The sequence below is a fragment of the Dermacentor silvarum genome, chromosome 9 (assembly GCF_013339745.2).
Source record: "Dermacentor silvarum isolate Dsil-2018 chromosome 9, BIME_Dsil_1.4, whole genome shotgun sequence".
Taxonomy (NCBI): Eukaryota; Metazoa; Arthropoda; class Arachnida; order Ixodida; family Ixodidae; genus Dermacentor; species Dermacentor silvarum.
Genome location: NC_051162.1, coordinates 67,932,611 through 68,176,341, shown reverse-complemented (window position 1 = coordinate 68,176,341; position 243,731 = coordinate 67,932,611). Strand labels below are relative to the sequence as shown.

General features: G+C 44.6%; 3 protein-coding genes and 2 long non-coding RNA genes across 6 annotated transcripts; 4 read left to right on the top strand and 1 right to left on the bottom strand.

Moving 5' to 3' along the window:
* Positions 1–56,198: 56,198 nt before the first annotated feature.
* Positions 56,199–63,689, bottom strand: LOC125940460 (uncharacterized). Its single transcript, XR_007463678.1, has 3 exons — positions 63,418–63,689; positions 56,423–56,488; positions 56,199–56,347 (listed from the first exon to the last, which is right to left on the bottom strand). It is a non-coding gene; the product is annotated as an uncharacterized LOC125940460 (long non-coding RNA).
* Positions 63,690–63,861: 172 nt separating this feature from the next.
* LOC119465295 (papilin) lies at positions 63,862–115,798 on the top strand. Its single transcript, XM_037726088.2, has 8 exons — positions 63,862–64,086; positions 86,596–86,781; positions 101,945–102,112; positions 103,852–104,016; positions 106,492–106,678; positions 111,552–111,731; positions 113,135–113,299; positions 115,515–115,798. Exons 1-6 carry the CDS (start codon positions 64,014–64,016, stop codon positions 111,571–111,573), a joined length of 801 nt encoding a protein of 266 aa, XP_037582016.1. The 5' UTR covers positions 63,862–64,013; the 3' UTR covers positions 111,574–111,731; positions 113,135–113,299; positions 115,515–115,798.
* Positions 115,799–123,743: 7,945 nt separating this feature from the next.
* Positions 123,744–180,451, top strand: LOC119465293 (papilin-like). Of its 2 annotated transcripts, XM_049655979.1 has the most exons (5): positions 123,744–123,904; positions 124,515–124,691; positions 162,735–162,911; positions 171,132–171,323; positions 180,230–180,451. In XM_049655979.1, exons 1-5 carry the CDS (start codon positions 123,838–123,840, stop codon positions 180,250–180,252), a joined length of 636 nt encoding a protein of 211 aa, XP_049511936.1. In that variant the 5' UTR covers positions 123,744–123,837; the 3' UTR covers positions 180,253–180,451. The 2 variants fall into 2 exon arrangements, with proteins under 2 accessions (XP_049511936.1, XP_037582014.1); XM_037726086.2 differs by lacking the exons at positions 123,744–123,904; positions 124,515–124,691 and adding an exon at positions 159,775–160,016 and having other exon boundaries at positions 180,230–180,448.
* Positions 180,452–182,882: 2,431 nt separating this feature from the next.
* LOC125940241 (uncharacterized) lies at positions 182,883–223,669 on the top strand. Its single transcript, XM_049656108.1, has 4 exons — positions 182,883–182,997; positions 191,180–191,356; positions 221,888–222,082; positions 223,488–223,669. The coding sequence occupies exons 1-4, from the start codon at positions 182,931–182,933 to the stop codon at positions 223,520–223,522; spliced, it is 474 nt and encodes a 157-aa protein (XP_049512065.1). The 5' UTR covers positions 182,883–182,930; the 3' UTR covers positions 223,523–223,669.
* An 11,151-nt stretch (positions 223,670–234,820) lies between these two features.
* LOC119464768 (uncharacterized) lies at positions 234,821–241,905 on the top strand. Its single transcript, XR_005194576.2, has 3 exons — positions 234,821–235,513; positions 237,744–237,920; positions 241,561–241,905. It is a non-coding gene; the product is annotated as an uncharacterized LOC119464768 (long non-coding RNA).
* Positions 241,906–243,731: the final 1,826 nt, after the last annotated feature.

The following is a 243,731-nucleotide window of genomic DNA, read 5'->3' as shown; positions in this document are numbered from 1 at the left end:
TAGCTTTTCTTGATGTTCTCGTGGAACGCATGGACAAAGGTTTCTCCACTACGGTATATCGAAAGCAAAGGCACACGGGAAAATACCTGGAAAAAAAATTACGGAATTTTACGTGCCAAATCCACGATCTGATTATGAGGCACGCCGTAGTGGGGACTCCGGAAATTTGGACCACCTGGGGTTCTTTAACGTGCTCCAAAATCCAAGTACACGGGTGTTTTCGCATAGCCCCCATCGAAAGTCGGCCGCCGTGGCCGGGATTCGATCCCGCGACCTCGTGATCAGCCGCCCAACACCATAGCCACTGAGCAACCACGGCGGGTGAAAATACTTGGATTTCCTTTTCCGTACACCCAAAGGGCCACAAGCGCTCGGTCGTGTCATCCCTGTTCGATCGCGCCTTCCGTCTCTGTTCGAGCGCTACAAGACGCACAGCAGAACTGTACACAGTATGAAAGGACTTGTCGAATAACGGATACCCGCCTCAAATGCTCAGAGAGCAGGGACGTCGTGCCTCAGCGCCCAACCGCCAAGCGGTTACAAAGAAGTGTAAACGTGAAGCCATTCCGTGCGCGCGCGGTGTAAGCGAGGCTTTGGCAAGTAGTTTTCAATTAGCACAACAGTTTCGGTTGCGCATGTCCCGTCAAGCAAGTTACGTGGTCAAATGATGCACGTAAAAGACCCCTTGGAACGATCGAGGTACCCCGGTGTTGTGTATGAAATACCGTGCAGAGATTGTGACGCAACCTATGTCGGTGAGACCAGTAACTTCAAAAAACGCATAAAACAGCATCAGTGCGATGTCGCCAAGGGCACCTCATCTTCAAACGCTTTATCAGAACACCACGAAAACAAAGGTCACTTGCATAGACTGGGAATCGGCATCCATAATCGCCACAGGGAAGAAATTGCCTGCAAGACTAATGCTTGAATCGCTGCACATTCAGACGACGCAACATGCGTTAAACAGGACACGTGGAAATCTGCCAGAAATCTACACACGCGCACTACGCCATCTATCCCATACTTAAACAAGAGCCACCGTGTTTGCTTTCTTTGTAATCAAGGGTCCCGTACGGGACTCGAAATGTCGAGTTTTATTTTCCAATACATGTATTTTCATTGGTAAGTGTTCGTTTTATTTCCCTACCAAAACTACTCACAGGCACCTTCCAATATTGTGGGGGCAACTGCTTCGTATAATTGAAACTCTGATAACTCCAGAAAAAGCAAACCTTTGTTTAAACGAATGCCTGATAAGCTATGTTAACTGCAACGACAAAAAATTGTAAAACACAGAAACATCGGCACACACGCTAGCCGTGCACAACCAGCACAATTGACAACCAACAAGAATCGGCGGCGAATATACGCGGTGTCAATGTTGTCGCGTGAGCTGGCGAGCACCTCTTCAAGGTGCCGGACCTTGACCACGCTTGCGGCCTCACGGCAATACATGGCCCGCCACTCATGAACACACTACTCACTTCTAGTACACACTGCGTAAGTACCAAGTCGCCGTGATCACCATTTTGTTGAAGCGCAATTGCTCTTATTCGGGATAATTTTATGAGAACGTGAAGTGGCGTGGCAGTGAAAATTATACAATAACACATTATGCGACGTAACAGAATTTGCTTTAATACATGGAGCACACGTTTCTTTTGATAGCGCATGCTTGAAGTACGTGATTTGGCATGATAATATTTGATGCCAGAGTAAGGATTTGTATAAAGCGTTTTTAATTTAGGTCATTATAAATCTGGGTGACGTTATTTTTACCATTTGAGAGGCCAAAATGGCAGCCGCAGGATAAGGAGTAGTGTTGGCACCTAGGTGCGTAGTTGAGAGTATCTGGTTCAATACCTATAAAATTATTGATTGTTTCCATTGTCATTCCTTTCGCCGTTTCTCGAGGTACTAGCATGTCGGAAAGCACAAAGCGACAAGTCAATAACAGTGAATACCCGGTTTACCCGGTGAGAAATGGTCACTGTCAAAAAGCAAGCAATTTGCGTTTCATAATATCGTGCATGGACGTCATCGCGGCCACCATGTTCGGGTACTAGTATTGTGAGAAGGCTTTATCCGTGAGGTAACGCCAAAGCTATCTACCGATCTTAGGTGGGGAAAATATATCAGTAACTCGAAGCATTTCATGAAACTATCCAGCTGTGTGAAGGCCCTGCGTGAGTTACGCGAATGAATATTTTATGTTTCAAGATTAGCTCACAGGGAAATTAACGTTGAGAAAGTTCAGCTGCGACGTTACTATCGCCACCTCAGACTTCGTCATACTTTAGCCGTCACCACTGCCTCGGCCGCGGACCAGTGGTGAGGCAGCATGTACGATTTTGTACGCACACCATAGCCTCCTAAATACTTTTATGCACACCCATTGGCGCTATAAGCGCAGTGAGCCGGCTGTCGCGCCTGTTTCCAGCCACCACCGCCATTCGGCGATGAAAGCCCAGAATAGAGCAGATGGTGCTATGGGCAACCAGCGCTGAAACTTCGCGTGCCAACAGCAGCGCGGTAACACAAAACCTGGTTACTGGTGGACACAGTTTACAGTAACACACATGCTACGATTTTGCATCATCAAATTCACCGCTCATTTTGAAGCCCATGTGTCCAGCTTCTGACCTGTCTGTGCACTGAAGCACTACTACGTAGCAGTGCATGCGCTGCTCGTAACCCGTATGGCCATGGACAGAACTTGGCTGCGTGTGTCGGCCTGAGCAAACGTTAGCACAGGCGCGCGTCTGTTATTGCTTAATATGCCGCTCAATCTTCGTGGCCTTCCTACCGGACGGTGTCAGCACATTTTACTAACACACACTCAAGCTGCCGTAGCACCTACTGGCCAGCGCTGGTTCCCCATTTCATGGCGGCAGAAAGAGCGGGGCTTTTTTGTCTGCAGTTTCATTGCTCTACTGAATAGAAGGGCCAGTAACGTCTTCACTGGCGCGATCAAAAGAGTCGTTCTTGCACTTTTATTACCTATTGAAGCAGTATTACACGCTAGCGTAGCAAAAAGGCAAGCTGAAGTGCAACATAAAATCAACTATTGTCGTTATTTGCCGTTGCAGTGTGTCCATCATCCGAGAAAGGGACTCTCTGCAAACATTTTGGTGACACCCTTCTTGTTCGTTACCATCACGGCTTCACACTGTCGGAGCACTTGAGCCTACAAGGCTGCTCATAAAATTTGGGAGGCTGCAAGGCTGCTCACAGGTCAGTTTCATTTGATCGCGTTCATGATGAAATGAAAGTGACCGATTATGATGATTCTCCGTGAGGCGTTTGTAAACTCATTGTGTTTTAATTGTACTCGTTGCTGGTTTGTAGCAACATTCAACACTTAATCTACCTTTCTGAGTGGCTGCGGCTCGCCTAAGAAAAAATACTAGGCCTACCGCGAATCGACGTCTGAGCGGAGCTGCAGCACCCTTGCTAATATGTATCCTGGCACTCACAAAAGCGCACTCGTTATCTGCACGGTGCAGTTCTGGGTTCATATCAATGACTAATATTTGTTGCGTTAGCTAGCGTCAAAATTTAAAATTTTCCTGAAGCAGTGCACTTTCAATTCCGAATCCCTGCCTTTCAACACGTGGCACCGTGCACACTGCCTTGTGCGTCAAACTGCGGAGTTCGTGATGCCTTTGGCTACATATATGCTACGTTATTTCCGCCACCTGTTTCCGCAGCGCGTCGATTATTTACGTGACAGCGTTAAAGGCCCCGTGTCGCTAAAAATCCGGTGTCGGCGGCGGTCTCGGCGTTAACGTCCACCGCCAAGAAAATCATCCCGAAGCACCCCAACCACGCAGGTCCTCCGCGTGGCGCGGAGGCACTGGTGTAGTAATTGAGTTCCTCAGAGTAAAATGCGTCAGAAAAATCGTAAAGTGCAACTTAACCAAAGCCTACAGGTAAGATAGCGTCAGATTTTAATTTGAATGTACGAGCAAACGTAATTCTTTTAGGCGGAAACTCAAACACAAAGCCATTTACTAGCATTCCTACTATTCACACAGCGGCATGCCCAGGTCTGCGTTCCTTGCAAGAACACAACCCAGATGGCGCTCGCGTCCTCGGCAGCGGCGCGCCGAGGTGAAGGTGCAGAAAAAAGAAAGCTGCAATTTCCCGGAATCTTGACAAACAGTCAGGGATCTTCGAATGCTATCGCGTTCCACTCTGAAAGGCGAAGCTTAAGCCTTCTGCAAATTTTCCCCCCACCATCACTACTAGGTGTCGCTTCTTCATTTTGTCCCACACATGTCGCTTCGTCATTCCCATGGCTTCCCCGACCTGCTTCCCCGGAAGCTCATTAATCTGCACTCGCTCTTCTGCACCTACTCTCTCTTATGTCCGTTTCGCTCCTGCGCATATTTGAATCCCCGAGAAAGACTTATTGGTGCTGTTTCTCATCTTCGCCGTTGGAATTTTCACATTAAACTGCGATGTGCTTTGTCCTTGTCCTATCGTCTGCCCTGGCTGTGTTGTCTGTATCTGCTTTGAGCACTTAAGTAGTAGCTCCTTCATGACCACCATTAACACGTCGTCAGTGCTTCCCGGCGTGATGGTGTTGGCTTATTTTTCATTTCCCGCTTAGAAGCCAGCACTGTTCGCTGTGCAGGCGTCAGTGTCCACCTTCGCTTTGCGAATGACGGCCCTCAACTTCAGTTCTACGTTGGCTAGCTTGTCTTTTACGACATTCCTTTGTTTCTGTTCGCTCTTGTGTTCCTTTTCTACTAAATAGCCACCGTTGCTTCGCAGAATAGTGGCTCTCAACATCATTTTTACCTTGGCTAGCTTGTGTTTACCACTTTCCTTTGCTTCTGCTCGCTCTTGGGTTACTTTTCTAGTAAATGGTTGTTGCACGCAAACTGAATGACGAAGGACACAGATTTGACGAACGCAAGCGCAAACGTTGTCACAAGAATCACTCGATAATCAATGGCGACAGGAGCGAAGGAAACAGTAGAGCAGTGGTGGGCTGAGACTGCGTTTTCCTTAGATAGACCTGTCAGAGCCTGTCACACGTGCTAGAGTATCCTTCTTATTTTTATTTTATTTTACAGCGAAGTCAATAGCCTCTCAGTGGTTGTCATTTTTCGTGTCCGCGTCCATTAGCAAAAATGTGGGCCGACCCAGCAGCAGAGCAGCGCCGGAGCAGTGGCTCGCAACACATCTTTTTACGTAGCCAACAACATTCCCCTATACCGAGCGTTTCAAAGAATATTTTCACAAATTTTTTTAAGTTTGCCTGTGGCAGGTAGCACAATTCTAGTTCATGAGCTGGTCTACTTGAAGAGGCGGACATTACTTGCCCACAAATTATATGTATCATGCTTGAAAAGCTTGCGGCCCTTTATGCCCAATGCATCAAGACTTCAAGTGTACCCGAAAGGTTGAAGAAAGCCAATATTATAGTTATCCTTAAGAATGGAGTCGTTAAAGAATTGAAGAATTATAGACCCGTTAGCTTACGTTCAGTATTGTATAAAATAATTTCCAAGATTATTTCCAATAGAATCAGGGCAACACTTCAGCCAACCAAGAGAACAGGCTGGCTTCAGGAAGGGATATTCTACGATGGATCATATCCATGTCATCATACAGGAAATCGAGAAATCTGCGGAGTACAATCAACCTGTCTATATGGCTTTCATAGATTATGAAAAGGCATTTCATTCAGTAGAGATACCAACAGTCATAGAGGCATTGCGTAATCAAGGAGTAGAGAAGGCATACGCGGTTTCCACAGCTACCTTGGTTCTCCACAAGAAAAGCAGAAAGTTACCTATCAAGAAAGAGGTCAGGCAAGGAGACACAATTTCTCCAATTCTATTCACTCCATGCTTAGAAGAAGTATTCAAGCTCTTAGACTGGGAAGGCTTAGGAGTGAGGATAAACAGCGAATATCTCAGCAACATTCGCTTTGCAGATGACATTTTCCTATTCACCAACAATGGAGACAAATTACAGCAAGTGATTGAGGACCTTAACCGAGAAAGTGTAAGAATTCGGTTGACGATGAATATGCAGAAGACATAAATAATGTTCAATAGCGTGGCAAGAGAACAAGAATTCAGGATCGCCAGTCAGCCTCTAGAGTCTGTAACGGAGTATGTTTATCTAGGTCAATTACTCACAGGGGACCCTGATCATGAGAAAGAAATTTACAGAAGAATAAAATTGGGTTGGAGGGCATACGGCACGCATTGCGAAATCCTGACTGGGAGCTTACCACTGTCGTTGAAAAGAAAAGTGTACAATCATTGCATTCTACCGGTGCTAACATATGGGGCAGAAACTTCGAGGTTAAGAAAGAAGCTCGAGAACAAGTTAAGGACCGCACAAAGAGCGATTGAACGAAAAATCTTAGGACTAACGTTAAGAGACAGGAAGAGAGTTGTGTGGGTCATAGAACAAACGGGGATAGCCGATATCCTAGTTTACATTAAGCGGAAGAAATGGAGCTAGGCAGGCCATGTAATGCGTAGGATGGATAACCGGTGGACCATTACGTTTACAGAATGGATACCAACAGAAGTGGAGCGCAGTCGAGGTCGCCCGAAAATCAGATGGGGTGGCGAAGTTAGGAAATTTGCAGGCGCAAGTTGGAATACCCTAGCACAAGACAGGGGTAATTGGAGATCGCTGGGAGAGGCCTTCGTCCTGCAGTGGACATAAAATGTGGACAGATGATATATAATATATATATATATATATATATATATATATATATATATATATATATTCCTGTCAGCTACAATCGCATATTCCAATTTGGCAGTAAAATCGTGAAATTAACGCACAATCCATCTCGCGATCATTGACCACTCGCTGTGCGGACTCCGCTTTTATGTCAAATTTGATTCATAAAACCTAACCATGCATTTCCCCACTCAGATCCTGATCCTACCTAACTTTTTCTACATTGACCAAACACATGCTGGCTGTGGTATGTGCCTAAAATATGCGATCATCAAAAAGTGCACGTATCATGGCCGGTTGTTCATCTTTGAACGTGGTCTCTGGCCACGAGCCCTGCTGCAACAATGGGGAAGCTGAATCTGCGACACGAACGCTAGAGGCTGCGAAATGCATTACCGTACATACTCAAGTAGTTGCCGCGAAGCTCTAAATTGGCAGCTCAACAATTATTTAAAAAAAACACTGATGAAACTGCTGCTACAGCGTGTCTGCCTTTCGATTTTGGGGCTCAAGCTCTGTGTTGCCGGCGGACGTTGCCGTAAAAAGCTTTGATGTCATAGACACATCTAATTTTATTGATGGCTTAGTATCTACGAGTTCACTTGTGAACCGAGCCTGAGCAGCGACTACGGTGACAAGGGGATGTATAGACCTATACCAGGTGCATGGCGTGCCTGCGTCGACAAATAAACGTTTTAAGGTCGTGGTCCCACTCCGCCGGCACGCGCTCCACATTTCAGAAAACGTTCGCGGATGCACTGGGCCTTCTGTCGGCATTGCGAATATGTGGACTATATCGCTTTTGAAATCTTACTTTGTGTTTTTGCTTTCAAATGAGAGCTATCAGTATTGCTTGGCGGGAAGCGTTGCCTGACGCCAATGAAAACATTAGGAGCAAAAAACGACTACCTTGCTGTATTAGCCTCTTTTGTACTGCGTTTACGGCAAAGCTATTCAACATAACGAAATGCGGCTTTCGGTGCCTTTAAACGAAACGTTATACAACATTTCTGTGGAGCAATATTGTGTGTAAAAAAAGAAGAAATTATTATAGCCTCTAATAACTGTGGGCAAAACAATGCCTGTTCTGAAACAAATACTCTTGTTGGTTTTTAATGAAGAAAAACTACATTTATCAATAATATAGGCTACATTATACCAATCATTTGCGGGAAGTTTTTCTGTGTTCTCATTATTAGTTGATAATTTATTATTACTTCAAACTAGCAATTTGTGGGTATACTCGGTCACACATTCGCAAAGTAGGGACAAAGATATTCACGCTGAAAATCTGACATTTTACTATTCAAGAAGCAAGCCCCTCTCTCCCGTTCCATGAAGAGAAGTTGGTCTTAACATTATAAAGGTATCTAAACACGAGCAGTAATTCTGGCTAACCTTTCTGCTGGTAATATCAGTGCAAATTCGCAATCATTTCCAAGGACATGCTGATTCACCACGAGTGTTGACCATTATTTGTCCACACAGTGTCCTGTTATTATTAGCAATCGCGACTTTTACTATGTGGTGGTGGTGGTGAATTGTAGCAACAGGCGGGTTTAGCCTGGCGATCAAGGCCGGCAATTGCTCCGCCTAAGCGTCTCTAACAATATCGATGAATGTTTTCACCATTTGTACATCAAACCAGTCTCTCTTAAGAAGTTCATAAGGAGACGGGAAGTTTCTGTGCGGGCTATAACTGATCCTTCAGGAAATACAAGGTATTGCAGGCACGCGTGCGGAAGGTCCTTTTTTTGTAGATTCTCCAGGAGAGCGGCCCTTTCAACTTGGAATAGCTGGCTTGACCACAGAAAATGTTCAATATCTCCTGTCTCGTCACATGCCGTACAGTTCGGAGAACTGATTCGTCCCGTCTTAAATAACCAGGCCGGTGTACTAGCAGATCCTGTCCTGATTCGATATAAAAGTAATGCTTCCTCTCGACGAAATCTCTTGGTTACGCAGGGCATTTGTGGTGGAACCCAAAGCGACCCAAACTGATTTCGAATGTCCGATTTTTTCACTTGATTACTCTTTGGAGCCTTGATTGTGGGAAGATGATAGAGCGCTGAGTATGCAAGCGCATCAGCTTCTTCGTTGCCAGTAATACCAATGTGGGAGGGAATCCACTGAAACTTTACCGTGTAGCCTTTGTTCTTGAGTTCTTTCACAAGGGTTAGTGATTTGCGTGGGAACTTGGTGGATGGCAGACCGCGGTATAGTTGTTGTAACGCGGCCTTTGAGTCCGTAAGGACAGCCACCTTCTGCGAACGCAGAGTCTTTTGTTTGCGCAGAGCAAAAGCTATTGCTACGCCTTCCACTCAGCGACTTTTACTAAGCAATGCTTGGGACATGAAATTTCCAATTAATAATAAATCTCCCTGCTGTTACTTGGTGGTGGTGCCCACTTTGCAAAAAAAAATATCAACCTGTTTTGCGTTCGTTTCGGCATTCGTCAATTTCGGCTCCACTAAACATTACAAAGTGGGCAAAACACGCATAGATTGTTTATCCAGATTTCATTGTTCGGCTCAGACTAGTCGCCGTGCCTACCAAACATGTATTAGAGCGCACTTCCGGAATCACGCTTTCAACGTAGTCCTAGGGGACTCCACTCAGTTGTAGTTACTGCAGGAAAAAAAGAAAGGTGAAAGAGCAAGCGCCGGGCATTGATGACCCCTCAGCAGCTGCTGGAAGTAGGGTTATGTCTAAAGGGAAGGTGGACAGGGGAAACTAATAGATAACGGGAAGACGGAAAGAAGAGGGGCTATTATGTCTGTTCGGCTTAACGACGACTAATTGTTGTAGCTTTTTGTAATAAATGAAGTCCCTTTTTGCACAATCAGACCAGTGCTGACGCATCTGAGAAGGATGAAGGGGACATTTGGCACCCTAGACGGACCACTTACCACACCCTAGAGTCACCATCGGCAGCACTCAACACTGTACACATTATGCTGGTAGGTCGAGCATCTGAGAAGGATGAAGGGGACATTTGGCACCCTAGACGGACCACTTACCACACCCTAGAGTCACCATCGGCAGCACTCAACACTGTACACATTATGCTGGTAGGTGCGAGTATACAACTCCCGCATTTATTAAAAAAAACGTATAGGGTACAGCGCCGATCACAGCCACCAACATTGTCGGTTTCTATTGTGTCTCGTATTCTATTGTGTGTCGTGAACGGAGTAATTTTCTGCACTCGTTCGTTGTGCGTTCGATGTGTTCGCTGAGCTGATAAGTTCATAGTTTGTGAAGCTTCCTGATGAAAATAGTTACAGACGTCGGGCACAAGGCGTTCTGTAGGCTTAAGTGGCGTCAGTGTACGTAAGAAATAGTACCTACTGCACTGGTCATGCAATGTACCCAAACGCATCTGAAAATTATTTCCAATCAGTGTTGATGACCTTGTAAAACTTGCGGTTGGGCTAGTTTGCAAGTCGTCATAGTGAAGTAATTAGGCGCTTATTTCGCACTCCCCATTGAAGCACACGCCCACACAAGAATACACTCAAGAACACCTCCCAACAAACACACATACACACAAACTCAGAGCGCTGTGTGTGGGGAGTGTTTGACGAGTGTTTGTTGCATCCGTTGAATATGTTCATAGCAAAGATAAGAAAGACTACATATTTTATATAGAAATGGTCTTCACTGCCTCTAAACAAAATATTCTAATTCGAACTATCGCATCATACTATAAGTATATCTCGCATTATACATTATTGAGTGTTGTAGCAATTGCTCTTGTTTATTATAATTTTTTCTCACTAGAAGGAAAACTACCTTGTGCCCCTTCAATTACTGCCTTTCTTCATGAGATCGCATCAAAAGAGCTGTGGACTCTCTTCACCGGATCGTCAGTTGTGCTGCGAACGTTGAGGCTGACAGCAATTGTGACATCGAGAGAAGATGTCAGCATCTGGTATGCGATGTGATGGCACAGGCGTTCTCATTCACAATCCACGCGCTCATTTCTATTTTCCGTCAAACAACATGAATTCACCTTGATACTATTTTTTTTTCTCTTAGCAACGGAAAACGCTCATAGAAACGGACACAATTGGCGCATACTGTGGCTATGACGTCACACTACATCCCAGGCCAGATTCACAAGCGCTCCGCGAAACGTTTGTCTGAAACCTGGCATCTGTCGGCGCACAGCGGAAGCTTCTCGCGATTATATTCAGGGGCTCGTCGAGCTGCTGTGAGAGGATGATATTTTATTTACGCACGAGATGTCGCTAGTTTACATTGTCACAAAGCGGCGCGCAATATGCGGTGCACAGGGCGGGCATTTTAAGAGTTCGCATCAATTTTTTTGCACATGACATCGGGCAGTTGTGTTAGGCACATCGCACTGTGGTGCCGTGGAAGGGGGCTACAAGTTTCTTCATTCACGCGATAACGTCGTAGTAGAAGAAAGTGTACACTTCTCAATGTGAAAATTGTGTTGCAGTGTATGCTTTCTCCTACTGCGACCTTCGTTCGCTTGAGAATTTTTGATCAAGCAACCCCGAACGTTTTCATTCGTTTATGTTGACTGATCGTGTACGCACACTCCAGCTGATTTACATATTATTGCGGCCTATCAAAGTGAGCTTGGTTACGGTGTCTATGAGCGCCCTTTCCAATTGGGCAGATATAAACGAAAGTCCATGTGCGCATTAAAAGCGTTCTGCGGCCCATGGCGCTTTCGCGTGTACATTTCTCAATAGTTTACTGCTAGAGTATTCGATTTGACTGCGCGAGGCATAACAAGCATGAAAATGTCGAGTACCGCACAAGTCAATCTGTGGCACGGTATTTGAGGAATTGGAAAATAATGGTGGAATAGCGGTTGTTTTCAGGTGCACTAAATTTTACTCTGATTACACATCCTTCAGAGTGCTTATTATTGTTATTATTATTATTGTTATTGTATTTATTATTGTTTATATTACTATTATTATTATTAGTCACCCTTGACTCGAGAGGAGTGAAAGTGCAAGCAGTCGCGGATTGTTTCTGCCCATTTCTCTTCCTTATATAAACCTTCAGGTTTCAACGCTGGTGTCAGACAGCAGCACACAATGGCTCCTACATCTAGCCCTGTGTTGTTTACTGAAAAGGTGATCAGCGAATGCCTTAAGGTTTTGAAGCCTTCCCTATCCTGCGGCCCTGATGGCATCCCTACCGCAATTTTAAAAGCTTACGGCGGTATATTTGCCCCAATATTGACATCTATGTTTAATAACTCTCTGAATACTTCCACTTCTCTCGCGTGTGTAAAACTGCTCAAGTTTTTCCTGTATTAAGTCTGGCTGTAAAACCGAGCTCTCGAATTATCGCCCGATTTCTCTTCTCTGTGCCAGGTCTAATATTTTTTGCTTGTTCTTCACAACATATTGTCTTTTACTGTGAAGAACAGATTGATCCCGAATCAGCGTGGCTTCCTCACGCAGCCGCTCCACAAATCAAATCAAATCACAAATCAGTCACAAATCTCGCAAGCTTCATGACACAGATCTCCGCACCGGTACTTCAAAGGGGGAAAGTAGGCACCTTATATTGCGACCTCAGTAAATCTTTTGATGTGGTAAGCCACTCACTGCTTCTAATCATGCTTACGCACTTTGGTGTTGACTCGTCAATTGTAAATTTCTTACGGAGTTATCTTATTGATAAATCATGTTATGTTAACGTCAATGTCCAAATGTCTTGCGTGGCAACTAGCGGCGTCCTTCAGGGATCAGTATTGGGACCACTCCTTTCATTATTTACTATTATTGACATCCTTTCCGCCATTCTTCAGTCCTTCTATATGACATAAAAATTTTTCAGGCAATTTACACTGTTGATGACAGTCACATCCTGCAGTCTGACCTGCTTTCTTTTTCTAAATCGTGCACAGATAATAAACCTAACCATGAATGCTGTTCCGACCAAAGTCATGACTTCACCCGCAAAACTGCAAGCATTTCTTTTTCTTTTTCGGTAGATTCTTTATCATTGTGTAGGTTCCGTGAAATCAATGATCTCGGTGTACTTTTTGATACAACCTTACACTTTTTAGCTCACACTAAACTCGTTGCAATGCGGGGTATGCGCACTCTTGGTTCTGTTTGCAGACTATCGAGAAAATTTAATTATCCTACTCCGTTCCGCAAGTCGTACACAACAATCTGTCTTCCTCAACTCGAATACGCGTCGGTCGTCTGGAACGGCATCTCTAGATCCAACAGTTACATTATAGATCGGGCCCAGAAAAAGTTTCTAATCATATATCTCATTGCCTTTACTTCGCTGCCGACGTAATCATGCGGACCTTCTGTTTCTTTTGAAACTACTTCGCGGTATCCTCATGTGCTCCGAACTCCTCAGTTGTATATTTTTTCGTATTCCGCGCAAGATCACCAGGAACATAGAACTTTCCATGTTACTACCTGTCATCACCAGCACTCAAACATCCACAGAATACAGAGTCTTTATAATGCCCACATTCATGACCTCGATATTTTTCACAACTCTCTGTCTTTGTTCTTTTCCGAGATTTGCACTGTTCTGTAATAGTTTCATAGTTTCACATATTGGTCAACTGTTCTTCTTTTCCTTTCTCTGATGCATTCATTTTGCGCCTTGTTTTATGTACATTCTTCTTTTCGAGATTGTTCCTTTTATGAATTGTTTTGTTTTACAGATATTCCCTGCCGTTTTTTTATGTATGTGTGCGCCAGTACTCAGACCGAATGGTTGTTCCTGGGCACGATAAATAAATGATTCATTGAATAATAATTATATTGTTGTTGTATTTGTTGTTGTTGTTCTTGCAGCTTTTGCCGTTGCTGTTTAACACGTAGGGGTGAGCAAGCGGCGGCTACTTCCAGAACTTCTGACATGGATTTGTCTACAGAACGTCAATGTCCCGCTGCTTGGTTTATGTAAAATGCGACGAATTTCTGAGATGCGCACGTATTCGTCCTTGCTGACGATTTCTTTTCTTTTGCTTTCATGCTAGTAGACATGATACTTGGAAAACACCATCCTTTTTTCCGCACCGCCTTAGCGATAAAGGCGGTGGTTAAGGGCGATTTTGATTCAATTGTTCGTGCGTGGCGAAAAGTCGAACAGCCACTCATATCGAGCTGCTTGCTAGAGACACATCTCTTTGTGCAGCACAACCAGAAATGCATATACAGCGTCAAAGTAGCACCATCCCAAGCGCTCCATTCAAGAAGGATTTATTGCAAGGAGGCTAACAGTTTTCGACATGGACCTAGCGAGACATGAACAAAAAGCAAGAACAAAACAAGGCAAACAAAGCGCAAAATGAATACCCTCAACCAGGTTGATAATGAAATGCAGGACAACAAAGAAGTGTCGACGAACACAATTAGTAAATGTTCTCGTCAACTATCATTGCGTGTGCATACTGCAGAAAGCAAACTTGTCCATCTCTAAGTGAGGATCTGAGTAACAAGTTGACTAACTGGGTTTGATTACTTGTACTTGCATGGCTTTTCCACATATAATTATCGGAATGGATCAGTCTTGCAGTTTTGACCTTGCATGTTTCCACATTCTTCTCCTCTATCTTACTTCTTCTATATCTTCCACTGCTGGCTCGTTGGCGTACCTCAGTGCCACCACGCGGACGCGCTCGTGCCATTGTTCCTGCGTTCGTCGTCGTCGTCTTCTTCCACATATGGCTCCGTTGCCGCTCAAAGTTCCAGGCGTAGAATTTCACTTCTCTTTGGTCGTCATAATGGGGAGGCCCGCGTTAACGGGGGCATAAGCCATTGCTGAAGGGAGTATGAACCATTTATTGTCTCACGTGACGGACAGCATTCAATTTTGAAGCAATTAAGTATTGAAGAATCGCAAGCGGCAATGCGACAACGGCGGACCGCGGGCATATCGTCAGTGACGTCGTTATCTCCATCGCAGCTGAACGTGTGTGTAACCTCATTAAGAAACACAAAGACGTAACCATTAGTTGAGAAAGACTTTATTGAACCGTCCGAATTAATCCTGTGATAAACACCGGGGCCGCACGTTTCTAATGAACTGTCCGGATTTCCCCTGTGATAAACACCGGGGCCGTACATTTCTAATGAACCGTCTGGATTACCGCACTGATAAACACAGGGACCGTACATTTCTAATGAAGCGTACGGATTAACACAGTGATAAACAGCGGGGCCGCATATATCTAATAAACCGCGCGGATTAACCCTCTGATAAACACCGGGGCCGCACGTTTCTAATCAACCGTCCGGATTAACCCAGCGACAAACACCGGCGCCCCACGTTTCTAATGAACCGTCCGGATTAACCCAGGTATAAACACTGGGGCCGAACGTTTCTAATGAACCGTCTGGAATAACCAAGTGACAAACACCGGGGCAGCACATTTCTAATGAACCGTCCAAATTAACCCAGGTATAAACACTGGGCCGCACGTTTCTAATGAACCGTCCGGATTAACCCAGTGATAAACACCGGGGCCGCACGTTTCTAATGAACCGTCCGGATTAACCCAGTGATAAACAGTGGGGCCGCATCTTTCTAACTAACCGTCCGGATTAAGCCAGTGATAAACACCGGAGCCGCGCATTTCTAATGAACCGTCCGGATTAGCCCAGTAATAAACCCCGGGGACGTACGTTTCCGCCGTTGCCAGTGATATTGTTTTTCGTGAAGTGCACGTTACGTATATTTTTCTGGTTACTTGTGCCCTCATTCAGACAAATGAATGAGTCAGGAAATAATCATAACGACAGAGGACAGGTTTGTGACCAATTACATAGTAGCAACCGTAAAAAAAAAGTCGCAGTTTCACCTGAAAGGCGAAGCATCAATTGCGATAGCAAATTTGAAGAGAGCTATAGGGAGTAATGATAGCAGCTTTATCAGCTGTATAAACTTGGACATGCAGCAGCACCGGCAACACGCAGAACTGTTGTCGACGCCGCCGGCGTTGTGCCCGCGTTCGCTCAAAATGCGTGCGGCGTTGCAGACTGTTGCCGGAGCCTCTGATATAAATAGGCACTTGGTGCCGCAGCTAAACGTCGCCTCCCTTCCCTGCCCCTCCCCCCCCCCCTCCTCCACAGCCTTTCGCGCGTCGGAAGAAGGTACGTTTACTCTACATATATGGTGATTGTAGAGGAGGAAAGAGACGCCTACTTCTGCAGCCCTTAAGGGAGCACAGCGCAGAACGCGCGTTTGTTCTCCGCCGTGCGTTCACTCTCCGTGAAAGCGCGCGTCCCTCGCGCCCTTTCACTCGCACATACAGCGTTCGGCGGCGCGCGGCGACGATTTCATCTCCATTGACGTCATACGGAACCTCACGGTGACGGCGACGGCGACGCCGACGGCAGAAATCTGCTTTTGGGTGTCCATGTAATTGCTATCGCAATAAAAAATGCCTTGCCGACCGAGCACCGGCCGCGCCTCGCCACTTGAACTGTGAACTCTCCCGTGATGGGCGAGGGTATATGGCGACAGCGCGCATTACCCGCTCGGGTGAAAGTAATGTTACGTTTTACGGATAGTTGTTGCGCGTTTTTCGTTCTCCCAAGTTTACGATGTGCCGTTCTGTTCTTTCTCCTCCTTGCCTGCACTGTTGACTGATGATCAGGTGTCGCCGCGCGCTGGAATGTTAAGGTGTGGTTCCGCATTCTCTTGTCTATTCTGTCAACCCCTCTCCTTTGTACCAGCACCGCTCTTGGCGGGCAACAGTGTTCTTTGACGCGTCGCTTGCGCATGGTTCTTCAGAGTACTCGCGGCTGCTATCACGAAACCGTCTTATCGACTTTCATTGCGTTTTAACGGCCTTGTACTTATATACTTATCTTTTACGATGTTTTTGGCATTTTTTTGCAATATCATTCCGCTTAAGAATACTTTGCGTTGGACACATGGGAAAAACGGGGGAAAAAGCGAACCAAGAGAACGTTGGTCGCACCTTAACCGAACCTTCAATCAAAATACTTGGCAGTTTGTGCCTGTGTGTTTTACTTGTGCGTTATATACACCTGTAATTATCGGTAATTTGTGCGCTATTTACTTACTCATTAGTTGGTTGCACTTGTTTAAGAGCAATAAACATCAGGGTCCATTTACCAAAAATGTTTTAGCTAGAACAGTTCTTAGTGGCAGTGTACAACTTTTTGTTTATTTAGGGAAATCAATACGAAAAAATCAGCACCAGCGCATTGAAGTGGGGATATGGACATATTTTCAACAGTAAATAAAGGGAAATTGAGTATTGCTTTAAATTTCAGCTGTACTTCAACCGATTGCAAAGACATCTGGATGCCATTTCAATGATAAATCAATACGGTTTCAATGATATGTCACTGATGGCTCAATAAATAGCCAGCAATACACTTTGAAATACATTGCAGTGGCCAGTATTCAAGATGTCTCAAGATGCACATCAATTTATTTCAACAAAATCACCGCGCGATTTTAATGCGATCTTAACGGCGCCTGAACAAACATTCAACACAACTAGCCCAACAAATTTCCACCTACTTTCAATTCCCAGTATTCAAGACGTCTCAACAGCTAACAATAATTCAACAAATGCAAGATGCCTTTTCAATACACTAGGTCAACATGTACCAATAAAATCTCATTATTTCTCAATAGTTTTTGTAGGATAAGTGTAGTTGGGTCGCTTTTCTTTGTTTCACTGCAATCAATTCTTGATTCTTGCCACCTAAGGATATAGGTATGGGTAAATAGTGGTGTTTGGAGTGTTTCGTACCATTACTTCCCTATCACTGAACATAATATTCTAGTGAGAGCTGTCTTGGGCATGATTCTTGTCACGGCAAAGGTACTGATGGGCCTCAAAGCTTTGCAAAATATTTGTACGCCTTTTTTCGCAGTTTCCTGGAACAGTTAAATCGTTCCCCCGGTTTGTTTTTGGGATGATCAAGCTGGTATATTAGGCGGGACATAATGATGAAGATTGAACTGTTGGGTCCCATTTGGGGAAGAAGAATTTTTGCGAAACTCTATTTCACTTTTTGTTTAACGGCACTGTTTGAAACACGTAGAAACTTTCCCCGTTATCCCACGTTTAAAGGATTTAAAATTTTGAGACCCAAGCGGTAGTGTTATGGCTGATATCCACCGAAAGCTCTAAATGTGTCGAATAATGAGGGGTTTTAAAAAAGTATCACCTGAAGCTCGTTTCTTTTATCTTCAAAGGTCTTGTGCAAACCGTGAACCTCACCGGGTGTTGTTGGATAACTATACCTGGCATAAACATTTATTTTGCATGAGATTAGCGTGCATATTACCGGTTGTGCGATCAAATTTTGAACAGCGCATGTTAAACACCGTCTTTATTGGAAATTGTTGATTCCAGCGATCGACAACATTATAAGTGTGTTTTAGAAAATTCTTCGAAATGAATGTGGGCAGAGTTCTCCTGAGACGTCTATAGGGGCCTGTTGAAGGAGTGCTGACACGAAATTCTGGGGTGACATTTTTTTTTAATCTTGAGGAACACACAACATCAAGGGGACCATAATACCAACCGGCTTAGTTCGCAATATTGCCGTATAATGAAATATCGCGCAATTCCTACCACACACTTTTCATGTCCTCCATATTCCAGAATGTTATAGACTTCGTTTGACCGTCTACTTGCAGAACATAAATAAAGAAAACTTCACATCATTTAGTAAAACCTTCCTGAGTCATAATCTGCAACATGACAAATGTGCGTGGTACTTAGGTAATTTTGTACTGCCTCGAAGAACATATGCAACTTAACAGATAATATATTTATGCAGTAGTATTTCTGTCTTGATAACCGTAGCTAAAGCTTGTGTACCTATTTCTCAATCTAAGAAAAAAATTAACACTACTTTTACTCTCAGGTTGAAAAACAAGTGATCTCTTAGTTCCACTGTAAAGCTTGTAATATAATCATGTATGTACTTCCTCGTGTCATCACGTTTCCTGTCAATTCCTTGCATATTTATTTGTCCCCTAGTTTTGAAATGGCAAATAATTTATTATGTTGCTTATTATACTACGAATACTTTCATGTATTCCTGTGCTTCTTTTTCATTAAAAATTACTTGTTTGAAATTATACACCCTATAATAGTTTATGTATTTCATTCGGTTGTATTTGTGTTGTACATTTGCGTCTCGATCAATACTTTTTTTAATGGTACCCTGCCTAATATAATATCGTATTTTAGCATTGTTTCTTATACTTCCCTGTTATTATACTGTTTCTTATACTTCTGTGCCGCTGACTGGCCAATGTGTTTCCCAGGATGTTTGCCTACACCATTGGTCCACGGCCATTGCCCACGGCCTCACTGTGTTCAGAAGAAAGACATTCAGTCGAGCCCGCTGAACGAAACGCCAGTCGGCAAAGCTCGTGAATTGGGCCAGTCCGCACAAAGCGGGAACAGCTCCGGTCGACAGCGACGCACTCCATCACTTTCCCCAGGTAAGGTTTGGGGGTGTATCTGAGGGTGTATTACCACCTGACTGGAAACTGGCAAATGTTCCCGTTGACAAGGGTGCCTGTAAAAGTACTACTACAACAACATCTGACAAGGGTGATTTCTGAATAAAAAAAAGGATGACCTATATTCGAATAAATGCAGCAAATTGAACTCAATTCATTCTGAGTGGCAAAAGCTGCTGGTCCAACACCTTTTGACACGTCTATCTGTTCCCACTGCCAAGCCACTTCTGCAAAGGTGCTGCAGAAGTTTGCAGTGATGATGTCTCTCGCATATGCTGCCTCTATATGAAAATTCCTAGCACGTGTCGCAGGAAGTGAAAAATAATTTGACTGCGAGCCATCCCGAGCTTCTCCTACCACACTTTGCCACCAGTGGCCTGGTATCACATTGCCAAAGCTGTCCTCCCTATCCACATACTCATGCATTTGTGCATTTAACTTCATGATAAAGTTGTGCAGGAGGCAAGCTGTCTTGACGTAATCGGCGTTGGTCGGAAGGAGGGTTATTTTGCGTAGGAGCACTCTCCACCTTGCTGCTGTGATTCGAAAGGCATGCTTGGCACACCGTCTGCAATGCAAACATGCAGGACACTGTCGCGCAATAAAAAAAGTTGCAGTTTCGCCCGAAAGGCGAAGCATCGATTGTGATTGCAAATTAGTAGACAGCTATACGAAGTAAGGATAGTAGTTTTATCGGCCGTATAAATTTGTCAATATTCGCTTACTAACTAAATAAACAAACACGGTGTCACGCGCACACAGGAAAACACAAACACATCTCGCTCGACGACCGCGGAAACTCGTCAAAACGCTGGAGTGAGAAAGCGCGCAACCGGCACCGAGCAAAGTAACCTTCGCGCTTGCTCACGCTTCAACGCGAACTAAACGTCGAAAGCATAACGCCTACGGAGCGACCGGTACTCGGCGCAAGCACTTTGTACCCATCGCAGATCGCATTGTTGATGAGGCCCTCACGGGCGCACACTTCGGCAATATCGCAGATCGCTTTCAAGGTCGGCGGCCGCGCAGGCTCCGTGAGCAGCAGCCGCAAAAGCATAACACACTCCCCACCGTCTCCGCCGCCTCCTCCACGTGCCTCGCGCGTAAACGGAGACTGCGCCCGCTTCCTGCCGCCTTCCTCTGTCGCGTGCGCGAGATTAAGCTGCGGTTGCTGGCTCACCCTCGAACGCTTTCACTCGCACAAACGGCGTACGACGCGCGGCGCCGGTTTTATTGCCGGTGGACTCTATACGGAACCTCACGGCGACAACGACGGCAAAATGCGCCTGGAGTGGCCATATAATTGCTGTCGCAATGAAATATCGTTAAAGCACTAGTGACCAAACATGACAAAAAATTGCAGAAACCTCTGTGTGACTCTGACAACAATAAGCTACATAAATCATCCTGACAGCTTGGTCCATGACTGAGCTACCTTTGTATTATGCATAAATGCATTTGCTTCCGTTTTCGAGGTTGAAGCGTCCTCACCAGACTGCTGATTATGTGCACTGCTATTTAAACGTAACTTTGCAAGGCGGTTATCACTAATTCTTTTCACTGGTGAAATTTTCACACTTTGAACTTGCTCCAACAAAAGATCGACAGGTGGGATATGCAGGAAAGTGCATATTATTGCTATCAGCATCCAGCCTTGCTCCAGCCTGATTCCTAAAAAGTTCTTTGTTTTTATTTTTGTAATACTGCAAACGAAAATTTGGTCCTTACAAGACAGGCAGTCAATATAGTAAACAACAAGGGAAACAGCAAAAAACAAAATTGTGTCAAGCAAATGTTCCTAAAATGCACAATTATACACACAAAGATAGGAAAAGTGCTTTGTTTGTAAAGTTAGCTTGTATGTCGGGAAGGGGAGTTCTATTCTAGTACTGTGTGAAGGAAGAAAGAAAATTTGTAATTATTTGTCTTGGCAAAATAGGGGGTTAGTGCATTCGGTTGATCGGGATTTTTGCGCCTTTGGACAGAGTGGTTACATATAAAGCCCGCTCTCGGGATATTTCGCGAATAATGAGTGTGCGTAAAAAATTCAGGTGAAGCATCTTGTGTCCAAGTTTCGAGGAGGGGAATGTTATGTGTGACCATTTTCTGTCTAGGGAAATTGGTGCATTTGAACTTACACTAGATAACACGAACAGCCTTTCTCCAGATTTTCTAAATTTTTCAATGTTAAGTTTAGTGTATGGATACTATGTTATACTGGCATATTCTAGTCAGAGTAGCTGGTGAATTTCTGAGCTTGTGTTTTAAACAACAGTTTTCACAAAGGGGAAGTACAAATATTGTTAATATAGAAATTCCCAGAAAGTGTATTAGTGAATGTTACACCTAGGTATTGGTAGTTTTCCACTTACTTTAGCGGGACAGAGGCCAGTGTGTACTCGTATTTTAGCGAGTTTTTCTTATGGTATGCAGACTTTTTTAGCTTTGTTCAAAGCCGTGTCCCACTCATTACTCCATTTTTGTAGGTTCTGTAAGTTCAAATCAAGTTTAGTTTGGTCATGCACCGAAAGAGATTTCACACATTTTACGCTGTGTGAATATATGTGGTTGGGCTCTGCGCAGCCACAGCAATGCTTGGCAGTGTCAAAAAACTTGCGCTGCTTCTTTAATGTCATCACCGTCACCCACACTATCGAAAGCATGTCCCATGCTTTACCATATTCAGCTCAGCCTGTAATTGAAGACCCTGCTTTCATTAGTCAGCTGCTTTGTTGGGAAGGGTCTCATAAAATCCTTGCGTAATTGCCTCGCCTCATCTACAACAAAGGCATAGGGTGCGGCAATCCTTGTCTCAAGCAGGCAGCTTGCAGAATGTAAAACAAGAGTCCCACTGGCCAGTACCTTCTTAAACTCTGAATTCTTTAGTATCCCTCCGTCACTTTGCCGACCTTGAGCCCCAACGTCGATAACGGTGTACTGCTTATTGCTGTCGACGGCAGCCATTAGCACAATGGAAAATTTCTCTGAAATAGAGATCAGTCTCCATATTAGTGTATCATCTTTGGAGATATAATAGAAGCACATACGAAGAACGCACTCAAATGACACTTGTTGTGACCTAAAACATAAACATTGAAAACAAATGCAGCGATTCGACAGAGTAGTGAGATGCCTCGATTTTAGGCAGGAAATACCTGCATTTCAAACCAAAAAGTTGTGACTACTCCGAGTCACTCACTACTTGTGAAAAGCAGCGTGTTGTACCAATTAAGCAATCACAATTTGCAGCAATAGTCTGCCTTTAGGTAGAAACCACATGCACATCCGCCACCTTGTAAGAGTAACAATCTGATTTGGGCAAGTTTATCTGTCTTAAATTTATATTCAAGCAGTGCAATAGGACATTGAGAAGAAATAAACGAGAAAACAACCACAACAGGCCTTCCGATGATTGACAACTGAACTTCATTCAAAGCAGCGCCCACCATTTCTTATCTAATAACAAGAACCATCCGAATTGATAGACATGCATGGGGGAGGGCGTCATCACACGTACATGTATTTAACCAAAAATAAATGTCCCTTCTTATGATAGACACACTTTTGCTATTGTTATGCAATACGCCTCCTCAATCTTCTTTTAATCCTCTTTGCAAATTTCTGGAACCTGGTATTACCGAAGTGTGCAGCGCATGCGCATTTGTTACTATGAGCAGATAGATGGCTACCGTGCCAATTTTTAACATTCTTATTGTGCTATCTCGCTATATCATAGAACATTGGCCATTTTGTCTATTGTATACATTTCCGTTGCTTAATTTTCATATACGACATCAGAAGTGCACATGATGAATTTGGTTTTGCGATTAGCAGAAAATGGTGGTCGTATTCGATTTCCATATTGTAGTGCACAATCTTGACATTTTGCACTGAGCAGAGAACACTAGGTTTACTTGATGTCTGCTAGCTTAACATCAACTTAGTAGGTAAGGTAAGCAGACCTTGCCAACATAAGCAGATATTCACTGAAGTGAAAAATACAATAGCTGATAAACAGACCGCCTAATGCGCGCATAAAACTGTATTTGCACCATATTCACTAGATAAAATATAGAGAATATACAACAAAACAATGCCACAAACAAGAAAGTGATTTGCTGACATAAGCTGGCATCTTGTATAACTGTTCAGAGGTACGGTTTACTGATGTATAGCTTACTTTAATACGTAACACATGACAAAAGTTGAATGCTTAAGTCTGCATAGTGAAGAAGCTTACGTTGTACTTGAAATATGAGCTCCCGGAATTGGCCAGTGCCATGATGGAGACATGCCTACCATACACGGTTCCCAAACAGTTCGGAAATTGCAACTGAGAGGCAAAGTCTTGGGCAATTTTAGTCCAGTCAACCTCAAAGGGCACCTGCATTTATTAAGAACACGTTTTGCGGTAGGCCTTAGAGAGGTAACTCAGTCGTAGCGACACAACTAGTACATATGAATATGGTGCAGAGCTTAGTACTACTGGATGGTTTTATTCGTGTAATATCTACCTTAACCAACACAAACATTAAGACCCGAAATAATACGGTGCAGTATACAATTTTCCACTAAGTGTACTGGTGTAGATGGTTAAATATTAGATTTAGTGTGTGAGGCTGTGCTAAAGAATCTGTAAGTTCAAGTGAAATTATTATGAATCATTTCGTACTTAGAATTACACATTGGTTTAAATGAAAGAATGGCTGTTTAACCAGGACACCACTTAATCTTTGAAAAATAATGTGCACACGATTGCATTTATGACAATTAACATTTGAAGTTAACTTCTCACGCAGTGCTGTAAAACAGCTGTTTCAAATGAGTCAAAGGAATATACTTGTCACATGCCTCCTTTATGCACGGCCATCACTCCTCAATGAAGCAAGAAGAAAAGTGCCACCAGTGGTAAAAGGCAGTTACCTAATATATACCTGCATTTAATGTGCAACCAGAAATGTCATTATATTGTGAAATATGCATAACAGCATGGAATTACACTAAATGCATCAACATTAACACAATCATCAGCAGAACGATACTTTCTAGAAAGAGGACTGCAAGGACTAATGCAGCAAATACATCAATGTAAATATGCTAAAAACACACGGAAACAAATCAGGTCAACTGAAAGCCATCCTGTGTTTGTAAATGTCAAATTCCGAGGAGCAAGTGAACTCAAAATGCTTTAATGCTATTATGTGGTCGCTACCTTCATGAAGCGATCTTTTATACCCCTGTCACACAGCACGTGTAATGGCATTCGTAGCGAATGAGATTACGTGTTAATGCCATTTTTGTTGCTTCTACACGGGCATAGTGAATGACATTAACTGCTAATGGCATTCGCCCGTTGAATGAGTTTCCCGAACTCATTCACGCGCGACTTGTGTACTCTCGACGACAGGGGCTTGGCAAAAAATTACAAAATAGATAAGTTAAAACGAAATGTAATATATTTTCAGATGAACATCCAATGTATTGTTAACAATATAGTGAAAAGATGTAAACAACAAGCACGATTTGTAGGGTTTCGTTATCATAGCAACCTGCCGATAAACATTGCCATCAATTGCGAATGCCATTTTGTTTACCCGTGTAGAACGGGAACCCAAGACGGCAATGACATTCGGTATGAATGTCCTTCACTACAAATTGCATTACATGTGCCGTCTGACAGGAGTCTTAGTCATGCCCAAATGACTCTCCAACAGAAATGAATACATAGGCGAGCCGTTTCGAAGGCCACTCTAAAGGGCCGTTTATAGTCCGACGTAACGTGAGCGGGCGCGCATGCTACGTCACGTTGGCGAAAACGACCACCTCTGTAGTCGGGCGCACTGGCGCAGCCAACGTAACCGGCGGCTTCCGCGGGCCCCGGTGGGCCGACGCCGAATTGCCTCCAGCCCCATTCGCGCATTGGTCGCGTCGACTGCGCCGACCCACAATGCATTTCGCGCGCAGAAATAAAGGCGCCCACGCCGCTTCGCCCTTGCTTCGCCGACTGGCGCAAACAGCCGTTCAAAGCGGCGTGTGGGCTTCGTATCATTCTGCGCATGCTCCGAAGATAACAGCCGACGGCGCGCGCGTCGGAGTATAGAGGAGATGGCGTTTCGGCTGGCGCAGCGCAACCGGCGTAGCGTGACTGGCCGCAAACGACGCTGGCCCGCGCGCCCATATAACGTCGGACTGTAAACGGGCCTTATATGCCAATCCACGTCCTTTATTTCCTGGCCAGACGAAAGGTAGCTGGAACAGAAGTTGAAGAGCCAGAAAATGTATGCATGGTTATCCACAAACTTATTACCATTATTTGACAGTAATGATAAATTGAGGGATGAAGTACGGGTTACACAGATGCGCTGGCAGCTTCGAGCTCCTGTTTATTACTCAAAATCTTGAATAAGGTACTAAGCACATGTTTCACTGCATTAATTGTAGCATAAATATGAAGTTATAGTACATAGACATTAGTTAAGCACCAATCAATGAATGCTAATATGACAGCATACCAAAATATTGGAAATCAAGTTGTGCCAGTAATTTATAAGTGGTGATTGTATCATACTTGGCTACCACGGAAGCAGACGAGCTGATAGAAAGTGCATCCTTCTTTCACCTAACCACTTTGGTGCATGCGGCACCCTCTCGTACGATGCTATAAAAGAGAACTTAATAACGAGACAAGCCAGTTTTGATGCCCAACCACTGTGTGTGTCGCCTTGCTCAGACGCCAACGATACATGGTGTCAGAAGCGCCCGCAGCCGCGCGGCAGGAAGCAAGCCATGGACGCCTTAAAACTACCCTGCCCACTACAATTGACCGGCAACGTCGGAAGGAACTGGGAACTCTTCAAGCAAAGCCTGGACCTATTCCTGACGGCTACCTCGACAGACCATCCAAAGACAGCAGCGATGAAGGCGGCCATCCTCCGGAGTGCCGCGGGTGACGATTGCTTGAGGTCTACAACAACTTCACATTCGCCGAAGGTGATCTCAAGGATGACTACGAGACAATAGTGTGGAAGCTTTAGGCATACTGTATTGAGCAAGGGAACGAGGTTTACGAACGCCATGGTTTCTGTATGCGACTCAAAGATGAGGGAGAGCAATTCGAGCGGTTTGCTCGAATCTGAGGACGCAAGCCAAACTTTGCAATTTCGGGACCCTTGAAGAGTCGCTGCTTACGGACCAGATTGTATTCGAGACTAATAACAATACTGTCCGAGAGAAAATGCTGCGGGACAAAAGTTTGACTCTTCAAAAAGCCGAAAACATGTGCAAAGCCGCTGAAGCGGCAGCACAACAAAATGCTGCATGTGCCAACAAGCGCATGCTAGTAGACTTCTCTCGCCGACATGAACGCGGCAAGGAACAGAAAGGCCGGTGTAAGCACTGTGCTCGGGTGCACGCGCCATAGAAATGCCCAGCCTACGGACAAAGCTCCTACTCTGTAAAAAGAAGAACCACTTTTCATCGTTCTGCAAGAACCCGCAAGTTCATGGTATTCAGGAACATAATGAAGGTAGCTTTGATGTTCATGACGTCAGCATCTGTGGCGTAAGCACAAAACCAGGAAATAACTGGACAGTGCATGGCAGGGTCTCTGGTCACGACATAGAACTGAAAGTCGATACAGGTTTCCAGGCCAACTTGATTCCACTTACCCCCGTATTCTTAAACACGCCTTCACTCAGTGCTTCTCCTCGACTCAGCCAAGTCGAGGCGACGAGCGTTCCTTCACTCAAGGCGCCGTTGCGTTTCATGAACACTACTTGACTTTTCCTCCGCCAAGGAACGCCTTGAAAATGCGCCCTTAACTCGAGTGAAGTGCACCGACCGAGAAAAGCGTCTGATATCGAGGCTATCCTTAAATGCGCTTAGCAAAAGCCCAATTATTTAAGACAGATATGTGTTTCCGTTAATTTGGCTTCATTATAAAATGACAACGCGGCGCCATGCACAAATTTAGCTCGGCCGCGCTGCCACTGTTAGCGTTCGACTGATAGATCAAGCGGGAGCTGTGTTAGAGGTCTGGCAACGATCGCACCCCAGCAGCTGAGCATGGCGCATGGCCGAGAAATAAGAAAATTTGCACCCGCATTTGTCTGCTGCTCATTGTTTCCTTGTGCTTAATTTGCGGTTCACGTTGCAGTTGTTAATCGTGGTTATTATGGATGATATTGTCCGTGTGTGTACTGTGATCGTGCCGGATTGACTTCGAAGGAGGCAACGCATGGAACGGCCGATGGGCAGCTTAGTTTAACTTGAAGACCATGTGCTGCTGAAAGCTTTCTGAAAGCAACCGGACAAAAAATAAGGGTGAGTGAGCAGTTTTGCATGGAAGCACATTATGCTGTTGCGGTTCTCGTGAAATTGCCACCGCGCTATCAATAAAACGTGTCCGATGTATTCAAGCATGACTGGCTCCAGTTGCTCATGCTGCGGGCATTAGCACCCGAAGCATACTATGCGAGGCAGCATGAGATTTCGCGAGACGTTCTTTTTTTTCTTTTTTTGCATTCGAGCTTGTGGGAGATCCGGCGCGACAATCTGTTATCGGTTCAGTTGTTTAAACATAAATGCACAAGACACCGCTCCGCGACTGTGTCCGATGATCATTCCACTATTGCGCAAGATAGCTTTCAGTAGAGAAGAAGCAGTTGTAGTATACATGTGCCAGAATGCATATGGTTGAGTGCGTAGCTCCGGCAGTTTTAAGGAAACAAACGTTTTACAGCCCTGTACTTTATTTTAGAAGCCGTGGTGGTTAGTCGGTTTGTTGAAATTGTAGCACATAACGTCAGTGAACCAGCTCTGGTGCCTGCATTTCCAGTGCGGCTTCACTTCACATATACGCTACGCAATCTTTTATTTTTCCGAAAAATCACTTCTTAGTAGTTCATGCCAGCATTAGTGTTTTTTCGTCTTACCTTTTTCAATGTGCTATGTCGTAGCATCTCCTGCACTTTCCATAAACTGTGCTTTCAAGTTCACGCAACGCCCAGATTTTTTTTTAGTTGTGCTATGTCTTTACATTTCAGTTGCTTAGCTGCACTGAATTTAACGTGTGAACGCCCTATGTACATACCATTTTTGGCATTCTGCTGCAGGATATGGGCCTTGGAAAGACCAGCTGATGGAAAAAAATCAACGTCTGTCTTGCACGGTAAGACATGTGACTGACGGGAAAGCATCGATAGATACGGTGTCTGCCTGATGGAAATGCACCATCTCGCTTCCCTGAAATAATTTAGGTGCTCCGGAAGTACTTGACTGATCAGCCCGGTAGTTAGTCTGTGCTTATTTTTCATACTTATCATTAATGATATTGATGTTATGTCTGGCCACATTGACAAAATGGTGAAATGCACGCCGTGTTATTTAAAACCGCAAACATGAAACAGCTATGCCATAATGAAATCAAACTCATATTTCATTCCTCTTTAACGGTCATATATAATTCTTTTGAAGAGCATAGTCATGTTTATGATCTGCGAAGTCATGAGTTGCCCATACTGTGTTACGGTTGAGACATGAGCTTTTTGCTGCCCACAATTTGTAATGCAGCACTTAAGTATATTTAGTGGAATGTTGAAGCTACTTTTGCATGATAAAGTGTACATCAAGAAATATACCATAATTTTAATGGTTCATCTCAGCTTTGCTGAACTCATGGTAGTAATGCGGTCTATACTGTATTTTTCAGTAGCCTGTTGTGGGACCCCACAAGACACGCTCTGTTCCTCGGTCAATTACTGAACTTCTGCAAGCCTCATGGAAGCCAACTGTGATCCGCATCGAATAGAACAAATTCATTGTTCCGGCCTTCATAATTAATCTTAAGCTGAAGTTAGAAACGGAGCTGAAACAGCGTATATTCTGTAAGGATTTACCACTGCATACCGTCGGGTGGCCACACCCGACGGTATGCTATGGTCTAGAACACTGCTAGTCTACTGTCTAGAACACGGATGGTGTTTTATTATAGAATAGCTTTGTCAGTAGTACTACTGCTTGTGTTTGTAGGATCAGAGTCCACGCTCTTTTTGCAATCCTATCAGAACACAAAAAGACGAGGATAATTTTGATTTATTGTTTCAGAAATTGACACTTAGACTGATAAGAAATAATTCAGTGATACAGACTGCTTTATTAAATATGGCTTAAGAAAAGAAACCTGGATGAAAAATACAGACTTAAGCTGCTAGGTGCCTATGAAGGCAGATGTATGCAAAATACCTTTAGTGGTGATGTTTGAGCTGTTCGGATGTCAGAAAGAAGATAGAGGTTTTAGCCTAAATAGTGCGACAACGACTACAGTGCAGCAGGACCCATTAATTGGAGCTCCACTCTTCTCCGCTTGCACACCTACGCAAGCGCAGCACCCTTGAAAAGGCAGTTGCTCTGCGTGGTCGCGTTGGCAGCCTGGTTCCTGCACAAGAGAAGGGGTTGGTTATAAACATACAATGATGTTAACGCACATAAAAACTAGCTTAGGTACAGTATTCGTCTTCATCAGTTTACTTTTCGAAGTAAATGCATTCGTTAAAGATTTTCATTGTGTTCAAGAAGCCGTTTTTTTTTACATTGATAAGCTCGGACTGTTCTCATTCATATTTGCAAAGATACAGTTTTAAGCTGGTCTGTTTTTTGCACAGCCGGACCAATATGCCGCAATCTAACGCTTACATAATGCACTCACTAATAGCTGGAATGTGCGCAACAAATATATTTGACATATATCTGCTCTCACTTGCTAGCGTTTTCTGTATTAGGAGCTGGGTCAACTGCTACAGCTTTTTCTTACCACAATAAAGATAATGTGATGTACAAAAACTATCCTCTCTTGTATTGTTGTTCAATGTTTTGTATTGGAAAAAACATTACATTCCCTCTGTATACGTGCAGGTATAATTATGACAACCATTTCATGGTTGCTCAATTCCTCGTTGGGCTTGGATGTTCATAAGTATAAGCTAATTAAACTGAATATTTTGAAGCAAGGCTCAAGTAATTATTGCTAACGACTGCAAATAGCAGCTACTGCTACACTTACCACGCAAAATTACAGTATACTTTTTGTTTTCCCTAGAGCAACTTACTGCATGTAATTATAGAGAAACGGAAAAGTGAACGCACCTGGTCGTTTTAGAGCAGCTCGTCTTGCTGTGGTGCGCTTCGCCGTCCTTGGAATAGCGTAGTAATGGATGCACCCGAGTACAAACCGCTCAGGCGGAGCGAATTCCAGCGCTCGCGCAGCCAGACCCGCATCCAGCAATCGAACACACAGGCAATACACCCACTAATGGCAGGAAGGTTCGCAGTTGTTTTCTTTTCATAGGTTTCAAGTCCGCCGCAGTTACGTATCGTGCCGCGTTTCAAATGATGCTGCTTTGTATGATCACCCGCGATAAACACGGCACTGGCGCTGATAGTAGTTTCGGAGCACTAGCACGAAGAATACACGTATGCAGGCCATCAACTGGCTCATGCACGGAATAAGACGACAGGTCACTGCACTAGCTGGCAGTGTTCTTGGCAGGACGGCCGATCTGTATCGGTGCCACAGTAGAATTACTCCGTTGCCGAAGCGCTCCAGAGGATTGCACCGGTCCGTAAAACGATGCCCTTGAAGATGCGCAACATAGTTAACGAAATAAAAGCTGCGGAGGCAACTGGCGTCCATCTGAAAAAGCCGACGAGGCGAGTGACAGATCACAACGCAGCCATGTTTGCGCACTAACTTCACTCAAGGAGCGATTCAAGGTAGCTGCGGGGCTACCTTGAGATTCTCGAGTAAAACGCTCGAGCTTTCCTTCACTCAAGGCGCGTTTCGAATGGAGGGCGATTTGTGAAATGACAAGCCGCCCTCAAGGAGCATTTCGAGTGGAGGGTCGAGTCGAGGTGCGTTTGTGAATACAGGGGTTTGTATTTTTCAGCGCATCTCGAAAGTGAACGCGTTGCGCAAGCGCGCAGCTGGGCTTACGGCCTACAACGGCTCCGAGATCAAGCATCTGGTGTCGCCACTAAAGCACAAGAGATGAATGGCACAACGAGAGAGACTGCCTTCTTTATCGTCAAGACAGGATGCCAAGCAATCATTGGCTTGAACACATGGATCGAGTTCGGCATTGTCCCAGCAAATATCCACTTAGTAAAGCGAAGTGGTGAAGCAGGGATAGAAACAGAATTTGCACGTCTGTTTCGCGGAACGGGCTGCGTGCAAAGAAAGTAAAAGATGGTTCTGCGACCAGACGCGGTTCCAGTCGTACAACCTGCTCGGAAAGTACCTTTGGCACTGAAAGAACCATTGCGTGACGAGCTGGCACGCATGTAGAAAGCCTCCATCATCGTAAAAGTTGAAGAACCCACCGAATGGCTAAGTCCCCTGGTTGTGGCACGAAAAAAAAGAAAAAAAACGGCGCTCTCCGAGTACGCATGGACCCTCGCGAAGTAAAGAAAAATATATTACGTGAGCACTACCCGATGTCTACCCGCGAAGATATAGAAAGTGAGCTGTCAGGGGCTCGATTTTTTTTTTCGTGAGTGGATGCCAACTCGGGTTTTCACCAGATACCCCTTGATGAAGCAACATCGGGCGTCTGCACGTTCGCCACTCCCTTCGGGCGATATCTATTCCTAAGGCTACCGTTCGGCATTTCCTCTGCCAGTGAGGTCGTTCAAAAGGAACTGAGGTCTTTGAAAGTATCCCAGGAGTACGCGTTTACGTGGATGACGTCCTCATTTGGGGTACTGACAAAACCCAGCATGACCAAGGCTTGCGTGGCACGCTAGAAAAGGCAGAAAAAGCAGGACTCACGTTTAATTCGGAAAAATGTGCGTTTGGTATGAAGGAGGTAACATTTCTAGGTGGCATAATCAATGAAGGCGGCGTGCGCCCAAGCCCAGAATTTATTGAAGGCGTCCGAGCCATTCCCGCGCCGGAAAACAAAAATGCCGTAACAAGAATGATGGGTGTCGTTAACTATTTTCGAAAGTATGTACCCAGCTTAAGCGCTAAAATGGCGCTGCTGCGAAGCCTCGTCAAGGAAAATACTGTTTTTGAGTGAACCACAGCCCATGAGTGCAATTGGCAAAACGTCTACGAGGCATTAACATCTCCGCAGCTCCTGGCTTTTTTTTAATGAAACTGAAGAAACAAAGAACTCGGCAGACGCGTCAGCCATCCGCATTGGCGCATCGCTATTGCAAAAACACCAGAATGAATGGCGCCCAGTAATATACGCCTCGCGAACGCTAATAGCGAAACGCGATATTGGCAAATCGAGGAAAAAAAAACGCTTGGCATAGTGTTCGCCTGTGAAAAATTCTACCTGTTTACTTTTGGCAGCAAGATTCTCATAGAGACGGACACCGATCGTTGTTGGCCATTGCAAAAAATACATCGGAGAAATGCCACCCAGGCTACAGCGTTTCTTTGTTCGGCTTCTAAAATACGATTATGACTTGCAGTTTGTTCGTAGAAAGGACCTGCTCCTGGCTGAGATCCTCTCTCGTGCGCCCACCCTTTCAAGAAGCCCGGAAGCAACGGAGGACATCGACGTTCATGCAGTTCGTGTTGGCTCGTGCATGGTAATCCCATCGACAAAACATCGTCTTCAGGACGAGACACCATCGGATCCCTATATGAGTACTGCAATGCATCAACTGTTGCATGGAAAAGCGGTTGAAGGGGAATTATGTCCATTTATGGCTGAGCTATCTGTTATTGACGGGATACTGCTTAAAGGAAGCAAGATTGTCATACCCAAGTCAACGAGAAGCGAAATGCTAACAAAGGTACACGCTAGAGCACTGCACGGGCTCGGGCTTACCCGAAAGCCCGGGCCCGGCCCGGCCCGTGGGCCGGGCCGGGCCGGGTAGAACAGTTTTTTTACAGGCTCGGGCCAGGCTCGGGCACGGCATGTGCTTTGTGACCCGGGCCCGGGCCGGGCTCGGACTTTCTGGTGGTGCGCATGTAACGTGCATCGAGTTATCCTCGTGCGTCTCGACTCTGAAAAACATGTTTTTTTTTCGGTCTCGGGCCGGGTGCGGGCCGGTTTCGAGCCGGGCTCGGGCCGGGCTCGGGCCTAAGGTAAAGGAGTGGCGGGCCGGGCCCGGGTCTCATCATAAAGCTTTTGGTCGGGCTCGGGCGGGCAGGCCAACGTAAAAACGGGCCCGGGCGGAAAAAATCGGCCCGTGCACTGCTCTAGTACACGCAGGTCATCTGGGAATGAATAGGTACAAGGCAAGAACGCGCGCACTTATTTTTTGGCCTGGAATAGACAGTCACTTTGAATCAATGATTCGTTCGTGCAACGCATGCCAAAAATATGCGTACAAGCTGTAGTCTGAGCCCCTTATTTTGTGCCCGACACCCAGTATGCCGTGGTACAGAGTAGGCATCGACATATTTCATTTTGCCGGGGAAGAGCACATAGTAGTGTTCGATGCGCACTGCAATTTTCCTGAAGTGGAAAAATTGTCTACAATGATGCCCCGTGAGGTGGTACAAAAAACATCCGCGATATTCGCGCACTACGGTATCCCTGTGAAAGTATTTACAGATAATGGGCCTCAATTTGCATCCAAAGAGTTTGCCGACTTCGCAAGGCGATATGATTTTGAGCACATTACACCAAGCCTGCGATTTCCCAGATCAAATGGACTTGCGGAAATGGAATTGGAGATAGTTAAACGCATCATGAAAAAGACCACTGAATCTTGCAACGATTTTTGGTTAGGACTCTTGTCTTATTATGTGTGTGTCCTAGAGGATGGCCATTGACCTGCCCAACTGTTATAGGGGCGACGCCTACGCGCAACCTTCCGGAATACAGCACTGATCTGGGATGCCCCATAATCAAGCATCAACAGCAGATCAAGGGCAAAACGCTGCACCCTTTGCAGCAAGGAGACACGGTGCGAATACTGGACGACAACTGGTCGCATAAGGCAAGAGTGCTTCAAGAAGTGGCTCCGTGGTCCCACATCGTGGAGACAGAGGATGGAAGGCTTCCAAGGCGGAACAGACAGCACCTGCTTCAAAGCCGGAAAAATACCGCAGGATAGACGAAGACGACAACAGCAACGCTGAAAATAGTAGCCTACAAAACAAGAGGCAGGACCTTCCATAACAAGGTCAAAGTGCACCCGGGTTCATTGGTCTTCCGCAAACCAACAGACAGGCCTTCCCCAAGGTGGAGGCGTCGGAAGCAAAGCCCCGCAGGTCGACCCGTCAGCGCAACAAGCCCCAACGGCTGCAATACGAGGCAAATTTTCTTCACGTCTCCTAGCTATTCTTTCTTACCTTAGGGTCACAAAGTTCTTCCTTTCTGAGTTTTTTTCTCGTTAAGGGAAAGAAGATGTATCACACTTGGCTACCACGGAAGCAGACGAGCTGATATCAAGCGCATCCTTCTTTCCCCTAATCACTTCGGCGCACGCGGCACCCTCTCGCACGATGCTAAAAAAGAGAACTTAATAAAGAGACAAGCCGGTTTGATGCCCAACCACTGTGTGGGTCGCCTTGCTCAGACGCCAACGATACAGTGATAGAGCCACTCAAATTACCAGACCAATGCCAACAACTACACAAGCAGCTTGGCTGTTTACCTACAGCAAACTGTACATGCAAAACAGACTTACACATCCTATCTTCAGCTTCCTTCCGACTTAGTATTCCTAGTGCTCCAAATGAAATACAAATAAAGTGAGCTTGTACCAATCATAAGGCATTGCGAGCCATTCGCCAGGTTCAAGGGGCTCCCTTACAAGGTACTATTGTTTGAGGTCCTCAACCACAAATGAAAGAATTGCATCGAACATTTGTGCAGTCATTCTGTGGAATTAAAGAAATCATGATCGCGCTCTCTCATCCGACGCATCTGTAAGCGAAAAATATACGGTGATTAATGCATTTTTAAACATGCGGGCATTATTTCAAAAGTTATGCTGTTCCACCGCACATGTTTAAATATATATGAATTGAGGCGTTTGTGAAACAGTTCATTAAATTCAATGCACACAATTGCATATAATGTTAAGGCGGAAACGCAATCTCAAGCAATGTTTATGTTGATGTATGGCACAGGCCCCAACTTTATATTTCTATGCACTGCACAGATTACAAGCTAAGCAAAACTGCTAAAAGTACTTCGTGCTAATGCGCATTATGAGACGTCTGCACATAAATGCCACAAGAACAAAGACGATACTTGATATTTGTCGAGGTAAGACTTATTATAGTCGCAAAGTACAGTGTGACACATTAAATTTTATCCTGATCATTCGTGCTTTGAATGCATGGTAGTGAAGCAGAAATATTTGTTCAGACATTTTTTGAGAATCGTTATGTGAAACTTCAAAGGAGCACCTCAATAGGCATGAATACAAGCCGTAATTTGCTATTTTCACCCTAAGTACAAAAAGCCAAAAAGAATCTGATATATACAAAATATGCGCATTGCTCTTAGTTAGCCACTTGTGCAAGTTCAACCATGAGAAAAAATTCATATTAGGTAGTGGGAATATCAGTCATGGTGAACGAAGCCCAGGTTTTTTGGGAACTGTTTCTTTGAAGATATGAAAAGGGCTAAGTACCCATGGTGCAGGGAGCAGTTGCCTAGTCTCTCGAAGCAATGGCTGTCAGGTGCGGTAGCATGCACAAGCCTCCTCGTATTTGATTATTGTGTTCGATGAGCTTTCTTGTGCACAAGCTGGCCTAATCGTGTTCCATGAAATGGTGCCGGAGCCTTCACATTCTTTGTACAGCACTTGTACTGTGCTGCACAGTTGTGTACAGTGTTGCATAAACGCGCCTTCGTCGTATTCTTCCCCAGCTGGCTCGGATGCCGCTCATCATGCCAACGTTCCCATACTTCCCTTCCCTCTGCGAAGGCGCTGATGGCACTGGCCCGCTGCCAGTCGGTGCGGTCATTTAGGTCTTAAGTTCATTGCCTCAATATATCGCGAAATGAAAACATGCATACAGCAGCGCTCAAAATTCCCATAAGGGAGTATCGTAATCGTCGGACATTTTTTTTCATTAACTGTATACACTTACAAAAATGGGATGCGCATGGGCTTTTTACAAGCAAGTAAAACAACTCTTGAACGATACATTTACCTTTAACTGGCACATGAACAGTAGTGTTGACATTTTTAGAGAAACCACGTACTTTTTAGACAAACTTTTTTATATTTCATTTGTTACTGATTTGTGGGTCTTTTAAAAAATACAGGAAATAAATTATTTCCAGGAGAACCCATATCACGATCACTGGCGATTTTAATGTGACTAGTATTGAAGGACGAAATCCGACACATGGTATTAATGAAGACACGTTCACTAAGCATATGCACTAGTTATTCAGAGACTTCCATTGCTTCGGCGAAATGCGACATATATTATTTCCTCCATCTGCTCTCTATGCTATGACACTCGCATGCCGAAGGTTGATCATTGTAATATTAGCGTGACTGCATAAAGACTATTGCATGATGACAACGGCTTGCCCACAACAGTATGACAAGAGTGAGTTTATGAAGCTAGAAAGTCGTAAGTGGAACGACCATGACGGCATCCCGACGATGGTATGACAACCGATCTGTGACATGAGCATCGCGGCATGATGACTACTGTATAACGACGACGCAGTAAAGACGATGAAGTAACACAGAAGGAATAACTTCATTGGAAAGGCCAGAGCGATATGGCAGTGACAGAATGACGCCAATGATATCATGGTTCTGAAATGATGACGATGGTAAAACTACGTCAATAATGCGGCGAGGGCATCATGACAATGAGCCGACGACCCAGTGTGTGATGGTGAATGCATGACGAGGACCGCACGGCGGTGACAGTATTACAACGAAGGCATGATGACTATCTGACGACACAAGTATGACGATGGCATAGCAATGGTAGCACAATCCCGATGGAAAGACGACAGCATGATCACAACAGGATGGCGAGGAAAACATAAAACAGATGGAACGGCAAAGCCGGTATGTCGATGAATGCATAACGATAATGAGATGATGTTTTTAAAATAATGACGCTTGTAAGACAACAGCGTAATGGCAACAACATAACAAAGACTCATTGGGCCAGGAACATCCTCTGGACGTACCGATTAGATCCGAACGTGCAAGTCCCAGTTAGGACGTCCAGTGGATAACGTGAGGACAATAATGTCGGGACGTGCTATTTAAAATATCCTTCGGACATCCACAGGATTGCCGCTCTGGGATCTAAACAAATCCCAAATTTTTAATTCTATGGATGTCGCAAGGATGTTTTCAACGGGATGTCTTATATTGGACATATATGGGACCAACACGCACAATACAACACGTATTACGTACGTTGTCTTATGGCGGCATGGTAAGTCTCTGTCACGGCTGCCCTCAGCGCACGCTCTTCCGAAACGACATGTCAGACAGCAACATGAAGCTGCCACACTCAGATCAATCTTCCTATGAAGAGGATAAAGGAAAAAAATAGCAATGAACGACCCACAGTACACAAGCATATGGGGAGGAAACGTCACGTATGTAGAGCACTGGAACTGCGCATTACCATCTACCGCAAGGTGTAACCGAATCAAACGTGTCCTACGCTCTCCGAACATGTCGAGAAAGCCGAGTACTGCAACCCCTGCCCTAGAACAGAGCAGTGACTGCCTTTACCCAGTCGAATCGCTGCCATTCGCCACTGCCTGTTGCATGTACGCTTTGCGCTGCTGTTCCCGTAGTCGGTCACATGACTGAACGGCGCCGTTTTTTTGGGTCTCTTCGCCCTTCTCAGTAGGCTTCGAATGGCTGAAAGTTGGTTCGCTCCGCGCTAAGTTCGCGCGTTTTCTCTGAACGTGGCTGTTGTGTGATGCGCTCATCAGTTCCCGCGTGAACGTTTGTCAGCTCCAGGTGAACGTTTTGTGAGTTCAATCTCCGCGGTGCCTGTACGTCTTACGCCTATCAAGAGGTAGTGACAGTTCACGGAGCCAGTGTTTTCTATTGTCAGCCCTGCAACCTTTTCCACTAGCGTGTCGTCGTGTGTGCACGTAATCGGATGCCGGGCATTGGCCATCCCCTTTGTTTGCGGCAACGGTACATCATTCGGTAATTGACGATCCCTTAATAGTGCTCCTGCAATACTGAGTTTGGTCGCATCGTACTGCATTTGTGCAAGCTTTCGAGCTTACTCAGTGCACGGCTGGACTCAACTCCGCCCTCCGCGCTCCCTTACGGTCTTTGCAATGATGGATGCTGCCACCTGCCGCCGCAACTCTGTGGTGGCGCTGTTAGCTCACCGTTGCTGCCTCCGCAAAGCGCGTTCACAGATGCACTCCGGCAGGCAACATACGAGCCGTATCTGCGCAACTCCGGCTGTCGGACGCAAGTTATCTCGAATTTTAGAGCCAAACGATGTGGAATAAATGGCTTACAGTCTCTACTTGAAGCCGCAAGCCTGTAGCAGACGACGCTGGAAAGATTAAAGGGTAAGGTTAAGCCAACACCCACAAATATTGAATACACATGTCGTTATTTAGAGAAAATGATTATCTCAGTACACGCACTTCAATTTATAAGAGAGGTACATATACTGCGAGGCTACAGCAAAGATAAAAATTTTACAGTTATAAAATATGTATTTCCTGATCAATACAGTACACTCTTGTACATTGTGGTGCCCACAACCTTCACATCATGTACATTAAAGCCTAAAATATTTTCTGGATGGGCTATGTACATCAGCAACTGGTTTTTCATTTTTTTCGGTTACCGTCTTTATCTGATTTACTATACGTAGTCTGACAAATTGGTCAGGCATCACACCATCTGTGCGCCTTGTGTGATCATTGCCAATAACTTCTGGGCAGTTCAAGATGGGCGATTGTTCAAGGTAGGGTGCAACGAGAAGTTGCAGCACTTCATGCGCATATTGTGCGCGGAAGGTGCTTCGCAGCCGTTTCAGAGAAAGCCACAGTGTTGTCCAAAAGTGCCAAAAACATGCGATTTGGGTAATGGAGTCCACTGTTGTTCTCTTCCCGCAATAGAGTGAACAAAAGGTCCCTTTGTTCCGCATCGCTAGGAAATTACTGAAAGGAAACACCAGGTGTCTTCCCCTGTTGAGATTTGCAAAATGGCACACAACAGTACACTATGGCTACAGTGATCGCGTTTCAGGCAGAATGAAGAAACGACGCTTTCACGCTTGCAACGATCCCACGGAGAAAGCTCACACATTCAGCTGCAAAAGCTGGAGCGCAGTAGGTAGCACACGAGGGATTGGCGACATAGGCATACTGCTTCAGACGCCGCCGTCAAGCAGAGAAGTCGTCAGGTAATTGTGCCTACAAAAGCAGACCAAGGTTGCAGGGAGCAAGTCCACACTCATGTCGTGGGCATCAGCGGACAAGTGTGATTAACGTTGTGCGCACAAGAATCTCACCAGTCGGACGGGGCAGCAGCATAGAATAAAGAACCAACTTGACAGCAGCTACTGAAGAAAATGGCAGCAGCAAAACCAAACCCGCGCGACCCTTCGCTCCAGCGGACACGGTAAGGTGGTAGCGACCTCTTGCGGCGAGCCATCGAGCTACTCGTCAAGAAAAAATTCCGTTTACTCCCGTCGCGTTGCAAAGGCCGTAAGGGAGCGCGGAAGAGAGTCGAGTCCGGTCGTGCTCAGTGCTATATTGTTTCTGTGAAGCGCTGAGATCCGACAAAAAAAATTGCTGAATGAGAAACTTTCGACCCGCTAACCCCTGCAATGTAGCCCACAGCGTGAGTCCGCGAGAGTTGTCGTTGTGTCTTTCTTGAACAGTGGCGGCTGATAATAAAAATACCGCTAATTATAATAACTATTCCCGACACGCAATTGTCCGGAATAGTTTTGCCTGAGCTTTGTTCGCGTTTTGATTGCGCAACCGCAATTGCGAAAGCAATCTCACAACTACGTAAGACTGAAATAGCTGAACTTTTGTAGGCATTTGTATCACGGTCACAGCACTTCCGGCACTTGATAGCCGGTCGCGCTGCTAAATATGACCACGTACGTCTTTAGGACTGGTATATATTTTTGTGAAATAGTGTCGTGCACGTTGTAGGAATGACGAAACCTTTGGGCGACCTGTTAGACCTCTACTCATTTACATGTTTTCGGATGCATCCTGATACTGTGCTAAGATCCGCTTCAAGTGTCAGCTCAGTAACGATCGCAACGTTTGCGTTAATTAGCCTGTTCGCACGTGGTCGCATTGTTTATTATGATGGTTTGTCTGCGTTGACTCTTTGTGTCACGCACCTGTAGTGATTAATCGCGTCGCTTAAGCTTCGTCTGCCAGTGGCGTTTAGTTTGCGTAACAATTGCTATAGCAGTCGTAATACTGCGTAAGGATGGGTGAACTGAACTTATTTTATTCATGTGTTTCTTTCACGTGGAATACAGATGTAGGCATCTGTATCACGATTGGATCACTTGCTGCACGTGATGGTTAACTGGCCAGCTGCGCTGCTAAATTTTACCATGATTATCTATACTGCTGGTATATTCGTGCCCAACAGTGTCATGCATGGTTCTCACAATAACGAAACTATTGGGCGATTTGGTAAACTCCTGCCTATTTACATGTGGTCAGAAGCATTCCCTTATGATCGTAATAAGATCAAGCGTAGATCTCAGCTTCCTTTAACGATCTAAACATTTACGCGCTATTGTTCGTTCGCACGTAGTAGTATAGTTTAGTATTAGTAATGAGGAACGTTTGTCTGTGTGGACTGCTAAATTTGTGCTATGCGCCCGCCCTGTCGCTTAAACTTGGCCTGCCGTTTGAGTTTCTTTGCCTAACCGTTTTTGCGAGAGCAATCGTAAAATAACCTAAGGTTGGAATAAGTAAACTTTTGCTGGCATTTCTATCACGATCGGAGCACTTGTTTCAGTTGATGGTTAGCCGGCCGCGCTGCTGAATTCCCACGCGGTTTTTTTAGGCGGGTATATTGCTCGTGCCAAACAATCACGTACACGTGCGTTTCTGTGAATAATGAAACTTTTGGGCGACGTCTTGTGAAACTGCTGCTTATTTAGATGTTGTCGGATGCATGCTACTATGATGGTGAGGCCAAGCTTACGTCCGAGCTGTCTGTAACGATCGAAACATTTACGCCGCTTATTAGACCAGTGATCGTTCGCACGTTTTCGTATCTTAACGCGATAGCCTTAAGGACCCCTTGTCGCAGAAAATAGGGTGTAGAAGTCGGGGGCGTTGCCCGGCCAAGAAAATCATCCCGAACCACCCCGACCGCGCAGTCCCTCCGTGTGGCACAAGGAGTTAGTGAACAAAAAGTGAATTTCTCAAAGTAATATCCGTCAGAAAATTGGAAAGTACGACTTAACCACAACCTGCACACATGATATCGTCGGATTGTAACTTGAATGAACCAGAAAACACAATTCTGTTACGAGGAAAGTCAAACACAAACCCCTTTTCCAGCATTTCTATCACACAACAGCAGCGAGCCCGGGTAGGTTACTTGCTAAAACACATCCGGAGGGCGCTCGAGTCCTCGGCAGGTCAAACTGAGACTTAGCCAGCCTAATGCGTTTTGGACACCTGCGCGCCTCGGGGCAACAGCAAATAATTAATAAAGTAATAAAAAATGTCCTGCCTTCACATTTTGACATAAGACGGCTAATATTACCCATAGAAAAATGTGTTCCCCCAATGCATTTCTGTTTAAAAGTGAAGCCGACCTTAAGGGGATTTGTTTAGGTTTGGTCTTTGTAAGCTGGCTTACTCACGTTCTGTGTTGCATTGAAGCCTAATCATAAAGAAAAAAAGCCGCAGGCCTGCGTGGCACACACAGCACTGTCACAACGTAAGCTGGAGGAGTGGCTCAAGAGTAGTTCCGATTTCGGCACCACGCACAAAATTGTCTTCGCGGCGAAGTCTCTTCGCCTCGTTTTCACGAGAACGATATGAACTGTCCGCCCGGCATCGAAGGCGAGCTGCGGCTTGTACTGCTCTTTACACAGTAGTCGGCTGAGCCCAAAGACGCCTGGTTGCAGCCACGCACGTAGCTCTACGATTCGCATCTTCAGCGGTGGTTCGTACCTTGCGAGGAGGTGCTATAACGTGTGTTGAAGAGGTATCCAGAATACGTGGTGCACATCCCACATTCCTTGACCCGTGGCAAGGTATGTTGATGTTGATGATCATGGTGGTTTATTACCATCTTCATCACCGGGTGGTGAGAAATATTCACCTAGCCTGCTTGAGTTAACCAGGTCCAGCTACACGCAGCATGCAACTGCTATATACAATTGCCACATGTCGGGACACGTGATGGAATATTACCGAACTGCAAAACAAATTGTGTACGTATCCGAGCTACGTGGCACGCATGTCACATGGCGTGTAAATTCGAACGATACCATGCTAATTATGATTATGATATAATGGCATTTCCTTTGAAACGGGACGGTGTTAAACAATCACTTAGCCCGGTTGAATTAATCAGGTATGCGATACACGTTTTTCATTCCATCAATATTTATACATCTTCATAATCTTGTTTTTCTTCCTCAAGACTTCTTTATCTACCTTGTAACGCTACCTATGCAATTGCTACATGATGTGCCACCTGGTGCAATAAGTTGCTACTGTAATGAAAATGGTGCCCGTATAGACGCTACACGGCGCGCATCTCACGTGGTAAGACAGGTTGCAGGTTACGATGCTAATGATGATGATGCTGATTTACAGAGAGCTACCCAGCTTGATTTAATCAGGTAAACAATATATATTTCTTCTAGCATTCATGTATACAATTTCAAGTTCTTTTTTCTTCCTCAAACCTTCTGCTATGTACCGTTGCCTGTGAATCGGCTACAAGGCGTTCTACCTGGTGTAATAATATGCTACTGCGATGCAAAATGGGCACGTATCGACGCTACGTGGCGCGCATTTCACATCGCGCGTATTCGTGAAAAAAAAACAGGGAGGAGATTGATACGACCGGATCTCTTACAGTCATAGGCAGGGACATAAGGCAGATTTTGAAGAAAAAAATTAGGGAGATGTATACAGAAACGCCAGATAAAACCATGTCATTTTCATCATCAGCCTATATTTATGTACACATCAGGACGAACGCCTCTCCCTCGGATCTCAAATTATTCCTGTGTTGCGCTAGCTGATTCCAGCTTGCGCCAAAAAAAACTTGTATAGCATACCAATCAAACAGGCTAGGTGACCATTTGTAAGAACCCCGTTTCACAGGGGATTCAATTAAATCAATATCACCATCATCTTGTCTGCTCGCACGCTCACGCGCGTTATAGGGCATTTTCCCGCTGCCTGATAGCAAGCGCTTGCTATCAAATAGCGGGAAAATGTCCTATAAACGTGCCCCAGGGTGCGAGGAGACACGATGATGATAATTTTCGGTGCACAAAGTGAACCTCCCTATTGGTTACCTGTTTTGGACAAACCGCCCACGCCTAAACCTTTTTATCACAACACACTAGTTAGACACTGAGTAGTGTTTTTATGATCATGCAGCTTTTTGCAATGTAACTTCTTTTGCCTAGCCGGTAATGCAGAAAAAAAAGCTTGCATGGCTCAGTGGTAGAGTATCTACTACCACGCAGCGGGCCCGCGTGCGATCTCGGCGGAAATTGGGTACTTCTTTTTCTCTCATTTCCGGCTATAGCGGTTACGGACACCGGACACCGGTGGCGGCGGACACTTGCTGCCAACCGAAACGGCTATTGGAATGGCAACCATAACAACTTACGCTGTAAAATGTGATGCGAACGGGGCCCTATAACGCTATCGCGTTCCGCTCTTAAAGGCGAAGCTTAAGCGTCCTCCAATTTCTTCAGTAATCGAGCACGTATGTTTCTGTTGACTGTTAAATTTCTGTCACGCGCCCTCGGTAATTAACCGTGTTGATTACGCTTCGTCTGTCGTTTGCTTTATCTTTGCGTAACCACGATTGCAAGAGCAATTGTAAAACCGCGTAAGGCTCGAATAACGGAACTTCTGTAGCAATCGTGTATGTCAGTGGCAGTAACTCTCACACATGACGGTTGGCCAACCGAGCTACTTGTTTTCCTTCGTCTCGTATTTTGGCTATCATTTGGGCCAGCGTATATTCTGATATGTGCGCGCGACATTACACTTAGAACAAATTAGAACTTACGCCAGCCTAAATTTTGAATTCTTGAATAATGCATGTTTTACTGTTATAATTTTGTGCCTTGCGAATACATGAAATGTTCTAATTCCCGCTTCCCATGAATCCATTTGTATGCCACGCGAATGTATGCGTAATAAACCCGACGACTCCAAATAAGTTGCAGGATAGAGTGTTTCATGACAGGCAACGAAGGTTGCTCGAGTTTGAGCAGTCAAGTCGCGGAACTGCTGGAGACGTCAACCGCTAGTGTAAAAGTGGTTCACGACTCACGCTTTCCGCTGGGCTATTCCTAGGGTCGCGGATATTTGTAGACGCGCGCTACCCGCTGTAGGGGACAGCTATTGTAGCCGCCTCTACAAAAACATATATATTGACGGCTTTATGGCTTCTGACTCTTGGCAGAGTGGTGCAGTTTTGGTTGTCATCGCTTGAACTAAGGCACGTCTCGTGTTTGTAGGCACAAACCTTTTCGACAAGGGGCACTCATCTTTTACCTTCTGGAAAAATAACGTTGCAGAGTTTACCCAATTTTATTACAAAGCGCTATTCGTACTTCGTACGCCATTCTGAAAATTATGGTTTGATTGTTACGCACAAAGTAGGCACCGGTGACTGCCACTTCTAGTATGCGAAATATAAGAGTAGTGTTTCACGGCGCATAACCTGCACGAGCAGTGTTAGCTCATAGGTATTTCTCAAGTACGCATGCTTTTTTTATAAAATAACGCATTGTATTCAACAGATTCGTTGTTGTTTTTCAAACGCACTTATCTTTGCAAGTTCCCCTATAGACTTTGCATTCAGGGGTTGATGAGTGAGAAGTATTCACAGCAACTGATATTATCGCCATGAGGCGGCCTCTACAACGTCATCACGTCCTGTATTTTGTATCCCCTTCCGCTCATGAATTAATTAAAGAGGGTTGCTGTGCATGTCTTAAATTTTTGAAATTTCAAAATCTGCATTCTCGAGCAATTGGTTATGTGTCACTGGGTATGCATCATTGGATTTGTACCTCTTCTTGTGGAATTCTCCTCGACGTCTCTGGGCCAATATGCCAAGAAAGCGCGATGAATAGACTAAATATATTTTCCCCCATTCTTTCCTTGACAGACATCAACCATCACTTTCGTCCCTGTTAGGGTGGTGTGTCTATTATTCACCCGGTGCACCAACCTAATTTGCTTAAGGTTGTGGTCTGGGGCGTTATAACATAAAACAACTCAAATCCATTCGTATTCTATTTCCTTCGTTAGCCCACCGAGATTGGTCAAACATTTTCTTGGTTACGCCTACCTTGTGTGCCTTTCAACAGACGTCATGAAAAACGTGATAACTCTCCTAGCCAAGATGATGTGTAAACACTGCTTAGGCATCATTAGGCAGAAAAAAAGATATTTCTCTTCAATTCTACGCCTTTTTCACTTAACCTTCCCTATAGAGGAAAACATTTTCGGGCAACCTCTAGTTCGCCTGCCTGTCACACAACGTCACAAAACAGCGGAAACACACCCCGTCAATGTGACGTTTATGCAATCAAAGTGCGTTAAAATGCCAAACAAAACTGCACTTTTTATTTTTACCAGAGACTGACTCCTTCCGAAATGGCTGTCGATTGATCTCCCCGGTGGTGATTACTCGTAGAGGCTGGCGAGAAACAATCTACTTCCATGTGATGAAAATTATGGATTGTGAAATAGAATTGCCAAGCCCGTTTCACATGTACAGGACATCACTTTTCCAGGTCTTCTTTGTGAGGGCACGTTTTAGCTGCATTTCGAGCTCCGCGTTGCATACCGCCGTTGTTTTTGATGAGATACCGCAAACTGTGCTATAGGGGAAGCTGAGGCACTGGAGATGCCTGTACTGCTCCGCTCACCCCGTTATGCACATTTACTGCGCTATCTCGACCCCACCGATTCCTCTACTGTGCACTCCTGACTTCTATTCAGCCAATTAGATGAGGAAATCTTGTTACTGTAGGCAATGCTATTCACTTTGAAACAAAACAAACGTCTCCTCATACCAGCCAGGAGAGGGTTTTACTTGGCTCTTCAAACAACCATGCGAATCACCATCCGTGATTGCGTGGGCGGCAACGTAAATTTGGCATGATCGTATTGGAAGAAAATCAGAATAGAATGACTAGCGCTTTAGCGCCCCTAAACAATGCATAAACATAAAAGTTGAGTGTGATTACTAGCCACTTAGTATGTGATAACAATGTCCATCCCAACCACTGGCTATTGTTCTGTATCTTGCAGTTCGAGGACAATGTTAGGTGGGTAGAAAAAAATCAGTCAGGTGAGAATAAAAAGAAATTATAGAAATTCGATAATTCGAGAAACATAAGCTCACAAGATACGTCTTATTAAGGCCTATTTTCGGGAAAGTGGGTTCCTCATAGCCAAAAAGCAATACCACATTGCAATCAATACACAAATCAAAATGTCCAACTTGATATGTTGTTTTGGTTCTTTCATAGTTTTTAGCTATGCAGAACTGCTTTCTGACAACATTATGAAACTACGCAGCTACTGAGAACCATAGATTTTTCAATGCTTAATCAAACTTGAAACTGCCTTCGCTCGACGTGAGATATCGCGCCGTTCAAATTTTGCCGTTGGCATAGAACTTCGCCCCTTCCACAAGGAACGTGTTCTTTCTTATTTCTTGGGTCTTACGTGTCGAAACCTGTTCTGAATATGAGGCACGCCGTAGTGGAGGGCTCCGGAATAATTTTGACCACCTGGGGTTCATTACAATGTGCCTTCTAGGGCAAACTGACACCTCGGAGCTGCTTCGTCGTGGGAGTTAAATGATTATTTTTGTGCCAAGTAAGCTTCGAGCTAGATTGGACTGTAACTTCCCCCCGTGAACACTCAACAGATTGGCAGGAAAGCCATAAACCTACGCAAATCCACACACTACACAGAGGAAAGTGCGTAACACACCAGGCAATTGTTAAAATTGATACCGTCGTTCGGCAAACATAAATTACGAAATGCAATGAATTCACACAGCAAATTCCGCGAAGGAGAAAAAGAAACATGGAAGATTTCGTGGTTAGAACGCTACACGCAATTACTTGGGGTGCTAAGAAAACGCAAGCGCTAATGAATATCGCCCATGAGATTTCAACGAATGAACACTTGAATATTCAAGAAAAATATCGGCAGCAATAATGTAATTGGAGGAAACCGAAACGGAACTACGCCTGCAGTTATAGCTAGTTCATACGCCAAAGGTTCTACAAATATATCCGCTGAGATAGCAAGTGATGTCGTCCGCAGCGTGGATTTGATTGCAGCAGTAATCGTTCCTTTGCCATGATAATGAAAAAAAATCTTTGCTGGGGCTTCACGTACCGAAATTACGATATGATTATGGGGCACGACGGACTGGGGGACTTCACGTAATTTTGACCACCTGGGGTTTTTTAATGCGCATCCAATGTACGGCGCACGCACATTAAAAATATTTTATATAGCCCCCGTTGATGGTTTGGTCTCTGGTAACAAGCCGTCAGATGGGCAATTACCTCCACGGCACTCTACAACATCCGATGTACCCCTCAACATTTACAAGAGACTGCCAATTCTGCAGTACACCAAACACTCTTTGCTACATCGTCTGGGAATGCAAAAAGATCCCGTGGGCAACGCCAATCCAAGCACCAACAGAAACACAGTGGGAGGCCCAGCTGACAAGCCCAAGACCTGACGACTAGCTACAGCTGGTGAACTGGAGCCAGGCTATCAGCACAGGGTCACGGCTACGGCTGCCTGCAATAGGGTGGCCGCCCACCTTCGGGCATGAACAGCTTTGTCTCCGACATAAAGTTTATTCCCTCACTCACTGGCCCTTATTGAAATGCGCCCACCACGGCTGAGATTTGATCCCGGGCTTTCGGGCTTAGCAACGGAATGCCAAACGCACTACAACACCACAGTGGCTGCTATGACAAGTAGTGTGGTTCGACGATTTAAATTATGCTTTAAACGTCATTTAAAGAATTTCCCCGTGGTGACAAGGTAGTCGCCATTTTCATCGGGGTCACTGTCGTAGCGCCGTCGTCATCAATTTCCCTGAAGAAAACAAATAGCTGGCTCTCCTGTAATCGAGAATAGATGTAAGCACGAAATGGACACCGGCAATGCAGATTGGTTGAAGATTACACTAGCCACAATTTTAAAATTGGTGTAGTGCATGTTCGCAACGGCACACCCCACCACACCACACCGCTGAAAACCATAATGTGCACGGGTCCATATGGACGCTGCCCAGCTAGAAGAAGAAAACCAGCTGAAGGCGGCACACAGGCAGCAAAAGATGCCAGGGAGACAGAGCACACTGACAAGCTAGAAGAAAAGCGCCTAAAGGAGGCGCCACGCTGCCTGGCGCCATCTCTCGAGGCGACGCCAAACCCGTGCCGCGGTACTCACGGACCGCTGCCGTTCAAAAAGCACAGGCAACCCTGTCTCAGCGCCAAAAGATGACACTCAAGTGTATGGTGCCCTGTATCTGCCGTTTGAACGTCGCTAATGGAAATGAAACTTTAGTTAGTTAAATTGGGTTTATTGGCGCAAAGAAATTTAGCCGTACCAGAAGTTACAGCTTGAGTGATATTGTGGACAAACATTGTGAAGGACACGGAAGCAGTATTTTTTGTAACTTGTTGGGGCAGTAACTAGCGTTTGTAATGCAGTCTTGTTCAAAGGGTTGGGGGCCAGAGACTGCATTTTCGCAACTTTCGATTGGTTGCCCGGATGTTCTCGTTTGAGTGCCCGGATAACGGCTCTGCTCACTGGATAATGGCTCAAGGTCACTTGAAGGTCGTTGACAACGGGAGCTAAAAGCATTTCATGCTTAATACAACACGATGAAACTCACCTCACCTTATGGTAAAAAAGGGACACACTTGCCTATCTCGACCTTCTGCCGAGGTACAACTTTAAAAAAGGGCCGAAATACATGCTTGTTTACGGAAATGTTTTTTTATTATTATTACCTACAGTGTCTCGACGGCACTACACTAGAGGGGTCGAAGTGCGTGGGGGAGGAATAGTGGAATGTAAACACAAAATGTGCAGTGCAACGATTGAAGGCAACAAAAAAATAAAGAAAAAATACACGGCGTCGTGCGCCAAATATAACCAGTGTGACTAACAGCAAGGGAACAATAATAGTAATTCAATGCCGGTACAGGCAGTCTTGACACACGATTACGACAAGACAGTCCAGGAACAGAAACTCTGCTGATTAAGAAATGAAAAATCTTGGCAGAACTAAGCTTGGTCTAATATCTTTGTAAGCGTTAGCTTGCTCATTATGCCAAGAGACGTCCTGCAGACTTCAGCTACGAACCTGCCTCGCAGCCACAATGGCGGACTTTGTAGGGAAAGCGGTAGCTTTATTCTGAATTAAAACGTGTTCGAAGTCCGATATGTCATGCAGGCGACGCCAGGAACGGCTAAAATATCGTAGACTCTGAGTGGGTGGACGACAAGAATTTTGTGCGCAGTTTTAGAGAACAAGTAAGCGCCTTCTGAGCTCATGACGCGTTCTGCAAATGTTTCGAGCTGCGTGTATGCTGCTGGTACTCGAAGCGAGGCTAGAAATGTATTCTATGATTGAATTTATTTCAATTGAGTTTATTCCGCAACAACAAAAAGGTTCTGTTGAGGACCAGGCAAAAAGCTGCAAGTAGCAGCTTTAGGGGAACATGGCCGCCTCATACACAGGGCAGCTTCACAGCGGGTAAACAAAGCACGGGCGCTATAACGTAAAATTATTCCAAACTGTTTTAATGCCTAACTCCTGGGCCGGTATTTTGTAGCGATGACTTTAAAGTAATAATGCCTTTTCGCGCTTATCGCACTTTGTCAGTGGTCAGAGCGACGGTCCGCTCGCGTTATCAACGGGATCAGTTGGCCGTGAGCGGTGGATGATAAGACTATTCTAAAATAAGTCAAAAAGCATCGCTACGAAATCGCCCTGGGCCGCGATTTTGTAGCGATTCCTTCTCCGATGATATTCCTTGTCGCACTTTTCGCGCTTTGTCAGTGGTCAGAGCGACGTCCCACCCGCGTTATCAAAGTTATCAGCCGGTCGTGAACGGTAGATGATAAGAGTGGCATATAATCGAGCGGAAGACATCGCTACAAAATCGCGGCTCTGAGGTCAAATTTACGTAACCACCGACGCAAGCATCGGGTGGTGACCCGCACCGTTGTCTGAACAACCCAATCAAACACTCTCCTCGTTTATAGGAGGTCACCTTTGTTCGCTTTCAGAACCAATAACATTGTCTACAATCAGCGGTTTTTCTTATCTAATTGGCTGGCAAGAGGCGAGTAGCACGCTCCAGTGGAGAGGGTTTCGATGGGGCCGAGCCAGCGCAGTGCAATTAGATAACCGCATGAAGAGGGTGGTGCCGGCTTCTCCGATTGGTCCGCTTCGCCTTGCTTAGCTTGCAGGTGGCTGGTCGAAAATCGCAGCAGCGTGCAACGAAAGGACAAGAATGCCGCTAGAACAGATTCTCAGGTAGGAAGAGTTGCCAGAGCGATGTCGTATGCATGCCGAGAGGGCTCGATAACGTTTCACTGCCCCGCAAAAAGGTTTATCACGCTCAACTAAATACATGCTCACCGGCAGGTGCGAGTAGCGAGGGACTTAGTGATCGGCGGGCAGCCATTTTCTATTGCTTTCGGAACGGGGCAGTCTGTGGCTATTCAGAAAATTTTTCATTTTGTTCGGCATATTAATGCATTTTTTTTTTGCGTACACGTCCGTTTGACGTGTTGAGTTTTGTGAGGTCGCGTGAGAGACAGGCGAAGTGGGCGTAGCCAGAAAACATTGGACCAATAGCAGAGGGCAAATGGTGAAAAGGCGTCAAATCAGGAATGATTATTTTTCTTTTGTGCGGTTTAATCGGGCATATTCAGTGCGTCCACGTTATATCGGACGGGGAGCTATCGCGGTTTTCGTGACGTCGCGTGACAGACAGGCGAAGTTGGGAGTGGCCCGAAAATGTTTTGACCAATCGGGGAGGCTGATTGCTGAAATTGGAATCAAAACAGTTTTGAATCATTTTACATTATAGCGCCCCTGGTTTCTTCGCGAGATGCAAGCATGGGAATGATGGGTAGCACATGGATTTGTCTACACTTTGTCTTTCCGGATTTAAATGGCTTATCATTCTATAAATATTATTGAAATTGTAAGACGGTAGGATTCAAACACAGGACCTCTAACTCAGAAGCCCGATATTGAAACCATTATGCCACGCACGCATGGACAAGCGGAACCACTTCAATTAGCAGCTATTTTACGTCCTATTACATTTTGCGCTAAAAGAAGTTATAAATTGCTTTGACATTTAGGCCAATTGAGGCCCTGAAAAAGCGTAATAAACGAAGCCACAATAACGTCTGAAGCTCCAAGCACGAAGATCAGGCTCTTTAATTCCAGCGGTGGCTTGAACGACCGTAGCGTTAGAGTTCCCTCTAGTAGTTGCAAGAAACGCTACGTTCTTTCTCTTACTTTCCCGGGCGTCGCGCGCCTGCAGCGCGTGTCAGACATCTGGGCCCGAATTCACAAAAAGATTCCTTACGCTAGAATTTTTCGTAAGAAAGAATTTTAACCAATCCGGATGCAAGGTATATCATTAGCAAAGGCGACCAGCCCATGGCAAAACGAACTTATAAAAGAGCAGCTTTGTGAATCTGGCCCCTGATAATTTTCGATTCTTGAAATATGGCTTTCCCCAAGTACTACAGTACCATGGAGGAGCTAGGTCAAGGTAGATGCCGCTTTAACGGCCACAAACCAATGAGCGAGGACACGCTGTTACTGCTAATTCGTTTTCTTGTAAAATATTCAGTTGCAGGGTGTACTTGACTTGTTCGTGCCTGGGCACCGAATACGCAGAGCATGCCCGTGTGTCACGTACTCCTTCCGGTGCCGACGACGGTGACACACGCTGAGCCCCGAAGACGCATTGCGAAACGGCAGACATTATGCTACGTGCTCCCTTGTTACACGGGCCAACCATGGACGCTAAACAGGTTCGCGATTGCGGACTCTTTATCGGCCATTATGATTTTCGTTGGACGGAAGTTTCAGCGGTACTTGGACGGAATATAGCGTGCCGTCCTCAGTAGTACCTAGGCAAATGCACATAAGAAGCAAGAGTCCCGAGCAAAAAGTCGCCCAACTTTTCTTTCGGAACTCTCGCACGCCACCGAGGTTCGGGCAAATACGAGAAAGAATCTCTCGTGCGTGCGTGATGCACTGTGATCTAGCGGCTCCGGCATGAGATAGAACATGTTCAATTCCGGCCCCGGCCGCGTCAAAGCACGCCGAATGCCAGCGGTCCCGATGACTGCGTCGTGATGTTACGCTGTACAAACGTACGCATTACCCCGACTTAGTGCAACTGCTCCGCGCAAGGCACGAGCCGTTGTTACGCCGGAGGCAACGCCAGAAATGGATTTCAGCAAGCTTGAATGAAACTCGCTGAAACGACTTTCGCGTGCGATTTTCGACGGACATACACAACGCCGAAAGGTAACGTATATGTACGGTGTTTTCGATACATATCTCAGTGTTGTGCACGAGTATACTCCTTTATTTATATCACATGACTGCACGAACTACAGGCGCGTGATAAAGGTCAGGTACCACAACAGCGGCCACTCACTATTTGCTCTCTGTTTCCTGCAACCCACATCGGTGCGCTACTGCCCTTATGTTATTAATACAGTCTTCATGTATTTTACATTAGCCGCTACAGCTTCTCTTATCGCACATGTTTCATCAGGTAGATAATTATCGCTAGAGGCAAGCCTGCATTCAATAAATGCCAAATTTGTCTTTACACTTTAGTTGCGCAACAGCTTTCAGAAGTCATTTTATTTTACTTTTACTCTCTTTCACCTGACATGGCATACACGTATTTTTAGAGTGTGTAGGTTCAGTTCTCACGGGCTGCAGATTTATCTCTTTCTTTTTGCGATTTCCATTCCGTTTTCTGTCGAAAGTAATATGGAATGTATGGCGAGTGTAGAGCTCCATCTATAATTCATTACGCAGCTTTCCGCGGTTTCATGTGATTCTTGCTAAAAACGAGCCATTCGGTTCCCCTTGGCACGCGCACTCTCTCGCACGCAAGCACACACGTGCATGTAGAAACGTACTGATATGCTGGCACGCATCCGAAAATAAAAACGTGCTTAACAGTTTTTGCCCTTGCTGTTCTTATCCTGTCATTTATTGATCTTGCGTCTATACGGGTTCTTTCAATTTGTTGTCATGAATCGTCGACTAGCGCACCAGACAAAGTTCAAAAAACAGAAGTGAGGTATTTATGTCAGTGAATGAAGGGGAAAAAACGTTTGTTTATATTCGGACTACCAACGAGAGAAGAAACCAAGTTCAGCCTTCTAAGATCAAAAGTAACAAAAAAAAATGCTCAATCGTGGTAACATTTCCAGGAAAAGCAGCAGATGCCTTCAATCCTGTTCTGAAGCAACATTCACCAGGGTCACGGGCTTCTGCGGCCGTACGGGAGCCGCCAGTTCATGTGGAGTTATGTACAACGTGTGCCCATGGTATGTTACGAAATGTTTCTCAATACAGGCTGTGTTCTGCTCTATTTTAAAGTGTACTGCAAAAAATTGCTTCCCAGAAACATTTTTGTAGTACCGCAATGAACATCGTTTCTTGGCGTGTGCTCACAACGTTTAAAATTGAGTTGCATTAAGGTAGTTAGGAATATATAATTTTCCTATCACGCTATCAATCGGAACATGGAGATGGTACATGAAAAAGAAAAGTACGTGCAGATGTAATTTTCAGTGGATTTCATGTTCCTTACACTGTATCAAATGGATCGAAGTGCTGCGTACGCTACCATATGCAACCAGGCGTGCGGAAAATCATGTTTTGCGTAAATGTAGCTGGGGGCGCAGGTTTCACAAAAAAGAAAAACTGTTACCCGTTGAAGAATAGAAGGTTACCAGACGTACATTCGCTTTCACGACCCTTCTATACGACAAGTTCTTAGCATCATCAGTGCAGCTAGGCATCTTATTTATAGTAACATCGTGATGCGCCTAGAGGCCCTCAGCAAGAACCTGCCTGTTCGTATCATTTTTTTTTGTTTTATTGCGCCCTCAAAAATAGAACCCGACGGGCAAAGTTCAAAGCTGCACCTGGGAGCATCGTTGCAGTATGGCCTAGTAAGTGCGCCTAGATTAAAGGTAAGAGAGATTGGAGATTAGACTCATGAAACATCCGTTTGCCGACCAGATGTAAGTTCTGCGAGCTGCTTGAAATAGCGGTCGGGCCAAACAATACTGAGAATGCACGGTGCGATCATTCTTGGAGAAGAACGATAAAAATACATATGAACGATGCGGTGCTAAGAATTCTCTCGCGCCGTTAAAGTGTAACCTCAAAATGTCCTTGGCGCCACCTGGAGAGTCAGAGGTCTGTGGACCTTGCAGGCGGAGGCTTGGATATCGACTACAAGTTCGACTGACTACGTGAGAAGCAGGAACAATCGACAAAGGTAGTTCTCCGGTAGGTACACTCATCAGCCTGCTTGCACTAAAAATGCAACACTATACTAGAAGAAAATGAGAAATATCGTTACGAAAGCTATTGTATAACCGCAGTGCGTTCCATGGCACTGTCGACGCTGTTCGGAAAAACAACGCCTGAATATTGTTCGGCAACGCTCAGTTTTCACGAGGAACAATGCGCTGAAAACACTGTGACTTGTTTCGTGGCGTCTAACATGCGCAGCATCGGCAGACGCATTTTCTGCACCTGTGCTTTGGGACAATTTAGGCTGACTACCTGTACCCACCTTTTCTGAGAATACACATTCTGCCTCTAGTGCTATGCAACAATCGTTAGCCGTCGTATTATGACGTCACTCTGACAAAACGAATACCACGAGAAACCTATTTTAATAAAATTTTGCTTGAAACCTGAACTATCAGATAAGCTATGCTTTAAAGACATTACTGTTGTTTATTATTTGTGACAGTGTGATTGAATTTGTGGTACCTACGGAAAATTACTTCTCAATTAGCTGTTTAGAGCAATTTATTTGTTGCAGTAAAAGGTAGTCGCTTTTTTTTGCCTTATATAGTTTCATGTAGGTTGAAACGAGCCTACGTACCTCACCGAATCGGTTGCGATCGACGTTTACAAGGAACATAATACGGTGACAAAACTACTTAATATCATCCGTTTACACCGGAAGACTTCATTTTACTGACATATTTTCCTAACTAAAAATTCGAATGAAGTCTCTGGTCCTATTTATGTTCCGACCTAACAACCCCGAATATAACCCCTTGTTTGATCCTGAGTAGTAAAAATAAATCACCGATTTAACCAACCTAGCCGATATACCCCGTGAAAAATACTTCACTTAACGCTCTTCAAGAAGAGCTAAGAGAAGCGGCAGACTGACAGTAAACATCATCCTGAGTCCACCAGCGTGCCCACTGTTATTGTCATGCAACCTAAGTTCTAATGACTGCAAATACATTTTCTACTGTTGATTATGTCATGTGGAAATATATATATATATATATATATATATATATATATATATATATAGTAGTAGTAACTGGATTTTTCAATGGGCCAAGCGTATTTAGGAAAGTCAGAAGCACAACTTCGCGGTTATCTTAGGTTTAATATTTTCCCAACAGTTTCGGTCGGTGGACCGTTATATATATATATATATATATATATATAACGCAACTGATGGTGCCCTCCTTCGTACCACCATCAGTTGCACTTCGATCTTCGAAGAGGCAGGACGCGTGTCGAGTGACCGGCTGAACAACACTTTGAAATGAGGTGAACGTGGTTTAAATCGTAGTCCCGGGTCCTAAATGAGTTGGTGCGTTATGATATCTCATTCCTCTCGCATTTACCAATAAAAAGTAACAGCATTTCTTTAAACATGTTCTATTTTCGTAACTGTTAATGCAGTCTTCGCATTACCTCGCCGGAATCACCACGGAAAAGTCTACGTATATTAACATATTATATATCTCACTGAAGCACCGTATTAATGCTGAAAATTTTATTCATGAAGCGAGGTCTATTATACGTGCTTTCATTACGCAATATTACGAGGAAGATGTGTTCATCAAACAAAAGAAATACAACAAAATTGTAAGTTTTTCTAAAAACAAAAACGGAACGTTGTCTGTGCTGCATGGGCTGCTGTAATTTGAGGCTGTAAAAAGAGCGCCGCCCATCATCGTCTTTAATATATACAGGGTGTTTCATTTAAGCTGCACCAAATTTTAAAAATTGCCTGTGGCAGATAGCACAATTATAATCATTGATCTAAACTACTCGATGAGGCGGCCATTACTTCCACGAGAAATCAAAACGCCTAATTGAATAATTAACATAATTACGCTAGTTAACTTTTTTAATTAATGATTTTACGGCACATCTTTCAATCTACGAATTATAGCCACTGAGTTCGCAAGGCGTATCCACTTGGAACGAATTCTCAGGACTGAACCAGTTTCGAGATATTAATTTTTAACGTGTCTGGCGAAATGTATGGGCGTTCCAGTTAACTTTTTGAGGAAAACGCTGTTTTATGCATCGAAGCACAAAGTTAACTGGAACGCCCATGCATTTCGTCGGACACATTGAAAATTAATATCTGGAAACTGGTTCAGTCCTGAGAATTCGTTCCAAGTGGATACGCCTTGCGAACTCAGCGGCTATAATTCCTAGATTGAAAGATGTGCCGTAAAATCATTAATTAAAAAGTTAATTAGCGTAAATATGTTAATTATTCAAATAGACGTTTTGATTTCTCGTGGAAGTAATGGCCGCCTCATCGAGTAGTTTAGATCAAGGATTATAATTGTGCTGTCTGCCACAGGCAATTTTTTAAAATTTGGTGCAGCTAAGATGAAACACCCTGTATTTAAAGACTGGGCATTGTGGGCTGATCCCTAAGGCTGTGCAGTCTAACAAAACGTCTCAAATCGTCAGCTGCCATGAAGGAAGCATCCGAGAATGCGGCACGCCACGCACTTGCCAAACGTCTCAATTAGTTAGGTGCATTTGACACGAGTGAAGCGTGCGTGCACTCAAGACCTAAAAGACACTGAAAAAAAAAAGTCCGCCGATTACGATACAACCTAATGCGTACTTTGAGCGCATCTGTGTACGTGTTTTTATATCGCGATGTCTTGAGGCAAATATTTTAGACCGAAAACACCGCACCGACTAGGAATATGCCAGTGGCATCAGCGCCTTCGCAGAGTGAGGGGCAGTATGGGAAGGCTTGCGTGATGAGCGGCATTGGGAGCTGTGGAAGACGACGACGAGCGCGCGAGCAGTGGCATAAGCGCGTTCGCGCGGTTACGCCGCGGGACGCCGACGCTCAATCTAACAGCGGGCGCCGAAGAAATGCGCTCTAAAAAGGTCGCGGCCACACAGGTGTAGAAACGGTGCTGAGGCTGGAAACATTTTTTTATTGAAGATGCTGGAGACAAGGCGAGACTGGAACCTATCTACCGGAAGCAAAGTGCTTCAATTGAGGTAAATAATGTTTGTCATTAAAATAAGGGGATAATGCCTAAACGGAGAGACAGTGCCATACTAAGAACGTAATGCTTATTTTGCAACGTAATGCGCTTGGAATAACTCAGTATGCGTACAATAAGACCCCCAAGAACAAAGGTGTATTCAGTATGTTAGACGATCAAATCTGTTTTCATTGCCAAGTACGAATATAGTGATTACCGACATGGCCTTAAGGAAGAACCATTGTCATGGTTCAGGGTTACGATGCCGTCAAGCTACTTCTCATTATGCCAGCACTCCTACCATGGAATGATCTCCCGCGTGTTCACACCAAGCCGATCACTAAGCGCATGCCCTTACAAGCCTATCAGGCCCACCGAAAACACATGAAAGTGCTCTGGCAGAACTTCTCTTTCCAAAGATACGTTCATTTCTTACACCGATGCAAGTTTTCTCAACAGATACGCTACTATTTCAGTACGGTGTGGCCATACCAACCTTACCGGGGCCTTCACACAGGTGTCAGACTACAAACAAGCACAGATTGCCGCCATAGTAGAAGCGATCATGCCGCTTACCCACCCAATTCCCAACGTCATAATTAGATTCAACAGCCAGGATGAATGCAGAGCTTTCCAAATCTATGAACTTTCATACGACCTCCTCTAATAACCACAAGCATATCCGTACAAACACCGAAACGTCAGTCTCTTAGTCGAATCTCTACCTGGCCACTGGGAAAATGGAAGGAATAATCGAGCTCACGAGTTCTCCCGTGGTGAAGTTAATCCAGGACTTCACAGCTCCGCGGGATCTCTTAGCGCGAGAGCTATGTGAAAGTCTTACCGAAAAACCAAGTACTTATCTACAGAACCCTTTGGCTTCCCCATCCTTCATCTTCAACAGAGTGGAGCAACACTTAGCCAGATAGTGCAAACTTCCTCGCTTCCCACGGCTCACTTAACACAAAATGTGCAAGATCTTTTGGAAGGCCTCGCTGCCATCACTGCCTCTATTGAGATAGCCCTTATCACAACACAGATCATCGCATGTGGGCTTGCTCACACTAACAATACACGCTACACTACACTCCACCCTCTCAATGCGACCCCATTGCTGGAGCGAACGGATCGCTCCCGCTGAGAGCTTACGACGAGCTTAGTGGAGTCTTCTGGTACAGCACATAAGAAAGACTCTTGATTCGGAAGACCCCAACAACATGTAAACTCCAGACATGAAGCAAAATAAATGTTTTTCTCTCTCTCTCTTTGCCGATATATACTCTTCTTTCATGGTCACTTAGGTCAAGGCCGTACACTTGAAAATGTGCTCGAGTCAACCATCACTGTATCTAAGGCACTCGGCGACCACCAGCTCTACGGTAGCACAGATTGGTCTAAAAATGATATAGCACTCATCTCTCTTTTTTATATTTTTCCCCTTCACGCACATTAAAAATCCTGTGGGGCCAAAATTCCCCCTTTCTAAGAGAGAACGAATGATTCCTCAGGCAGAGGTACGCAAGTATATTCTCGACAGGACCCGAAACTTGAACGTATTCCCTGTGTTCACTTTCTAAAGATTGAAAACTGCTCGGAAAAAGAAGCAGATGAAAGTATTTTTAGTCAATTGCAACTGTAGGACGAGCTTGAGGCGGATCGGCAACATGGCTGGCTAAACTAGGTTTGGCAGCGGTGTCGATTAAGTTTCTGAAGTCCTGCCAACGAATGTGTGTCGTTTTAGCAGGCTTCAAGGAGGAGAATGAAATTTCCACAAACACAAGTGCCGTCGCAACTCAGAGGTGTACGGCCAGGTGACTGCATTGACCAGCCAATTTATTTCGTATTCGATTTTTCCGTCAATGTATCCCGTCCCAATTGAGTAAACGTAATGTTTTCTTTTGCTGCCTTAGGTTAAAATTGTTAACTGAAATCTATCAATTCCTAACGAAATATATTACTAGCTGAACCTAGCAAAATCTCTCGGTTCGCCTAAAGAAGGCGCGCTTTTTTTTCGTGCAAGTTCCGTGCTCATCTATTCGTTCGGGGCCATTCAACCATTTCTTCAAGGCAGTACGTTGCATGTATAACTTGTTTTTTATGTAATTGATCAATAATTGTATAGCGATGAACTCTTGCGATGAAGGCTCAATACAGTGCATTAGAAATAGAGCCCTGAAGTGGTCTTGCCTACCTGAATAGTTGAAACTTTTTTCCACATCATTTGCCTTCTCTACACCGATAGCGTTCATTATGTCTTGGGCCTTCTCTTTCTACAACTCTCCATGATTTTTCCTACGGCACGTAATACAAATCCGGCTTTTCTTGTGCTCCAAATTAAACCGGAGTCACCAAACGGCGTGCCTCATAATCAAATCATGGATTTGGACCATAGCACTCCAGTAATTTATATTAAAAATTTTCTTATACCAGGCCCAAACAGGTGCGGACACTCAGATTTCATCGCACGCACCCACCATGTGGCCGGTGTTGCTTTAAATCGTCTAGACAGAAACGTGAGTGGAGGGGGCTTATTTTTAGCCGGGCGCCAAGTTTTCCGCTTTGTTTTCTAACTTTTTTTCGCTCCCATAGTATACGCAATGAATGGCCGCGGTCACGTAAGCTGTCCTCCTCCTCTGAGTATCCAAAGCGGACGCTCTTACGAAACTTGTAGCAGAGCGTTTTTCAGAATTAAGAAGAGCAACGTAAACGCCGCCACAGCTCTTCTCTATTCCCCTCAGTCTGACTCGCACGCGCACTTGTTTCGCGAGCATGGGGAACGTCAACAAGGCGTAAAGGCCCATCAGCCTTCCCGCCTTTGGCACGTCAGCGGTCTCGGCACGCCGCCGAGTCCGTTCCATGCCGCCTACGACAAGTCTAGCTGTAAACTCGATAGTACGGTGCACTGTTATGGAGGCTGTGGCCGCGTCTTATCAAACCGGAAGAGGGAGAGAGAGGCAGCCAACTTACGCGAGACATTATGGGTGTTGCGGCTTCCGGCCGTTACGTAAATAGTTGAAAGAGCAGTTCCGTTTCGTTCACTCGTTCGCGCTACGTTCCATGGTTGCACGATCGCTGTGGTGCTCTGCGGGTGATAATGAAGCCTCGGTTTTGTTCTTTGTCAAGACTGCCATGAAGATCGGCCAAAACGACCTTGCACACCGGCTTTGGTGCACCTTTTTTTAACCGCTGGGGGTCAGAATTGTTACGGAGCCCACCACTAAAACCTCTCGCATAGTTTAATTGTCGATTTGATCGTTTTTTTTTTGTTCTGTGAGACTCGAAACGTTGGCAACTTTCGCAGGCAGCTTTCGGAGTTGCAGCGCAGGCACATTAGTCTGTTCGTACGAAAGGTCTATTGAAGTGAACTTCCTACTTCATCGTCTTTCTACGCACTAACATATTAAACTGCACGTGTTTCGTTGGATGTAGGACAATTTAAAATACTTGGTTACAGTGGCGTGATTACGAATGTATACGTGCATGGAGGTACAACAACCCTTTCTAAGGCATAAATACAACCCCTTAATTCTGTATTCTGTGTAGTATTCCAGGAAATTAATGGTTCTCCAGCTAGGTTCATTCCACTGTGCGCGATGCATACTAAGGTACACATTGCAAAGAAATCCGAGTGTTTTAGACGTGACATGCAGGGCTAAATGGTCTGCATTGAGCTGTAAAAACACGCTTTAAGGACTAACCCAGAAGGAAGCGCCTCCGAGCATGCCACGTATCGCCGATTACACTGGCATCTACATAGTGTGACCGCTATGTCTTCATGGCAACTCTTATCACTGTGGCAGTCGACAAAACAGATAATTACTGGGATTGCCAAAAATAATATATGTATATATATATATCATGCTTCTCAACCTCGTATGTTCATTCGAAATGAAAACAGCATAAAGAGCTTGTGAGCAATATTTCGCGTATGAATTACGAAGTGCATCTCATAAAGCTTATGCACATCCGGTACAAGCCGAGCACAACGCTAACAAGAAATCTTGCAAATTTTTCCGGAAGTCTGCTCAGCGCATTAGGTCTTTCTCAGGAGCCTTCCTTAGCACACCTGCAATTATTATTAACTCTTTCTGTCATACATGTAGATACAAGAATTATTCTCGACCGCCATTCCAATGGAGTTTAATTTGACCAGAACAAAAAAGCACAAGTACAGAAAGACCGCAATAGCCATGTGAAGGTCATTCAAATGAACGTGTTTGACGGAACTAGAACCCAGCCTTAAAAATAGAACGGTACGCTTTAAATGAACGAGACCCCCGGTGTATCGTTCTCAGTCGTCCTGACTGGCCGAGGCTAATCTTTCAAGTGCCATTAGTCTGGTATTTATTTAGGTTTATTTATGTAAAATTGTAAATGTTCCTTTTAGGACATAGGTTGTAGTTGAAAAGTTTGAAGAAAGGTTGATGAAAGTTGTGGTTGGTAGTGTAAAAAGCTGGACAGCGTTCGGAGAAACACCGAATGAAATTGTTTTGCTACTGTGTCTTTTGCCCGGGTATTTTTACTTGTCTCAGGAGAAAGCTCATACACTAAGAAAAAAATGGCAGAACTGCCCTTTGCGCGCAAGGCTCTCTGTCATTTGCTGAATGAATGATGGACGCGTGCTGGTGGTTAAAGCAGTGTGCTTTCATTCGTGTTCTGCGTGAGAATCTCGCCAATTATTTATGATTGTGCTGGATTTCGATCTTCAAGACGAATGTGCTAATTTACGCTTGACGCTTTGGCCACTTCCTTGCCTTTATAACGTGCATGCGGACATAGGTATTTCGCAACCTTATTGCAAGTGCTGCTATCCAGAACCACAAGAGAGCAGTTGCGCTAGTTTATATGCTTCGTGGGCTGTCTTCAGTGCCCATAAAAAACATCCACCTTCATTCGTGCGCTCACTATTAGCATATACAATACCCAACAATATACCATTGGTCTCGTTCACCTAAGGCGCACCCAGTCTATATTGAAAGTATAATTCTAGTTGCCTGAAACACCCTAAATATAACTCAAGCGAAAGGAAAGGTCAGTGCGACTTTAACATTGCGCCCCTTTTGAAAACGGTACGTCAGAACGAGAAGAAAGCTAAACACGAATACATTTTGCATTTCTTTCAATTGATCGGTGCATTGCACTTTGCTGAGAAATTTCAGGGCTCTAATGTAAACCAAGCATCTATTCAACACGCAGAGACTAACTTCAAGCAAAAAATGGGCCGTATGGAAAAAGAAGTCAACAGTAAAACGTCATCATTATGCTTTGATGTGTCATTACTTTCGAAGCAATTCCACCGTTAGGACAAAATAAAAATAAAATAAAAAGACGTACATATCTTATATGTAGAGACGTTAATCGGAACGTAATCGACAGCATAATGATAACGTCCTACCATTTCTTAGGCGCTGACCCACATTGTCACACTAAACATCGGCCGTTGACGACTGCGTATAATAACTCGTCTAACTTCGTAAGCAATGTGGCAGTCTGCGGCGGGACGGCGCCAAAAAGAAAGAAAGGAAAAAAAAAAGATTATTTCACTGCCACGGCCCCCATGAACGCAGACGCGAGTCAACGAATAAATAAAAATGAAATGCACTGGCAAAGGAAGGAGCGAAAAGGTGCAAGATTCCGAGAGAAGCACAAACACGAGGCGATATAGCCTCCCCTTGCCCCTCTTCGGCACCTTTCTCGTGCAGCTTGCGACATTGGCATTGTGCTGCCAAGACGGGAGACGCATTTGGACTCAGCGCGGAGGCCGCACTAAGTCGAAAGAAGCCAACATCAGAAGCAAAGTGCTTGAGGCACGAGAGAGGGGGAGTTGGAGAAGGGGGCAACACAAAACGAATACGCACATGCGAGTCGGTTGCGCGGACTGAGCGCAAGGAAGGGGGTTCGGTGTGTGTGTGTGCGTGCCGGGAGAGCGTTTCCATCGGCCAGACCGCGTCGACGAACGAGGCGGGGAACCCCGCTCGGCTGAAAAGAAGGATGCAGCCCGTGCAGTGGATTCTCTCCGTTCTCCTTGCGGGACTTGCGCAGTGCTTGGAGTACGAGACCCTCTGTGAGTACACGCGCAATGCTGGTTCTTTGTTCTTTATTACGCATTTTTTTTACGTTTGCCTTTGTAGGTGAAAGAAGCGGGGAAGGGAAAGAGTTTGTCGTGCTGTTCTTGCGTGGTGGGAAGCCTGAAAGCCCGCGTTAGTTAAAAAATTTCTTCCGAAACTGGGGAGTTGTGACACGCGGCGATTATTATACTCAATTCGAGCAGACGGGCGTGTTTCTAGAAAGTTTCTTTCTTCAGCTTTACTTCTACATTTAAATGAGCAGGAATAGTTATTCGCTGCACCTTGTGGGGATTTGGTTCGTATCGATTGACAGGGTAAATGAGTTTGACATAAAGTTGACGCAGACAGATGTGAGCGCTTGCTTTCTGTACGTGTTTCAAGCAAAGCCTTAGTCTTCAATACTCTATCATAATCTTTCTAATTAGTAGTTACTGAGCGCTGCTTTATAGTGTGAAGACTGACAGTAACTCTTTGAAGAATGATTCCGGCCATAACATAAACAAATCGCGTGACACGAGCAAGGCATTTCTAGCTTTGATGAAGCTGCAATGCTTGAGATTGGTCGTATCCTGTTTCATTATTTACTTATTGTGTGCGGTAGAGCGGCATATTGTGCTGGCATACGGCCTATCGGAGTCGGATTGTCTGTTTTCTTCAATTGCCGCACTTTTTTTTCAACCATTGCATACATTTGTTTGTTTCATTAGCTTCGGCCTCGTATTGAACGTGTTAATGCACCGACAGAAATCTGCGAGATGCTACGGCGCGCAGTGACCCAGTTTCCGCTTAAAGCGCGGCAGCCGGGATCACGGGTTGATTGACCCTTCTCCGATGTTGCAAAGTTGTCGTTACGAAACAAATCCGGCATTGGCGCTTTTTGCCTTGGCTTCGAAGCGTCACTTGCGTTTCTGTGTGCCCGATAGGTATCTTACGGACAAGTTACCTCATTTCCTATTCAGCAAAGCAGCCAACTTCTCTCGTAAGCTGGAGGTGTCAGAATTGCTGCTTGGCTGCTTTGCGGCCTTGGGTGTTGACAACTTTGATAGGTTTCTTGTTCCGCTACCGTTTCTATAGTCCAAACAGGAATTATACTATTTTGCTTGATATTTACATGCTGCCATTCTCGAGCTGAACAAAATGTTGATGTGCACGCTGCTTTAACACTAAACCTTTGCTAGATGAGTGTCGGGGGAGAATATCCGCCAAATGTTTGTCATAGATATGTCCGGGAATGTGTACCTAGCATAGCTAATGGTTTTATTCATTTTACCATGTTCATTGCAGAACAAACGTATCTGTTCTTCAGTAATGTGGCGGTTCGGGCTTGTTGATACAACATATTTGTGAATTGCCTCGTCTGTCATCTGGTCTTTTCAGTCGTTGTCTACATCTGCGCTGCAATTGGCCAGTATCAGTTGGGCCGATTATGTTCGGAAAAGTTCGGTGCCATAATAGGGAGCCACGCTCTTTAACTTTAGATAAAATGGAGCAACGCTCCGCGAGACAGCCACTGCAACTTTAACAGATATTGCACACATTCGTTTCTATTGTCGATGCCAGTAATAATATCAACGAAAATAAGGGAACAGGAGGTCTGGTGCGTAGCTACAAAAATGCCGTTGTTATCCGTAAGACATCGTAGCTGAAAATTAAGCACAGCAGAATACAAGGCACATACACTTAGCTCAATTATTATCACTATTTCTTTATGTAAACAAAATGGACATATTAGCGAAACAACTAAGGCCTAAATCTTCCCCTTTGGATCCTTACGCGGACAACTCAGCAGCAATGACGCAGTTCCTGCAGTTGAGATTTCGGGGCTTTCTTGTACACTGGGCGCATTTTTATGTGATAGAAATTATATGGACATTCCTAACGATTTTGGCCGTCGCTGTCACCGTGATATGCCGTATATAATATTGTATCAGTACGTTGCATTTTTACCTATGCCATATATGCAAGTTATAGATGCTGTACCATTCAACCACGAACATTGCTGGAACCAGGTGTAATAAATTGACTGGATTCTTCCTAAAAATTTTGGAAAACCGTAGCGCGTAAGCAAAAGTCTGACGAACTCTCATTACGGCATATGCATTTTATCTTAAATCTTTTGAATATCGAAAACTGCAAAGAATATAAATGCTAAAAATCCTAAAATGATGTAACTTAATTGCACCGCTCTTTACAGGCACCGCAGTGACACCTGTGCGATGCTATTACAAGCCCTATATGGCGTGTTGAAGCTTTAAATGCTGCCAGATATTTTATAGTACCCACCTATGTCACATACGCGTATAGTCGACCCCGGTGCATAATTAAAACACTGTCTAAAAAGTTCAAGTGCAGCACTAGACCTTGCTATCTCTGGTAGTGATTCGCTCTCTTCCTTTTTTTACTAGAATAACCCTGTATAGTTCTTGATTATGCGTGAGTTGACTGCAAACTTTTTTTTCTACTTTTACTTACGCATTTACCTACCCTTGAATAGAACAGTCTTAGCAAGAATCCCAAAGTTCAGACGTGGCCCGTACTGATAATTTATATAAATTTCTACATTACCGATGCTATTGCTGTCAATAAATTGTACCATGGATTTTTTTTTTCATTTTTAGAATATCTTGCTAGAAACAGTGATAAATATTTACTCTCGTGCCACCCGTTTTTACTCCGCGATGTCTATGTGGACCTTGATCAACACCATTACCTTTACATGCGCGGTAAGCTTTTCAGCCACTTTAAAGGAATGGTGTCCTATAAATTAGGCTGTCGCCTGACCTTTCCTTGTTCGCGGTCAAACATATGACATTTTAGTATTTTCACAGTGCTCGCTGTGCTCGCTGAATCTTGGGGATAAGAATGTGCCGTCAATAAGGTTGCTGCACGTGAATTGCTGGCTGCTTGAAAGACAAGTTGAAAGATATGAGTTCCTGGCAGGGGTATAGTTATTTGAAGAAGTTCCCGTTGGAAGACGCAAACAAATTATTTTTCACATTACGGCCGGTGACCGGCCTCTATCAAAACTAGTTGAACAAATGAAACGACAGCTATTTCATACACTTGGGAAGAATACGTTTTTCTTGCAATATATTCGTGCATAGACACAGTAGGCCGATGAGTAGATGCAACACATATCGCAAAGCAACTTGGGTCTCAGAAGGTAGATATTCTCTGGCACAACGCCCGTAGAAAACCGCGAACAGCGCATAGCGCACAACGCCGTCACGATTTCGACTTGCGTTATAAAGCATAAGAAAATGAGTCACTTCACTCAGGACGCAGCAAAAATGGCACTTGTCAAGGGAACATGGCTTGGCGTTTGCAGTGATGTCCACGCTTCGACAGACGTCCACCACGCCGACGAGGGAAGCTTTAGCGCCAATAATAATGTAAATGACTACAGCGAAAAAAAAACATTCAAAGGAGAAATGATGGTGACGGACGCAGACCCTGACATTGCACTGAATTAGTCTGTTGCATAGATAAATACGCGCATATATATATATATATATATATATATATATATATATATATATATATATATGCTGGGTACACTCGTGCCGTGGGTACACCACACGCGAGGCGAGTATCTTACCATTCAGCCACGCAAGCGCTTGCAACGCGCTTCGAAAGGACACCTTTAGATGAGTCCTATTGTGCGAGGTGTCACGTGTGCAGTTACGTAGGTGCATGCGCAAGATTCTATTGCACATTATAGCAGCAATTGCGCGCAGTGACTGCGCGGTCCGGCTCATGTCGGGCGGCCGGGCCATGTGCGGCTCATCACATATCACCGCACAGAGTTTCCAGTGGTGCCGGTAACGTGTACTATCATAGGCATCTTCAAACTGTTTACGGCGAGCTACTAGGAGGCACCTCCTGCAGCTCACGCTGTGACTGTGCTGCGTTTCTCGCGCAGGCCTGGCATTTTTTGACTGAATCGGTTTGTCTGATCACATAACCATGAGATCACATAACTGAGTCTGTTGTTATGTATTGTCGCAGTATACTGCTTTCGGTAGACAGGATTGCGCTGACGAACACATTGATGAGGAATGTTTCTTGATTACTGGCTTCTTGTAGGCCACGTGCCTGTGGTGCAACGTCCTGCAGTGTTTTCAGCATAGGGGCCGCTTCCAGAGGCTTTATTTTCTGAGCCGGTAAGCGGCTTCAAATCCTGAGAGAACGAAGAGCGACATAATTTATGCAATTCCATCTCACAGCTGATATGCACTTGCGTCGCGTGGAGCCTTCCTGTTAAGACGACTTCCTCCAGGCTTCTCTCTTGCGAGTAGGCAAATGTTCGGGCTCTGTCGATGTTTGTTGTGCAAAAGGTTAGCGGAGAAAACAATAAAAGGACTCAAAGAGCGCCCTAATCACATAAAACCTTATTTCATGAAAAATGAGCTGATCTATAATGAATGTTTGGACCAGCATTTGCAAAAATAGCAACAAAAGAAAGTGTATGTGACCAAGACGCTAGCGCTTAGCTATATCTAGATACTGACACTTGTTCGTGTAAAGTGCGATGGAAGGTACATATCATAAGAAGCCAACAAACATTAACACCAAGGACAACATAGGGGAAATTACTTGTACTTACTAATTGAATTAAAGAAATGATAAATTAATTGAAATGAAAATGGATGAAAAAACAATTGTCCCAAGGTGGGGAACGAACCCACGTCTTCGCATTACGCGTGAGATGCTCTCACCCTTGAGCTACCGCGGAACCGTGTTCCCCATCCACTTTCTGGGGTATTTATGTTTTACAACTAGAACTAACCCTGGGAGTGTTAGCCAGCGCCACCAATCACAAACCTTTGGGCGGATGTGGAACATCCTTTCTGCCGCAGGCGTCACTAGCACATGCTCTTTTTTGGCTGTTGGCAACTGGTCAATAAACCCACATATGCTACCTGAAAGCATCAATGTGGCCGGATTCGAGCCCTCGTTATGTAATGAACGAGAAGAAAGGGGACCGAGGGGCCGGATTTTTATCAATTATATCATAAGAAGCCAAGAAATATTAACACCAAGGACAACATAGGGGAAATTACTTGTACTTACTAATTGAATTAAAGAAATGATAAATTAATGGAAACAAAAATGTACAGTGATTCACAAGTCCCCGTTGTTTATGATATAATACCCTTCCATAATCTCTGGAGCCATCGTTTCATGGCTTCGTAAGAGAATGCGCATACTGTCATATTGCGGTACACCGCCATAAAACTACAATGGAAGGGCCGGTGTAAAGTAATTCCTTTCCTAGCCGAAAGGACATGTTCTCTTGTTCGGTTGGTCATGACACCAGCCAGTTTCACCAGTGCGTCGCCCCAGCTCAAAGGTATTTCTTATACTGCGTCTAAAGCGCAGCACAGATCTGGCCTAGCGTGCTTCTTCTTACACGTCGACTTCACCTTCTGTGTCGGGACACGGAAACCAAGCCTCGACACCTTGCTCGGCGTTGAAATCGCCACAGGCACATTGTGCCTGCTCGCCAACATTTTCAGGTTGTGGGCGATCTTGTTTATATATGGGACCGCCTGGGATCTTCTCTCTTGGGCTGAGTTAGGCCTACATCCACAATATCTCAGCCTTCGAAACAAGAACACTGAAATACTCAATAATACCTATTAACGGCATCCGATTGATTCTAGCCTCATGTTCTGTAGATGAAAGCTGGTTTCCACAGTTACACAAATGGGTCTACAATACGTGGTGGCTAGTGAAGCGGTGTGTGCAAGGTAACGTCATGTCACTTGAAGCTGAAAAGGTGGATTGATGCAATACAATAGTTTTGAAACATCTGGCAGGTGCTCAATAGTGTGCTAGATGACGCTCATTGTGTAAACATTTTACTAATAATTTGTTTCATCAATCAGGAACACCGTTCACTGTTATTTTTTCCTGTGACTGCAATTAGGATTTAAAATTTTGGTTTCAGCTGTCAGCTTACTTTCCTGTCCTTTCATCTTGACTGTCGTCACCATGCGACCTCCTCATCACCTACCCTCTGGACAACCCTCTTCGTATGCGCCCGACAAACGACGCATGGCTGACTGCCCCCACTGTGGTTTGGCTCAAGCCACTAAGAGAATACTGGTATTCGTGATGTTCTAGCCATTGTGCCAGTTGTCCACTTTCATGTTCTGCCACTCACCACGGGCATATGTCAAAATAATATGGGAACTTGTGCATGGTATATGGATGGTTCTGTGACATGGTCCACCTCAACTGCGGCCATATTTTTATGCCGGATCATGTTGTTCAAAGGTAGCAGCTGGATCCTTAGACGTCAACAGCAACTAAGCTATTGAGTATTCTAGAAACTCCCAAGTACATTTATTCTGAGCTCCCTGAATCCTAGACATTATTATCGGACTCAGCACTGGAATTGCTGACTCTCTCAACGTTTTAGGACTATTGATGATGCGTAACTGCACACTGTTGCTGAATGAAAGGTCAGCACATATTTTAGCAGTGCATCTCTGCATAATTTAGGCCTCATGGGAATGCTCATGTTTGAGCAAGATCAAACATGAGCTGAAAATAACGGCATACGTACTTGTCACCATCCCATTCTGAATGCCAGGCTGCAATTATTCTCTCACCGAGGCTATGCGGAAAGCGATATCAGCAAATTGGGAAGAACACGGCAAATCGTCCCAAACCTCTGTGTAGGCTCGATACTTTCTGGAAACTTCGGATGCATTGTGGCATCCATTGTCAGCGTTCCTATTGCAGAAAAACGTTCTTGGTTGTTTACGCCGTTGATCGACGAAGTGACACGAACATGCTGATGTTTGCGTCGTTTAGCCATGGTTGTCGTTATTACTTCGGCGTCATCTATTGTGTGATCGTGCAATTGTCGTTGTATTATTTTCGGTGTCATCAAGTTGTTGTCCCAAGCTGTTGGGAGAAATCGTCAAAATAATGCAGAAGTTCGGGTCAAATTTTTAAGCATTGGTGTCTTTCGCGAGAGTTACTAGAGCTGCGTGACTGACATTAAAGTAGGACAAATCGCGAAATTATTCCTGATTGATACGTTTCATTTATTTCACTAGCAAAGTCGCACAGGATACAGAAGAATATCAGAGATGTGGAAAATGAAGGACTTCTTAATCAACGCTTTAATGAACGTAACCTACAGCTACGTTGTTCGATATATTAGTCTGTGTCGAAGTTGGGTGCACGCATTGATGTTCGAAACCACATGATCATACAAAGAAATCATTATTTACCATTTAACTGCATTGAGAATCGTCTAAATTACTGCCGGTATAGTGCGAAGATTCTTTGCGGTCAATTCTCTCATTTTCTATTCAACCACCATTCAACACCCACATTTCGGTGGTGACCGAAGTGGAGCGCCCTTTGGACCATAGACAAAGCGCTAAAAGGAATACAATCTCTACATTACCATGACCCACAAGTTTCATAATTAATGTACGACGACTAATTCATAACTTCCATTCGTTAGAGTTAAATTGTTACTGCAAGTTACTGCAAGTCACTCAGAAGGGAAAAGACCGGGCATCCAATACTGCCGACTCAGTCAATACGTAACCAACATGAAAATGCAAGTTCGAACCAATTGTTTGTTTTGAGTGCCGCAGCAGATATATCGAGTCCACAGAGCAATCCCTAACGTCCACCCTAAGTTCTCTGTAACACTCCTGAATTTAGTTGGGCGGCAGTTTTAAACACACAAGGCTGAGGGGTCAGCATTACAGGTGCTCATCTGTACCACCAGGCGAAGTGCGCACATTAGGTACGAATCTTTTTTTGAGATATAACTATGAAGAGAACGTGATCGTTGCTCTATTAGAAAAGTTATTTTTTGAGAAGATGACACATAAAATTTAAAAGAAATACAACATTTTTCTGTGCTGTAGCAAACGGCAAATAAAGTAGCGTCATTATACTGAGGACAGAACAGTCTTTAGCTCCTTTGACCGCCTTCCCCCTTTTTTTATTTGTATGTGCACACATTGTGTGTTATACCAAATAGCAGTTCTGGCATTGTCAGACCAGTTTTTTTTCCGGCTGTGTATGTAACCGTTTCCGAGGTTGATTCCGGAAATAGTGCAGTCTATGTATGTGCTCCAATGGAATTACCCGTACCTACGTTCAAATCTAACACCAGTGAATCTCGTTATAGTTAACCTATGTAAACCCGCACGCTCATTCATATTACAATAATGACGATATTACGACGAACTTCTGTTTCTCTTACTGACATATTGACCGCCGTGTCACCGGGTGCTCGTTTCGTTTCGCCCGGTTGAAACGATTACGCACTGCTACGAACTATGCCACCTGCATGAGTCCTATTATAATTCCAAGTCTAATATCCCTTAACATTGACGGTAGTGGATATTGGCATTCTATGTTATGAGTCGTATACCTGAGTCAGACAGCGCCTGAAATTATTCGCAAGCGGCATTGACGAACAAAGCCTTTATTAACATTACGAGATATTTTAGGGTGCCTGTGCACATTGTAGAAACAGACAATCCATTACGAATGTGCACCCACTGAGAAGGAACCCTGACACTAGTGCAAATTTCAGGTATACATAGCCAAAGGCTGCGATCAATTACACTGCCTACTGCGTTCCAGTTAAGCTCAATAGCGCTGTTAGAGCTGGGATTTCAATGAAGTGCTAAGCCAAAGTCAGTGTGATTCATCACGCACACTGAAAGTTGATGTGTGGAAGCTATTGCACATTAGATTTCTTCTAGATCGAAATTATTCTAGCACTCCTTGGCTTCAATTTATATACATCTACCCAGATGAGTGATCAACACTGTAATTATTGGACAATTATTAAGCAGTCAGTTGGACAATTCTGTTTGTTGTCTGTCCAAGTTGACTGCCTAAACAGGAACAACAGCACTTTTTTAAGCGATAAAGAAAAGCTGCAGAAAAACAGGCGTTGTTAAGCACTATCAATGCCTTTCTTAATAAAAACGACGTATTACGCAAAAAGGCGAGACTACATTTCGGAAATGAAATGATTATTTCAGCAAAATTTTCATCAGAATCCTACTTTGTCCATCTAGCTAATTTGGCTGTAAAATTAAGAGCAATGTGCGATGTTTTGTTGTAACCCCCTGATGTCCAGTTCAGTCAATTTCTTAAGCCTGGCCCTAACGATGTACCACACGTTCCTTTGCTGCCCAAACATGTGGAGGACCTTGAATGAATCCGTAATTTTGTGACTAAGATACTGCGATTAATAACACTAAATATGTGAGGCCCAGTCAATCTATTCGTCACAATTTGAGCTTTCCTGCTGAAAATATTTCCATTATTCGTGCATGTTTTCATGCCGCGTTTTCATTTCTCTGTTTCGATCGCGCTGTTGAGAATTGGCATGCCATTTCAAAAAGGATTTCCAATGATCTTGAATTTTGAAACTACAACTCCGGATTTTAGCTATCTTCGCCGTGAACACGCTACAATATATTTTAAACAAATAGGTGGTGTTCGCTTCTCAAAACTATGCAGTGGAATATGAGCGACGCTGTATGTTTGCGATCCGAAATATATTTAGCCACCGGAGTTTCATTAATTCGCACTGAAAGCACAGTACACAAGTGTTCTGTTTTTTTTGTTTTTTTTTTCATATGCGCAGTCGGCGTCAACCCACCGAAAGAAACACGGTATGAATTAAATATATTAACTTGCAGCAGTTTCTCAAAAAGCGTCCTTAGAACACTAGAACACTAGTACGACTTGAGGTTAATTTTTGTATTGTCTTGCGGGAGGAGGAAGTGGTGCTACTTTCGGAATTGATACCTAATGAAAATTATTTCGTTACTGCCAGCTTTCACATCTCAAATCGCAACGCATGTCTTGAAGTGCAATGAGAAAATGTACTGAAAGATCAAAAAATTAGCTTCCTACAAAAGTGTGGCTTAATATAAAATGTGATGCCAAATTTTCCCATTACCCAGGAAAACCCAGCCATGTTGAAAAGCAGTGTTAAAAAAAAAGAGGTACTGTACAAGGCAGCGCAACATCTTAAGTACTACGAAGTATTCGGGCACATTCGCGTCAATGGCTCGTAGTAAAACGCCTGGCCCTGTTTTTCCCCCTTGATGGAAACCAGAGAGTTAGTAAAAAATGCAATACGAAAATCGACATTCAAGCTCAGCTACAGCCAAGTGCAAAACACCTGCGCATGCAAGGAACATAGCACGCGGTTAAGCTATAGGTATAAACGACCAAGGCCGTTAATACATTAAAAAAAGGCTTTATACTTCTAAATCTACAAACGGTTTCAGAAGACTTCAAGCGTACAAGGAAAGCGGCAATGTTCACTACAAAATTCCCCATTCGGCAAGCCATTGATGATTTCGCTTGTAGGCGTCTAAGGTGATCTAAAATCTAAGGCACCAACTATACCGCCAATAAAGAATTGCCGTGCGTAGACACATTTCCCAAGTCAAACACACCGATTCCAATAGCACCCGTAACGCCCTGATGATTATCTATACAGGAATACCGCACTAACACTCTCGAAGCCAATAAAAGTTTGGCCTTGCCCCTTGCCGAGCCAATTGGCGCGGGATGGGTTACAAGTGCCGTTGCTCGGCGTAGCGAAAACACGGCGCCGAGCCAAGAACCGACGTATCTCCTTGTTGATAGGCATCGCACGCCAGACAGACGTACCGGCCAGACTGCTTGCTCCGCCTATTTTATTTTCTTCGATATTGCTTATTTGATTGATTTTCTTTTGCGTTCGCGGGGCTAGCCGTGTAGGAAGTGACATACGCCTCTCCGGTAGGGGACTCACAACTTCCGTGTTGGGTATGGAGTGATCTCAATCACTGGATGGGGGAGGGGGGGGGGGGAGAGCGAGAGGCGCCATGCATAAAGTACAAGTGACAGCTGTCACAGACAAGGCCAAGTCGGTGGTCTCTTTTGCTTTATGGACGCTTTGTATTTTGGTGGCGTAGGGTACGCGCCGCGACGTTATGTGTTTGACTGTCATAAACATGACATTGACACGGTTTTCTTTTTTTTTTCAAGCGCGGCTCACCTCTTTGCTGCATGTAGAATTGAGCTTTTTATTTATTGTGACCAGGAGACAGCGATTACCAGTTAGATTAATGCAGTAGAGAGTGCTTTTTTCGCTTCTGAATTACAATCCGTGTGCATATATGCATTTATTTACCCCGAAGAAGATTCACGCAATTCGCGCTTGTCTTTCTGCGTAACGCCTGTGTTTATGCAAGTGACGGTGACAACTTTTCTTGGTCCTGAGAAACTGTGGCACGTGGGAAAGAATTTTTTTTATGTGGCTCTGGTGGACAGCGCAGTTCCGCCTACTGAAATGGGGTTTTACCTGCGCTCGTAGGTGCCGTACTAGATTTAATTTAACAATCATGTAGGTATTTTTGGTCAACAACTAGCAAGAGATGGGTAATTAGTTTCACAGTCGTGCAGATATTCCTATTACCCATTTATTTACATAACAATTTTCAAGATCCCACATACTGCGGTGCTTTCTAGCCTTTGGTTGTTAAAAATCACGAGCGGCCATCTGTCCACTTTGCATAGCCGTGTAGCGCATAATATACCTTGGGTCTCTGGAAAAGAAAAGCATGGGCAGGGCAGACGGGAAGTAGGTTAATGAGCGTCTCAGCTAGCATCAATATAATATAGAAGTGGCAACGCACTCGTATCTCGCAACTCATTGTTAAAGCGCCACGAGTCAGCCTGAATTCGACAAAGCAAAATTGAATCTTCAAGTGCCGATGACAAACATGCTGATGATATCAACAGCAAGGGAGATAATTAACGAATTTTATTGTGTGCGAAATGATAGGGCTTGCATGAACCTGTAATCCGTTGCCTTTCGTGAATGGAAGAAAGCGCTGTTACCGTTTTACCCACTGTCTTCCTTATCTTTTGTGGTGCCGCAGTATACAGCATGCTTGATGTAGCCACGCGGTTCACTATGCAGAAAGTTGTTATCAAAACACACCTGAGTTCATCATCAGCGCCCTGGTACTGTCATATCTGCCTCTTTTGATTGCCTCTGTTTTGGCATTGATGACGTGAGAATTCTCGTTTTGATGCTCACATGCTGCTGACATGTTGGTTACCCAGGTTAATTGATGCCTCCGAGGTCATGCGCGAAAGATTCTACCCATTGTGCAAACACACACACACACACACACACAGAAGACGAGGGTAATAAGTGCGTGACACGGTTCTGCTGTGCAAGCAACGAGCATTATGTGTCCTATCCTTTCCTTCGCTCCAAAGTTTATAGTTTCGACGGAGCTCAGCACAAACGTCCTTGCTGGTCAGCGCTGCGCCGTAGATTTTACTAACCTGCCCCATGTTGTCATGTAGTTTTCACTCTGACCTTTCTCGCTTTTTGCGAAATTTTCTAACGTCTGCACATCTCCTCAGCTTCTTTTACAGCAGGATAAAAACGAAAGCATTATAGAATATTGAGGCAGTGTTTAGTGCAAGTGGGTTTCCTGTTTTTACTTCTCGAGATTTTCTTCGTGCTTTCAATAAGGTGCAGTGATTTGAGAACTAAAAGCTAATACATTGCGCGTCACAACTGTAATGATTCTTCCACATATGCTGGTGCTAACAATTAGAACTGGACGAGATCAGAAAATTGCATTCGGCTCCCAGTGGACGGGTGCTCTGCTTTCTATGTTTCTTTAATTGCGGTGCACGTGGACTTAAAGTTCTTGGGAACATCTAGAATTAACAAAAAAGCGTAGCCCCTCTGTAGACCTGTGAATACTGCAGGAAATAATGTTATATTGTTCTGGACGCCCCGCTAAGACAAGACTATGCCATTCCCGATGGGCCATGGCGATCGATCGTGGGTACTTGCATTTTCAGCGAGACTATACTTATGTCCAGATTGTACTCCAGGTACTGCAAGCTGTTTTGCCTTATTACCTACTGCCATAGTTTCTGCGTATCTTAGTACTTGCGACCAGTTCTATGACGTACAAAGAATAAACTCTTCGTTTTCCCAGCTGACCCATACAAGCAAGTGTAACTGTCATACGCCTTGAGTTCCATTGTTTAAAACGATCTGTGCATTAATGAACGACTGATTGTTTGAAGCTTTGTATGAAGATTCTTATTGCATTGCCCACAATTTGCGTTTAGCCTTTATCCCGTCTTTTTTTTTCACTTTACGTGCTTGATCTATAGAGAACTAGAGATGGTGGCGTCTAGCTTTCATGTCGTGCAACCGGCGATGCAGTCGATGTAGATAGAGGGGTTGAAGTATTGTGCCAAATGAATTGTGTATTTAAGCTTAGTGGTGAAATATTTTATGACATCAACTCAGTATTGATACAAAAGGCACATTGAAACTACAGAACGACGCGCGAAGAAAAATTTTTGTTTTTAATAACTTAACAGATCGAGAACTGAAACATGTATTTGAAACAAAATATTTCTTTCGCCAATAGGTTACTGACGGCATCTGAACTCCTATTTTGCTTTTTGCTTTTTTATACTTATAATGTTGGCTCCTTAACGATTCCTCTAGTGATAGCCTCGTGATATTGCAGTTACTTATTTCATTTACTTCACTACATACGGTGGACTCAAGCTCCAATCGTAACATAAATACTCGTATACTCGTAAATACTCGGCATATTCGTATCATAAATACTAAAATAGGCAGCCACAAACTTCAAATTTGAATTTGTAAATGTGGTGAATGTGCTTAGAGGCTGCCGTCTATTGCTGTACGCGGTAAGTAGGAACGCCTAAATGTGTCACCTGTTGTGAAATATGGATTTATTGCGCGTCTTTGATCGCATCGGTGGTGTGTGAATGTCGATGGAGACAAGTAAAATGAAGGAATACCTGAATATCTGTTACGTGAAAGCAAGGAAAGCATTAATATACTGTTGCTTCAGCACTGTCGTTTCGTTAGGTGTTGCAAGACATTAGCAGGCGGTACGACAAATTGCGAGATTACGTGCAGTTTCTTACAACAAAGCGTGGACGTGTCACTGAAGCCTTGCCGCTCAGCAGGACTGGGTGGACACAGGCGGACCAGTAGGCAAGAATGCCTATTACATACGTGTAGACACTTGACATGCTGCGAAATCATGACGTATTTTGAGTTTGTGTGTCTGTCTGTCTTGTGTAGAGAACCTCTTGTGCCTTAACACGTTTCTATGACTGGCCCTTTGAGGAACCTGTGTAAGCAATTTAAATAATCACAAGCAAAATATTACCAGCATTGTTACATTTTCCAGAAAGCCCTTTACACTTCTCTACAGCTACAGTGTACTTCAACTTGTGCTTGCATATTGATTTTGTATACTAATCTTGCCATTGTGCTCCGAATGTGAATTGGTAGTTTCTTTTTCTTTCTGTAACAATAAATCACTAACAAATGAAGTCAAGCTAGAGGAGGGTATTTTTTGCCTGCATAAGCTGTCTCAGTAAGATCCATTTAAGTTTGTGTATAAGATGCCGATGTGTGGCCTTACTTGAGGGACATGTACAGTGATGACTCTCATGTCATTATTTCTTTTACCTTTACTCTTATGAGGTGGTGCGGCCACTTGCCGCGTTTGTTGTCGGGCCTCGAACACTTCCACGACGCCTTTTGCGGATTTTGGCTCTGAAGTGCGTTTTCAATAATTGTCGCGGGAAATAATAAACTTCGGAACTCAATCCTGAAACTTCAGTGTTCCTGTCAAATTTGCCTACAATAATGCTTTTCGTTATGGCATCTTAGTATGTTTTCTCCTCTCGGAATAACATGTAAATATTCACTAGATTCTGATTTCATGGTTAACAGCTCGGACTAAAGGACGAGAAAGACCGAACAAATGGGCTCATGATCAAATGGTGTTATTTACCATGGTGCAGAATGCAAACAATTATGTTATCACTTTGAGCTATGTTGAGATAATTCGTGTAAACTAACCTCGTGCATTTTCCTAATTGATTACTTGCGCGTGCCTTATTCTCTTTTATGCGATCTTGGCTGATTATTCAATGATATATATTGCACAGCATTCTGAATGAAACCAGCACTTGAGAACCAGGGAGTTTGCTGCATCTTGCTTTATTGTCCTGCAGTTTGCATATGCGCTCTTCACAAACAATCTATCCAATCTTCGTATTCTCGAGCCATAAGATGCGGCTAGTTTTTTTAGAATACGTATTTTACATTTAACATTTACTAACATCAGTCTGGTAGTTTGAACGGGCTACATTTTTCGATTATTTCATTGATCTGGCTCGCTCGGCTTTTCCTGCTCGTAATTGAAGTTGTGCTCTCGATACTGAATACCTTACAACGACCTCTAAGAGGTGCTAAATGACTGCACAGGAAGGAGTGGACACATTATATATTATCTATAAAGAAGCAGTAAGAGAATGCTGGAGCTGGTCCTTCAACGTTAAGCGCTGATACTGTTACCCAGTTAAGTCATGTGCAAGGAACACAGTGTATGTTGTCTGTGCAAGGAATTTTTGGCAATCAAATTGGCAGTATAATTTACCAGGGAAGCAAGCTCTCATATAAAAAACATGCCACATGTTTAATAATCATGCGCGATTATATAGGACGTATGTTTTCATATGCGATTATTGGATGTGTGCCATGTGTGTCAAGATATTTTCGATAGCGACATATTTAATAGAATATTTTCGGTCACCGAGGTAGACAGATGTGTATATCACCACACGACCACCTTCATCAGTTGTCTAAGAGCTTCTTTGCCCATTTTCTTAGGCATTGTTTTTCCTTTCCCGCTTTTTAGCTCCTTTTATCGTATGATTGGCTTCCTTTTGAAAAGAAAATATATTTGTGGTTCAAAGAACTTCTGTCACGTATAAAAATAAGCAACTTTAGCATGGACACGTTTGATTCCAAGAAGTATGCGATGGTGGTGGACAACATATTGCAAGAGTTGAGAAACGAGGCCATATATTTGTCACGGCTACAAGCACGAGTGAACGCCAATGGAGAAGTTCGACGTGCTTTACGCGTTTTCCTTTCTCTAAACGTATTCTCACTCCTCAGCGGTGCGAGAAACAGAGATAGACAAACATTTCGTTTTCGTCAACGTATTATTGAGCAGGCAGCCTTAGTCCAGGCCTCGATAGTCAGCGTACTTGATGGGGCATATGATGTGTGATTCTGGGTTCTTTTACTTTTGGATTGTAGCGTGAGCTAACTAAAAGCGAAGTATTTAACTAAGAATGAAAGGAATGCGCAATAAGGTTATGTATGAATTTATGTGATGGTTTAAAAGCCCATGTGCGCGAAACACTATGCGCTAGCTCCTCATTGGCACGTTCGCAACCTCTGTGCATGGCGTCGCTTCAATTTCTCGCTTCTCTCCTGCGATAAAGTCGAACTTGTAGCATCACATTCTAGCAGAACTATTGGCGCCCTTGGTTTCCTTCACGGCTCGAGTCTAACGGCCTTCATTTCTTTTGTTTTCGTAATTGACAAATTGTTCGCTGCTGTGTCATTCGGCAACGCATCTGTCCATAGCGTCACTCTTTGGCAGTTGCTCCATGTCTGTTCGTGAAGCCGATAGGGTTTTGCCCTCAAACACTGCGGCATGCACAGCACTGACGTCAGCAGATCTAAGAAGGATGCTGACGTGGTGAGGGTTTGACTCACTGAGCAAAAGTCCAAGTTGGGCCCTCGCTCTGCTAGTGCACAGAAAAAAAATAGGCTCCTATTCTCGGATTGACGAGGGTACCTTGTTTTTCTTGCATGACTGCCAGAAAACGGGGCCGTTTAGTTTTCCAAGAAACGCTACATGATCTCAAATAGTATCCAGCACTTTGAATAGGATATCTGGGTATGTTTCATATGGCGTGTGCAAATGCGTACTACATTATTGTAGAAAAATGGATAATTACAGAGAGTCTTTCAATTTGCATGGGTGTGAAAATAGTAATTTTTGAGTCCGATTCGAATGCGAAGTGAATAGCGCCTGAAGAGAATCGACTGAAATGGAATATCAAATATGCCAAGTTCAACAACATCAAATGATCTTTGCATCCTGGTCTATTCACAAAGTTAGCAATTTTTCGTCCCTAGGTTCCACGTTAGAAATTGTCGTTTATGGACCACATAATTATGAACCATTAGTAACAAGTGAGCAGTTTATGTGAATACTCAAAACTTATTAGCGAGAGTGAATGACACAATGCTAAGCAAAAAACTTCTGGCTCCCTGAACAATGTAGGGTATCGTTCTGCTTATCGTTTTTTCATTTATATCTCCTTCGTCATTTATATCTGCACAAACACACACACACACACACACATACACACACACACACATACACACACACACACACACACACATATGCTCTTTAGTTTAGTCATATCTCATCGCAGGGCGCACAGGACGTAGCGAACCGTCCGATTGTTGGCGTCATGCCAGCTGAGACGACGTAAGGCATATCTGAATGTTCCTCATGGCAAGGGTCCTCATGCTAGGTTATGCGTCAGCAGTCACGAACGAGCGCTCTGAATGACGGTGTCGCCTCTAAGAGTAAGGCCGTCTTATACGCTCGACACCTGAGTATGACATAGTCGAATAGGTTTCCCGCGTTCATCTTCTTATTGCGCAAGTTATTGCCGCTAGAGGTCACGAAACACATATATTCTGCCGTCTAATTTACGCAGCAAGTATTTGTTATCATGCGAAACCCATAACTTCAACCTGATGAAAAACTTGTTAGGTATCGCTCAAATTATCTTATGCCGCGATAGGTAAGATCACCGGTCATTGTTCGGTATACCATCGCCCAGAAAATGCATTACACGGATTCTTTCCTGCTCCCTTCGACACCCTTGTGTCACCCATCAATCCGATGAAAATTAACGATTTCTAAAATACGAAACACCAGAGGAACGTTTTTTCCCTCGTGCATGGTCTTCTAGATAGCACACTCCAAGAGGCCTTGAAATAATGGTCATATAACATAATGGAACTGCTAACACCAGCGACCTGCCCATGCTTTACGCTTGCATAAGCGTGATTTCAAAGCCAGCTATAAGTATCTTAAGATCACTGGCTTCTATATGTGCGTTTACCTGCCGTTTATGCTAACACGCGTCAACACACTTTTCTCCTGCATTAGATTGAAGGTGAATTCTCCTAAAAACGATTTAATCATGATGGTTATACAAGAAACATATAGACAAAACTACATATTTAGTAATTATACATTCTTAGCATTTTTCGAGCGTATATATTGTTTTTCTTATGCTACGGCACGTAATAATCCAACATGAAATGAAGCCCTCCCCATTGGAGAAAAAGATTAGCATTAAATTCGGTAAAACTTGCAACATCCTAATTATCCACGTTCTCTGTAAGCAGTCTACAGACATATAAGCTAAACGACCATTATTGTTATTTTTATTTGTGCGCATTACTATACCGAAACTGTCCTCTGAGTTAAGGGGTTCGGCGTAGCTAGTGCAGCGCTGCGGATTGTTAGCCCTTTAAAAGATGGAAGACCAGCTGAGCTTGTCAAGCGCTCCTCATGTTTTTTTTGTGCAGCACTGAACTCTACTTCAGCTCCTGTGTTGCTCCGCAAGTTTTCCAGATGGTGTGCTTCATTTGTGGTTGCTGTATATAACAGCAGACGGTGCAAGAAGCTGTCGAAGGGAGAAGTTGGGAGCATGGACTGAATTTTTACACTAAAGCCCACTTTTTTGAGAGTGCCAAAATCTTTTTTTCCCGAGACATGTCCCCGTTCTGACAAATAAAATGTTTCCTTGGCCTTGCTATAAATGATCATTAGACTCGCTGGTAGGTAAACAAATGCCGTCGTTTCTCCAAGCTACTTTTGTTTTCATTTTTGTACCATCCCGAAAGGGTTAACGTGCACATGAATCTCAGTACATTGCAGCTTTTGCATTTCGCCCCCATCCACATGTGGCAGGCCTAACCGGCATTGGAATGCGCCACATCGTTGTCAGTAGCGGAACGGCACAGACGCGTCGATGCCGTGGCGGATGCTAGACGCATATTCATATGCCTACTTATATACATACAGACTTTTTAATGGCTTCAAACGTTGCTCACATTGCCCGAACTTTGAGTGCCTGCCAAGGTCGGCCAGCAAGTCCTCGCTTTCTGAAGTTGACCATTGTCATCGCTTCGGGGATGAGGAATGAACCCATCGGCAATCGGCAGTGAAATACTGAAGTGAAAGCTGCAGTAGGGGCCGAGGGCGTCCGCAGTCGGGATGGTGTTATTATGCCATATGAACTCATGTATGCGAAACACATGCGGCTTTTAACAATGGTATTCGCACCTGTTGCGGCGACAATGCTAGCGTTGTCAACACGTGCAGTTTCGTCCATCTGCTTCCAGCTGTTGATTATTTTAGCCTCCCTCTGCTATCTGCTAGCCCCATGTTTATCTCAGATGCTAGAAAACGACTTCCCCGGAAACGAGCTGCTCCCCGCTTTGATTCCTCAACGAGGACAGATTTTTCTTGAAACGCGAAGCTTGCTTTCTCAATAACACATATGGCTTTTTAAATGTTTTTTTTTTGTTTACGCTATAGCTATAGACCAATAAGCTAGTTTGTAATTTGCTCCATAAATTTTGTATACAGGGTCCCGATGCCTGACCTTGGGACCCCCTTCTGCAAATTCTGTTCCTGAATAAATGTTTTCATTAACTGAAATAAACTTAAAACATGAGAACTTGAAACTTTATGTTACTGTCGGGTGGATTATATTTTTCCCCTTTATACTGAATCACATTGCTCGAGAAGGCTTTCGATATATTCATTTGCAAATCATTGCTGAGAAAGTGAATTGTTCTTTGAAAAACAATTGCGTTGAATAAGAATGAATTTATGTTATGTTTTGGGGATAGTTGCGTCGAAGATCATGGCTTCATGTATTTTGTGTCCAAGCTACCACAAAGCAACCCTGTCTTTCTTTTTGCTTTGTAACGCCGTCATTACGAATGAAACTAACTGTATCTGTTTAAGAAGTAAGTTGCTGGAGAAGCCTCCAGCACATTTCGTGCTCTCAGTAATGCGGTAAGTAATAGTAGGAGGCCACGGTTTCACTATTATGGTTTGGTGTAACTTGTGTAACTTTAGGTTGTTTGCGACGCGCTACCTGTGGCGCTTTTCGGCACGCCACCTTCAAGAAACGTTCATTTTCCCACTTAATGTAAGACCACAACAATAGCAACATCAATGGCAAATTATTCGACGTATTTCCTGTTACTATTTTTCGTCTTGTTACCACCCGTCGACTCTAATTATTAAAAATATGAGCTTATGTCGTAAGATGCAACATAATGATCGATTCTGTATTTTACGCTGTTTGGGTGGTCTTTATAATCTCTCCATCAGTGCTGATATAGTATTGAAAATAGTTTTGCCTTTCTGTGCAGTATTTTATCCACATTAACAGCAGCTGACGTTATAAATGAGTTTGGTCAGCCAATCTATGACGTCATCGAGGCCAGTTCGGCCGATGTTTTCAGTGAAAAAAAAGCTATTCCTTGAACGGCTTGCTAGCTGAGCACATCGTCTGCATAACTATACATGCTCTTAGGTGGGAAAAAAACAACGTCCACCGGTGTTCCCTGCTTCCCCTTCCTAATGTGGAGCAAAATTTTATTAATATTTAGAAACTAGGGCAGCGCCCGCAGACAGATGATGTTTTCTTGCACCCAGAAGACTTGTATCATTGTGCAGACAAGGTTGTGCTGTTTTCTATGAAGGATGAGACTGCGAAAAATGGCTGTGAGAAAGCTGATATATGCAAATACGCGCATTGCGTTGTCTTCAGAAATACTGTCTGGTTTGGAAAAACAGCAGTCAAACTTTTAGAAGCATGACCTAATCAGCTCAGCGAGCATATTTATAATGTAAACTGCCATATCGGTGGCGGCAAAGCTGCCTTGAACAAGTACCATATGATTATGAGAAATAAATCAACGCTGGTCACAGTGATTATTGAGGTTGATAAAATAACTTGCTCGGTATTTGTTCATTGATTAGCTAAAGGGTCTGTGGGCAACGTCAATAAAGAGCAGAGGGGCAGTACACGGATGACAGTAGAATTTATGTGGAATAACCTGAAGTCGCGGGTTTCTTCAATTGACCCGCCGGGGTGGCTCAGTCAGCTAAGGCGTTGCGCTGCTGAGCACGAGGTCGCGGGATCGAATCCCGGTCCTGGCGGCCGCATTTCGATGGAGGCGAAATGCAAAAACGCCCGTGTGCTTGCGTTGTAGTGCACGTTAAAGAACCCCAGGTGGTCAAAATTAATCCGGAGCCCTCCACTACGGCGTGCCTCATAATCAGAACTGGTTTTGGCACGTAAAACCTCAGAAAGAAGGTTTCTTCAATTGCTGTTTTGAAGCGTTAAGCGTTAGGGAAAAGAGCGGTATTATTAGGGCATTTGAAACCTTGGTTGTTTGTTGGTAAAACTATTGTTGCTGGGATGTCGTTTGGCGCAGAAGTGGGTACTCAGCGATTCAGCGGCTGGTGCGTGTGATAGTGTGTTCTCGAGTGGTTGCTTGTGGATTGGGATTAGTTTATAATATGATAAGAGTAAACCTAGGAAAAAGGCCGAGCGGGGCATATTTGCAGTTGGGATTGAGGGTACAAAGATGAACTGGAAAATGAAGTATAATACGTGAGGCCTATCATTGTGCAGTTAGAGAGAAGGAGCTGACGTTTTTACAAAATGCAGTAAATATGGAGATAGATATCTGTTTTATACGGCTTCTCTTGTTCTAGTCAGGTAAAGAAATGTTGATACGCTAATTAAGAGGTCCTTAAAAGTTTAACCCTTTGTTTGTGCTTTGTTCTTCCGAGCACATCCGTCCTCTTCTTTCTGCTGCTACCTCGTAGTAATCAACGTCACCATCATCATCTATAACAACTGCGCAAAGAGAATACACGGACGATAAAGTGCCCCTCCACCTTTGCATTTTTCGTTCTTTTCCACGTTTTTTTTTGCCTTGTTCCTTAAAATGAACTGAAACTGCACCAACTTGCCAAAAGGTCAGTTCTGGTAAACCATCATCGCAATCAATAGCAACAAAGACAACGACAACGTCGATGATGACCACGACGACCACAACAAGAACAACAAATCAAGAAAACTAGAAACGCTGAAGCAAAATTATTCGTCAGGCTAACAACTTCCGGACACGCCGTGTGGAAATTGCGACAACTGCTCGCTTCTTCCGAGGCTGCATGAACTTGCAATTTTATCATGCTGCTTCGATATATATGCTCGCCGTAATCACTGTTGGTGAGGAGGTGTCAGTTGCTAAAGTATTGTAAAATTTCTTTGTTTTTAGGTTTACGCTACCATATACAAAGTTAATATGTCTGCCGTGCTGTGAAAAGCATCTTTCCATGCTTTCGTGTTCAGCGATATAATGCATGTACATTATATAATATCCTGTGAAACCCGAAAGGTGTTTAATAAATCTCTCACATTTGCAGGGGGACCAAAGAACCCTCACACAAAATGCTACGACACCGTGGGATACCATCCGTGCAGAGTGGCGCATGCCGGGTCGAGATGGCACTTCGACATGCAGACCAAGAGCTGCTTAAAGAGCCAGTTCTGTGCCGAGGACAACAACAACTTCCACACTAAGACCGAGTGCGAGTACGCCTGTCCCGCTTGTGAGTATGCCGACAGGTGCAGCAACATTGCATTCAAGAGAGAAAGGAGCAATAGGCGACGTGACCATCTAACTGTGTGCTTCAATTACCGTTATTTTGCAGTGATACAGAGCCTAAGCTATGTTTCTTGTGCCCGTTTTCTGACTGATGAGGAGTGTAATGACACGAACGTGTGTGGTGACGAAAAAAGAAAAAAATCTAGGATATAGTAGAATGTACGCGATCTTTGTGGTCTAACAAAACGTGATAATGCAACCCACTAGGAACCATGTTGGGCTGAAAAGTGATAGCGCTAGCTGTTCCTCAGCCCAAAGTATAAACTTATGGGTTTGGGCACTTCCATGGATGTAGGTCGAGCGCACCGTAAAGAACTGTTGCACACTTACAAGTGCTGGTTTGTCCCAAGGCAAATGCCCTTAGTATTTTGGCTGTAAAGAATTTTCTTCTGCAGGACCGCGAGCTCAAACTAGACCCAGAATGAGAGAAGCCGTGGTAAAAAACTGTAAGATTCTGGCCACCTGATGCGCAGTTAAATATCTCATCCCAGTATTAGAGAAAACATGTAATAAATTTTATTTATTGCAGGTATCGTTTTCTCTGTCGCAGCTACCGTCATGATCACTTGTCCCGAAAGGTCGCTGAAAGATAACTTTATTTGGTCTTATCAACAATGCAAACTTAGTCCTCAAGTGGAAGCTTCAGCTCTGGAGCTTCTATTTAAATGTGGAAGGAACGAGAAATTGATTTTGTTGCCAACTACAGCAGTGATTTGGCGGACGTATTTTGGTATCTAAAAGGAAAATATCAAGATAAGGCGAATATATTGCTTAAATCCTTGAAAATTTCAGACAGAATAAACACGAGTCTCAACTTACCAACATTGTAACTACAAACTACATCCAATATTACCTCAAAAGTAGAGAAAGTTTAGGTATCATAATTTAGTCTCAAACATGTCACTAAATTGAGAATAGAGCCTAATCAGAACCTCCTTAACATTATAGCAATTTCAGGAGCACAAATTAGGGCATTTAAGAAATTTGTGGGCTTTAGGAAGCTGTAATAGAAGCAGTGTAAAGAACTGATGTCTCAGTTCTTGATCCTATATCAGTCTGTGGTATAGATAGCATATGTTACTCCTAAGACAAAGTTTTAGCTTGGCGCAAATTGCGAATTAATCTATTTAAATATTCTAAAAAGCAAAATGGCCCTTATGAGAAAATCGCTGAACTAATTTTAATGACATTTGTTGTGCTTGAGAGAAAAGGTTGAATTATAGAGGCTTTTCAGTATACAGAAGTTTTATCTTCTTTGCAAAAACGGTAAACATTTCGTTAATAATTTAATTAACAAGCATTATGATACGCGCACACAGGAAACTATGAGCAGATGTCATCTTGATGACGGTGAATGCTCGCTGTCAAAACGCTGCCGAATTAAGAGCACAAACAGAAGACAACAGACGCTTCGAACTCCCTTTCGCTTCAACACGTCTCCAAAACTTCAAATTAGGTGACCTCCTAGACTAGGCGTGGGAGAAGGCAGAGCGCATGAACGACAGGTGATATCGCTTCGGACGGCATTTACACCCACCGCCGCTTTTCGCCAAGATGCAACGCATAGGCCCCATATGCGTTCAGGCACGGGGAGAGCGATGCACAGCCACTTCGTGGCTAGAAAAGCAGACGCGCGCCTCTCCTCCCCCTCTCCCCACCCCAGTACGCACTTTAATGCCTTACCGTTAGCTGAACTGCCCTGCCGCAATAGCGCGCACTTATTGCGCATGCGACAGGACAACGCTTTAGGACATCATCCTTCTTGGCCCGCCCTCACGCGCTTTTCCTCACACTCACTGCATAAGGCATGCGAGGCACGATGTGCCGCATTTGGAATTTATGCAGCACCTCACGGCGGCGCCGCCAGCGACGACGAGTGCAAAAATTCGCCTCGAGGGGCTGTATAATTTCTGTCACAATAAAAATTTTTTATTTGTTCCCAATAATTAGATATGAGCTCCCGAGTAACAGCTTCCCCTTAATTGTAAATATGTTAGCCATGTGATAAACCAGCACAGCAAACAAGCACCTGTAAAGCATATCAAGTGTGAATGTCACGTGTGACCTGGAGGCGTTGCAAGAAACAGGTAGCTACACATGTACATCTGTACAAAACGATCTTTCAGAATTAAGGTTGACTTGGACAACACCGGGACTAGTGAATGACTGGAGGTGTGGCGCCGACCCAATGGGCAGCGATCACTGCCCAATCTGGATTGAAGTCGAGGCGAAGGCCACCGGACAGAAGGAAAGAATGACGTCAGCCGAAGACTGGGACTTGTTCCGTTCCTCTTTTGAGGCCTGCGACACGAACGCACTGTTCCTAGAGAAGCTTTCAAGTGCAGCTCGGGAAGCCACTAGAAATATTGAAGTTTACGAGCATCTTCCCACACCTGACAAGCATCTCCTCCATCTGTGGGACACGCGAGCCATGTTACATCAGGTATACATTCAGAATGGGAAGCAACACGTCGACTTGCTCAAGGATCGTAACACGACAGCGCGGGCGCGTCGTTATGCTAAGGAACTTGACCGAGAGCGATGGTGCGACCACTGCGCCTCGTTTGACGAACGGACTGGGACACGGAAGCTGTGGTCCACTTTCAAGGGCATGTCTGGAAAGAGAAAAAAGTGCAATACCGTCGGGAATGTTATGCTGGCTACTGGCTGTTCACCCTCCGAGTTCGAAGCGAAGGCGGCGCTCACTTTCTTCCCTCAGCCAGACCTACCACCTGATGCTATAATTTACCAAAGTATGGTTCCCACGTCGGACGCAGATATCGAATCGGCTTTCACTATGCAAGAACTGATGATGGCTCTTGATTCTTTCAACGCCAAGAGTGCAGCGGGCAAGGACGGTATCACCTGGCAGTTGTTGCGGAACGTCAGCGAACCAGGAAAAGAACAGTTAAAGGAAGAGATATACAAAGTTTGCTTATCCGGTGAAATTCCCGCCGAGTAGAAGCACTCTGTGGTGAACCCTATCCCAAAACCAGGCAAATCTGCAAACAATGCCTATTTGCGGCCTATTCCGTTGAAACCAACACTTTTCAAGCTTCTCGAACGCTTAATCCTCACACGGCTCACCTACCATCTCTAGGAAAGTAACAACGAACCATACTTTCACCCAAGTCAGACTGGATTCAGACCAAACCCTTGCACTGAAGACAGCCTCTTTTTGCTCCATCGTTGCACCAGGAAGCAGCGGGGTAGGCAGAAGGTTCCCGGCATCCTGGTCGCCGCGGACCTACGGAAGACATTCGACAGTGTCACACACGAAGCCGTAATCTCGGCGCTCGAAGAAGCGCGCACTGGAATTTTGCCCTGGAAGCGTGCCCTGGAACAATGTGAAACCGCTCCTGGAGCATCGGACATTCGAGATCCGTAGTGAAAACACATGTCCAAGGACATTCACGAACAATGTAGGTGTTCTTCAGGGCGCAATTTTATCGCCTACGCTGTTTAATCTAGTCATGCGAAGACTGGCTGTGCGTCTACGACAGGTTCACGGCGCCCGCTTTTACCATTTATGCGGACAACGTGACACTGTAGACGGAACCTGGCGGCCCTCTCAAGACAACAGAAATAGCAACCAAGGCAATGCAGCATGCGCTCGACACATTGATGGATTACTTGAACGGAACAGGCATGCAGCTGTCTCCGGAAAAAAACAAAACAAAGTACATCCTCCCCGGTGGCACGGCGCAAGAAAAGGAAAAAGTCGAGCTGTACCTAGCTGGCCAGAAGCTTGAGAGAGCTCCGCAACGCCACGTCAGGATACTTGGCATTCCAATTCACGAGGTCGGAGGGGCGGCTACCTGGCTCAAAGAACTAGAACCTACGTGGAAGAAACTTGTGCACGGTGAAACACATTTCGCAGAAGCGCGGAGGAGCTTTCACCAATACCGCTCGGATTGGCTGGCGGAGTAACACAACCCCGCGCGGTCCGTCTGCCTTTTTTGCCAAGTGCTGTTCTTAAAGTTGTATCCAACTATAGGCGAAATTGTATATGGCTAGGCGAACTCGCCTGTGTACACGAAACTATAATCATCAGCATTCGCTTGAGCGTCGTCGTCTTCTTCCGCAGCTGGCTCGTTGGCGCCCCTCGAGTTGCGCTCGTGCTCGTGCTCCGCATGCACTCGTGCCACTGCTGCCGCGTTAGTCGTCGTCATCTGCTTCCGTAGCTGGCTGTGTAGCCGCTAACCATTCCAGCGTAGAATTTCACTTCTCTTGTCTCGTCATAATGGGGAGGCCGCGTTTACGGAGCTATGAGCCATTGCTTAAGGGGGTATGAGCCATTCATTGTCTTACATGACGGACGGATTTAATTTTTGAAGCAATTTTATTTCGAAGAATCGCAAACGGCAGTGGCAGGCGAAATCTGCTAACCACGCCGCCGAGCAAACTCGAGACATCGAACGCAAGCGACCTGCGGGTCGCTTGCGTTCGATGTCCCGAACGACGGCGAACTGCGGGCATACCGTCAGTGATGTTCTCTCCGTCGCAGCCGAACGTGTGTGTAACCTCATAATTGAGAAATACTTTATTGAACACTAGGGATTAACCCAGTAATAAATCTTCGCGGAGTGGTAAGGCCGACTATTTTTTTTTTCACTCTGGACTAAGTGCCATTTTGTAACATATATTTATCTTGTCAACAGCCACTAGTGCCAACTATAGTTTGTCTTTAACAAGGTGAACATTACCTTTAGGAAACGTTTATACGCTTGTGTTTCAAACTTGGTTCCACCTCTCAAATAATAAAATAGGGCCCTACAAATGTAGATAACTGCGTTTCAGCCTTCTCGAAAGGGCCCGGCAAAATTTCGATTATTCGATGAAAGACCCTGCATCGAAAGTGATGAATCGATTGAAGGATAAAACGATTAACGATTATTCGTTAATCGAATGAAATAATTATTCGACCATCCATATGTCAAGCAGGATCGACACGCTTGACCAATCTCATTTACGCGCTGCCTCAAATGTGCCTCCATTTGCCTACTAGTTTTGGAGATCAGGACTGCCTTCAAGCTTATCCAGATTTAAACGAGTTTCCGCGCCAAAAGAAATCGTTTGATACGAAACTACGGTGTTATCCGGCGTTGTTATATGTCTTGGCAATTTCAAAGAACCGCTGCCCGGTAATTCCAGCGATCTGTTTCAGAACGACGAAACAGGTTGAAAATTCGATGTTTTCATTACACATTTATCAACCATGATAAAAGCAATGGAGATGAGAGCAAGCTCGGCGCCCGAAGCAGTCGTGTAGGTCGTGGCTACGTGGTTGCTACGACTACAGAAGAAACTCTCCCAGAAGATTAACCTGGTAACGGGGAGTCAGTTCTGGCGTCTACGAAGTACGATTTTTTTTTATTGCGGATCTTCTGAGCCCTCCGATTGGTGCCGAAAACTACGATCTGTTTGGGTCACTGCAAGAAATATTTAAACATGGTGATGGTGATAATTACAATGGTGACTATGTTTTGTATTACCATCCCCTTCGAAGTGGGTAGGCTACACCACTGTTTACATGCACGGTAGTCTAGCGTTTGGGCATCTCTCCTTGATCTTTATCTCTTAATTTTATCTCTGTAAAAGCGGCAAGGGAAGACGACTAGAAGGGGAAGAGATAGCGGGTCTCGTTGGTTGGTGCAGGCGACGGCAACCGCGCGCGGAGTGGCGTCATCGAGATCACATGAGGCGCACGCCTCATCGGCGTAGGCGGTGTGAGTCATCAGACATCACCCTCTTGGTAGTGTGATACATAGTTTCAGCCTATTAACGCGACAGCGTTAAGTGCCCCATGTCGCAGCAAATCCTGCTTCGGGGTCGGTCTCGGCGTCGGCATCCGCGGGTAAGAAAATCACCCGTAACATCCCGACCACGCAGGCCCTTCGTGTGACGCAAAGGCGCTGGTAAAATAATTGAATTTCTCAAAGTAAAATGCGCCAAGAAAGTCGTAAAGTACGACTTAAACACAATCTACAGGTATGATAGCGTCGGATTGTAATTTGAATATACGAGAAAGCATAATTCTGTTACACATCACCTCAAGCACCAACCCGTTTTCCAGCATTTCTACCATTCATACAGCGGCGCGCCCCAGTCGGAGTTCGTTGCAAAAACACCATCCAGATGGCGCTCGCCTCCTCGGCAGCGGCACGTCGAGGCGAAGGTGCAGAATAAAAGAAAGCTGCAGCTGCTGAGACGCCTGACAAACAGTCATGAATCTTTGAATGCTATCGCGTTCCACTCTTGAAGGCGAAGCTTAAGCGTCCTCAAAATTTTTATTCTTGCTGTCTAGCTGTTACTCGGTAATGATTTGGTGTCGTCGCCAAATTCGTGAGCAAACAGTTTTGTCTCTTCAGATCGCGCGCATAAGGTTAGCCACGAATCAAGGCATGATGTGGAGATTGTCGTTAGTTCATCGTAAGAAAGCGATATTTGATTAGGAAAATTATCTACGTTGACTCATACGATAGTTCCTTCAAAGACGATAGTCTTTCTTGGGCTACCTAAACGCAAAAAACCTTGCCTGTCTGTCTGTCTGTCACTCGATTCAACTGCCCGGCCAAAACCAACCAAGCTACTACCACTGGTGGCACAGGGTCATACACCCCTTACAAAAATGAGTTTAGACTGTCTGTAGAATGTCTATACACTACTTGTAGACAACTTTGCCTTTTTATAGATTTGTTCTTTTGTTGATAAATAATCTATAGACTGTCTATAGACAAAAGTTGATACAATTTTTATTTATTTTTGTCTACTCACATTCTATAGACAGTCTATAGAAAAAAGTCGATAAGATGTTTGTTTCTTCTTGTCTACTTCCTCTCTATAGACTATCAATAGAAAAACGTTGATACAGTCTTTATTTATTCTTGCCCATTCAATGTCTATAGATTGTCTATAGACAAAAATTGATAGGATTTTTATTTCTTTTTGTATACTCACTTTCTATAGACAGTCTATAGATAAAAGTCGATAAGGTGTTTGTTTCTTCTTGTCTACTTCCTCTCTATAGACTATCTATAGAAAAAAGTCGATAGAGTCTCTATTTATTTTTGTCCATCCATTGTCTATAGACTGTCTATAGACAAAAGTTAGTAAGATTTTTATTTCTTTTTGTCTATTCCCATTCTATAGTCGGTCTACAGAGAAAAGTTGATAAGTTGTCTGTTTATTTTTGTCTACTTCCTATCTATAGACTATCTATAGAAAAAAGTTGATGAAATCTCTATTTATTCTTGTCTATTCATTGTCTATAGATTGTCTATAGACAAAGGTTATTAAGATTTTTGTTTCTTTTTCTCTACTCCCATTCTATAGTCTGTCTACAGAAAAAAGTCGATAAGATGTTTGTTTATTTTTGTCTACTTCCTCTCTATAGACAACCTATAGAAACAAATTCGATACGGTCTCTATTCTTGTCCATTAATTGTCTATAGACAAAAATAAGTAAGATTTTTATTTATTTTTGTCTACTTCCATTCTATAGTTATGTCTACAGAAAGAAGTCGATAATTTGTTTGTTTCTTATTGTGATCTTCCGCTCTATGGACTACGTATAGACCAAAGTCGATACCGTGTCTATTATTCTTGTTCATTCTGTGTTTAAAGACTGTCTATAGGCGACAGTCGATAAGGTGTTGATTATTTTTGTATACGCCTGGTTTACAGATTTTCTATAGGCGAAAGTTGATAAGGTGTCTACTTCTTTTATTTATTCCTCGTCTATAAATTTAGTCTTGACAAAAGTCGTTAAATTGTGCTTTTTGTCTATATTCGCGGTCTATATTAGAGCACTGCACGGGCTCGGGCTTACCCGAAAGCCCGAGCCCGGCCCGGCCCGTGGGCCGGGCCAGGCCGGGTAGAACAGTTTTTTCACGGGCTCGGGCACGGCGTGTGCTTTTGACCCGGGCCCGGGACGGGCTCGGGTTTTTTGACGCGGGCCCGGGCCGGGCTCGGGCTTTCTGGTAGTGTGCATGTAACGTGCAGCGAGTTATTCTCGGGCGTCTCAACTCTGAAAAACATTATTTTTCGGTCTCGGGCCAGGTTCGGGCCGGTTCCGAGTCGGGCTCGGGCCGGGCTCGGGCCTAACTAAGGTAAAGGGGTGGCGGGCCGGGCCGGGCGGGTAACGTAGATTATTTCCGGGCCCGGGCCGTGCCCGGGTCTCGCCATAAAAGTTTTGATCGGGCTCGGGCGGGCTGCCCAACGTAAAAACGGGCCCGGGCCGGGCCCGGGCTGAAAAATCGGCCCGTGCAGTGCTCTAGTCTATATACACCGTTTATACGCAAAAGTTTTTCTGTTCGCTATTACTTTAGCCGATTGCCAGTTTATAAAACGTCTACAGAGAAAAGCAATAAAGGTCACCATGGCATCTCTGTCATTGAGTTACGCAGTTCTTAATTATTATTTTACCAGATAATTAGGTGTTTAAGAGTCTGCTCGCCGAGTTTCATCCAGTATTGCACTGGTTTTTAACATGTAACCTCGGGGCCTGGCACCCTAGTTAGTCGGGAATGCATCCCCGACGATAATTTTTCCTTGAGAACCACACGGAGGCGGAATATATACTTCTATGTGATTGAAATTATTCTTTAATGGTTTCCTATATCACCCCCCCCCCCCCCCCCGATGAACGCTATAGGGTGGGACATCACCAAAGATCATGTTAACTCGAGCGAACAGACCGTATACCGATTGCGGTAAGCTGTGAGATGAACTAAAGGACAGCCGATATTGTAAACGTCTTATTGCTCCAGATTTACTTGCCGTCTATAGACAAAAGTCGTTAAACTCGGCCCAACCCGTGTACGCTGTAACCAAGTGGAGGTACAGGCGGATAATACGGAGCAACGTTTGATATAAGCCACTGGGACTGTATATACTGCTGACATTCCTTTAAAGCCTTTTTGTAGAGTTTATTATAGATATGGTGTATATACTTCCGCATTTGTTCACCACATTATATGACCTCCGTAGTCGCTCTCGGCAATCCCAAGACAGTCTTTACAGTTGTTTTTCATAGCATTACGTTTGCGGCAGTAAAATAAAGAAAACAAACTGCCGATCCAATCATGTAAATAGATTTTATGAATGCCAGTTTTAGCAAGAAGCGGATTACAAACAGGCATCAAGCTAACAGCACAGAGACTTGTAATGTGTATAGCTGACAACGCAGAATTTGCTAGTGTGCGATGAACCGATGTCGCGCGTGAGGTGTGCGCCTTATGTGTCGTCTGATTCTCAGATACTCTTTAGGTTCTCCCCATATCTAGGCTGCATCACTATTATCGCGTGGTTTTTCGCAGACTGATATCCCGCGCTATAAATTCATTAAAGCTTCTCGTTCACTTACAATGTGCGCCAGATACTCTGAGCCCACCCAGGCCTTTCCAGGTGCTATATGCCTGTGCGGCCGAGCATATGCGTGCGTCATTAGTGTATTGATTGCTTTGACATATCACCGGAACAGACAAATGTGCACTAACATGTGCGCAGGTACCTTATTTGGCAGTACGTTGGAAGCTATGCTTGAAATGCACTGCATTACTCATCGTCGTTGGCCATAATGCTAGCGCCTGACTTGCGTGCTAACGGTTTTTACAAACACTGCGTTCATCCAAGTGTGCGCTCTTGCTCCATGCGATAGCCCACAGCGTTTGTAATACAGCGCGCCAAGGCATTTCCTTCTTCCATGGAAAGAACTGAAAAATGGAAGGTGAAAGCAACCGGTTTCGCGCGCATGGAACGCATAGAGAGAGAGAGCGCGACCATAAAAAAAAGAAAAAAAAAGAAAAGGGCAAAGGGGGGGGGGGGGGCGCTCGGGTTTCTCGGAGCACGTACGCCGTCGGCGGCCTCAGCCTTTGCGCATGCGCAGCGGCAGCAATGGCGGCGCGCCATCTCTCCGCGTCGATTCGAATTCTCAACGGCTGCGCCAGGCAAGTCAACGCTTGTTGCTGCTGGTGAGCTGCCTGCACCTTTGTGTCCGTGTATTCGTCTCGACTTTGTGGCATCACACGTCAACTACACTGAACGGTAAGTTTTAACGAATATGTTTTCCGTCACTAGCTCATGACTGGGTGAGCGTATTTCGTAGCGCGAACCGGCTACATGTAATGTAGGCGACTCGGGCGTACTGTCGATTTGTCGTTTGGTTTGTAAACGCGCTCGGGTTCTCGATTCTATTATAGGGAATGTTTAACGGCAAGCGATCGCTCGCGCTTGTTCATTTTACCGTCATTGTCAATGTCCGTGAAAAGGGAAATACATTGTGTTTAACGTGGATACTGAGCAGAAATAAGCGCGGACTGTGTGTGTTAAGCGGCGTACTTAAAGAGAAACTGAGACTTCCACCCAAATGTAGCAATTCGCTACTATGGAAACCCAACTGGGTTCCTCGAAAGAAAGCCTCGCAGTTGAAGAAAAATTCGTCCTGGTCCGGGACTCGAACCCGGGACCACCGCCTTTCCGGGGCAGCCGCTCTACCATCTGAGCTAACCAGGCGGCTTTTTTTTTTTTTTTTCTTCAACTGCGAGGCTTTCTTTCGAGGAACCCAGTTGGGTTTCCATAGTAGCGAATTGCTACATTTGGGTGGAAGTCTCAGTTTCTCTTTAATTACTTATCTCCACCTAGCGGATTTCCGCTGAACTATTACATCATAAGCGGCGTACTGTGGGCAGGTCTCGTTTTGTGGCGCTCGATCGGCGGCCATAAACGCTGCGCTGCCTGTCTAATAAAACTCATCTAAAGCGCTTTATGTATATACCTCGAAATTGTGCTAGAGTGACGAATTGTCTAAAAGAGACGTACAGTTGAATAAATGCTAGCGTACTCAGATGAAAGGCCGTGTTTGCGGGTCATGCATCAGCTGCGTGTGGTGCCGTTTTCGTAAGTCAAAAGTAGGAGTATTTATGGGACTCCTGGCAACCAGTATAAATATATATAACCGCAAAAGTTTTCAGAGCACGAAACTCGCAATAAGCCCAGTCAATCGCAGCTTCGCAACTTAACCGAAAGAATTGGAGAACAATAAATTAGTGGTTCGGGGAAGCACCCTTAACACGTTTGAAACTGAAGCCATTGGTTTGAGGAGAGTTTGAGGATTTTCTGTGCTGTGCTCGTGTTGCCATGAATTACGAACTTGGCCAAGCCCTTGTCAGCTTTATTAAACAAGTGCTTGAATTCAGCTGAATCTAATAGTGCATTTCAAGTGACTGACGTGTTATTCGTTATAATTATAATTATGTACTGGCAGTAATTTGGCAAGCATTAACCCACAATATTTTTTATTGTCCCTAAACTGCGGGTGTCATAGACTGCCAGGGAATTTTCATGAAAACAGCCAAGGATAGCTTGGAAAAACACCAGGGAAATTGAAAATGTCAACATAGGTATGCTGTCTTGTTACTTCCATACAATGTTTCCAGAGAATCGCTGTCCTTAAACATATTTTTGAATCATTTCACCTCCCAAAAATTACAAATAGGTACGATTTTCTGAAAAAGAAATGAAAGTGAAGCATGCTGACATGGGGGGGGGGGCATTTCTTATTCAATCTTTTTGCATTACGTAAGTGTCCTGAACCTCGAAACTCCAGAAAAAAATACTTGTTATAGAGCGCCTTCAATTATTTACTGTGATAGCATTCATTGTAATGACAGTTTCAGTTTTGTTTCCCAGAAGGTGCATATGTGTCGTGCCACAACACAGAAAGTGCTCACGGGGTATTTCTTGTGCTCATGTGGTATACCTAACTTGCAACCGTGTCAGCATTCCAGAAAGATATGATTATCTATAGGAAACTAAGTGACCATATCGACACAATCAATCCATCTGCCTTCTGTTGAAGTTATGGCCAATGATGTATCAGTTAAGAGTACGAGAAAGACATTTAAATGTGTATTAAGGAAAATAAATTACAATCTTTGGCATGATACGTTAAATACTCCAGTCACTCTTCTGAGCATATCATTCCGCGCGGGTATATTTAATTACCAGCCAAAAATGTAAGCAGTGCAACTGGGTAGCCTAGTTTCAGCAATTAATATAGAGGTCATTTGGGCTAATTAAGTACATTATGTGTCATATGGCCTTGTCAAAAAATGTAACATACTGTTGCTGGCACCAGCAGCAATTGTAAGTTTAATTTTCACCATACGGTAGAGTGAAACATTATGCGATTGTACTGTTTTGTATTGACAAGCAGCCATTAGGCATAGTTAAACCGTATTAAGGATTGACTTAAGTGGTTTGAGCGAATATATTAAGCTGCTTAATGAACGTACAAAAAATACACATTTGTTATTTTTGCCTCACATTGTTGTATCTACATATTTGCAGCATGCACCTGCAGCACCTTCGGAACGGCTTACACGAAGGTCAAGGCCAGCCTGGCAACCATGCTCGCCAAGGGGAAGCAGCTGTCAATATGTAAATATTCTCTTTTGATGATAGCATAAGACATGCATTTTAATAAATTAATGTATTATATCGTTCAATAAAAACAGTTATTTCAATATCGGTTCACTTGTTTTCTTTGTTGCACTGCATGAGTCTGCACTAGTGGAATTGCTTGAAATATTTGTTTCTGCAACATATGAGAGTGCAGCTGGTTCAGGATCATTAATAATCTATTAACATGAATGCATAAATGCAGATGGGAAGCAACAGGTGCACATGCATAATATACGTTCAAAATTTTGTTGCTGCCATATGTAAACAAAAATTTTAACTAACTTGCAGATAGTAGATTTCATTCAAGCGAATGCATTGCATGCAACTAAACTTTCTTCAATGTACAATTACACAAATGCTCATGCATCTTTACATAATGATTCACGGCTGCATACATTTTAGATTTTTGACTGCTTCCATCTGCATGCATGCTTTTCTATGTACAGTTCCCTATGTATGTTCCCATACGCATACTGGGTACAATAAACTTTTGTAGACATTTCCAATAAACTGCTTATTAGCAAACCCCAGCAGCGAGTGTTTATAGAATAACATTGCCTGCCGAAACATAGTTGGCAAAATGTGGTGTATTATCTAGTATATATGGTGTCCCAGTAATTTTAGCCAAGCTGGTCAATGAAAATGAAAGGTTAAAAAACAACACGGTGCAAGATATATGATCATAAAAAGACCTACAGGTCAGACCTCTGAATTCACGGCCGAATGCACGCCATAGGTCTTAAAATCGGATCTTATTGCAGCGTCTTTTCTTAATATTATTTTTCATTCAACAGCTTCACTAAATTTAAGTTAGCTGGGACACCCTGTACAATTGTAAGGCTGAAGTCTATAGATTAGCTATAGACTGATCTACAGGAACTCTCTGTAGGCAGACTGTACCACATTCAACAAAAAGTGTAAGGCCATAAGTCCATAGACAGACTATATACTGGTCTATAGGAATAGTTTATAGTATCTAGACATTTCATAGACATGTCTACAAAAGTAAAACTATATAGGCCTATAGACTTTTGTCTATAGACACTCTGCAGACATTTGTCTACAAAAGTGAATTTTCATTGATCTATAGACCGTCTATAGTCAGTCTATAAGATCAGCCATTTTGTAGACTAGTCTACAAAATGTGTATGGCCATAAGTCCATAGATTGTCCATAGACTGGTCTATAGGAATAGTCTATAGATACTCTATAGACGTTTGTAGATAGTTTATGGACTTATGTATACAAAAGTAAAACTAAATAAGCCTATAGACTTTTGTCTATAGACATTCTGCAGACATTTGTCTACAAAAGTGAATTTTCATTGATCTATAGACCGTCTATAGCGAGTCTATTGACTCAGACATTTTGTAGACTAGTCTACAAATAGTGTATGGCCATAAGTCCATAGACTGTCTATGGACTGGTCTATAGGAATAGTCTATAGATAGTCTATAGCCATCTGTCTATAGACATTTTATAGACTTATTTCTACAAAAGCAAAACTATATAAGCCTATAGACATTTGTCTATAGACATTCTATAGACACTTGTTTACAAAAGTGAAATTTCATTGATCTATAGACAGTCTATAGGCAGTCTATAGACTCAGACATTTTGTAGACTAGTCTACAATTAGTGTATGGCCATAAGTCCATAGACTGTCTGTAGACTAGTTTAAAGAAATGTCTACTAAAAGTCTGTTGACTTCATAGACAAATGTCTACACACTTTATATAGACTTTCTACAAAAATTTTTGTAAGGGACGTCAACATTATGCAGCGCAATAGAAACCTCAGGCCTATTTGAGGCAAAATAGAAGTACATAGCCGTGATCCGCAGCGTTCATATAATTAAGAATACGCATTGAACTTGTGGAAGCTCACTGGATTAAAAAACTAAAGGAAAATGCATCAGTCATCCTTCTGTTTCATTGTTAGATAAAGAGAATTCGCTCCTGTCCATATCTTTAACGCATTTTCGCCTTTAGTGCTTGTTTTATGAACATTGCTGCTTTTTATGCTGACCGGGTAGCGACATTTCATGACAAGCGTTATTTTATGCGCTCATGAGGTGTTATATTGACATGATTGCGCAGATCTGTGGGTATTTAAGCTGGTGGTTCTTCCATAATACAAATCAGTTGTTAGAAAGCGCTCGTCCTTGTGTCTCCTTTTTCTTCGTCCCTGTTTGTTTGCGCCCAAAAATTTAAGAAAATGGATCTGTTCGAACTAGGCCGACTTGCAGTTATGCTTCACATTGAACTGGTTTTTACGTTAGTAAATAAAAAATTAGCGCGTTAGAAATGGTGCCGAAGAGACTCTACGCGTTAAAAAACAAGCCGACTGCAGCCGCGGCTTCAGTAGGCTTTAAGCCAACCGTAATAAAAGGCCCCAACAGATGGCGCAAAAGCAGAGTGAACGGGGGAAATTTGAATTGAATTCCGCAAAACCTCCATTGCATCCATCATGGGAGGAGTGAAAGGGGAGGGGAAGTGCGTGAGGGGTGGGAGGGGGGACAAAGAAGGTGTTACATATCAGGGGCGGCAGAAGACTATCATCTTTCGACGTCATTTGCAGCGAAGCAAACAGATATGCGAAGCAATCAGATATTTTCTAACGACTACGTAATTTTTCTACAGATTCATTCTGCCTCTTCGACAAAGTGGCAGTGCCATGTACCAACACCACTGGACATAGCCAGTGGTACTTTGACTCAAGAACTCATCGGTGCAAGAAGTCGCACCAGTGTGTCACCGGAGGCAACGCGTTCGTCACGAGATCGGAATGCGTCTCCAAGTGCCGAGCAGGTGAGAGTAACTAAATTTTCTACCTGACAAAACATTCTTTTCTGGTGCACATGGGGTCGGGTTCGAGTCCCCCTAATGGTAGTCACATTCTGATGTGATCGGAATGGAAAATTGCTCGTGGGGCGACCTTAGGGTGCATCTCGGAAACCGAAATATTGAAGGCGTTGCTCGAGACCTCTTTGGAGGCAACCCTCAATGCCCATGAATTTCATTGTGGTGTTTAAAACTACATATTTCAATAACTTTCTATGCTCCTCACATTGTCTATTAAAGCGCTATAATTCCCGAGTGGCTTACTTAATATATTTCACATTGCGTATCTAGTCTAAGGCGTAGCCATATATTTCTTTAGTTTACGATTTCTCTGTAAACGCTGCAATACCTGGAAAGAAGGTGGGGTAGAGCATGACAGGCGTGCACTTAGAGGGCGCCAATTTTGAAAACAAAGAAGTATTCAGGAGCGATAATATTGGCTATATCTCCAATAGATCGTTGCGATGTTGAACAGGTTGAAGACCCGTATTTATTTTTACTAATTGGACCGCTATCTTCTCTGGCGGGTATTTTTGGCAGTGTGCAGTTACGACTAGGTGGCCGAATTGTCAGAAAGCCGGTGGTGCGAGCAACTATTTTACCTGCTTCGCAGCGTCGTTGATGAACGGCTCCAGTTTACAATCGCTATAAATGACAAGGCTGCGAAAAAGTAATGCTTGCCGTTCTAAGAGTGAGGTTCTGGTGCAGCGGCGAATAATGAGATTCCCAGATGACGTCACAAATCGTGGGACGTGAGGAGCGAAACAACTCGGTCTTGCTTTCAGCGCATATTTGGCGTGGCACGTAGAATCTGGAGACATGTAGCAGCGCACGCCTTCTTAATGCAAAATCGTTAAGGCTGGCCTCACCCACTTTGGAGCTGTCACGTTTCTGTGACGAAATATAACAACTGACTTCCAAGGCAGTGCAGGCTAACACAGCGTCTCAAAGCGTCAGCTGTCACAAGAAAATAATGTGAGAAACTGGCACACTACGGATGGGCCAGATGTTTTAAAGAGCAATTTTGGCACGATAGAAAGATGCGTGTGGTCGTGGCTTAACGGTTAAAGCATTGCGGTTACAGTGATGAAAGACAGAGGTTCGGTCATGCATTCCTTTGTAGCATTATAGGCAGCCTTAACCCACTTTGGTTGTAACTAACAGAAAGCTGAAGGTATGCTGAGCTTACGCGAGCGTGTCATAATATGCACGGAATCTCAAGCTTATAAAAGATTCGAGTTAATTAAACTTCACTTTCAAACTAACAGTGCAAGGTCACCTGTGAAGCAAGCGCGCAAAGCTATCGAGATATGACACTCTCGGACTATGCCATCACAAATTTATAGAGTAAGCAGTGGTATGTTCTGGCGTAGATTTTTTAAAACGTCTAGCAATGAAACAAATAAAATCTGGCGTATATAAAAGTAAAATTGGCTAGTCCGCCAATTTTGTAGATTTTGAAACAGAGTAGTGACGAACCGTATCGCATTACGCCAAAAAACATAATAAAAACATAACAGCCATTAGCTTTTTTAATATTCTACTGATTACGAAATTATGTACGTTGAAAATTTCAGCACAAACAATATTTCTGTGCATCGCTCATGTTCAGGATAATTAGGTCGTTTGTGCTTTGTTGTTTTTTTTTTCGTGCAACTGCATCATGTCGTTCAACCAACCACACAATCTCTCTTCTCTTCCTGAAGTCGACGTCTGTGATGCGCCAAGACCAGCGGAGCTGTGCGACAGTGGACAAAGAACTGTATGGTACTACGACCCACAACAGGGAGTCTGCCGCAAAGACATCAACTGTCACCATCGGGGAAACAACTTCCCCACACACAAAGAATGCGAAAGAATCTGCGTAAGGCGTAAGTACTTCCTTTGGAGTCAACATAATGAAGACAACTAAAGAATTTAGTTCAAGTCTGTGAGCTTAATAACTGGTTTTATGTTTGCCGTGCCACAGCATGTAATTTACTTCCTAGTGCATCGGAAAGTTATGTTGGTGACTTTATACACCTGCTTGCCGCATAAGTGAATTGTGCGGCTGTAATTGGTACGACGTGTGACTGTCACATGATGGACAGTGCCTATGGACAATTTTTCTCCATGACGAAGCACCTGTTCAGTCCGCGTTGTATCACTTGGTGTAGTAATATAATTATTCTAGATTTAGCATTCATTTTTGAACCAGTCTTGGTGGAGGGCCCTTAATTGAATCCGATTGGATATCGCATATTGATTTTTCGCGGCTGGCCAATAGAATATCCTAGATTTGCTTCAAAAGGGCTTTCACATGATAAGGCGTTGTACCAGCTGTGTCTACACAGCCTGCCAAAATCCCTTTTGAGAGCAGAGTGAAAACGCGGTCTAGAAGCTCCTGGTTTCGATGCTCCTCAATTACCACGAAGGGAGCAGCCTGTGAGGAAGGCTAAAGCATCTTTGTGAGAATAAATGAGCTGGAAGCCGAGCGTCTTTCCTGTGCGGGTTTGCCTTTCGTCTGCGGCTGTATAATTTGGCGTAGCTTGCTGGCGGATCTTTCGTATACGGGGTGAATTTTTTATGGTTAAAGGAATTAAAAAAAATTGTGGCGCCAATCCACGCTGTGGTGGTTGGACAGCGAAGCTGTAAACGACACCCACAACGATTACCCATTGTGATGTCACTTGAATTCACACACGTGGCTCTACAAAGAGAGAAACCAGATACTTGTAAGTGAAACGTACGTAACCATACCCTCTATTACTTCACAACCACATTATATTCACGCTGTTCTTCTGGCGTCCTTACTTTCCGTGGTCTAACTATGGTAGCCTGGAATGAACTGAATGAGTTGCCAGACCGTGGTGACGTCACTACGTAATTTATGTGCTGTTGGGTACTTTACCACGCAGAGTAGCTTACGCATTCCGTAATCTTTGCCGGGGAACACACGCGAAAGAAGGAACGCAGTAAACGACACCCACAACAATTGCCCTTTGTGACGCCACTGGAATTCACACACATGGCTCTACAAAGAGTGAAACCAGAGACACTGGTTTCACAAGGGTTTTGAACGACGTCAACCCCTTTCGAAACCGCTGCAAACTTGATCCTTTACCGGAACACGTTAGAGGGTGTTGCCATTGTGTCATAACCGCCTTATCATCCATCATGTGATTTTTTATGCTTGTTTTGTGGTTTTTCTTTTGAAAACGAGTACGGAGCTCTATGCTGTATGCCTGATTTCAAAGAAGATATGCTGTTTGTATTCAATTTGTAGCCTGGCGTTTTTTGCTTACGCCGACACGAAAATTTCCTTGGCTGTAGAGGTAACAGCTTCGCTGTAAAATTGGACCATGGGATGTTGCACAACTCTATACTTTGAGCGAGATTACTCTCAAGGGCGGACTTTGATTGCACGAGAAATGAAAATGAATATTTGAGTAAACAACCTATAGTTCGCTAATTAATTTTGTGAGTTATATTTAACTGCACATTTCGCAGTTCCCGAATTTTAGCCGATGACTTCGACAATCATATCCACTTCAAGAACATTGTGAGGATGACACCAGTTTTGAGAATACTTTGGCAAAGTTCGCGACGACATGCATTTTTGTTCCAGCAATTTTTTTTGCTTCAGTGCATGAAAAGGATTCTTTATAAAAAAGTACGCGCTACAACAGTTAACATTTACCGTAAGTTTGAATGGGTTCCTCTCACAAATCATGCTAGTTTAGAAATTAGTTCTAAGTGGATTTTCTTTGTGTAATCACTGTTTTCAATTTGATTATTGCAATATGTGTGCCCAAGGTAATTAAGTAAAAAGTCAATTAGTGAAATTTCGTAATCATTGTATTATGCACCTTGATTGTCATTCCAAGTTATGTCCATTCCTTTGAGTAATCCAGCTGAAAAAGTATAGTTGTGTCACATACCACTTTGCGCAAATTGGTATAAGCTAGTGCAAGACAGGGCTAATTAGAGATTGCTGGGAGAGGCCGCCTTCCTGCAGTAGACATAAAAATTTATTGCTGCTAATTAAATATATATATATATATATATATATATAATACCAGAGTAGCGCTAACAACACGAGGACACAGCAAGATCACATGAACACACGGGTAACTTACTACACGAACTTTGATTTCTTAGAACTACGACCGGGTGCAATGCTTACCGCGTTGTCCCTCAGGGTTAGCGCCATGTCCGCCTCTTCATTTGTTCTTCTAATCTCCACGACTTGTTTGCGTTGCACTAGTGTTTCAAGATCTACAACAAACAATCCTGACAAACTCACAAACCACTATCAATTTTGAACATCAATAACGCTAAGCCGCGCCACCTATTTCCTCCACCAGGTGTGGCGCCAGTGCCTGCTCCAAGCCAGGTGTGCTACACGTTTCCACCGACGTACGGCTGCGGTCGGTTGGTCGAGAGGTGGGTTTATAACCTAGGACTCCAAGAAGTGCGAGCGGATGTTCGTCTGTCCAAAGTCCGGCAACAGCTTCATTCGGAGGAGCAACTGCGAAAAAAGCTGCCCGTCAGGTGAGACTTCTAAAGCCTGTTCACAGGTCGCGGTCACCGTTTGATAAGGAATTAAATAGCATCTGAGTTGGTTATACTAGCGAATATGTAACACTTCTTTGACCTTGCCCCCACGCTGGCGTCAGAACATACGCGAAAAGCGGTTAGGAGTGTCCCAGGAGGAGGAGGAACAACAAACGTTTATTTAAACCAGCAGTTTAGTTGGCTGGGCCTAGGCCTCCCACGTGGGGACATCGAGGTCTTGCCTCTTCGCCGCCTCGCAGGCTTGCTGGGTAGCCCAGAGTTGGTCGTCGAGATGGGAGCTGCGCAGGGCGGCGTGCCATCTCGACGAGAGGGTCACGGTATTATTTGTCGGATATTGGCTTTTACATTCCCATAGCATGTGGGGAAGCGATGCTGCCTCGTCTTACAGATCTTCCAAATGTTACTAGGGTAGGTGCCCGGGTAGATCCTGTCGTAACGTGTTAGTGAGAGGTACGTGTTTGTCTGTAACAGGCGAAGAGTGGTTGCCTGTGCTCTGTTCAGCCTGTGATGAGGGATGTGCAAGGTTCTTCTGTTGAGATAGAATGATTTCGTGAGGTCGTTGTAGCTGGTGAGGCGATCGCGTTCCGCGGGTGCACCTGCGCTGTCTCAGGCGCGGTTGACAAGGCCTCGTGCTACGGAATGAGCGACCTCGTTGAGGTTGGTGAGGTGCGGATGTGCGTCGCCAGCGTGTGCTCGATACCAGACGAGAGTGATTTGCTTTTCAAGTGAGTGAGGGGCTTGGTTTAGGATGCGTAGCGCTTGTTTTGAAATACAACCTTTGATGTAATTGCTGATTGCCGTGCGGGAATCGCTCACGATGGTATGGCAGTAATCCGGAATTTACACGAAAGCCAGTAGTACGGCAGTGTTAACTTTAGAGTCGGTTTCACCACTAATGATAGATCAATGAAGCAGGAGCAACCTTCTGTGGCGTGATAAGGCTTCAGTCCTTCAGTGAAGATTGCGCGGTATTAACGGAAAAAAATGTCATCTTATTTGCCACCTATAGGCTGAAGGCAAACGAACAAATATACTGGGAACAAAGTGTCATTTTTTAATTTAAGAAAGAAATGTACAGATGCGAGAAGCGGTTATGGCGGCAGTGCTCTCACATCGCATGCCTAGTCGGTTTAATATCTGAGTGAAGCATCGGGAGAGAAACTGCAGTACCACCATTTATAAGAATGTCTAGGTCTTGCAGAAGCAAAATATTCAATCAGGAAAGTTGGTTTATATTGACTTTGGCCGCAACAAGGATTCGACATACGGAAAACAAGGCAACACAAAAAAGGGCCGAGACTCAAGGGAGAAGTTGAAAGTAAAGGATGATAATAAAGGCCCACTCTATTTGCAGACTTTCCAACATTATTTTGCTTACTGGTGCTTCAAAGCACTGAAATTCTTTCATAGCATCGGACACAGCTCACGTGGAAAGATACCAATGTTCTTATAGGAAGAAAAATGCTGGTGACAGTGTTGATTGACCATCAATATCGTGAACCAGTGAAAAATTTGCTTCTTTTTTTCCCAGTGAAATGCAAAACAGGCTAGACTCGAAGAATGTTTCACGTAAAAAAAATATCCAACACCTGACAGATAATGCAGAGTAACGCTGGGAGAAACCATTGCTTCCACAATACCATAATAGATGAGCATATGGGAATCACAGTACTGAATTCTTCGCGTGGAGAGTGAGCATTGCCCTGAAAGAACGGGGAAAATCTGTTTGTGATAATTTCATTCAAAACGCACCACAGTCAATTTGACAGAACAGTTGCAAGAATAAAAACGAACCGCAATATTCATGGTCCCAATGTTAGTTTTACTGGAGATTTCTCGTGCTATCTCCCACAAAATGCGACGTAATACAGCAATAGTCTGGAGCCAAAAATTATAACTGCTATATGTACAAGTTCATATTTCATTATCTCGTTGCTTAGCTTCTGATCAAGTAAGAAAGATTAGGTCACGGGACTAATTTGCGATAATTTCACGCTTGCGCGCTTCACGCACAATTTACATTAAGACGTTATATGTTTCAGAATGTAGCTAGATTCTATTTATCTGCTCTTTCCAACGCTTTCGTTCGGTAGAAAAATTGCGTTAAGCCTCTTTGAAACTCCCATGTCTAAGAAAAGTCCTAAAATTCTTGAAAACCGCCCACAATGTCCGATTCAATGAAGTGTGTGTGCCGTAGCGAGGGAACAGGTTTTTTTTTTCACACTTGCGATAGATATGGTCGCGGTGCAAGAGTCTTTGATTCTGGAGAAACATAAGCATGAAAGAAAACTACATTGAAGAAGCCATCGACGTTCTAATTCTGATAAAAAAGCTATATCTGTTATGCTTGTGAACTACTCACCTACTTTTATACAATGAAAGCAAAACTTACCAGGAGACCAGGCACCAAAGCTCTTCTGTTCATCCCAAGAAATTTTTTTATACCGCGTGTTGTTTCCATGTTTGTCTCAGAAGAACAGGAACAGTTGAATGGAGACAGTAAGGCCGATTTATTATACTATCTTTAGAGTACATGCGGAGCGGATAAGCAATGGGATTTCAGTTGAAACGATAACAAATAAAACAATTTTAGCAAGCTCTTAAGTAGTGCCTTTAGGGGGCATCTTCAGGTTGCAGAAGTAAAGCCAGACATCACTCCAAGCATAACCTTTTGCTAACTGCTCCTCTGCATTGAGACACTTGTGAAGGATCAACGCAAATCAGCAATTATTGTCAGTAGTAGTTTCCGAGCTGTGAAATAATGCAGCTTCAAAAACAATAAGGTTCAGCGCCAACAGCATGTTTTGAGGGTGTATGTATCAGAAATCGGGATTTGTGCAAAGTTTGTGTCAATGAGTTTCACGTTTCGTACTGGCTGACTGCAAATCTGCAAATACAACATTCTCAGTAAAATTCACTAGCGAATTCACGGTTGAACGGCCGATTGCCAATAGAATGCCTACTTCAACTCCTTCTCCGCGCGCACGAGAACACAATCAAACAACCTCCTTGATTCTATCACTAGTCTCACGAGCAGTGCCAAATGTAGGAAGTGTACCATTCTTCTCAGCGACCTCGCATGAACCTTGATGATATGTACACTAAAAATGTCAATACAATAGCGTAATAAACAATCATGGCAATTATCTCGCAATCCATGACATCCACCACTGCTGTGAAGTTTGTCAGCAGTATTTATATTTTTTTACTATTTTCTGTATGTAACATAATCTGAGAGAGTGGTCGGATTAGCAGGTTTTTAAGCTATGCCATGATGATTTGGCTTTATTGAATTTGATGATAAGAACACAGAAAGAAACAAAAGGTTTACTGGGAGCAAAAGCTGAGAAACTGGCGGAAGAAGCGTGTATCTCGCCTCCTACACTCCACTTGGTTTAAGGGAAAGGAGAAAATAAAAAATAGGGGGGAATAATGGAATGATGATGCAAAACTACTATTGGATACGCGCCTGCTGTCCTATCTGTCCAACTTGATCAGTGCTCGCGATAAGTACGCGAGAAGTCACATAAGACCCTAAATGTCGAAAAATTACTACATAAGAACCTGTATATATATACGTAGGCTATCTACTTGCATCACAATCATGGTATTATTCATTAAAATCAATGGCAGGCATCAGAATAAAATCACAGCCGCTTGTATGACCACCTTCACTCTGAAGTCTAATGCAGAATGTATATGTGGTACGGTATTGACCTCCGTGTTAATAAAGTTTGGCTGAGATGGCGTTGGTCTGGTTGCAGCTGTGTTTTGCATACCGTTTATGAACAGTCTCAGCGGAGCATCCAAACCAGCTAATTGCGTTGGACCTTCAGAGCGCAACTGGAAAGTTAAACACACTTTAGGAGACAAAAGCAGTTCATCCTTTTGTAGGTCAATTCAGAAAAACATGACCGAACATTTCAGCTCTCACAGGAAGCAAGCGACAATTTCACTCGAAATGGGGGCTGCTGGAAATGCGTCAATATTGTTGACTTCATTATTTGTTTCAATACTGTACTGCTCAGAAGCATCGATGTCAGTTCCTGTTTTGCATGTAGAGCGATATTTACCGCACAATACGCCATCAGGTTAAGCCAATAAGTGTTGGGAACTAACCTTGGACACTTTCTTGAAGGGCGCGCTATTTGAACGACCTGGCTACAGCGATGTAGTCGCGAACTATAGTGCATGCTTAGAAACCTTGTACTTTTAGCGTTTTAGTTCGTTGATAATAAAGAAAATTTTGTTGAAATTTTGCAGGCAAATGTGCTAGACACCCGGGTACTTGAGGAGAACTAACGTAATATTTTCTCATATTTCGCTCAAAGAAAAGTTTATATCATAATGCATTAGTAGACTGCGCCCGAAGGACAAGTTTTCAAGATATGCATGCGGGCCTCTGGCAAATGCGGTAATGTGAGAAACGATTAGCCGAAGAGGCAGAATTTATATCCATACGTTAAAGAGCACTTATCTGTCACATTAGCATAGTGTGATGTCGTAACGTTTGTTTTATAGGTACATTCGTGCTGCCTACATTAGTTCCGTTTACATCTCACCCTTCGAGCAAAGAAAACCGGTTATTATTATTCGTTGTATTCATCTTTCTCCTTTGCTTTTGGCAACCATTATGATGTGGTGAAGCAGTTGCGTAATTGTTCTCTCTTAGCCTAAACAACAACAAAATATTTCTTAAGAAATAATGAAATCCTAATGTAGTCGTTGCAACGTCAGCGCTCTACCTACAGCCAAAAATATATTTTAAAAACTAAACGTCCAAGGCAGCTTATAAGCGATTGTCAAGAAAGGAGCAAACCTCAATGATCATTTCTTTTCACAATTGCAGAGTCCTTCTGCCTTTTCCCTAAACCTCAAGAAGATGTGGCTTGTGCCAATTACCCACCGGCGAAGCACACGTGGTACTACGACCCAGATACCCGCGAATGCAGGCTGGGCGCCTCCTGTCACTTGGCGAGGAGCAACGCATTCCCCACTCGGGAAAGTTGCAGCCAAATCTGCAGAAGCCGTGAGTTTCATCGCTACTCCTTATTTCTATGTGGAACACGCGGACACACAGAATGCCGCGATGCTCTCGTCTGAGTCCTCTGTGAGGTGCAACTCTTCATTATTGCTGCTGATCGGCGAAGACACTACCGCTAGAGGCAATGAAAAGCTGAAAAAAGTGCTCTTAGGCGATTTCTTCGCATCAATTTCCGAAGTGACCACCACTCTTGAGCCACAGTACCGGTGGTTTTTATTCATCTTCCGATGTTTCATAGAGCGTTAAAGGAAGAGAAGAAAATTGGGCACCTGAATTGGCCTGTTTGAACACGCACATCCGTGAGTCTGCTTCGTATCAAATCATCGTGCGTTTTTCTGTACTTACCGCCAAACTCAAATGGTCATTGCTCCATAAGCTATTAAAGTTTGTATCATCGATAAGGTAACTGGTTATACGTAAAGTTTGCTAAAAACGTAATTCATTAGAGTGAGCATTGCCGTATAAGAAATAACCGATCAAATACAAAATGAATTCAACTGTAGTGAAATTTATTCAAAATGTAACAGTTATACAGGTACACTTTAGGAGAAGGGTGAAAGGCAAAATACCTGACGAAGCCCGTCCCTCTACAAACGGTCGTTGCATCTCACCACAGACACCAGCAAAGACACCTCACAGCAAAGTGAAACATACTTCTTCTTCTTCTTTCTGGGGTTTTACGTGCCAAAACCAGTTCTGATTATGAGGCACGCCGTAGTGGAGGGCTCCGGATTAATTTTCACCACCTGGGGTTCTTTAACGTGCACTACAACGCAAGCACACGGGCGTTTTTGCATTTCGCCTCCATCGAAATGCGGCCGCCGGGGCCGGGATTCGATCCCGCGCCCTCGTGCTCAGCAGCGCAACGCCTCAGCTGACTGAGCCACCCCGGCGGGTGCAAAGTGAAACATAAACAAAGCTGAGTAACACATCTGCAAATAACGTAACACTTCTTTGTTAAATTTTGTAAGGTCCCCTCAAGGTTCTTTAGGGAATATAAATTGATCTGAACTGAACACTATAAAAACGCATTTTGAATGACTCCATCTAACTTCTAACAGCACTTACACTGAATAGATATACTACTTTTTTTATGCCGCAACCGCTCCGTCACTCTCACTTTGCAAGCCCGACAAGGACTACTCTAGTGGAAATATGTCTTAAGTGTGTTTGGTAATGTTAGGAAATTTTAAGGTGAAATTGAACTGATTGTGCTAGATGATTCGTTCTTATTTGGTGTGTTCTTCTAGAAACCTACCAGAACATAAAAAATATTTATTTAAAAAAGTAATGAGTTACATCTAATTTGTAACATACAAGTTGGTAGTAGAGCAAAGAAATGACGCCCCAACGGAAAATAAATCATGATGTTTCCTTCTCCGCTTCAGGCGATGTGTGTTACGAGCGTCCGAGCCCACCGTCCTGTCCCGGAAAGGAGAAGAGCGTGTACACGTACAACATCTTGACAAAGACCTGCGAGAAGTCAAAAGGCTGCCACAACCGAGGAAACAGCTTCCCCACTTTACAGGAATGCAGAAAAGTTTGTGAACGACGTAAGTGCGCAATCATGTCCCACGTTATAGCATTTGAATTGGGGTTATGTAAGGCCCCGGTCGGACGAACCAACTTAGTGACACGTAGAACGAGTGCGCATCGCAGCCTGGAGTGTCACTATGGTGGCGAGTTGCTACGTGGATAAGGAAAGTAATTTGCAATTGATGGAAGCGTCCGTCCCGTAGACCTGCCGACAAAAGTTATATGTTTCTTCAGTATTTAGGAAAATAATCACATTACACAGGTACCATGCACTGTGGGAATCGCTCTAAGCGAAGCCCCTGGTAGAAAGGATGCACCTCAATAAGAAACGCACAGCCGCCTTCGGCGACAACATGATAAATGTCACGATCGAATCTGCATTGTATTGAACTACCAAGCTACGCGATGACATTGTGTTAGTTTCAGTGTCCTTCAAGATATTGATGGACCTTGTTAATGCCAATGGTGCAGAAACAATGCATCTAATAAACGAGACGGCTTTTGTTGACAAAGAAACAATTGCTATTTCTATTGGCGGAGATGCTTTACGAACGGTCGAAATATTGTGACAGAGCGATGAAGAAGACGTTTTGAGTGCACTTGAAGAAGACGAAGCTCGGGACTTCGCGTCGATTGTCTTTAGAATTAAAGAAATTGTCTTTAGAATTAGTGTCGCGCAAGGAGGTTATGCAAGGAATCAGCTAGCGCAAGACAGGGGTAAATGGAGATCACAGGGAGAGGCCTTCGTTCTGCAGTGGACATAAATATAGGCTGATGACGATGATGAAGGAGGTTATAAAACATATTATAGAGTCCATAGCCTGCATTGAGTTCCAAATCAAACATTACAAAGGCTGCGCTCTCCAGGATACCAATTCACACGCAGCGATTGCGAATGCAACCACACTCGCCGTTGAGTGCGTTCTACAGTGAGCGTAACTGTACACTTCCGAATGACAGTTTTCGTTTGACACTGACGGCGAAGTGCACAGGCTCAAGGTTACGGTTAACTGGCCCCTCGACATAATGACTGAAAGGTTAGCAAGTTCGTTCGGATTTATAGCTATGACAGGTCATCGTCACGTAACGAAGACAAAAAAGACACAGTAAAAAGAGCAGACAGTGCTGATGTAACAACGCAATTTACGCCAGAATTTTTTTGCAACAAAATTGGCCTGTCTGAGTAGGGTATATCTTTCTTTTTTGGCGAAGAAAAGAGCAACAAGCTGGCCGGCAACTTTCATGACATTAGTCCTTGCTTAACGTCAAATGTTAGCAAAAGTTGAGAGTTCATGAGTGTCACGAAAAAAAAATATTCTCTCATCTTAGCCACGTAGACACTCATCTCTACCACGTAGGCTGTGGTAGTGCTTTTTGCTGTATTCTACAGGGTGCTCGAATCGTTCCTAATTAAACATCGACGCTGAGCGGCCGTCCCACTAACCTGCATTATACTCAAAAGTACGTAGCTTTAGTGAAACTGTTCGATTGTATAAAAAGTTTTGTCATTTTCCAGCTTTATTTTGCGAAATTGCTCGAAACACCATGCAGCAATTGCAAAAATTACTAGACATATCCCAAAAAGCTAAATTGTGTTAGAAATTTAGGAGCAGAGGCCTAGCGTATTGCTAAAGAAACTATAACTAAACATGAGCTTCGTTAAACGAAATTCGTAGGGTAATTTAAAAAAATCGAATCAGTGACAGGACATATGACAAGAAGCAGACACAACAACGCTCGGTCTTTTTCTAGCTCTCCGCATCCTGCCTTCGCGCTGAACTTTCCAAATAGAATTGTATAGTAGCAGCAAGCCCAAGGCAGCACAATCCTGCACTATAATTAAAAGGACTGTTGATATTGCTTTGTTATATTTATTACTGCCTTCTATGTCTCGTTTCGCTTTAACGCCGTTCGAGTGCAGTAACTAACATTACTCCTACTGCAATAAAAATACGAAAAAACTTGAGAGCCGTCCCCACCTACCTACTGCTGCCAGACCAGCCGCGGCAGCGCAGTGGCTATGACATTGCGCTGTAGAGCTTGATGGTTCGAATCTGACCACGACGTCCGCATTTAGCTCGTGTACCATGCATTTGGCGCACATTAAAGAACTCCAGGTGGGCAAAAATATTCCGGAGCCCCCCACTACAACGTGCCTCGTATTGAGATTATGGTACGTTGTGGCCCGATTAAAACCACAGAATTTAATCTTTATCATGTCACTACTCGCAGATCGATCCCCAGAAGACTGTCACCACTGGCCAAACCGTGGACCGTGCTATGCGTTTGTGTTCAAGTGGTACTACGACCCTTACCACAGAGACTGCTTCCAGTTTTTGTATGGTGGCTGTAACGGGGGTCCAAACCTGTTTGATTCGAGAGAAGAGTGCCGAGGCGTTTGCTTTCGTGAAAACCTTTGACAAAGTCTCAGACGGAGCCGGTTGGTAAGACAATGCGTTAGTTCTATGTGCTGGTTTGCCATCACGGGGCATAATAAAATGAAATTATGCTCAGGAGCTGTGTGCCTTCGTCCTTACTTGTGCATTCTTTCCTGTGATCAAAGCAGCGCAGCAAACCAGCTCTTGAACAATTGCTCTAATTGTTGCCTGCAATGTAGCTTTAGGACAAGGAACAAGCTTGCGCGGCATAAAGGATATAAATACTCTATCCTTAAACAAACCTAACTATACTTGACTGGTATAATTAGGAAGAGAATTCAGTGAAGTACAGAGAGAACGTGCGGCAGGTACCATAACCAGATACTCCAGTGTATGCCTAAGTAAATAAGCGCCTTACATTAGATAATGGCTTAGAAAAACAAAAATAAACGACATTTTCCACCTCGTATTTGAAATGTCAATGTAAATGCGTTCATTGACAGAACTTAAGCATAACGCGATGAATAATTTATTTATAATTGTGATTCATCATTTCATGTGAAAGTCAAGAGTTCACAATGGAGGTAACTAACGTTGCACGTTGGGCTTGTCGGTATAACCTGATAGAGGCAAACGGCGTAGCGCATCAGAAACAGGACACAAGAGGAAGAACACAGACAACACACACATTTGGCGCTAACTTTCAACAACAAGTTTTTATTGCGTGATCAGAGCATACATACATACCACTCTCTCGCTTGCAATAGAACACGTGCTCCAAGCAACCTGATACCACATCTCGCCACAGAATGGGAAGTAAATGAAAAAATAATAATAGCAATCATGCCGTACGCATAAATTCCACCTCTTTTCCCGATAGTGAAATGGATGGTTGGCTGATACAAGACCCACCGAAGGTAGCGATGTGATATGCCTCAATAATGAGCCTGGTCATCTCGTTTAGGCTTTTTCCTAGAATCGCCGTATCTGCAAAGATGGGCCGGCAAGGGCAATTCTTGCAGTGCTGTGCAAGAAAACCATCGGCTTGCTCTTTGTTCACATTGCGACTATGCGACTATCCGGTAGACGACACCACTTATACATTCCGCAGGCCTTTTCCCGTGATTCTTTTCGCAAGTGGCCTTCTTTGTACCTTCTGGTGTGGTCTTCCCACATAGACTGCTTGATTTGTTAGGCGCTGAAAACGCAACTGGAATTTATTGCGTGTGTGCTCGTTTTCTGTTAAAACTCGGAGCAGGTTTGGTCAACCAGCATGCTAAGGGATAAAAGTGTTTCCGTGATTCAAGCCTCTCTACCGTTACCGGGACATGGAAGAATGGCTACGTTAACGGGGATGACGCTTGCTTAGTGCAGCTTTCAAAACGAGCAGGACACTTGTGGCTAATTTTTAGGAACAGGGGCGGGCGTTTCATCTGTCTCAACCTTGTGATTGGAAGGTTGCAAAATTATCCTACAGAAGAACGGTGTGTACATTGGGTCCTGCCTAGCCCCAGTCTTGAGTAATTTATATCTGGGCATGTTAGACAGATGCCTAAACGCTGAGTTGAAAGGCTCAAGAGTTATTAAGGTATTTCGGTATGTCGACGATTTTCTGATCGTCCTTGATTGTAAGTACCAATTTCTTGAGTAGGAATGTGGCAGTGTTCTATGTGTTCTACGAGAGTGTCTTACGCCACTCGAGATTACCTTTGAGTTACCTAGTGACGGTGCCATACGGTTTTTAGACTTAGAGAATGTTGTGAAGGACCATCAAACCGGCTGGATTTATGATTCTCGCGCCATCAAAACCTTTGCTCTGATTTTGTCTTCGCACTCTAAGTTTGTCAAGAGAGGAATCGTAAAGATGTGCCGAACCAATGCTCTAAATAAACTTTGCCAACATTTAATCAATGTTAGCTTCAGACAGAAAGTGAAACGCCTTCGCGACTCTGGGTACCCTAAACACATCATCGTGTCTGGAGCTGAGGGATTGCTAAGGCAGATTCAATCGAAAGTATCCTCGCCAGTGTGCCCCAACATAGAGAAGAATAGGGTAGCTGTCATTCCCTACATGCATGGATTGATGCATCGCCTCAAGAAAATAGCACAATACAATAAAATTCCAGTTGCGTTTTCAGCGCCTAACAAATCAAGTAGTCTATGTGGGAAGACCACACCAGAAGGTACAAAGAAGGCCACTTGCGAAAAGAATCACGGGAAAAGGCCTGCAGAATGTATAAGTGGTGTCGTCTATCGGATACCTACATCCTGCGGAGCCTGCTACATTGGCCAGACGGGGTGATGCCTTAATGATAGGCTACGTGAGCATTGTCGCAATGTGAACAAAGAGCAAGCCGATGGTTTTCTTGCGCAGCACTGCAAGAATTGCCCTTGCCGGCCCATCTTTGCAGATACGGCGATTCTAGGAAAAAGTCTAAACCAGATGACCAGGCTCATTATTGAGGCATATCACATTGCTACCTTCGGTGGGTCTTGTATCAGCAAACCATCTATTTCATTATTAGGAAAAGAGGTGGAATTTATGCGTATGGCATGATTGTTATTATTATTTTTTCACTTACTTCTCATTCTGTAGCGATATGTGGTATCAGGTTGCTCGGAGCACGTGTTCTATTGCAGGCGAGAGAGTGGTATATATGTATGCTCTGTTCGCGCAATAAAAACTTGTTGTTGAACGTTAGCGCCAAACGTGTGTGTTGTCTGTGTTCTTCCTCTTGTGTCCTGTTTCTGATGCGCTACGCCTTTTGCCACCATAATGGAGGGAAAGCGTCACAATGAAGGGTCTCTGTGCCGGGATATATTCAGGGTTAGATCTCCTTGTATAAGCTTAGTTGCACGTGCGAGAAGGATAGATGTACCTATTTTACTGCGGCATCTCTTATACTGTTTTTTTCGACCCACTATTGAAACAACATACAAAATACACTGTAAGTGTTACCATGCCGTAAGAGCCTTCTGCCCCTTCCAACTAAACAAAAAAGAACGTAGCCCAGACATTATTATAAAGCTATCTTGCTACCACCCTTCAGTTTGTGACTTCAACGATATTCCGCGCTGCAAATCGATGCCAATTTCTCATATGGATAGCTTTGCCTTGGAACTGCATTTAAATAGATCTATTCTGAAAGTAGCTGTCTGGTGTACTGTTTTAAATTTTTTTTTTGGAGTGCAGTGTATGTTATTCGTGCTGCTTGCTGCACCCTTCTACCTTTTCACTAACATTGCCAGGAACTTGACACTATACAACTTAGGGTATCGCCGATGAAAGCAGATTAAAAAAACCTACGGTTTTTAAGGATATATTGTTCCATAGAGTATACTGCCGCCACCTAAATCGATGATATGAAAAAAATATTCCTAGCACGTAGAGCCTGCTAGTAAGGCTAGGCGAGATGGAGTCATCATACGTCACCCTGATGTGTGCTTTTTAAATAAGCTTCCACAGACAACAGCGCGCATTAGCTTGTGCGCTGTGCACATTCACATATATCCGAAAAGAAAGGTTGCATACTTGCATGGTTTTGTTTCAGATAGCAGGAATGCTGCGGTAGATGTTTGGCGCTAGGACACAATGAACTACTTTCTTACGTTCAGCGCTGCAGCTAAGATATGCAATTAAAAAAAAGGCTCAGCCACCTACTGTCGTCGGAAATCCAAATTATATAAGCTGAGATAGCACAGTAGGTTATCTTTTTTCAGTGCAGATCGAAGCGCAATCGTCGACTTTGTTTACACCAGCAACGTTCTAATTATATTAGTAGAAATTCGGAATTAACCAAACCTACTGCGATTCAGGTTGTTTACAATAATTGGCTTCGTGTTTCCTTCTTTTTTAAAATTTAGTTCACCCATTGAGGACCTCCGAGGTATATGACACTCATAGGGCTAGACCTAAGAATGAGACTTCAATGCTTCTGCACTCGAAAAGTGCTATCTCAAAAGTTTTTTCAAATGTTTATTTATTTATTTACAACTGCAAGTAGCAAAAGAGACCACTTTATCTGGTATTCAAGGTTTCAATGCAATAATATTCATTACAGTGAACATATACAGGGCCTCCCAACTATCATGCATCAAGACGTAAAAATATGCAAATGCCACGTAGCTGAACATAACCAAGGTAATGTTTGCCGTTACGTGGCGATGCGCAGATAATTTTTTTGTACTCCGCCTAATTACATTTTCATTCCTAATTAATTATTCAACTTTTCAAATCTTTTATTTATATGAAAAGTCCCAATGAGAAAATTGTAGAGCGACATGAAAAGTTCGCCGATACAGCTTTTTGTTGCTCAATACGTGCTACGTAGAAGTGCTTTTCCAAGCGTTAAAGAAGCCCGAGAATACACGCAAAATTTCCGCGCCACTGGCCGCTCGAGGCACTTTGCGTGTATTCGCGAACGTGTTTCACGCTCAGAAAAACACTTTATGTATCAGGTATTGAGCAACAAAAAGCTGTAACGGCGAGCTTTTCATGGCGCTCTACAATTTTCTCATTGACACTTTTCATCTAAGTTAATTATTTTAAAAGTTCATTATTTAATTAAGAATAATAATGCAATTAGGCGCAGTGCAAAAAATAATCAGCACATCTCTAAGTGACGGCAAACATTACCTTGGTTCTGTCCAGCTACCTAGCATTTGCATATTTTAAAATCTTGATGCATGATAGTTGGGACACGCTGTATCGAAATTCTTGAAAGCCTGAAAAGCATAATCCAGACTGGGTACTTTGCACACCTGCCAAGTCTCCCGAATTTTTCGTAATGTTAGCACATTTGGCTAGTTCTATGTTTTTAGAAACGTTGCATCAAGTTTTACGAAAGATATATTCTGATCACAATAATGGTTTAGGTTTGTGAAAGATGGGGGTGTCCCAGACTGCAACAAAATGCACGCAGAAAGGAAGTTTCATTTGTACTTGTGTCAATCTCTTGTGAAACGCAAGGCACTGTACACGACTGGGGCACGGGCTTCAAGCCGGTTATTTCAGACCATATTCCCGAAGCATTCAAGGTAAGCAGCACCACAGTCGCTGATAAAGTCACTGATGTGGAAACAATATTATTTCTCGCTCCTGTACCCAAGTTTTCAGCTGTTTTCTGCTCCATGTAATGTAAATTTTTAATAAATGCTTATGTATCCAACAGAAGATTTGCAGTCACCGAAAACATATATGCGTGCTGTCGAAGCTCTTCTTTTTTTTTCGTGTCCGCGTGAATTTTACGAAATAGAATGTTCACAGATTCGCAGATAGACATTCGTGTTGTCACCCGCTGTAGAGTGAAAGCCCAAAACCTCCTAGACTTGACCTAAAGCCTGCTTGCTCCAACGGTGACGTCATGCGCGTCACATTTAGTAGTCCAACTGATACGCATGCAGGCGACGAGACAACGGCAGTAGTCGACGAGGCGCTGGCGAACCGACACTCAACGCGCCTTTTTTTGTGATTTTCATCACAAAAAAGCCTGTGCAAGCTTGGCGTGTGCTGTGTGCAGTCGACGTTTGGGCTGCTGTGTGACAATACTGCTCTGTGAAAAGTGAGAGAGAGACAACTATCAATGCAATTTAAGTGCTCTGTACCGGGGTGCTGGGAAAACTATATCGCAACGAGCCTCAAGTACCCGTGTTCTCTTTTCGAAAGAAGAATGCCGCCGTCATTGTGGCTACGAGCAATAACAAGGAAGGAATACATAGAGACCGGTGCTACAAAAGTAGTTGAAGGTATTTATAACAAGTTTTCGATTAGAAAAGTGCCGTTTGTTTAAAAAAAAGTGATCATGTTGCTGTCAGCGAACCACGCCATCAGCAGGTTTTATCGACAGCGTTGCTCCTCACAACGTCATACCGACTTTTGCAATTAGTGAAAGCAGAGCGCGTGGCAAATGTATTGGGTGGCGTCACTTTAAAGTTTCTGGCTTAATTAAAGGTGTAGGAAAGAATAAATCAGTTGTCGCCTTTTCCTGCATTATGCAAGGTTTGTAGTTTCTTCTTATATGTCAGCGTTTGCATTAAAGCGAAGCACGAATAAGAAGCTGAACGTAGTAATTGGATACCACATACAGCGCCCATCCAGAGATAGCATCTTCCCATTCGAGCATCACTTAAGTATGCAGAAGACAAACACGAAGGCAGTACTTTTTCTAGCAATTCCCTAGCTGAGATAAGCGAGCCGTGACATCCATTTCCTGTAGTGCGTCGCTGGAAAGTACCACGCTTGGTAGTACCGCAAAACGGGCCTTAAGAACGGCACTCAAATCCTTTTCAATCCGTAAAAATATTCATTCGCTGGCAATCGGGTATTTAGTTTTTCTTTTATTTTAACAGTGTAGCTGCTTATTAGCCGGCCGTTGTTCCGTTAGTCCTCCACAAAAAATGTGGGCCGATCCTGGAGGTTGTGCAGAAAGTGTCCAAGTGCCATGGCACATACCCTGTGAACTAGCGAACCTGAGCCTGGCTAAGTCTAACTAAGCATGGTTGGGACTACCTAAGCTTAGTCAGTCATCGATAGCGAATCGATAGATAATCAATTTCTAATCGATAATAAATGAATTATCAAAAAATTTCGGAAAGCGCTGGGGATAACTTGGTAGTGCTTAACCTAGCCCAAATACGTAGCCAACAGCTTGTGATAGCCAATCAATAGCAAATTATTAGCTAATGAATAATCGATCAATAATCAATAAATTCCGAAAACTGCGGAGATGACTTCGTAGTGCTTAGCCTAGCCCAAATACGTAGCCAATACCCAATCGAGAATCGATCAATATACAATAAATTCCTTAATATGCAGGGGATGACTGGGTAGTGCTTAGCCTAGCCCAATTACGTGGCCAATACCTTGAGTTAGCCAATTGATAGCCAATCAATAGGTCATCAATAATCAATCAATCACTATATTCCGGAAAATGCTTGGGATGACTTGATAGTGCTTAGCCTTGCCCAAAAGCCAGGTCTAGCTAGGTGCCATCAGCTCCGCTGTCTCTTTAGTACTGCGCCTCCAGTGCAAGCTACGCTAGTTTTTTTTGCATTTTTATTTCACCTCCTCTTGTGTTTTTAGGCTTTCTTCGATGCTTAAAACACAGGTGGAGTAAAAATACGCAAAAAAGATAACAAATCTGAGCATTACAATTATAGCAAAGAGTAGCCGCTTACATTTGAGAAATGGTGTGCTACACAGTAGTAATGAGATAGTGCAACGCTCAGAAAAAAAAAAACTGTCTCGTAGCATGTGAAACCAAGCAAACCGGAGAATTACCCGTTTAAGCAACAAAATCAACAATACGTAAACAGGAAGAATTGGAGGTAGAAAAAACAACAATACAATACGTAAAATAGGAGGTAGAGGTAAATAAAGAAAAACAGGGAGGATTGCCAAAGTCGCACCCGGCTTCGAAGTAGAAAGTCATAGCCACAGAGAGACCATGGCGGATTCTACGGATATCTTACTACTTGATATATGAAACCTGCTGTCCTCGTCACCTTTCCGAAATATCTTCTAAATGATCAATAAATAACATAGAACAACACTTTCCTTCTCTGCCTTACATTGTCATGCAAAATTGTTTTATTCATCTACAGGCTCCCTGGAGAGCCATTCGTTTGCCTAAAGCATTCGCATCTTGCTGAAACAATAATCAAAATATGGTTAAAAACATAACAGCAAGATTCACCAACAGCTTGTGGGAATAGCGAACTTCAGAACGGCCAGTGAAACCAGCTAAACATGAAGCAAATATCCGTTCTTCCGAAAAGGTACTATAGTTTTTACAACGTGCAATAATATAATTTCCGTTAACCCGAGTTCCACGTGTGCACTGTTTTTCGACAATATACGTAGAAGCCGAGCATGGTGCGCGAGCAAATGCAAGCCACAAGCCAGTGGGCGCGAAATGTCGTCCTGGACAATGCATGTTACATCAAGCAAGACAGCACAATGACCTCAAAAGTTTGTTATTCGGTGCAGCTTCGTTGAGCATGCGCAACTGTAGAAAGAACGCAGCGCTCTTTAGCGCGCTGGTTCGGATATAAATACGTGTGCAGTCAGTATACGCACTGGGCGCAATTTGTCCATACTGTCTTCGGACACGGCAGCTGAACTTGAGTGGCAAGGCGAACACACTAGAACCCTGTAATACGGTTAAGCGTAAACTGAAATGAATGCGTTATCTCAAACGTTAGCACTTCTGTGTATTCATCTGCTTTTACCTAAACATGGAACGAGTAAGTGGCCAAATGCATGCTTGCATGCTACTATATAAACAGAGAAGGCACATTTTAGGCTGTGAGACATAATACTCGGTGTTGCTTGCCAGCACAAAGTACAAGAAAATATTTCTCTGCCCTTGAAAATTTACTGTGTCATATTTAGGCATGGTCAAAGTGAAGATTGTACAGCGCTTGTTCGCCTCAAGATTTTAGCTTGTCATGATTTCAAGCGCTTTTTTCCCAATCTGAACTGCAATTCACCGCTGTTAGCCATACTGAATTTTCTTTTTTTGTCGAGGATATTAGCCACATTCCCCAGAAACGTCTACCCGTGTGAGTTGGCGGTATTAATTCGAATATCAGAAAAACTACGGCTAAGGAAAGAAACTTTCTGTAGCGAAGCATTGATGTACTTTTATGGCATCCATTTGTAATAAGAATTAAAGTTGGCTTTTCTGATTATGAACATTCAGTACTCATTTCCAAATAAATTACAAAGGGAAAGTAAGCTTTTCTCAAGTCTTCCACTGTGTATGTTATTAATATGCCTGCAATATGTTTGCCGGTTTCTTAGTTAACAATATTTACGTATGTACTTTACGCACTCGGGGAATGCGTGCTCCAGCAACAAAGTACGACAGAAACAAGGCTTGTCTTAAGCCGCCTACGAAGAACTGCACCACCGTCGTGTACAAATGGAGTTTCATTGAAGAACTCAATGGCTGCTACCAAAATTATGTGTGCTCAGACAACATAAACAAATTCGAAGATAAGTTCAAGTGCGCAAGGGCGTGTCCACCACGTAAGTAGTGTTTCTCCAAATATTTTTCTAATAAGCTATGGCTTTATGACATTATCAGTGCAAATTTTTCATATAAATCAGAACTCTTACTAAAAATTGGCGAGACAACACTAATTTACGACTCATTTGTTTAAAATTCTTACAGAAGCAACTGCTGCATGATTGAGTGGTTTATTTGGTAATTGTCTACTTTTAATGATTTATTAGCGGAATTTTCATTTTTACGCGCTACCTTTTCCTGAGAAAATGTAACAAATTAAGAAAAAGAGCACCAGTGCTACCTTTTTTGAGTAAAGTGATTGATTTAGGCTACGGAACACCAATTAATGTCCATGTGGTTCCGGCTAAGCAGGAGCTCACGTCTGACGACAGCAAAACACCAATAACGCGCCTTCATCTTCCTGACATTTCAAACAAATTTTGTTTGATGGTGGCGCTATTTAAAGAACAGTTGGCTTCACAGTTTATGTCATTTTTTATGACACAAATATCCACAATCACAAAATGGTCATGATTACTAGAAAATTATATTGAAATTGTGTTGTCCCAGTTAGTATTGACATCGTCAAACATTTAACTGCATTTAGTGTTTGCATATAGGCTCACTACATGTACATGTATAGTAAGCTATCCTGGCACATCTAAAATATAGTAAATATTATCACAGCACATGCATCGAGCAAGAACTACTTAACTTCCATACGGCGATACGGGAAAAAAGTTAAAAAAATGTTTAGGTGATTGTCAGATGCCTCTATTATATAATTATTTCACGCTTCGACGAATTTGCACGTTCTCCTAATACTCCAGACATTTTGTACATGTTTAACACTTAGCTCCCTAACAAAAACGTCTGAAACCTCTGGCTTAGTGAATACGTAAGCATTAGCCAGATTTCTCTGAGAAAAAAGCAACCAATCTTAAGGAAACTAATGAAATCGAAATCAACATTAAATGTCAAAGTGAAGAAAAATAACCCAATGAATGCTCATAATAATTTTACTTCATCTATATATAGTATAGTCTGGGACACACCCCGAGTTTGTGACGTCGGAACGAGTCCTTCGTCACAAGGAAGGCCTCAAAACATGGGCCGATCCAGAAGAGGGCGCAGTGTAAAAAATGTGGGCCGATCCTGAAGGTAGTGCTACCTCCCTTACAAAAAATTTTTGTAGAAAGTCTATATAAAGTGTATAGACATTTGTCTATGAAGTCAACAGACTTTTTGTAGACATTTCTTTAGACTAATCTACAGACAGTGTATGGACTTAAGGCCATACACTTTTTGTAGACTAGTCTACAAAATGTCTCATTCTATAGACTGGCTATAGATCAACAAAAATTCACTTTTGTAGACAAATGTCTGCAGAGTGTCTATAGACAAAAGTCTATAGGCTTATATAGTTCTACTTTTGCAGACATAAGTCTATGAAATGTATATAGACTATAAACTATTCCTATAGACCAGTCTATAGTCTGTCTATGGACTGATGGCCTTACACTTTTTGTAGAACGTGGCACAGTCTGCCTACAGAGAGTTCCTGTAGATCAGGCCATAGCTAATCTATAGACTTCAGCCTTACAATTTTACAGGGCGTCCCAGCTAACTTAAATTTAGTGAAGCTGCTCATTGAAAAATAATATTAAGAAAAGATGGTGCAATAAGATCCGATTTTAAGACCTATGGCGTGCATTCGGCCTTGAATTCAGAGGTCTGACCTGTAGGTCTTTTTATGATCATATATCTTGCACCGTGTAGTTTTTTAACATTTCATTTTCATTGACCAGCTTGGCTAAAATTACTGGGACACCATATATACTAGATAATACACCACATTTTGCCAACTATGTTTCGGCAGGCAATGTTATTCTATAAACACTCGCTGCAGGGGTTTGCTAATAAGCAGTTTATTGGAAATGTCTATAAAAATTTATTGTATCCAGTATGCATATGGGAACATACATAGGGAACTGTACATAGAAAAGCATGCATGTAGATGGAAGCAGTCAAAAGTCTTTAAAAATGTATGCAGCAGTGAATCATTATGTAAAGCTGCATGAGCATTTGTGTAATTTCACATTGAAGAAAGTTTAGTCGTATGCAATGCACTCGCTTGAATGAGATCTACTATCTATAAGTTAGTTAAAGTTTTTGTTTACATATGGCAGCAACAAAATTTTGAACGTATACTATGCATGTGCACCTGTTGCTTCCCATCTGCATTTATGCATTCACGTTAATGGATTAATAATGATCTTGAACAAGCTGCACTCTCATATGTTGCAGAAACAAATATTTCAAGCAATTCCACTAGTGCAGACTCATGCAGTGCAAAAAATAAGACAAATGCACCGATATTGAAATAACTGTTTTTATTGAACGATATAATACATTTATTTATTAAAGTGCATGTCTTATGCTATCATCAAAAGAGAATATTTACATATTTGCAGCTGCTTCCCCTTGGCAAGCATGGTTGCCAGGCTGGCCTTGACCTTCGTGTCAGCCGTTCCGCAGGTGCTGCAGGTTCATGCTGCAAATACGTAGATACAACAATGTGAGGCAAAAATACCAAATGTGTATTCTTTGACCGTTCATTAAGCAGCTTAATATATTCGCTCAAACAACTTAAGTCAATCCTTAATACGGTTTAACTATGCCTAATGGCTGCTTGTCAATACAAAACCGTACCGTCGCATAATGTTTCACTCTACTGTATGATGAACAATTAAACTGTTACAATTGCTGCTGGCGCCAGCAACAGTATGATACATCTTATGACAAGGCCATATGACACATTAATGTACTTCACTAACCCAAATGATCTCTATATTAATTCCTGAAACTAGGCTACCCAGTTGGACTATTTACATTTTTGGCTGGTAATTAAATATACCCGCGCGGAATATGCTCAGAAGAGTGACTGGAGTATTGAACGTATCATGCCAAAGATTGTAATTTATTTTCCTTAATACATATTTAAATGTATTTCTCGTACTCTTCACTGATACATCATTGATACATCATACTGATACATCAAGTTCAATAGAAGGCAGATGAATTGATTGTGTTGATATGGTCACTTAGTTTCCTATAGATAATCATATCTTTTGGGCATGCTGACACGGTTGCAACTTAGGTATACCACATGAGCACCAGAAATACCCCGTGAGCACTTTCTCTGTTGTGGCACGACACATATGCACCTCCTGGGAAACAAAACTGAAACTGTCATTACAATGAATGCTATCACAGTAAATAATTGAAGGCGCTCTATAACATAAGTAGTTTGTCTAGAGTTTCGAGGTTCAGGACACTTAGGTAATGCAAAAAGATTGAGTAAGAAATGCTATGTCAGCATGCTTCACTTTCATTTCTTTTTCAGAAAATGGTACCAATTTGTAATTTTTTGGGAGGTGAAATGCGTCAAAAAGATGTTTAATACAGCGATTCTCTGGAAACATTGTATAGAAATAACAAGACAGCCACCTATGTTGACATTTTCAATTTCCCTGATGTTTTTCCAAGCTTTCCCTGGCTGTTTTCATGAAAATTCCCTGGCAGTTTATGACACCCGCAGTTGAGGGGCAATTAAAAATATTGTGGTTTAATGCTTGCCAAATTACTTCCAGTACATAATTGTAATTATAGCGAATAACACGTCAGTCACTTGAAATGCACTATTAGATTCAGCTGAATTAAAGCACTTGTTTAATAAATCTGGCAAGGGCTTGGCCAAGTTCGTAATTCATGGAAACACGAGCACAGCAAAGAAAATCTTCAAACTTTCCTCAAACTAATGGCTTCAGTTTCAAACGTGTAAAGGGTGCTTCCCCGAGTCACTAATTTATTGTTCTCCAATTCTTTCGGTTAAGTTGCGAAGCTGCGATTGACTGAGCTTATCGCAAGTTTCGTGCTCTGAAAGCTTTTGCGGTGATATATATTTATACTGGTGGCCATAAATACTCCTACTTTTGACTTACGAAAACAGCAGCACACGCTGCCGATGCATGCCCCGCAAACACCGCCTTTCATCTGAGTACGCTAGCATTTATTCAACTGTACGTCTCTTTTAGACAATTCGTCACTCTAGCACAATTTCGAGGTATATACATAAAGCGCTTTAGATGAGTTTTATTAGACAGGCAGCACAGCGTTTCTGGCCGCCGATCGAGCGCCACAAAATGACACCTGCCCACAGTACGCCGCTTAACGCACACAATCCGCGCTTATTTCTGCTCAGTATCCACGTTAAACATGGTGTATTTCCTTTTCCATGGACATTGACAATGACGGTAAAATTAACAAGCGCGAGCGATCGCTCGCGTTAAACATTCCCTATAGTACAATCGAGAACTCGAGCGCGTTTTCAAACCAAACTACAAATCGACACTACGCCCGAGTCGCCTACATTACATGCAGCCGGTTCGCGCTACGAAATACGCTCACCTAGTCATGACCTAGTGACGCAAAACATCTTCGCTAAAACTTACCGTTCAGTTTAGTCGACGTGTGATGCCACAAAGTCGAGACGAATACACAGACACCACGAGCGCGATCTTGTACGCGTTCCAAAATGGAACGGAGGCGTTCCGTTCCATCGAGCCGCACACGCCTGGTCAATTTCCACCGCGACGTTCAAATTGACCAATCGTGTGCGGCTCGATGGAACGGAACGCCTCCGTTCCATTTTGGAACGCGTACAAGATCACGCCCCAAGTTGCAGGCAGCTCACCAGTAGCAACAAGCGTTGACTTGCCTGGCGCAGCCGTTGAGAATTCAAATCGCCGCGGAGAGATGGCGCGCCGCCGTTGTTGCCGCTGCGCATGCGCAGCGGCAGGCCGACGACGGCGTGCGTGCTCCGAGACATCCGAGCGCCTTTGCCCTTTTCTTTTCTTTTTTTATTGTCGCTCTCTCTCTCTCTCTCTCTCTCTCTCTGCGTTCCATGCGCGCGAAACCGTTTGCTTTTACCTTCCATTTTTCAGTTCTTTCCACGGAAGAAGAAAATGCCTTGGCGCGCTGTTTTACAAACGCTTTGGGCTATCGCATGGAGCAGGAGCGCACACTTGGATGAACGCAGTGTTTGTAAAAACCGTTAGCACGCACGTCAGGCGCTAGCATTATGGCCAACGACGATGAGTAATGCAGTGCATTTCTAGCATAGCTTCCAACGTACCGCCAAATGGGATACCTGCGCACATGTAAGTGCAAATTTGTCGGTGATAGGTCAACGCAATCAATACACTATTGACGTAGGTATATGCTGGGCCGCACAGGCATATGGCGCCTGGAAAGGACTGGGTGGGCTCAGAGTATCTCGCGCACATTGTAAGTGAACGAGAAGTTTTAATGAATTTTTAGCGCGGGATATCAGTCTGCGAAAAACCACCCAATATTACTGATGCAGTCTAGATATGGGGAGAACCTAAAGAGTATCTAAGAATCAGACGACACATAAGGCGCACACCACATACGCGACATCGGTTCATAGCACACTAGCAAATTCTGCGTTGTCAGCTACACTCATTACAAGTCTCTGTGCTCTTAGCATGATGCCTGTTGGTAATCCGCGTCTCGCTAAAACTGGCATTCATAACCTCTATTTACATGATTGGATCGGCATTTTGCTTTTTTTATTTTAACTGCGGCAAAAGTAATGCTATGAAAAACAACTGTAAAGACTGTCTTGGGATTGCCGAGAGCGACTACGGAGGTCATATAATATGGTGAACGACTGCGGAAGTATACACCATGTCTATACTAAACTCTACAAAAAGGCTCTAAAGGAATGTCAGCAGTATATAGAATCCCAGTGGCTTATATCAAACGTAGCTCCGTATTATCCGCCTGTACCTCCACTTGGTTACAGCGAACACGGGTTGGGCCGAGTTTCACGACTGTTGTCTATAGACGGCAAGTAAACCTGAAGCAATAAGACTTTTACAATATCGGCTATTCTTTAGTTCATCTCACAGCTTACCGCAATCGGTATACGGTCTGTTCGCTCGAGTTAACATGATCTTTGGTGATGTCCCACCCTATAACCTTGATCTAGGGGGGCGGGGGGATATAGGAAACCATTAAAAAATAATTTCAATCACATAGAGGTATATATTCCGCCTCCGAGTGGTTCGCAAGGAAAAATTATCGTCGGGGATGCATTCCTGACTAACTAGGGTGCCGGGCCCAGAGATTAGATATTAAAAACCAGTGCAATACTGGATGAAACTCGGCGAGCAGACTCCTAAACACCTAATTATCTGGTAAAATAATTATTAAGGACTGCGTAATTTAATGACAGAGATGCCATGGTGATCTTTATTGCTTTTCTCTGTAGACATTCTATAAACTGGCAATCAGCTAAAGAAATAGCAAACAGAAAAACTTTTGCATATAAACGGCGTATACACCGCTAATATAGACAAAAAACACAATTTAACGACTTTTCTCAAGACTAAATTTATAGACTGGGAATAGATAAAAGAAGTAGACACCTATATCAACTTTCGCCTATAGAAAATCTAAAACTAGGCGTATACAAAAATAATCAACACCTTATCGACTGTCGCCTATAGACAGTCTATAGACAATGAATGGACAAGAATAAATAGAGACCGTATCGACTTTTCCTATAGGTTGTCTATAGAGAGGAAGTAGACAAAAATAAACAAACATCTTATTGACTTTTTTCTATAGACCGACTATATAATTGGAGTAGACAAAAAGAAATAAAAATCTTATCAACTTCTGTCTATAGACAGTCTATATATTTCTATCAACAAAAGAACAAATCTATAGAAAGGCGAAGTTGTCTACAAGAAGTCTATAGACATTCTATAGACAGCCTAAACTCATTTTTGTAAGGGCTAGCACTGTGCCTCAAATAACTGCGTCTCACGAAAGAAGAATCCGGGAAACTGGCACATGACGCAAGCGCCAGGCGTATCAAAAAGCGACTTGGGCTCGAAACAAGCATGCGTGTGATCGTGGTATAATAGTTAAAGCATTGGCCTGCTGAGCTGAAAGGCAGATGTTCGATGCCACCATGATCACGCCTTTCCTTATAGCATTATAGGCGGAATTCCGCCACGTTGTGTGTAATAATTGAAAACGCGAAGTGTGCTGAGCGTGCGCAAGCACGTCATACTAAGCATGAACTTCGATGTTTGTATAAGTGAATATAAAACGTCACATTGTTAACGAGAGTGTGCAAGGTCGCCCGTGATGGTAGCGCTCGCAGCTATCGAGTCGCCGCAATTTACGTATTTTTTCATATGCGTATTTCTGTACTGACAAACCAAACTGATACATAAGTATTCATTGACTCTTAAGGCGTTTCACGAACCAACCTTCTGTTGAGGCATACTTTTGCTGCACTTAAGTATCGATTAGTTGAGTAGCAACCGCAAAAGTATCCTCGTAGCTGCCTTTGTCGCACCATCGGCCACAATTATCGCAAGCAAAATGGCCGACTGCGACGACTTGTTTGCCCAGTTGACATAGTTTTCTACCCGTGCAAGCTAAATCGACGAGGACAATGGCTACGTATATGGAGGGATCTCGCGCAGAGTTCCGAGGGATCGCCACAACGCCATGGAGTTCAATAACGATATGGAGTTCACTGCGAGCTACCCATCTTCGAAGCGTGTCATGTCACGCCTGCTCGAAATGCTCCCCCTGCCCCCCAACAACGGTGAACGTGGCCTGCCCGTACCGGTGTTGCTTCAGATGCTTGTCGCTCACCTGGTCATCTGTCGAGAAGTTTTCGCGCGTGTTTCCAACATTTATCTTGAAGTTCACCCAGCATTTCGTTAGTTGCTGCAGGTTCTTTGGCCGTTGAACTCGGTCGCCAGTCCTTCACACTTCTTTTTCTTTCTGGCACCTGAAACCACGTCAGTTCTGTTTTCCAGGACGTCCTGGTATTTCTACACAAGGTCGATGAACAGAGCGCTATCCTCTTCGGAAATGTTCACTTGCTTTTATCCGTCGAGCAAACGCGCAGTGCACGCAGGGTGCAAAAAAAAAAAAAAAACGCGCGTCGCACACGAAGCCGACCAAAGGGACAAAAAGAAAGTCAGGAAGCGCAACACCTGAGACAGTCAAAAACGAGAGAAAGAAAGAAAAAAAGAATAAAAAACACCCAGGCGCGAGCAAAAGACATCAAAAATAGGAAGGTAAGGAAGAAAACTGAAAACAAACTGAGAAAAACAAAGCGCACGCAACGCCACGCGAGGCTCTCACAAAAAGAATTAGCAAACAAAACACACTAGAGGCACAGGATACGTAAAAGAGAAAAAAAATACAAGACACAAAACACATGCGAAGCCCACTAGGTTACGGGGCCACTCGACGCCGAAAAATGACGAATATATTGACGGCCACAAAATAGGGACGGCTCCCAGTTGTGGCCGGACGAAAAAGCACGAATTGACAAAATTAACTAACATTACTCGGCTTAGTTGTGCATTGTTTCTTTTTAAATGCTGAAACATTTGCTTTCAGTGGTTCACTGATGTTGCGATTCCTTACTTGGGCTTCAATTTATGACAGAAACAGACAGACAATGAACAACGACCCAGTAATTAAAAATTTTCTACACTTATTTTCTTGGCCCTTAGTTACCCAGAAAAGCTGAACTTTCTAAGCAGCCCTAAATAGAGTTTGGAAACTTATTTCGAACATTCCCCATCCTTGTGCTTTCCTCGTACTTTTAAAAGTTGCCTTTGCGCGAAACTTCATTTCCGTTCCTGAGTACGGTGGTGAAAGCGGTGGTAAGTTCTGGCCAAGTTTTTGGATATAAATGCGTAATATGTTATATGTATTTATGGCTTGGCCTTAGCCTTGTTATGCGCCAGATTATTTAATAAAACGGGCCACATTACGCGTAATGCACTGACGTGGGATCGTTCCCCACCTGTGGCAAGTTGTTTTTTCAGACATTTTCATTTCCATTTATTTATCATTTCTTTACTCAATTAGAAAGTACAAGTAATTTCCCCTATGGTGTCCTTGCTGTCTGGTTGTTGATGGGGTTCTTATGATAGGATTACTAAAAATCGTCCCCCTCGGTTTCCTTTCTACTAGTTCATTACATAACGAGGGTCTCGAATCCTGCCACATCGATGCCTTCAGGTAGCATGTGTGGGTTTATTGACCAGTTTTCTTCACCCAAAATGATGACGCACACATGACGCCTTCGGTAGAAAGGGTGTTCCACATCCGCCGCCTAGGTTTGTTAGAGGTCGAGCGGGCTAACACTCCCAGGTTTAGTTCTAGTAGTAAAACATAAATACCCCAGAAAGTGGATGGGAAAACGGCGCCACGGTAGCTCAATTGGTAAGAGCACCGCACGCGTAATGCGAAGACGTGGGATCATTCCCCACATTTCACAAGTTGTTTTTTCATCCATTTTGATTACCTAATCATTTTCTCAGTTCATTTGTGAGTACAAATAATTTCCCCTAGGTTGCCCTTTGTGTCGTTGTTTTTTGGCTTGTTATGATATGATTATTGAAGTTCGGTTCCCTTTCTTCTCGTTCACAGCATAACAAGTTTGTTTGCAGATAAGAATGAGCACATAATATTTTTGTAGGATCTTATATTAATACAGCTTTAAGGGTAGTTGCAGATGCAGCAGTCGGTACTTTTGAATAACTTAAGTTAGCTTCGTGCTCTGCGTGCAGCTGCTATCTGCAATATTGTAATGACAAAATGACATGCAGTGCGCGCTTTATATGACAAAATAACATGCAGTGCAGGGCTTTATATGATAAGATGAAAATGTACAATTATTAATATCTTAATTAGGACCAGTGAGCTTTTTCCTAAATGTTGGTATGAGTGGCCTATTTCTCAAGCTTTATCGCCAAACATCGTTTGTCACCAAACATAAACTTCAATTTGAGTGACATAAGTGGCCAGATTCACCTAAATGCTGAATTATTGTCCTGGTGCGCTCTACATAATGTGATGCGCATCTGGAAACCATGGTGATTTTACATAACGACTTGCAGTTTTACCACAGTTATATAGTTCAATATAAAACGTTTGACAAAGGGTTTGGCAATAAAATTACATGTGTATTTGTATATAGAGACGCGATGTAGTGTCAGCCACATAAACACGTTTCTATTGCCATTCCCCTCGCAGTTTGGCGTCCTTTGAATCCAAGTAAGAAGAAGACATGTAGTGACTGGCTCCAGGAGTTTCCATGTTACCAATACTGGTTTAGATATTATCCCGACACTCATGGATTCTTTCGTGTGTACATGCTTTACACTGGTTGCGGAAAATGGAGGAATAAGATGTATGTCTACGATCCACGGACGAAGACATGCCAAGGTATGTATTGTAACTCCAAGTGCCTAGATGAAGCACGACCTTTCTGAATAAGCAATGATTGAGCGCCGTTTGAGAAAGATAGATTGTTTCAGAAGCACCGCACGGCTATAAGGGTTGAAAGTTGGCCATTCTAACGCCAACGGCTCAAACGCTTCTGCTGTCCACAAGCTGGGCACAAAGGGATCGGCGCACCTTCTTGCCGGCGAAGTCAACGCGCTACAATGACGCACCCCACTTGTAACCTGAGCAATATGAACATAATCTGGCAGGCTAAATCGCGGTCAGGTATTGCTGCAGCGCCACGACCTCTTGGCGAACATGTTCCTTCAAGTGGAGCCGGGAAAAACAGGCGTGCAGAACATTGATGTTATAAACCACCAAACCGGTATTGCATCAGCCCATTGCCTTGCCAGTGAGTTATCTTTTTTACAGTACATTCCGCTTTAAATACGCTATAAAACTGATCTGTTACCTAAATTCGAACATGCGCTTATGTATCCAACAGGCATAACCTGTTTTCGTGTAACTCATCTTTTAAAAACAGTACAGCAAGTGACCTACCTAGATCCTGCAGGAAGCATGGGGAAAATATTTGCAATTTCGCACTTCTCTTACTAAACTGACCTTGCACGGACGTGAGTTCTCACGTTCAAAAGAAATAGCCACGCCATTATCCCATATATTGGAAGCGTTAGTGCTAGTTCCGGTTGCTTGCTTAATATTCAAGCACATTTCTGTGTTCATAGAAAGCAATGGCTTAATAGATAGTCGTCAGCATGGCTTCCGACGCGGTTTGTCGACAGTCACGCACCTGCTCGAAATGGTCCACGGCCTTGCCATCAGTTTAGACAATCAGAACCAAATTGATATCTTATTCTTAGATTTCGAAAAAGCATTTGACCGCGTTTCGCACCATAAGCTACTTATCAAACTAAAACCAATTCTGAAAAACGACTCTTTATTAGCCTGGATCGAAGCATATCTAAACTGCAGGTATCAGTGCGTCACGGTTAATGGTAGCAGTTCACCGTCTGCGCCGGTTGAATCCGGCATACCACAGGGATCTATCCTCGGGCCTCTCTTCTTCTTGGTCTTTATTAACGATATCGTTCGTGATATCCCGGTAAAGATACTACTTTTTGCAGACGACTGCGTACTTTATGTGGAAGTTAACGCCTGCAGTGGCCAAGTTCTTCTAAATAACTCTTTACCTAAAATTCAGAATTGGTGCTCTACATGGCAAATGAACATTAACCTGGAAAAAACTTTGGCGATGACTATCACCCGCAAGAAAGACCCTTTAAAATTTCAATACAGTCTGGGAAACCATTGCTTATCGTTTGTTTCAACATATACGTACCTTGGCCTTGTCATTACATCTGATCTAAGATGGAATGAACATGTATCATACATTGAAAGAAAGGCTTTGAGAAAACTGGGATACTTAAGACGGGCACTAGCTCAGGCCACCCACGAAATTAAACTACTTGCCTATAAAACATACGTGATACCAGTACGAGAGTATGCGTCGGCTGTCTGGGACCCGCATACACAAGTTAACATAGATAAACTAGAATCAGTACAGAGGAAAGCTGTAAGATTTATATTTAATGCCTACCAATATGACACATCTCCAACAGCTCTCTTGGAAAGCGCAATATTAGAAACTTTGGAATTGAGACGGTATCGTGAAAGAATGAAGCTATTTTATGTTATATATAATGAAAAGCTAGCAATAGAGAAAAGCAAATATGTCCAACCAATCTTGCGCCGAGGAATGCGCTCACCTAACCCTAAAAAAGTAACTGAACACCTATGCCTTACCAATATGTACAGGTACTCTTTTTTTCCTCGTTCGATTAACGACTGGAATAATTTGCCACCCGAGGTTCTCGATAGCGCCGATCTGAAATCGTTCGCTCGCGCGTTGTCTGCACTGTCTTACTGACAATTTTATTTGATTTATTTTTTACAGTGTACTTTGTTCTAACCCCCCATGCAGTCTTTATTGCTATTTAACTTGGTTGACGTGTTTTATTTAAACATGTTCGTATGTACTTATGCCATTGCTTATGGCATTATCTGTATTGTGTGTGACATCTGTCGTCGTTTTGTTTGCGAGCATAACTGCCGAAGTTGTTTACTTGTTAGACGTTAGGTTTTTGAGCGGCGTATGTATCTGCTCCAGCCTTTTTCACTGCGTTATATAAGTGGTTATTAATTGCTTCTGCTGTGATGCTAATGTGGTGTTAGTTATGTTGTAATATCACATAACTGTTTTGATTTGCGTGGGCTTTCATTCTATAGGATGTATAGCTTTTTATTTTACTGCAGTAGGATTGGCTCTGCATTTCACTTTGTTCCTTCTGTATTTCCTGTGTCGCGATATCTTCAATGTATTGCTCACTTCTGCCTAAAGTCTGGCATTCAGACTGGCAGTATTTTCTTAAATAAATAAATAAAATAAATAAATAAATTACCACCATGAATTTTTTTAAAAGGTGCGGCAAAGTGATCAATGTTTATTTCGCAATTTATTGTGCCTTGTATGTTATAGAATAATCTCTTGCTTCTCAGCAAATTTTTTGTCATATGAAATGATCAACCTAATGAGAAATAATAAAACGAGTAGCTTAGTTGTCACGTTGTTTTGTTGAAGTGAAACTTATTAAATGGAAGAAAGAGCAAGATGTACGCAGGTAGCGATGACCACGAGAATGTCGTCCACAATCTCAATAAAATGAGACATTACATACAGATCATTACTGCACCCACGTCAGCCACGTCATCTCGATGGCACGTAGTGACGAACAGGATGCAGAAGTTCCATCTGTAAGTATAGCGATGAGGTTACACGGGCTTTGCAATACATGTCCAGGGAAAAACCAGCAAGAAAAGATGGATTAACCGTTGATCGGGGGAGGGGGGGGGGGCTTTCTTGTAAGTGTCCACCTAGTGGACATGCCCATTTCCTCTGTTGCTGAAGTGATGATTGGCTGTGGCACCTGGCTCCTGCAGTCGCCCACCCCAGCCCTGCCTACCTTCAGCCGCAGACAAAATGGACATGTCCACTAGTCGGAATGGTTTGCGTCTTTGAGAACTCACAAGTGAATGCTACGTCCGTTTCATGCCATAAAATGGGCTACACCTATTCATTACGCCAAAGAACCCGTGGTTTGCGAACAGCCCATGGCAATTATTTCGGTTTATATCATCTCTAAAATTAGTTTTAGATGTATGTTTTGTCGCATATAACCTACACTTTAATAGAACATTGATCTCTAAAAATTGCAATTATCAACCTGCACAATCAAGCAACAAAAAAGCTAGTGTGCGAATTCTTCTGTTGCTATCTTCAAAAAGTTTCGTTGATGAAGAGATGTTATAATCCTAAATTTTCAGAAATACGGAGTTGTTCCAGCTGCGCTCGTGAATGAAGATTTACCGCCTTTGTGTCAACGGAGTTCTGGAGGAATTTTCATATGGTAATCTGATACGTATGCTTCATACCTTTCATCGATTGTTCAAATTTAAGTAAATCATCTCGCCATTAAAACGGATAGGCGGGCTAGTTGGTTTGGCATCATAATGAAACTTTTGCGCACACAACACGAAACCACAACGAAGAAGTACACAAGGACTAGCGCAATACACAAGGACTAGCGCAAGGACTGCGCTAGTCCTTGTGTACTTCTTCGTTGTGGTTTTGTGTTGTGTGCGCAAAAGTTTCATTATCATCTCGCCATGCTTCGTTATTCTTTGAAACCATTACTTGCAATGTGTAATTTCCTTTTCGAGCCCTCTGAGTTCGCGCAATAAAGCACGACTCTTCCTATGTCCACGTCGTTAATTCCTTCTGGTATTACGACACCACGTAAAAGAACCACTTACAATGCCTCGACCGAAATGAAGCAACGAACATTTACATCACAGGTCTGCGGCATTAATACATATGCGATATATAAGAAGATGCAAGCTGGGCGCTCTGTGCGACGAAGTCGACGAAGCGGCCCGAGACATCAATTACTGCCCGATAGAACAGTTGCTTTATGCCAGTGCAGTAAAATCAGCTTCCTAATTGCAACTCCCCACACAGACTCCTCTTTTATGTAAAAAGCTTGCCACACCTCGCGTCTGTCTTCTCATATTCTATGAGCAGCCTAACCTGTCCAAAGAATAATGACCGAGCTTACTTTATTAGGCACGTTCAAATTGAGTGACCTCTGTTGTACACTGATTTCTCTTTGAATGGCATGCCAAAGGTGTTAAGCTTGGCTGAACCGATTTTGAACAGTTTGTATTTGCGAGCCAGTTCCACCATTATTGTTTTTTTCTCGCACCAAGCTGTCAGATCCCATCAGATTGCCCGGGTATGAAGACTGTATATATATATAGATGTGAGTGCACGATAAAAAGGGTTCTGAGGGAGAAAAAACATTTTCTTTTAGTTTTTCCGGTTGTTCCCAGCGCATGAAAGCACAGGAAACAAAGTGTCCATATTTGCAATATAATATTGACTAATTGACGTGAATTATGTAAGTTAGATAAGCATTTCTTTCCTAGTATTACATTCGGGTTGAATATTATTTCATCTGCTTTGCGTAAAGTATTTTCACGGTGGTGCTGTGCTGCGTATTCCGGGTTTCTCGCTCAGACAGAGGCGACCACTGCAAGTGGCACTTTTCGGTCGAGGCAATATCTGGTCTATAACGTAATAATGACTACACGGAGGAGACCCGTGGTAAGCCCCTCATTTACAGTGATCAAGAAAAACAAGGTTTCGAAGCTTCTCAGATGCCTTGTCTGAATAATTCGCTACGCAAAAGGGAATTCGTTGTTATTTTTAAACGAGAGCGGACGAAAAGGTTTTGTCTCGCTTCTTCATTGCATAGCTGTCAATTCAGTATTTACGCTATAGAAGCTAAACTGCTCGGGAACACAGAAAACAATGTTTACGTTACACTCTATTGCCACGGTTAAAACGCGTGATGAGTGCAGTGTGGCTTCGGACGTGAGAAATGAGACCCATAACAGTATTAAATCCTGTCGCGGCTGCCTCATGGTACCACACCCCAATGACGCGTAAATACAACGTGCCCACGTTGCCAAAAGCTGAGCTCATCAGCATTCGACGGGAAAACAGGGAAATACTGGTTTCTCGGCGTTTCCAAAAGAAGTATGGCAGCTTTCGGAAGCGTGGTCTTGTATTGCCTTTAACCGCCGAACCCGGCTAACTGGCACGCCATTTCGTTGTTTATGATACCGCATCAGTGCAGCCTCCAGCTTCTGCGAGAATAGATTCCATCTCCCGCTGCGAGGGAGTGCAGCGGCAGATGGAAAACAATGACGGCGAAGAGGGTGCGAGGAGGAAAGCGGAGGAGGAGGAGGGAGCAGTGGAACAATGAGGCGGAAAGCAGAGGAGCAGGGCATGGTGAAAGCATGAGAAGAAAAGAGTAGTACCGCGCAAGACATGCTCAACGGTGACTACGGCTAGGAGATGGTGTCAGAGCAGCGCGCGTCGTCGGTTCACCGATGACGCCCATGGTAAGGAATGTCGCGAGCGCGTCCATCGGTACCATATATGAAAACAAAGCGCTGCATGTCTGAGATCTGTCTCCGCCGGCTGGTGTGAACCGCGCCCTCACGTCACCCATGCGCTGCCTCTCGCGATCTACCGATTAACGAGGCAGTCACGCTACACTTCGCTCCGTTTGCAACGTACCGCACAGACAGATTGTCCGTGCCGGCCAATGTATCGCGAAATGAAAACACGTATAGAGCTGCGCTCAAATTTCGCATTAGGGAGTATTGAAATCGTCGGTGAATTTTTTTGCGCATCTGAAGACGCTCTGCACTTGGTTCGTCTTTTCAAAGGCTTGCAAAAAATTTGCGGTAATTATTATTTGTGGTGGTCCATGGCGACTAACTGATGCCTCATAGCGCAATATAGAGACGACATCTACCAAAAAGCACTATAATAGTGACCCAATCATTTCCTGTGAGTACTTCAGCACTCCTTTAACCAAGTCAGAGGTGCACGTGCGCGAACTGATTGACCCTTCTGTGGTCTGTTTGCGCTTCTTCGCATAAATTCAAAGGGAGCATCCTATGGTAGTGCCGTCTGAGCTTTCGCCGGGGGGGGGGCTTCCCCATCGCTCTTTCGGAACGACGGGGAACATTTAGAAATATGGTACTTTTAGTGCATGGTACGTTTAGAAATATTCCGCGAGTAGCTGCCCCTTGCCAAGGAATCGCTTGGTGTGGCTTTCGGTCTCACTCTAACAAGGACCGCCTCCGGAGAAGTGCCTTCTTTTCATTGGTTCTCAATTTTGTCGCAATCCCTTATGCCGTCATCTACCAATGTTGGGGCCGTTAGCTGTACCAATCAAACTGACGCACTTCTAGCGCAAGATTTGGAAGGTGTTGATGGTGACAAAAAATGTATTTGTCTAAATTTGATCTCAGGTGGTCAATATTTAGTTTTAAAGGTACACTAGCCAACAGGCTTATTATCCTTCACAAATTACAAAAATATACCTAGATGGTAAGAGAAATCTTGGTAAGGCAGAAAACACGCAAGAACAAAATCAGGTTGGCGATTGGCGATGCTAGCATGAAGTTCCATGCAATAGATTGTCAAGACATTATGGGTTTCGACAGCATATGCACTTACGAGCTTTTATTTAAAGGGAATAGATGGAAAGATCGGCCATTGAGCGAAGCAAAGGTCTTTGAAGCGTGGCTTCACACCTCATCCAACCAGAAAGCCACTCGAGCTCTTCTGCAGCACCTGGAGGCGAAATACATGAGTACTCGACGTTAAATACGCGACACCTGGCCTAGTTGATATCAAAGTGTGATCAAGGCTCGTAACTTCTATTTCTACATTTTCTCTCACTCCCCATCCTCCTCTCCACGTGTAGGGTAGCAAACTAGACCAAAGTCTTGTTGACCTTTTTACCTTTCCTTCCTCCTTTGTTCCTCTTTCACTTCATTGAAGGAATACATTCTGGTAGCCAACGTACCACGTCAAGGCGATCACTGCGAGCACTTATGAGGAATTTCCACAACATTTCTGACGCGTGGGTGATCACGGGAGATTCTAATGCCGACCACTATCTCCAGGGAAGGTCAACTCGAGAGGCAGGGCTTGCGTCCTTTACCTCGGAATAAAAAGTTTGGTTAGTAAAGACTTCAGAAGCCTCAGGTACGGGGGTACACTAGCCCATATTGACAGTCCCTATCTTACTTTTCTTGTAGGCTTCTTTAACAGAAGGAAGAAATAGTTTTCGGACTTGGAAACACGTTGAAATTCCTATATCTAAATTTACCTCATAATCAATCGCTGACTAGCTCCAGGTTCTACAGCACCATCCAATGAACAAAATGGCCGAAATTCATATAAACTTTACAAGACACCTGTCGTGACGCCTGGTCATCTAGCCTAGAAGACACAATAAAACTTGGAATTCAAGCCGCCGCACGTTCGACTTAGTATACTTCCGCATGCATCAACATTGAAATCGAGCTGAAGAAACTTCCTGCCATTCACTGTCTTGCGAAAGCGAGATATAGGCACACAAAGTGCAGTTATGACTGGAAATTACCAGGTGCAGAAAAGAGAAAATACAGCGTTGTATCTATAGGTTGGCTTCACAAAGATACGTAATTTTTAAGAGCCCCTGAATGCCCGAAATCGTTTGTCTTTTACGTGAAGGATGGCGTGGCGTAATCGCACGACCGCTGGACAGCATCACCCTAGGAATTTCCGGGATAGTTATCTACAATGGAGATCGACTGACGTCGCAGATTTGTTCTCTTATAAGATTGCGGTGAATCAAGTTCTATAGAGCGAGGACGCTTGATAACTCCATTCTAACGAGATTTCGGCATGAAAAACCCTTTTTCGATGCACGAATAAGAAGCAGGGCTTGCTTTGTGCAGGGGTTCTATAGTGGCCGGACCTAATGACGTTACGTACCACGTTGTGTAACCTCGGGAAACGGGCTTGTAGGTACTTCTTCTCTTCTACAGCGTCTCCTGGCAGACTGGCACAGGAAGGGAAGTCGCCCTATTTCACTTTTCAAAGCTGGCAAATGGCCTTTGGAGATAACTTAATACCATCTAATTACGCTTGCTAGTTGTATAGAAAAAATAATAAAGAGGATGCTTATTCATGTCTCGACGGACACTTAGGTTAATACAGAGTTTAAAGGGAAAATGAGGCATCCAACCAAATGTAGCAGTTGCTACAAAGGAAACCCACACGGGTTCCTTGTAGCTACTTATAGAATAGCACATTCTACGTTGTCTCTGAGGATCGTCTGATACATTAGCATTATAGTAGCCGTGGAGCTTCGCAGGGATAAGTACGTAGCCAAACGTTTTTATTTTAACCTGATTGAACGCCTTGACCACCTACTAAGCTCCATCCGACTCACTATCTAAGCGCACGACATGTGAAGTTGGGCGTCCGGAGTGACATGGCTGAATTCCAGCTTGGCGCTGGAATTCAGGACATTATGCTACCTTAGTAAACAAGGACGGGATTTCTCATGAGGAAAGTGTGTAGTGGTGGCAGTTACCGGGAAGCCAATTTCTGCATACGGTATAGCAATCAATGGAAAACTCGTGTTATCCAGCAGAGACTCCGAGAAAAGCAGTTTACTTTGTTATCGCGTTCAAGTTTCTTCCAGAAAAAAAAAAAACTTTAAGCACTCTATGATAGATATGTACGTTTGTTTGTTCGAATCCTGCAGTGCAGCCTGCCGGTCATATCCAGTACTTAAAAGAATACCCTGCTTTCAAACCCGGCAGTCAAAGGGGAAGTTCTTAGGATATGCGTTGGCTTATGCGCAGTGCGTCAACGGCTAAAACTATTGTGATTGCTAACAAGAATGCTATCACGACAAAAGTAGACGTTGAGAATCTGTGCACACGTCAGGCGCTTTACCTCGGACGCCTTTCTACTATCTCGCCTGCGCGCCCGCAGAAAAGCGGTACACAATATTCAGTTCCATTCTCCGTGCCCATTGTGTTTCCCTTCCACAAGGGTACAAAACGGCGGGCAGGTGATTGTGTCCTCTCCGGTGCTTGAGCCGTCATCAATGTAGGCACTCCGCCAAACGAAATAACACTTAACAAATTACACTACAATATTCGAAACAAACAACTTTGTTATTAACAGCACGGCTTTCGCAGAGATTAATCGACTGTAACACAACTATAGTAACTGTGATCCGGGACTTGGTGTCAGCAATTGATAAACAGCTACAAATCAAAAGAAACTTTTTTATCTTTCCAAAGCCTTTTACAGTATTCGACAAACCAGGTTGCTTAGCAGGCTAGAAGATGCTCAGCTTTCTAGCGCAGTTTGTTATTAACCACAGGCTTAACTACACAAATATACGCTGTATGTTGAATTGAAAGGGTTAAGATTTAGCAAAACGAGAGTTTTATGTGGTGTTTACCACGGTTCGGTGTTGGGGCCATTACTGTTCCTAATTCACATAAATGACATTTCAAAAACAATGATATTTGTGTGACAGTGAAATTGTTAGCTGATGAAGGTACAATGTACCCTTTATTCTACCATCCCGCTTCACAGTTTGTGTTTAATCAAGATCTTTGTAGTCTCACAAACCGGTGCAAACGAGAGAGAATGAAAGTAAAATTTTCTTGAACAGTGCAATTGGTTATAGACCCTTTTTACGGAGAAGTTTGCGCAAAATTAATGAGATGGGCGTTTCCCGTGGCGCGCCGCACGTAGCCTTAAGCTAAAGCGCAAGAATGCGAAACCATTACCGCTTCTACACTGCTACTGTGCGACCATCTGTGGGAAATGCACTGTCGTGATCGCTAATCCCCGTGCTTCCTTCGGGCTGAAAATTGCCTAACACTATAGGAGAGACGTGTGCAGTTCTTCGGCACAAAAATATTGGCTGGCATAATGACGAATGGATTGCATTTGTGGTCAAGTTCACGGACCACTACGACACATGGACTAGCTGCGTTGCTGGTCTTTCGGGATGTTAGCAAGGCAGGAATTTCCTCAAGCATAAAAAGAATTTCACTCGTCTGCCACCGTTATATGCCTAACCTGCGAGCAAAGGACTCCAACCCTGGAACGTCGACAAGAGTCAGTACCGCTCGTTACACCATGACAGTGGGACCAGCGCCGGTTGGCATAGCAGCTTCACGCAAGTTACCTGCACACATCCACTTCAGTTCACTCAAACTTACGCCCACTCTCTCGGCCACGTGGCAGGAATAAGTGAATGGGCGCACTCTTGAGTCAATGCGCCGAACGTTGGCGGCGTAGTGCACCGACAGCACCCGAATGCTTAAAGGCGAACGTTTTGTGACGGTCCACAGAATGAACGCAACACTATAGCGATACATCTTTCCTAGGAAGCCAGAAGAAAGTATAAACCATGGATATTTTGAGCCTTGTGGCCACCGAGAAAAAAACATCTGCAGCTGAGCAAACCTGATAGCGATAAGGAAAAAAAGTCCACAATCAGATGGTGGCCGCGCCGAGGAACGTTACTCAGTAACAAACCTGACAAGCCACTGCTTCGAAGTGAGTAACAAATAAAGAACGAAAAATTGTGGCAGTGATCCTGATTTTATTCAAAAGTGTACAGTTTAAGCAACTTGGGATGCAGTTCTAGCCTCCCTTCTATATAGTAAAGCTCCGTATACGCTGCTCGCACCGTTTGTGCAAGGTGTAATGTGCTACGAAAGCACTTACCTGTGCTCTGGAGCTCCAAAGATTATTAAGTGTCGTCCACCCAGTCACCGCCTATGATATCCACTAAAACAGGTGTTTACTGAGTCGCCACGGTGTCATCAATATGCATTGTAAAAATGAAGGGGAACGGAGGCAGCTGAGGCCAGCAATGGACGCGTCCCCACGTGATCAAGCATGACGTTAAGAGGGTCTGTAACTACAGAAAGGAACCCTAAGCTTTTTACTGGTAGTTTTAGTGGGCGGTGCATTAAGGTGGGCCCTTCGGTAAAGCATTTTGATATAACTATCAATAACGATCTAAACTAGGCATTTCGATATAACTGTCAATACTAAACTACATTGCAACTCGCATCGTAATAAATTATGCACGAGAACAAAACTGAAATCTTTTTCATCAGATGTTAAGCGTACAGCGTATCCCACCTTGGTTTAAAGCACTGCACGGGCTCGGGCTTACCAGAAAGCCCGGACCCGGCCGGGCCCGTGGGCCCGGCCGGGCCGGGTAGAGCACTTTTTTCACAGGCTCGGGCCGGGCTCGGGCACGGCGTGTGCTTTTTGACCCGGGCCTGGGCCGGGCTCGGGTTTTTTGACGCGGGCCCGGGCTGGGCTCGGGCTTTCTGGTGGTGTGCATGTAACGTGCAGCGAGTTATTCTCGGGCCGTCTCAACTCTGAAAAACATTATTTTTCGGTCTCGAGCCGGGTTCGGGCCGGTTTCGAGTCGGGCTCGGGCAGGGTTCGGGCCTAAGGTAAAGGGGTGGCGGGCCACGCCGGGCGAGTAACGTAGATTATTTCCGGGCCCGGGCCAGGCCCGGGTCTCGCCCTAAAAGTTTTGATCGGGCTCGGGCGGGCAGCCCAACGTAAAAACGGGCCCGGGATGGGCCCGGGCTGAAAAAATCGGCCAGTGCAGTGCTCTCTACCTTGGTTCACCCGGATCTTCAGCATGCGGTTATTGTTTGGGGCCCACATGATATTGAAGATGTTGCAATGATGGAGCGGATTCAGAGAACGCGGCTAAATTTAACGAGCCCAATTTCTGTTCCGCGTGATCCGTACCTATCATGCTACAGCAGCTCCAACAGGAGCTGCTTCAAGCTATGCATCAAGATGACAAAGCATAACAATTTTCTATAAGCTATATAACAGAAAATTTGACCTGTCACGCGGCATGTATATGCTTCGTCCGTGAAAAATATCATACCGAAACTAAATGCCCGCACATGTATGCTGCTAGAATGAAGGTGTTTCCGAAATTATTTGTTTCCTAACACAAACCCCTGTAAAAACGGGGTGAAGATTCTTCCGGACCTATATAAATTTTACCACCACCACCACCACCACAAATGAGCAGTGGAGTGGCTTGCCTTATTTTAGTAAAGAATATCCTAATGCACCTGCATTTGAAAATGTCCTGTTATTGCACCGTATGTAAACTCTTCTCTTTTGTCCAAACACGCAAGTAAACAACGAATGAAGACATTACATGGCGTGACGTCTACGGCGACTGAAATACGGTGCACTGGAGTCTTTTCATACCGAGAGTACTGGTAAATAGGGCAGTGTTTCGCAGCTCAAACCGGCTTTGCAGGGTATGCAGTCAGTATTCTGATGTGGACCTCAAAAGTAGGTGACGTACTACATCGTAAAACTTTAGCAACACGTGAGACAATAAAAAACGGGATTTTTTTGCAGTGGTTACATGACCAATGCTTGACCAATTGTGTCCATATTGAAAATTCTTAAAATTACAGGACTGCTCTAATGCCCTATCAACAACACACCATTCCCACTCCACTCTTCATAACAGATGCTAGAAGGCAACTTCACCAACTGACACACACATACACTCGTTAGTAGAGTGGAAAGCCCGAGATATACCCTGACTTCAATGACGTGAGACATAACTTCTTTGTTAATTATGGTTATGCGTCTGCGGTTATGCGAATATTCTTTCCTGTGGTTAATTATGGTATACTGAGGAAGCGTTCACTTATACTTCTGAGATTGGCAACAGTTTTCGCAAATGCGTATTAGTGCACCTAAATTTCTTCTATCGGCCAGTACACAATGTGCATAATTGGCCCGGAATCCACATTGGCCCACAAATTTGTCGCTCTCATCCATGGGTGATTTGTTCATACATTTTTTTCTGGCAAATAAAACTGTGGTCATTGTGACAGCTCTAATACGAACAATATACGTTTCTACGCGAATTGTTTCTACAGGGTTTCCTGAGCATATTCATACGACAATATGTCCGTCTTAAGTCTGTAACAGTGACAACAATAGATGTTCACAAATAAATAGAATATAGAAGGACTGTTAGGAACCCTGGTACGTAATAAATCGGCGACGACCTTCATTTATGATGCTCTAAAAGGCTGTACTCCACTAGACTGCGTCACGTGGTTTAATCATGTAAACCTCCTAAAGCAACCGCTAAAGCACGCATTCATGTCCGCAGGCGAGATAGTGATGCTGATATTACGTTGTGTCTTCATGGCACACACCGCTGAGAAGAATTCGCGGCAAAACAATGAAATTTTCTTATGCAAGAAGCGCAAAAGTGAAGATAGTTGTAGGTGCAAAAAAATTGTAGCACAAACAATAATAAAATAAAATTCGACAAAAACAAACGCAATAGTGCAGAAAGCACCATTACTTATTCAACGTCATAGATGCATCAATACAATGGGCATGTGCAGCGGGATCTACGTTGTTGCTAAGGCGAATATAACAGCGCCAACGAATGCGTTTACCTGTTTGAGATGACAATGACCCAGCTCATAGTACGCTCCGCACAAGGAGACAAAACAGCAGCATGACAGTGGAAAATTATCACTAGCCTTGCTTTATTGTTGAAGAATCAGAGGATAGCAATAAAAAATACAATGAGAAAGAAGCGGCCGACAAAAAGCTAGACGCAGAAAAGGAAGGGGACAACAATGAACAGCAGTTTTCAAAGGTTTAGAAAACCGGGTATTCGTATATGCAAAGATATCTGCATGTAAAAGTACAGTTAGGGAATGCGCAAAACGTGAATAAGCCTTGAGCTTGAAGTTTTTTACTGTAGAGGTGCACCGTGCGCTGTGAGCGGTTTCTTTGGGCAAGACTATGCAAATGTTTGCTGTAACTCATCTAGTAGGATGCAATGCAAGCCTTGTGGCGAGGCTGGTGTCTGGTCACTTTGGGACCGTGAAGATGTTAGCCATTGCTCTTGTATACATCTACTTAAAGAAAAAGAAAACACTACATCTGCATACATGTTGTGCCTCGGCACAAGGGTACGAAAGCTTGTCGGGATTACGAAAGCACGTCCTTAATCTTGTGCATATGCCGTCACAGTACGACAACCCTTTGTGATAAATTATGAGTCCACTGATCTTATTAAAAACCTTTTATTCGTTCATGATCAGCAACAAGTAGCAACATTACCTCAAATAACAACAGCCAGTTATGGCAAGATATAGAGGGACGAGACGGAAAGCTCTAGCAACAGCCAAAGATGCTAATAAAAGCCATTCCAGAAAACTTTATTGCAAAACATTCTTTGCCTCATTCTTGGAGTTTAGCGGTAGGTTGGTTCCTGTTTTGCCTGAATATAAAGAAAAAAATATTGCGTGACCATTGTGGGAATCGAATCTCTGCCGTCGAGCACCGAGGCTGTGCGCTCTATTCATTAGGCCACGATTTTTCTTTTCTTTCTTGCTATTCATGTCACAGGGCTTACAAACTTGACAATGAGGATGGTGTGCTTTTGATGTTACTATCCTCCTGGGCATGCACAGCACATGGCACACTCGTGTGCCTGTGCGCAGTGAAGATACCTGTTCGCGAATATTTTTGCGAACCGGTGTCCCGTTTTGTTGATGTACGCAAGGTGATGGCGTACGTTCCGGAGTGGTTTTTTTGAGTGGAACGTTCATTACACGTGCTAAAATACTGATAACATGTAGTCAGCAAACAACCGCGGACGATTCACTGTAACGTGGTCTCGTTGTGGTGTTCATTATGGCGTGATCGCACGCATGATTTTGACGCTACAAAACCAGTCAGCTCGTTGAAACACTCCGCGAATGCACCACGTGCCGCCTTGTATGCTTCTTTTCTTCTGAAAGCTCGCATTTTGAGGGTACCGTGTTAGACATCACTACCTCCAATGCCAGCCCACTTTGCCCGGTGCTACATGGACACCGTGCGATGTTGTACAAAATTCAGGATTGCCGAAGTAAATAACACTAACATTTGTTCGCCAGAGCACATCTGTCATCACCGTTCTGATATATGCCATAGGAAATAGTCGTATGTACGTACGATTTCATAGCACGTACTTAGTTGTTGATGGCGTCCAAATTCGTCTTTCTGTCGCTTCCGCTCGTCCAGTGCATATGTGGAACCTAACAATCGCTATGTCGTTGAGTCGTATCAAACGGCCGGCGTAGGAATTATGCAAAAGCCATTGTGTGATTGTCAACATCATGGTTGTCGTCGGGCTGCTTTTGTCGCACAGACGTGCGCTCCCCACCAACACATAGAACAACTCAATCTATACGAACACTTTGGTCCATCTGGTATAGTTTCGCGAAAACCCAAACAATGCTAGATAGCCAGGTGCCTGCAAAGTGCTTCTCAAGTCATAAATTCTCACAGTTCTTTTTTGCGCAATTTGTTAGTACACATAACATTGTTTGTGAGTTACCCTAGTCCAGTCATGAAGCCACATATCGGCCAGTCCATGAGAATTAACAACCTTCATTTGCATTCTCAAACTTTTGTAATCGCGGGAAGCATTATATATTATTCTTAAAAACTTTTTAATGTTTCATTTAACTTTGTGCATGTTTATGCACTTTTATTTGCACGCATAGTCATCAAAGTAGAGCAGCATATCGTCATTCCTCACGAATACATGTAGCACAGAACGACTGTTTCTCGATAATCCATCCCTTGATTTGTCCCCCTACACCGTACTGAATTTAGTGATGGCGTACAGCCCGAGGTCAATGCCTATGCAGAAGGTTCAGTGAACATTGTTCAAGAGTCCCAAGGTTGCATTGTTCCTTGTGGGCGATTGAATTATTTAGTTTTAGAGATTTAAATGGCGACACCTCTTTAGCAACAGCTCCTGCTGACGTCAATCTGGGAGTAATCCCCAATAAAGCAAAAAAAAACTGTTATGGTACCTTCGTCTTTGTCCTTGTCTCTAAATCATGACGCACTTGGGACTGCTATATTAAACTGTCGCCATTTCAAGTGCCTGGATAAGGCTACAATAAAGAACGTGTTTATATCGTGTAAATTATCATTATTTGCGAAACACTTCTTTCGACACATATAGTGGTGAAACAGCACTTTGAGGAGCCAGCACCAGAGCGGATATCAATGACACACCAAATGCGAATTCGCTTAGACAGAGCACTATAATAGTAACATATTAAGCGTACGTTAAGTGACCCAGGTCGTCGCAGGCTAAACAGACACTTCTTGGGCGCCACAATCCTTAACATTATTCATACTTTTACTTCACTCCGACTTCGTATATATTATTTATTTGGTAAAATCAGCCGTGATGAGTGAAGTTGTTACTGTGTGGCGCACGCCGATACTGTGAATTAAGTTGTCAAAGTAGCTTCGATGTGCTCAGTCTACATAATGAAAACGTATAGGCCCTTTTTTTGCGGAACTGTGCAAGTAAGCCTACCAAAAATCTAGTTCGAGGTAAAGATAAGCAAAAAAGAATCACCGTGAGCGATTACTACCTCATTTATTCTTCCACAGTCTATGTGTCTAGGTCTGTGAAAAGTGCAAATATGTTGAGACAATCAGGCATGTGTAAAGTTGTCAGCGCTGGTCAGAAGCTTGAATATAGCTCCGTGTTCCCAACTAGTGGAAACAACATAGGAATGTTAAGCTTAGCCACGTAAAAATTGAACACTTCTCTGGAAATTTATTGACCTGAGCTCATTATTTTTACGGCCGTAGTGAGGTTGTCCACAGCTTTTGCTTTGAAACAGCCTTTAGTCTGACTACAACAAAAATGCATGAATGTAATTGAGAATATCACCTTACAAACATTCCATTCACAGGTAACAATGCTGACAACCCTAGAGAGGTGAATAAAACAAAGCTGCCGTATTTGCGGGAATATAGTCCGCACCTTCGGTATAATCCGCAGTGGCAAACTTAGGTCTTAAATAAAACGTTCTTTTATTTTAGATAGACCGCACCCGCTCAATAATGCGCAAGAACGAAGAAGTCTTACTTTCACCATTGAAACTGTATTCCCATGTTGCTAACTGTTCTTCAAGCTCTGGCAAAACTAGTGTGCTGCACCACCATGTCTTCTTTTATCCTGGAATGTGCCACGCCAAAGCCTACATCAGGACACTTTTTTATCGAGATAGCCATTATATGGACACTTCAAGTGGATTTCTGCCGTCGGTGTCGCCCTCGCCGTGGGGTTCCGTATTAAGTCCAAGGGCGATAAAGTCATCGCCGCGCAGCATATGCTGTATGTGCGGGTGACAGCGCGTGAGAGACGCGCGCTTTCACGTAGAGAGAACGCACGACGGAGAGCAAACGCGACGTCTTCGGTCGCGCAAAAGGCCGTGGGGGGATGAGAGGCAGGCGAGGCGACGTTGTGCTGTGGCACCAACTGCGCATCTTGCGACCGCGCGCAAGATGAACTGGTCACTCAATCTCGAATGCGAAAGGAGGAAAGCGGGAAGCCAGCTCGGGAGTGAGGGGATGCGGCTTGTATTCTGCCAGCGACTGTGTACTTGTACTTTGCACGGCTGCGGCGGTCGCGCGAACCGTATCGTGAAAGCGATCTGCACAGGGCTCCTACCTTTGTATGCGCTGTGCTTTCGCCGCTTAGTTTTCGTTGAAGCGATAGACCGCACGACCCTTCGCTTGCTCCTGCCGCCACACTTGCTCACGCCAGCGTTTTGACAGCGGTTGTCTGCGGTCATCGAGTGTGATCTATTCATGTTTGCTTGTGCGCGCTGACACCATGCTTGTAATTCAGTTAGTAAGCAAATGTGTCCAAGTTTATACAGCCGCTAAAACTACTATCCTTACTCCGCATAGCTCTCTACTAATTTGCTATCGCAACTTATGCTTCGCCTTTCGGGCGAAACTGCTACTTTTTCAACGACGTGAAATTTTTTTGCCACTGCTCTGGTGAACATCCTTTCTTGCGCGAGCTGGCCGACACTGAGCTTTAACTATGCCATGAAGGCTTTACGTCTTTTCGATGGCATCGTAACTGCTCGTGCGTTTTGCGCACCTCTGAAACTGAATATTTTGCAACAAGGTTTCGCGCATGTCCTCACAAGTCGAAGCACTCAAAAGCAGTCCCTCTACGTATTGCGAGCAGCATTCGCTTGCATACCACGGAGTCAATAAGGGCTCGAAGCATTGCTAGTGCGTAGCAAGGCACAGCCCCGAAATTTTTAATGTTTCATGCTTGTATAGTCCGCGAACTGCAGTCCGGAAAATACGGTATTATTGTGGTGAGTACTCCCATCAATATTATTGGCAGTAGGTGGCATACAACAGTAGTATAGATATGTGCTGCTTGTAAAACAACAGAAGCCATGAACAGTAACTGTAGATAAAAAGTTCGAAGCTTCAGCGTAATTGCTCTCTGAAAAATGAGTGTCGTATTCACTCAATAAAGATGCCCATTTATTATGGGGATAGTAAAATACAATTTGCGTGAACTTTTCGCATAATGCTTCATCGGTGAGGCAACGTCTTGAGAGAAGGACCATTTGCGGCACAATCGCGAAGCAGGAAGCATTCAGAGTTTTTGTAGATTTCCTTATCCCACTGGGCACACACTCTCCAAATGGTTCTGTATCTGCTGTGTGTTCCTTAGTTTTAAGAGATTTGGTGAACCATGAATTCTTTTTTCTGTTGGTTACATTGAGAAATTCACTGTCCTCGCTAACCAATCAACATGAAACTTTTTAGACTACATCACAGTTATCTTTATTGGGCCTGCTGTAAAACGAGCATACCGCGGGTCCCAGCTAATGTTACCTAAGCTGTTGAACAAAAAAAGAAGAAAGAATGCGATGTCACATGGCTAACGCTACCTGGAACGCCAAAATTAGTCATCTAACAACATATCTAACTAGGTTAGATAAAGCATGGAGTTCTTTGTTTGTTTCGCCATAATTTCTTTGCTCGCCATAATGCTCTTTGAACGCTTGTGATTGATAATGGCACATTTAGTGACTTAACTGCGATCACTGACACTGTCCATGCGCGCTGGCTTTCTGATATATGCTTCAGAAAATTCGCAAGAATTTTGTGTGTCTAGCACACAAATATTTGTGGTTTAGCAGGGTTTACATCAGGCGCGATTGTTCAGTAATGTTGAATAAAGAATAGCCTACGGTTAGGTTGATGGAATGCAATGAAAAATGTGAGGAGGCTGACGACTGTGGTCAAACGATGGCAGATGTCACTTAAAAATGTTAGGTCACTTCGTCTGTAAAGAGTTTGGCTGTTTTGCGGCTCTATTGTCGCATGCAATGAAAATGAAATGAGCAAAGACTAGACAACGGTAATAAATATTGTCGCGGTACAACGCCAAGACAAGACAGGGAGACGTTCTTCAAGAAGAGCAGGACAACTTGTTCATACAAAACAGAGCAGAGATACGTCTTCTTCGTCGTCAGCAAAAATCCTGCGGGCGAGTGGGGGGCTTTTTATTGTCTTGCGGCGGGCCTGCAACCTTACCCCCAGAGGTCGCAGCCTTCACTTTCTCCGGCGGGGGCTGGGCGACCTTCGGCCTTGAAGGTCAGCAAAAGTACGTCCCGCAGGCGACCTTCGGTCGCCTGCTGGGCATCCTGAATGGCGTGGAGGGGTTGGAGAGCGCGACCGACAACCGAAATCAGTCCGATCATTGGGCACGGATTCGTCATTCGGGTGCGCTATGGGAGGTCCTTGAAAAGCAGCATCGTCATGGCGTAGCAAGGAGTAGCCCTCTGCACATCGACCATCAGATCACGGACGAAGAGGTCGAAATGATGGGTCACGATTCCAGCAATGGCGCGAAATGTGGCCGGCACCCCCGCAGTTAAAACAGAGAGGGCGGTTATCGGCAGTGCGCCACGCGTCGGATTTCCGAAATTGTGGCCGTCTCGTAGGGTCGTTTCGCGGCGTGGTCCAAGACGCAGCGAATGATGGCTGGCGGTGTGGCTGCATCGGCATCACGGGTGCGCGCCTCAGTGTCTCCTCTTGCGGCGGCGACCAAGGAGCGGCTCTCGGAGGCTGGTTGTACGGGGGTGTGCTTGTAACGGGTGGGAAACATCGGACGGCGTCGGCGTAACTCATGGGACGCTGGTGGACGGGATGATCGGCTGCCGGTAACGCCTGCCTGATTTCGTCGCGTAACACTTCGGCGATTGACGCGACGGGGCTATCCAGTGTCGGTGTGAGGATCCGGTGAATTTCTTCTCTGACGAGCTCTCTGATCATTTCCCGCAAGGTGTTCTGATACTCTGCAGTCAAAGCGGCGGCATTGATTGTGGTGCTGGTGGACAGGCGATCTTACTGCCTGCATCGTTGATGAAGGGCCCACTTAATACCGTAGCCTCTTTGATAAAATCAGCGATGGTGACTGGTGGATTCCGCACAAGCCCCGCGAACAACTCCTCTACTCGGTCATGTTCGGGTCGGCTCTACGAAAGAGACGGGCCATATCATTGGCGAACATTGTGACCGACTCATTGGGTTGTTGCACCCGTAGCTCCATCAACTGCTGGGCGCGGTCGGGACGGTCGGCACTTGCAAACGTATCGGTGATTTTCTGCTGAAAGTCATGCCATGTCGTTAGGCTAGCTTCGCGGTTCTCGTACGAAGTACGGCCACTGTCGTCAACGGCGAAATAGACTTGGGAGAGCTTTTGCTGCTCAGACCACTGGTTAATCTGTGTGACGCACTCGTACTTGTCAAGCCTGTCTTCAATGCCTTCGAAGGCTGCACCGCGATAGCGATCGGGAACTAGCGGATGAAGAACTGTTACATGTTATTGACTGGGAGACCGACTGCATTGGGGTGCTTGCGGTGGTCTGGTTTCGGTCATTACCAGATGTGCAGAGCTCCTGGAAAGAAGTGATTGAAGAGGGGAGAACTCAGGGGCAAGGCCTAGCAGTCGACGACTGAAGCGATGCACGGGGATCGTAACTGGTGACAATGCGTCCGGGCTAGATGAACTACTCCCAGAGGGAGTCCGGAGCATCAGGCGTGGTCAATACCCCGCACCTCCACCACTGTCTCGCTACGACGCCAAGAGAAGACAGGGAGACGTTCTTCAGGAGCAGCAGGACAACCTGTTAAAGCAGAGGCACGTCTCCTTCATCGTCAGCCACAATCCCCCTGGCCCACTAGATGAAGTCCGTCAATGTCCCCATCGTCGTTGTCGTCAACCTATAGCACACGCGTCAATATATAAATAAAAAGCCAGCACATCCCACGCCCTGTGGGAATCGATGTTATGGGAAGGAGGGTGCGGGGGAGCCTGCCAAGTTAACGAAACGACCATGCGAGCACCAAGACGTAGGCGGCTCTTTCATCACCTACATGACACGCATCGCATGACATTCATGTCACGAGTCCTGAGGAGTCCCTTTAGCTACACCTAAGAGACCTTAAGGCGAAAGCCAAGGTCATGCTCATGACTATGACTTCGACCATCAACCTTTAGTACTTCCTTCACTTAGTACAACATCCCGAACCATTGCATTGGTTTTTAGTGTTATTCTTTTTTCGCTGAGTCAATCTCAATTATGCTGAGTGATGGTCATGACTACGACTTCTACCACAATCCTTTAGAGGTTTGTTTCACTTAGTGTCCACGTCCAAACCCATTCCAGCGGTTTTTGAGTGCTAATCTTTTCTTTCGCTGAGTCATTGTCATTTTTGCTTAGTCATGCTCATGACTATGACTTTTACCACATACATAAGTGTTTCCTTCACTTAGTACCCACGTCCGAACCAATTTCAGTGGTTTCTGAGTATTAATCTTTTTTCGCTGAGTTATTCTCATTTTCAGTCAGTCAAGGTCATTACTATGATTTCTACCATCATCCTTTAGTGTTTCCTTTACTGAGTACCCACGTCAGAACCTATTTCAGTGGTTTTTGAGTGTTAAGCTTTTTTCGCTGGGTCATTGTCATGACCTACATGAAACACATGCCATGACATTTATGTCATGACCTATCACTTATGTTCGTCATGCCTCCTGTCATACTATGCCGATTTTGGTACCTACCAAGTTAACGTGGGCGGCTGTTTCATGACCTACATGACACGCATATCATGACATTCATCGCATGACCTATTATTTATGTTCGTCATACATTCTTGTCATACTATGCCAATTTTGGTACATGCCAAGTTAATGAAACGACCATGAGAGATCAAAGTCGTAGGCGGCTAGATAGATAGATCGATAGATAGATAGATAGACAGACAGATAGATAGATAGATAGATAGATAGATAGATAGATAGATAGATAGACACTGTCAAAGTGGCGAATGTTCGCCTAGAAATGCTTTGCATATGAAAGCTTCACATAGCCATTTAAGCATAAGGCCCAAACAATCTTGCGCTCCTAACGTTTTTCCCATAGTTACGAGTCGATCTCTCTTTAATTAAAAGGTAGGCGTCGCCACCTGTTGCATTGCTACTGTAATGGTAATGTAACACTTGTCTATTACTTTGGCGTTCTAATAAATGTTTCATGCCAATTTGTGAGACCGAGACAGAGAACTTCCGCCTGTGCAGCCGTATTTATGTACGAGTTGAAATTACCTGCATTATGAATCGAAATGCGTTGGCTGCTAAAAATTATTCACAAATTATCATATAATTACTGTAGCGCACATGTTGCAAATAATAATTTAAGCCGAGCTATAATAACATTGCAGAAATTGCATTATCGCCACGAAGTTATGGACCAGTTATATTTACATAAAAATTAAAGTATAGGATTCTTACATGCCAGAGCACAACCCGATTTTGAGGCACTCTGTTGTACGGGACTGGAGAATAGGTTTGATCACCTGAGTTCATTACCGAGCGCTGAATCCACGATAGACGAACGTACTTGGATTCCGCCCGCATCAGAATGTGAGACACCCTGCCAGGATTGAACCCGCAACCTGCAAGTAGCTCAACCCAACCACTGATCTATGACGGCGGGTACACAATTTAGATTCCTTTAGTTTTTTGTGAAAATCAATCTGCAAGAAAAGAGCAATATAGCACGCCGAAAAGCCGAAATTGTTGAGGAGACAAAATCCGCTGGCGCAGTTGTCCGAAGAAACACGCATTATACGTGACATTTCCCGGATTCACAGAAGAAAGAATGAGTTAATTGTATGGACGCAGTTTACAGCAGCGGAGTGCAATGCCGGGAAAATAAAAAAATACATGCAGAAAGCATAGATAATCCTATAGTAAGCGAAGAGTCGAATGCTTCCATACAAAGCATTTCGCTTTGCTAATGGAACGGTGTACTTCAAGGCCTTCATTTGTCTGACTGAGAATACTTGGTTAGCTCCTGCTGTTTCACTGCGTGATTCCACAGTCAACAAAGCCGTTAACCAGCGCCCCTACAGTAGTAATATAGGTAAACACCTTGTGCATTTTAAGGGGAGCTATACGTTCACATTTGCCAACGAACTCGGCTGCCTTAGGCCAAGCGCTTTTGGCATCAGCGCCTTTATATCAGTGGTGGGTACAACGTCCGACGGCCAACCACCGACCGGGAAAACGGGTGAAAAACACAAATGTATTTGCTTTAAAGGATATTGTGAGGGGAGGACAGGTATATGAAAAGTGAAAGGACACACAGCAATGACAACGGCAACTGCAACGCGCAGTTTTCTTTTGCTTGATGGCAAACTAGTCAAAGAACTTCTTGAACAATTGCTCTTTCATCTTCTCGCCAGGTCACGTCCTCCAACAAACTCTCAGCAGCTTTGGGGTGTTTGCGGCAGCAGTATTGTTTACTGGCAATTTCAAGGATCCTCTTTGGAAACCAGAAAAAAAAAGTCATTTCATAAAAACTTAATTTCACATGACCTTTGTGTGTCATCAACATCATCATCAGCCTATATTTATGTCCCCTCCAGGAAGAAGGCCTCTCCCTGCAGTCTCCAATTAACCCTGTCTTGGTATGTAATTCTGAATAAATTTCGAAAAGCGACAAATGATATTATCTCGGTATTGCAAGTGATCAGGTTAGAAATTCAGCCTCTTCATGCAAATGCTCACTGTTTTTTTTTTTTTTTTTGTAAAATGTAAGCCCTGTAGCACTGCACTTGGTTTGGACGTTTCATTCTGGCCTATAAACGAAATTCTGCTTTCGGTGAAGTAAGCAACATTCTCAATTCTTAGATATTTCGCAAAAAAAATCATTTATTGCGAAGAGTTCCCAATGTGCCGTAATATGGCCGTGTCCACAGAGAAATGGTCCGCAAAGTGGACATGTTTATCACAGTCTCAAAGTCATTACGGCTACTGTGGCCTTCCGCATTTTGTTTGTGTTTTTTTACACAAGAGCCGTTGCATGTCCCTTAGTAGAACGACAAAGATATCTGTGTTATTACTGACTTGTATTGTACATATCGCCTCAACGTTAACCGATGCTAGCATTTCCATCCTCAAATTAAGCAAAAAATTATTTAACCATTCGATGATAGTCATCTCATAAGGTTTATGACGCACGTCAAGCACCTGTGCTTAGGAACAGTGACTTCTGCTGCTAAGGTATCACGAAGATATAAACTCAGATGCCACATTGTGTGCTAGGTCCACAATTCGTGAGTGGAAAGGCGAGAAACACTGACGCAAAACAGTACTTTTACAGTCTGACACAAGGGCCCATCTTTGTCTCCTCGGTCAATTCGGACAATGAGCGTTTAATAACACCCTTGACACCTTATTCGTGGTGTAGAATACCTGTGCACAAAGAACACACGCGCATAGACGATGTCCACAGACCAGATAAAGTGCTATACCATGCTACTACATAAGCTTTCTAGAGATTTCATTTGTGTTCTGCTACACGGCTCAAGCACGCTGTAAAAAAGGAGCCCTACTTTTCTGCATTGAGGGGGGACCAATCAGGCTGCAGGCTGATAGAAATGTTGGCACTACACACGTTTGTGTTTCTACTGGCTGTCAATACGGTTGTTCGATGCTATACACGTAAGTGTTAATATTACAGCTATTCAATGACAAACGAAAAGACTGGACCCGGTACTGTATGGCGCGCCTTCGCGCAATGCGCAGAATGGTTTTCAGTAATTTTGTTTCCTTGCTGTCGTAGACAATTGTATTTAGTTAAAGGTCAGTAGATTTCATAGTAATCAAACATGCTGTGTGTAATGGCCCGATAATTTGTTATGCTACGATTGGGCATTTCCGCACGAATTGCGACAAAAGGTTCTTTTCTGAAAAAGGCAAGGACCATCATTCTGCCTTCTCTGCTAAAATTGTTGTGCAGCTAAATTGCTCTCTGCTAAATTGTTGTGTTTATTGATTTCTCTGTTCAAATCTCGCACTGCTTATAAAGAAGTCAGCATTCAAGAACACCGCAGTTAAAGTTGCAGAGTAATGCGCACTTTACATCACTGATTTTAGGCATACATTTCCGTGCCTCATTTCTTAATAGTCACTGTTAAACGCAAACAGTTGAGTTCAAATAAACAACCTGCGTCACTGTGAGTGACAGCATGATAGCAGGACCACCAGGTTGCTTCAAACAAGAATATTTTTATCGAAGCAACTCTCAAAGCAATAAATTAAAGCACGAAGCTGTCCTTGCATAATTATGTCCAATGTTGAAAATATTTGAGAGGCTAAAATTATTAAGCTGTTTTATTTCAAGTTTCAGATATAAACTCAGATGCCACATTGCGTTCTAGGTCCACAATTCTTTTGAGGTAAGGTGAGAAACAGTGACGCAAAACAGTACTTTTACAGTCCGACAAAAGGGCCCATCTTTGTCTCCTCGGTCAATTCAGACAATGAGCGTTTAATAACACTCTTGACACCTTATTCTTGGTGTAGAATACCTGTGCACAGGGGACCCACATGCACAGATGATCTGCACAAACCAGATAAAGTGCTATACCAAGCTACTACATAACCTTTCTATAGATTTGATTTCTGTTCTGCTATACGGCTTAAGCACTCTTTGAAAAACTCTGAACAAGCTCCACTGTTCCTAAGCACAGGTGCTTGACGTGGGTGATAAACCTCGTACGATGACTATCATCGATTGCTTATATTCTTTTTTGCTTAATTTAAGGTTGGAAATGTCAGCATCGTTTATCGTTGAGGCGATATGTACAATACAAGGTATTAATAACAGATATCTTTGTCGTTCTACTAAGGTACATGCAACGGCTCTTGTGTAAAAAAATGTGGAATGCCACTAAAAATGAGTGTGGTTTTCCATCCAGCTATCTCTAGACTGTAGAAAGAAATGTAGTTATAGTAACCGCCACTCAAGCCAGTGTTATACGTCCTAAATGCGGAGACTTCTCTCACGCAGGACTCTCACTAATATCATCTTTAGGATGTTTTTATAGACCGGTCTCGTGGTTTCATAACCACATATTAAAGAACAGCTTACGTCACCGCGTAACCAGGAAAAGGCGGTTAGGCAATAATCACTAATATGATTATGGAGTTGTTATATAAAGCGTATGATGCCATAATAATTGCTCACTGAAGATTCTTTGTTGTTACGGCTAAGTGCTATTCCCCTCAACTAGTTCATGTTCCGTCGTGTCACAAAGATTGGGCGAAGGTCGCCATGTCACTATAATTCGCTAAAGCGCCGCATTACCGCATCACTGAAACCACTTCATTCCTTTAAAACAAGCGAAAATGCTTTATGTGATTTAATCGAACCACATAGCGATATTGAAGCTGGTATGATTGTGGCGAAAGGAAGGCATGACGGTAGCGCATTGAGCATCTGGCAGGCGCAGTCACTAATCTTACTACAGCACAAGGACAAAAGCGCAAGGCTAATTACTTGCGTATATCGGCAACAAAATGCAGGCAAGCTTCAACGATCGTGGCACAACCACAGACGAAATGTATTTAGAGATATGCACGCTACACTCGCACGTGTAAACATGCAGGGTGCAGAAGACCACACGTGGCGCAATCCACACTAACCGTGATTAAACCAGTGCCCACCAGGCGGTGACTGCTAAATGTCGCTGCTAATATCAGATTATTGCATCGCTACACAAGCACCCCCCCCCCAAACCTTGAGCACAAGCACTCCCCCCCCCCCCCCAAATCATACTGGATTGAAAAATAGGCAAAAAAGAAAAGAAGCTCGGCAAGAAGAAGAGAGACTGTGTGCGGGAGGTCGTATGTTCGTTAGGCAGTTCACTTATTACTTCATTAGGAGGTGAAGGGGACCAACCCTTTTTTGCTGGTCGAGGCAGAGAGTGGCACGCACGTACATATCTTGTTGTCGCGCTTACTTGTACATATATTTCAATCGCGTTGCGTGTTACGAGGGAGCATTTGTAGCGACCCAGCAATTGGCAATAGCGTCACCGAGGAAGAAGAAGGCTTGGGGCACATAGGCATGTAGGGGAACCCGCTAGAGCGCCCGGCCTGGTTTATGGGGATTAGATGGCAGCCCTCCGAGCGGCCGATAGATGTAGGTACTCTGGCTGGGTAACTTGCATGTGCCATAGCAAAGCTCGGCGTCCTTAACTGACTAGTGCATACATCATTTTTGTGACCGGCACTGCAGGTTAATATAATGGCACCATTCGGAGAACGCTGCACACAACCCCATGCATGGCAGAAAAAAATATTTTAATATTGTTACCTGATTGAATGTTCTGTATAAATGGCTGTATCGTCTGCTTATGATTCAATTTTATATAGGTGTCGGTGCAAGAAACAGTTCTTGCGTCATACCACCGACCGTGGAGGACTGCAGCATTGTACATCGAAAGTGGAGTTTCGTGCACGAGGCCAACAGGTGCGAAATAACCTATGTCTGTTCTAATCACCCCAATCGATTCCACGCAAAAGAGGACTGCGAGGCAACTTGCCCGCCACGTAAGTATACGAGTGAGGATGAGCGTGATCTCTGTTTTTGCGGAGCGCAGGAACAGGGGAGGAACTAGCGATAGCGTTAGCATCGCGACGAGAACACAGCGGAACGGTTTCATAGACCTGCCAGACTCTCAGGCAGCCTGAAGAGCCTATTCCAGTAGCAAAAAATTTAAGGCCGCACGTCGCATACAGACTATGTCGCACGCCAGCTCTCACCTTAAATACCTTACGCGGCCATCAGCAGGAGCAAGCCCGCGTCCGAGCGCACGCACAGGAAGAGCCGGGACAGGGAAGCGAGGAGTCCCATGCTGTGCCAATGCCGCTTACCTACACACACATGTTTCAACACCACCGACGGTCACGAAGAACACTAAGACCACAGCAGAGCGTTCGCACGCGAAATCAGGTTGTAGTGTGTGCCTATTGGAGTTTGTAACATGCTATACACCCTGTTCTTATACCCTTCAAAATGCCCACAGTGCGATGAATCCTCAACGCTCTGCCACACGGCATGGGCATGCTCACAATCATACCACATCCCATCACACGACTATGGGAGGCAGAACTGTCCAGCTCCGTCTTGACGGGCCAGCTCGAGCTGGTCGACCAAGCGAGAGGGCTGCTAAGACCATTGGTGTTCCGGACTCAGGAAAGAACTGGCTAGAGAGCAGCAGAGGTACCCACGCTCGCGTGCTCTTCTGAAGAGTGTTTAAACTTAACTCATTTCTCTTTTTCTGGGTGGTACATTAGGCATAAAATGTGACAGGGTCTATTATGCTATCCCAGGGACTTGAAGAAAGTGATCACGCCCTGGCATAACTCGCAGATTCGGACGGCTGGCGGCCACGTCGTTACTCCACTGGGCGCCTGCATGACTAGAGTTGAGATTCAAGGATCTACATTCGTAGCGAGCTGCCTCGTCTTGCGCGAATGCTCCCGCAACGTTATTCTTGGGGGTGACTTCCTGCAGGACTACGGCGCGATTATCGATCTGCAAGAGCGTCGTATCACTTTCTCTGCCGAACGAGCAATCGACGTGCAAGACGGCCAACGGCGCGACGACGTACTTCGTGTTTCGGCAGACAGTGTAACGCTTCCTCCACAAGTCAGTGTCCTCGTCGACGTCACATGCTGTGGCTTACGCGATGGCGAAGCGGTGGCCGAAAGTAACTTGGAACACCTATGAAGCAAAGTGTTTGTGTGACTCTAAGTGTTGTACAGATTCGTGCTGGTCATTCGCAATTGCTTGTTACCAACTTTAGCTACGAGCACCGACACCTGTTCCGCGGTACTTCATTCGCGTTTTCATACGCAGTAGCAAACGTTAACAACGGTTTCACGTCAGAAGTAGTGGAGACAGCAGACACGTCTCTGGGCCATCTCGACATCAATTCTGAACTGTCCACCGATAGGCCAGACAGCACTGCGCAAGCTCTTGCTTGCATTCAGGACCTGCTTCGCACATTCTTCCAAGGTACGCCAGACTTCCATCACTAAACACAGGATCATCACGTACGAAGACGCATGCCCGATACACCAGCAGCCTTACCGCGTGTCGGCAAAAGAACGCGAAGCCATACGTACGCAAGTCCGGGAGATGCTTGACGATGGCGTCATCGAACCTTCCAACAGCCCGTGGTCGTCTCCGGTCGTTCTTGTCAAAAAGAAAGACGGAACACTACGCTTCTGTGTCGACTACCGAAAGCTCAACAACGTGACTAAAAAGGACGTGTACCCGCTGCCGCGTATCGACGACTCAGTTAGATAGACTACGGCGTGCCCACTATTTTTCTTCTCTCGATTTAAAAAGCGGGTACTGGCAAATCGAGGTAGACGAACGCGACCGCGCGAAAACAGCCTTTGTGACTCCAGATGGGCTCTATGAATTTCGAGTGCTTCCCTTTGGCTTGTGTTCAGCCCCGGCTACTTTCCAGCGAATGATGGACCCTGTCCTTACTGGACTGAAGTGGCAGGCCTGTTTTGTGTACCTGGATGATGTGGTCATCTTCTCTGAAACGCTCGAGCAGCATCTTCGTCGCCTACGGAGTGTGCTAGAAGCCATCCGATCGGCAGACCTCAGACTTAAGCCCGAAATGTGCCACTTTGGTTACGAAGAGCTCAAGTTCCTCGGGCATGTAGTAAGCGCCAAGAGGGGTCCGACCCGATCCAGACAAGCTTGCCGCTGTGGCCGCGTTCCCAGTTCCTGCCGATAAGAAGGCCATCCGGCGCTTCCTGGGTTTGTGCGCCTACTATCGCCCGTTTATTAAAGGCTTTTCGAAGATAGCGGAACCCCTGACACGCCTTACAAGGGACGATACGCCATTTGTGTGGCATAATGAGCAACAGGCGGCTTTTGCTGAATTACGACAGCGCCTGCAGTCAGCACCTGTTCTTGCACATTTTGACGATGATGCTGATACTGAGGTGCATACCGATGCCAGCAGCATTTTCCTTGGACGCAGTGCTCGTCCAGCTTCAAGATGGAGTGGAAAGAGTTATAGCGTATGCCGAGCCGCTCCCTGTCCCGTGCCAAGGCGAATTATTCGACTACGGAGAAGGAGTGCCTCGCGGTCGTGTGGGCGATCATCAAGTTTCGCCCCTATCTCTATGGTCGTCCCTTCAAAGTAGTGACGGACCCCCATGCCCTCTGTTGGTTGGCAAGCATGCGCGACCCTTCAGGACGACTGGCACGGTGAGTTTGCGGCTCCAGGAATTTGAGATCACCATCGTTTATGTCTGGCCGTAAGCATGAAGACGATGGCATGCTGTCCCGCGCACCCATTGATCCTGCCAGTCAGGAAACAGAGGATGATGACGGCTTCCTGGCGCCATTAGTTCGTCGGACTTGAGTAGACGGCAGCGTGACGACGCTGAGAATAGACCGATCATCGATCATTTAGAGGGCCGCGACACAACCATAACACGCCATCTGTCCCACTCGCTGACGTCCTTCTGTCTGCGAGAGAACGTGCTTTATAAGAGAATGCTCGTTCTACCAGCCGCGCTTACCTCCTCATGGTTCCAAGGGACATGCGCGACGACATCCTCTTCGTTTGCCATGACGAACCGACATCTGGTCATTTAGGCTTTTCACGAACGCTCGCTAGAGTAAGCGAAATGTACTATTGGCCCGGGCTTTCGGCAAGCGTCAAACAGTACGGTAAAGGCTGCCGTGAATGCCAGCGCCGCAAGACACCATTCGTTAAACCGGCTGGCTTACTTCAGCCAATTGAAGCAGCTCACACGCCTTTCGACCAAGTCGGCATCGACATTCTCGGACCGTTTCCTTCCTTGGCCGACGGCAACAAATGGGTGATCGTCGCGACTGATTATTTAACACGCTCTGCCGAGACGCAGGTGATCCCACGAGCCAGGGCCTCAGAGGTATCACAGTTCTTCATGCGCCACATCGTCTTGCGTCACGGTGGTCCCTCCACTGTAATAACAGACAGTGGGACAGCATTCACAGCGCAGCTTGTGGACGAAGTTTTTGAATTGAGCAACACCAGGCATCGCAAGACGACCGCGTACCATCCGCAGACGAACGGACTAACCGAGCGACTGAATAACACGGTCACAGACATGCTCGCAATGTACATCGACGTTCAACACAAAACATGGGATCGGATCTTGCCTTACGTGACCTTCGCGTATAACACCGCCGTGCACGAGACGACGCACTTCACGCCCTTTCGCCTTCTCTACGGTCGCGAAGCCCAGACGATGCTGGACGCTTTGCTGCCGTGTCAAGACGCTGACCAATTGACAACTGACGCCGAGGAAATTGCAGAGCGTGCTGAGGAAGCGCGGCAGCTCGCGCGGCTGCATATCGACCAGCACAGCAGGCAGACGCACGACGCTACAACATCCGCCACAGGGACGTGTCCTACAACCCCGGGGACCAAGTTTGGGTGTGGACCCCCGTTCGCCGTCGTGGCCTCTGTGAAAAGCTGCTGAGCCGGTATTTCTGTCCGTATAAAGTGCTCCGCCGCGTCAGTGACGTAAACTACGAACTTGTTCCGGACACAACATCGCAGGCCCGGAGTAGGACACAAAGACAACCGACCTGAGACATAGTTCGTGTTGTGCGCATGAAGCCGTACATTGCGCGTCCGTAACTTTTTTTGTTGTCGTTTTTTTTTCTCTCATTCCCTGCTTTGTTTCTACTTTTCATTTATCTTTGGGAGCTTGCTTCTTCGTTCATTGACTGTGCCGGCGTGACGGCAACATTTTTTTGTGTGTACTTTCGCTTTGCCTGCCTTCCTCTTCTTTGTCTTCTACGCCTATTTTTTTTTTTTGGCTTCGAGGCGATGCTTTTGTTCGGAAGGGGGGATATTGCCACCTGTAGGTAGTGGGTCGAGGGCAAGAGTGGGTCGAGCCCAAGAGAACAAAAGAAGACCGCGCGCTCCTCTGCTCGAGCCAGCTCCGACGGTCGCGTCTTCCAAGAGCCAGCTGCTCTACGTTTATTAAACCTTCAGGACTACTTCTCGAGGCTCGTGACAATATTCACAGAGCAGCCTGTCAAGGCAAGCCGACTTGAGAGTACCCACTCAATACAGGGAGCAACAAAGTCGCCAGAGTTTGTGTTGATATATCGGAAGATATAGCAGGAAAAATGTTCTCGACTTTTGGCAAGTGGTAAACCATATAAACAACTACAACAAAACTGTTCAATTTGACATTGCACGATTCTGACTCGACAATAGAAAGCTCAGGAAGTAACACGCCGTGGTGGTTTAGTGGGTCTGGTGTTGTGCTCCGAAGCACGAGGCTGTGGGATTAAACTCCGGCCAAACCGCGAGCATTTCAATGGCGTCGACATGCGAAAGCACCCGTGAACATAGCATTGGGTGCATGTTAGAGAAGAGGAGGTGCTCAAAATTTATGTGTAGTCACTCACTACAGCGTATCTAATGATCGGATTGTGATTTTGGCAAATAAACTCTCGAGTTATTTTTACTAAAAATCAGGAAGTAACCAAATTGACAGCGCACTTTATCATTAACGCAACATGTTTGCCTCAGCGAACCTGTCTGTCTTTATGTGAACAATTTATTCAGGGGGCAGGTACTCTCCACCAGCCATTGTCTCTTCTACGCACGTTATTCAGCGACTGAAATAACTATTAGCTTATACCATTCATTAGAACAGTGGAGCAATGGTATGTTGCTTCTTAGGCTACAAACTTTACCATTCATGCGTGACCGTTTGTACTCACAAGCGAGTCAATAAGCGCAAAGGAAAGGCAGCGTGGTTAGTGAGAAAAGTATTGGTTTGCTACCTTGCGCGGCGGGAAAAGGATGAGTTTCGAAACTCGAGTCAGCGCTCTAAATTGTCGTAGCTCACATCACTGTCACTATCACGGCAGGCTGGAAGACCACAGGAACGGTTCTAAAAAAATTAACAACGCAACTACTACAGCCATTACAACTGTACTGAACAGTTTCAACATTAGGTGAATCGTATTGAACACAGGTATTGCCCGCATTCTGGCGTATATCAGAAGATTTCTGCCGCTGTATAGCGGTTTTATTGCGATAGCAATTATATGGACACTCAAAAGCAGATTTCTGCCGTCGGCGTCGCCGTCGCCGTCGCCGTCGCCGTCGCCGTGAGGTTCCGTATGACGTCAATGGAGATGAAATCGTGGCCGCGCGCCGCCGAACGCTGTATGTGCGAGTGAAAGGGCGCGAGGGACGCGCTCTTTCTCGGGGAGTGAACGCACGGCGGAGAACAAACGCGCGTTCTGCGCCGTGCTTCCTTAAGGGCTGCAGAAGTAGGCGTCTCTTTCCTCCTTTACAATCACCATATATGTAGAGCAAACGCGCCTTCTTGCAAATGCGCGAGAGGCCGTGGGGGAGGGGGGGAAGGGGGAGGGAAGGGAGGCGACGTTTAGCTGCGGCACCAAGTGCCTATTTATATCAGAGGCTCCGGCAACAGTCACCAACGCCGCACGCATTTTGAGCGAACGCGGGCAAAACGCCGATGGCGTCGACAACAGTTCTGCGCGTTGCCGGTGCTGCTGCATGTCCAAGTTTATACAGCTGATAAAGCTAATATCACTACTCCGTATAGCTCTCTACAAATTTGCTATCGCAATTGATGCTTCACCTTTCAGGTGAAACTGCGACAACTTTTTTAATTGGCCTGCGCACTTAAAAATGTTCAATAAATATTTTTTTGCCTTTTGCGGGCATTAAGCAGTATTTTCACTTTTTTTCTGATTTTGAACCACTGGTGTTTGTGTGTCGTTTGATTTCGACCCCTGTGCTGTCACGCTGATTCTTAATTTTGCTGAAAATTTCTGATAGCATTGCGAACATCTGTTCGAAAGTTTCAGGCAAGTTGTACGATGGACCGTAAATGACGATGTTGCTTATTTGTGATATGTTTGTGAACACTACGTTTTATGTTTTCTTTTTCTGATACTTTTTTTTTCGTTTTCTTTTTTCAAGTACCCGTACAATTGCTCGCAGGTGAAGAACTAGATTAACTGGTCAGCGCCAAAAAGCATATTATGCCAAGAAGCAGCAGATGCGCCTAATATTGTGAAGTGGTTAGGGAATGGGGAAACGTGTGCCCTTTTTTTACCCGATTTAATTGTAATTTGCGTTTTGCCGTTGACCAGTCGCAAGAGGAATTTATCTGTCTGTGCGTCATTGTCAGGGCCTGTATTGCTTGACATCAGATAGCAGTATTTTTTTGTGTATTAGGCAAGGAACGTAGTTAACACATATTATACATCTCCTTGTAAACTTGATCTGTGCAACCTACCTACCAAACAGAACGCCAATAGAGCACCGCTCTTTTAGGAACTAAATTTTTTACATTTTACCTCAGCAATAAATTATTACCTTTATGTAATGGCGTAAAATATCAGTGCAACCAACAACTAACTCTCTGCGACAGGTTTTGCTGAATCAAGATGCAATACACGCACTGTACTACACCAATATATTGTATTGCAAAAGTCCCCTGTCTGTGTCGTAAGGGAACAAATTCAAGTTCTTAGCGTTGCCCTATAAAACGTTCCACCCACAGAACACACCGCTCATTTTTGAGATATACGTCGCATCTTTAATTGCGCTTTCGTGATATTTTTCTGCTGTTTAAAAATGCGTTCACCACTTGTTTTATGTTGCAATTCCACCTTATCTCTAAATGTCAAATAATATTTCTGTGATTGCTATACCTCCTGCGTTGAATGTTTTTAGTGTAACATATGGATGACCTTTTATTATTTCAAGTACCGGCTTCATCTTAAGTGCGTGCATTTTTGCTTTCTGTATTTTGCGTTGCTTCCCACAAAGAATTTGTTATGAATCCGAACTAGCTCAGGCCTAGGGATCCATGTACTTTTCTAACTTTTTTCACTGTAAGCTGTACGCAAGAAACAAACGTCAATTCCAGTGAAAATAATTCCGCAAAATTTCCTAAAAACCTGTTTGCCATTCCACCTACGCAACAACTTCAAAGGTGCAAAAAGTCCGTGGGATTTACTGCCGACGATAAGCACAACAACACAACCTTGCTCATTGACCTGAGCACTAGAGCCATGCAGCCAAGCGGAGACACGGTGATAGTCACGTTGTATAACCATGTACTATAGGGGACCTCACAAGTAGTAACGGAGCATGCCCGGCGTTCAAAAATAGGATGTCAACCACGGAAGAGCACTCACGGCTTAGTTCGCACATTGGCACGCACCAAACCACAGGGGCAAACGAAGCCTGCAGCAATTTGCAGAACGAAGAGGGCAAATTTCATTACCCATTTCGCCACGCTATCGTGATACACTTCCATGCTGAAATAGCATGGTATTGCGAGGAATACACGCGTCTTCAAAAGCACCATATCACTTGCAGTCTTCACTGCATATACAATTTTTCTTGCCGTTCAATTGCACCTTGCTGTTTTAGACAGCAAACATTTAAGAATAAAACAATTGAAGAGCACTGTTTTGAAATTATACTGCCGCAAATATGAGGCCGGCATGGCAAAGTGCGAATGTACTTCTTAGATATGTATAGGCACCTTTTGTGGAACGTAAAAGATGCCTAAAAAATCAAAGTATGTGTACGCAATGCTAATTAATGTCAAACGGCTGAATAAATTCATCGTTTAATTAGGGGCAAGCTATTATTTGGCTGTCGGAAATATTTTCAAACTACGTCAATTTAGATATCTTTGTTGTGTCAACTAACATAATTTTTTCGTTAACAGTTACAGATCACACACCTCTACCAAGAGATGACTGCTGGTATTGGATCAAACATTTAGACCAGTGCAGATTCAAACGTGACACCTTCTACCCTGACTATTACGGGCGAAGGCAGCGTACTTTACTATACAGGTTCTGTGGAGAATCAAACACGAAATTATATGCTTACTACTACAAGATTAGGAATTGTACAGGTAAGCAAATATAACCGAAAGCATAATCAGTAAAAGAGTCACGTGACGTGTGGGTTATAATTATCTATTGCAAAATAACATATATTGGAAACAACAGCGAAAAGACTTTGGTGTCATTCAAAAGGAATATTTATGAGTACCTTGTAGGAGAGGTGGGGAAACTAATATATTTATTATTGGATGACATACCGTTTTTACAAGGTACTTCCAAAAGGGTATACTGTTTCTCAAAGACACAAGGGTGCCTCAGCAGTTTTTTCCCGTTCTCCATAATGTGGCGAAATTTTTATGTATATATATATATATATATATATATATATATATATAATATATATATATATATTATATATATATATTGTAGTGAGGCGTTGGAACTCTGAAGTGGGTCGTCCGCTCCAACGCCTTGAAGCGGGTCCTTCTAGTGGGTCGTTTCCTTCGGCTCTCGAGCGCCGCTCGTCCAGGGAGTCCGTGCTGCGCTTTTTGGACAGTCGCCCTTGCGCTGCTTCGAGTGCCATCCAATAAACATCCTTATAAATTCGTAGAGGTGCTGGGTATCGTCTGTGACGAGTATCTTCTTCGAAAGCGATGGTCTGTCTGCCGGCGTCACCTCTGAGAACGGCGAAAGTTCTATTTCGGCGGGTGTGCAATGAATTACGGCGTTGTGGCGGGAGAGAAAATTCCATCCCAGGATGATGTCGTGCGAGCAAGCAGGAATGATGATGAATTCGACGGCATACATGTCGTCCCGAATGACGACGCGAGCTGTGCATACTGCTGTTGGGTGAATACTTTGGGCGCTAGCCGTACGAAGGGATAGCCCCGAAAGTTGCGTCGTCACTTTTCGTAGGAAACGGCTAAGTATGGCGTCCATAACGGATACGGCGGCTCCAGTATCAATAAGGGCAGATGCGCGAACACCGTCTACAAACACGTCTATTATGTTCGAAGGTCTCTGCTGAGGGCTTTCACAGTTCGATAGTGTCGCAGCCCTTGCCTCGTGGACTGCGACGTCTAGTTTTCCCGATCTCTTGCGACCTGACGTGGCCGCATCGGCGACAATGAGCGATGTCGTGGAGACGGTGAACGGCGGGTAGATGGAGCTGGGCGGAACGTCGGTGACGCAGGCGGCGGTGGTTCGTAATTAGGGCGCCTGGACTGGCTCATTACGGGTGATGCGACTCGAGGCGGCTGCACGCGATTGCAAAAACGTGCAACGTCACCGGCGTAACCGCACGCAAAGCATATGGCACGGTTGTCGTAAGTGCGCCAACGGTTTGCCGGAGAGGGTCCCACCCATGGCTCAGGACGCGGTGGACGTAGCGGCTGCTGATATGGCTGCATGGTGGGCTGCAGACGGAGCCTAGTGAGATCGGCGTACGTAGGCGGTACAACCGCTTCGAACGATGGTGGTCCAGCGACGGCTTCGGCGTAACTAAACGGGGCAGCCGCAGAGATTGCTTGGGCCGGTCTAGCGACAACTTGAGCGCAGCTAAGTGGCGACGGTGCCGGAGGGCGCTGGTGATATTCGGGCATGAATTCGGCGATTTCTTGTTCAATCACTCGGCAGATGGGAGGCGAGAGTGTGGTTCATGGCTGTTCCACATGCTGCGGGTGGGAAAAGGGAAGCAGAGAGAGCTGGCGTGCAATTTCTTCGCGCACAAATGTCTTCATTTCTGCCAGCAAAGTGGTGTAGTCAGAAACGCTTGACAACCCAGCGAGATGTGCGCCCCGTGCTGGCGGCCGACGGGTCAACGACCGCTGCCGGCGTAGCTCCTCATAACTGGCACAGCGTTATTAGCTCTGCCACCGTGCGAGGATTTTTGGCGAGGAGCATGGTGAAGGCTTCGACGTCGATGCCCTTCATGACATTTTTGATCTTATCCAACTCGGACATGGTCGCGTTGGTTTCCTTGCACAAGTCCAGGATGTCCTCTATGTAACTGGTGAAAGATTCCCCTGCCTGCTGAGCCCGTTCGCGCAAACGCTGTTCTGCTTGTAGCTTACGAACAGCAGGGTGGCCAAACACGTCGATAATTGCAGTCTTGAAAGCGGACCAGGTCGGGAAAGCGGATTCGTGGTTGCTGTACCACAGACTTGCTACTCCCGCCAGGTATAATACCAAGTTGCTCAATTTTCCTACCTCGTCCCATTTGTCGGGTACGCTCACGCGCTCGTAGATGGCGAGGCAGTCCTCCACGTCGGTGCCATCCGCGCCAGCGTTGACGAGGGACACTGGGACATGCGGGTGGTGCGGGAGGAGGCGTTTGCTGGGAGGCGTCTTGCGGCATGGCAGATGGTAGTGCACGGGATCGAAGCTCCAGGGGCATCGAAGGGGCTTTGGAGCGGTTTTGAAGGTACAGCACTCTCCAACAATTTATAAGGACGTTTATTGTACCTGGCTCGGACCTTTGCTACAAATGAACAAGAGCGGCAAAAGAGCATTCGCGGTGACACCAACACTTAATTCTGCGCCCACGTTTCTTCCTGGGGCGCTCGTCTGGCTCTCAGTCCCTACCACCGCAACTGAACTCTCTTCGAAACTGCTGCCCAAATACGAAGGCCCCTACCGTGTCGTCGAACGTACGTCCCCAGTAAATTACCTCATCGAACCCTTTCAACCGTCTTCGGACATGCGCCGTCGAGGGCGCGACATCATCAATGTGGAGCGCCTCAAGATATACCATGACCCACTCATGGTGACAACCTGTTAAGTCGCTGGCGGCTCCCTTTTCGCACCCGGGGTAATTGTAGTGAAGCGTGGGAACTCTGAAGTGGGCAGTCCGCTTCAGCGCCTTGAAGTGGGTCTCCTTCTCCAGTACCTTCTAGTGGGTCGTTTCCTTCGGCTCTCGAGCGCCGCTCGTGCAGAGTCCGTGCTGGGCTTTTTGGACAGTCGCCCTTGGGCTTCTTCGAGTGCCATCCAATAAACATCCTTATAATATATATATATATATATATATATATATATATATATATATATATATATTGTGAGGGGGTGTACTGAAAAATTCAGATAGTAGCGTCTGTTTGTAACCGAGAAGGCAAGTGACGCAGAGCAGGAACAGCTGGTTGCCCGAACAGATCACACTTGTGCTAAGCACTGGCGATCCGGCTGGCCCTCTGGTTGCACTGCGGGCATTGAACAGACGTTCTGGCTGGCCTTGTCCTTGAGCTCTTTTTCTTCATTACAATTACCCCCGGTGCCAAAGTGGAGCCATCCTGGCGACTTACGACGTGGGGCCGAGCGGGTCATAGAATTGTTTCAGGTGGTGAACGTGGACAACATCGCGTCCACTGGGGCGGTTGTCGGATGTCGGTGTAAGCGGCTCTATGACATAGTTGATCGGAGATTTGCGTTCGACGATGCGGTATAGTCTATCATACTTCGAGAAAGGTTTTGTCGAAAGTACAGGCGTGGTACAAGGCACGGACAACAAGATAAGTGTGCCGGGAGAGAAGTTCGAATTCGTAGCGTCGCCATCACGATTGGCTTTTTGTCGTTGTTGGTCGTCGGAGGTGAAATGTGGGTCTAATTGACGGCATTCCTCGGCGTATCGGGCGGCGGCTGAAACAGGAGCACACTCTGACGTGTCTGGTTTATAAGGCAAAACTGTATAGATGGTATGGGACGGATCGCGACAGTAGAGCAGGAAGTAAGGGTAAAATCCCGTAGTATTTTGGGTAGCCTTAGTGTATGCGTACGTGACAAATGGGAGGATGATGTCTCAGTTTGTATGCTCCGATGAAACGTGCATGGCGAGCATATCCCCAAAGGTTCGATTGAAACGCTTCGTAAGCCCGTTAGTTTGAGCATGGTACGCCGCGGTGGCCCGGTGAACTATGCGGCATTGAGCAAGCAGAGCTTCAACCACCTGCGACAAAAACACCTGGCCTCTCTCTCTCTATCTCTCTCTCTCTCTATATATATATATATATATATATATATATATATATCACGACGCGATTCCGACAATAGGGAGAGGTGGCACAATTGTGAGCTTGTCGCGTGCATGAGGACGCCGCCGCGGAAAGACCAAGCATGCTAGCGTGCATGACGTGCATCTTCTTTTTGCCTAGCACTTCGTCTTGCGTGGTAGACGTCAGCGCGCACTGTTTTTCTTATCACGGAGAAAAGAAGTGCGGTGCACTGGCAGGGGACCCACGCTTATGAAGGGAACAGACCGTGTAGACGAGCGATAATGAAGACGCCGAGGACGGCATCTTCGGCCAACTTGTAACGATAGCAGCGCCACAGAAAGGTGAAGCCTGTGCATGTTGCAGTGAATGCAGCCGATTCCTCTTTCTTCGCATATGCGGGTGCTAGTAAGATGCGATGGACAGGCAGAGGAGGCTGATCTAGCATCCACACCTGACTGGTGTTTTAGGATGGGATTGTCAGTCAATCAACCGTGAACGTAAGGCGTCAGGATGGCGAATAGTTGTTGCCTTGTTCGTGCATGTGGAGGTCAGAACTGAGTGAAGAGACGACGAAAGGAGATGAGTGATGGAATCCCAGGTTTGCTGTAGCTGAGGGCGTTGGAAATAAGTATTCCGAAACGGCTAATTCCGGCAGCGGTGGCGGCACAGCAGAGACTTCCGATATCCTGGAGCTGTTAACTACAGGATGTGGGCAAGGCGCTACGCGAGGGATGCCATAGCGAACCTAAGCCGCGTCCTTCATGTCGTCGTAGACACTGGGACCTGGCGGATGCGAAAGTGGCGAGAGAAGACCATCTGGCAGCTCGCAACTTGCTTGAAGATAGCGCAAGCGCTGGTCACTGATGTTGCGAATATAGAGATGATTATCGAGCTGGAGGAAACAGACTGCCTGGTTGGTCCTGTAGAACATGTGGAGGCCCGGTATCCGCGTGAGAGACACCGGGAAAGGCTGCTATCCCCAGGAGAGACTGTTATATTTGGCGAGCTTCACCACCTAGAGGAACTTGCTTGTTGCTTGGACTTGCTTGTTGCAGAAAAAATATTTTGTTGTGTGGTTTTAACAGGCGATGCATACCAACGCAGGATGTTGGTATTGCCTGCAACATTAGGCTTTAGGCTGCAGCATCCGCACACCACGCACTAGCATATGTTCGTTTTCTTCGCCTTACACCCCAAAACCCACCTGCATAATGATGTGTGAGCTTCCAGGACCGTACCTGAACCGTGAGCTACTATGAAAACATATAACCGTGATTGTCTATGATAGTCGCTGGGTACTGAAGACATTATGCTGTCATTTGATGCAACGTCACTAATTACCAGCGTGCGCCTCCACTTGTCAGTGACCACCTGCCAAGATTGCATACTACGGGACAGTTCGTTCGCCGAACGCAAACCTTTCTATGGGCCCGATTTGTGCAGACATACCTGAATTTGGCTTTACAATACATACTTATAGTTTGACTCGAACATTTATAAACAAACAGATGGTACAGCTTTGGAAGCGACGACGCCCGTCACGGTATCAAAACTAGTAATGCAAGTAATCGAAGCCAAACCACTTGACAGCATCATGCCGGCGCACAAGACGTTCCTACGTTACGTAAACGATTGTTTTAGCATCTTAAAATAAAGCAAACATCACTTTCTTGAATGCCAAACTGCACATCACCCGAGCATCGTGTTCGTGGTGAAAACAGAAAATAATATCAGCCTGCCTTTTTTGGATGTACAGATTCGCCACTCAAACAGCAGCCTGTTTTTGGCGGTTTACGAAAATAAGACACACGTGGCGCTATTTGGATTTGCTTCCTGTCACCCAACGACTCGCAAGTGGTCAGCGGTATCATCTTTGATTACACGAGCGGCGCGCTCCTGCTCAATGAAAGACATGGACAAATAATAAAAAACATGCATCAGGAGCTGCGCGCCAACGGTTCCCTCAATCATTTTGTGCAAAACACGAAATGCACCAACCTTCACTGTGGTTCCAAGCCCGGTAGAGCATTTCGCTACCATGCTGGTAACCCTGCATAAGAGGCGTCCGCGAGGCTCTAGCCAGAGTATTCGCTAGATACGATTTCCGAATCTACACCTTTTTTTTTGCCATTACTCCTCCCCTATTGGTCGAAAGTTTTGTGGGTGTGCCCACTGCGCCTGCATGTCACGCGACGACACAAAACGGCGAAAACTCACCGCGTCAAAGTGACTTGTACACATCAAAGTTGCATTATTATGCCGAGTAAAGCTGTAAGATTTTCGGAATAGCCGTAGACCGGCCCGTTCCAAAAGCAATAGACGATGTCTGCCAACCATTGATTTGGACACTGGCTACTCTGAGCGGCCGTCTACCATGTTGTTATTTGCGTACAGAAAGCATTTTAGGTGGCAGTATGACGCGGTCAAGCTCTTTTTGTTGCACGCCACCGCTATTTTCGACCAGCCACCACAAACTAAGCAAGGGGAAGCGGGACAATCGCAGATACCGGTACCGCCCTCCTCATTCTGGTATCAACTTTCACTGCACTACATCGGCGCCACCAAAACCCTCGCCACTGCTGCGTGCTCCTCACCTCTTGTCAGCCAATTAGATAACAAAAACTATTCAAGTAAGGCAATGCAATTCGTTTAAAGCAAACAAAAGTGACCTCCTAAAAACTAGGAGAGCGTTTGATTGGTCGGTTCAAACAACGCTGTGGGTCACCACCAGATTCTTGCGTTGGCGGTTACATCAAGTTGACGTCAGGAGAGTGGAGTAAAAATATATTGGAATAGTTTTACGCTAGAGCGGGCCTGATCAGAATTTTCAGGGTGTCTTATATAAGGTCTCATGTGTGCGGCCACAATAGCGCCTACATTAGAGAAACAGCAAAGTTCACCCGGAGATTGGAAGAGCAGTAATGTGGTGTAAGAAACACGCAACATCCGTGCAGGATGATTGCGGATCACGTAAAAGCGTATGACCATCGTGCAGACGGGGATAACGCACCCGTAATTCCCAAGGAAAAGAATCCAGGTAGTCGTCTTCACGTAGAATCACTACTTATTTGGACATCTTCTGGTAATCTTCAACGCATGGAAGGAAACCTAACATTCGATTATTCGCGTTCCTTCAGGCAAACCCTGCCTTGTAAATAAACAACGAGCCATTGCCTACCTTATGTGCACAAGGAGCCCTCAGGAGTTCTGAAACGTCATTTTTTGTATTTTTCACATGGTCGGTGATTTAATTTTGTTCTGTGCAACATAAAGGAGAACGCTGAGGATATACAATATACGGACACACTTCACTTTGTACATCAACGCATGGCTGGCATACGGAAAGAGAACAGGCTGATAATATTACTTTGGATAATACCTCATACCCCATTTTGAGTAGTATTAATAAAGAACACTCGATGAGCGAAACGTTGGTGCTGCCAGATTCCGACAGCTCTCATCGCGCGGGCACACTTACCCGTGGAGGTGGCGCCATTACGATGACGGTCACTTTGGCGTTCATATATATATATATATATATATATATATATATATATATATATATATATATACACACATACACATCACCCTCACTGCCACTATCCCAAACGTGTGTTATTATGGGCGCATTCCTTGTCCACACAAGCCCTCGCCTTCTAAGTGCGCCTCGGTAAAGCCCAATACAAACGCACTCGCTTGCCTGCAAGGAGTACATAACTCGAAGGACGCCCAGCAGCATTCAACTGGATATTGCGCCACCCAAAAATCTCAAATTAGCCCACACCCAAATTTCAAGTTGTCCCACCCCAAAATATCACTTGAGCCACCCCCCCCCCCCCGAATAAAACTTCAAGTTGACACACTCCTAAATTTAAGTGGTCCCGCATGCAAATTTCAAGGTGCCCCCCCCCAAATTTAGGTTGGTCCCCTGGCAAATTTCAAGTTGCCCATACCCAAATTTCAAGTTGGCCCACCCCCAAGCATAAGTTGTCCTACCCGAAATGTAGTTGGCTGCCCCCATTTAGGTTGTGCCCCCCTTAAATTTCGTTTGGCCCACACGCAAATTTTAAGTTGACCCACCCCAAACGTAAATTCACCCACCCCTACTATATGCTCTCCCATGCATTTTCTATGGAGCCCTGTGTATCTCTGTGGGCATTTTCATTTGAACTTTTTTTCGATTGAATTGTTCATTTCTTATCGCTTATAAAGCTACCCATCATCTACATTTACTCAATAATAACAAAGAAATGCCTGACGGGGCTGGGGCACTCGCCAAAGAATACTTGCACGTTTAAAAAGTCTGGCTCAGTAATATTTGCTTATCCATACAGGGCATCACTGTTGCTCGTATTTATATTTTAGCGGTGTGACGTTTGTTACTGTTTGTAGGTTCGATTAGCATATAAACATTCTAATATCGTTTTATCATAATACAGACTCTAATTGTCTTTTAAGGGTTGCCGTTTTGAGATTTGCCATGCTCTTAACTGCAATTGCAAGGATGTTATTGGTTTTGAGAAAACTGATTACCAGCAATTACCTTCTATCCAGTGTATGAGAAAACTAACTACGCTATATATTCTATGTTCAGAATAATTTACATTCTGGTTTCGTTATTCTGGACCTAAAAACGTTGTAAAAAAGCCATAAATATAAGTTTACAAAGTCTATTTCGAATGTTATTTAAAATTTATAATAACAATGCAACTAAAGGGGGAATCGTAAACACTGCTATATAGTTTTCGTTTCCTAAAGGCCGAAGAAGATTGCGCTTCTGAAAATTTTAACACTGCTATATAATGGGTGGATATGGCCAAGTAGAATGTTGCCGATGGATTAGTTTCAAGTTTAAATACGAAGTTACACTTCCGCCTTAGCATACAGGTTTTTGCTTATGGAGTCACTTCGTTTTCCTAAACTGGCGCGTAGCTTCATGAAGTTAGGATGTTAAATTGAATGAAGGCTTGTTCAATTTTCTCTATTTACAGAAATTGTGGTGCGAACGTGGTGATCAAGAAATATGTTTATAGCTGAAGAATATTGTAACAATCTCTTACTTCTCTCCGAACATAATTTCAATAAAGTGCAGCAAGTGGAACCCAACTCGCCTTTGACACTTTTCTTGCTGTACCCAGTGAAGCCTTTTACGTCAAATTTCACCTAAAGAATGAAACGTAACTCTAAATAAATATAATAAGCAAATCATTGTGGCACTCAAATATAACAACATGCATTGACAGCTCATTGTAGTTCCTGCCTACAATTTTTTATGTGACTGACTTAGATTGTTTAGTATTTCACACTATGATAGTACAAAGTCGTGTACTGGCATGTACAAAGATACATTTCGTACACCCTTTGTGCTCATCGTACGCAAGCTGTTATAAAGCTCACTAACGCAGTCAAACTCTTTAAGATCATAACTGATTATACCATCATGGCATCACGACAGAGTAAGTACACTTTTGAATCAGAACGGTGCTGCTTCTTGAAACGACGGTTTAGACTGATTCATGCTTACAATATTCCATGATTTATAATGTCTTGGAAGGTTTCGTATAAACATGTAGAACCCATAATTTGTTTTCGAATGCAGAATACTTTAATTCTGGAAGGTATTATTGTGAATTCAACAAGAGAGTGGACTGCTTTATGTTAAAATCACAACGACATTACCGTTTCCAGAAGCAGCCACTAAGACGTACAATGTGGTGCACACTAGTTTTATTTGATGCTGATTTATGAAGACGGTGCATATAGAGAGTGTGCGGCACCTCAAGATGTGCTTATGTTGTTAATGATGATGATCATATTTATTGGCAACCCCTTTGAAACTGCGCCGCGAGAGGTAGTCATATAGTCTGCTTAGTTTATTCTGATTTTACTACGCGTACCGCACTCTAGCCATTGGGCTTTTTCTCCGTGATCTTTTGTTTCATTGATATAACAATTAAATGGACACGCAAGGCGCATTTCTTCCGTCGCCGTCGCATCGCCGTGAGGTTCCGCATAAAGTCTACTGACGATGAAATCGTCGCCGCGTGCTGCATGCTCTATGTGCGAGGGAAAGCGTGCAAGGGTGAGCCGCCGATCACGGCTCAATCTCCCGCACGAAAGCGAAAAAAGCGGGAAGGAAGCGCTCCGTCTTCCAGTCACGTGCAACACTCCGGAGCGAGGGTAGGGAGAGGGGGGTGTGGGGGTGCGCGTTTTACTCCGCGCCGCCCGAGCGACAGCGCGCGCCTGCCGGGCAGCAAGGTTCCGTGGGGACTGAAGGGAGCGGGGAGGCTGCGTACTACGACGCGCGCTCCCGCCCGGGCGGCTGTATATTGAAATTAATCTGCGGTGGGGGTGGCCCTTGCTCCCTGTGCTGTATTTTCGCGGCAGTTTTGGCGTTGATGCGAGTGGTGGGACGAAGGCCCCAATTCGCTCGCTTCTGCTACGGCGTTTATTCAATACAGCGTTTTGACGGCGAGTTTTCGTGGTCATCGAGTGGCATGCGTTCATGTTTGCTTTTGCGTGCTTGACACCGTGCTTGTTAATTTAGTTAGTATGCCTATGTTTACACGTTTCTGCGGCCGATAAAACTACTATGCTTACTTCGTACTGCTGTCCATTAGTTTGCTATCGCAATCGATGTTTCGCCTTTCTGGTGAAACTGCGCCATTTTGAATACAACTTTTTTGCCTATATTTACAATTATCTATGCCTACAACGACTCCGCCTCTATGAGTCTCTTCCCTGCCTTTTTTCCACATAACTCAAAACGTCTCTTTCTTATCTCAACCTCCTGACCACTTAATACTTCCATCCACTTTGAAAGCCCACACTTCTGCCAGACGGACGTACCCTGCGGTTCTTGCAGGAAGCATACCTCGGCATATCCAATTCTGTCATCGAATAGCCAAGCACTGCTCTGTATTATTTCTGCAAACTGTAAAACGGTTATAAAAAGTGTGCGAAGTAAAAAAGGCCTGCAATCGTATTGTTTCCAGTTCGTTCCTAGGTTTGCTTTGTTACCATGTGCTGAGGCATTGAACGATGGCGCCACAAACGCAATTCTTTGACTACTTGGAAGCGTCAATGGGCTATACTTGTGACGACACCACACCACGAGTGTGCCTATGCTTTAAGGCTATTTAGTTCAAGGTTTTTGTCAACTCAACGGCATCACCTTCTTAAGAACACCTAATGCTGACGTCAAACCGTGAGCTGCCACTAAAAACGCACGTAGAAAGTTCTCAGTACCTTCGCATTTGTCATCGTAGCATCTTAATGACGCAGTCAGAGCACTTGCGGTTGTCTTCTTTCTAAGGTCCCACAATGCTACAAAGGTAAATTATGTAACTTTTACTTTGTAAGATATGATTCTGCTAAATTTCTCTGGAGAAGCACGCAGGTTACAAAAAGTATATTTAGAAGCTTACACCAACGTTCATGTTATTGGCATATCGCAATGTGCGTTGCGTTAGAGGTAAGACATTACAATGCATCCTACTGCAGATTACGCAGCGACTGTGTAGCAAGGCTCTGGTCAACCGCAAAAAATGATGACGCAAACATTTCTGTATACGTATTCTTCTTGCAGTGATATACTATGTTATGTATTCCGCGAAGTCTCCTTTTTGTGACTGAGACGCTTACTGTGGGGTGCATGTCAATTTAGTAAAAGACATTGCCAGTGTCACTGCCATGCAAGGAGCACATATAATTAGAACTTATCTCGTCGCCCACATCCTTCTTCAACGGTACTCAGCAAGTAAGTACGACACATCTTAGCACAAACATTTCTATTTCACAATAAGCAAGCCCTAATATATGTAGACGCACCTTGCTTGTTTTACTAGTTTCACAGTTTGTTTCCTCTAATATACATCCAAAGGTTACATATGTGCGAGGAGTAACGTTTCTACAAGCAAATGTCGGGTTTTCAGAGGGATCAGCGAATTTAATTTTTCATGTGTGCAAGAGAAATTACGAGTATTCTTGGCGGCTGGTATACCGAGAGGATGTGATGACAGGTTCCTCGAGTGCGAGTTTTTAAACTGAGGTAGAGCCTCAGTTCAGGAAAGACGAAGACATTTTTTTTTCCAAAAACAAGCTTACTATTCATTACAAGAAACAGAAAACAAGAGAACACTAAACAGCACACGGAAACTACAGAAAAACAAAGGCAAAAGTGCAGTTAAAAACGTCACAGTTTCGCCCTAAGGGCGAAGCAATTAATGCGATAGCAACACAGCAATGTCATACGAAGTAAGGTGAGCGGCTTTGGTAGCAACAACACGCAGAACTGTTGTCGACGCCATCGGCGTTTTGCCCGCGTTAGCTCAAAATGCGTGCGGCGTTGGTGACTGTTGCTGGAGCCTCTGATATAAATAGGCACTTGGTGCCGCAGCTAAACGTCGCCTCCCTTCCCTCCCCCTCCCCCACGGCCTCTCGCGCGTCCGAAGAAGGCGCGTTTGCTCTACATATATGGTGATTGTAAAGGAGAAAAGAGACGCCTACTTCTGCAGCCCTTAAGCGAGCACGGCGCAGAACGCGCGTTTGTTCTCCGCCGTGCGTTCACTCCCCGTGAAAGACGCGCCCCTCGCGCCCTTTCACTCGCACATACAGCGTTCGGCGCGCGGCGACGATTTCATCTCCAAATGACGTCATACGGAACCTCACGGCGACGGCGACGGCGACGCCGACGGCAGAAATCTGCTTTTGAGTGTCCATATAATTGCTATCGCAATAAAACGTTAGTCTACGCGAGAACTTCAAACGACTCTCGGTCCAGAACGAACAAAGAAAAACTCAATCATCGAAAGTCTTAGTTACTTAGGTAGTGTGTTGACAGCATGCAGTGGAACTTGCGTTGACGGCGGTAGTGGCGTAGCGAGAGACGCGGACGCACTGTAGAGCCAACCCCGAACTTCAGAGTTCAAGGCTGTAGGAGCCGAAGGCCGTCCAAGTGCGATCGCTGCAGCTGAGCGGAGCAAGTACTGGTTTCTTGGCTCGCGGTTCCGCCCTGGCGCCTCTCACCAGCGTCGCTCCAGGCCTCTGTCATCCGTGACCTATGCGCTCCGCACCGCGGCTCAGGATCAGCACCAGGAGCTCAGTATCAGCACCAGGAACAGAAACGCCAACAGCAGCAGGTGCAGCAGGAATAGCCGAGCCCTACGCTCAGCGGATCTCTCCAGGGACAGCCGGTGTTGTCCTGGTTCTATCGAGGCTCTCGGGTTCGGGTATGGACCCTGACGACACCGACCTTGACACCAGCGATCTTCGAATCCCAGTCTACGAGCGATCGCTTCTCCAAGCGTTCCAGTCTGTCTCCTTCTCCTTGCTCGTTCCTTGTACCCGTGGTTTGGTGCCCACCACTGAATGGTTGATCCTCTCTCTCCCTCGTCCGATCGCTGATGATGGTGATGATGATGATGCCTCAACACTTGGCACAAGCCACTAAGGGGGATAGGCCAGGAACCGGGTGGTATTATGATCGTAATTTAAAATAAATAATTTATAAATACATAAGTATAAGAATAAAAATAAATGACTAATTGAACATGAGAAATAAAGCAATAATAAAAGAAGTAGTTTATACTAAGTTAGTCAGCCTTGCCTGAACACGAATAGTAATATGAATTTAATAATAAATTAAATACAGCAAAGGAAATAAGTAGATTTTGATTAATAATAATAATAATAATAATAATAATAATAATAATAATAATAATAATAATAATATATTTCTGGTTTTGTGACTTTACTTTTTGAATTTGCTAAAGCTACAATTTAATGAAGGCTAAATAAAGCAATCACGTAAAAATGGGAAAATATTATTAAGGCAATCTTTTTGTGTCACAGAAAATTATAAATGGCTCGGCAAACATTCCCGTGGCCATATCCTAACACCGTGGCTCCAAGTGAGAGTAAAACTGAACTGCTTAACGGCAGTACTAGATTATGAAGTGTGATTTCTAAACATCGTTGTCGATGATTAGAAAACCGCCGACAGGATAATAAAAAGTGATCGATAGATTCTGGTTCATTGCAGAGGTAGCATAATGGTGACGCCGCCAGACCACATCTGTGCAAGGAAAAATTTAGTTGTGGAACACGGCAACGCAGTCTTGTAAATGTTACTTCGAATTGCCGGCTGGGACAGCACTGTCGATTCCAAGAATAATTTAGATGTATAAAGTCTGTTGATTTTGCTAGTGCAAGGCTTTTCTTGTCTTCAGTCAAAGAAAACTGCCTATATCTGGCTGCACTGATAAACGCAGTTGCCGGCAGCACAGATATCGCCGGACCCTTTAAAGAAGCTCGTGCTAAAGAATCAGCTATTTCATTAAGTCGGATGTCTCGGTGGCCTGGTACCCATACTAAATGAACTAACTTTAAGTGGGGAGGACCTAACGTGTAAAACGTGTTTAAAGCTGTCGCTCGTACCACCGCCCGCCAACATTGTCTTCTTTGTCGGCCACTCGATGGTGTTTGGAGTTGTCTTTCCTCCTCAGGGTTTTTTAACCCTGCGGAGGAACTCCGACGCTCTCCACTCACTCATTACAGAGGAAAAAGGTCTTAGCGGGAGATTGTGAATGTTTGTATGTCGCATTTGCATGGCACCCGACTAGCGGACTTACTAGATTGTGACGCGTGAATTATGTGTTCCCCGCGACCATACTATCATCATTATTCCGATGCGGTTTCATTAAAAAGGAAGATCCGGTAAGGCGTGGCGTCGGTATGGGTTATTTAAATTTACTGCTTTAAAACCAGGGAGAGCGACCGAGACGGGGAATGAGAGTGAGACTGGCAAGCCATTGATCATCGCGGCTGCACGCGTCGCCTGGAGGTTCGCGAGGGAATGATCCTTTTCATTTCCTTCGGCTCCGTTTGGATCTAGCCCTTCAGCACGATGATCCTATGTTTGCAAGGCTGTAATGTCCATGGAGATACGCGAATCACATTATATTAGCCCAACCCGTCGAGCAGCCAGGGGTATATTTGCCGGTCCAGCAGACTTTCACTTCAACGATAACTTCGAGGCTCGCAGGGCCAGCACGACATATTTCTGTGGCTATCCCAGTCCTGTGGGCTTAGCCCTTGAAGGCACTGACTGCGCACTTTCCGATCTGTTGCTACTTCGTCACGACAGCCACTCTTGGTTTTCCGAGGCCAGAATATTGTGGTCTCCCAACGTGAGTCATCCTGTTGGTCCTGCACTTGGAGCAGCCAGCGCCACGCAAGCATTATTGCAGATAAAAGAAGCCACGTGAATGGTGATGTGGACGAGCAAAAGCAGTTAAGTGCACCGGGAATAGGTTTCATTGAACATTTGGACATACAATGACAACAAGCTACCAGAACGCCATGAGGAATCGTGAAGAACATTGATTAGCTTCTTTTTGATACGCGACAAAGTTCGTCAGCTACAGAATATTTTCTGACTTCTAGAATCGAAAACGCATGACCCTGAAAAGCGTAGACTGATGAACACATAACCTTATTGATAAGGACAAAATAGTAAGCGGAGCCTTCGAATTTGAAATCTGTCATAAATAAGCAAAGCTCCAGGTCAGGATTATAAATTAGAAAGAAGGCCAGAGAACTACACTAAAAGCCAGTGATTACGGAAAATAGAAGTGTGTTAGATAAGGCGACTCCAAGGAATGCCGACAGGAAAGGTGGCACTTTATTCGAGCCAACCTAATCGGAGGTGATCGGGTTGAAGACGTTTGCACGAAACAAGCCGAATTAGGCACAGGAAGACATGAACGAACACGGGTATCATTGTCGTGCCAGAAGAAGGGTTGTTATCCGAATCCGTCACATGCTTTGGAAACACCGTTGGAAGAGGAAAGATACGCTGCAAACTCTGAACATATTCGACAATGACAGTTTGGAGTGCAATAAGATCCTCGCCCAGCAAAGAAACGTCCGATAAATGACCCCGGTGCGGCTGACTCTCTGAACTTACCGTCAGCCAGCTGACAGATCGCTCAAACGCCGACGCTGCGCAAGTGTTCCATGAGCTTCATCATTTTTGGCGCAGGCGGGAATATGATGCAAATAGTATATGATAGTACGTGCGTGCCGCGCACCTAGGTAGCTTATTTTATATTCATAATAATATTATTTCTAATGAAAAATTTGGGACTCCTTGGCATGTGCGTTGCTGACATTTTTTTAACATTTGAAACCTTGCGCACCAACGCATGCCGTCCACAGACGTAAACGGCTGTGGAAATTTCTTTACCATCTGTGTTGTAAAACTATCTTGTAGTTTTATGCGTATCTCAGAGACCCTGTGTCCCACATCTCGCACTCTGCGTTTGCTGATTCGACGATTGCAGCAAAAAATTGTTGGCTGACTCAAGCCCTTGCCATTATGCAGTTCGTGCTCCCACACTATAGCATATTTAAGAAAGGTGGCCTCCTGTGTATAATGTGAAGTGTTCCTGGTAGCACTTAGTCACAGTCCACCACTTTCTTGTTATCAGCATTATATGTGCGCTACCAGCAAATTTTCGCTGTCACCCCCATCGGCACAGGTGTTGGCGTGGTTGTCGTTATGAACGCTTCTGTATGCGATTATACATACACTGTTATTGAAATGACAAAAATGCCCTAACCAGGTTTTAAGCTATTGTCTGAATTCCTTCGCTGAAAAAAAAAGATTGCCCCCGGAAATGAACAGTTTTTAAACACTTCATTCCGAGTGTATGTCTGTTATCTTAAATCTTCTGAGGTAATTATTTGACAAGAGTACTGGAGTGTACAATCTGAAAGAGATGTATTTTCAGTGGCCACGGCTCGAGTGCTCCTCACGAGCTGCTCAGCGAATCATGCGCGATACCATTACAGACTCCACCCGGCGTGCTGAAGCTTTCAAGGGTGCCACAAACTTTGAAGCTTGAATTCATTTATGCTGAGATTTATGATGGCAGCAATTGGCTGATTACAATTCACTGAATAAGCCTGCCGTGGCTACCCGATTGAATACAGTACCGCTGACGGTGTTTGCAGGGATTGCGCGTGAAGAATTACAGTGTTTCTACGTGCGCGTAGCCCGTGTCACGAAAAATGAGAAAGAAAAGCGCATGCGCCTTCAAGGCTGCGTCATATCGCATTAGACAACACCACCTAGATAGCACAAGGCCTACGCACTCCGATCTATGACGTCATTATACCTGGCCCGACTGCCATAGATACTAATCGGGATGCTCCCGTGTAAGCAACAGTCATTTTGATGTCACCGCTATCGTCACGCCAGCCTGGGCAATGGAAATTTCGTGCCAGGTAGCATGGCGTCATAGATCGGACTGCGTAGGCCTTCTGCTATCTAGGTGGTGTGGCTTCAGTGGCATAGGAAGTACTGCGCTATCGGTCCCTCTAAAGTAAAACAATTGCCATCTATTTTAAATCCAATCTACCGACGTGAAATTTACGTAGCGGCTGACACAAGCAGCGGGTGGTGACCTACAGCGTTGTTTGAACAGACCGATCAAAGCCTCTACTCGTGTATAAGAGATCACTTCTGTTTGCGTAGAAAGCGAACGCTATTGCCTCCTTTGACAGGTTATTCTTTTCTAATTGGCTGACAAGATGCGAGGACCACGCAGAAATGGAGAAGGTTTCAGTGAGGCCGAGCTAGAACAGTGAAAAAAGATAACTGAATGAGCAGGGTAATGCCGGCGTCTGCAATTTTTCCGCTTCCCCTTGATTATATTGCGGTGGCTGGTCGAAAATCGCGGCGGCGTGCAACGGAAGTATAAACCTGCTGCGAAGGAGAATTGGCTGAGCGATGTCGCATACGTGTCGGAAGGGCTCAACAACGTCATGCTACTACGCGAAAGGTTTACAGCGAAAACTGTATACGGCTAGGCAAAACGAAAAAGCGTTCGTCCCATGTTTCGCTAAATGCCTCCATTGGCTGTGCCATCAGTTACGTCGTTCTCTACGCCTACGTCGCACCCAAGGACGCGCGCCATTGGCAACGCCGTTAGCAATGTCGTTGTCTGCGTCGTATCTGCTCGGCCCGCAACGCCAACTCCTCGGCTCGCCGTGGTCGCACGCGATCGATATATCGAGTTAGCTCGGCGTCAGTGGTTAGGAGCATCCGCCTGCCATTGGCGCTTGCGTTCCACTTCGCGATTTCAACGTGGACGTTTCGTCGCATGCCGAAGCCAAAGTGCCGCTCGAAAAACTCCCGCCGAAAGCGAGCGTTGGCCCCGGCGAACGCGTTCCCGCCATTGCCACGTTGACGCTGCTCTGCCCGCAACGCAGCCTCCTCGGCTCACCGTTGTCGCATGCGTTCGATATCTCGAGTTAGCCCGGCGTCGTGGTTAGCAGCATCCGCCCGCCATTGTCGCTTTCGTTCCACTAGAAAGACAAACATGTAGCCAATAATTGATAAACGGTTCAATACAGCGTCGTAATTAACCCACTGCTAAACACCGGGGCCGCATGTTTCAGCTTCGCTGGTTAACAATCTGTACGGAGTGCTTGGGCGGTGTTTTTTTTATGATACGCAAATAAATTCATTTACCCGCAAATTCTCAGGCTGTATGGAGACTTTTCGGCAGTGTCCCTAGCTGGCGCAGCGTGTTCAGAAAGAAGCGCGAAAGAGGAGCACGGTAGCCGCATGATGCGTGTCTCTGCGTTCGCACGCTGCGGTGCGCCATGCATTTCCAAATTCTCAGGATGACAGCTGTTTCGAGATAATAATTCCTAAAGTTTGAGGAGAAATGCATTGCAGTTCCAGTTACTTTTGTGCTTCAATGCACAAAACGACGTTGCGTTAAGAAAGTCCGTTCTGAGAGCGGGCCGGAGCCTTGTCAAGCTTGAATTGTTTTCTTTCCCGTCATCCCAATATTTCTTATAAAAAATTAACTACCTTTAGTTCTATAATTGACTAATTAATATAAATTATTCAGTATATTGTTCTCCTTATAATTAGCGAACTGCGTTCTGTTCTGCCGGCATTCCTTTGTACTTTGACTGATAATATTTTATGATGTGAGAGCACAGAAAGAACACAAGGACTAGTAAAGCTTGAACGAGAAGCGCTCTCTTCCAATTAAATTATACTTTTTACGATAGCAATTTTGTAAGACCCATTTCCGCCGTCGGCGTCGCCGTCGCCGTGATGTCCTCTATAATGTCCAAGTGCGATAACAGCGCAGCCGCATGCCATATGCTGTCGGTATGAGTGAGAGGGCGCGAAGCTGAGCCGAGAAGGACAATGGCTCAATCTCGCTTACGCAAGGGAGGATGGAGGGGAGGTAGCGCGCCATATTCCATCGTGCGCATGGCAGCAAGGGAGAAGAGTGGTTGTGTTCGACACAGGCGGCGGCTACACATGGTGTGGTTGAGCGCGGCCGCGTGGGGTCTATCTTGACAGTGATCTGCTCTTGGTATAAAGTCGAGGCGCACCGAGGACTGAATGCTTCGCGTGAGCTGTCTCACCGCTTAATTCGTGTTGAAGCGAGAGGCGGCACTAAGGAAATTCGCTCGCATCTGCTGCCGCTGTTCCTCACGCCAGCCATTTGACAGCGTGTCGGCGTTCATCGAGTGAAATGTGTTCAGGTTTGCCTGTCCGCGCGTGACACCAAGCTTGTTAATTTGTTTAGTAAGCGAATATTTACCAGCTTAGACGGCCGGCAAAACTACTATCCTTACTTGGTACACCTGTCTAATGATTCGCTATCGCAATCAATGGTTCGACTTTCCGGCTAAACGGCGGCCTTTGTTTGGAAGGAAACGTCGGCTTTTGTCTTTTCAGGCAACGTCGTGACAATACAGGGGGGTGGAAGAACAACACATAATTACAACTCTGATTTGCAAGTTCTACTTCTTTTCTCAAAACAGTTCGAGAAAGCCGCGAATATTCTTTGCTGCAGACCTGTTATGGAGTGTCTAACTAATTCTGCTTACGTGTTAAACGGCAGGCGCCGAATCAGGAGCGAGCGCTTGTCTGGAGCCGCCGACAGTGGAAGGATGCAGTCTTGTCCGCCTCAAGTGGAGCTTCAACACTCAATCACGACGCTGTGAAAGAAACTACGTCTGTTCAAACCACCCGAATGCTTTCCTAGATGAAGCATCATGCATGTCAACGTGCCCTTCAGGTAATCTAGTGATCAGGAGGTTCCATGTAAGATATCAATGTATAGTAAGTATATTTGTAGAGATCGCGGTCACAATCGTCGAAGGGGCATACGTTTGCGTCGGAACAAGGAGTCACTGCCTCTAGCTGAACAATTTATGGCTTGGCGCATCTTGCAATATCCGGCTTTTTTATTTACTTCCTCGCAATTAAAAAAAACAAAACCTTAAATACATTCCCGCGTAATTACCGTTGAGTGATTTCTTTTTGTTTGTTTCATGAATAGATAAAGATGTGTATTAATACATTTAAAGAAGGAGGTGTCAGAGCTCAAGGCTGCATGGGTACTTCCTGTAAGGAAATTATACAAGGGTGTTCATTTTTAAGTTTCACTGAATTTTTAGAACTCGCCTGCGGCAGGTAGCATAATTATTATCATAGAGCTTGGTTACTCGATGAGGCGGACATAAGTAGCACGAGAAATCGAAACACATATTCAACTACATAGCAAAAATTCACTGATTAACTTCGTAGTTGGTTACTTTACGACACATATTGCAATTTACGAATTGTAGCAGGTGAGCTTGTCAGGCGTATCCACTTGAAATTAATTTCCAGAATGACACCAGTTTGGAGGTATGCGCACTCAAACTCGCCATAAAAATGCACTGTTGTTCAACTTACTTTTTTACCAAAAAGCTGTTTTATACATTGAAGCACAAAAGAAACTGGAACGCCCATGTATTTCGTCCCACAGTTTGGGAAATATTATCTAGAAACTGGTAAAATCCTGGAAAATAATTTAAACTGGATTCGTCTGGCAAACTCACCGGCTAGAATTCGTAAATTGCAATATATGTCGTAAAGTAATTAAGTACTAAGTAAATAACTAGTAATAACAAGTAACTAGTAATTTTTGGTAATTAGTTGAATATGTGTTTCGATGTCTTGTGCTTCCAATGTCCGCCTCTTCGAATAACCCAGCTTAACGATGACAATTATGCTCTCTGCCACAGGCGATTTTTAAGAATTCTGTAAAGCATAATTTTAAATACCCGGTATGAACAATAAATGTGGAGTAATACTGTTGTATTTTCTAAAAACAGCGAAATAATAAACGAAAAAAACGCGGGTAAATATTTTATATTCACAATACAAAGAAACTAATACATGATAAAATGTCAATGTATTAGGTAGTGAAAGGGAATACCAGACACTCCTTTTGAAATGTACTATGCGAAGAATGATTATTGTGGCATGAGAGGCGATAAACAGTCCAGTTACAGCAGGTTGGGTTACTATTTATGAGAAGATTATCAAATTTTATATCGGATGAAATAACCAATTTGTAGACATCAACAAAGCAATTGTGATATTGAACAGTGCTTATTTTTCCATACAGAGTATTGTGAAGCTTTAGATCAAATGTGAAACATTCAACTGTATGAAAAAAACGTTAGTGTTCTAGTAGCTTGGATTTGTGTCTATTGCAGTGGCATCAGGTGAGTTGGATAGGTGTTTCCCTATGATGAGATGCAGTAATTAGGACGGCTATGAATGTAAGGAAAGTATATTTCGGCAAGGTTTATTGGTAAAGTAATGGCGTGCATTCATCAATACGCTTACGCAATACGTCACCCTTCGTTTAATGCGTCAATAAAACTGTTATCGAGGATAATTACACGGTGGTTGAAAGAAGTTATTGACTAGGGTCAATTAAGACAACCAAAGTTCAATATATTGTTGAAGTGCGTGTGGTGTTTGCCTGTTACTACACACAGTGAACCATCAGTAGCTAGCATTCCGGCCCCTTCTGCACACAATTATGGTGATGTTTTAGCAAAAAAAATTAGTAAGATCATTGATATACCTACAAAAGCAAAAGATATCCAAGAATGGATCTTTGAGGTTCACCCTTGTTCATAGGTAAGGAGGCCGATTATGTAGGCCGAATATATGGTGCCTGTTGGTCGAGCCGATAGGAAACTAATAATGAAAAATTATGCAAGCGTGTTTTTGATTACGAAATGTCCAGTTCTGTATGCTCAGTTTACAATGCAGTATTCTATTAAGTACATTCTTCTATCTAGGGCTTTAATCTTTATATCTGAAATATTGCGTGTGAAGTGCTTGTATATAGGAAATTAGATAACATTTGCTTATGGTAGCGACTGAAAAACAGTCAAAAGCAAAGTAAACCTGCAAGAACAAATTACTGCCTTTTCGTCATGCATCCTCATTATGTAAGTTCTTATTCAGAGCTTGAATTGTACAGGGAATTGTATCTTCGTTAGCCCTATATAGGAGTACAAATGGATACAACAGTTGGGCTGCGTTCCTTTGATGGTTATTGCGAGTCTCCACTGTCGTGCGTGTGAAAACCATCAGGTTAAATGTGATCTTTCATTCTAAAGATCGCATTGCGTTAATAAGCGTGTGAAGCATGCATGTTTATGTACGTATATAATTTGTTGTGTTTGATGATGTTCAACAGGAACGTACGGTTTGCATCATAACTTCACACCCAAGGTCTGTAGAAATCCGCGAAGGACCACAAAGGAAGAGCGGTCGATGAGCAAACATGGCGTTTAATGGAACAACAATCACTATGATGATGATGAGAGAAGCTGCGCGAGGAACTTTCTGCACACTCCCTGCTGCAACATGAAGGGTTTTTTTCGTGTCCTTGGCAAAGAGACAGTCAAGTTACACCATATAAAACAATCGTTAAGTTCCCGCGGGCCAAATAATGAGAAGGAAACATCACACGGGCGGCGTTGTGCAATAATTCGTGTAAATTCGCCTTGTGATCCGTATTCACCAGGACCTGTGCTCTGTCCTTGTTGTCTTACCGAATGGGCAGTTGTACTGCGTTTCGTAGTGCCATTTCTTGTGTGCACACCTGCTGGTGTTAGACGACGATGCTCAACGTTCAACAACAGTAGCTGGCGCTTAGTATTCTGTGGTCCGTTGCTTGATCTTCCTTCAAACAGTGTGGACGTCGTCAAGAGGTGCCCAGCGTCGGCAAAGCACTTGGCGAAACGGACACTTTGGCCTGTCTTTGCACTTCTTTGATTTTGCGTAGATTATGTCCGGTCTCTGATGCAACGTTGTCCTTGCTTTACTGGATATCTGCGGCAGTAGTAATCTTAATGGTTGGACGTTGGTTGTTTGTGCCAAGTAGGATTCTTTCAGAGTTAAGCAGTTCTGAAAGCGGGGGACAGGGCAGCGGCAGACACTCTTCTAGGTTGATTGTGCAGTGACGATGGGTATCCTGTTGTCGGCACCTGTACCGGCGCATCGGTTCACACATGCGTCTTCCTGGTTCTCAGTACAATGAATATGCGTTCCCTTGGCTGGACGGGACCGTGACTCAGCCGTGGAAATGAGGCCTTGGTAGACTCCTGGGCTGTTCATGAGGTGCATTGTCGAACAGTGTGGTGCTATTTGAACCATTCGCATGCCTTGCGCACTGTACAATAGCTCTTTCGGTATCCCTGTGGCTACAGCAGCTACTACCTGTTCGTCCTTGTGCTTTCGACGCGTCTCGAAAGTCCAAGTGATGACATCAGTTGATAGCTGTCTTCGGTTCCATCATACACGTCACTAACCATGTTACTACCGGTTTTAGACACGACAATATTGTCTTCAGTAGGTGCTTCCATGTCATTGAAGATTTCTGTCTTTATGCCATTCTTTTTCGTTTACCTTCGTCAATGCAGCCATGGATTGGAGCTTCGGTCTTGCAATCTTTTACCGGTTGTATGCTTTGCAACGCTACAAGGCACAAGAATAATAAGATGCTCATTCCGCTTCCAGAGATCTGTGAGACGTTTTCCCTCTTTACACTCTGTCTCATCTCAATAGCAAGGCTGAGTTTAGAGTTCAGCGTAACCACTTTATTCATGTAGTCTACCTGAATAGTATATTCTTCATATAGGTCATCGTCAGAGATCAGTACTTCGACCTTTTCGTCTAGAAAACGAAGCTTCTCCTGAAGCATTTTGAGCCGACTGCTCATGAGGTGAAGTTGAGCCGTTGTGGCCTCAGTGAGCGCCGTGTCGAAATCGTCGAAAATGAAGCTTACCATCGTTCTGATAAGTTCCCTATTCACGATCAGCTCGGCCTCCTTGCAGAAGGCGACTGTCGGTGGGTGGATGAGGGCCGTCGGTAGCGTTGACTCCGCTCTTCCCAGTGAATCCATGCGTAGCCTCGTCGTCAGTCGGCGCTGGGGGCTGTTCGCTCGTTGATTATTACAGCTCCCGGGTTTCGGCACCACTTTGTAGAAACACGCGAAGGACCACACAGGAAGAGCATTCGATGAGCAAACATGGCGTTTAATGGAACAACAATCACGATGATGATAGTAGCTGAGCGAGGAAGAAGTTTCTACAGGGTCCACGGATTGCAGACAGGCGGGTGGCTTAATTGTAGCTTCAATTGTGACTGGTTCTAACGCCTGATGAGTACAGTTCGGGAATACTCCACAGGAGGTTTTGCGGTAGATTTGCGAGAGAGGACGAGACAAGTCAAGCCGTAGGCCGGCCAATGACCCGGATTTTGCTGCAGCTGGTGTCAATGCAGCACTCACATGGATCCTTCTTAAATGAGCCTTGAACCGCTTTATATCGAAGTCGAGAAATGCATTTCAAGTTAAATTACGCTATTTCACAAATGCGTTGCTAAATAAAGTTGGCAATAGAACAATTGGCAATAATGGCAATAAAACAAACCGCTCGCGGTGCATCCCCTTCTTCTTCAAAGATTAGCACTGCGAAGGCTTTCATTTTCATTTTCATTTTGGATGTTCACGTAGACCCCACTATATACTATTTTGGCGCATACGCCAAAATAATAAACTGGCACCAAAATAGGCGCCAGGTAGAGTCTCCCGGTGTCCTCCTCCTCTGTCGGTGAAGAGGACATCTGGCACCCTAAGCCAGTGGAGTTGTCGCGGCACCCCGCGGCGGCCGCGGTATATACGCTGCGTAGCACGCCGCCGCTACATGCAAGTGCAGCGTTTCCCTTGTGCAAGACTTGACTTGAGTGCGTGCTCGCGCTCATACGCTGCTCTCTCGCTTTGATCCGTGGTGCGGACCGGCTTTTTCCTGCACTAGTTCGACCGACAGATATTGGCCACATTCAACTTGCGCTTTTTGAAGCGCAATTGATAACTATTAAGATCCGAAGACTGAGAAGGCGTCTAACCAGGCACGTCCATAAGTGAGCGCGCGCTGGCAAGCGAGCGTGTGGTCTGACCTGAAGTTTCGCGTGGTTGGAAGCTGCCTCAGTGTTAAAAACTAATATAAATTAGGTAGATCTGACACCAGTAATCAGGGTGGCCAAAGTTTAATTCCTGCGTGGGCGGCCTCGGCTGTGAGTGAGCAGACCACAGTCGGCTTCTTCCGGAAGTACGTAATTAGTATCGAAATTCGAAAGCAGATTTTCGCTTACTTCAGCCGTCAATGAATATACACATTAAGCGTAGGAAGAAGTGCACTGATCCAGAATGCCTTCTTGATTGACGTCAGCTATGCGCCAAGAGCAGCCGCGTATAGGAATCCGGTTTATTACGAAATGAAGCGTCCAGAAAAAAAATCAGGAGCAGGCTCCTGTTCAGTAGACTGTTTGAGAGAAAGGTGACTTCGTGCTCCGCTTGAGAGCTCCGCGCACCGCACACGGCTGCAAAATTTGGCTGAGGTATTTACAGCAGCGTAACTATCCGGGGACCAAGTTTTTTTACCAAGCTCGAGGGGTGGCTTAGGGCCCCTTCAACGCAGTCTCCTCGACTCAATAGAGCCACAAAGAAAAAAACCGCATATCCACGAAGTGAATGATGATGAGTGGGCGAAGCACCTGGGGATCATTCGGGAAAAACGCCGGAAGCTGGCTTCCGGAACCGGAAGCGGAAGCCGGTTCCGGAAGCTGAGCTTGGCGTACATATATACATATATATATTGTCAAGGTGAAGTGAACTTGGCCGCGCGCGCTCGCAAGGCGGGCGCTAGAAGAGAAGAAAGACGACGGGCGGAGAATATAGAACAGCCGGCCCAGGAACGGGTGCTGTCTCTGTGTTTCTCATTCATTACAATGGCGCAGCCGGCGAACGCCAAGTCTTAAGGGGCTTCAGCCTTAAGCACCGTCCTGCGGAGGCCTTGCGTCCTCCGGCATCTCGCCGTCCAGGGTCCTTCCGGCGAGGGAACGCCGTCAACGCTTCCCTTCGCATAGATGCTGCACCTGGGACTACGTCAAGGTCTGATCCGCCAAGGCATGCCGTCCACGCTGCCTTAGACATGGATCCTGCTGCGGCCAGGGAACGCCGTCCACGCTTCCTATGCCCTTTATCCCGGCCCCATGATATCATCGACATCTCAGCCAGCTAGGGATGCTGTTCACGCTCCCCTGATCATGCTTCCGTCTGCAATGAGTGCCGCATACGCCACCAGTTCTGGCTCAACAGAAGCCGTTCAGGCTCCCTTGGCCACTGGTCCGGCTGGCCCGAGTGTTGCGGCCGCTGCCGCCGCCTCAGGGTACGTGGATTTCGCCCCTGGCTCTACGGGCGGCTCAGCCGGCTGCTTGTCCGACGCCATGCGAGCCATCTCGCTGCTGACCGAACCGCTCGAGGTTATGAGGAACACCTTCGCATCCCTCAGTGGTTTCGCGGTTGCACCTCACATTGGGACAGCGCTTCAGCCCCTCCGTCATGGACCCGTCCTGCCTGGGAACGCCGTCCACGCTTCCCTTGGCGAGACTATCATGCCCGGCACTACTTCGACTCCTCAACCAACAAGGTACGCCGTCCCAGCTTCCTTGGTGGTAGAACCGGCTGTCGCTCCTACAACGACCGCAGTGTCCGTGGACACCAGCCCTAGTTCCACGAGAAGCTGGACAAGCAACCTGGCGGAGACGAGGTGCTGCGACTTCCAGCAGCCGGCTTGCGTAAAAATACCGCCGTTTCGCGGCTTTGAAGATGACGTCACCCTTTGGGTTCGCACCATCAATGCCTTGGGTGATCGGCATGCTTGGACAGACCACAAAAGATGGCTGGTTGCAGCCAAACGACTTTTGCAGCCAAATGGCTAGGACCTGCGAAGGCGTCAAGCAGCAGTCCTAGCCTGAATGTAGCGCAGCGCTCATAGCTGCTTTCGGCCGGCATCCTTGTGCCTTCGTTGAGTCCGACCAGCCCATTTCTGCGCATGGCGCTCCTGCGAGCTACCGCTTTGACGCTGCGGCAGGTGTGCCCTAAAGCAGCCCTCAGGCAGAGTGGTGCGCCGCAGACACCGGCTCATCGGGTGTCGCCGTCGGCTCTACCGAAGACAGTGGGAAGCGCATGGCGACTACTTCTCCTACTTTGACATGGTTATCTACGCCAGCCGAGATTCTGCGACTTCAGCCCCATGAAGCTCGGGAGCAACACCAAATCGCCGCTGCCGACAAGGTTTAGACATATGGGATCACGGCCTGCCCTGCTGTAGACCCCGATTGCCAGCTACTTTTTCCACCGCGGGTCTCGGACTCTGCTTCGGCATCAGGCACCCCACCATCGCTGCCCGATCCCGCGATAACATGCTATCCACAGCAGTCGGTGACGCGGTCTCCAAGCTCGCTGTTGGATGTGCACATGAAGGTGCCGTCTCACCGGGTGACACCGTCGGCTCTATCCGAATTAGTGGGAAACGCCGAGCGCACTTGCGCTTCCGCTACCACCCCGCTTCCGCTAGATCCACCTTGTATCCCAGCCTCGAACTTGGACAGCTCAACTGCACACGACGTGACATCGAACACCTTGAGGAGCCTTGTTCCGTCAGTGGCAACTCTGCAAAAGCGCAAGTTGGGTCCCATGCGAGCACGGATGCTCACCTCCTCAATTAAGAAGCCGCGTCGTAGACCACACCGATGCGTTGTGACCGAACGCGATCAATGCGACCATGCGCGTTCAGTGCTACAAACTATGGTTTGGCGTCAAGAATTTCCTGTCGTATTTTTTCAAGAGCGACGGGATAATCATCGGCGAGACCTGCGACCAGCCCGCCGCAGTCAGTGCCGCCCGCCAGAGAAGCTGGTTGCGCGCCGGACGGATCACCAACGACGACCTCAAACCCTGGACAACTTGCTTAGTTGCAAGCACACCGGAAACTTGCAGCCTGGCCGAGTGACAAGGCGAAGTGAACTTGGCCGCGCGCGCTCGCAAGGCGGGCGCTAGAAGAGAAGCAAGACTACGGACGGCGAAAATAGAATAGCCGGCCCAGGAATGGGTGCTGTCTCTGTGTTCCTCATTCATTACAATATATATATATATATATATATATATATATATATATATATATGTGTGTGTGTGTGTGTGTGTGTGTGTGTATGCATATACATACATACATAGTGATCTCTGTGCCAACCAGAGCTACGGACTACGAGGGACAAGGCTCGGTCATGCGGGAAATTCAATGTCAATGGCTCTTAATTTTATCAGCAATCATAAGCTGTACAGCTAATGCTCCCGGATTCCGAGTTCAACTGCCTTCTATACCCGCAATTATGAGACATTCAGGAAATGATTTTTTGACATTAACTATTATGTGAAAGCAAAAGCGGCCCTTTGTAACAACTTCTAAAGCATTACACTTGTGCAGTTATTGTCGTGGCTATTCGTGTCATGGGACGTTTGCATTCGCAATGCTAGCTCCCTCTATGTTGCATGTGGGCAGCTGTGCCTTGTTGCCATTAAATATGCTGACTTTTTATGAGAAAGCATCAAGTGGCCTATTCAGCGAAAACGGCGGTGTCTGTAGCAGCGAAAGGGCACCCGAATTCCCATTCGTTGCGACGCCACTTCACGACCACGCCTCGACGTAGCAGACTGGGCGAAACGGAAGCCCCGCTGTCGCAGTTGTGCGCGCACCAGGTGTTGCTTGAGGGAAGCGTGCATCACCGCGATGTGCCTGTCTCTCTCTCTCATCCACTTGGCTTAGCTGCTGCGCGTACCTGCCTGCATTTGTGGTCGCTGCTGCTTCCTCGGTATTTCGTCGCGCAGGACGTCGGTGGCATGCGGCGTTGGCACCGCATGCTGCAGCTGCTTGCTCGGTGGCTGGAGCAGCACGTACCGCAATAGAGTCTGAAGCATCTACAACGTCGGTAGTCGCAATCTGGGCAATTACGAGATGTCGCTGTCTGTGCCAGGTCCCTGCAGACGAAGTAAGAGAATGGGAGAACGCAATTAACGAGCGAAGAAGCAGATGCACGTCGCAGCGATGTATTTTCCCCTCACGCAATACCTGGCGCGCTAGGACAAGAGCAGGCGTTCTATTTCGCCCGTCCTCTCTGTTGAAGCTTGCATGTGTGGGCTGAGTATTTTATTAGGCGCCGCATTCAGCCATAGCCGCACGTGTGCGCACTGCCCCTGTGTTTAAATTGATATGCTTAAGGTATTCAACCACGTAGTATACGTTGCGAACGTTGAAACTGTCAAAAAGATAATCCCGCACCAATTTATTCCAATAACTTGATCACATACAACATATTGACACGTCTACTTGTTTATCTTTCACCGGTAACCACTTTTCACCGGCTAACAAATGTTAAAACGTTATCGCTCGACACAGGACGCACCTGCACGTATCGGAAGTTTCTCGACCGTTATCGATGCTGTTATCCGTTGTCTGTTGTCACCCACGCTTATGTAACCTGATTGTGTGAGCGACGTGAATTGTCAAGTACTTTCTGGAAGACACGCGGGTACCAGGGATTACTCTGGTGCCCACGTGCCCACAATATTGAAATCTGGAACCTTCGATGACTCATGCATACAAGCCGACGCGTTTCGCCGCTGATCAGAGTTCGACGGTCGCTGACTGTGTTCGCCGCTATCGTTCTGCTCCGAGTGCAACTTGCTTTTGTGGGCACAGGTTCGCCCAATAAAAAGTCCGCTCCGTCATTTACACTTTTGCGACTGTTTTCTTCATCGTCACTACAACATGACAATATCCACCTTCAAAACACATAACCAACCGATAACATATTCCACATTCAAAGCTCGAAAACATTACTCGTAGCGAAGAACTCGAGGGACTGCACAGCGGTCTTCAATTGGACATTAATACTTTCGCATTCACAATTCATCAGAAGTGCTTAGGACTCCTCGGATATGTTTATGGGCAGCCCACTTGTTTCTTTTGCTTTGTTTTGCAAAGTCATCAAAAACTGCACACATTTAGGTCGAATGACTCACTATACAATTATAGGCACATTTATTTATTTATTTATTTATTTATTTAACATGCCCTCAGGGCCAAAGGCATTAGAGAGGGGACTGGGTTACATGTGAAAGAATGTCCATATATATATATATATATATATATATATATATATATATATATATATAACAAAGAATGAGCACACACATAAGATTCTAATTAAACAATGCTAGCTACGGCGTTCTTGAATAGGTGGTGATTCCTGATGGAGATTACATCCGAAGCAAGGTGATTACACTCTTCGGATGTCAATGGTAAGAATGACTTAAAAAAGAAAGCGTCAGTTCTGCAAAAACGGAATTCGAACTGTTTGTGCGTGATCTAAGTGAGATGAAACATACTGATGATGTGAAATAAGCTCATGGCGGAGCGTAGGATGGTGAAATATGGAGTGAAAAAGGCTCAAACGAAACAACTTACGACGGGATGCAAGGGATGATAGGTCAAGGCTTAATTTCATTTAAGATATGCTTGCTGTTCTGTTGTAGTTAGAAAGAATGAAACGCGTAGAGTTATTTTGAACCAATTCTAGTGACTGAATTAGCTTCTCGTGGCTTGGATCCCAGACGGAGGCAGTATATTGTAATTTCGGGCGAATGAGCGTTTTGTACACGACTAATTTTATGAATGAAGATACTTGTGCGAAGTTACGACGGAGGTACCCCAAAATTCGATTAGCGTTGCTTATTATATACGAAATGTGGTCTGCCCAAGACAGGTATGCTGTAATCTGAAGCCTAGGTATTTGTATGAGGACACGGTCTCCAAAAAATATAAGCGATGTGGTAAATGGACGAAACACATGCTGTTCAAAATATGCGCATATGTTTGCATTTCCTTATATTAAGTTCCATCAACCATATGTTGCAGCATTTGTTAATAGCATCAAGGTCGGACTGAAGGGCTTTAGTATCATCAACGCAGGTTATTTCTCGATAGACAACACAATCATCGGCAAAGAGGTTAATGTACGAGGAAACACACAAAGGTAAGTTATTAATGTAAATAAAAAAGAGTAAGGAGCCTAGTACCGTCCCTTGAGGAACCCCTGATCCAACAGCAGTGTGCTCTGAATTTACGTTATTTGTCGACACAAACTGAGAACTGTTAGTAAGAAAGATTTCTAGCCAATAGAGCAGTTTAGTGTCTATGTTAAGCTGGTGTAGTTTGTAGAGAAGCAGTTTATGACATACCTTGTCAAATGCTTTAGAGAAATCTAGAAAAATGCAGTCAATTAGAGAAGAACGATCAAGGGTGACAAGAAGTTTTTAGTGAAAGATAATGCTTGTGTTTCACAAGAATATGATTTGCGAGAACCATGTTGCGACGGCAAAAAAATTTATTTGATTCGAGAAAGTTAGGAAGGTTTGAAAACTGAATATGCTCAAATATTTTGCAGGGATTGCCTGTGAGGGACATGGGCCGGTAATTTATTGGTGATTGCTGGTTACCTGACTTGAAATGTGGAATCACCTTCCCGATCTTCCATTCAACTGGAAGAGATCCCGTGTCCAATGATTGCTGAAACGGTCTAGTTAAAATAACTGATGAATACACCATTGTGGCTTTCGAGAACTTTGTGTTAATTTCATTGCAGCCGGGTGAAGAGGAACATTTTATTTTAATACCATTTTCACCACCGCTAGAATCAATAATTATAAGAAACATAATGGTGTATTTGGTGCATGAAAATTCTGGCAGCCAGATATTTTGGTCATCAGAAAAGTTACGCGAAAAAATGGTGTTAATCACGGATGCGCATTTTCGGGAGAGATGGTACCACCACCGTTGTCGATAAGGTTTACTATGTTATCAGCCTTGGGATTTACAGAGCACGGGAACATTTAAGGATTGGTTGTCAGCATAGATGGCAAGGTATTTTGTTGATAATTCATCTTCTAGTTTTTAAGGGGAACCATGTATTCTTCGGAAGCCTGTTTGTACAATCCAGCCCATGTTAGTTTACCTAGCAAGATTGCCAGTCACGTCACTCTATCTCTACGAATTGATAACCACAATGAAGAATTACCAGAATGCGAGACAACCTTATGCTAAAGCAACTTCTTGTATTTATCCAAGATTGGGCAAGCGCCTTTGTTATGCACTTGTACCACGTGCTGTATAATTTCACGTAGTAGTGACATTGAAGAAAACAGTCACAAAACTGTGAATGACGAAACGGAATTTTTGTTGGCTAACCTGTGCCCAGAAAAGCAAGCTGCACTCGAAGCACAACGATAGTGGCGAACAAATTCGGCGATAGTCGGAATCTGATCAGCGCCGAAACGCGTCGGCTTTTATGCATGAGTAATCTTTGGTGCCCGCCTGCCTTCCAGAAAGTAATAGACAATTCGCGTTGCTCATACAATCAGATTACATAAGCGTCGGTGTTAACAGACAAGGGATACAAGCATCGATAACTTTCGCGAAATTTCGCATACATGCGGGCGCGTCCTGCGCCGAGCGATAACGTTTAACATTTGTTAGCCGGTGAAAAGTGGTCACCGGTGAAAGATAAACAAGTACATGTGTCAACATCGTCATCGGTAAGTGTGAGATATATTATTTGAGGTTCGAGTTGTGAGCATTACGTTGTTTATCTTCGACAGCGTTTGACATCACCATTTGCTGTTTCTATAACCAAAGGCTTTCATCTGTGTTTGCCTATGAGAAAGTGGCTTGACGTACCGGCAACGTTTCTAAATACTATTTGCACCGAGGGAAGTATCTTTATGCCTCTCTAAATATGACTATGTGGTTTATAACTGAGCACAGGGATTTTAGATACTAATTTTGCTTTCAGATCACGTGGATGCGATAAACCATTCTTGGTGTAGCCATATTTACTTGGTAAAAGAATTGACAGAATGTTGCTCGACGGTGCGCGCAGCAATGCGTCAGTGTCATCATTGATGCAACTATAAACTAGAATATTTCAGCTACAGCAACAGGCATTGAGCCACATGTGTACAGAACATTATGTAGGGCTATAAAGTGTTGAAGTCATTTCTTCTAGGTGAAGCCTTGGCTTGTGGAGGATCTAATTTTATGGGCTAATCGAAATAGCACCTGCGATTGTGCGAATGGCAGCGCAATATGGAGTTTGGCTCAGCTGCTTTAACGTGGTTTCTCTTTGCAATTACCTGCGTTACAGGGAAAAGCGCACTGTGCACACAACGTTGCCTAATGAATGACAAGAAGGGGAACTGTATTTCTGTTGCTTTCTTACTAAAGAATTCAGTCATGAGTCAGTGCTGGTCTGCGTTCCCCTTCTTCTCATTCGTCTTTTCGCGCTGTTCTCCTGTTGAGTAAAATACGAGTAACCTGGTCTGGCAGCGGGGATTCGAACCTCGATTCCCCAGCACTCAAGCCTCATACTCGAACCATCAGGCAACAACTGCACGCATTGTGCTATCCTGCCAACGCCTACCAGCTCTTTCGAATGACAGCCGCGTGTTAATTACGTTGATGCTTTCCGTAATATAGCGCATACGAACAACTGGTGATTGGCTATGGGGCAGGCGCTAGATATGGTGCCAATACATATTGTGCCAATCGAAACTACATTTTTGCGATGATCACCCGGTGATGATGATGAATAACTAAAAATTAAGCACGTCCTGCGGCAGGATTCGAGTCTCGGTCCGCCCGCACAACAGCTTCATGCTCTGAGGATTAGGCCTCAATCGCACGTATTCTTCTATCGCAACAAGGACAACTAGCTCTTTGAGATTATCACAGTGCGTTGATGACGACTATGATTTCCATATTATGGCACATTCCCAGAGCGAGGAATCGGCCGAGAAGCAAGTCGTCATGTTGATTCGGACTATCATTTACATACTATTGCATGTATCCGCAGCTAGCCGTTGACCAGAACGTGCAGACGGTGCATATCGTGCCAACGCTCGCTAGCTTTTGGCATCAAAGCCGTGTGTTGATGATGATGATGATTCCCACACTTTGACACATACACACAACGGGAGACTGGCCAAGAAGCGCAAGTGACCGTCAAGCTGTCTTCAAGAAGTGCAGTCAAAACGCCTGTAATTATAAAGCCTTGCTAGCATGCATGAATGATGCAGGTCTGTATTCGTACCTACAAGGTTCTTTTGTATACCGTAAGACAGCCTTCCTCGTAATAAATAATAAATATAATGAATATACCAACTAGATGATAATTATGATCCACGTAATATGGCATGTACCACAACGGCCTTATTAGAGTTGTCGCATCGCGTGGCACGTGCGCGTGCGCCAGTTCCCTTTATAACAAGACCGTAGGAATTAAATGGGAAAACTTGCAGTACTTCATCAACACCTTCATCAAGGCTTCCTTGAAATAGATCGCTGATTGGTGCTTGTATCTGCGTAATGTTTTTACTTCCAAAAACGTGGACCGGATGAGATGGCTTACTGTTGGCTATGTGGATGAAAAGATGCAAATAATGCCACGTTATTCTCCTCAAGCAGTTTAGCGTGCGTTGCACAACGCCAAATAGAAGTAACTCGTCCCGCAAAGAAGAGCACAGGGCAATTGTCATCAGGAGCCTCAACGAAAAATTTAGAACTGCCGCTTAACCACGCATAAAACAACTCGCTGACAGGAAACTAACCAGTGAACTGGCAATTCATTTTTATCATTACTCATTTCTGATAGAGACTATGTCTGAAGAATCTACGAACACTTTCGACACACTATGACTAGAGAAGTACTGCAGACTATGTGCACAACAATTCATACCCATTCTTAGAAGGCAGGGAGGTGACAGAGGGTGACAAAAAGTGTGGAGACTGCGTGCATTCTAGCGATTCTAGTGTCACATTGTCAGGAGCATTTCATAGAAAGACTGCACTATTTTAAGGGTGCTCTGTTATGGAGTAGGAGATAAGAGGAAGTAGAAACACACACTGTCTAGCATCTTCGCAGTCCGCGAAAAAAAATAAGGGAAACTCCCTGCCTATTTCGCATCATATTTCTGACTTATAAATTTAATTCTGGGGTTTTAGATGCCAAAACCACGATATGAGTATGAGGCACGCCGTAGTGGGAAACTGCGGATTACATTTGACCGCCTTGGGTTCTTTAAGGCGCACCCAATGCACCACGAACGGGTGTTTTTGTATTTTGCCCCCATCAAAATGTGGCCGACGCGGCCAGGATTTGATGCCGCCACTTCGGTCTCAGAATCCCAACGCCAAATGTACTAAGCCGCCATGGCGGGTATTTCCCACTTGATCTCCAATAGCGGGATAAGCTAGAAGATTCACGGGGCTGAGTAAGTCAATTTTTAAGTACCAATTGCATCAAGTTGGCAGACAATGCAGCCAAAGAAAGAATAGAAAAAGTTAGTTAATTTCGGAAACAATATCAAATAATACAAAAGGCGAAATGTAATTTCGTGAAAATACAGCTCAATTTCGGCTGGTGGGAGCCGATCTCTAAACACCTGTATGACGCACACGACGCTCTGATGAAATAACTGTACCGGGCCGAAGAACTAGGATAGACAAAAAAACCGGCAGGACGAGGGCTGACTTGAAACACAAATATAATATGAAACATCTTAACAAACTTATCCAAGCTTCCGTGCTTTCAATACGACGCTCTATCAATTCCACAACGGTGGCGGCTGTCTCCTCTTCCATTTTCTGTGGTATCTCTCTACGTGTATTAACCAACCCTTAGGAGCGTTAGTCAGTGCCAATCACTGTCCTGTCGGCAAATGTAGAACGTTCTCTCGGCCACAGGAGTCTTTTTTGTAATAACGAGCCACCCATCAGTAAATGATCGTGCAAACAAAGCTTCCATAATCATTAACATGGTTATGCAGCATGCAAAAAAATGGGAGGGAGGAGCAATAATTCGCCGAGAGGCGTAGCGAACTTGAAAATTCTGAAATGTCAAATTAGAAGCACAAAACCTCCTTCTGAAACACATGAAGATTGCACATCCGCTGTGTGAGCCAAATGGAACTTAATTATTTTATTGACCCTTGGCAGGAAAGGCATGATCTCGCACAATCTAGCATCGTCAAAGTACAAACAGATAGAGAGCCGGGATTCTGTAAAGATTTTATATCATTGCTATTCCTTTCCATGTTTTGTTCAATGGCGTTATGCACTGGGATCGGGTGGTCGTGAACGGTAATTGATAATAAATAAATAAAACTGTGCACGAAGTAAGAAGGGCCTTGCAAGACATGACTCGGGGAAAAGCGGCAAGAGAACATAGAGTAACAGTCCATTTAATCAACACCCGCCGTGGTTGCTTAGTGGCTATGGTGTTGGGCTGCTAAGCACGAGGTCGCGGGATCGAATCCAGGCCACGGCGGCCGCATTTCGATGGGGGCAAAAACACCCGTGTACTTAGATTTAGGTGCACGTTAAAGAACCCCAGGTGGTCGAAATTTTCCGGCGTCCCCCATACGGCGTGGCTCATAATCAGATCGTGGTTTTCGCACATAAAACCCCGTAGTTTAAATTTCTTCCATTTATTCCAAGATGGCGGAAACATACGTGAAAAGCTTGCGACTCTTTATACGCAATGCCTTACGATCTCAACTGTACCAAGAGTGGAAGAACGCCAACATTATACTAATCCATAGGAAGGGAGAAGATCAAGAATTGAAGAATTATAGACCCATTAGTTTGCTTTCAGTATTGTATAAAATATTCATCAAGATAACTTCCAATAGAATCAGGGCAACACTTGACTGCAGTCAACCAAGAGAGCAGGCTGGCTTCAGGAAGGGATATTTTATGATGGATCATATTCATGTCAATCAGGTAATCGAGAAATCTTCGGAGTAGAATCGACCTCTCTAAACGGATCTCATTGATTATGAAAATGCATTTGATTCAGTGACATACCAGCAGTCATAGAGGCACTGCATAATCAAGGAGTACATGAGGCATACGTGAACATCTTGGCAAATATCTACAGATTCCACAGCTGCCTTGGTTCTCCACAAGAAAAATAGAAAGAGTTCAGGCAAGGAGACACAATCTCTCCAGTGCTATTTACTAAGTATTCAAGGTCTTAGACTGGGAAGGCTTAGGAGTGAGTATCAACGGCGAATATCTTAGCAACCTTCGGTTGGCAGATGACATTCTCCTATTCAGCAACAATGGAGACTAATTACAGCAAATGATTAAGGACCTTAACTGAGAAAGCGTAGGAGTGGGGTTGAAGATATTATGCAGAAGACAAAGGTAATGTTCAATAGCCTGACAAGGGAACAAGAATTCAGAATCGCCAGCGAACCTCTAGAGTCTGTAACGGAATACGTTTATCTAGGTCAATTACTCACAGGGGACCCTGATCATGACAAGAAAGTTTATAGAAAAATAAATTTAGGTTGGAGTGCATACGGCAGGCACTGCCAAATCCTGACTGGGAGCTTACTACTGTCGTTGAAAAGTGCACAATCATTGCATTGTATGGGGCAGATACTTGGAGATTAACAAAGACGCTCGAGAACACGTTAAGGACCGCACAAAGAGTGATGAAAGGAGAAATGTCACGTTTAATGTTGAGGGACAGGAAGATAGCTGTGTGGAGCAGAGAGCAAACGGGGATAGGCGATATTCTAATTGAAATTAAGAAAATAATGGAGCTGGGCAGGCTTGTAATGCGTAGGATGGATAACCAGTGGACGGTTATGGTTACAGATCGTATACCAAGTGAAGGGAAGCGCAGTCGAGGACGACAGATAACTAGGTGCTGTGAAGTTGGGAAATTTGCAGGCGCAAGTCGGAATCAGCTAGCGCAAGCCAGGTGTACTTGGAGATCGCAGGGAGAGGCCTTCGTCCTGCAGTGGACATAAATATGGGCTGATGATGATTATGATCATGAAATAAAACAAGAGGGAAGCAAACACTGTAGTTTACCGACCCTTGTGTCCTACTGCAAACTTATTTTCTTGCCAACCCTCACTCTGTGTAACAAGTGTTATATTTGGCAGAGAGCCATAAAAAAAAAAAAACACTGCATATCCACGGGGTGAATGATGATGAGTGGGCGAAGCTCCGGAGGGAATCATCGGTAAACCGTGAATCTTCCGTGTAATTCGCCCAGTCTCGCCGCAATAAATCGAACGATTGACTTCCATCAATGACACGCGCCATATGTGACGTCATTCCTATTTTATAACAGCGCCGTTCATTATAATTGCACCATCTCCCGCTTAAGGGGACGCTAGCACAAACGCGTTAGAAACGTGCAGTACTCTAAGGGGAAGAGGCCACAGCGTCTTACGCAGCCGTTTACACATGCCGGAACGTGCACCGCGTTTGTCGACGCCATCAGCGTTTATGAATACGGGGGTAAGGCGGACAGGCCACAGCGTCTTACACCAGCTTCTTACACGGGCCGTAACGCGCTAGCACAAACGCGTTAGAAACGCGCTGTCTTTCGTTAATGTTGGGTATTTATTGCCATCTAGGTGCGTCTGTCCACGTGCACTTCGTGGCGTAGTGGTTAGCGCCACGCGTTCAGAAGCGAGGGGTCCCTGGTTCGAAACCGCTACGGCCACAACTCTCGGAATTTTTTTTTCTCATAAAAGTAGACGTGGCTACCTACTACGACGACTACTACTACAGAGGAGGGACAGACCCACACCCTAAGGAGCTTCGCCCCTAAAACACCGCATATCCACGGGGTGAATGATGATGAGTGGACCAAGCTCCGGAGGGAATCATCGGTAAACCGTGAATCTTCCGTGTAATTCGCCCAGTCTCACCGCACTAAATCGAACGATTGACTTCCACCAATGACACGCGCCATATGTGACGTCATTCCTATTTTATAACAGCGCCCTTCATTATAATTGCACCATCTCCCGCTTAAGGGGACGCTAGCACAAACGCGTTAGAAACGTGCAGTACTCTCTAATAAGGGGGAGAGGCCACAGCGTCTTACGCAGCCGTTTACACATGCCGGAACGTGCACCGCGTTTGCCGACGCCATCAGCGTTTATGAATACGGGGGTAAGGCGGAGAGGCCACAGCGTCTTACACCAGCTTCTTACACGAGCCGTAACGCACTAGCACAAACGCGTTAGAAACGCGCAGTCTTTCGTTAATGTTGGGTATTTATTGTCATCGTGGTGCGTGTGTCCATGTGTGCATCGTGGTGTAGTGGTTAGCGCCGCGCGTTCGGAAGCGAGGGGTCCCTGGTTTGATTCCGCGCTACGGACACAACTTTCGGGATTTTTTTTCATAAAAGTAGACGTGGCTACCTACTACGACGACGTCGACGACTACTACTACTACTACATACTGCAGAGGAGGGACAGACTCACACCCTAAGGAGCTTCGCCCTTAAAAAGTATCCGCACCTTGCACTCCGTGAAGATGGTCGAACAGCGAAGCTGTGAACGGTGCTAATTGCGGGGGATGGGACGCGTCGACGTGCACGGGCGACGGCGTTCCTAACGCGCGGCGGGCGATTGTATGCGCTGGCGTCCGCTAGCGACGGCGATCGTAGCGCGTGGTGGGGGACGGTACGCATCGGCGTCCACGGGCGACGGCGTTCTTAGCGCGTTCCTGACGCTTTTCTACGACGTTCACCGTCAAGTCCTTAGACAATGCTCCGTATATACTACCAACGCTAAAGCGAACTCCTCTCACACCCCACTCCTCCCTTGACCTACTTCTTTCGTACACGGCGCGCCATTGGTTGGCGCGCCTCACCCTCTCCCCATCCAACGCGAATATTCGAAGCCGCAACTTACGTCAACCCCCCTCCCCGTTCCCCTTTTCATCTGCATCCTCTCACAGCATTCTCGCAGGGTTGAGCTCTTCTTTTCCTCTCCTCTCCCGATAGTTCACGTGGGTTTTAGCGAACGGACGACGGCACAGGGTCTGCAGAAACAGTTTCTCTGTAATAAGTAAGGCCGAGTCGACTTTCAGATTGGTTATTTTCCTGTGTCACTTAGGTACTGCCGGTAACTTAAGATATATTCCAGCCAGGAGATTATAAATATTGCGAGTCGGCCTGCTTTCTTACATCAGAATATGAGTTTGCACAGCAAGAAAAGAATAAAGCTTAAATAATACAACTAGCTACATACCTGTGTATATCAGCTGTTTTTATTAGGCTAGTCAACATCATTTCACAACGTTGTATGAATGGTGTGACTATGTTGGATATTTATTACTTGTATCCCGAAGCTCGTGGCAGAATGGGGTGAAATCTTTCAATATTACTTGTTTTCAGTGAAGAACCTACTTTTTAAACTTGCGTTTTCTGCTTGCAGTTCCACGTCCCCAACCTCCAAAGACCGACGGAGGTTGCGCCTATTGGCTTACTCGCTTAGGCGAGTGCAAACGAACGTGGCTGACATCGTATCGGGACAATGGGGGAAGTGAGAAGACTGTCTTCATGTCACCGACGCTTATGTAATCTGATTGTGTGAGCGACGTGAATTGTCGAGTACTTTCTGGAAGACACGCGGGTACCAGGGATTACTGTGGTGCCCACGTGCCCACAATATTGAACTCGGGAACCTTCGATGACTCATGCATACAAGTCGACGCGTTTCGCCGCTGATCAGAGTTCGACGGTCGCTGACTGTGTTCGCCGCTATCGTTCTGCTTCGAGTGCAACTTGCTTTTGGGGGCACAGGTTCGCCCAATAAAAAGTCCGCTCCGTCATTTACAGTTTTGCGACTGTTTTCTTCGTCGTCACTACAACATGACAACATTCAGCTTCAAAACACATAACCAACAGATAACATATTCCACATTCAAAACTCGAAAACATAACTCGTAGCGAAGAACTCGAGGGACCGCACAGCGGTGTTCAATTGGACATTATTACTTTCGCATTCACAACTCATCAGAAGTGCTTAGGAGTCCTCGGATATTTTTATGGGCAGCCCACTTGTTTCTTTTCCTTTGTTTTGCAAAGTCATCAAAAACTGCACACATGTAGGTCGAACGACTCACCATACAATAATAGGCACATTTATTTATATATTTATTTATTTATTTATTTATTTATTTAACATGCCCTCAGGGCCAAAGGCATTAGAAAGGGGAGTGGGTTACATGTGAAGGAATGTCCATATATATATATATATATATATATATATATATATATATATATATATATATATATATATATATATATATATATAACAAAGAATGAGCAAACACATATGATTCTAATTACACAATGCTAGCTACGGCGTTCTTGAATAGGTGGTGATTTCTGATGGAGATTACATCCGAAGCAAGGTGATTACACTCTTCGGATGTCCATGTTAAGAATGACTTAAAAAAGAAAGCGTCAGTTCTGCAAAAGGGAATTCGAACTGTTTGTGCGTGATCTAAGTGAGAGTAAACATACTGATGATGTGAAATAAGCTCATCGCGGATCGTAGGATGGTGAAATATGCAGTGAAAAAGGCTCAAACGAAACAACTTACGACGGGATGCAAGGGATGATAGGTCAGGGCTTAATTTCATTTAAGATATGCTTGCTGTTCTGTTGTAGTTTGAAAGAATGAAACGCGTACAGTTATTTTGAACCAACTCTAGTGACCGAATTAGCTTCTCGTGGCTTGGATCCCAGACGGAGGCAGCATATTCGAGTTTCGGGCGAATGAGCGCTTTGTACACGACTAATTTTATGAATGAAGATACTTGTGCGAAGTTACGACGGAGGTACCCGAAAATTCGATTAGCGTTGCTTATTATATACGAAATGTGGTCTGCCCAAGACAGATATGCTGTAATCTGAAGCCTAGGTATTTGTATGAGGACACGGTCTCCAAAAAATATAAGCGATGTGGTAAATGGACGAAACACATGATGTTCAAAATATGCGCATATGTTTGCATTTCTTTATATTAAGTTCCATCAACCATATGTTGCACCATTTGTTAATAGCATCAAGGTCGGACTGAAGGGCTTTAGTATCATCAACGCAGGTTATTTCTCGATAGACAACACAATCATCGGCAAAGAGGTTAATGTACGAGGAAACACACAAAGGTAAGTTAATAATGTAAATAAAAAAGAGTAAAGAGCCTAGTACCGTCCCTTGAGGAACCCCTGATCCAACAGCAGTGTGCTCTGAATTTACGTTATTTGTCCACACAAACTGATAACTGTTAGTAAGAAAGATTTCTAGCCAATAGAGCAGTTTAGTGTCTATGTTAAGCTGGTGTAGTTTGTAGAGAAGCAGTTTATGACATACCTTGTCAAATGCTTTAGAAAAATCTAGCAAAATGCAGTCAATTAGAGAAGAACGATCAAGGGTGACAAGAAGTTTTTTAGTGAAAGATAATGCTTGGGTTTCACAAGAATATGATTTGCGAGAACCATGTTACGACGGCGAAAAAAATTTATTTGATTCGAGAAAGTTAGCAAGGTTTGAAAACAGAATATGCTCAAATATTTTGCAGGTATTGCCTGTGAGTGACATGGGCCGGTAATTTATTGGTGATTGCTGGTTACCTGACTTGAAAAGTGGAATCACCTTCCCGATCTTCTATTCAACTGGAAGAGATCCCGTGTCCAATGATTGCTGCAACAGTCTAGTTAAAATAACTGATGAATACACCATTGTGGCTTTCAAGAACTTTGTGTTAATTTCATTGCAGCCGGGTGAAGAGGAACACTTTATTTTTAATACCATTTTCAACACCGCTAGAATCAATAATTATAAGAAACATAATGGTGTATTCGGTGCATGAAAATTCTGGCAGCCAGATATTTTGGTCATCAGAAAAGTTACGCGAAAAAATGGTGTTAAACACGGATGCGCATTTTTCGGGAGAGATGGTACCACCAGCGTTGTCGATAAGGTTTACTATGTTATCAGCCTTGGGATTTACAGAGCACGGGGACATTTACGGATTGGTTGTCAGCATAGATGGCAAGGTATTTTGTTGATAATTCATCTTTGAGTTTTTAAGGGGAACTATGTATTCTTCGGAAGCCTGTTTGTACAATTTCCAGCCTATGTTAGTTTACCTAACAAGATTTCCAGTAACATCACTCTATCTCTACGAATTGATAACCACAATGAAGAATTACCAAAATGCGAGACAACCTTATGCTCAGCAACTTCTTGTATTTATCCAAGATTGGGCAAGCGCCTTTGTTATGCACTTGTACCACGTGCTGTATATTTTCACGTAGTAGTGACATTGAAGAAAACAGTCACAAAACTGTGAATGACGAAACGGAATTTTTATTGGGCGAACCTGTGCCCAGAACAGCAAGCTGCACTCGAAGCACAACGATAGTGGCGAACAAAGTCGGCCATAGTCGGAATCTGATCCGCGCCGAAACGCGTCGGCTTTTATGCATAAGTCATCGAAGGCTCCAGAGTAATCTTTGGTGCCCGCGTGTCTTCCAGAAAGTAATAGACAATTCGCGTTGCTCATACAATCAGATTACATAAGCATCGGTGTTAACAGACAAGGGATAGAAGCATCGATAACTTTCGCGAAACTTCGCATACATGCGGGCGCGTCCTGCGCCGAGCGATAACGTTTAACATTTGTTAGCCGGTGAAAAGTGGTCACCGGTGAAAGATAAACAAGTACATGTGTCAATATCGTCATCGGTAAGTGTGAGGTATATTATTTGAGGTTCGAGTTGTGAGCATTACGTTGTTTATCTTCGACAGCGTTTGAGATCACCATTTGCTGTTTCTATAACCCAAGGCTTTCATCTGTGTTTGCATATGAGAAAGTGGCTTGACGTACGGGCAACATTTCTAAATACTATTTGCACCGAGGGAAGTATTTTATGCCTCTGTAAATATGACTATGTGGTTTATAACTGAGCACAGGGATTTTAGATACTAATTTCGCTTTTAGATCACGTGGATGCGATAAACCATTCTTGGTGTAGCCATATTTACCTGGTAAAAGCATTTACAGAATGTTGCTCGACGGTGCGCGGTGCAATGCGTCAGTGCCATCAATGATGCAACTATAAACTAGAATATTTCAGCTGCAGCAACATGCATTGAGCCACATGTGTACAGAACATTATGTAGGGCTATAAAGTGTTGAAGTCATTTCTTCTAGGTGAAGCCTTGGCTTGTGGAGGATCTAATTGTATGGACTAATCGAAATAGCACCTGCGATTGTGTGAATGGCAGCGCAATATGGAGTTTGGCTCAGCTGCTTTAACGTGGTTTCTCTTTGCAATTACCTGCGTTACAGGGAAAAGCGCACAGTGCACACACCGTTGCCTTATGAATGACAAGAAGGGGAACTGTATTTCTGTTGCTTTCTTACTAAAGAATTCAGTCATGAGTCAGTGCTGGTCTGCGTTCCCCTTCTTGTCATTCGTATTTTCGCGCTGTTCTCCTGTTGAGTGAAATACGAGTAACCTGGTCCGGCAGCGGGGATTCGAACCTCGATGCCCCAGCACTCAAGCCTCACACTCGAACCATCAGGCCACAACTGCACGCATTGTGCTATCCTGCCAACGGCTACCAGATCTTTCGAATGACAGCCGCGTGTTAATTACGTTGATGCTTTCCATAATATAGCGTATACGAACAACTGGCGATTGGCTATGGGGCAGGTGCTAGATATGGTGCCAATACATATTGTGCCAATCGAAACTACATTTTTGCGATGATCACCCGGTGATGATGATGAATAACTAAAAATTAAGCACGTCCTCCGGCAGGATTCGAGTCTCGGTCCGCCAGCACAACAGCTTCATGCTCTGAGGAGTAGGCCTCAATCGCACGTATTCTTCTATCGCAACAAGGACAACTAGCTCTTTGAGATTATCACAGTGCGTTGATGACGACTATGATTTCCATATTATGGCACATTCCCAGAGCGAGGAATCGGCCGAGAAGCAAGTCGTCGTGTTGATTCGGACTATCATTTACATACTATGGCATGTATCCGCAGCTAGGCACTGACCAGAATGTGCAGACGGTCCATATCGTGCCAACGCTCGCTAGCTTTTGGCATCAAAGCCGTGTGTTGATGATGATGATGATTCCCACACTTTGACACATACACACAACGGGAGACTGGCCAAGAAGCGGAAGTGACCGTCAAGCTGTCTTCAAGAAGTGCAGTCAAAACGCCTGTAATTATAAAGCCTTGCTAGCATGCATGAATGATGCAGGTCTGTATTCGTACCTACAAGGTTCTTTTGTATACCGTAAGACAGCCTTCCTCGTAACAAATAATAAAGATAATGAATATACCAACTAGGTGATAATTATGATCCACGTATTATGGCATGTACCACAACGGCCTTATAAGAGTTGTCGCATTGCGTGGCACGTGCGCCAGTTCCCTTTATAACAAGACCGTAGGAATTAAATGGGAAAACTTGCAGTACTTCATTAACACCTTCATCAAGGCTTCCTTGAAATAGATCGCTGATTGGTGCTTGTATCTGCGTAATGTTTTTACTTCCAAAAAAGTGGACCGGATGCGATTGCTTACTGTTGGCTATGTGGATGAAAAGATGCAAATAATGCTACGTTAATCTCCTCAAGCAGTTTATGGTGCCTTGCACAACGCCAAATAGAAGTAACTCGTCACGCAAAGAAGAACACAAGGCAATTGTCATCAGGAGCCTCAACGAAAAATTTAGAACTCCCGCTTAACCACGCATAAAACAACTCGCTGACAGGAAACTAACCAGTGAACTGGCAATTCATTTTCATCATTACTCATTTCTGCTACAGACTACGTCTGAAGAATCTCCGAACACTTTCGACACACTATGACTAGAGAATTACTGCAGACTATGTGCAGAACAATTCATACCCATTGTTAGAAGGCAGGGAGGTGACAGAGGGTGACAAGAAGTGTGGAGACTACGTGCATTCGAGCGATTCTAGTGTCAGATTGTCATGAGCATTTCATAGAAAGACTACACTATTTTAAGGGTGCTCTGTTATGGAGTAGGAGATAAGAGGAAGTAGAAACACACATTGTGTAGCATCTTCGCAGTCCGCGAAAAAAAAATAAGGGAAACTTGCTGCCTATTTCGCATCATATTTCTGACTTATAAATTTAATTCTGGGGTTTTAGATGCCAAAACCACGATATGAGTATGAGGCACGCCGTAGTGGGAAACTGCGGATTACATTTGACCGCCTTGGGTTCTTTAATGCGCACCCAATACACCACGAACGGGTGTTTTTGTATTTTGCCCCCATCAAAATGTGGCCGATGCGGCCAGGATTTGATGCCGCCACTTCGGTCTGAGAAGCCCAACGCGAAATGTACTAAGCTGCCATGGCGGGTATTTCCCACTTGATCGCTAATAGCGGGATAAGCAAGAAGATTCACGGGGCTGAGTAAGTCAATTTTTAAGTACCAATTGCACCAAGTTGGCAGACAATGCAGCAAAAGAAAGAATAGAAAAAGTTAGTTAATTTCGGAAACAATATCAAATAATACAAAAGGCGAAATGTAATTTCGTGAAAATACAGCTCAGTTTCGGCCGGTGGGAGCCGATCTCTAAACACCTGTACGACGCACACGACGCTCTGATGAAATAACTGTACCGGGCCGAATAACTAGGATAGACAAAAAACCGCCAGGACGAGCGCTGACTTGAAACACAAATATATTATGAAACATCTTAACAAACTTCTCCAAGCTTCCGTGCTTTCAATACGACGCTCTATCAATTCCACAACGGTGGCGGCTGTCTCCTATTCCATTTTTTTTTGTATCTCTCTACGTGTACTAACCAACCCTTAGGAGCGTTAGTCAGTGCCAATCACTGTCCTGTCGGCAGAACGTTCTCTCGGCCACAGGAGTCTTTTTTGTAATAACGAGCCACCCATCAGTAAATGATCGTGCCAACAAAGCTTCCATAATCAAGAACGTGGTTCCGCAGCGTGCAAAAAAATGGGAGGGAGGAGCAATAATTCGCCGAGAGGCGTAGCGAACGTTGTGAAAATTCTGAAATGTCAAATTCGAAGCACAAAACCTCCTTCTGAAACACATGAAGATTGCACATCCGCTGTGTGAGCCAAATGGAACTTTAATTATTTTATTGACCCTTGGCAGGAAAGGCATGATCTCGCACAATCTAGCATCGTCAAAGTACAAACAGATAGAGAGCCGGGATTCTGTAAAGATTTTATATCATTGCTATTCCTTTCCATGTTTTGTTCAATGGCGTTATCCCTGGGATCGGGTGGTCGTGAACGGTAATTGATAATAAATAAATAAAACTGCACGAAGTAAGAAGGGCCTTGCAAGACATGACTCGGGGAAAAGCGGCAAGAGAACATAGAGTAACAGTCCATTTAATCAACACCCGCCGTGGTTGCTTAGTGGCTATGGTGTTGGGCTGCTAAGCACGAGGTCGCGGGATCGAATCCAGGCCACGGCGGCCGCATTTCGATGGGGGCAAAAACACCCGTGTACTTAGATTTAGGTGCACGTTAAAGAACCCCAGGTGGTCGAAATTTTCCGGCGTCCCCCATACGGCGTGGCTCATAATCAGATCGTGGTTTTCGCACATAAAACCCCGTAGTTTAAATTTCTTCCATTTATTCAAAGATGGCGGAAACATACTTGAAAAGGTTGCGGCCCTTTATACGCAATGCCTCACGATTTCAACTGTACCAAGAGCTGGAAGAACGCCAACATTATACTAACCCATAAGAAGGGAGAAGATCAAGAATTGAAGAATTATAGACCCATTAGTTTGCTTTCAGTATTGTATAAAATATTCATCCATGATAACTTCCAATAGAATCAGGGCAACACTTGACTGCAGTCAACCAAGAGAGCAGGCTGGCTTCAGGAAGGGATATTTATGATGGATCATATTCATGTCAATCAGGTAATCGAGAAATCTTCGGAGTAGAATCGACCTCTCTAAACGGATCTCATTGATTATGAAAATGCATTTGATTCAGTGACATACCAGCAGTCATAGAGGCACTGCATAATCAAGGAGTACATGAGGCATACGTGAACATCTTGGCAAATATCTACAAAGATTCCACAGCTGCCTTGGTTCTCCACAAGAAAAATAGAAAGAGTTCAGGCAAGGAGACACAATCTCTCCAGTGCTATTTACTAGGTATTCAAGGTCTTAGACTGGGAAGGCTTAGGAGTGAGGATCAACGGCGAATATCTTAGCAACCTTCGGTTGGCAGATGACATTCTCCTATTCAGCAACAATGGAGACTAATTACAGCAAATGATTAAGGACCTTAACTGAGAAAGCGTAGGAGTGGGGTTGAAGATATTATGCAGAAGACAAAGGTAATGTTCAATAGCCTGACAAGGGAACAAGAATTCAGAATCGCCAGCGAACCTCTAGAGTCTGTAACGGAATACGTTTATCTAGGTCAATTACTCACAGGGGACCCTGATCATGACAAGAAAGTTTATAGAAAAATAAATTTAGGTTGGAGTGCATACGGCAGGCACTGCCAAATCCTGACTGGAGAGCTTACTACTGTCGTTGAAAAGTGCACAATCATTGCATTGTATGGGGCAGATACTTGGAGATTAACAAAGACGCTCGAGAACACGTTATTAAGGACCGCACAAAGAGTGATGAAAGGAGAAATGTCACGTTTAATGTTGAGGGACAGGAAGATAGCTGTGTGGAGCAGAGAGCAAACGGGGATAGGCGATATTCTAATTGAAATTAAGAAAATAATGGAGCTGGGCAGGCTTGTAATGCGTAGGATGGATAACCAGTGGACCGTTATGGTTACAGATCGTATACCAAGTGAAGGGAAGCGCAGTCGAGGACGACAGATAACTAGGTGCTGTGAAGTTGGGAAATTTGCAGGCGCAAGTCGGAATCAGCTAGCGCAAGCCAGGTGTACTTGGAGATCGCAGGGAGAGGCCTTCGTCCTGCAGTGGACATAATATGGGCTGATGATGATTATGATCATGAAATAAAACAAGAGGGAAGCAAACACTGTAGTTTACCGACCCTTGTGTCCTACTGCAAACTTATTTTCTTGCCAACCCTCACTCTGTGTAACAAGTGTTATATTTGGCAGAGAGCCATAAAAAAAAAAAACACTGCATATCCACGGGGTGAATGATGATGAGTGGGCGAAGCTCCGGAGGGAATCATCGGTAAACCGTGAATCTTCCGTGTAATTCGCCCAGTCTCACCGCACTAAATCGAACGATTGACTTCCACCAATGACACGCGCCATATGTGACGTCATTCCTATTTTATAACAGCGCCCTTCATTATAATTGCACCATCTCCCGCTTAAGGGGACGCTAGCACAAACGCGTTAGAAACGTGCAGTACTCTCTAATAAGGGGGAGAGGCCACAGCGTCTTACGCAGCCGTTTACACATGCCGGAACGTGCACCGCGTTTGTCGACGCCATCAGCGTTTATGAATACGGGGGTAAGGCGGAGAGGCCACAGCGTCTTACACCAGCTTCTTACACGAGCCGTAACGCACTAGCACAAACGCGTTAGAAACGCGCAGTCTTTCGTTAATGTTGGGTATTTATTGTCATCGTGGTGCGTGTGTCCATGTGTGCATCGTGGTGTAGTGGTTAGCGCCGCGCGTTCGGAAGCGAGGGGTCCCTGGTTTGATTCCGCGCTACGGACACAACTTTCGGGATTTTTTTTCATAAAAGTAGACGTGGCTACCTACTACGACGACGTCGACGACTACTACTACTACTACATACTGCAGAGGAGGGACAGACTCACACCCTAAGGAGCTTCGCCCTTAAAAGTATCCGCACCTTGCACTCCGTGAAGATGGTCGAACAGCGAAGCTGTGAACGGTGCTAATTGCGGGGGATGGGACGCGTCGACGTGCACGGGCGACGGCGTTCCTAACGCGCGGCGGGCGATTGTACGCGCTGGCGTCCGCTGGCGACGGCGATCGTAGCGCGTGGTGGGGGACGGTACGCATCGGCGTCCACGGGCGACGGCGTTCCTAGCGCGTTCCTGACGCTTTTCTACGACGTTCGCCGACAAGAGTCCTTAGCCAAAGCTCCGTATATACTCCCAACGCTAAAGCGAACTCCTCTCACACCCCACTCCTCCCTTGACCTACTTTTTTCGTACACGGCGCGCCATTGCTTGGCGCGCCTCACCCTCTCCCCATCCAACGCGAATATTCGAAGGCGCAACTTACGTCAACCCCCCTCCCCGTTCCCCTTTTCATCTGCATCCTCTCACTGCATTTCACAACGTTGTATGAATGGTGTGACTATGTTGGATATTTATTACTTGTATCCCGAAGCTCGTGGCAGAATGGGGTGAAATCTTTCAATATTACTTGTTTTCAGTGAAGAACCTACTTTTTAAACTTGCGTTTTCTGCTTGCAGTTCCACGTCCCCAACCTCCAAAGACCGACGGAGGTTGCGCCTATTGGCTTACTCGCTTAGGCGAGTGCAAACGAACGTGGCTGACATCGTATCGGGACAATGGGGGAAGTGAGAAGACTGTCTTCATATACACTGAATGCGGGTCGTCTCCTTACAAATACTACGCATATTATGTAGCAGAACACCGGTGCGCAGGTAAGGAGAATGTATGTGTGTTCAACAACGCCATACCTATAAAGCAAAAACTTTAAATTTAGATGGCAGTTACGAGGCACGGAACAAATAAATGAGGACAAGTGGCTCTCCGCTATCAAGAGCCCCGATGCCGGGGCGCAACTATGGGCTGTCCAGAGGGCCCACGATGCGGCGGTCGGGCATGGCCTGACTGTCCCAACGTGGGAGCGGCCCGCTGCGCGCTGAGTCGCGTACCTCAGGACGTTCATTAAAGTTTTCCATCCATCCATCCATCCAGTCAATAATACAGATTTTTCCGCTTCGAAGCAGCCATATAGAGATAATAATGCATGTAGTTCGGAAGTGTGCTGCATTGCGGTCACTTTCTCGCTACTGACTTGACTTGAAAGCCAATCGCAGTGCCCGCGAATAACCAAATCGCTTTGCTAGCAGACTTAATTTGGTGCAAAGTCCTCTATCAACTATCTTTTACAGCCGCACCTTTAGACACAGACCTGCGAAAGAACACAAGGCATTGTGAGGGCTACCAAAAAAATTATTACTCGTAAACAGTAGCTTATATTTACAACAACCTCAGTCCTTGCAACCCGCGCCTGCCCAGATATAGCCTGCAAAAGACATATGATTGGACGAGTTTTTATGAGATGGCCCTATTTCTGACCCAAAAATTATTCACGAGGTGCCACGTCAACAGTCTAAGAACGCCACTTCGAGATCGCATGAAACAGTCGAGAGGTCATGTGTTCTTTCGCATGTCTATATCAAAAGCTGGTTGTGCAAAGTGTAGATTGGTACCAACTTGTCCAATTTGCATGCCTAACAAATCTACAATTAGCACCAACCTAATACCTTAACCTTACATTGTAATATATACCTACTTATTTTCCTATCAGTAACGTACAAGTGGAAAGGGGCAATGAAAGGCATAGCTTTGGTGGCATTAATTATAAGCTGAGTAGTGTAAAACAACCAATATACCGGCTGCAGATTATATATCAATAATTAGCCATGTATTACCCAAACGACAGTAAAGAGCAGCACCATCCGAGTGCTCTTGTAAAAATCATCACCAGCATAATAAATAAATAAATGTTTCAGCATTTAACTTACGGAAACTGCACTACAGTTTGTGAAGGACGCCATAGGCAAAGGATCTGAATTTGTTCGACCTACAGGGGTTGTTTAATGCGCGCCTAAACCACGGTGCACAATATCTTTACAACGAAGCTGTTATTATGACTTGACTAGGAACACTCTCAAACATGAGTATTTTCCCGGTGTCCCGAGAGAACCAGAATATTATTTATTATACAAGTTTTATTTGTTCGTAACTATCGCACTCGGCTGTGGCATGCTTCCACCGAGTACTGATGTGATACCTTGTCTTTGCTTTGCCCTTGCCCAGAACTACGCTTGCGTGGCGGGAGAAGAAATCAGTAAGCAAAGTCGACACAAGTTAAGCAGCGAATCGAATGGCCTCATCATGGGGACACTCATTGGGTGTCACTGAGAAGCAGGAATGGTGGGCACCTTCCCAGTGATATGTTTTCAAGCCTGCAAGTTATAAAGACTTGTTGTCGAACTAAAGGCCAATAAATGGCGCAGTGTATAAATAAAACTTCAAATAAATATCTTCCTTTTTTCGGCCTAATACTTGAGAGAACTTTTTTGGCCACAGGAAGCCAATATGAAAAAACAAGCTGCTGGAGCGAGCTGAGAAACCGCATGAAATATTGTGGTTATATGGAGAATCGATAACAGGCGAATTTGCAGATATACTGCGTGCAACATAGTTTGCAGGAACCACAATTGTGTTTATCCAGCATTTCTCAGCATAGACAACAAATACAAATACCACCAAATACGAAATGCGATTTTTTTTCTGTTGACCTATGTTAATGGCGTTAGCGTTTTCGATTTGAATGAAGTTCTGCGACAGTATCAGAACTTATAAGTCTCGCAATTTCCTGTCGAGAAATGCGCATGAAGATCTAGTATATTTCACTGATGTAAATGGATCTTGGTACACATGAACGGAGCACTATATTTATGGAGGAAATGTGCAAAAAGACCTGACGGTGGTACTTTCTGAAGCTTGCTCTACATAGGTTCCGCTAGGTATGTCGAACGCTTTGGAAGTACGTTTCATTCACTTGCAAAACATATGCAGAACAATAATAACACTTGCCCTTACATAGTGAAGCTTATTCAATTCTCGCGAACCTCGTCTACTCGTCAATGTTAGAGATAATGCAGAATCATATACAACTGGACATCTCCCTAATTTTACACCACGCACTCCGATAACAATCCACCGAATATACCTCTCCATCTTTTTTTCTTGATCAACGTCAGGGTTGGATGCTGGTTTTTGCGTACATTGCCCATGTTTCTCTTGCACGTTGATATAAGAAATGAATATTGACAAGAGCTAAACATAGGAGGTGTCTTAACTATGTTTGGATACCAATACTTGAATGGACACTAAAGACAAATTTTAACTCAACCTGAACCGTTAAATTACCTCTCCAGAAACCTGGCACCGCTTCTTTCGTGTCATGGAAAGACTTGGTTTAAGAGAATATCGCATCTGAAAGATCCGTGTACCTTTAGCGCATTTCAAGTAGCCCGCCATCGAGCGGGAGAGTGGTGATGTTGCATACATCATCACCTCTTTTTTGTGCCGTCGGTGTCTAAATCTGCGCCCGAGAGACAGCGCTACAGTTTTTCGCGCAAAGCACAAAGGCGCGACCATGGAGGAATCGAGACAAGACAAAGCGATGGATTAGCCGTTGCAGTTGCTTTCAGTCAAGTGGTGTGGACCGATCAGGCATCCCGCGACCTCACATTGACGTGAAATTCTCTGCTACTTGCAGTTTGCGTCAGTTTCGCGCGCCAGCAAAACCAGCCCAGCACTGCGCGATAAACTACTGAAACGTGAAAGCGTGGGTGGCGCATAGTACTCTAGCCAAAACGTAATCTTTCTACCACTCGCGTATTTTCAACGGTAAGGTGAGTGAGTTCTTTCTCCTAAAAATCGAATAGAATTGCACAAGTAACATTTTCTGCCTCTTATAACGCAATGGAATTCTCTGATTACGAAAGGCTGAGTACTCTTGACAGAATTACCATGAGTACCTACGTCTTCTGGCTAGTAATCGAATTTCCTGGGTGAGTCGCAAATCGCGTCCGGCATTTATATGAATTTCTCAAATACTAAAACTTTGTTTTAGTATTTCAGTATATTTATGATGCCTTAGCCGTTCTCGAGCATTCACCTGTCACTTTAGCTTGACTTAATATCTGCCTTAAGTGCCCATTTAATACACACGGCACTGTATAAGCAGAGTGTTCAACTGAAACTTTATCCTTTAACCATTCTCGGCATGTTCTCTTTGTACAGCATGCTGGTCACCTAAGCTCAAATGCCCTGCCTGCATTTGTCTCACACGAGGTACATGCTTCACACAAAGATGCTATTAGTCTTCTTAGTTGCAATGTGTTGGAATGCTATTGGGTGCATTTGTATACATGACCTCGCACAATCGTCTCAAGCCAAAATAAATATTTCGGTGTTGCATTGATACCGTTAGTTGCAATCACTATCATTTATTGTGCATTTATGAGTTCCAAACTATTATAACTGTATGTGCGCCGCTTGCGCCAAATGTGGTGGGGAACATATCAAAATGCGCCACTTTAAAGGCAGATAGCGGTGTCTGGCATCTCATATAAATATTGCTTACGCTTAAAAGGTGCTACTTATGCATTATTATTGCCATTTCAAGTTTATTTTAAGGCTATATTCGTCTGTGGAGTGAATTACTCTCTTTGGCTCTCTGGTGTAAGTGTTATTCATGAGTGTTCGATACGCACTATCGTCGTGTATTGTTTCACTCAATGTTTCAAACTTAATGTTTAAACGGATTTCGCAGCATTATAAATCTTGTATAAATGCACACATTGAGTAAGAAAACGATGAAACATAAACAGATCCTTGAGACACCTTGAGTAGCCTCGAATTCCAATGCGAAGGATGGTAGTCCAAAAAAAAAAAAGTTGTACTTCAAATGGTAAATGATCCGCTTCTTCATAATATTCCTTTTCTCCAGGCGACAGTTCAGTAATCGCTCTTGCAGTCACGTGTTCGAAATTTTTTTACTCGCTATTTTTTTTACTCGCACAAAAGTAACTATAATGCACCGCACCTACCCGACTCTCCACGGCTCCCTCTGCCTTCTCTGCAACGTTCCCGACACCCTGGCACACTTGCTCCTGGAATGCCCGTGGCATGAAGACAGCGAAATGCAGCCGGAAATGGACGCGAACCGAGCACCACAAGCAAACGAATACCACCTAATTGAAACGTGGGAGGCCAAGCTCGCCCTCGGGAACCTGGAAGACCAACGACAACTTGTCGCCCGGGCCAAGAGGGCAGTCAAAGCCAAGAGGATTCCTAGACTAAAGTACCTTCCCACCTCAGGCTGATACCGTGCCTCGCTTGGGACACTGTTTCAACAATAAACGTTTCTTTATCTCTCTCGCACATAAGTTCTACCTGACATTTAGAAATATTTCGTCCTCCTGACTCAGATATATAATATTGTAAGAAGACGCATGCAGCTGTGATAGTTCAGCATTTAATAATTCAGTATTCCATTCTATGACCGCATGGAGCCGCATCTTCAACATGCAATTGCAACGTGCCATTCAGCGACCAAAGAGGCTGTCCGTCAGAGGGTGCCTGACCTGCTCCGCTAATTGAATTGCACCCCAGTGTTGCGAAAGTTGGCGATATCCCCACCCCATCCAAAACCCCCAGGAACATACCACTCTACACTTAAGAGGGGAATAAAGTGGATGCTGTTTCATCTAAAGTATGATAGTTACTTTCCGATGGCCGCCTTCCTTCACGCGGTAAATGTTCAAGTAATATAGGGTTGCCGTTTTCCTTGCTTGACGCGGTAGGCCACGGTGTTTATTTCAGGCAACAAATCCAGAAAGACTTTTCCTTCTTTTTTTATTGCTGCTTTTCCTTATTGGGTGCATAATTACTTTTAAATATGTTCGGCCAAAACTGAATCACAGGCAGCAAGCGTTATTTGTTGCTATAGAGCAGGAACACGGAACTACAAAGAGGAAGTTTGGCATGCGACTAGCTCTCTTTTGAAACCACTGTCACAGGAGACTGGCAAATGCAAGATCTTTGGCTCCAGTGGTATCATACACGTAGTATAAAATCAAAAACACTGTACACCGGTAGTTTGCACATGACGGAAGATGGTTGTACACGTCCCAAATACAGGGTTTAGGGTGAAGCCCACTTCCAGTTTTCTGACTGGTGCGAATTTGCACCCCCTAAGCTCTGGTATTGCTGTCAATCAACGTTGTTGATCTTCGTCATCACTGCTTGCAACTTGGCGCACGGGTAACTCCCAGTCTGGGTCGTCGTCGTCACTCATGCATTCAATATTGGAAGTTTCCAACATGTTCAGAATTTCTTCCATGTCATCTTCATTTCTGGAGTGAAGATCACTGCAGAACAACTTTTTAAACAATATTAGCAAGCGCCAAAATTGCCCTTCGCAAGAAGCGACCTCAAAGCGCTAGTGGCTTGCCTTCGATGGCTGCGTTCGAGAGCTACCATGCAGCTTGCGCTTCCTAGTCACATCTGCGCAACCCACACGTATGTGTGGGTGGCACTTCGCAAAGCCCTCTCGCTAATTGTTTTCTGCGCAATCATGCCTATTTCTTTTACAGATATATTCTTTGGTGAATCAGGAGGCACATTTGCAAAATTTCGCCACAGACATGGCAGAATCGTAGCTAAAGAGTTCGAAATAGCAGTGAAGATTTCGCATGCGACATGGCAGACGCACCGGGCATCCGCAAACAAGCTCAGCTGAAATGCACACGAACTTTTCTTTTTCACGAATTGAGGTAAGACTGCTCCAAGTTATTTATTGCGTTCGGCATTTTCTATGCGTCCCCAAAAAGTTGTTTACCGAGAGTCCCACAGTGCATAAAATCGGAATAAACTTGAACTGGAAAGCGTGCTTAGCCACATTCGAAGCTTTTTCGGGTCCTTTGTTGTTGGGGTTGCCTCCGCGCCGCAGCTGGTTTTCTTGTAAGCAGGTGTTTTGCAGTGATGTCATAGGTTATCTTCTCTCGTTTACAACAGATGGCACCTCTAGAGCTAAGCATTGTGCGTTTTACGTCCGATAATGAATCGGTTCCTCGTGTTGCTGGTTCAGCGGAAGTTCTTGCTCAATAAAAAGAAAATACAAGTGCCCAGTGGACGAATTGCACCCGAGTATCTCTGCACAAAGCCCCACAATTTACCCATTGCACAACATAGGCATGAATACGTCTTTCGACTCAATGTGAACAAGCGCTTTTAGAATACGGACGAGTACATAACGTGACAGTTTAACAATATGCCTAAAAAACGTTTAACATTGTGCTCGGCCGCGCAACGCTTGAAACAACGAAGCTGGGTGATCGTAGCTTAGAATTTTCCGGAAGTGCGCGCGAACTTTTCATCTTATTACTCATAATGATGATAATTTATTTTCACGCGTCTCGGACTTACGGTCGTAATTGCGCGTTGCAAAGCGCAGCTCGCATTACCGACACCGCGTTCCGAGTCTGCCGACACAGAGTTCCACCGCGTTGCAATGCCGGCAACGCGTTCCAGCAGACCCACTCCGTGAATGCGTCTCTCTCTCGCTCTCATTTTCTTTATCTCTCTCACACCTGAGACAACGCATCGCTCTCTTGACAGAGAAAGCCCAAGGCCAAGCCAACGAGCTAGCTAAAAACGAGTGGGCGACGTTCTGTGGAACCCTATCAGGAACTCTGGGAACGACCAGTACGTGGCGAATATTACGCAGCATGCTGGACCCGATGAGCACACGTACTGAGAATAACAAGAAGCTCCAAATTATAGCAGACAACTTCGACGGTACAGACCAAGATCTAGTCGATGCTCTTCAGAACAAGTACATAGGACCCTCACCCGTGATGGGATTGTCCTACGCAACGATACAATACGCGGGGGAGGCCAACCCTAAATTAGACGAAGAAATAACGTACGCGGAAGTGTATGAGGCGGCACAATCCGCAGTTAAAAACTCGGCCCCGGGCCCAGACTCGATCACAAATTCAATGATTCGAAACATGGATTCGGTAGCCCTAGCGAAAATAACAAAGGTTTTTAATAGCGAGTGCTGGGCCAAGGGAGACTTGCCCCAAGAGTGGAAATGGCGAAAATAATCATGATCCCCAAACCAAAAAAGAATCCCTTGATTGATACGCTCCGGCCGGTATCGCTCACGTCCTGCCTGGGTAAGCTCTATGAAAGATTGATCCATAGCAGATTGCAGCGATACCTGGAAGAGCGGAGCTGGTTCCCGGACTCCATGATAGTATTTCGCACGGGTTTATCTTGCCAGGACGCGTTCCTCCTACTTAGAGACGAAATTACAACTAATATACCGTACGGCGACGAGAGATTAGTCCTAGCACTAGACCTCAAAGGAGCCTTCGACAACGTCTCTCACGCCGCAATAATGGAGGAACTCGAACACGCGGGTTGTGGTGAGCGCACATATAGTTACTGATAAGCGTTTCTTTCCAACCGCGAGGCGAGCATCAGTATTGGCCAAATCACATCGGATTTATTTAAAATGCTTAACAAAGGAACACCTCAAGGAGCGATAATATCTCCTCTGCTCTTCAACATGGCGATGTGTCGTCTCGCGCGTGATCTGGATCGGATACCCGACCTAGGTTGCACTCTCTACGCGGACGACATCACGCTGTGGACGAGCAGAGGTTCACTAGGGGATAAGGAATATACGCTCCAAAGCGCAGTATTAACGGTAGAGAAATTTTCCAGATGGAGCGGCGTGAAGTGCGCGCCTGAAAAATCTGAGGTCATCCGGATACACGCGAAAGGCTACAAATCTAGAGGATCCATTAACATCGTAGTTGAGGGCCAATCAGTCCGAGAGGTACCCACGATGCGAGTCCTGGGTTTGTGGCTGCAGAGCGACGGGAGAGCAGTACAGACGCTCAATACCCTAAAATCCATAACCCACAACATAGCTCAAATGATACGTCGCGTGACGTATCGAAAAGTAGGAATGCGAGAAGACGATACCCTAATGCTCGTACAGGCCTTAGTGGTTAGTCGAATCACGTATGGCTTACCGTACCAAATCCTGAACAGGGAGGAGGAAAGGCAGGCCAACACAATAATCCGAACCGCTTTCAAAGCTGCTCTGGGGCTGCCTAAATGTACTTCCACGGAGCGCATGTTAGCTTTGGGAGTGCACAATACTTTCGAAGAACTGAGGCAGGCCACTCTGATGCGACAGAGGGAACGCCTCAGCTTCACAAAAACTGGTAGAGCAATATTGGCTAGACTCAATATCCCAGCATACCCCATGTATCTCACCGAACAGGCTGTACCTCTCCATCCTTCGGTGAGATCCAAAATTACAGTAGCCCAATTCCGAAGAATATGCATCCCGAGTACAACAAAGAAAGGCGCAAAGCACGCGCACAAAACATTCAATCAACGTACTCTAATAACCATAGGTACAACACGTACTACACGGACGCAGCTGTGTATGCAGAGGCGACTGGCCAGCGCTATCAAAGGCGGTACGCACTGGCAGTCGTGAACGTGATCTGCCAGCAGCAAATAACCGCATCGGCCACGGCGGGATCCCCCACCTCGGCCTAAATATTAGCAGTGGCGATCGCACTCGCTCATGCGGAGCGTTCGCAAAGGGACTCGGTCATTGTTACGGACTCGCAGGAGACGTGTCGCATGTTTCTTAAGGGGCACGTGACTGCGGCTAGCCTCGCGATAATCCCCAAATCCTTCAACCACCATCATCGCCTACTCTGGTGCTCGGGCCACGCGGGGGTACAGGGGAACGAAAAGGCTAACGCGTTAGCTCAAGGGTTTACTAACCGAGCGACGGCGTCCTCTTCTAACCCCAACCACTCGCACTATCCCTCACAAAATCCTACCAATTTAAATGCCAAAGACATGCTTGCTCATCAGCGCGGAGTCCGCAGAAAATACCCGCCGCCTCACCCACAACTTAGCGGGGAAGAGGCCGCCGATTGGCGTAAAATACAGACTGGGGTATTCCCCCATTTAAAATTGCTAAATGCTATGTATCCCACTCGTTATAGGGCCAACTGTCCTTGGTGCGGTGGCATACCTACCCTGATTCACGTAACTTGGGAGTACCCGCCGCGGTAGCTCAGTCAGCTAAGGCGTTGCGCTGCTGAGCTCGAGATCGCGGGATCAAATCCCGGCCGCGGCGGCCGCATTTCGATGGAGGCGAAATGCAAAAACGCCCGTGTGCTTACGTTGTAGTGCACGTTAAAGAACCCCAGGTGGTCAAAATTAATCCGGAGCCCTCCACTACGGCGTGCCTCATATCACAACTGGTTTTGGCACGTAAAACCCCAGAAAGAAGAAGTAACTTGGGAGTGCATTAAGCACCCTCATAGACCAAATACCAGTGACACAATGGAGCAGTGGGGGGCACAGCTCGCCCGCTCTGACCTGGCAAGACAAAAGTCTTTAATTAGCCAGGTTAGGCAGGCGGCAGACGCCAGTGGGGCCCTGGACTGAAAGGCTCCGACCACCTCTCCTTAATATCTTTTCTATTACAATAAAGTTTCTATTAAAGTTTTTATTATCTCTCTCCCGAGCACAGCGCGCAAAACTTCCTCTTCACCTTGCACAGCACGAGTGTGCGAACGCGCCAGTTGTGGACGAAGACGACGACGCTCAAACGCAATCATATGGTTCGCATAAATGCATGTTCTGCAAGCGTTGCTCTTTAGCCTATTGGCTACGACACTCACCTTGGGTCCGTGGGTACATGGGTTTGTTCCCGCCTCGGCAAGACAGTTTTTATTTTATTTCTTCATAGTTTCTTGATACGAGCCACAAATTACGGCTGGCTTAAACAGCATCGCTGTTAAAAGTGACAACATGCATCAAAAACTTTACTTGAAACTAATATTGCTTGTTACGTATCTATGAACAGTTCTCTTGGTACGCCAACAAATTCCACTTGCACTGTACACATCCTATTTCTCCTTAGGTAAACATCTCAGACTATTTCTATAAAAAAACTACCTGGTCCTCCAAGCAAAATTTGCGATTACAATTCTATTCATGGGAAGTGGAGCATTACGAAAAATTACTGTTTTCCAACAAGAAGCGTTACTGTGAAATTTCTTCTAATCTTTCAGAATGTTTTTTACAAAAGTAACAAGTAATTCAGTAAAATTCACAACACTTCCTACATCTAGAATTCAATTCTCTACGCTCGTCCTCATAATAGCTGAACACATCAGTTAGCCATTGCAGGGGTACACCTAATAGTGTGATAGCGTAGTCGAGTAATTGGGGGAGTTTGGGTGGCTGACAGATGTTTATTAATTTCTTCGTTTACGCAAAATTTACAATCTGACCCATAGCGCTAGATCAATTTGGGTTGAAGAAGTATTTTTTTACAATGTCAATTCGCACTGGGTGAACAGCATTGCAGAGAATAAAATATCGTCCCAAGCTGCCATCAAATGACACTGTTTCCTCCGTCATGGAACTCTTGGGACAATATTGTGTTCGTAGGCGCCAGACCCTCGCTTAGCTGTTTGTCGGGAACAAAATCGCCTATGGTTAACTAATCGATCTACATTTTATCAACTTTGTGTTACAATTCGGGTGCAGGTGAGGGGGCAGTGACATCAAGCCTTTCTCGAGTCAGAGAAAGCAGCCCGAGCCCACGGCCATTCAGACCCTCTAGTTGACTCCTTTGCAGCAATACAGCAGTCGGCGCCAACGTGGTGAGCAGCCCGAGTTTGCCACGTTGCGGGATTCTCTTACAGTGTCAACTGCTGTTAACGGAGACGCTAACGAGGTGACAACTCCGGTCACCCTCCTCGTAAAACCCTTCGCGGGAGGAAACAACTGCGTGGAAACTGCAAACTCCTATCCTCACCTAAGCCTCTGTCACGCCATACAACCGACCCTATACTCCCAGACGTGTCCTCTCTGTGGAGAGCATGTCTCGCGGTTTCACACCGCTTGGGGTTTCCCCAACACTGACAATGGTCCCCAACGCCCGAACAGTGGGATGCTTTTCTGTTCAGCTCAGACCCGCGTGATCACCAGCAGCGGCTGTGGCGGGCTGGGCTGCTAGAGGCAGCCGCAGGACTCCTGAACTGATCAGTGCCCTCACTGGCACGACCGCGAATCAAGAAGAATGAGGAGCTCTTGTCAGTCGTGCCTTTTCATTTCATTTAATAAGTGTTCAATTCCTCCTTCTCACGCCAACTCAGGTGAAGCAATTTCAGATAGCGAATTTATCGATGATGCCAGAGCCTTTCCACATCGGCACGTTTGAAGACGCAGAGGACTGCCTAGAAGGCTTCGAGTGCGTCGCGGGGCTTAATGGATGAGACGTAGAGCGCAAACAACAAAACGCTTAGTTCACATTAGCATATTGCGCATGAACGTGGTTTTAAAACCACGAAGTGGCCTTCATATCGGGGGATGCCTTCCGACGGGAGCTGCTTGCCGCTTACCCGAGTACAGTCCGCAAGTAGAAGACCGAAGCTGTCCACTAAGCAAGAATCCAGTGCAACAACGAAAGCATGGCGATATATGGACAAGACATGCCCCACCTATCCCGCCGAGCGCATTCCAACATCAGCGATGAGTAGGAGCTTCGCCATCTACAGCGGGGCGTTAAACAGGCACAATTTGCCGGACTGACTCGGAACCCTGGGCGCCACACGGTGGAGTTTCGTTCTGAGTCGACAGCAATGGAAAGAACATTGCAACAGCGAGAATGAATATACCACCAGGATATGAAAATCGCCTTTGTAGACGCAGCTCCGGCAGTCTTGCGAAACAGCGTGGAGGTCACACGGGTGCTCGTGCGATATGTAGTCCGAGAACAGCTTCAGAGGCTACGGCTTCATCAGAGCTCTCCAACGCTCTCTTCCCTGGCAGTTGTGGTTCTCGAATAATTCCAACATGTGGCCGGGCAACTGCAGTTAAACACACAGTCCAACGTTCCACTAGCCGAGCGTCTCATATGCCGATGTGCTGTGACAAACTCCCAGTCGTGTTGCCGTCGCAACCACTGCCTCTACGAACAACCCGACGCCTCGAACCATGCGGCCACCACCCGAGAGAAGATTTAGGAAGGCCGATAATATGCAATCACGAACTGTTAAATCAGGTTTAAAATAAAATAAATTATACACGGTACAAGAGAATTTTGAGAACAACAAATGTATACATGCAAAAATACAAATGAGTCCATGTCTTATGAATTTCATTATGTCAAACACTTCTAAATTCATCTTTAAAGTGCTCATTTAGTGCGTTTGGAAAACAAGGTTAATTTATCATTACAAAAAGAACAGCGTTCGAGATTTCGATACCACAGAATTGTAGAAGTTCACCGTATACAGTATTAGCGAGAGGAATATTGAAATTACCACTATATACTTATGTGTTACAATGATGCTGCACGAAAAACCACGACACAAGAAATGCATTATTTTATTTCACATTGATGTGAAAGCTATTTTGATATTTCGTAAGAGGTCGAAGGGCATAATCTGTGACCTGTGGAACATGGGCTTTGAATTGTCCTTCTGCTATTAGTTGGTTATGATTCTTGCAGCACGTTTTTGCAGAGAACAATATAGCCTTACTCTAACTTAGTTCTAACGTAACCAGCTTTCATGCGTTATTCTCTTGTCTGCGTTGACCCAGACCAAACAGGTGCTGCACAGCTATCAACGAAGTTCTTACATGCAAGCTGGAAGCACCAAATACAATTGCCTCGAAATGCTAGGATGGCCTATAACAAAGTATCATAAAAATCTCTCGCGCAATCGCACAAATACGAGACTGTGCTGCAATCATTTTTCTAGTCTCTTGATTGAAAGAGCGTAGGAATACACATTGAACTACGCTTATTTTGACGTACTACGCAACACAAGGGTTTTGAAATCTCTTGACCGAAAGGACCAGCTCTGTACTATAGTAGGACGGCAACTCTTTCCGCTCTCCCTTTCTCTCTCTCTCTACCGATTCGCACATCGAATTCAGCAAAATCTTCAGATAGCAGTGGGCCACAGCGCTTAAACAGGAGGACTCAACCGGTTTGTGTCGGATCTAGCCGCCATTACATTGACTCTGGCTAGGCTGCCGGTGTGGTGGCTACTTTTGCAGCCTAAGTGCCTGCATATAAAGTTATGGTTCTTGTTGTGACAGCCAGGGCGCATAAAGAATAACAGGAATGGGCTGTGCATACGGATTAGAGCTTGTTGTAATTGCATGTTTATTACCTGGTCATCTTCTTGCTAGAGGTGAGTCAATATATTTCTTTGTTGTGGAAGTTAAATAGGTAAAATACATAATTACATCAGTAGAAACGGGGTGCCTATGAGTAATTACTTTTCAACTATAGTGTCCTCGAGAATTTAATTGGGGTCTTTAACGTCCGAAGCTGTACAACGACATACGTGGTGGAAAGTTTGGGATTAGTCTTGGCCACCTTGGGTCTCGTTAACGCGCGCCCCACCAATAACTACTCTCTTGGTGGCATTGGCCTAACGCACGGAACACGTGCCTTTTTGACATCAGAATGCAGTTGACGCAGTCGGCAACCCTGGGCCTTTTTCTCAGCAGCGTAACGCCAAGCAGGTCTATATAGTGATAAGAAATTAGTGCATTCCTCTTCATAAAAACTGATAGTAGTCATAAAGCGTCTAGCGTTCTACGAAAATTCGAGCTTACGCCACTGAGTTTAATGAAGTGCCACACATGATATCTTTAGGAAGCGTAAGCCTACGTGCCTTAATAGCTAGCTCACTCGAACGTAGTGGTCAGTGATTCGAACCCGATATCAGAGTGCATGGGGGCGGACGCTTTTACAGCGAAGCTGTTAGTGCGTCTACAGAGGTGCTCGAAAACATTAGGTGTCAGTATTCACGGTTTTCTGTAAAAAAACTGTGATACTCACGAATTTTATATTTGGCGAAGTGTGGCGAACAATGAGGGCGATCGGCAGGCAAATCTTGAGCTCTGTTTGTTAATAAACGCCTAAACTAAAATGGCTAAACGCTCGTTCTCAGCCCTTAAGAGGTCTAATGTGAAATTATTCAAAGTTTCTTCGTTTACTTGCGAGGACTAAAGTTGGCAGAGATTCATTTTTTAGACAATGGGGGCCGCTCTATGGGTGGCACGAATCAAAATTTTGAAATGTGTGGATTTATTATGTGCTTTGAAAATAGGTACTCAATACTCACATACACGTTTTTGTTTTTCTTTGCTTTCACGAAGGCAGGCAGTTTCTTTTGCCCAGTCTCCTCGATTAGCTTTGAGAGGCGCGGTGCTCATATTTCATTAAAGTATGAAGCATGTGGTGACTCACGAAAAATAAAGTGTTATCTTTTTAGGGACTGTATCACCTTTGTAGAATGGTACTTCTTACAAGCGTTCCTGAACGTCCCACTGCCATTATCCGCAATGTGTTCCAGGGTCATAAAAGTAGGGCAAAAGGCACTAACTTCAAATTCCGCGAAAACAGGAGTGACATTATGCTCATTCTTCCACGAAATTTGGGAATATCGCCGGGAACAAAAGTACTGTAAAATATATTGAACACTTGTTTTTTTTTAGTTTTTCGACTTGTTATAAGAAATATACAGGGTATCATCGGAGTGCTCTTTGAAATATTGAAGCCCACCTGTCTATATTTGACAAAATTAAAAGGCATGCATTGAGTAATGTGTATGCAAAATTTAGAGCCTTTGGGATAATTACAAACTTGGCAATAGATGACGTCTGCAGCTTCTTCGGAGCTTTATAAGTATGGTTTTCGAGCAGCGCATAATTTTGATAGCTGCCCTGTCGTAACTAGATGTGACCGCAAGACCAATTTCAGCTGATTTTGAGGCAACGCTATCGCAAATTTGTGTACGATATTGAGCGCATATGCATCAACTACTGTCTTTGTTCAAAATTCCTTTATAAAGTGCTCGAAAGTTTCATGCTCCGGTTTTCCGCTACGTTTTACAATGCGCCAAATGAATTCAGCGCTTGTAAAAAGTAAACTTTATAGAGATACAGGTAATGTTAACTGGAATATATCTTGAAAATTGTTGCGCTCATGTTTTAAATGGGAGCATTACAAACAATTATTGCACATTTGTTTAATCTTTTTTTCATGCGTGATAGAACGTTCGTTTCATGTCCTCGGGTAAATAATCGAGGTGCCGTATTTATGTTTGGCGACAGTAAGGGCAAGGTGTAGGTGGGATGTGTAGGCAAAGTTTAAAGTTAAAGAGGGGCGGAATCGAAAAACATTGTCTCTACAGGTATGTAGGTATGTATGTATGTATGTATGTATGTATGTATGTATGTATGTATGTATGTATGTATGTATGTATGTATGTTTCCGGTTTGCGTGTGCGTGAATATAATCACCTTTATTTGACTGTCTCTCAGAGGCGTTCGCACCTCGGTGACCCTGCTTATGAAAATTATAGTTTCATGTTTAAACAGTAAGTTCTACCTATTGGGTCACTCTCTCAGGCTTCAATGCAAGAGATCCCAAATGTCTAAAGGAAGTCACAGCAGAAGGCTGCGACACCGTCCTCTTGGGCTGGAGCTACATCAAGGCCTCAAATAAATGTGCTAAAGGATTTGTCTGCTCAGAAAATGTCAACAGATTTTCTAATGAAGTGGAGTGTTCAAAAATTTGCCCAGCCAGTGAGTACCTTCCGTGCACTTGTCTTTAGCAGCTGTATCAATAATAACAGGAGAAATGCAAAATATTGAATTCGGATCTACACACAGTTCAACCTTCCAATGTGCAAGATGACTGCCTTCTTCATTATAATATGGTTAAACCTGAGACATGAATTTTGAAAGCTTGGATGATGCGGCATTTTGATAGTGGCAGGAATCATGTAACTCCCCGCATATTGACACCTTCGATGCTAGACCAACATTCGTTCTTTTGGAGAAACACATTTGCAGATTTTGCGCATCATCTTGGTATTGATAATATTTTAACGTGATAGCGTTTAGGGCCCCGTGTCGCAGAAAATCCAGCGTCGGTGTCGGCAATGCCGCCTGTGGCCGAGAAAATGACCCCAACCACGCAGGCCTTCCAAATATATTTTAACACTAAAGTTGCTCACACTTTGCCTTGCATTTTTTACAAAGTTATTCCTCGGAATTTTGAGAGTCATAGCCCACAAACAATTGTCATGAAACAAAACACCGACAGCTAGTGCATGCCTTTTATGGTAAATCTCCTCAGACTGAAATATTAAAGGTGCAAACAATAAAAGAAGGCCGGCCCACGAAAGAGACCACGTTTCTACCAGAAAGCGCGCCTTCGCGCATAGGTTCATAGCCAGCGTTTCCCGGTAAGCATTAGGTTACATAAGCTGCAGTTGCCGGGAAGTGAGGAACAGTCAAGGATCTTTGAATACTATCGCGTTCCATTCTTTAAGGCGAAGCTTAAGCGTCCTACAAATTTTTTTAACGAAGGCTCCATCATCTTAGTACTATTGCCGGGTAAGTACAGAAAGTAAAACTCACATTCTGGTTCATCTTAACGGTTAACTGCATACTTATAAGACAGTTTAAAGCCTCTTTTTCTCTTTCTGCGTTCACAAAATTTTAAATATCCCTAATAATGACCTATATGGCATAGCAGGGCGTTCAGGGATTTCTACGCCTTACGCATCCACCAACTGCCCTCACTGTGTTGTTAGGATCTGACCTACGCCAATTAGACAGTTCTGTCTTCTTCATGGAACACTTGTAAGACGTCGCGGTGACACTCATTACGTGTGATACGGGTATCGGACAACCTAACGTTTTGCTGACATCCACAATTTTTTTTAGTGCTAAAGACCTTTTGCTCGGACGAATATTTTATAACTCCGTGTTATATAAATACAAACCTGTTTAGACAGTTTTGATGGGTAGAGGAAATGTTGAAGAATGAAAAGCGGTAAGAAGCAGAGCTAGAGCCATCGGCTTTCAAATGCTACTCTTTATTCTTAAAATATCAGGACACTGTTAAACGCAAGAATTGTGTTGCTGCAATCGAAATATAAGTAGTCCCAGCTAACGTTATCCAAGCTTTCTAAAAAAAGGCTAAAAAACTTGGTGCAAGGTGCAAGTACACGACCGACGGTATTCGGTTGTCAAGCCTCGTACGATCAAACACCACTGTCCTTGCAATTGTATCTTGTAGCGTGTTTTTAAAGCTTTATTTCATTGAAACGCTTGGCTAGCATTAACTGGGGCACACGGCATATTGCCAACATAAGCGAAGAGCCAAAGGCATACACTTCTGAAAGCGTACATTAAAGGAGTATATTGTTTGCAGTGAGGAAACTTATGTAGCGTTTGTGGTTTCATGCCGCAAGTCCGGAGAAAACAGAGCCGTTAACCGAACACATCTGTAGTCTTAGTATAGGTGACCTGCTATTCCGGGTGTTAAACGCAAGTATGTGAAATCGAATGTCCAAAATGGAATGGTACATCATAGTGAACCAGACCAAAGGTATGTTATAAGCACGCTCCGTCAGATGCATCGAATATTTTTTTGAAGGGTGACTGATTATGAAATAACATCGGGTAAATTGTGCAGAATTTTAAATATGTTTTGAGCGGGTTGAGAAATACCCACTGAAGTGGGGCGAGGAGGCGTGACGAGGTAGCCGCCGCAGTCACGGTTTATTTAGGCAGGGCAGCGGTGGTGCCGGCGGTTCATGGGAGCGGCAGAATGATTCGACCTCTATGGCCGAGCGCGCCAACATGTTCATGTCGCGCTACTTGCATATGCGCCCTCTTCTTCACCGGCTCTCGAGCCGATAGTCGCACCGCTACAAAGGCATTTACTTGCCGCTTCCTTTTGCGCGGTTTTTTTCCAACTGAGAAAAAGCCCGCATAGTATTAAACAATTCAATGGTGATTTAGCACTATTGCATTACAATTTTGTCACTGTGCTTCCGTGCCTCGCGATTGTAGCGCTTAGCGGTTACACGGAAGCTAAGCCACGAAATGTTCATAAAAGTACGTCATGCTACAAAATAACATGTCCGCAGAAATCGAGTAAGAGGCAATAAAGAAGCGGAATGTTATCAAGGAAGCATATGCTGCGTTCATCGTTAGACACACCTTGGCCAGAATTTGTGGCTAATTGCAGTGTATTTTTTAAAGTACGAAACACCGCAACTTTTAGATACTCATTATTTTAACCTACTGAAGTCAATTGGCTAGATTCACAACGTTCAATGACTCACATTGACTTTACGACAACGTCAGCATTAAGAATGTTGTTCAAGTTGTCCTAAATTCTACATTGTGGCCGGACATCGGGAGAGCTAGTGTTGAACATGTAATAATAAATAGAGCCTGTGGTCAGCTAAGAAAACATATCATCAATCGTGAATGTAAATACTACCATTGTGAGTTACCATTTCCCCGTATATAAGTGGCAAGCATCACCGTGGCAGAAATCAGTATAGTTATGAGTCCCAAGAGGTGAAGGTTATCCCTGTAGAAATGTGGAACGTTGTGTCGATCACTTGGAAATAGCCTTGATATAACATGTATATAACAAGAAAAAACAAATAGACAGTATCAAAGTAAAATATAGGTGCGCATATTTTTTTTCCAGAACAGAAATTCAGTGAGTGAGTATTTTGTGACACTTAACCACGATAAAAGCACACCGTTAAACGGAAGCTCGGCACTATACATTGATATAAGGCAAGATTTCTAGATAGGATTAGATGCGGCATACAGACTTTCATTATAAATTTGTACACCCTAATAGTGGCACTTTATTCACGCCAAGGAAATGACGACAATAGCGTCACGGCCCACTGCAAAGAAAAATAATTTCCCTGCTCCCTAAAAATTGCAAGTCAAACACGCCAGCCACAAATCGGTACAACTTACGATCAAAATGAAAAGAAGCATATCTTAAATTCTGAGAGCGTGGATGTGAAGTGGAGAACTGATGAAGCATAGTTTGGCCAATATAACAATGGCCTTTAAGACGAAAATAGAAAAGATCAGATACAAAGAAGAACGATATTTAAATTTTACTCGAGTGTTCTTAGACCATTATCCTGGAAAGATAAAGAAAAATAAGTACCTTTTTCAATCACAGCCCTCCTAAAACAAAAAAAATAAATTGTGGTTGAGTATGTATGCATACGATGAATACAGTGCCTTGGCAGAAGGAACGTGAACAGTTGTTAAAATAGCAGATACTAAAGTCGAAAGGGAAATAGAACTAACCTTTTTCTTTTAAAAATCTATCTATGAATATTGTGACAACGCAGACTTTCTTTTTCTCTTGCTTTCTCGACCACAGTACCGGGCAAGAGACCAAGACCACGAATAAAGAACTGCCGGTATTGGCTTATGCAGGGAGGGGAATGCCAAAAACATTGGTTTGATTTCAGAGAAGGCTTATTTGGAGTCAGGCATCGAATGCTGTATTACACTGGCTGCGACGGTGACAAGCATCGGGTCTTTGCGTACGACTTTTTTTGGAAAAGATGCCGAGGTAAGAAAACGTTAATTCACGTAGAAGGTTTTAAATCTTGTAGTCCCTCTACATTGCGGTACATCTAAACGTGCTTTAAAATTATTAAAGTTCAACTACGACAACTTAGGTACAATTAGGAGCAGCAATACTTGGAGCGCAAAGGTCCAAATTGACATTAAAAATAAAATGGGCATTATTTGCCTGTTTATCCTAATTTTCACTTTCAGTCATACTTTAGCAGAAGTGAGGGTAGTTGCCGTTCCCTATTCATCCCAACTATTCCCAGGCTACTGAAGTAATTTTCGCAATGGTGACTGCACTAATTATAAACATGTGTACCTGTGTGTTATCTACTGACGCCTTGTTAAAACAGCTGTTAATTCCAGGCAACTGCGTTCTAATACAGCAAACCCATTTATGCTTATTGGAAATACTCTTATGAGGGCACAAAATTACATATACCACATTTCTATTAATAAAAGAAGTCAACTGACAATCCCAATGTGTAGCGGTCGCTACGTTGCGTTGTACGGAAGCTTGTATGCAGCATATTGTTACAAGCCATTCCCGTACATTGGAGAAGGTGCCAGCAAGTAGAGGAAGACGACGCCCGAAGAAGCGCTCGTGTGGTTGTTGTTCCGCCATCTTGGCTTCGCTCTATATATATTCCGTGAAGATGGAACACGAACGAAGGACTTCGTCAACGGCTTTTGAAAGAAATGAACGACCGCAATCAGTCAGCAGTGGTCGGGGTACGCCGTGGTGGAGAATGACATCGTGAAGCAGAAAGTCCGCGACGTCAGTGTAACCGCTTGTTGGCAGTGCCTCGGTGATGGCATATCTTGTGGTGTAGTCAGTAGCTACGGCAATCCACTGGTTACCCGTAAAAGAAATCCTTATTGGTCCAACAAGATCGGCGACCACGTGGTAGAACGGGACAGTTGGAATGTCGATAGGCTGAAGACCCGCGGGCAACAAGGACGGGCGCTTGCGCCGCGGGCAGGACTCACAAGCAGCAACATACGGGCGTACAGAACTGTAAAGGCCTGGCCAGGAGAACCGACGCCGCACGCGGTCGCATTTACGGGACACTCCGAGGTGTCCGGCTGTTGGGGCATCGTGGACCTGGTGGAGGAGAGTAGAACGGATGGTGGTAGGTACTACGAGCAGAAGCTAGGGACCGTCGGGGTTAGTATTGCGACGAAAGATAATGCGATCAAGGAGCACGAACAGGTGGAGGGGCGGGTCGGAGCGAGTAACGCGTAGACGATCGACGATGAACTGCAAGATTGCATCGCTGAGCGGTTAATTGCGTATGTCACTCAAGTCGGAGAGGGCAAGTACGCAGGCGTCGGAATCGTGGACGGTGGAGTCGGGAGCATCGACGGGATGACGTGATAGCCATTGGCGTCCTGGTGCATGGCGCCGGACTTGTAAAGGACATCAAAGTTGTAGTCTTGAAGCTTTAGCGCCCAGCGACCTAGTCGTCCAGTCAGGTTTTTGAGGGACGAGAGCCAGAACAGCGCATGGTGTTTGGTGATTAGCGAGAAAAGGTGCGGTCAAACAAGTACGGTCGAAATTTTGTGGCTACCCAAACTATAGGGCAAGGCATTCACGTTCAGTGATCGAGAACTTGCGCTCGGAAAGGGAGAGGAGGCGACTGGCGTAGGCGAAGACGCAGTCTTGGCCTTGTTGCCGCTGAGCGAGAGGGCATAGTATTTCGAAGTTCCGTCGGTTCGAACGTCTGGATTGCGCTGTCGGCTCCAAATGCGCCAAGATGGGAGGAGTGGTAAGCAATCTGGGGAGCCTGCGCAATGCATCGGCTTGTTCAGGACCCCATGAGAATGTGATGTCCTTCTGCAGGAGCTGGGTTAGCTGACGGGCAATGTCGGCAAAGTTCTTGACAAAACGCCGGAAATAAGAAAAGAAGCCAACAAATCTGCGGACGTCTTTGGTCCAATGCGGCAGAGGGAATTTTTCCCACAATAGTTTGT

Coding starts and splice junctions, on each gene's coding strand:
- LOC119465295 (XM_037726088.2), top strand. CDS start 64,014: ATGCAGCCCGTGCAGTGGATTCTCTCCGTTCTCCTTGCGGGACTTGCG. Junction 64,087..86,595: donor CTTGGAGTACGAGACCCTCT/GTGAGTACACGC, acceptor TCACATTTGCAG/GGGGACCAAAGAACCCTCAC. Junction 106,679..111,551: donor CGAAAAAAGCTGCCCGTCAG/GTGAGACTTCTA, acceptor TCACAATTGCAG/AGTCCTTCTGCCTTTTCCCT.
- LOC119465293 (XM_049655979.1), top strand. CDS start 123,838: ATGAATGCGTTATCTCAAACGTTAGCACTTCTGTGTATTCATCTGCTT. Junction 123,905..124,514: donor TTTACCTAAACATGGAACGA/GTAAGTGGCCAA, acceptor TGCGTGCTCCAG/CAACAAAGTACGACAGAAAC. Junction 171,324..180,229: donor CAAGATTAGGAATTGTACAG/GTAAGCAAATAT, acceptor CTCTATTTACAG/AAATTGTGGTGCGAACGTGG.
- LOC125940241 (XM_049656108.1), top strand. CDS start 182,931: ATGCAAGGAGCACATATAATTAGAACTTATCTCGTCGCCCACATCCTT. Junction 182,998..191,179: donor TCTTCAACGGTACTCAGCAA/GTAAGTACGACA, acceptor GTTAAACGGCAG/GCGCCGAATCAGGAGCGAGC. Junction 191,357..221,887: donor CATGTCAACGTGCCCTTCAG/GTAATCTAGTGA, acceptor TTCTGCTTGCAG/TTCCACGTCCCCAACCTCCA.